Raw genomic sequence first — 285,434 nt, 5'->3', positions numbered from 1 at the left:
CACAAAAGCTAAAAGTAATGATACAGAATAGTAATTAAATAAGGAAACTTAAATCTTTGTAGAGCTGCTTGCTCTCAGGGACTATAAAAGGGACTCTTATGGGACAATGGGTGCTTTATTAAAGGCATGTGCACTTGGAGAGTAAACTCATTAAGCCTATAGATAAAAGACTCATAGGTATTGCTACTATTAACTGTCATTAATTACCACCCTACATCATCGTCTCTTTGCACTTTACACCTTGTACACGTTTACACCAACTGCTACTTGCTGTTTTGAATTTTTTCTTAGATGTACTATTACACGTGTCTAATTAGTGTAATTATGATTAGATTTATGCTCAATTATTCAAATAAAATAAGGAGATTTCTAAGATTTCTTAATTTGCTATATATTTAATATTAAAAAAAACCTTTTTGGTTCACATATTCAATTGTATATCCATTAAAGTATAGGGTTTTCAAAAAGATATGACTGTCAGTGTAATCAGGGTTCACACCAAACATGTGGAACCTCCTTTTAGCTATTATGCTGCCCGCAGTTGGATTAAGGTTCCAGAAGAGATCAGACGTGCTAAAACATTAGCCACAATTTAAATCTAGACTCAAAACTCATCTGTTTAGATGTGCATTTTCTGAATAAGCACTGTGCTACATCCAAAATGATTGCAAATGAGAAAATCCTTTTCCTCTTTTTAATTGTTTTAATTTTATTTTAAGTCAATTTTCAAATAATTTTAAAAAGTTTTTAAATTCCTTGTTTTATTGTTGTGATTATGGTTTTTATAATTATTTTACTTCCTTTTATGTAAAGCACTTTGAATTACCATTGTGTATGAAATAAATGCTATATAAATAAACTTGCCTTGCCTTGCCTTGCCTTGCCTTACTAACTGCCTATTTATGCATATTTTCTGACCCTAGGTTTCTACCGAGCCATAGTGTATTAATTTGTTCTGTAATGTTCATTAAGAAAATCTGTCAGTATATAGATTTTATGCAAGGAATTTGAGAAGATGAATCTAAATGATAAAAATATATTGTGCCAGGTGCATTTCAATATAAATTAAATGGTTATAGACATTCAGGTCGCCATGAACAGCAGTGCTAATAATATTTGGTTCAACGTATTATATACTATGGAGTGCATTATAAATATAACCAACAGTAGCAATCAAAGCAATCAATCAAGCAGGGCTTAAATAATTACTTATTTTCTGGATTGTTTCTTAAAAGTGTTTTCACACCAATGTTTTCTACCTGTTTTATATATTCTTATTTTTTGAGACAATCAGTACCGGCACAAATAATTGTCTAACTAAGAATTAAGTCCACTACTGTAAAACAAAATAAGTGGCATTCAAGCGATTCTCTCTGTCTCTATATCGCTGTCTTTCTTTCTTCTTCTCTTTCCTTCCTTTCTGTCCAGTGGAATGCTTGTATTTACTATATTTATGAAGTGTACATGAGTTAGACCTACAGACCTACCAACCCCTGTTCACTGGGGTTGGTAGGTCTGTAGGTGTACCTCATGTACAGTTGTAAATGGAATATGTGTGTGTGTTTGTGTGTGCGCGGTTGTGTGTGTGTTTGTGTGTGTGTGTGTGTGTGTGTGTGTGTGTGTGTGTGTGTGCGCGGTTGTGTGTGTGTTTGTGTGTGTGTGTGTGCGCGCGCGGTTGTGTGTGTGTGTGTGTTTGTGTGTGTGTTTGTGTGTGTGTGTGTGTGTGTGTGTGTGTGTGTGTGTGTGTGTGTGTGTGACTGCATGTCTGCGTGTGGCATAGTGATTCGTCTCCTGGCACCCTCGGGGTGCTGACAGAGCCAGAGGGCAATTGATGATTCAGCATCTCTCTGAGTTAAAGCAGAAAGAGAGCTATTGAGATGAAGAGAGCTAAAAACTCAGAGGGATAGACAAAGTGAAAAAAGGAAAGGCACAGAGATAAAGCAGAGTGGACAAATGAGTGAGAGGAGGTTAAAAAGTATAGTATACACTACATTTGAAAAGGAATAAAACAGATGTTTAACAGGTGTTTTCTCACTATGTGTATACTCTCTCTCTCTCTCTCTCTCTCTCTCACACACACACACACACACACGCCCAGTCACTCACATAGAAACATACAGAGCCCTCAGGCTGACATACTTACAGGCAGTGTGGTGGCTAAGATGATGGTAGAAGGTTATCAGAGGCCAGAGGGAGACCAGAGTACCCAGTACCATGGTCCCAGAAACAGTGAGGCTCAGAAGACAAACCACAGTGGAGGTCAAGAAACTCTATGTGTGTGTATGTGGGTGTGGGAACAAGAGCAAGAAGTGCTCTGACCTTCACCAATAAGCAGCTAGAGGGGATGGTACCTTCAGGGAGACATGTGAGACTTGGCAAAGTCACTCTCAGACAAACTACATCTGAGGGTATGCATTCTAGGATGTACACACACACACACACACACACACACACACACACACACATACACACACACATACGCACACACACACACAAATAATTGCTACATATAAATAAACATTTTATGACAAAGAGTTCTATTATTTATCTATTTGTTATAGTTTATAGACTATAATGATATACAGCGGTTAGTGCATATTTTCCAATGTGTTTACCTTACGGAATATATTTACAAAGTTAAGCCTTCTCGAGTTCCATAAAGGGCCTCTATTTATACAAGTTTCTGATATGGAAGCACTCAGTGCCAGCAGTTAGTTAGATTCCTTAAGCATTCCACAAGAGTATCCAACCGAAACACCTTTAAGGTGTTTAATAAACCCAGTTCTGGATTTAACCGTTTTTTTCCAAAAGCATGGTCTGTTTTATTGCACTGGGTTTCATATTTCTCACCTTGCAATTTACATTTAATTGGACCTTTTACTTGTACCCAGTGAGTAAAAGTCTGTTATACCGTTACACTCAGTGTAACAATGCAATAGTTCGTCATCTATGTCCTTAGCACAGATTCTGCTTCATAATAATTAGAATGCCTTTTCACACTCTTTCAGTCAGTTCATTGGTGCTGTATATGGTATTAAGCATATGTTGTGAACAAGTTTAAATTGCACATTTTGATGTGATGTCCGTGTAGCATGTAGTATGTTATAATGCAATGTATTTTAAGTTAGATCATGTTGCTGAAGAGCTTAAAAACCTTCAATGGATTAGGACCTGAAACACTCCATAATCACTTTACTGCTAATTTGTGGTGAGGAAGAAGGGACCAAGGTATGGAGGGAGAGAGAGAGACAGAGAGAGAGAGAGAGAGAGAGAGAGAGAGAGAGAGAGAGAGAGAGAGAGAGAGAGAGTCGCTTCTCTTCACTGATTCCTGTGCTGAAAGGGATTTGCATAAATTTTTAATCAAAGCAAATTAGATTATAACAAAATTAAATTACACTTCCTGCAAAACCCCCGCCTGTAACATCGCCAACCCCCCAGCCTCCACCATTAAAATGAGAGTCGCCAATAAGAAAATAAATTAATAAATAAATTCCAAGCCTGATCACTCTTGGAATTGGATTTATTCACAAGGGAATGTTCATTATTAGAAGAAGAAAAAAAAGAATGGATAGTTGTGATCCTCCCAAGCTCGACATAGCACACTGTGTAAAACACACATAGGAGTCAAAGCATGGTGATTTGTAATAAACTAAAACTATAAACAATTTTTACACAGCAACTTGTATTCAGTGTAGTTCTATCCACCATTTTCTGTTAATCTGTTTTATGACTTGTGCGAATATCAGTCAGGAAAACACAGGGTGTTAACATTTTTAAAAAAAAAACAACAGTTCTAAATGCACTTTGGTCCGCGCTGTAGAGTGATGCTTGGGGGGGATTTGTGTACTCTATAGCATATCCCACTAAATGTCACTGACTTAAGTCATATAAAAATACAGACTAAAATACAGAAACTAATTTATATGCAGAACGTTCTACTATGATCCACAGTACACTTTGTTTACAGAACTCTGGTGCTATAATCTATAAAACTAAACATGTATTCTATGTATATGTTTATATATGTATAAATATATATGTATTAATAAAGTGTTAATTCCCACCAAGATAAAAAATACATTAATCTGTGTACATACAAATGACAGCATAAAACACAAATCCACATGCACACACACACACACACACACACACACACACACACACACACACACACACACACACATCCCCTCCTCCTACATGCCATACCATATCAGCAGGATAGCATAACACACACCCCTCCTCCATGTATACACTTAGGTGCAACACACACATTCCCACACAATGGAACACAGTAGAAAGGTTCAACACAGCATGATATTAGCTGAACATATTTTACACTGTCTGTTCCAGCAATAAACTAAATCACATGTATAATGGGCATACATAAATTATAAGACATGAATGCTCATGATACAAAACAGGTTACTGACAAAACCTTACACTAAACAAGTATATGTTTCAGATATCACATTTTGCGCTTTGCCAAATATCAACTATTTAACTAACCTAAATATAACCTTTTGGCACTTTCAGATATAAATAAAAGGTGCTTAAAAAAACAAGAAAGAAAAAAGAAATGAAAAAAATCAACAATTTTTTCATGCCAAATGCTCCCACACATTGTCACAAATTGTCACATATTCATAGAATCATAATTACATTTGACCCTCACAAACAACTACATACAAGCCCACACATGTGGACACTGATTGAACAGAAAGCTTATTTCAGATGCAGCATCTTGTGCAAGTGTATGTGATATTAAAAATCAAATTGTGCAGGAGGCAAGCAGTTCTTGTCGCCAGCATGACATTTCTGTAAGGCTGGAAAATGCCGCTATGTGCACCTTGCTTTCTGATGCCTTACACTATACCAAAGCGCACATGAGAATATTTCAGAACATGCTAATTTTCCCAGATATTTTCAGCTGCATATACAAAATTTTTGTTGCATACGAGACACAAGTCTATGTTGAAATGATTTTATGAATGTTGTGAAGACTGAGATTGTGTGTGTTAGTTATAAAGCAGGCCCTGGCAGTATGAAATTTGCCGGTGGGTACAGGCATGCCCCCTGCAGGTTAAATCTGCCCACAAGCAAAGCATCAAACTTTTAGCTCCATACCTATCAATTATTCACCCAGCTCACTGACGGGAGAGAGAGAGACAGAGAGAGAGAGAGAGAGAGAGAGAGAGAGAGAGAGAGAGAGAGAGAGAGAGAGAGAGAGAGAGAGAGAGAGAGAGAATAATTTTAGTGCTCCAGACTGGAATGCAGAAACACCTAGACAACTCTCCTCCAACAGAATCTCACTTGCTTTCACCCTCTTCTTTAATGAACACTCACAAGTTTTCTCATACAAATGATATGGAATGCTGCTGCAGGTCAGAATTTAAGAACAGTGAGAAAACATTTTTATACTGAAATATGAAAATAATTGACATTTTTTAATGACTGCCTCCTTTTCCAAACTGGAAGGCTTTGTACATTCCTCCATTCCTCTGTTCTACTGTCATTCTCTACTCATGTGACTGTTCCAGCAGGAAATCAGTGTTGTGTTAAAACTCCAAAACCTTCATCCCACAGAAGTAAGAGCTGACAGATGCAATAATGAAACACTTCTATACCATTATAAAAACATTATACAACATGGAGCTCAGGTTAAATATTTCTGTCTAAGTACCGAATAAAACAGTTGTTCCTATCATAGTGCACTTAATAGAAGAAAACAAATTTTAAAATGATGTTAAAAAAAAATGCAATTACAAAAATAAAACAGTAAATGGATAAGCTATGTGCCCAAGTGTTGAGGATACATTATCATATGCAATTGGATAAATCATTGTAATTTCTACCATTTGTTGTTCTGTTGTGCAAAGCAATACTTGGGATGAAAGTAATATGATCTGTTAAGCTGTCTCTTACTTTTGTCTGTCTAAAGGAGTCCTTATGGAACATCAAAAGAAGCCTGCAGCCCACATTGCTCACTCTTAACAGTTTAGCATGAAAGTGAGTCTGTTCCTCTTCAAGAATAGTTCCATTTTAACCCTGCTACTGGTTTAAAATTTATGTTTATTAATCCAAAGTATATTGATATAGTCCTCTTTAAAAGGAACAGCAAGAATTATCTTGTATTTGCTATACACTGGTGAATAGGAGACAACTGATCAAACATTTCAGTCAAATTTATTATTTCCTGATATTTATATCTGTTTATGTTAAACAATTTAGAACATGGCATCTTTGGTGGCAGACAATCCCATTTTAAAGCTGAGCAAAAGTATATGAACAGACTTAAGTTACATCAGTAAAGATTAACGAGCTCCAAGGTTTAATGTTTTTTGTTTTTTACAGCTCTTTCTTTTTCATGGCATTCCAAATTGTTTTGGCTATGCCCAATGCTCCTCTAATGGTTCTGATTGATTTTCCCTTTTTTAATCTTGCTTTTCTGCAATATTCAACTCTATGGTCTTCACTTTATTTAATATTTTTTAACAACAAATGCTGAATTCAAAGGTCAAACCCAAGACTCAACCCAAGAGTAGACATTCAGAGCTATGAACTGTTTAAAAAAATCTATCTAGCAGGACGCACCTGAGCAACAAGAAGTATTTCTCATTTACATGTTCCAATAAGTTCAATCAAAATTAGTCGGTTTAAATAAAAGTGGCATGCTGTTGTTGGCAAGATGTTCAGCATTCTAGATTTAAATATCAGGAAATGAAAAAGTGAAACTCTGATTCTTCATCTTTTGACTTTGAATCCAAACTTCATCAGCAAAAATAGTTTTGTTGTTTTATTTGCAGTTATTGGCATTCCAAAACTTTCAGAGGGGACTGTAGAACATTATTTTGTGAACAACTATAAATCATTTAAAATATTATAATTTATTTGTTCTCAACCAAGGGGCACGGTGGCTTAGTGGTTAGCACGTTCGCCTCACACCTCCAGGGTTGGGGGTTCGATTCCCGCCTCCGCCTTGTGTGTGTGAAGTTTGCATGTTCTCCCCGTGCCTCGGGGGTTTCCTCCGGGTACTCCGGTTTCCTCCCCCGGTCCAAAGACATGCATGGTAGGTTGATTGGCATCTCTGGAAAATTGTCCGTAGTGCGTGAGTGAATGAGAGTGTGTGTGTGTGCCCTGCGATGGGTTGGCACGCCGTCCAGGGTGTATCCTGCCTTGATGCCCAATGACGCCTGAGATAGTTTGGATAAGCGGTAGAAGATGAATGAATAAATGAATGTTCTCAACCAAGAATGAATCTTCTAATTTGTTATAAATATCTTTAAATAGTCACTTCCAAATGGAAGAAAAGTACACGCAGCATGATATTAGCAACAGATCGGTAGATTTTCTTGAATATTTCAGCTTACCTGTTTTGGTTACTTGTAACTTAAAATCACCTTTATGATTTATATCACCTTAAATTAATAAGCACCTTAATGTACCTTAATTCTAAAAAAAACAAGCAGTTGCCTAAATTAAATACATAAATTTACACGTTCATTAACACACAAAAAACATATTTCAACTCCACAATCACACATACTTCATATTCCTAGGGTTACGGAGAGGGGTGAGGAGAGAAGAGAAGTGAAAAGATGGGGAAAAAAACAGAAGAAGAGTGTACAGCTGGAAGACGCATCTGGCTGGGTGCAGTATTCCTCAGGGTCTCATTTACCAATACAGATCGTCTCTGTTCTCATGCTGCTAAGGGCCAAAGTGGGTCCTGGTGGTCTTTGCTGAGAACACAGGACACCCTGAAGCACGACACTAAAGTCAGTAAATGTTCCACTCAGTCCACTCTTGGGTAAAAATAGTAGATGGAATCATACCACTGCAACTATGCCAAGAGACAATGTACATTTACTCTCCTAGGCAGTTTTAAAAAATCAGCAATGACCTATAGATTTAACCTTTTCTGTTCAGTGAGCTGGCATCAAGGTAAAGGCAGAACCATGACGCTTCAAACCTAACTCCTCCAGGTCTCCTTCAAAATGGAAATGTATCTACATATACTGTTATACCTATTTCCATCTCTGAGTAATTACTACAGGAGGAAAGGCACAATGTCTCTGTGGTCATAGCTTGTGCATGTGCATGTGTGTAATACTGACCCAAGGTCCACCTTTATTGTATAGCCCTACTACTTATCATCACTAAGGGACTAAGTACAGGTCAGTGAGGCTAAATGGAACCTGGGTATGGCAGAGAAGAATTAGCTCTTTATAGGCAGGAACGAAAGTAAGAGTATTAGAATAGGGGAAGAAGTGGCAGAAGCACTGATGCCTCCAGCGATGAGTGGGAAATTAATTAAGACTGGAAATTGTGGCAGTAGCGGACAAATGGAGCCTGGCTCTGGGAAAGCCCCCCTCTTTCAACACTATTATTGCCATTATCATCTTCTTATTCCCCATCCTTGAGTCAGAGTAGCCTCCCTTCACTAGCCTCTCTCTATAAATCTCACCGTCTCTGTCTCTCTCTCTCTCTTTCTTTCTATTCTATTACCTGCCTGCTTGGCAGTGGTGCTGTGTGAAAGCCTAATGAGATGTCTATCACCTGAGTCTAGACTGACTCTCTCTCAGCCCCTGCCAGTCGCAGCAGAGGAGTGCAGTAGTGCTTTGAGAATTACAAAGAGCACCAGCTGAAGCACAGCAAGCTAGGCCATGTACCTATGTATGTGTGTGATAGATGTTCTGCAAGAATATACGTATGTGGGTACAATTGGTGAGGAAATGTGTGAATACAGCATTTAAGGACACACACACACACACACACACACACACACACACACACACAAACACATTCTGTTATGATGAATTGCCAGTACCTTCCCCAAAGACACAGGATCTCATCTCATATCCCATCCGAACTCTCTCTTTCCCGCTCCCTTTCCCTCGATCCCTGCAGTCAGGTTAAACTTCCACCAGGACATTTAAAGACACTGACATAGCACAAAATCATGTCTGTGTTTTCCTTCAGAGATCTTCAAAATAACACCTTGCTTAAATGGTTTTGTATAGGAATTAAACCATGGATTATAAATAGTAAACAGCATCAGAAATCAGAAATTTATGGTGTTCATGGCAAGCTCCATTGGATCATTCCTTCATTTAATCAGCCACCATCTTCTGAGGCTTCTTTAGCACTCAGCTGTTTCTCTAAGTGTGTATGTACTGTGAAATGATTAACATGCTAGTCTGAAGAAAAAAACAGATCAGGGAGAGAGAGCAAGTGCGAGAGAGAGAGAGAGAGAGAGAGAGAGAGAGAGAGAGAGAGAGATTGTTAGCAAACAGTGTGAGCTGCTGGTGAAGTTGCCAGGCTGAATGAAAAGGAATACACCCCCTTTTCTGTATGTGTAAAGGGCCATTGGTTCCAAGTGACAGGCCTGCTGAGGGTCAGGGTAGACTGCACTCTGGATAATGGACCTCAGTCACACACACTGGCAACCCACACACTCAAACTCAACACTCCAGGCCTCATTAACCATACTACCAGTGCCTGTGTTCAGACCCCCACACACATACACACAAAGAAATCACAAATTCTCTCTCTCTCTCTCTCTCTCTCTCTCTCTCTCTCACACACACACACACACACACACACACACACACACTCACACACACTTTTGAGCTTCTATGCCTGTGAAAACCTTCCACTGCCATAGTTATTAATGAAGCTAATGAAGCTGATTCATGCTATGTGTACTCATATATCTAACCCTGAACTTATCCTAATTAATCAGGGTCCAGTTTTATTATCATAAATAAATAAATAAATAAATAAATAAACTCACTCTGTTTTTCTTGTGTGTACTAGCCATATGAACTCTTACTTAACCTAGATATCAAATATCAGTCCTACTCTACAGTCTTTCAGTTAATCTACTCTCTTTTAGTTTTATTAATGTTCTGTTTGGTATATTCTGAACTCATACTGCATTAGGATCAGTTTAATAATCATGCTCATTATTTTTCTATATGAAAAATTATACACATAAAAAAGTGCAAATACACAGAAAATCTATTTGAAACAGATTTAATTCTGATAAATCAAACCACTTCAGGAGGTCTAATATGTATTTTAGTTATGTTATATGATTGTAACTGTGTCTCTCTCATTGGCCAACCAAAACACTTTCTAATAGTCAGGTACATGCTTCATGACTGCAGAACCTGGAGAATATCAGAAAGTTACTGAAATTATAAATGGCATGAAAAATTATTTACTTATTCTTAAAGTAACTCTAAATCAGAAGCATGCTTGAATGTAATGTATAATGTATTAAAGTATAAATGCATGTAGACAAAATATTACCCAGACTTAAAATGCATAAAATGTTCAGGTGAAAACAGGGTATCAGACCTCATTGGAGGCTGGTTGAATATAAGTAATGTATCTGGATAGGGATGCCTATAGTATATTGGAGCTCTTGCCTTTTGCCTCACTCATTAATGACTCTTTACTATCAGTAAGTAAATAAAAGTGCTAGTCAGACTGCTGTGAATTATGCAGCTTGTATGTGCATGTGTTAGTCAGACAGATTTCTGGCCTAACGTGCGATCTTGAGATTAAAGACTCCAGAGTGAAGCAGGGAGGAGTGAGGAAGAGATTAAGGGGGATTGTGAACATGAGAGCAACACCAAACAGCATTAGTGACATGTTCTCACCTTGTCTCACCACTGATCTTCTGTGTGAAGATAGCACGCTCTGATATGATGCTTATTTCATCATAGCAGCCAACATTTAACAGTAAGGAAAAGAACATTTCACTGAGCATATTCACAGTTAAGTTAATGATCTTTAGCATTTATTAGCTCTATTGCTGACAGCTATATGGCAAACTCGCCTAATATCAGGTACATCTTAATATCTTTTGACTTTGTGGTCTAAAAGAACTTCTAATTGAAACCTGAAGGATGATTATCCATGGAGAATCAGACATAGGTCTTATGTGCTTGTCTTCTACCGATTGTTTTCCTACAATCCTGTGTCTTTGTATTCATCTCCACACTTTTGCTTGCTCGCTTTGCCTCTCTCTCTGACTCTCTCTCCCCAGTGAGGTACTGCCGAAGTTGAGTCAATTAAAAGCGTGCATCTCAGCCGGAGTGGGAGGAGGGAGACTCCCTAGGGGGCAGACAGTATGGCTGTGCAGAGAAGCACTCTCCCTCTGTGAAAACGCCTCAGATGGGACTATGACAGCTGTGACCAACCTACAGCTTCAGAGGCGATAACAAGCCTTATTAGACTCTTAGACTCTCACCTCCATTCTACCCATACTCCCACCTACCCACACTGGTACACAATACAACCTGTATCATATAATGCAGGCCTAATTTTCAACATTCTGCTGTTAATCTGTGAGATAGCATACAGAGATGCCTGTAAAAGCTACTTGCATTTAACATTATGTATTATTTTCATGCAGATAATGTATTAACTTCTTTTCAATCTTCCGCTGTAGTTTTTAGTGATAAAAAAATACAATACGTGCTATACACTGTACACCCATTTATGAATAAGTGAAGAATGTAAACTACTTAGTACTAATTACTGTACCAATACAAAACCTGCAATGGCCTTATATAATATAAAATATAAATCACATCCCAGGTATATGCAGAATGATTAACATTTGATTTCATTTATTTGTCAGTCACCAAATGATGAGATACATTCTCTTAAAAAAGAAACAATGAAAGAGATATCCTTTTTCATCTTAAAAACTTATAATACAATATTCTCAATATATATATATTTATACAAAATAAACGTCATGGAACAGTAAAAGAAAGAGAAATTCCTTAAACACACAAAATGAAGGAAGGAGACACATGTAGTTAGTCCTCACTTCCATACAATAACATTATATATTAAATATTTAATATTAGAGCTTACTATTCTGATATCTGCATTAACACGGCTTCTTTTAAGCATGTCTGATGAGTCAAGGTGGCTGGTACTGCAGTGACAGCTTGCACAAGATTATGGTTAATAGGCAAAGCAGAGAAAGCAGTGTGCAGTCTGACATATCAGAGGACTGGGGCAAACATTAAATAATGATAACAAAAACTGTACTGAGGATATCCCACTGGGTCATGGATTAGCGTCACAAAACCGTGCCAGCTGAGTAGCTTTATTTGAGTGCAAGGGTTGATGGAGTAAGTTATCCTTGACCTTTTGCCATAATGACGCGCCCCATTTCCCTCCCGGCTGCTTTATGGAGCACAGCCGTGCTTAAGGAGGAAAGGAGCAAGTTTAGAAGGAGCATGGGACTGTAGCTATAGAGATCACACACACACACAGAAGGAGAGAGGAAAAGAGGAGTCATTATAGAGAGAACGGTCCGTTCACTGACATATCCACTGCCACAAATCACTGCAAGCCCTTTTCTATTTTAATGTTTTCCATTTCCATTTTTTACACATAAAATAAGGCAAAATCCTAGGCTATGTTGAGGTTTACCTGATTATTTTTTTTGTCTTTTTAATCTTTGATTACTGACATAGGAAATCAAAATAATGCTAAAAAATTAATGTATGTCTATCTCATAGCACCTCAAAATTAAACATCACATGGAGTTACAATACAACACTTCCCATTTTTGCAACGCACAAGAGAGACCAAACTGCCATAATGGGATTCTAACAATTTCATAAACAAAAATAATAACTAATGCCTTGCTCTTTCTATTACAAATAATTTTCTGTGTGAGTGTGTGTCCTATTCTGGACAAACAGACAGGTCTACTGACTCCCTGTGTGCTGGATGACTGTGTTAATCATGCCCATCACTCAACATATGTGAGAGATGGAAGAGAGGTCTAGAGATGGAAAGGGGGTGTATTCAATCTGCAATAATGATGCATCACTGCAGCATCACTTTGGAGATTAAAAACAAGACACTGAATTTCAATCAAGTCGTTAATGGGCCAATGAAGGATGATGGGCCAGTCTAGGCTGGCAGGGGAGCTGAACCTATCAGTGAGAAAAGAAGGTGAGTGAGTTCTAACATCATCTCTCACTGAGAGAATTAGATGGAGAAAGAGGGGGAGAAAGCAGGAATCGCTGCCTTCTTGTTTTTATTCCAAAAGAAGTAATGTTATTAAGGTCGTTCAGAAATTAAACTGTCAGAATTTGTACCCTGCTGAAATTTTGGATTTTTCGGTTTAATTTAATTCTGTTTAATTTGTCTGCATACTGGCCCCATAAGGGTATAAAAAAGCCAGCCACAGCTCATGCCATCCAGGTGCTAACTCACCATTGTGAGAGTAAGAAATGGATTTGTTTTACGCAGTTAAAGTGCTCAAGCATTTAGATTTGACTGGAGAAAAAGGCAATGTTGGGTAACAGTTGAGATTGTCATCACGGTTCATTCGGCAAGAGCAAAGGGTTAATGTTAAGCAGAAAGAGTCTAACAGAGGGCCATTTCAGGAAAAAAAACAGAGAGATGAGCAGGCTGAGTAAGTCAGAACTTAGAAACTATGTTTTTTTATTTTTGTCACGCACAGTGCATCTCCCTGGAAAGGAAGCGGTGCGTCCCGCTGTAAGCGGGCTTAAAGGTAGTTTGATCTCTTATATTGTCCATAGGAAAGCATGGTACGTTAGCCAGGCACCCAACTCTGGTTACTGTGGCTCTGTTGTGGGCATGTGAGCCCCATGCTCATGCCCATGCCCATCCCAACACCCATTCCTTGTGCCATAGAACAGTCAAAATTAAAATCCATCTCCTCTGTTGAGTCCAACATGTCATGGAGGAGAACAGACTCAACATCACAGTCCAGGCTGCCATGGAAAATGTCCAGATCTAGGTCTGCTGGTAACCGCTCATGTGGGTAGCCGTGATGGGGGTGGTGGTACCCTTGGTAACCACCGCCTCCCCCCACCAATCCCTGAGCTTGATGGTATGGTCCATCAGCCATTGCCTGCTGGTGTGGGCCTGGGTATGTGGCGCTGTACCGGGGGTGAGGGTGTGGTGCAGTGGCTAGGTGGCAAGAGTCCTGAGAGATGCCCTGCATGCCAGCAGGGTTTGGTGGCAGTGTGGTTGAGGCAGGTAGGTGTGCGTGAGCTGGAGGGCTGTACAGATATGGGGTTTTATGGCTGTATGACTGCATGTGGCCACTGATGGGTTGAGCGTGAACAGCATGGCTTTGAGTCTGATGGTTCTGGCCCAAGCTGTGGCTCATGGTGTGATTCATACTATGGCTATGAGTGGGGTTATTGGCTATGCTTGAACCAGAGCTGTGGCTGTGTGATTGGTTGAGACTGTGGGTGCTGTTGTGGCTATGAGCAGGGTTATGATCATGTGTGCCATTGTGTGTGTGGCCAGAGTTATGACAGTTGCCCACTCTGCTGCTGGAAGGAACTATCATGGGCTCATGCTCCTGGCCAAGTATCATGTCCTTAGCACAGTACTGTGAGCCAGTAAGTAGACTCTGCAAGGTGTTTGTGCCTGAGTAAGTCTGCATGTTGCCAGAAAAGCTTGAGGCCTTATTTTCCTGGATGGTCTGCAATGGTGTTTGGTGGCACAGCATGCTCATGCCAGCTTGTCCATAGGCTGGGCTACTGTAGGAGCCCTGAACTTTTGACCCACTGCTGTAGTGGTAGGGAGGACGCTTGTGACATGGGGGCTGTTGGTGGTGGTAACCTTCTTCTAAGCTGATGGCTCCGGTGAGGTCCGCTAGCTGTGGCAGTTCCACAGGTGGGCAATGTGCCACAGGCGAGCGAGTGCTGGAGGGACTGGGATAGATATGTGGGGAAGTAGAGCAGGACAACCTACCATCCTCTGGGTTTTCTAACTCCTCCCCTGCCATAATGGGTGACAGACTTAGTGTGGAGGCTGCAGAGCTAGTCCGAGAGTGGAGATCAGTCCATGCCTCAAACTCCTCCCCAACACCTGTTGCTCCTGTGACAGGTTTCCCTGTTGGACTAGTCTGCTCTGGGGAGCCATGAAATCCCTGCCCCACTGTACCAACCACTGCTCTGCCTACCACCTTCTTGCGGTTTACACGGCCTTTGCACTTCAGGTACTTGGTGCTGCTGTCCATGGAGACGGCCCGTCGCCGGGGAGCTTTTCCAGCCTTACTCCCTTCTGGATTCAGCATCCACCAGGAGCTCTTCCCTGTGCCTTCATTCTGCACCCTGATGAAGCGGGTGTGAAGTGACAGATTGTGGCGTATGGAGTTCTGTATTTGAAAAGACAAAAAAAGAAAGGATAGACTATTAACAACTTAAATGGAAAATATGATTTTTCAATCGTTTTTTTTAATCATGCTTTCATAGTAGCAGACTGCAAAGTGTTCATTGCTTAGTATAATTTTTGTGTAGCTATTGATGACTAGCTGACATATATTCTGTTTATTGACTGTGTTTTATCTGTGACTAGGGGATTCCTCCCTCAGACTGGTGTGGATGTCAGCTAATCCATGGTTCAGTGTGTTGGCTTGGGTTGTGTTTGAAGCCTGTGCCAGTCTGGCCCATTGCCAGCCTCCTCTCCCAGTCTGAGAAAAGAAATATGCTGAGTTTAGCCAGTGGTGAATGCAAATAATGAAGTCAGACAAATCAGTCTCCCACAATTGGTTCTATTTGTTTTTCAGCATCTCACCCTGTCTCTACTCTAACCTATAAAGGGGATCCTTGCTCACTCACATAGTAGTCAATCAAGTGACAACATTCTCTTTTATTAATTCTTAATCCATAGTGTCATAGAAATGAATATGCAGACAAGTCACTTTCCCAAGTCATGTCACAAGTATCTGAGCTGCAAAATAAGAAATTTGAGTCGTCTCTAGTCTTTAGTCTTAAACTTTAATTAGTACTAAAATCTATTGTACTAATCTATATCACTGATCTATTATATCTAATAAATAATATAATTACTAAATAATCATAAAATTAAACATAATTGCTGCAGTGCATTTATAAAGATTTATTTGCATGCATGTATTGAAAAAATAGATAAAATGTACTATATTTTTATTTGTTAGATATAGGCATATAACAATACATCCAGATGAACTACCCTGGGAAGACTTTTCTAGTGTGTCTTGTGAATGATTCATTGTCAATATTTTGATGATGCATTTATTGCACAAATCTGACATAAATAACCTGCCATATAAAACTAGTGGACTATCTACCATTGGTTAAGTTGTGCTTCAAAATAATCTTAATTACTAATCATTTCTTACACAGACTATCTATACGTTTCTGGAGAAGTGAGATAACAAATATAGTTTCATAATTTAGTGTGCATAGCCAGAAACACACATCAAATGTGTTCTTCTTATTAAGTGAATGAGTAATAATATTAAAATAATTTAGAATATGTCTTTATATTTTGTACAATATGGAATATGTTTCCTGGTTTTATTTTTTAAAAATCTTAATGTATATACATGATGAAATATGCATCTACAATGAAGGTGTTGTTAAATGAAAATACCTAAAACGTAGATAAAAAAAAATCAGCATTTCCTATCAGGTGATCGAAGAATGGCTCCTCAAGGTAGCACCTCCAACTGAGGAGGGTAACCATGGCAACAGGGTAAACGTGAGCACAAAATAAAGCACAAATCTGTATTGTGGGGTTTGCTTATGAGGAGGGAGGTGGAAAGAGTTGCTTTTTGAAGCTGCAGCTGAGCTCCCCACAGCCTTTCATCAAGCCAACAGGGCAGTGGTAGGACTTGCTGGGTATGTTCAGAATATCATCAACAAGAAAGTCAAAATATGTCATTACTCTGTCACTGGAGTTTAAGATTCAATAGTCTATCAAAATTATGCTATTACCATGTCCACATTGTATAAATTAATATTCTTTGACTTTAGAACATCTGAGCTCAAAATATTTCTCAGTTCTTTCTTCTCTTCCTATGTCCTCGGAAGTCTAGGAGGATGATGATGATGATGATGATGATGATGATGATGATGATGATGATGATAATGATGACGCTTCTATTATACTGGTGATGATGATGATCATCATCATCATTATCATCATCAGAACAGAAAATATTAATTATTATTATTATTATTATTATTATTATTATTATTATTATTATTATTATTATTATATGCTCTGTTCTGTGAAAGGTTCTGAATCAGAAGACAAGTCAGGGTCTGTTTGAGCCCTGTCCCAGCCCTCTCACTCCCCAGAAACTGGCAATCAGTACTAATCCCTGCTCCATTCCACATAATCCCAGACAATCATAGTTTAATCCTCGTTGACTCATGGGCACTCCCAGATAGGTAAATCCTACTGTTAGGGCATGGATGAAACAAATATGTCTGTCACCAGATCACCACATTGTAATTTCGTCTCTGCAAAAGGCTGGAGTCACAAAGGTAGCAGGGCATACATTATTTTCATTCCTGCCCTAACAGTAGGATCCACCTATCAGGGAGTATAAATGTATACGTATACATATACACATATATACATATATATATATATATATATATATATATATATATATATATATATACATATATATATATATATATACATATATATATGTATATATATATATATATATATATATATATATATATATATATATATATATATATATATATATATATATATATATATATATATATATATATACTATAAATGAAACAAGAATTCACTCAATCTTTATACAGGCCCACATATTCCACTTACATCCCTAGGGAGCAGCTGTAAGCTAAGTAGCTGTGATGCTGCATACTACTATTTGAATAGAGCTCCGAGCCTATGTAAAGTGCTGTAAAATCAGAACCTACACCTCCTTTCCCACCAATAAAACACTTTCAGACACTGCTAATTAACTGCACACAGACACACACCATTCGGCATACACCAATGATACAAAAATGACTGACAACAAAATCATGAAACAAAGAGACTTGAGGACAGCTCTTGATCAACTGAAAAAAAAAGAGTTTAACATCCCAATTGCCCCTTTATAAAACTGTCTGAACTCAGCTCTCATTAGGGACTACAATCCTGATAGTTCTATTAATGTTACAGCTTCTACATCCATACCTTCTCACCCGAGTCTTCTTTGTCCTAAGATTAAGAGCTTAAGACCTACTAACGTCCCAGTCTGACAAGTTTGCACTTTTTTCCAAAGCACAGGTGGCCTTGGCACTAAATGAGATTTTCCAAAAGCATGCATATACTTATAGCCAAAGGTCCAGACTTCCTGTTTCAAGAAGCCTTGCTTTGTACCCATTATCAGAACAGAGAATTAATCTCTCCCTGTCTTCCTTTTGTCCTCCTTTTCACCCATTATGTAACCCTATTCAAATCGATTCCTGCTCAATGCTACACTCCTACCCAGTTTCAATCTAATATTCAGAATGAGAACATCAACACTGAGAAATGATTCAACCAATTTGAAAAAGAAATCCAGTTCTTGAGAGCTCAGGGTCAACACAAAATAATCAACAGGAAACACCATGACGAGATAGAAGAGGTTTCAATGGCTGTCCTAAAAGAGGCCCACTATTTAAAGGTTCCCCTAACACACCTTATCCAAATAATCAAGGTTTTCATCATTAGCTAACAAGGGTGAAATAGAAATAACTGTTTAAACAATGCAGAGCAGTGAAATCCAATCCATACGAATGAGGACTTTGGTATGAAAGGAAATCCAGTCACCTCTTCCGTTGCTTGTATTTACCCATAGCCAAAATGAAACTTCTAGTGATGATCAAACAGCATGAATCTTTGCATGAGATCTGTGACAGAGCCTAGTTCACAAGCTTGGCTGTGTGCCATCTGCCCCTATACCACTGCTCCTAGGTGGGCACTCGGCCCTTTTCAGACTGGCATAGAGGGCAGCTGTGTGGGGGACAGGGTGGGAGTTTGAGGGTACAGCTTGGGGCCTACTGTGAGAACCATCTAAGTAGCACAATGGAGTTCCTTTCCACAAATACTTCTCCCTCCCGCTTCAATCTGCTGCCTCCCACTGTTAACTTAAGTGGGCCCATGAAACAGGTCAAACTATTTAGGCCCAACTTGCTGGGTGTATAATCACAACTAAAAGAACAGCTTGATAGGATTGAAGCAGAAGCTTGTAACAAAGAATCAACTCACCCTTTTCGGATAATATTACCACACAAAAGAAAAATGCTATACCATAACACACAGAGCAGCATCTGCCAGAAAAAGACCAGGAATCTTCAACCAGTCATTATTAATCCATTTCATATGTCAGCAGCCATTGCATAGTGTCTCTCTATACACCCCATTAGTTTGATAAGCATCAAGTGTGTGTGTGTGTGAGAGAGAGAGAGAGGGTAGTATTAACTGCATTTACTGTGAAATGTTTTCTTTTAACAGCAAAGACGATGATGGGGGGGCAACTTGATACAAGAGGTTTTGTTCGGCACAGGAATGAGTTTTGTCAGCAAAGCCCGTCTCTAGGCTATTGATGGAAATTAGCAGCGGATAAATATTCACATCCTGTGATTGATGTCACGGCTGGGCTTGTCCCTTTGAAGGAAAATAAAGAATGCAGAGGCACACAGTTTAATGGAAACTGGGGGGTAAATGTGTTCACACATTTCTCACAGGGAGGGGGATTCTAAAGGAGCAAATAATTCCAGACCTCAGCTCATGTAGCACAGTAACAGAAGAAAAAAAGAATTTTAACCTACTGTTCAACCTACAACACAAAATACACAGACTATGAAAACAGGGATCTAATCACCAAGAGATTAAGTATTTTAGTTGATCTGTCAAAAATAATTGACTATTTACTATCAATATATATTAATATGTGGATAGGAGAACATAAAAAGGTGGTAGGTTTCTCAAATATATGTACATACAAGCACATCATCTGGAAATAGCACAATACCCCCAAAAAAACTCATAAACGAACATGGAGAAGCACGTCTGCCATCTCTGTGGCCAGAAACTGACAGCCATTCTGCTGCGAGGGTAATGGGGTTGGTGGGTGATTCCTGCCTGACTGTGTGATAATTGCATTGCCCAGGCTGTGTTTCCTGCAGGCTGGGTGGATGGCGGGTGGCTGGGTGTGGATACAGGCCTGCGTGGGCTGAGTGGATAAAAATAGCAGTGCCAGCTTAGCAGAGCATCTGAGAGCTGGACAGGGAATCGGAAAATCCCCCACCCAGCACAAGAGTAGCCATGCTTTATCTATAGAACAGTCCAAGGAGCGACCTGGGATCCACGCATCTTCCAGCCGAGTCAAAAGCAGCTGGGAGTGCGTCACGAGCGCAGAATGAGGGCAGCTTTTCCAGCACTGGTCTGCCAGATCACACCAGACCTTCCCTCTACCCCCCAGGGAGTATTCACACAACAGGTGCAGGAGTGGTACACCTGTGGGAGCTCTTGATTGCTCCAACCTTGTGCACACACACATACACACGCCCACACACCTTCCTTGTGAACTCGACTCACATTTTCCACAGTGCTTGCCATATACCTTGTTAAGTCGTGCACATTTTTGAACAGGTTTTAACGGCAGGATTTTACAAGGGAAGGCTGTAAGTAAGCATCAGTGCACAGCTCTGTGTATGTGTTTGTGTGTAAGGATGGTCTGTTTAATAGCCCACAGGCAGTGTGCAAGGATTTGATTATATTATAACCTTCATCTTCCATACAACAAAAAAATGGACAAGCAACAATAGGACAAATGCAAGCAGCCTTTTTTCTTCTTTCTCATCATAATCTCATTCATAGTCATAAGAATTTCATTTCCCACATTCTAAAGGTCAGCACACACCTCTGATCAGACTTTAATACAGATCATTCTCTGGGTTTAATTTAATTTCAACAGAGCAGGAAACTCATTTGCAAGACATGTGTTCAGCATGCAAAATTTATACAATCACTGATTTAATTGTTATAGTTTCAGAGCTTGGGAATATACTGCAATCAGACTCTTGCGCGCGCACACACACACACACACACACACCCCACCCCCGCCCCTAAACTTACACACACTCATGCACCTTCAATCTATAGTCAAAGTCTTAGGTAGCTAGATTAACTCAAACCCTTATGAATATGTGCATGCAATTCATTCTGCTGACTTCTGATGACAAGGCAGGCAGCCTTGACTGCTTTCAAAATCACCTCCTTAGAAATAAAAGAAGCCTAAGAGCTTAAGGAACAGCACACAGGCATGCTCACACATGCAACTGATGACCAAGTCATGCATTGGTGAGCAGCAACCTCTTGCAACACACTCAACATATACATGCACACACAAGCCTGGCACACGGGGCACTCTTAAAACAGAAGTACCAAGCGACCAGTTGCTAAGGAGACCCATGGGAAAGGGAGGGCTCTTGTTGCCATAGCAGCCAGTTCTCTCCCAGCCAACTATCCCTCCCCAAGGGAGTGACATGGGGGAATTTGGGGGAAGGGAGGCAGATCAGGGGAGTTTAGGACAAGGGGGGCAATGAATAAAAAGACATAGTGAATTTTCAACTACATAAAGAATTTACCATCTATAACAAAATACCGTATATATTAACATTGAAGGGAGTATCTGAGCAAAAATTGTTCTTATTAATAACTACATTTAGCAGCAAACAAATCTTTAGGTTAGATTGGTCAAATATTTGATTGAATGATTAAGCAAAAAAGCAAATACCAACTGATAAATATGGAAACCTCACGTCAATATCAATTACTGGTTTTAGATTCAGACACTGTTGTAATGTCCTGAATAATCTGTTGGTTTTTATTTTTTTCATAAACATTATGGCGAAAGACAGAGCAGTACTTTCTGAGCAGTACTTCAAGCATTTTCCATTCCTATGCCTCTTGAAACAGGACTCTTCTAAGTGATCCATGATAATGGCATTATAAGTACTAATATATGGTTTTTATTTGAACTTCCTTATGGTGGACGCTACAAAACACTGAGTTCTAAAACAACCAGATACAAGAAGGGTTTCTTTTCAGTAGCTGCTAAAACTCATGAAGACTGGGCTTTAGAGAACATCATTAAACTCTAGTTCAGAACCATCTGATCACCAACACACCTGCAGCAACTACTTGTGCTTTCCGTTCTGTGCAATAACCTCACTAAAATCACTAAAAATCAGTATCACACATCAATCAGACCAGTGTATCAGTAGTGTGACTAGTCTTTCAATGCACATGTAATTTTGATAGTTTGGTCTCATTGATAAATCTCATATTCTAAAAACACTCAATAGTTGTAACCCAATCATCCTATGATGATAATGGCATTCAGGCTGTTAAATCACAGTGATTAGATAAAATTTCAGATTACAAGCTGGTTTCAGGGTTAGTGGAGACTGAAGGAAAGATATAAAAGTGGATAGATAGGGCTGTAGATGGGGTACAGAGGAAGGAAAGAAGCAATTATTCTCTTTAAAGACAAAAAAGAGGAAAATGAAGAGATACTCCTCTTTAGCCATAGACACAAAAAAGCTCCATTAAGGTACTTCAAGTTAGAGTCTTTTGGTGGGAGTGGAAAAAGGTAGAGAATGGGAAAAGGAAGAGGGTCAAAAGAGTGTGGGACCAGTAAAAAGGGGCTTGCATGATATTGAGGACAGAGATGGAAGATGGTAAAGGAACAATAGTGAGTAAGAGAGAAAGAGGATAAGTGAGTAGATGCTCTATACTCCAAAAGTGGCAACTGGCTCTCAGCTCCTCAACAGGAGCTACTAAAATATTAATGTGTGCTGTGGCCGCAGACTGCTGAGTCCAATGGCTTAAGTAAAACTCTTGCTCTAATGAGAGGGCACGTGAATGGCTAATGGCCCCACAGGAGCGCCTGATGGAGAGGTAAAAGAGTTTTGGACGGTGCTTTCAGAGGGTGGAATATGGATGTTGGGGCATGCTCCGACCTTTTACAGTCTCCTGAAATCTTAATAAGGACAGTCTTTAGTCCTGTCAGTGTATGCACACTTATCCCCCAACCCTTCCTCTCCTGCCTCCACCACAAACTTGCATACTCTATTCGTGTTTCTAAATTAGTTCTAACTGTTTATTTTGCGGTATGTACAAATGACATCTGGTTTACATCAGTTTTTCTACAGTTTCCTGAACACTGTCCCTGACCTTTATCTGTGAAGGTCAGAAGGCACTAATGAAACTTGTGAAATATACTCAGTACTTTTATGTTTCATGAAAGACAAGGACACAGCGTGTAATTGAAGTGAATCAACACTCTTGGATACACAAGATTCTGTCATAGAGTTCTGTTAGTCTTCATAGATTACTTCTGCTAACATATAAACCATTAATAAATGCCATTAATACAATGTATGGATCTGTCTGTTGACCAGTTAGGTCATGTTTTGTATTGATGATTTATGGTGAAGAGCATCTACACAGAGCAGCTATTTTTTTTTGGTTGTTGTTGTTGTTTGTTTTTGCGCACGTTAAAGTCAATTCATCTTTCTTGGTGCTACTGCACTAATGTAGCATCAACATCCCCCTCCAACAAAACATTATGGATGCTGTCAAGATTTAGAATACAACTGACAGTCTAAAAGAGAATATAGAATGCAGAAATCTGTTTTGCAAATGTATGTACTAGTGACGATTATCATATTAATAAAAAATGATTATGATATAAGGCCAAATGTTAAACTGACAACTAATTCTAAGTTTGCAAATTAAGTTTATGAGGTGCTTCAGGTGTCTCTACAAAGTATGATTCTGAAAGCTGGATCTATAAAGGTTCTTCAGTTGTACAAATGAACACCAAAAAGAGTAGAGTTGTCAATAAAACACCTCTTCAATTATTGTACCTCTACACTTTAATTGTGCAATTGTGTATTTAAAAAATGTGACTTGACTTGACTTTATATAGTGAGCACCTTTTGTAGTTTGAACCATAATCTAAAGTGATCTAATGTCTAATATTGTGCTCTCTGTGATTACATTTTCTTTTACAATATAGTGCATATAACATTCACTATACATGGCACAGTTTGACAGATGGCACAAAGAAGAGAGTCTAAAGGAAGCTTAGAAAAGAATGACATACATCCAATTTCCCAGAAGCAAACTGAGCCACGCGTAGGAGGCCTCTGATACATCTGGTCCTAACTGTGCAGACAAGGGCAGCAGCAGAGCTGGGACATGTGTTAAGGATGGACAGCTCTGGATTGTGAATATGCACATGAAGCATGTGAACGTGGATTATTTTATCTCTATTGAGCCCCCCAAATTAGCATACAGGCCAAAGCAGGATTAGGACACAGAGGCCAAAGGTTGTGCGGTATACACTCACATGCCATGCATACGCACACAATTACACTCTTGCTAGAGACAAGGGTTGCCACAACCTAGGGTTCTGCTTATCTGCTTCTGCTTATCTCCTTAACTGTCATGCAGTTCAGCAGGAACCAAGAGTCTTGCTGAGCCACAGACAGGGAACAGGTGGAGGCCATTACCACCTCTTGGTTATAAATGTACATCAACAAGCAAGATGAATAACATCATAAGAACTGATGTTATAAGGCATGCTACCGGAATTGATCGGGTTAGAGCTGCACATGTAAATTATGTGCAGGTAACACTGGTGTTAATATATTTCTGTGTGACCTTAGACTACTGATTCAGAAGGATGAGTTCAAATCCCAACATCACCAAACTGGCTCTGTAGGGCTCTTTGAGCAAGATGCTTAACCATCAGCTACCCAGCTGTATAAATGTGAAAAATGGAAGTTGGAAGGATAAGAAAGTCTGACAAATGTAATTCATGATCAACACCAAACAGAGGTTTACTTAGAGGCTTAATTTTATTGTTTATATTATGAAATTCTTTTAGCCCCTAGGTGATCCAGTGGCAGGATCCCATGCTGTTATTGCCGCAGCCCGGATTCGATTCCCGGGAAGAGCGCTAACCCAGCCACGGAAGTGTTATCTTTTAGTGCCGGAGCCAAGCGCGGATAAAAACGGGAGGGTTGCATCAGAAAGGGCATCCGGCATAAAACCGTAAAATTTTTAAGGTTGAGAGATCATATCATGATGTAATGATTCATTGACGCAGTGGGACACTTCTTTTTAAGGATTCTTGACTAGCCTGTCTATTACAGAAAAGATACACTTGATTTTGTCATTAACTGCACTCACAGCATTATAGAGTTTGAATTAATGATTATCAGTTACTGAAATGTGTTCAGTAACATACGTGGACACGTTCGGGAAATGTTAATTTTGCATAAACCATGGAATTAGTTAAGTTACATAACTGACTACAAGAATATTAAACTTTATCTGGATGGAGAGTAGCATTTTGATGTAGCATTTTGATGTGAGAACCACATAAGGAAACTATTAAGCACTTTTCACAGGTGAAAGATCTGACAATGCGTATCTCATTTTATGTGAGAGCTCAGACAAAGGATAGCAAATCCGCTATGTTAATTTACAGTCCAGTTTACTGTTTAGTACTGCTTCTCTTGTCTTTAAATGTGAAATTTATATGTACTTGTAAAAGTATTCTCACATAACTGTACATGAGATATATATGATTGTATACCATTTTTATGTAATTGGCAGTGCTGATTATTGTGATCGAATTAAAACAGACTGGGAAATTGTAGTTACTTTTACATGAAATCTGTGATTAAGTATATCTAATGAACATAGTTTAAATATAAATGTGCAGAGATTCTTCTCTCTATGGACTTGCATTGGCTTACAATTAAATCACATCGTCTAAGGTGTTGATGTATAACAGTATTGCAGCAACAGCCCATAATACAGTATTGTCTTTGAGGATCTGGGGAATTGGTCAATATGTTTGCATTTTGACACTGTGTGTGTGTAAGAAACATTTCCTGGCCAGTGACTGCAATGTTTCCGCATGAGTGATACTGTCAGTGGGCATCACTCAGCCTGGCCTTGTGGCAGGGAGTGTGGATCATTAGTGCAGATGGATAGGAAGCACAGAGGGGTAGAGGGAGAGAGAAAAAGGGGGAGACACATATAAAGAGAGATTGAGAGGGAGAGAGAGAGAAAGAGAGACTGGAGAGGAGGCAAGCTCCTCTTAATATCCAACTTGAGAGCATTACACACAGAGCTATGCACTTTCCTCTCAGTCACGCAATCATCGCTCTCCTCCCCTTTCGCTTTATACTAGCCTGTCTCCACCACCCATTTCTCTTCATCCCTTTATCCTGTCATATATCACCAGTCTGAGCTTACACCAAATCACAGCTTCTTGTGATTCTCCTCTTCTCCCTCTGTCTCCCTCCCTCTCTTTACAGCACTTTTCTCTGCCTTTTCATCTTTGCCATATTTTCTCTTCTAACTCATAACCCTTGACTCTCTTTGAGGAGACATTCCAAAACACACATCTTGTCTTCTGTAAAAACTACTTTTGTCTCACCTTCCCTCTGTGACTATGCTAAATATAGAAAAATAAAATAATTTGTGTGTGATCTGACACAGTGCTATAGGAAGGTATAAACAATGACTAATGCTAGAAGTACAATACACTGGGGGCTCAGATGATGAGTGATCAAGTTAAGGAAGAAATGTTAGAAAAAAAAAAGCATGGATATTCCTTTCAGATTCACTAGCATCAGATGACCTAGGAAATACCAGACAAGAAACTAAAGTACCTTTTAGACACACATACACATCATGTGAATTATTCCTTGATCATGTCAGTACAATAGTACCTTTTTTGTCCATATCCCACGCCATGTAATCTATATGCCATCATGATTTCTTATCTTCCTCATACATACTTAAGAAAAAACACAAACAACCACAAAAAGCAAGCACACAATTAAATGATCCTCCTATCTGAAAACTCACCACTTCACAAGCCTTTAGCCTAGGAGCTATTTATCAGTCTTTTTCTTTTGGAAACACAGACTTTGTTTGAATTGCAGATTGACTTCACCAACCTGATTTCTTAGGAAAAATAGATTAACAATGCACAAATGCACGCTGCCACTCTTAAGCAATGGTCTTCCCTACATAATGGAGACTGTTCATTCCCAAAATACCACTCTTCCTTACAGCTCCATCACTTCATGCCAATCACCTATTTTGTCCATAATCGAGAGGCCTTCCTCTTATGAGCTGTTATTGCATTCATCTAATTATTGATTTATACCAGAAGCTTAGCAATCTAGCTGTCTGGTGAAGAAACCATGCACATTTCAGCCAGTGAGTGAGTGCTTGATGGGAGCAAGTGTGTAGATGTGCCATAATGTGTGTGTGCGTGTGTGTGTGTGTGTGTTAATGGATATACACTTGATTTAAAGAGTGCTATTTCCCTCTGTATACCGCACCTGCAACTCTATCCACATCCCTCTCCTTTTATTACTTTTCACTCAACCTTTTTTCTCAGCAGGCAAAAAGTAGTGGGAGCAATGTTGAAGCCTAGGCTAGAACCCTGCTCCAAAGCAGCAGTCACATGCTGGCAGAATGGAGGTTGAGGTGACCCCATCCCTGACCTTTCTCAATCACTGAAAAACCTGAGAACACTAGCAGGCTGCAGCCAGAATCCCAGCGCCTGCAACACATGGCAGCTCTCTGTCACTGTGCTCTACCAGGTCACCAACAAACCCCATCTAGACATAAACTGAGGTGAGTCTCAGGTGGTGGAGAGAGAGAGAGAGAGAGAGAGAGAGAGAGAGAGAGAGAGAGAGAGAGCACTGAAGACTTTGCACTTTGTCAGGAGCTGCCCATAAGTGTCACTCATGAAAAGAGGTGTAGGCATAGCGAGACAGCCGTAGCACAGTAGGTGCAGGGGTCTCAAGTTTGCACACTAACCAGCAGACAGTAAGAAGACACAGGAAGCAGTGGAGTGAGACTGAGAGAAACAGAGTGAGAACTGGAGGGAATGAAGGAGATGGATGAGTCAGGGATTTATAGATTCTTAGAGTGCGCAGAAATAGTGAGAAGAATGTTAAACAAGAGGTGGAAACAAACACAAAGATGAAGATTGGGAGACTGGAAAGTGTGAGGAGAAAAAACACAGGGGACTACAAGTGTGAGGGAGAGAGGGAACAGAGGGATGAATAGAGATAGAGAAAACCAGCTGGGTTCATGACAGGCTATCTGCCGTCCTTCACATGGTCAGAATATTAAACATATGCTCTGATCCTGACCTACTTTCATCCACACTGACACACAAATCCACCTAGGACTGCCACGTCTCAGCCATCTGACTCACTGCAACATCCCCTCAATAACTCCACCATCACCCAAGCCAAATAGTGACCTACTGCCTAAGCAACACACTTCTGCTACCTAGTGACCGCGTTGAAATCCATAAGAAGCAAACGTTGTAAAACAGTGAAACCACAGTTGAGTCACTTCCAGTGCATTACACCTCCTACGCCAAAAGCTGTCCCGCTCATAATAGGTCTGACATTGGCTCCTACTATACTCCCTTACCAAAGTCTGACCACATGCCACATCCACAACCCACTAGTCCTGCTAAATTTTGCTCCTACACATCCATAAAACAAAATCAAGCTGCTTGCTGCACAGAATAGTGCAGACTTAAGAAATACCATTTTGGTGGGGTTGATGCTGTGGGCAATAGCAATTTTCCAGAAGTCACCAAATCGAGCTATAGCTATGTGGGGTCTTGTGTTGAGTAGTTTTTTGTTTGTTCGTTTTTTTTCTTTAACATATTGCCACATTGAAGCAATCATTTGAAAAAGTTAACTGAATATTTACCAATCACTTGTACTAGCTGGCCAGGAAAGTGAATATTTTGTGGACCAGACATTTGAACCAGACACTCTATTTTGGTTACACTAAATGTGTTCCTAACCAACTATTTATAGTTATATGCATACTTAACACAGTGCTGAAAATCTGAATTTGTACAGCAAGCACACAGAGCCTGTTTTTTTAATCAACAGGATTCCGGATTATCCAACAGTTCTTGTGCTCTTCCATGCACATATTATCTTTTACCCAGTAGAAAGACCAACACATACACAGACTCAGCAGATGACAAGGGTAAGCAGCCACAGCCAGCATGCCCTCCCTTGGTCTGCCCTCTACTGTAGACACTGGCATTGAGATGTCACACTTCATATTCCTCTCCCATTCCTGCAGCTGGAGTACAGGATCTGAACTGATGCACTATTTCTGCTTCAGTTAAGCTACTGAGCACGTAATGAATGATGCCTGAACAGACAGAATCATCTGATCCTTGATTAGTGCTTCAGTTCAGGTATTTATATGTACCCTGGCTCATAGCTTCACAAAACATAGGAGAGCTGCACTTCACCTTGGAGAGTATGCCTAGCCTTCCTAAGCCTGTCAGTATGCTTCAGCTGAAAAGGAGAGCAGCGTGAGATATGGCACTCTCTAAGGCATAAATCACCTCAGGTTCCTCACAAGACACATTAATAGCCATCAATCAGCACTCAGCAGCAGCCTACGAGCGAAAGCCATGTCGCTGGGTCTGAATCAATCCACACATCTCAGCGCTCTCCCAAAAGCCTGCTGTCAAGCTGCTACGATCATTTCACACTTTCTCAGATTTCCACATTCTTTCCCTGATATATGAGAGTTCATGGAAGTACTAACATGTTGATAATTAGAACCTATATAGTAATGGGCATAGAGAAGCTCAATAATGTTGTGTATGGAATATGAACTTTGCTAGAATCTCAACACTTGTGGCTGAACTTGGGATGCACTTGTACTTACTCATGGCAGCATTGCAGCTTGTGCAAGCTTTGACCCAGGAATGTCGAGGATTATAAATATTGTGGATTAACATGGCATGTAATTTCACAACTACATGAGTAGTTGGGCTGATTAGCATATTGTGGATGTCTGGGGAAAAAAATGGGAGTCATTCCATCATTTTGTCTCTGTAAAAGGACAGAAGAATCTGTAAGAAGGAACTACAGAGAAATATACATGTTACATATGTGGGGCAATGTGGGAAAACCTGCTATATGTAGCTTTTGAATTATTGCAAGAAATTAAGTCAAAATAACTATTTTTATGACTTTATGTCATAAGCTAAATATTTAAATGTTTGGTTGCAGATTTTGTAGGCTAGTGTCCACATACACAGCACATCAATCAAATAGTTAATTGTGTTTCACTAAAATGACTCAAACAAACATATATTACACCAGATGCTTCTAGATACAGCTAATGAATGTTTGTGATATTTAATGGATTGAATTTTTTTTCCCTTCTAATTTTTGTAATAAACATTAAATTTCAGTCTTAGAGAACCTTTCATTTAAAACTACATATTAAATGAAAAGGTCAATATTTTCCATGTGAAGTGTTTTCACAGGCCACCACACACAGGCTTAAGCTAGTAGACAAGGTGCATATGCTGAAGTATTATATTCCCCATACTGCAAAATGCCTTCACTCTATAGAAAAGCAGGTCAACTTTTCTACATATATGTATATGGGAATCATATATTTTAACATATACACACATCAGATTTGATTTATATGGCTAAAGGCGTGTTGCAATGAAATTTGTTGGAATCATTAACAATCGTCGCAGACAACTGGCTGCTCAGTCATTTATTTGGTAAGTAGTTTGTCAATGTATCATTAGTTCATTTCCATGAGCACAAACAAAATATTGAATAAAGTTGATTCTAAACAAAAGATTTAAGCAGCACTGTTTACTCTATGCAAAATATCAAATACTGCAGACTATCATGAGGCTGAACAATCAGACACATGGTTAAACAAAATAAGGTTTCTAAAAAAACTGGTGACAGGTATCTATGATGTGGCAACTGGTGACAGGTATTGATAATATACATTGATCTAGTAATGGGAGCAAGAGTGTAGATGTGCCATAATGTGTGTGTGTGTGTGTGTGTGTGTGTGTGTGTGTGTGTGTGTGTGTGTGTGTGTGTGTGTGTAGAGGGAACCCTTAGCACCATTAGGTTTTTTAACTGAAGACAAGACTTAATGTCAGAAACTAGTCAAGAACTGCTACATTCCAAGTCTGGAAAAGCAACACCTGAAAAGATACTAAGCATCTGGTCACTCCCATGGGTCACAGATCTTAGGCTGTTATTGATCAGAAATAAAACCAATTACTAAACATAGCCATTTTGTTTTATGCTAATTTGCTAATTACATATGACATCATAATGGTCATTATGCATTAAAGAGACTATGATCTTTATTTGGATGTAGAATAATATAGATACCCTCCAATTAGAGACAACACTGTTCATTTTATCCTCTTTGGCTTTCATTCCAAATCTGCATATATGTATATAAATTTGAGTGTGTTCAATGAGAAAGAGGTAGAGAGAGAGTGAGAAAGAGCAAGAAAGAGCGAAGGAGAGAAAGTGAGAGAGCACAGCGTGACTACAGACTGCCTGAGTGGAGCAGGCTGCCTGCAATTAAGGTGAAATCAGGGAGAAATCTGCACTGCCTTGATAATGAGCCTCGTCTGAATTATTAACGAGAGTTATTCCCCCAGGACCCAGTCTCCCACTGAGCCCATCAACACTCACGAACATGCGCACACACACAAACTCACAAACACATAGACATTCACTTGAATGCAAGTGCACACAGATACACACACATGCTTCTCGCTATCTCTCACTTTCTCTCTGGAAAGGTAGGTAATAGAACATAACCAATGGACTGACAAATATGCACAACACACACACATTCACTCACACAAAGTAGGTAATAGGACATACCCAATGGACTGACAAATGTGTCACAAACACACACACACACACACACACACACACACACACACACACACACACACTACAACAGAATTTTAGACCCATGAATGCCCACACAAACAAAATCAAGACCCACAGTGTGAAAGGTAAAAAAAAATGAGAGAGATTGGAAGTGCAAAAACATTTCAATAGTTCACAAAGACTATTGTGAACTTGTCAAAGAGACAAGATATGTATTGTGTCTGCTTGTTATTCATAGGTACACACAATACTTTTCTTTAGATTTCTTAATCCATACTTTATTCTAATATTGCACTCAAATCTAGTCTAATCTTATGTATGATGAACATATACTAAGGAGCAAATAAAAACTTTATTGAAATCCACTTTCATAGGCAGAACAGTTTGTTCTTGGTTTTTATCCAGTTGAAGACATTTCCTGACCTCTTCATGGCACCTGGCCATAGAATGCTTTTTAAACGTTTACTGATGTCAGAAGGTGACGAGCACATGGCCTTTTTATAAGATATATGGAATCATCAGGATCTGACTGATGGCTAAACGGACAGATCTTTTCAAACTATTCTGAATCACTACATAATTTCTTCTCTATGACTGCTCACAGACTCCTTCTTGCACGTGAGCAGGGAAAACGGCAGAGCTGGGAAAATAATGTTAGGTGCTAAAAGGCAAGATGCAGTCAAGGCCTATACTTGGCTCTGTGGGTCCGGTGTACCTCAGGGGTCTGTGTACAACCATCTGGTTGGCACGTGCCCACACATTCTTATGTTTGTTGGTCTCTTGGAATTTGCACACAGTGCAGTTTATTCTCCTTACACATTATAACACTTCATGTACAGCAAGTGAACAAAGACAAATATGGCCAAATCAGTCATTCCAAATTAAGCACCCACTCCAAAAGGCAGTCCTGCCTGCCTGCTTTCCATCTTCGAGTTACTCGTATGGCTGCACTCTAAGTTTCGTGTGGACATGTGCTGCTCTGACCACTTTGTACTCATAAAGTCCTGGTGCATCAGTCTAATCCAAAGAGCCAGAAAAAGCACACTTCATTGAAGAGGCACTTCACAGTACACATCCTATTTCATTTTAAGAATTAAGGAAGAAGTAGATGTAAAAAGCAGCAATCAAGCTGTTTCAGAATACAAGAGCATTTCCTAATCTATCAATCTGGAGATTCTGATATTGAATCACCTTCTGCACAGCATGTCTTAGTGTTCGCAACTATATTTAAAATGTTTAAGTAATTGAAACTAATAAGTTTAGCCTAACCAGAAAATGGTGCATTTGCACAGACTAATGTAGTCTTCACTAATCTATCATATTACTCACAAATGAAATATGCATGAGTAACTGTAATATTCTATGACTACAGAGAACAGGGATTTGAGTTGAGTTCTGGTCTGGCTCTGCAACATCCTGTGTAATCTGTGCACCATGTGTGGCTTTGAAGACAAGTGAGAAGCCATGTGAAGCCAAAGGCTATGTGTCATGAGTCCAGTGCATCCACTGATGTTCCCCTTTGAGCATGGTATGTCACCTCAATAGATGACATAATCTCAGTGTAATTGCACTCACCAGAAAATATATTTCTGTTTTTCACGTTCATGTTGCTTCATCTTCATCATCTATCAGATCTTCTCACTAACAGCAATAAAATATGGATAACACCTCGGGTTAATTTCTATCTTTTATCTTTTATTCCTGACCTTAAAAATGAGCTTCAGTCCTTATAGTTTCACTCGTGCACACAGTGTAACCACTTCACAGTGCTATGAGTCCATTTATAAGGACTGTGTTTTATATGGCTCGTAAATACTACACCATAAAAGCATGGACTTCGGGTTCGGAAAAACAATAACATGGATAACCATACATTTATATGGATCATGTATTTCTGAAATGTGATTTATTTAGAATCATACAGCGCCAATTAATACACACTGTTTTAAAACGATTAGAATATTTAGTCTTTATTTATTTAGTCTTTATTTAGTCTTCCTATTTCCCTCAGTGTTTCCTTCTTTACTCACAGTCTTTCCCATCTCACAGACTGACTTGCTCTCATTGTGACAGTCTGCATGCAATGGCAGGCTGCTGACCCTTTGCCCTGCTGGCCTGTGCTCGTACCTAAAGACACGTTATAAATAACGCTCTCGTCACTTCAGATTAGAGCGTATGACTGACTGCTTGGCACACGCTCTGACCTGACTTGCAATCCCCTGGCATCAGAACACCAGCGGTCAGACACTCATACACTCCATCACTTGCTCTCTCCCCCTTCTGTCTCTCTTGCACACACACACACAGACACACACACACACACACACACACACCAAACACTTAACGAAATAATTTCAAATATTTGCACAAAAAAAAAAACACCAAGAAATCACAGTATACTGCAGCAAAAGCAATTAGCTAATCTGACACTTGCATTCTCACAGATATCCACAAATATCAAGATGAACTGTGTTTCTTTTAAATACTTTCCTTCAGCCATGCCCTTGTACACAAAAAAAAACATCTGAGCGCTACATAATACGCAGCGATGACATGCTGTTACACTGATCAGAGGATCCCCCTACACACACGTCTACAGAATAAGACACCACTTTCTCAGCACTGTCAGTAGGATTCAACTACCACATGGTCAACTTAATTACACTTCACAACAGAATAGTAATGGCTCAGTGGTTATGGTTCTGTTCCAGTGATCCAAAGGTTCTTAGATCAAATCTCAGGAATTCCAGAGAGCCACTTTTGGGTTTCGAGAGCTTTGTTAATCTTTAGGTTTGCAATGTCTTAAACTGAGTAAAGGTAAAACAAACAAACAAATCATGCAACATGCAAATATAATGAGTTATGATTACTTACTTACACAGAAAAATACACCTGACCTCCTCAACCAGAGCACATGGACATAGGTCAAGCTGCATATTGAAATTATTTAACACTCTTGTTTTTCATGTTTTTTTTTTTGCACAGAAGCTCTCTGCGATTCCACACTATGAAATAAAATGATACAGAACCTTATTAGACTTTCTGTTCCTCAGAATGTCTTATTATACTGCTATTTGTATGCTGCATTTAAAGACATTTTTGAAGTGTTCTTCTTATAGTGAATGTGTTCCACTGCCTCTCAAGTACTAATCATACATAAGCTGCAATAGAAAGCGTTCAGGGAGTAATTTGTTGCTATTTAACTAAGACAGATTATCACTGATAAATCACCAGTGAGGTACTCGTCACAAAATGGGAATGTTTTAGTCAGCACTACTTAGGAAATGTCAGTTTGAAAGGTCCCTACTCTAAGCAGTCTATATGGTTGTGTTTATGGTATATTTTTGAAACACTATTGATATTGTTTTTATCAGAAACAGGGTCATATCTATAACTGAGCACAAGTGTGCTATTAAAAGCATGTCTAATCACCTTCATTACCTGGGCTCAGGCTATGTCTGGACAAGCTCTAAAAACTGCTGCAGTAGTAGACTAAAAGTCCTTGTGGTAAACCCCTTAATTTACCCTTATGCAAGCCTGCACTGGGACAGTAGTGCTAAAGATATGAAGTCCACTCTGTGGTTGACTAGCACAGTGTCCTGTCACAAGGAAAAGATAATGGAGCTCAGACACCTGTAGACACACCTCAGTACATATTGTTTAAACTAAATAACCTTGCCTGAGGCCCAGGTACCTTGGCCAAGGGAAACTTCGAGTCCATTGAAAGCTTATGGGTTTGGAATTATGCACATTTCTTTTTTTCTTCGCTCAGCCCACATAGCGGTGACCCACCAAGCTGTGGTCATGGTTGGGTCTTCAGTGTGAATTTGTCTCCCATCAGTGGACATTTTTTAAAACCTACTGACACAATCACTACTGACAGTGAGTAAAATGACTAAATCTAAGTCTGGTCTCACTGTAAATGAATGTGTCAACTAAAGTAATTGAACAAATGGCATGTTTATTGGAAAGTAACACCCAGCTAAAATCATATCTTTATATTTTACACCAAACGTTTTGTATTATCAGCAGTGATCTTAATAAATGGTGAACAGACAGAACCTTGTCAGAATGATTAAGCTGCAATATAGATGAAACCTACATGAGCAATTCTGGCCCACCTTAGGGATACCGTGCATGAGTGTCCTAAGTATCTGGAGTAGTCAGGTGTTCTGTAGAATGTCCCAAGGCTCGTTTATCACTTATCTTCCTTAATCAAATCTACATTCCATACAAACTGGCAATGAAACCATTTGGATATAGTGATGTTCAAAAGTACAGAATAATATATGTGATAAAGAAATTAAGGATGGGATTAGAAACAAGCTTATTAATACAAATCTATTTGAATAAATCCCAAAGAAGTTGCAGACTAGCTAAGCAACTAGATGATGGTGTAATTAAACTATTTAAAGATAGTGTAAAAGGGTGTTTCTCTGTGCACACTGCAAATGTGGAAGTTGATTTTTTTTGTTTTTTTGATGTTTATTTAATGACTTTTATAATTCTTAGCGTTCTGCTTATTAAGTTGCTTTCTATAGTATATTATTTAATTTGATATCTTGTAATAAATAATAATAGTAGGCATAATAATAGTATACATTTTGGTCAGGAACTAGACCTCTGAAACTAAATAAAAAGTCTACATTTAATTTTCTATTGTTGAAAAGATGTGCTTTATAAATAGAATATGTTTTCTAAAAGTGATCTGATGCCCCAAATTAAATATACAATTTATGAAATAATTACTCAAATGTGTTTAGACAGGGCAGTGTGATGTGCGGATATAGAAATGACTGGTAATTATACCACACAATAAACTGAGCATACAACCGCGGTTGTCCCAAGCACATTTGGCACCATTTGATCCAGGTATTAAACTTACAAAATATTTGGACTCAAGAAATGCTCAAGAGGATACTGCCAAACTTCCAGTGCTCTTTGATCTAATAATAGAGTAGTCTATAAAAAAATACTCTCTCTATAGACTAAGAGAGTCCGGAATGTGGCTTGCATATGTATAAATACAATACAGATACAAGCCATAAAGTTAGAATGCAAAAATAAATAAATTGACAATAAAACGGTGTGGTGGATGCAGAATAGTAATTCTGCGTACAAGCGCACGTGCGTCTTACCTTCCATCCAGCCGAGCTGTTGCTGTCTCCTTTATCTTTGAAATAAGGTACGTATCGAACCATCCAATCGTATATCTGCGACAGGGTGAGCCTTTTCTCGGGCGTGCTCTCAATGGCGCGGGTGATCAGGTCTGCGTATGACAGGTTCCCCCATGCGTTGCGCCTTGAGGACTTGGCTTTGCGCAGCTGCCCGGCGACATCGAGCGCAGCGCCGCTTAGACACGGCAACGGCGCGGCTCCGGCTTCGCGCTTCACCTCGGCGGGGTTCACACTCTTCCGCCCTGATCTGCACGGCGGCCCGATCTCGGCTTCTGTCTTTATCAGTGGACAAGGAGCTCCGCTGAGCTCTGCTGCCGTGGGGAAGTCCTCGGGACACGGCGGCGGCCAGGTGCACGAGCGCGGGCGGCTGCGCGGCTCCAAGTCCGCATCCAGGTCAAGTGCACGCGTATCCAGCTCCTCTTCCTCCACCATCATCGTCCACAGTACTAAATTCGTTGAAAGCGTGACTCCGCGTCGTCCACACTATCCGTCACCCGATCCGAAATGTCTACTTCAGTGTGAGGACAGTGAACCTGCAAGCGAAGAAACACGGCATCTCGAATTGACAGCTCTCAGAAACCGACAAGTAGAAACGATCTTCGATTACACAAAATTAGACATTCCATTTTCCCTGATAAAATGACAATATGAGCTGTTAAAGGAATCCACCAAGCACATTCACGGCAGCAGTCTGTCCAGATTAAATGCACTCAGTGGTTTGAAGAGCTTTGTGATCTGCTCTGGCTTTTAATTAAAGCGGCTGCAGCAACAGATGATATCTAGGATGCGACCACGCTGTGATTGATCCTAGGCGCTCTGAAAAGTTGCATCTTTACTTTCTATTAAGGAGGTCAAGGGTGGAGAAGTCCTCGATGAATCATTATGCCATGAACAGTGAGGAGAGCGACGTCCCTTCATTAAAATGTCTTGAGTCTGAGTGGAGTGCGCACAGTCATGCGTTCACTATTATCGTATGTATGGAGACAATCGTGTGGCTCAAATCCAGTCCAGGTTCGTCTTAGTTTAAAAGCTCAGTGTTTTACTCTTAATCGCCTGAGCAGGTCTTCCTGTCATCGCTGTATTACTTTTGGTCCGCTGAGATCCCTTTCACGCGCCGCTACGCTTGGCCCGTTTGCCGGTTGTAAAAGGATGACGCACCGGCGGTGTGGAGTTGAAGAAACGCAGCTCGCCCATAATTGGCCAGTCAGAAGGGTGCGAGGCCATGCCCACCTATTGCGATGGAGGAGATTAGCGTTGTACAAATGCTTTAAGATGTTTCGATCTATGATAGTCTCTTCGTCTTCGTCAAACAAATCCCAGATTTACACTTCTAAGCTTTGGATGATGGACGTTTCCACAGATTTTTCACCTACAATCTGTGTAATCACACGAAAAGGATGATGCCCTGATTGTCTCCACTGAGACTACTCAAAGGGTTCCTCTCAAAATGCTTGCAATCGTATGGAACAGAGCACACATCATGTTAATAAATCACATTACTATGTACAGTTGTATGCCTAAACATTCAAAAAAAAGTACAAAACTGTCCCTTTTTTTGTTCCTGGATTACTGTCTATAAATGTACAGATTTCCTAACTTTAATATGTTTAGCAGGGAACATGCATACAATTCTTTAAGATAACTGACATGTGGACCCTTGAAGGCACGACTCCACTGACAAGGAAAGATGCACTTTGGTACTCTTTTCTGATATTGTTTAGAGGAAATTACACCAGCACAGACATTACTATAAGCGGATATCCAGTAGGATCTGAGAGCCTATGCTTGATAACCATCAGCCAAATTACAAAACAGCAATTTTATTTGAGCCATCTGGAAAAGCAGAGAAATGAAGAGGCAGTAGAGTTCATTCAGCACTCTGGATGTTGCTCTAATAAGACCTTGGTCTGCTTGTTCACCTGTCTGAATAGAAGCTAGCGAGTTTACCACCATGCAGGATATTTCAACTGGATATAGTCTATAGTTTGTTGATGAACAGATTTAAAGTGCGATTCTGTGTGCAGTCTGATCTGATATACAGACTGTCAAGGTAAAGTATGAATATTTCCAGTCTAGATTTTGAGACTTTAAGAAAATGTGTGTGTATATAAAAGCCAATGACTGAAACAAGACTCTTAAAAAGCACTATTCACTATACAGTCAATTTACTAACAGTCAAATATTGTATAGTGATACTGTATAGTGAATATATCCAAACACCACTGCTGTAAGATGCTTTTTGCACTGCTATTTTATAGTGACCTCAGTTTTATTCACAGCACTGTATTTAAACTCACATCTTACTTTTCAAATGCACATCTTAAATATCTCTATAATATTCTATATAGCTCATACAGGTATTTGATCTAAGCAAATGTGCTTAGATGCCCAATGAAGCCCAGTGTTACAACTTTAAATAAGTTTTCCATTTACTATACACACAAAGATTAGCCATAACATCCATCATGAATAATTTTACAAACTACATTTGTGTGATCAGTTGTCAGTTGTCCCTTGTGTCAATTTTGGTGTCAGAATAATACCAAGATATATTTTGATCCATTATTGGCACTAAAAATTAGTATTTATAATAATTACATTTTATATATATATATATATATATATATATATATATATATATATATATATATATATATATATATATATATATATATATGTATATAAATACCTCGAGATACGAGTTTAATTCGTTCCGTGACCTTGCTCGTATCTCAAATTGCTCATATCTCAAAGCAATTTACCCCATTTAAATGAACTGAAATCCCATTAATCCGTTCCAGATCGCAAAATTCCACTCCAGTTGTTTTGTTTGTGTTTTGAATATGAAAATTGTACAGTAGCTGTATTTATAAATGACAAATATTATATAAAAACATACAGTAGAGAATGTTAAAAAAATAAACTGGTTTTACTTTACGGAAGATGCGCACGGAGGTTGAGGGAGGAGTAAACAGGCGGAGGAGTTAGGAGGAATTACACTTTCACTTTCGTTCACTTACTCACTACTTCACACTCTTAATGCTACTTTACACTTAATTGGAACTTAACTAAACTTCACTAAAATTAGTGAACTTAACTGAAATCCTCTTAACTTAATTGCTAAAATTTCTGTTTTCTTTACATTAATTTTGCTTAATTTTCTTCATCGCTTTTCTCTTCACTTGTTTTTGCCTTTTTTGTCACTCTTTCCTCACTAACATCTGCCGGTCGTTTTAATAAAAACCTGTCCGGTCGGCATATCGGATGCGGTGTAGTCGCACAAGTTCAAATTTTTTAATGGATCCAACGCTTAAAAGGCCGTCGTTTGTCGTGTGCAGTGGAAAGGCGGCTTTAACCGAGTGAGACGCGGGAAGCTGAGGCGGGGAAACAGAGCACACGTGGTTGTTGGGGATCTCTGTTTCGGCGGCGGCGGCTCGGATGCTCGTATCTCAAAAATTTGGTCGAATCACAGCTCGTATCTCAAAAAATCCGTATGTCAAAGCACTCGTATCTCGAGGCATCACTGTGTGTGTGTGTGTGTGTATATGTGTATATGTGTGTATATATATATTATATATATATATATATATACACACCATTTTTTATTGATTTGTTAAGGTGGTGTGTTTCCTTGAGATATAATAAATCTATATAATAAATCTGTCTGTCTTTTGAGGACATACTTGGACATTCCACAAGTGACAAACGTTACCACTTCCTTAGAGGCAAAGCCACAAATCACACCCATACACATGGATGAATTCTTACTCATCCCCACCCAACACACCTATGATTTGGACACAGTCTGTTACACAATACACCCACTGAATCTTCAATGTGTGCTGCCATTTACTTTGGAAATTACAATTGTGTTATTGCACATGCTAAAGATAGAACAGGTATGAGGTGTTCCGATGAGTCATATGCAACCTGAATTCATCACTCTCTTGGGTTTCAGGTACCATGAATTTAGCACAGCACAATCAACAATTCACATCTAAGAACCTGCCATACAAAAGAATCTTTAGTTGGTGCTGATTAAAAAGGCATTTTACCACATTGTGTAATGAGATATGCAGAACAATTATTGGACCCAGACCCAGTCAAGATACAAGATATCAACAAAGATCAATAATGTGCAATAATCCACTTAATTTAACCTGTTTTTCTATTATCAATAAATAATTGCATGAAAGCCTAAGTCAAAAGAAGTATTACACTCTTTGTGGAAGCTACAGTTCATGGCTTCAAATGTGAGCATCACAGCATCACCAGGAACTGGCTTGAGTACTGATACCAGAACAGTGTTGCACTCAGCAGACTACTAACCTACTGATATCATATAAAAGTCTAGCAAAGCTAGACTTCATTTTACAGTTCTCTCACATCTAGTTATTAACATTTCTCTGAGAAACACATGTAACTAAATCTACCTACAGCATGTACAATGTGAGATTAAGTTCTTATGTATACTAAGTTTGAGTGGACCTGCAAAATAGTCCCAAATTTCACAAAAAGTTCAGAGATTAGAATTATGCCAGGGGGAGGTTCAATTAAGACAGTGAAACAAATCTGAAAATAACTGGCTGATGTAAAAAAAAAAAAAAAAAAAATTAAAAAAGAGCGAGTTTAACTAATGGGATAAACTCGATAAAGCTTCCAAGGGAGGTAGAAATTTGGAATTATACTATTTTCCCCATATGCAGTATAATGGAAATATGCTTCATAGGGACTACTGATAATCTAAGAAAGGTGAGCTAAATGCATTGTGAATGAAGTTCATTAATTTGCAGGAAGCAGGCATTAGATCTGACCAAGTAGAATCTAATCAATTGCAATGTATGATAACGTACTAAATTCTAGTAATAGTCAGGTAAATCGTAAAGAATAGTACTGAATAGTTTCTGAATTAAAAATGTCACTCATGACTATAAGGCAGTATGAAACTGAGACTAAGAAGACAGTGCAGGGCCAATGGGATTTTGCAATACCATACATTCTACATACCCAATCTACCTCTTTATGATAGGAAGCCAACATCAATTCGATTCATCTGAAACAAACATGAACACTCCAGTAATTTCTATCTCCATTCAAATGAGTGTATGTACTAAAACAGAAATTAATGGTAAATTCTCTCATACATTTTAAATAGTGGGATCCCAGTTGGAGCACCGGAAGAGTAATGGCCTCATCTCTAGCTGCCATCTCTGGTGTCAGCTCTCATGAGTTAATAGTGGAGATGAGTGTAGATAAGGGGGAAAAAAATATCTGCACTTTTCTGACAGGGAAGAAAGGAGAGCTTTCACAGGTCCATGTATCATTAAGCAATTGAGAAAGCTAATTAGAGATACTGGTGGTGGGGGTGCAGATCTCACTCCTAATTATTGCCATAGCAACTGCATCTCTCACTTGTGAGGTATAAAAGAAAAATGCCACTCAGTGAGGAACCAGTAAAAAGCATCAAACAGGGTAGGAGAGCCATCTAGTGCAAAAACAGTGTAAAAACCAAACATAGAAAATTGACGTCTGTAACATGAAACATTTTTTTATTCTGAAAATAACATTTAAACCCTCTTGCTGTCAATCTACTGGCAAGGCTAAATTGCACACTGATACAAAAGACTGCATAGCTTTCACAAATAGAAAGCAAATTGTTGACAAAAAGTGTCATGTTGTCATGGATAAATAATTCAGCTGGAAATTAAGACATCTTGCAATCTATTACAAGATATGATATTTTGGATAGGTCAGTTTCTTCCAAATAACTCAAAGCTGCCACTTCAAGTTGAGTCAGAATGGCTTCTGGCACCTACATCAACCTTTTGGGATCAATTTTCTCCAAGTGGACCAGTGGCTTAAGCTGTTCTGCAAAGCTACGCATGTCCTCAGATACATTGTCCTGTCCAGCTGGGGCCAAGACACTAAGTTCCACTAGATAGGACAGAGACAGTGGTTCAGTGTTGTCTGTGTTGCCTGGCACAAGCACTCGAGACAGTTTGCTCACAACCACCTTGAGGACCCCTTTGCGGAAAATGTGCCCTTTAGCAACAAACTCGTGATCCATTCGGAAGCCCATCTCATTGAGGAAGTCAGGCAAACTATGGGAGGCTGCAACATCCACACAGTTCCGTACCAAGGCATGACGACTCTTGTCACCCACCTCAGGCTGTCCAAGGTAACGCAGATGCCAGGGAGCAGTGGGGTGAGCAAGTGACCTTCTGGCTCGCAGGATGAATGGATTTCCCTGCTGACCTTTCAGAAGGTAGACAAGTTCATGATCTGCAAAACTTTCTGGTTCAATGTTATCACATAAACCTCTAAGCCGATGGAGTAGACTGTCCAAGGACTGGTCCAGTACACTGCCTGTGAAGAAAAGAAAAGAAAAAGTATTGCATAGGAAACACCAAATCTTTACCATTCTTGCTTCCACTATTTGTTGTGGCTATAGTTTTCTTTAACTTTATCTAAACTTAGAAACTAATGGCTTTTTTTGTGATCCTCATTCAAAAATATTTAACATTATGCTCCAAAATCACATCATACTAGTGGTCCGTGTAGCTCGCATGGCCATGTGCTACCGAGAACATTTATTATTTACATGTGCTCCATGTTCACATATATTCGCAGCAGCTGGATCTTGTTTTTGTGGATTTTGCTTTTGCTATATTCTCATTATCTCCTCACATCAGACAGCCAACAATGCGAAGTGGATCTGATATAGTTGTTTGGAAAGTCGACACACTGCTGCACTCTGGCGCTTAAGTGCATAAAGATAGTTTGACAAAATCAGTTTAGTTTAAAAAGCAAGAACAAATATTTAACTTACCTTGTAATAGGTACTCCATCATGTTGAGTGTTCCCCCTGTAACAGGCATGACAGTGACCGGTGGAGCTTCCATCTCTCAAACTCACTCCACGTACAAAAGCAAACAGCAGTGAAGATGTCAGAGGTTCGATTTAGCCTCAGAAGCTAACCAGCTAGCCACTTACGTTCAAATTACAAACAGCAAAACAATACTTATTTATCAGCTTTAGAGACCAAGCAAAGGGACGGTTATTAGTTATATTCTAGTTATCTCATCCGGAAGAGTCCTATAGCAAGACCACAGTGCGGAGTCCAGCAGCGCAGCCCCAGTCCAGGAGTTACGACGCTCTGATCGGTCAAGCGCTCAAATACACACCGAGGATGAGAAGGCCGCGTCGCCTGTGGAGCAGTGAGACAAATCAGCGATAATTATAACTACTTTTACAAGGACTTTTACAAAACTATTTCCTGTAAATGCATTAATAAGTGAAGATATTTGTGACTAAAACTCGCTCTACACTCACCTGGGCAAATTAATCTAGATATATTTATAACTACCTCACTCATTAATTTTAGCGGCCTTTATCATGCGCATGCTCCGTTGTCATTGACCCGGGTTGCCAGATTCCGCCGAAAATGTCAAAAAAACCTATTTTTTTTTTGGTTTTGTTTTTTCCAACACACGTATATATTTGGTAAAAGTATAGTTTTCTAGTAACCAAGATACGATATAATACCAAGATCGTGATAAATGATGACTGAATAGACTTTTCAAGGATATCTTGATGATCGATATCGTGGTGATTGTAAAATATTTGAACAATTGTATTGAATCTTGGAATGTAAATGTATAACATAAAATTTACAGCATTAAATGGTCCAGAGATTTATTACTCTACTGTGTATTACACTATAGACACTCTCAGTGAGTGATGTTCAAGTAATAGACTGAACTGAAAATGGCAAATACATCATTCATATACTGCGTAGTTCTGACACATAATTGGTTATGGAGAGGAGGATCTTGGTAATTTTGATTTTTTTTTTTATTTTAAAAAATTATTGGTAAACGATCACATCGATCTAAAAAAAAGGTGGAGTAAAAGCAAGATTATTTAATGTCTTTAAATTTACAGCATTTAGCAGACACTCTTATCCAGAGTGACTTACATTTTTTATTTCATTTTATACACCTGAGCAATTGAAGGTTAAGGGCCTTGTGCAAGGGCCCTGCAGTGGCAACAGGATTTGAACCAATGCCCTTCCGATCATTAGTCGAACACCTTAACCACTGAGCTACCACATCCAAATAAACTGTAGGTTCATTCTAAAACTGCCACAAACTGGTTTATTATTTTCAGCTGGGAAATTAAAACTTTTTAGATGTGTAAAAGGAAAACATAGCATTGCATTACATACTTTGTTTATGAACATCAGCACTTGCTCCAAAGGAGCCGTAGAATATTTGAAGGCAAAAGGTCAAGCTAATGTCAGTTATCACATTACTTTTTTATTTCTGGTAGGCTTGTGTTGCAAATAATGTAAGATTTTTTCTTTACTTTATGTCAGGTTGCTAAATATTGAATAAGTGACAGGTTTAATATCAGTATACAAAAGCATTGCTGAAATATTTCTCACATCCTGTTTTCAGGTTATGGGTGAAACATTAACATTACAGTTATTAAAAATCAAATTCTAGAAGAAGATAAAAGAAGTAGGATGTTTTTACACAACCCTAAAAGAGTTTATGTTCTATTTTAGGCAGGAACCTGCTACATATGTTGTCTTATGGAAGTGGATTTAAACACAAATTACCATTTATATTATACACTGGACCTTATAACTAAATAAAATGAGAATAATATAAACATCATGGTTAGTTTCCCCTTATTTTTTGCATTTTAAACTGATCAGAGTTGTAGTACAAAGCTGAAGTTTCCCTGCAAGTGACTAATGCATCTAGAGGGTCAAAATGCAGTGTGGTTTTTGAGTGGAACACAACAAAGCTACCTGACCCACTTGCAGCGCAGACGGCTCACAAACAGTAAGTGTCATGGGGGAGGTGTGAAGCGTGAGGTAGGGGGAATTGCCCATAATCACATACTATATTCATTACTTTTTTTTTTGTTTTACTGTTCAAGCCCTCGAAAGTGCAAGGTGTGAAGAACATGAATAATATTAACACTAGATTTAAAGTGCTGAACACATTCACCACACACCTTGTTGTGTCAAGACTGCACATGATGCACTGTATTGATACCATCGCATTTGTGCATCACTTCGCACTTTAGTGCTATCCTACCCCACACTTAATGCTGCGTGTTGTCTTGCAATTCTGGGTAGATGCGAACTGCATTCCATTGGCTTTGTATTTGCTTAATGACAATAAATTGACAATAAATCTAACACACACACACTTATTTACACATCTGTGTACATAAAAGAGGGCACAGTAGAAAACCATGCACAGTAAAATGTTTTATACAGGGTAGAGTTTAATGTGCACAGATTTTCACAGCCATTTATGACAATAAGTATACAATATGTAAACAAAAAAAAACATAAAAGACCTTTTATGGTCTAAAGAAAGAAAGGTCATGTTACAGATACAGCAGATATATAGTATTAAAGTATAAAGTAAAGTATAAAGTAAAGATATCTGTATCTTAAGCAGATATATTCTGATAAACAACTGACATTAAACAATTTCAAAGATCAATTTGTGTGGCAATAAGTACTATTAGCATAATTAATATGAATCTGTTTTAATTTCATATGCTATATTTATAGTCTTATAATTTGTGAGAACTTTTATGTAAACAATAATAATAAAGTGGGCACAGTATCTGACACATATGTTGCAGTCTATGGCTTACAAGCAGTATGGGACACAGAGGAGGTATGAGATGTGAGGTGTGGGGGATTGCCGATAGTCACATGCTTTATTTTCTTTACATTGTTTACTCACTGTTCAAGTCCACTTGAGTGGAATGTGTGAATAACGTGAGTAACATTAACACTACATTTAAAGTGTTGTAGCACATCCAACCTACGATGTGCAATGTCAAGACTGCACACGTTGTGATTAATAACAGGATTGTAGTATTACTCCCACCAGGGAATAATACTACAATGTATAATACAATGATGCAGCAACAAAAGGTATGGGGAGAGAAAGCCACTACAACATAACTAAACCACCTCCTACAGCTTCACACATCTTTAACTTGAATATTGATTTTGTTTCAAATTAACTTATTTCATGGAAACTTCGAGATTCAAAATTTTATTTGTCAGATAAACAGTTACAAACAGTATATAACTTAAAGTGAAAACTCCTTATTACACTTTGCAAATAAATAACCCAATAAAAAATTGAATAAAAAAATAGGCAAAATAAGAAACATGTTATGCTACAGATAGTAAGAGTATGGAAAATGCAAACAGTACAGAATCCACCTATATAATCCACCAACTTTAAATAATTCACATAATACTGGCTACTGGAATGTTTTTGATAAAGAAACTAGAGAAAAGCCATAAAGAAACTGTGTGAAAAAAAGCAAAGTAAAATATTTTATACAGGGTAGTGTTTAATGTGCACAGATTTACCCAGCCATTTATGAAAATAAGTATACAGAGTATACTGAGTATAAGATATGATCCAAAAAATACTTTTTATGTTCTAAAGCAAGCAAGGGTAAAACGTGTGACAGATACCACTTTAGCAGATAGTCAACACGATAATCTGACATCACAATAGTGCTAAAAGATTAATTTGTATTGCAATGAACATTATTAATTCAGGCCAACCAACATAATAATCAAATACTATTAGAAACAATAATCTGACTGTACACACACTCAGTGTCAGAGGTAATGACATTCTGTTGTTTATATCTTTCAAACTGAAGAGAAGAATAAATCACCTGAGACTCAACTTCCCCCTTTAGAGATGAAAAAAAAAACCAATCATAGTTGTGTTAGTTTTAAAGGAACAATGTAATCTGAAAATAGTGATTTATTTGGCTATAAAAAATTGATGCAGTGTCTGTCCATACAGTTACCTCTAAATGTCTATTTGCACTTCTACTAGAGTTTTTGTCTGCAGGATAAAAATGGTGAAGATTTATTACACATAAATGGAAATATCTCAATGAACTTGTTTATGTAAAATATGTCTTTCTTCTCACCTGCCCTTTGTCGTAAAACACATAAAAGTATAAAAAGAGCTATCAGCACGATGAAAAGAAAAGCTGTAGATGTGCTTATTAATGCAGCTACTGGGTAAGTGCTGCTCTTGTCTGTAGTTATGGATGAAATGGCATCTGAAAATTGAAAATTTTAATAAACAAAAATCTTACAATTCATGACCTCTTATAACATTAATATAAATATATATTTTTAAGTATTCTAAAATGCTTTATTATACCTTTTTATATATTTAAAATCTCGAAGTGCTAGATACAAAAGTCAAATCAACATATTTTAACAAAGCACAATTCGACAAATGAAATTATATTAAACATGAATAAACAAATCATCACACTTTGAATGCTCTTTAGATAGTCCATTAGGTATTAGATTTTAATTATAAAGTAGACCATCTTAATTTCCGAGACTATTTACCTGCCTGAACAGCAGTAGTGGCATCCTGAAGGCTGAAAGTGTGTGTTTCCCCATCACTACTTAGCAGCCTGCAACTCAAAGAGCTCTTTGGCTTATTCACTCTACCAGAAACTGAGATATTCCACTTATCTGTTCCTACAACAGCCATGCCTCCTTGATTTGCATCCATATCTGCATCACAGTATAGGGTACAGTTCTGTGGCGAATCAGTCAGCTTTTCAGCTTTGACTAGGAAAAATGTGAAGATAAATAACTGATCATGCCTCAGATTTTCACGCTGTACACCAGATTGTTAGTTTATTAAATCACACTGCAATCACTTTGTTTTGTATATTAGATATAATGCACATGTATAGAGTTTAGTGGAACAATATCAAAAACCAACAATCACTGCAGACTAAATAGTTAAACTAAAATTCTGTGTTTCACAGGAAATTAATTTTTATTGCTTGAAGAAAAAATATTTTATCCGTATTAGTTTAATTTCTTAATTAATGCTTGTATGGAATATACCTAGAAGATCTAAAACATTTTATAAATGTAGCTTATGTGCTTCAAAAAACCTACCTGAAAGTACACACAGATTTACAGAACACATTCTCTGCTGTTGTCCAGTTGATGTCTCACCCCAATAACTGTACTTGCCAGCATTAGTTGGCTGAACATCCGGAATGAGCAGAACATTTTTATCAGTAAATTCACCATTTACAGAAATGGCATTTTGTTCTCCAAATGCTTCAAATCTCCAGTCCGCATTCAGGGTTAAATTGTAGAGACAGCTATAACTGAATGGATCATCTTCTATAACAAACAGTGTACTTAATGCTGCAGAAGATACATCTGCAAACAGAAAGATTATGGCCTTTGTTTCCTGTAATATATTTTTAAATGACTATTGTGTAAACACATTAGGGATGGACTTCCACTTACCAAACTGAGGTAATAAGGTTAGTGGTTTGCCATCAGTGCATCTCTCTGATCTGCACACTTGACAAACATATGTCCCCTTGTCCAGCTCAGTGAAAGGACTGATTTCTAAAGAAAAGTTCCTGGTAGCCTTTTTCCTTGTTGACAAATGCTTGCTTTGGAAAATGAAGCCAAACGTTTCATGAGCAATAATCACAAACCCATTGTCATCATTTCTGTGCAACCACTTTCCAGTTCTGCGATCACCATAACCTTCACATGGTATCGTAACTTTGCTGCCCAGTCGCACATACTGAACAAGGGCTACCAGACCATGAAGTAAAACAGAAGAAAATGAGGGCAAAGTGAAATATGCATAGTGATTAAGAAACAAAGAAAAAATATAATATTAGGGAACATACACTAGGTAGAAATCACAAATCTATGAATATGATCTATGAAAAGTGTTTTCACATTATGAGGCTCTATTACAATCTATGTTAAATCTTCACTGTTGTGTTATAAGTGCGGTCATTAAACACCTGGTTAAACTTTCTATGAATGTATTTAACTGTATTAATCTTCTGCCACTAATTAAATGACCTCTCTACACAAAATTTAGCAGCTGTTCAATAAATGTAACATGAATCTTTAAATTAAAAAGCAATTACTGTGTGAAATTATTTAAAAACTTTAAAATTCATAAGACTCAATCCTTGTTCTTTATTCCGTTTCTTTGTTATTACCTATAAAATAATTCTTTCAAATGAGGTACAATTAAACAAGACATAAGCAGATAGATGCACATGCAATACATTAAAAGGCATCATGCAAATCATGATTATTTATATTACAAAATTTTAGTATAGGATTATTCAATAAGAGCAGTATAAATGTAACTGTAATCAAGAACATAACAACAAATAACACATCTAAATGTGATGATTGCAAATATATGGTTTTAACTACTTAACTAGATTTTTATATCTTTTGTTTAGTGATTTAAAAATTTTTTTTATCATAATATAATCATATTATTATTTTTTGTTATCATATTATAATTAATTTTTTTTTTTTTTACATTTTTTAACCAAATCTTCCTTGCCACTGGCCCATGTATCTAAATATTTAATATTTGAAGGTTTTAGTTGAATTCTGTTTATACGGGTCTTATTAGAGAAATTTTATATATTAATTAAATATAATTAATTATATATTAAATAAGTAATAAATAAGTAATAATTATAAGCTATAATGATCCTATAATAAATACGTCTCTTTATACTTATAAGAAATAATTTTACAAATTCACTGAGCATTAAATGAATTATAGTTTAATGCACACTAGGGTTTGCAGTAGAGTTGATGATAATTAATTGAATAATAAATTATTTATTATTTAATTATAAATGATTTAATTTAATACAATAAATTCATTTATTGTCATTACTGAAGAGCATATAGCACTTGTATATTTATTCATGCAGATGTATGCAAATTATATGAAATAAAATTCATGTCTTGCTCTAAAACCTTTAGTTTTGTTCCAAGTTCATTGCAATGCATCATTAGTTTATAATACGGAAAAAATCAGTCATTGTTAAAATGATAGTTACTTACCATGAGTTGAAATAGCCAAACTGATAGTACCTAAGCACAAGATAACACAAAGAATGCTTCTCATGTTGAAAGAAGTGTGTTTTACATGCAGACACAAAACTGAAATAGAGAATAAATAATAAGCAGATCAATATAAACCAATACATTATTAGAAAATCTAAAGATTATTTCAAATGAGGGATTTAGCATGTAAATTAACAGACAATTTAGTAAACATAATTAAGTAAATCCTACTATTCAAATTAGATAGGAATGACTGTTGGTGTCAATCTTTCATGAACTGTGACTACAACTATGAGTGGGTTTGTTAAAGGTCAACGATGTAAGACTACGGTATGCCTGAGCTACGCATTCATTCTGCAAGCCTTATGCATGACTGATGTTTGTTTAGAGCTAAATGAGTAACCACAAAGTGAACTGACTACAATGTGTAGAAAAAAACAGGGATGCAAAGAGGAAAATACAATGTGATAAAGGAGCGACACATATAATCCCAGAAATTGGGCCCTGAACAAATAATGCTGTTAATTGTATATTTAATTATTGCTGTAAATAGCAATATGTACTCAATTGAAAGTAAAATAAACATTTTCACTCAGTTTAATTTCACTCATTGATGCAATTTCAGTAACTGCTTTATCCTGTATATTTTTTAGAGTCTTCGTGGAACTTATTCCATCCACATTGAGCGGATGACAGGAGAATTCACCATCTATTCACACATATACACACTAATTCACACCTAGGGGCATGAAAAACATGCAAAATTCAACACAGTTAAATGTTCAGTGTTAATGTAGAATATTGGGTTTATTAGTGTATTAAATGCACATAAAAAAATGTAAACAAAAAACTAAATTTAATTTTTGGTCAAAAGGGGACAGATCGTGGAAGCCCATGTATATCATCTGTAATCTTTACAGCCCAACTATTTGGGGTTTCAACAGCAACAGTCTCCACTGTAATGAAGATATTTAGAAGTTAATTTAATCTATTCTTAGAAGGTTGGAAGCTGTATTAAATGCAAATGTTGGTCCAACAGCTTATTACTAAAGAGATATTACATATTTCATCTGTGTTCGCAGTATTTTGTCTGTGTTGTACATGTCTATGTTCTACCAAATCATAGCTTATCGGTTTCCTCTGGGGGTGAAGTGAAAGGTTAGAAATGTTCCTCAACCCACAGCTTGAAGTATTTCCACAACCCAAATTTTTCTAACCAGGTTTTTATCCGTGAGTCACATCATGTCTGACAATAGCAAAGCCTGTTAGTAATTTTCTAACTATAGCTTTTTGCAAATAAATTCTATCCTTAACTTGAAATGATCACTTGAAATATCTGGCTAAAGTACAACTAAAAAGTAAACTAAATTTTTAAAATGAAAAAAAAAAAAAAACCTTCATTTTTGAGTGTATGAACTTCCTCTTTAGAATTATTGAATAGCTTTTTGATGACATCAGCATTTAAATGAGTTCAAGGCAATAAGAGATGAGCAAACTTAGGGGTTTCCAAGTTAACTAAAGTGAACAGCGTAGATCTTTTTGCTGGCTATGGAGTCCTTGAATAGTTTTTAATAATAGTATACAAGGTATTACATCTGAACCAAATAATTGCTATTAAGTAAGCTGGCCTATTATGTGCCAGTTTAATGTCTCTGTGGTGCAAATATTCAATGAATACAGGAAGGATCTCTTCACTCAATACTTAAAAGGAGATTTTTAAATAAGAAAATGACAGATAACAATAACAATTGAGAAAGATCTGATTATGTAGAATCCAAAAAATAAACAATTAATGATCATAAAATTTATTCCAAAATAAAGACACCAAACAATACTTGGACTAAATACACTAAACCAATCAGTCACAGTATTAAAACTACCACCCTTTGTGTAACCAATACATCAAAAATATCTCTAATGAAGGCGTGGCCTCTAAGACAGCTTTGAAGATGTGCTGTTGTATATGACACCCATAATTTAATAGCAGATTCTTTTGAACCTGTAAGTTGCAAGTGGGGCCTCCATAAATTGGGCTTGTTTGTCTAGCGCATCCTGTAGATGCTTGATCAGATTATTATTTTTTAAACAACAGTGTCTGGAGCATTGTGCTTTTTTCTTGCAACTCTTCATGATTTTAAAATGGTTGAAAGGAATACTCCTACTAAAGCAGTACAGTGCACAGGCCAAGATCCCTTGAGCTTTGATTTAACTGGCATGTGGCCATGAATGTAAACACAGTTGAATGTTCACTTTAGCATGTTATCTGTTTATCTGTCTCTATCTTGTCATGTTCTGTCTTCCCACACAGTAAATTGTCTAGTAAATTGTATCTAGGCATTGCCTTAACAATGTGGTTGTTGCTGTTGCTGGCATACTCATTCAAAAACACTAAACCTGGATAAAGTTCAATACACTTAATGTCAGGTCTGCTTGATTCGCTATGTACTATATCGATTATGGCACAATGCCAAAGCGATAATAATTTAATATTTTACTATAATAATTTGCTATTTTCACTGTTCTTTATTCTTTTGCTTTTATTGTATTGATCTTACTGTACATCTATGTTAATATACTCTTGTTAATGAGGGTTCCTTAAGGCTCTGTATATGTATATGTTCCTTAACTACTTGTATAATGGATTGTGCTTTATACCGAAAACATGTTCTTCCAGCAACCCTATCTGAGAGGAAAAACCTGTGTTGTCTGGTTATTGTTGTTGTCTGGTTATTGTTGTTGTCTGGTTATTGTTGTTGTATAGCTATTGTTGTCTGGTTATTGTTGTATGGTTATTGTTGTATGGTTATTGTTGTTGTCTGGTTATTGTTGTCTGGTTATTGTTGTTGTCTGGTTATTGTTGTATGGTTATTGTTGTTGTCTGGTTATTGTTGTTGTATAGCTATTGTTGTCTGGTTATTGTTGTTGTCTGGTTATTGTTGTATGGTTATTGTTGTCTGGTTATTGTTGTTGTCTGGTTATTGTTGTTGTCTGGTTACTGTTGTTGTCTGGTTATTGTTGTATGGTTATTGTTGTTGTCTGGATATTGTTGTATGGTTATTGTTGTTGTCTGGTTATTGTTGTTGTATAGCTATTGTTGTCTGGTTATTGTTGTTGTTTGGTTATTGTTGTATGGTTATTGTTGTTGTCTGGTTATTGTTGTCTGGTTATTGTTGTTGTCTGGTTATTGTTGTTGTATAGCTATTGTTGTCTGGTTATTGTTGTTGTCTTGTTATTGTTGTATAGCTATTGTTGTCTGGTTATTGTTGTTGTCTGGTTATTGTTGTCTGGTAATTGTTGTTGTCTGGTTATTGTTGTATGGTTATTGTTGTATGGTTATTGTTGTTGTATGGTTATTGTTGTTGTCTGGTTATTGTTGTATGTTTATTGTTGTTGTATAGCTATTGTTGTCTGGTTATTGTTGTCTGGTTATTGTTGTTGTCTTATTGTTGTTTTTGTATAGCTATTGTTGTCTGGTTATTGTTGTTGTCTGGTTATTGTTGTATGGTTATTGTTGTATGGTTATTGTTGTTGTATGGTTATTGTTGTTGTCTGGTTATTGTTGTTGTCTGGTTATTGTTGTTGTATGGTTATTGTTGTTGTATGGTTTGACATAGTGCTCATATATCTCGTTTCTTTAGATTAGTTTCAGAGGTCAGATTGGGTGAACATTAGTGTGTGTGTGTGTGTGTGTGTGTGTGTGTGTGTGTGTGTGTGTGTGTTTCACCTTGACAGCACAGTACTGGTTGGCTAAACATGGAGCTCTATGACTATTTCTCGAAACTAGCAACGTTTAACTTGGAAGTGTTTCGCTTGTCTCATGTCTTCGCAGTCGTGTGCATTATCTACATTTCAGCGGTTCTGATTAAATGGTCGATTAAGAGAAAACGGTGGATGCGTGATTTAGAGCAGTTTCCTGGACCTCCTGGTCACTGGCTACTCGGGCACGTTACACAGGTAGGAGAATAAAACTAGGAGTGTAAAACTTTTACATTCAAACTAAAATGTTTCGCTTCGGCGGAAAGATTAAATGGCAGTTCTCCCAGGGGACAGAGGGACATAATGATGACGAAACTTCCTGGTTCTAATTCCAGCATAGTGTGTAAAAAACATCACACCAAATATTATATTAATTTTTTTTTAAATGTAAAAATTTGGAAGATAATAAAGGAACGTTTCACAATTTTCAGCATTGTGTTTAGTTTTATTTTAAAACGAGGCAACTTTAGTATTATTTTGATCAATAATGTCAGAGAAATAATCTTACATCTCTAGATGTTTATATATCCTGCACAGTTGAGTAGTCAGGTCTGAATCTCAGTAAATCCTAGTGTTACAGAACTTAACCCCTTACCTACTTCACTTGGCCAGAAGTTCAGGGTGACAAATCCAACTACTAGGTTTCTAAGTAAACTTTGTACTTCAGATTTCTCACTATCAATACTTGTTTAAGATTGATCATGTTGTTTTGCAGTTTAACCAAGATGGAACAGATTTAGACAAGATACCCAAATGGGGAGAACAATATCCCTACGCGTTCCCAATGCAGTTTAGCCCAGATATTATCTTTCTGTTTGTCCATCATCCATCTTATATCAAGCCCATTCTAGCAACAACAGGTATATGTGTCATTTGTATACAACTAAACCTATAGCTGATATGATTTGTTAAATTAGATACTTGATTGTCATCATGTTCACAGAGATCTTCTGTTGTGCATTTTTGTCCCACAGGACCAAAGGATGATTTTGGATATAGATTTCTCATCCCTTGGATAGGTAATGTTGTATAAGAGAAATTTAAAGTACACTCTTTTCACAGAATAGACATGTCTGATGAAATTCACTGTAAAAAAAATGCAGACATTATATTATTTTAGTAATTGTAATTATATAATGTTCTCATTAGCTTCAGTGTTTCAAATTCCATTTAATTTCACACAGTAATCTTTATACGTGTTGGAGTATTTTTACTCATTTTAACCATTTTATTATCACTATTTTCACAGAGCTCTGGTACAATCAGCTGTGCCTCACATTTTTTGTGCCAGTTCAACTTTATCATATGAACACAGTCATAATATTATAACTAAGCAGTTACAAAAAGTGGTATCTGTATTTCTGACAGCTATTCTTTCTCTTCAGGAGAAGGTTTACTTGTTACTGCTGGACAGAAATGGTTTCGTCACAGACGACTCCTCACACCAGGCTTCCATTATGATATCTTGAAGCCTTATGTGAAACTAATGGCAGATTCAGCCAATGTTATGTTGGTGAGTTTATCTTAGATATGTAAGCTACGATTTAGTTTGTTACAAAAATGTAAAACCTGCTTGATTTGTGCAACCAGTGTGTTTTTTAATCATCACTCTTTCCAAAAGGACAAGTGGGAAGTGTATGCAAGAACAGAACAGACCTTTGAACTTTTTCAGCATGTTAGTCTGATGACATTGGACAGCATAATGAAGTGTGCATTTAGCTGCCAAAGCAACTGTCAGACAGAGAGGTGGGTTAAATACAGGAAACATGGCTGAACCTAATTAATATGAATATATGTCAAGTAGTAATAATCACACCACTCTTCTTTCAGCAGGTCCAACCCATACATAAAGGCAGTGTATGAACTGTGCAACCTGGTGAACCTACGATTTCGTGTCTTTCCATATCACAATAATATCATCTTTCACATGAGTCCACATGGCTACAGATACAGAAGAGCATGCAAAATTGCACACACTCATACAGGTATATGTGATTGCAATTGTTCAGACTGTTGGAGGCCTCTATCTATGTAACCTATTAATATTTGACCTTTTAACCTTACAGCGGAAGTCATAAGACAGAGAAGAGAAATTTTAAACAACAATAAGAAGAACAAGGATGATGCCCTGGAGAAGAGATATTTAGACTTTCTGGATATCCTTCTCTGTGCTCGCGTATGTCATGACCACTAACTTCTGGTTTCTCTTTTATCATCACTGATGAATAAGCCATAATGTGTACTGCAAATATTATGTGGTTACAATTAATGCAAGGCTACTTACTTTGAAGCACTGGGCCGTGGATGAACCCAGTGTTGTTGCTGGGCAAACGACAGTATTGGTAAACCGAATAATATTTTATATCTAGGCTGATAGTGCTGCAGTGTGGTACACACACACACAGCATGACAGACATGCTCCCAGGAATAACACTGGGCTAGTCTTTACATGCAGTTGAAGTCAAAGTTATTATTTGCTATTCTTAAACAGTTTCTTTGGCCTAAATGGCTTCCTTTTATTGACCAAATTACATCTATTAAGTAAAAGACTGCATTATATACAAAATCATACTTTTTTGAGGTTATATAGACTATAGAGTATACTTTCGATATTCCTTTTATTATTTGGTTAGGTCATTTTATTCATGTAGCTAATAAGTAGCTATTTTTTCATGTGTAAAGAATTGTGTGCTTTTTTGTGAAAAAAGTGAAGTAGTAGTAATAATAACAACAACAACAATAATAATAATAATTATTATTGTTGTTGTTGTTATTGTTATTATTATCTGGGAGCATGTGAACAAGTTTTTTTTAACATGTGTAGGATGAGCAGCATCAGGGCTTGTCAGATGAAGCCCTCCGAGCCGAGGTGGACACTTTTATGTTTGAGGGACACGACACTACTGCCAGTGGCATCTCATGGATCTTCTACAGCATGGCCTGCAATCCTGAACATCAGCAGAAGTGCAGAGAGGAGATTCAGCAAGTGCTGATGGGAAAGGACAATATTGAATGGCACAGTTATCATTTTTTTACTGATAATAATCTATATTACACAGGGGATTGTTCTACGCTAAATGCATATATTCATGTATTATCTGTTTATAGTAGTCTGGATCAGTTACCTCTTACAGAACTCATCAATCCCCAAAAGTCCACATTTAGTACACTGATTCTTTTCAGTTGTTTTCTTCTAGATGTTTATTTATATCTCTAACTGATTGTGTGGATTTTAGGGAGGACCTCAGTAAAATACCATACACCACAATGTGCATTAAGGAATCTCTGCGCATGTATCCTCCTGTTCCAGAAATTGGACGAAAGTTGAGCAAACCTATTACTTTTTTTGATGGAAGAACTGTTCCTGCAGGTAAATTGTCTCTCTTGATAATATGGTCTCTTAAAGCTAAAGTAACTGTAGAAATATGGAACTGTAGCCTTATAGACATTTTGGCTGGAATACGTTTGCAGGTGGCTATAATCTAGAGTCAAATAAAGTGATATTACTTCAGGCTTGTAATTTCTCCACTCTCTCAATTTAGGAAAGCAAATATATTGATAATACAGTGGGTATGGAAAATAATCCCATTAAAGTAATATTTTGTTGCTTTGCAGACTGAAATGAAGAATTAACCAATTTTTATTTTATACTGCTGTACTGTATGTAACTTATAACAACCAAGTGAACAATACGAGAGCAACAGGTCAGAAAAAATCAAAAATAAAAATCAGAATCACTAAGTTGTATAAAGGATCACCACAATGTGTCAGTATTTTGCTGAACCACCTTTTGCTTTAATTAGAGCCTTTAGTCTTTTGGGATAGCGAGAGACTCTACCGACTTTGCACATTTAGACTTCTTTGCACAACTGCTCAACTTCAATTAAACATGATGGTGACCTTTGGGTGGACTGCAGTCTTCAGGTCATTCCACAGATTTCTGATGAGTCCATGCAAGGAGATTTATCCACTGTGTAGTCAATGCTGCTGTGTGCTTTGGGTCATTGTCACGTTGAAAGGTGAATCTTCTGTTTATTTCCATTGACAACTTTCCCACCGAGGACAGCAGGTTTTCCTCAAGAATTTGACAATATTTTCCCAATCCATTTTAACTTCTATCTTGACAATGCTCCAGTCCCTGCTGCAGAGAAACATCCCAACAACAGAATATTAACATCACTATGCTTTACAGTAGGAATGGTGTTATTTGGATGGTGAGCTGTATTTTCTTTTTGCCAAACATTTGGTGTGGAGGCAAAATAGTTTTCATCTGACCATAACACCCTTTTCCACTTAGCCACAGAATTTTCAAGGTGCATTTTGGAAAAGCCCAGTTGTATGTAACTAAAGTTGTATGTTGTGACCACATGTGGCCCTTTTTGAGGATTGGCTTTTTTCTTGCAACCCTCCCATACAATTCTCGCCATATTTGTGGAGAATTTTTGATATTTTTTAAAATATTTTTGTCGCATGCACACAACGACTCTCTTTGTCATAAATTTTTACAGCTGCTTCAGAGTTGCTTTTGGCCTCTTGGCAGCCTCTCTGGCCAGTTTCCTCCTCGCTTTTCCATCCAGTTTGGTGGGCCGTCCTGATCGATGGAGGGTCTCAGTTGTCTCAACCTTAAACTTCTTGATAATAGACTGTGCTTAGGGATTGATAAAGCCTTTGATTTTTTTTTTTCCATCGCCTCACGTGTTTCTGTCCACAACTTTATCCTGGAGATCTGACAGTGCCTTACCACCCATAGTTGATTGTGTTCTTCAGTTACACTACTATGGACTAAAATTCTAAAGGAGTAGCTCTTTTTATGCTGAGCTAATCACAATGAGTTGAGTTCAGTTGATCACAGGTTGAAGACAAATGGCTTGATGTGCCATTTAGACAATGCTTAGCTACACCTGATTGAGTTTAACAGTCTTTTTAGGAGGGTTTTGATAGGAGGGTTTTTGGTTCAGCAAAATACTGACACATTGTGGTGATCCTTTATACAACTTAGTGATTCTGATTTTGATTTTTGATTTTTTCTGACCTGTTGCTCTCGTATTGTTCACTTGGTTGTTATAGGTTACATACAGTACAGCAGTATAAAATAAAAATTGGTTAATTGTCCAATGTCCAACTCACTGATTCTGTTTTTTAATTTTTTTTCTGAAATGTTGCTGTTATATCTTTGACTTGGATGTTCTAAGTTGCTATGAAACAAAAAGGTTGCATAGCTAACAAAATGTGATTATTTTGAATGGGTGTGATTCTTTTCTTTACTCACTGTACATAGCTTCTAGAAAAGAGAATAAATGCATTTAAAGTGAAACACTTTTGATGTTTTTATTTTTTTATACTTAATATAGCTTTTCCATTTTTATAGTTTTAAATTTATATAATATAGTCCTTCAGTTGAAATTTAGCCAATTTTACAATTTTTATCGTAATTGTCACCTGATTGATCTTTGTCCAAGTTAATAAAATTATATCACACTTAAATACAGTCCTCCTATATGATTGATGGTAATCTGGTGAAAGATCAACCAAGTTTTTATTGGTTATATGCACCACAAGAATGGTTTAGTCATAAAGGTATATTCCTTTAGAAAGTATTTGCTGTCACATGACTTTTAGTTGCTTTTTCCATAGGTTGTGCTATTGGAATCAGTATTTATGGAGTTCATCACAACCCTACAGTTTGGGAGAATCCAAAGGTATAAAATCAGAGCCCGATTTCTGCAGAATCTGCCTACAAGAAGGATGTTAGAAACTGCTCTAGCCTTTATGTTCAGCATTCACTGGTAACATTTTTTCTTTGTTTTTGCAGGTGTTTGATCCGCTGAGATTTCTGCCAGAAAATATGGCTAAGAGATCACCCCATGCCTTTGTGCCTTTCTCAGCTGGACCAAGGTTTGTGTCCACATGAGTTTTCATTACTATCTTGGTGCAGCAGACACTGTCATTTCTATTAAAACAGAAAATACTAAAATGTATACACCTAATGTTTAGTTATCATAATTTAGTACATGTAAAGCTTCTGAAAAGAACTCCTAATAATAAAAGTCTTCTTCATTTGAAAAACATCTTTACAAAGAGTAGCAGTTTATCGTGGACATAAATCATCACTTAAAGCCCATCTCACAAGGAGGCTCAGGCTTTTGTCAGAGCCCTAGATTTCTGGTTTTCTTAGGTTACTGGAGCATTGGCTTGGTCCTAGCCAGTCTAGTAGGGCTACTTAGCCAGTCTGTGATATTATTCTGGGTGTTATATTTAAATGACTGTGCTCTCCTCTCTTGGACCTGGCCACAGACAAGGGCAGACCTTGCAGGGTCATTCTGCATAATTCTGAAAGTGCAGACTGTGCCAGCCACAAACTATGCTGTGATTTTGTCAAACTGACAGAGAGTTTCCATATCTCTTGTGCCCTATTGTTAGAGGCCATGTCTTGATTAGCTCTGTAGTATAGGAACTGACCTCTACATTTTGCAGTAGGAACTAGAAAATGATCACATAATTGCCTGTGCATGTCATGTCTTTCTTAGTACTGCCACATTTTGCAACTTTTTACATACCTTTAAAAAACTCCTAAACACTTAAATCTAAAAAAAGTACTCTTAAGCAGCTTCATATATACTTGCCCAGATCAATAAACTGTTTATTTCCATTGATTATGTTTATGATCTTATCTTTATCTATTCGATGTAGAAACTGCATTGGCCAGAACTTTGCTTTGAATGAGCTGAAAGTGGTCGTGGCTATGACACTGAGGAAGTATGTTCTCATCAAAGATCCAGACCATACTCCTAAGATGATCCCTCGACTAGTGCTCAGATCTCTCAATGGTATACACCTCAAGATCAAATTAGTGGAAAATGAACTTTAAGATACAAAGAGTACATAATAAATGTACATGCATTTTAAATTTGTGAAATTGATTTATAAATTTATTTCCATATATAAAGTGTATGTAAAAACCTCATCATACAAATAGTAAGTAATATTACTAAGGTTCTAATAATTCATTTTCATAAAAAAGAGAAAGATCAATAAAAATGATATAAAATCGCTGAGTGATGTTGAGTGTTAGAGATGTTAGAGGAGGCTCTTGGGCCAAGTCCATCTCTGGTGTAGGGTTTGGTATAGGGATTCCACCTAGCATTGTGCCCCCTGCCTCATGGCAAGTAGGTGAAAGATCTCCATATATACTGTCAGGATCCGGCCTCGACTTTGGCCACGTGCTTTTGTTTATGTTCTGTGTTCACATGTCTGCCCTGCCCTCGTCTATTTCTCCCTGCCTCTGCACACCTGTTCCTCATGGCGGCGTGGAATCCCCGTCCTATGTCATGTCTGGTATCGCCTGCGTCCTTGTTTTGTGTTTTTTATTTAATAAATCCTGTTTATTTTTAGCTATCCTGCATTGGGTCTGTTTTATCTATGCCAGAATAGATTAAATTTCAATGCCTTTGAACCTTTAAAACTAATTCATACTTGAAGCATAACACTTATAAAGAAAAATCCAGCCAAAACTGAGTACTTTGTTAAAGCCACACCTAATGCCCTTAATAATGTCACTACAGAAAATTGACACAAGCTAAGTTTCCCTTAAAGGTATACCTTCTCAACACATGCTTTGAAGCTCCAATTAAAAATGTCTTAGGCATAATAGGCCAATCGTTCACATTTTTATTTAAAATTAAAATAGATGAAGGTTCTAAAAAGTCACCAATCTAACAATAATGTATCTAACTGCCAACACTGCTACAGATGCCCACGGGTGTACTTGAATGATGATTAATACAGGCAATGACATCATCTCACATGGCCTCCAGGTGCTGACATTCATAACAAGAAAGTTGTTCAACAATGTTCACATATAGAAACTAAGCATATGTACATAAATACATGTGTGTAAATTCTGGTTTGCACTTAAAATGTAACTAAGTTGTATGCTTAAGTTGTCTTCTCATTTATATATTTTTTTTTTGTTTGTTTGTTTTTTTGCAATTGCCAGGTTATATTTCACAAGTACATAAGTGCAGTGCATTTTAAACAAGGGAAGCAACAAATGAACTGTTAGTAAATAACACGAATGAAAATGTAAATAAAATCACGCAAGCCATGGACAGTTGGTTGGGAAACTGGAAAACATTTCTTCAGTAGTACAAGATTTATAGTTTTCTTGTAATTGCTTTTCAGTTCTGGCAAGTGTATATTATATTTTTTGTCTCAGCATGGCTCTGTGGTTCAATGGTGGCTTGATTTGCCTTACACCTCCAGAGTTGGGGATTCAAGTTTGTGTGTGTGCGCGCCCGCGCGCGCATTAACACAAACAGCAGGGTGTTGGTTGGCTAAATATGGAGCTCTATGACTATTTCTCGAAACTAACACCGTTTAACTTCGAAGCATTTCGCTTACATCAGGTATTCCTAGTCGTGTGCATAATCTATATTTCAGTGGTACTGATTAAATGGTCGACTAAGAGAAAGCGGTGGATTCGTGCCTTGGATCAGTTTCCTGGGCCTCCTGGTCACTGGCTTCTCGGACACGTTACAGAGGTATGAAGTTTTGTTCTCCGGCTAAAACGTTTGGCTTACACAATGCAAAATAAACCACTATAAATAATGTATTACTCATTGAGTTCATATATTGATAAAAATATCCCTCAGCCAGCTGCCCCAGCAGGTTCCGTCATAATAATTGCCTGGGTTGCGTATGTATGTGTGGTGCAGAGCTATCAAAACAGGGGTGACACCCATTTGGGTTAGGGGCGTGTTTGTTTTGGTTATTTCAAATGTCAACATTGGCTTTCAAACATTGTGCAGCCCGCCTTTAAACATGCCATACTACAGTTTTATAAATAATCTATATAGTGTGAATTGCATTGCGTAATTTCTTCTTCTTTTTCTTTATGAATCTGGCACAATTTACTGTCCTTGTTTGTCTGTTTGCATTCAGTCCACAAAGTTCATCCAAAGACCCTTAAGGAATCATTTTTATTAAGATTAAGAAGATACTTTACCTTAAACTCTTCTTGACTTCTCAAATTCTTGACTCTGTACGAATAAATTCTTATTATAGATATTTGTTTAAGATTGACCGTGTTGTTTTGCAGTTCAAGGAAGACGGAACAGATTTAGAGAAGTTTCTCAAATGGGGAGAACAATATCCATTTGCATTCTCAATACAGTTTAGCCCAGATAGTTTATTTCTGCTTGTCCATCATCCATCCTATGTCAAGCCCATACTGGCAACACTAGGTGAGCATGTTGTTTTTCTATAAATCAAACTATAGCTCATATGATTTGTTAAATTATTGTCTAAACATCATGTTCACAGATACCTTCTGTTTTGTGTTCTTGTTTCACAGATCCAAAGGATGATTTTGTGTATAGATTTCTCCTCCCTTGGATAGGTAATGTTGTACCAGAACAGGCCCGGCTCCACGGGGGGCCAGAGTGGGCCTGGCCCACCCAATCAGAGGCTTGGCCCACCCTGGCCCCACACCACATAACAGCCAATCACAAAATTGGTGCGATATTCAATTCAGCACGAGATACGTTATTTTCTAATTTCTGCCCAACCCTCTTTTTTCCCCTCCTAGACAGACAGACAGACTTAGCTCATTCATTCACATTCACGCAACCTTTGAGGTAAACGGACGTGCTTATAAAGCAATAAACGACAGTCACAGTAACTTTATTAGAACTGTTAGTGAACTTGATTAACACACTATATATAGCCTAATAAAATACAACATGTACAGATTTCTTGTTCCAAAAGGACAAAAGAAAACCACTTTAGCTCTCCAGGACACAGCTACTGTACCACCTCCTCATCCATTTGCGGCAATGAGGTCGGAGAAATGGATGAGTCGAGTTCATCTGCAGCTTCCGATGGATCTGCAGCTTCATTAATATGAATATATGTCAAGTATTAATAATCACACCACTCTCATTTCAACAGGTCCAACCCATACATAAAGGCAGTGTATGAACTGTGCAACCTGGTTAGCATACGATTTCGCGTCATTCCATATCACAATAATATCATCTTTCACATGAGTCCACATGGCTACAGATACAGAAAAGCATATACCCATACAGGTATATGTGAATGCAATTGTTCAGACTGCTGAAGACCGCTATTAATGTAACCTATTAATATCTGGTTTTGTAACCTTACAGCGGACATCATAAAACAGAGAAGAGAATTTTTAAATAATAAGAAGGACAGGATGATGCCCAGGAGAAGAGATATTTAAAAAAGATATAGACTTTCTGGATATCCTTCTATGTGCCCTTGTATGTCATCACCACTACCTTCTGGTTTCTCTTTTATCATCATTGATGAATAAGCCATAATATGTTCTACAAAAGTCATTTGTCTACATTGAATGCAGGGAATGTAGCTGAGCAGGGCAACTTTGTGTTATGTTTCCTGCCATGCCTCAGTGCTTTACAGTTGGACCAAGGCTCTGGGTTTCCCAAATCTGCAACTCTTACTCTATATCTTACCTGGGGATATAGCACCTAGCTGCATATTTGTAGGGTGTTTCTGAGGACTTAAATGATGAACATGTCATGAGACTTGAATGAACTAGGCTAGCAGATAGACCCACTCAAGCATTAGGCTCAAAACCCATAACCAAACAAAATGCCACCCATCATTCTTTAGTTAGTCCACAACACTGAATAATTGACCTTCTACATGAGCTGGGCTCCTGAGTTGCATGTGGTGCTTGGGTTCCGTTGGCTTCAAGAACATAATCCATGCATCAGATCTTCTTACAACTGTTTTTGTTTGGAGCTCTGTCTGCAAACAATAAAAAAAGAAGGGGATTAAGATCTATTATTATTATTATTATTATTATTATTATTATTATTATTATCATCATTATTATTATTATTGTGTGGGAGAGAGAGTTTTACTGTTTTCTTCTGCATGTGTAGGATGAGCAGCATCAGGGCTTGTCAGATGAAGCCATCCGAGCAGAGGTGAACACTTTTATGTTTGCGGGACACGACACTACTGCCAGTGGCATCTCATGGATCTTCTACAGCATGGCCTGCAATCCTGAACATCAGCAGAGGTGCAGAGAGGAGACAGGGGCTATATTAGACTATATATAGACTAAGCTATAATGCATAGTATTGCAATGTGTATAGATTATCTTTTCATATTAGTCTGGATCAGTGACCTCTTATTGAACTTATTAGTTCATCAAGTCTTCTTTTAGCACTGATTCTTTTTCTTGTTTCTTTTAATCTTTTTCATCTGGGTGTCTCTAATCAACGGTGTGTATTTTAGGGAGGACCTCAGTAAAATACCATACACCACAATGTGCATTAAGGAATCCCTGCGCATGTATCCTCCTGTTCCCGGAGTGGGACGAAAGTTGAGCAAAACTATTACTTTTTTTGATGGAAGAACTGTTCCTGCAGGTAGGTTTTCTCTTCACATCTCTTCATGATGTGGCATCTCTTTACACATTTCAATAGATTAAATGAGTTTGCAAGTAGCTATAAGCTATACTCTAATAATATTATCTCAGGATTTTCATTGCTACAATTTAGGAAAGCAAGCATACTGATAATAATTACTGCATAATGTATACAAAAGGAGACCTTGTAATTTAAGTGAAAAGTGAGAAGATATACTCATTTTATTTAAAATCTATGAATTTGATTATATAATTGAAACTTTCTTTATATCTGTTCTTAATATTATGTTCATGAAGTCATTAAGTATTCAGAAAATCTAGCAATATTAGTGGAAAATTAACTTAGAGAAGATATAAATAGTACATAAGAAATATTCTAATATTTTTAAATCTATTTGTATAGAACAAATTCGTAAATTTAATAGAAGTTGATGTAAATACCTTATTATACATATATTATTAACGTGCAGTAATTTTAGGCAATATTAATGATTCTGATGACTTCTGTTTAATGTAATAAAGAAGATTGAAAAAAATCATTGTTTCGAAATTCCTTTTGAATGCACTTCTGAATTTTCAGTGTTTGTATTTAAATTTTTAATACATGGATGTAAAAATGCAACATTTTGTTTTATGCAGCACATCAAAATCAGGAGAAAAGTTACTATAAGATCTTGATATAGATCTAGATACTGTTTTGATAAAAGCAAAAGCAAAATGTACTAGAATAACTCAAAAAATGTTTCGACATTTCAGCAGGAAGGAACGTTATCATACAGTAAATATAATGCATTGTCTAATATGGTCCTGCTTCCATCTAGTGACTACTTTTGGCTTGTCATTGATTTTCAATTAAATTTATCTGTATAGCACATTTAACAATTCACATTATCTCAATGCAGCTTTGCAGAACTACAGAAACAGAATTTTTTTTTTTTACATTAAATTTAAGAGCAAGCCGGAGGCGATGGTGGCAAGGAAAAATTCCCTAAAATAATATGAGAAAGAAACCTTGAGAAGAACCATACCCAGAAGGAAACCCATCCTCATTTGGATGACACTAGTCAGTAAATAATGTTTACATTTTGCACATTTACATTTACACAAATACACATTTACATTTCTATTTACATAGAAATTTTTATATTTTTGTTGCATGCACACAATGATCATATTTTTTTACAGCTGCATCAAAGTTGCTTTCAGCCTCTTGGTAGCATCTCTGAAGAGTTTCCACTTCGCTTTTCCATCCAGTTTGGTGGGCCATACAGATCCAGGGAGGGTCCCAGGTGTAAAAGACACATTCCACTGCTTAATAATAGACTTCACTGTGCTTCTTGGGATTGATAAAGGATTTGAAATTTTTGTATCCATCTTCTGATCTGAGCCTGTCCACAAATTTATTCTGGAGATCTTTTGACAGTGCCTTGCCACCCATAGTTGATTGTTTGCTTTAGTTGCACTACTATGGACCGAAATGACTACAGTTGATCACAGGTGGAAGAAAGGCTTAGCTACACCTGATTGAGTCTATTTACCAGTCTTTTGTAGGAGAAGGTTTGATCCTCCAACTCACTAATTCTGTTTTTTTTTAATGTTTTAATCTTTCATTTGGATGTTATAAGGTATATGTTATAAGCACTGAGTAAATACAGCTGGATAAAACAAAAAATGTGTCCATTTCAGGTTGCAAAGCAACAAAATGTGATTATTTTGAAAAAGTGTGATTCTTTTCTTTACTCACAAAATGCATTTAAAATGAAGCTTTTTTTAATGATAGATTTTTATACTTAATATAGCTTTTTAATTTTTATAATTTTTAATTTATATAATATAGTTCAGCTGAAATTTAGCCATCAATTTTATCGTAATTGTCACCTGATTGATCTTTGTCCAAATCAATAAAATATCACACAAATCAATTCCTCCTATATAACTTGTATGTAATTGATGTAAGAGGTAATCTGTGTAGTGTTAATTTCGTCACCTATTTTTAATTTAGTCTTAGTCTTGTGCCAAATGTCCTTGTTAGTTTTAGTCATATTTAGTCATTCACATATCTTTTTTTGTTAGTCAAGTTTTAGTCGACTAAAAGTCCCGTCATTTTAGTCTAGTTTTAGTCAAAAAATTGTAGCTTGACCACATCTGGAATCTATTGTAAGAATAAATACAACGAGGCCTCATTAAATGCAATAATATCAGGAACACAAGTGTTATAGTGGAAATAAATACCATGAAAATAACATATTACCAACTTAATGCAAGTTATACATGGTATTGCACACCCCATTATTCACTGTAAAACATAAGTTGAGTTAACTTAAAAAAGTGAGGAAACCGATTGCCTTAAATTTATAAGTAATATATTACTTTTGAGTTGGTAAGACTAAATAGTATTTGTAAACTAAACGTTTATTAAGTATAGTATTCATTTATAGTTGACAAAACTAAATAGTATTTGTAGACTAAACTTAATTGCCAAGTACAATTAAGTACTGGTGCCTAAAAAGCATTAGTTGAGGTAACTTATTATTAGTGTTCACTTTACTAATAAATATAAGGTAACCGATTGCCTCACATTTTTAAGTCAGGTAAACTAACAAAAACGAGTAAAGCAAAAAATTTACTATGTTGTCAAAACAATCATTTTATTATAATAATTCAACCCTACAATGAAACATTTGTGTTACTACAAACACAAATGATTAAAACACATTTTTGTTGTGGGTATACCGATTTGTCACCCATCAACCTGGATACAACACCCAAAATGCAAATACAGACCCTACAGTCTTGTTTCTGCCGTTACAAACGTATGAAAAACAGAAAAAACAAGTTGTTACTGCAGTTTTGGTTTTTGTATCCAGGCTGACAGTTTACTAAATAAAACTCAAATTACGGCAGAATTACAGCATTTTTTGCTTTTTCTAGGATTTGTATCCAGAATGACACATCCAAAGTGTAACAACAGACCTACAACAACAGTCATGTTACAGCCATCAGCTCAAATCTGATTAAAACAACAGATGTTTTTTTTTTCTTTTAGTTGTGGGCATAGGAATTTGTTTTAAATCAGTTACCCATCAACCTGGATACAACACTCAAAACGCAACAATAGAAACAAGACTAAATGTTTGTTATTACTAACACATCTTGACTAAAAGTTTTGGTTTTGCATCCAGGTTGGTAGGTATCTGATTAAAACTGCCAAGAAATTTAACACACCTACTGCAACACGGTCTTGTTTCTGCCATCAGAAACACAAAGAAGAAATCTTGACCAAAATTACAGTTGACCAACTTCAATTTTGCTTTTCTAGGATTTATACAGTACCCAAGTTAATGGATGACACAAAGAAAAAAAAAAAAAAAAAAAAAAAGCAACGGACGTACAGTAACAAATCCTTGTTTCTGCAAACACTAAACATTTTAAATAAAACAGATTTTTTTTAATCAGTCACCCATCAACCTGGAATAAACACCCAAGGTGCAACATCAGACCTACAATAACATGGACTTTTACTGCCATCAGAAACAAAAACATTAAAACATTTTTTAAGTTGCGGGTACTGAGATTTTTAATCAGTCACCCATCAATCTGGATAAAACACCCAAGGTGCAACAATAGACCTAAGACAGTCTTTTCTAATATTAAAAACATATTGGACAAATTCTTGACTACAAAGCTTTTAGTTGAATCAGTTTTGGTTTTGTATCCAGGTTGGTAGGTGACTGATTAAAACTCAAAAAATAAAAAAAATGCAACAGACCTACAGTAACATGGTCTTGTTTCTGCCATCAGAAACACAAAAGCACATTAAAACAGTAAGTTTTTTAGTGATTGCAGTTTTGGTTTGAGAGATTTGTGCCCTAGGGAAAGAAAAACCCTGTGAATGAACTCAAGTGTTTTTAAGCTGTGAAGGCTACTCCATGTTTAAAGCATAGATCAGCCCAAAAACAAGACACATGGCATGTGGAACATTCTCAAGTCCATCCATTGCTATAACACCCTCCAAGATTATTGCTGTATCAGTGACCTCCAATGGAAAACCTTGTGGAGACATCAGGCTGTCCTCTGGCACCACAGTGAGAATTCCTATTGATACTTGAGGTGCAACAATATCACAGTCCTAAAGAAAGAAAAGCAATATTAAAATACATTCTTGCAAATGCAAAGAAGTGCATGTTCCTTTTAAAAATGTAAACTGCTTAAGGTGCTGTTACTAGTTCTTGAAGTAACATTTAAATTTGTAACAGGGCTTCAGTGAGAATTGTCAGTGATAATTTGGACATTTTCAGCAAAAGCATCATTGAAACATTTAATAGCAATGTATTTTTAGTAAAACAGTTACATCCATCCCATGATCGGTTTGATTTCAAACATTCCTTAAAATATCTTCCTTCATGTTCATCAGAACAAAAATTTATACAGGTTTGTAAAAAAATGAGATCCTTTCCCTATCCTTTTAATGTTTAAGTTATTATTTACCGCTAATTATTGGTTGTCGAAAAGTGTTTGTTTTTGTTATTACTGCTAACACCGTATATACCAGCAGAGAGTGAGGCGATAGGGTGGAGAAGGGATGCTGCTAAAACTAACGGGACATAGGTAAGGAATGGCTATATATAGAGACCTCTTTGCACTGAGTAGTTGGATTGAAATTGAATTGGAAAAATTTAAGACACTATTCTATGAGATTTTTATAGTTTGAAAATAGTTTCACGCACAATTTAAGATTTATTTGGTCAAATGTTATGAAAAACTAAAGTATACATTTTACTTGCATTTTATTTCTTCTATGTACTTTATATAAAAGATCTCTTAAATAAACACAATGCTGACACAAAAATTGGGACATCTTTCTTGTAGAACTTTTTACAGATATTAAATTAGAAGAATACTTACAAAGCATGTTTTGAATAAGTCTGTAGTGTCTTCCCCAAGAAGGACAGCAAGACCACGGAGAACTGTTGTCCGTCGAGCAGTGACATCTGTGATGTTCTAACAAATAATACATAAAACATCAAGATCAACAGTGAAAACAGATCACTTTAAAGTTGACAAATGGACTTACACTATTGTTTATAAAAAATAAAAAAATAAAAAAAATAAAAAATAAAAAAATAAGACTTCATTTGCATTAGATACTCCGAGAGCTTTTTTCCAGCTGTGCCTTTCTTTGATTCGAAAACTTCCAGAAACCGAGAAGTATGTGTATCTAAGGCTGAGAAGAATTCTTGCTTGAGGTTTTTACTTGTAATCCGGTTGAACTCTGCAATAATCTGCAAAAAGAGGAGAACCAAAGAAACCGCACATTTAGACTTAACATTTTTACATGCCCTAGATAAAATGTGTCTTAATTACCCGACTTTCCCTGAAGAGTGCTAGCCATCTTTCTAAAATCTCTTTTACTGAAGGCTCCTTTTCAACCAACTCTTTTCTTCTTAGCGAAAAGGTTGTGTCCATGTACTGTGCTATCAGTGTAGAACTCGGGTGTCATTTCTTCATCTCCTCCACAATTTCTAATCGTTTTGATTCCATGCTGCTTTCACTTTCACCAGAAGGCATATTGGGTAGAAAATTGATCTCGAATCGTTTGGGTTTCTTGACATTTCTTGGAGAATCTTGGCTCCCTCTTTTCATTGAATTAACAAGAACATCGGTGCATCCAGCTCTCCGTAGTTTGCTCCTGTAATTACCCATTTTAAACTTTATACTGTTTTTCCCACCCGTTCCATCCAGTGGAGGAGCCTGGTTCAAAAAGGCATGGATGTTTTTTGACAAGTGCCGATGCAACATCATTGAAATCTACTTCACGGGGATATGCTTTAAATTTGTACATAGCCTCAGCAAGCTTTTCAAGCACTTCATGTTTCATGTCCCTGGGAACTTTCAAGTATGTCTTATCTCTCATAAACAAGAGGTTTCCCTGGCACAGTCTATATTCCACATCCACGGAAAAGCTGGGAATTTCAAATGTTTCTGGCCATGGATCCTGGCATGTAAGAGGTGACTCTTCTTGAGAGGTAACAGAAATAATGTCGGTGTCGGCCTGGCTTGGTGTAGGTGATGTCACAAGAGAGATTACCTTCAAAGTCAGCTTTTCAGGTAAATCTGCAATGTCAGTAAGGTTAACAAGAGCTTTGTTAAAATAAGCGTCTTGATACTGAAGAGAGAACGTGTATGGAAGATCAAGATGCTGCCCAAGCTGTTCAATCAGGGAGTCCAGGGTTTGTGGTTTGCTAGGAAGCGTGACCTTCCGAATGTCATGGTCAGTCACAATAACTCTTAAAACAGTTCTCATCTCCATTGTCATGTGGACCTAAAAATAATTTGAGAAAAATGATTGACACGTTCCACAACTTTCAGTATTAGACCCAAGACAATATTCAGCACAAGATGAAATGTTTAATTCTAACAAATATCCTGCCCTGTATTTTGTAGGTTGGCAGTGGAAACAAGTCATTCAAATCAGACAGCTTAATGACTGACATAAGTGGTATATGGCTGGACAATTCATAGGAACGCAGATGCTCGGTGTACCACGCTGTCTGCTCTTTGCACACAAACAAAACTTCTGTGTTGATGACTACAATTTTAACAATTTGCCTGAAATCAGGAAGACCTGAACAGGAGCCAACAGAAACGACTACATCTGGACAGTACTGCATACTGAGGATGTAACAAGGACAGTGCTTTGAGCACCAATGTTGTTCTGAAGAACATTCTGAACATTCTCAGGAAAAGATGAAATCGGTGTAACTGCAACTTTTTCTGAACAGAAGGTTTGAAAAAAGAAAATGAATCCATGTGGTACGCCATCATTCTTTGATGCCGGACTGCCAGAGTTTGAGGGACATTTTTGAAATTCTTTGTGTCACGAATGATTTGCTTGAAGAACTTATGTTTGCCTTCAAAACGCATTGTCCAGACATCTCTTAAAGGCCCATACATTCGTATAAGTTGTGGGTAATGTTCAATGTAATGGTGTTTGGGACGCAATGCAAAATGAGGAAATGCTGTTAAAAGCAAACCTCTGTGCTCTGAAATTTTATCCGCAAGGAAATCAATAGTTTCCACAGTGAATCTGAAGGACGTCACCAGTTCCAAAATGTCTTTCAAAAGCATTAAAATCTCCCATGATGGATCGTTCTCTGGGATATCAAATCCAATCATGAGGGGAAGAAGTCTTAGAAGTGCCCAATTTTCATGCCCATTACCACCAATTGTGCCTCTAGAGGCAAAGGCAACTGGAATAGTTTGAGGCTGATCAGTCTTGTCCATGAATTTGTATGGACACTGCTTGATTTTTCTGTTTAAGTAGTCAAGAGTAATGTACTTTTTGTTGATCAAATCATTAAGACACACTGCCATTTCAACGGGTATGACACCCTCTAAGAGATCATGCATCAGGTCAGGTGGAAAGCCGCTGACAGTGTGAAAATAGTCTAGCTCTCTGAAGACACAACTACCTTTCACACGATACTGTTTAACCAAACTCTGATCTTTTAAAACTTCAACTTGCCTGTCGTGATTTAGCTTGGTCCTGGATTCAAATGCTCCTGTCTTTGTTGGATTTCACTCTTCACCATACAGAAGCGACAGGGGTGTTCCACAATGAAACTCTTGGAATCCTGCCAGGGAATGGGCACCAAGGTTATCAGCAGACACACAGAACAGTTCCCAATACACATTCTCCTAACCGCTCTATGAAGATGCCATGTTTCTCTAATGTTTTCAGGTCTTGAACAAGAGGTTGTAGAACTTTTTCATATCCATACTGTTTCACTGCACTAGCTTTGCATAAGATTGCCAACTGAATTGCATGAAGAGAAGACCGATACTTAGAGGGAAGATTGGCAAGGACCCAGTAAACACTGAACATCTTGTGTTTCTTTTTTGAAGTGCCAAGAGGATTGGCAATCTCAAATTCATCAGTGTAGAGGGTAAGTAAAATCCTAAATTGTTCTGCCATCAGAAAAGGATTCTCAGAGTAGTTAGTGCCATCTCTCTAAGAGCTAATTCCACATGCACTGCCATCGGGAGCAAGAACTTTATCAAGGACCTCTGATCTGTTTAAAAGCAGCTGTAACACGTTCAAGACTAGCACATAAGCAAAAGACTGTGATTCTTTGTCGAGTTTGTATTCTATTGGCATAACTATTGGAAATTCTCTCTCAAAGTATGATGCTCTTTTACTGATGGTAGATAGAGGCTCACCAGACTCAGTCATTTTTAAGATCAGATTATTCTCTGTGATAACTTTCACAATGTCTTTCAAAACATTATCACTATAAGTGATTTCATGTTTGTTTAAAATCTGCTGAATGCCATTACTCAAAAGGGCCCTTGACAGAAGAAAAATCTGAGTAATTTGTTGTATTACTTCTTGTACTGCTGCATCAGATATATGCAAAATGGTTCGCATCTTAAGGAAAATCAATCCTAAATTATGCTTAAGTTGTCTCTGTAAATCATCCAGACTTTGATTTGGGTCACCTTCATATTCATCCTGGTCAAACTCTGTAGAATCAACTGAATCATAGCAAGATGTACTTTGTGTAACATCTTGCTGTAAATCGGCAGCAACAATTTTCAACTCCACTGAAATGTTGGGCTTGAAGTTCCTCTGAGTGGCAAACTGGTGTTGCTTACTTTTATGAGCATTAAATGTGGAATAAATTCTGCTTTCAAAATTGCAGTCTTTGTATAGGCACTTTACCATTTCATTATTTTTCAGATGTTGACGCAAATGGCAGAAAAACAAGGATTCTGTGCAGGGTTCTTTAAATTCACAGAGAGGACAATGAAATAATCAACGGTGGTGGTTCTGATCCACTTGTTTGTTTTGCATTTTCAGAGTGATTTCTTGTTAAATGCACTTTTAGAGCATTGAATGATTTAAAAGAACACAGTCTGTGTGAAGACAAGGAATTTGAATGGTTCTTGTGTAGCTTCCATGTTTAATCCGATAATGCTTCAAAAGCGGAGCTCTCTTCACAGAAATAAACACAGAACTTGCACTTCCACTGCACTCTTAAAAAAAAAAAATACATTTCTGCAAAAAAACAAAAAAAAACAAATTAACATACAGTTTACAAAGTATATGGATTAATGGTAACAAGCAATTTGTAAAAACATTTTTAGAATCCACTTTAAAAACTTGCATAAAATATTGTTTTCCTTGCAACACTTCTCTTATTTAACATTCTTTTGCATTTTAAGGCATTAAATTAATAGTTTTTCGGGTCGATTCGTTTGAATCGATTCTTTGCCGATAACTTTGAAAACACAACAGAGGAAGACGATCTACAATGGCACACGAATCATTAATTTGTTCAGTATAAGGTCTGAAGGCACGTGAGGTAACAAATTAGTGATTCGTGCGCCAATTTAGTTCGTCTTATATATATACCTGCGGAAGGATCATTATTAATCTAGCCATGGGGGTCACAGTCCAGTGACTTCTGTGCCGGTCCCAAGCCCGGATAAATAGAGAGGGTTGCGTCAGGAAGGGCATCCAGCATAAAACATTGCCAAATCTAACCATGCGAGTTGTCAGTAAGAATTCGGTCAGGACAGTGGTGAGGTGTGCTGTAGGTCAGACAGAGGAGTTCACAGTGGAGGTGGGACTGCATCAGGGATCGGCTCTGAGCCCCTTCCTGTTTGCTATAGTGATGGACCAGTTGTCAGAGGAGGTCAGACAGGAGTCTCCTTGGACGATGATGTTTGCAGATGACATTGTGATCTGCAGTGAGAGCAGGGAGCAGGTGGAGGAAAACCTGGAGAGGTGGAGGTTTGCGCTGGAGAGAAGACGAATGAAAGTCAGTCGTAGTAAGACTGAGTACATGTGTGTGAATGAAAGGGAGGGAAGTGGAACAGTAAGGTTACAGGGTGAAGAGGTGAAGAAGGTACAGGAGTTTAAGTACTTGGGGTCAACAGTCCAGAGTAATGGAGAGAGTGGGAAAGAAGTAAAGAAGCGAGTGCAGGCAGGTTGGAGTGGGTGGAGAAAGGTGTCAGGAGTTCTGTGTGATAGGAAAATATCAGCAAGAATCAAGGGGAAGGTGTACAGGACAGTGGTGAGACCGGCCGTGCTGTATGGTTTAGAGACAGTGTCACTGAAGAAGAGACAGGAGTCAGAGCTAGAGGTAGCCGAACTGAAGATGTTGAGGTTCTCTTTGGGTGTGACAAGATTGGACAGGATTAGGAACGAGTACATCAGAGGGACAGTCCATGTTGGACGTTTGGGGGACAAAGTTAGGGAGGCGAGATTAAGATGGTTTGGACATGTTCAGAGGAGGGAGAGTGAGTATATTGGTAGGAGAATGTTGGACATGGAGCTGCCAGGCAGGAGGCAAAGAGGAAGGCCAAAGAGGAGGTATATGGATGTAATTAATGAGGATTTGAAGCTAGTGGGTGCAAGTGTTGAGGATGCAGAAGATAGGGTTAGGTGGAGAGAGATGATTCGCTGTGGCGACCCCTGAAGGGAAAAGCCGAAAGAAGAAAAGATAGAGATGTGTGTGTGTGTGTGTGTATATATATATATATATATATATATATATATATATATATATATATATATATATATATATATATATATACACACACACACACATATATATATATATATATAAATGACATCAACACTAATTTTAAACTTGTTACTTTTCCATTGCATACCTTTTCCTTTTACTCAAGTAATTAAAACTATAACTTCAACTAATCATTTACACAATTACTTGTATTTTACTTGTTTTTGTTAATCCATTCTAACTTTTTATGACCTAAAACAAGTTTATCTTTAAAGCAAGATGATTACCAATTATTAGATTGCTAAAAGCAATCCAACGTCATCCATCAATTTTATATCAATATATTACCAAAATACTACTGTTTATAAACTTTGATTGGTATATTGTTATTTTGTAATGTAAATGTAGCAGTTAAACTATAAAAATGAGACTCACCTCTTCATGCTCTTATTCAGCCACGTGCAAATTAATTAACCTGCTGTCTGAACCAAGTAATTACGCATGTGCAGTCTTCTTCTTCTTCGTCGTCCAATTAATGGCCTCTCACTCCTTTTGAGAATTACCGCCACCTACTGTATATCTGGTGCATTCACAATACTTAAACTTTTAAGTTGAGCTAAATGAACAAGTTAAGTTTAAGGACTTTGTGTGGGGAAAAAGTTGGAATTACTTAGTTAAACTAAGTAATGTCAACAAACTTAATAAAATAAGTTAAGTTTACTTAATCATTTTAGTAAGCTCCGCAATTACATTTTACAGTGTTGATGATATTTGGAGCAATATTACATGTAATTAGGGCCTGAGCACCGAATGGTGCGAAGCCCTATTGTTTTTCCTCGGGAGTATTATTTTTTTTTTTTTTTTTTTTTTTTTTTTTTTTTTTTTTTTCCCACACATTGGCCAATTGGGGTCCCTTAACATGCTCGAAAACTCTTGAAATTTGGCACACACGTCAGAGTCGCGCGACACTAGGATTGGACAAAGGTTGGAATACGGGCGTGGCAGGGGGGCTCTGTAGCGCCCCCTGTAATGCAAAAACAAACATTGGTGCACAGATCGGGCAATTATGTACGCACATGTACGAGAGTTGGTACGCATATAGATCTCATCGACCCGAACAACTTTCGCGCTCTAAACTATGAGCTCCGCCCAACAGGAAGTCGGCCATTTTGGATTGTTTTATAAGTGCATGCGGTGAACTTTTAAATACTCCTCCTAGGGAATTCATGCGATTGACATCAAACGTTGTGAACATGATGCCAAGACATTGCACTTGCTAAATTGCGAAGGGATTTTTGATATCTCGAACGGTGCTGCCATGGCGAGGCGACAAAATTATGGCGAATTCAGAGAAACAGGAAGTGTCTAATATCTAAAGCAAAAAATGTCTTATTGGGATGACACGCGGTGTGTATGTTCGGCCAAGGATTCCGATCGCATCGATGTGCCTATTGTGAATCTCGGACATAGCGCCACCAACAGGCGCCAGGAAGTGTGTCAGTCACAACAGTTGCATGTGGTGAACTTTTAAATACTCCTCCTAGGGAATTCATGCGATTGACACCAAAAGTGGTGAACATGATACCGAGACATTGCACTTGCTAAATTGCGAAGGGATTTTTGATATCTCGAACGGTGCTGCCATGGCGAGGCGACAAAGTTATGGCGAATTCAGAGAAACAGAAAGTGTCTAATATCTAAAGCAAAAAATGTCTTATTGTGATGACACGCGGTGTGTATGTTCGGCCAAGGATTCCGATCGCATCGATGTGCTTATTGTGAGTCCCGGGTATAGCGCCACCAACAGGCCCCAGGAAGTGTGTCAGTCACAAAGGTGGATTTTTTCACAGTTGCATGCAATGAACTTTTAAATACTCCTCCTAGAGGATTCATGCGATTGACACCAAAAGTGGTGAACATGATGCCGAGACATTGCACTTGCTAAATTGCGAAGGGATTTTTGATATCTCGAACGGTGCTGCCATGGCGAGGCGACTAAGTTATGGCGAATTCAGAGAAACAGGAAGTGTCTAATATCTAAAGCAAAAAATGTCTTATTGGGAAGACACGCGGTGTTTATGTTCGGCCAAGGATTCCAATCGCATCGATGTGCCTGTTGTGAATCTCGGACATAGCGCCACCAACAGGCACCAGGAAGTGTGTCAGTCACAAAGGTGGATTTTTTCACAGTTGCATGCAATGGACTTTCAAATACTCCTCCTAGGGAATTCATGCAATTGACATCAAACGTGGTGAACATGATGCCGAGACATTGCACTTGCTAAATTGCTAAGGGATTTTTGATATCTCGAACGGTGCTGCCATGGCGAGGCGACAAAGTTATGGCGAATTCAGAGAAACAGAAAGTGTCTAATATCTAAAGCAAAAAATGTCTTATTGTGATGACACGCGGTGTGTATGTTCGGCCAAGGATTCCGATCGCATCTATGTGCTTATTGTGAGTCCCAGGTATAGCGCCACCAACAGGCCCCAGGAAGTGTGTCAGTCACAAAGGTGGATTTTTTGTCAGCTTCATGCGGTAAACTTTTAAATACTCCTCCTAGGGGATTCATGCAATTGAGACCAGACTTGGCCACCATGACGCAGAGATATTGCAGATACGAAATTGCGAACGGATTTTTGATATCTCAAACACTGTTGCCATGGCATCGTGTCAAAGTTTACTTTTATTTCAGGCATATTTAAGGCTTTTGGCGTGCTTGTATTAACTTGAAATTTGACACATACATCACATTTGTCGGCTGTTAAGTGTGGACAAAAAGGTCAGACAAAGGTGTGTCTCTTAAGTGGCTCACTAGCGCCCCCATTTCTCTATAATGTGGGGTTTCATTTACCTACAGTCCCCAAATGGGTCAGTAACAACATAAAATAGTCCACTGATATTTACCCACTTGATGCACTTGCCCACCGTGCATTGTTTTCTGGAAGGCACCGTATAGCGATGAACAAATGTGCGAAGGCCCGTCATCGCTGCTTGCAGCTATATTTTTTAAACTTGATTCCCTTACATATACATTTGTTTTTAAGCCTAATTATTCATTTTGATTATAATGTGATTGTGTCAGAGGCGTGGGAAGAGGTTTCAGGTTGGGGCTGCTGAGTTTTTTCTGTCACCACTTTTGAATAAGAAACAATATCAAGGCTATAAAACTTGTCAAAACTCGTTTAAACAGTGCATACACTCGAACTTGACTGTACATCACATTTTTTACTTTATTGATAATGCTTTTAATCGTAATGCAAAGACCGGTCATCGGGACATAAGCTGTCATGTACAATAAAAGAGCCTGCGCAGCGACAGGAAATATAATTTAACACAAAAAGCCTGCCTAGACCAGGGGTGGACTTGTGCTCAGGAGTTTTTATTTATTTATTTATTTATTTATTTTGAGCGGCGTGTGGACGAATTCTTTCTACGCACACACTATTTTATTTCTTGATAACAGACCGCTGCGAACTATAACACACCGTTGCCATGAAAAACAGCGTTGCCATGGACACACAGGATTCTAACCGTAGAGACGGAGCGCACTATTTTCTTTAGAGAAAGCAATACAATCGTTTTTAAATCAATAAACTCCTTTTTAAATCATCATTTTGTGTCAAATTATTGATTTATTCGGTAGGTAGCAATATAATAAGCGGGATCCGCTTCACGGACCTGTAACTTGAGCAACAGCGAAGCCGCGAACTCGTTCTGAATATTTTAAAGGCGTAACAGCTGATGAAAAAGCAGAGACAATTGTAGACGAAAATGAAGAGAGATTTTATCTTAGTTTTTATTTTATACAAAACATTTTCGTCTCGTCTTTTTTCGTCAACAATAATGCATGTTAATTTAGTCTTAGTCAGCGTTTTTGGACAGTGGTGCAGTCTTGTCATCGTTTCATTGTCATGAAAAAAAAGGTTGTTGACGAACATATTTCGTCTCGTCTCGTCTGATGAAATTAACACTAATCTGGTGAAAGATTAACCAAGTTAATATTGGTTATATGCACCATGAGAATGGTTCAGTAATAAAGGTATATTCCTTTAGAAAGTACTACCATTACATTTAGTTGTTTTATCTTTTCCATAGGTTGTGTTATTGGAATCAGTATTTATGGAGTTCATCACAACCCTACAGTTTGGGAGAATCCAAAGGTATAAAATCAGAGCCCGACTTCTGCAGAATCTGCCTACAAGAAGGATGTTAGAAACTGCTCTAGCCTTTATGTTCAGCATTCACTGGTAACATTTTTCTGTGTTTTTGCAGGTGTTTGATCCGCTGAGATTTCTGCCAGAAAACACGGCTAAACTTGTGCCTTTCTCAGCTGGTCCAAGGTTTGTGTCCACATGAGTTTTCATTGCTATCTTGGTGCAGCAGACACTGTCATTTCTATTTTAACAGTAAATACTAAAATATATACACCTAATGTTTAGTTATCATAATTTAGTACATGTAAAGCTTCTGAGAAGAACTCCTAATAATAAAAGTCTTCTTCATTTGAAAAATATCTTCAGCAAAGAGTAGCAGTTTATCTTAGACATAAATCTTTAACATGAATTACAGCTATCAGATCAAATAAACAAAGCAGCCAGATGACAAAATGCAGCTTGACACTTAAAACCCATCTCAGGGCTTTTGTCAGAGCCCTAGATGTGCCATTTCTGTGGGCCTTTTGAGGTCATTGGAGCATTTGCATGTCCTAGCCAGTCTAGTAGGTATTACAGTACTGGGTATTATATTTAAAAGCCTGTGCTCTCCATTCTAGGACCTGGCCACAGACCAGGGCAGACCTTGCAGGGTCATTCTGCATAATTCTGACAGTGCAGACTGTGCCAGCCACAACTGATGCTGTGATTTGGCCAAAATGGCAGAGTTTTTCCCATATCTCTTGTGCCCTATTGTTAGAGGCCAGGTTTTGATCAGCTTTGTATTATAGGAACTGACCTCTACCTCTGATCGCAGTGGGGGGCAGTAGCCTGCAAGCCATGTTTTTCTTAGTACTGCCACATTTTGCAACTTTCCATACCTCTAAAAACTCCTAAACATCTATTTAAGAGTACTCTTAAGAAGCTTCATACACTGTTCATTTCCATTAAACTGTTCATTTCCATTGCTTATGTTTATAATACTAACTTTATCTATTTAATGTAGAAACTGCATTGGCCAGAACTTTGCTTTGAACAAGAAAGTCGTGGAAAATAAATGAAATTAGTGGAAAAGGAACTTTAAGAAGATACAAAGAGTATATAATAAATATACATGCATTGCATGTGATATTATAATCTAATATCTAATTTATTTTACATAAAAAATAGAATAAGAAATGAGTATATAAAATCACTGTTCATATTTAACATGTTTAATGTAATAATTGTGTTGTGTTGTTTTGCTGCCATTGTAATGAGGAGGCGGCATACGGCTGTGGATCCATGTGCAGCAGAAAGTGTTTTAATAGAAAGCACTTGCAGGGTCGTACAGGCAGAGATCAGAACGGGCAAAACAGTAATCAGAGACAGAAGGCAGAATCGGAATCAGGGACAGGCAGTAAGGTCAGGGCAGGCGGCAAACAATCAGAAATATCGAGAGGCAAAAACAGAACAGAAAACCAAAGAATCGAACACGGGAAACGCTCAGAATCACTGTACAAAGACAAGTCGAGACCTCGCACAGGTAAGCAGTTCTGGCGTGAATATATGTGAATGGGGAATGAGAAACAGCTGGTGCGGCAATCAGGAAGAACGGTGGCTGAAGGGAAGTGTAGTCCGGAAGCGCGCTAGTACTCCGGGGACGCGTCTCTATGGCGACGCTCGTCCGGCGGCTCGTTACACATGACAGCCATCTGGTGACTGAAGTCCAGCGATCTAATCATTATTTTTATTTCCAGAGCCATGCCTTCCTGAAAGTCTTTTGTGCCATTCATAGGAAATAGAAGTTTGCCATGGCTTACTTCTTCTTTAGGGGTTCACTGAATCAGTCTGGGGCATAGGGAATCGAAGCAAGTGTAATATTGAATGTTGCAGGTGTCACAGGAGGCTCTGGGGCCAAGTCCATCTCTGGAGTAAGGTTTGGAGGGATTCTACCTAGCATTGTGCCCAATGCCTCATGGCAAGTTGGTAAAAGATCTCCATATAGCCCATGGGTAAAATTTGCGTCCACTATGTCCTCAATTAATTAACAACCCTGAATAAGCTAAAACACCAAACTTTAATGTTGCCAGCATTGAGGCAATTTTAATGCCTTTGAACCTCACTCTCACTCACTCATTTTCTACCGCTTATCCAAACTACCTCGGGTCACGGGGAGCCTGTGCCTATCTCAGGTGTCATCGGGCATCAAGGCAGGATACATCCTGGACGGAGTGCCAACCCATCGCAGGGCACACACACACACACACACACTCGTTCACTCACGCAATCACACACTAGGGACAATTTTCCAGAGATGCCAATCAATCTACCATGCATGTCTTTGGACCGGGGGAGGAAACCAGAGTACCCGGAGGAAACCCCTGAGGCACGGGGAGAACATGCAAACCATTACTCATTCACTTACTCAGCTACTTTATTATTACTCATTTCAGTTTTCAGTTCCTTTATATTCATGCTAGGGCCAAAAAAATCATCAAAGCCAAGACATGTTCAAGAGCTCCTTGAGTATACTTATCAACTTAGCATAAGCATACCTTGTAGATTTTTTAAATCCTCATATTCTTTCTTGTAACATTGCAGCTCAGCTGGGCTCTAAGAAATCAAACAAGCCATAGACAGTGGACTATGCTGGGCAATTGGTTGGGAAACTGAAACATCTCTTCAGTACTGCATGATTAATTGATTTGTTGTAATCATGTTGCAGTTCAAGCAAGTGTATATTATATGTTTAGTCTCAGCATGGCTCTGTGATTTCATGGTGGCTTGGATTTGGTTTTGTGATCTCTAGTTTCTTTCTCCAAAGACATTGTCTGTAGTTTGAGTGTGTGCGCAATTGGATGTCCTCGACTTTGTGCCCTAAGTCCCCTGAGATAAGCTCCAAGGGCAGAGGGCACGCTGTAGTTTTCGCTAATCGACCCCTCTCTGTTTGCATGTGTGTGTGTGTTTGTTCTGCTCTCACTCACATTAACAGCAACAACTGAGGGTTGGTAGGCTATATATATGGAGCTCTATAACTATTTCGTGAAACTAACACCATTTAACTTGGAAGTGTTTCACTTCCATAAGGTCTTGCTAGCCTTTTGTATAATCTACATTTCAGCTGTTCTGATTAAATGGTCAATTAAGAGAAAATGGTGGATGCGTGCCTTAGAGCAGTTTCCTGGGCCTCCTGGTCACTGGCTTCTTGGACACGTTACTCAGGTAGGAGTGAGTATAAAATGCTTAAATACAAACTGAAATGTTTTGCTTTGCTGGCTAAAAAGCTGACTGTTTGGTATACACAATGCAACCGTTAATAACAATTTGTCGAAATTCAAACCTGTATGTGAGAATATAGCCATGGAGTAAATTTATGTTTAGCTTTATATAATATACAATAGTATTTCACAGATACTAACTACACCTGAATGGTTTGCAAACAGAAAAGCCACACAGTGGGCTATAACAGAGCTTAATCCCTTACCTGCTTTCTCTTAGAGTAACTCTAAGCAACAAATTCAATGATTTGTCTGTTCAGTTTATTAAGTTTAAAACTTTTTGATGATAAATTAAATGTTATTTTTAAACATGCCATACTACATCCTTATGAATTAAATAAATAAATAAATTGTGAATTGCATTGCATAATTCTTTTTTTTAATCTCAAGTCAAGTCAAGAAGCTTTTATTGTCATTTCAACCATATATAGCTGTTGCAGTGCATAGTGAAATGAGACAACGTTTCTCCAGGATCAGGGTGCTACATAAAACAGAGACAGGGATAAGGACATGTAAGTAGTCTTTGCCACATAAAGTGCAACTGTGCATCCTGGTGCAAACAGTTCAGGACAAGACAAACAAGACAGACAAGACACTGCAGGACAAAAGACAGTGCAGACACAAAGTTACAAGACAATACAAAAAGTACAAAAAATGCAATACACAAAAGACACTAAACAGTAACAGAAACAGTGCCGACCGACCAGTGTATTTGCACTTTGCACTTTGCATTTTGACACACTTTGCATTTAATCCACAATTAAATTATTAAGATTGTCAGAAGATGTAGACTATGTACTTCAATTTTTTTATCATGGATGTTTGTTTAAGTTTGATCATGTTTTGCAGTTCAAGGAAGACGGAACAGATTTAGAGATGATACCCAAATGGGGAGAACAATATCCCTATGCTTTCCCAATACAGTTTAGCCCAGATAGTTTATTTCTGTTTGTCCATCATCCATCTTATGTCAAGCCCATACTGGCAACAACAGGTGAGCATGTTGTTTTTTGTTTAACTAAATCAGACTATAGCCCATATGATTTGTCAAATTAGACATCATGTTCTAGAGCCCTTCTGTTTTGCGTTCTTGTTTTACAGGACCAAAGGATGACTTTGGATATAGATTTGTCCTCCCTTGGATAGGTAATGTTGTGCAGGACAAAGTGTACAAAGTGTGCAGGACAAAGTGTACATGTACAAAGTACACTAATTACACAGAATAGAAATAGAATAGAAATATTAGATGAAATTAAGTGTGAAAACAATTTACTTTTTTAACGCTTTCTCTTCAGGAGAAGGTTTACTTGTTACGGCTGGACAGAAATGGTTTCGTCACAGACGACTCCTCACACCAGGCTTCCATTATGATATCTTGAAGCCTTATGTGAAATTAATGGGAGATTCAGCACAAGTTATGCTGGTGAGTTTAACTTAGATTTTTTTAGCTATAGGTTAATTTTTTTTAACCTGCTTGATTTGTGCAACCAGTGTGTTTTTTAATCATCACTCTTTCCCAAAGGACAAGTGGGAAGTGTATGCAAGAACAGAACAGACCTTTGAACTTTTTCAGCATGTTAGTCTGATGACATTGGACAGCATAATGAAGTGTGCATTTAGCTGCCAAAGCAACTGTCAGACAGAGAGGTGGGTTAAATACAGGAAACATGGCTGAACCTAATTAATATGAATATATGTCAAGTAGTAATAATCACACCACTCTCATTTCAGCAGGTCCAACCCATACATAAAGGCAGTGTATGAACTGTGCAACCTGGTGAACCTACGATTTCGTGTCTTTCCATATCACAATAATATCATCTTTCACATGAGTCCACATGGCTACAGATTCAGAAAAGCATGCAAAATTGCACACACCCATACAGGTATATGTGAATGCAATTGTTCAGACTGTTGGAGGCCTTTATCTATGTAGCCTATTAATATCTGGTCTTTTAACTTTACAGCGGAAGTCATAAGGCAGAGAAGAGAAATTTTAAATAATAATAAGAAGAACCAGGATGATGCCCAGGGAAAGAGATATTTAGACTTTCTGGATATCCTTCTATGTGCTCGTGTATGTCATCACCACTACCTTTTGGTTTCTGTTTTTTCATCACTGATAAATAAGCCATAATATGTGCTTATTTATATATAAATTCTTTATAGCGCATACACTGAATGCAGGCTACATTGCAGGCAGGGAATGTAGCTGAGCAGGGTGACTTTGTGTTATGTTTCCTGCCATGCCACAATTCAATTCAATTCAATTTATTTGCATAGCGCTTTTAACATTTTCCATTGTCTCAAAGCAGCTTTACAGAAGTATGGAAACAGAAGAGAGAGAAAAGGAAATACATATATAATAATAATAATAATAAGAAGAAGAAGAAGAAATAAGAATAAAAAAATAGTGAATATATACAATTAAAGTTTAAAATGAATTTTAAAAAGATAAACTTTAAAATACTATATATCTATCCCTATCCCTAATGAGCAAGCCGGAGTCGACGGCGGCAAGGAAAAACTCCCTAAGATGATATGAGGAAGAAATATTGAGAGGAACCAGGCTCAGAAGGGAACCCATCCTTATTTGGGTGACACTCTACAGTAGATAGTGTAAATGAAAATAATGTCCTTCCTACAACAGTTTATAATAGTGCAACTGAGAGGAACCATTGGGACATCGAAAACTCTGAGCTCAGCACAGACTTGATTGCTGATAAAGATCAGACCATACAGATGCCTGACACAACATTGGTTCAAAAGAAGGCATGACAGTCTCCGGGCGGATTCATCCACAACAATCCCATGAGACACTGGCTGACCATGCAGATCAATCTCCGGCAAGGTGACAACCGGGCGGCGAGACTCTAGCCAGCAGTAGAACATCAGGATTGACGAAGTCGGTCTGTAAGAAGAGACGATCGGGCCAAGAACTCGGAACACTGGGAGCTCCGGAGTGGCATATATAGCTCAACAAAAAGAAAGAAAATTGTTAGGCATGACTGTGATTAGGTTATGGACAATGTAAATTATGTGCAATTACAAATAAAGTGCTTTACAGTTGGACCAAGGCTCTGGGATTCCCAAACCTGCAACTCTGACTGTATATCACAAGTACTACAATTCTCGTGCCTGATATCTTTGGGGATATAGCACCTAGCTGCACATTTACAAGACCTGTCTGAGGACTTAAATGATGAAATGGTCATGAGACTTTAATGAACTAGGCTTGCCAATAGACCCACCTCCAACTATATTGGATAGACAACATGCCCCAAGATAATTGGGATATTCCAACAGCTTACTAGCTTATTTACTAGCTTATTCTGGAAAGCCTTCTGCCATTTCTTTGGGGCCACAATCGGAAGCCAGTGGCCAAACTGAAGGATTTATCCAAATCCTGGATAAATCCTTCAGTTTGGCCACTGGCTTCCGATTGTGGCCACCAAGAAATGGCAGAACTTCAACTTATCAGACATTTTCAATCAGTATAAACAAATTACTTATTTTATTGCCACAGGTTTTTTAGGTGAAATGTTTTTACCTCTGTTTGATAAAGGGAGACTTTACAGGACCCTCTTTAGTCAAATTATTTTAATCAAAATTTTATTTCAGAGATCCAAAATGGGTTTGATATCAACAGTTATATGGCTAGTTTACTAGTATCCTAGTATATAAATACTGTAAATATTCCTTTTCTGATAAGTATGAATTCTCATATTTGTGGTTAATGATTATAGGTTGTTTTATTTATGTGACTTATCATAATTGTATTAAAACATGTATTTTATGTAAAGCACTTTGAATTTTTTAAACCGTTATAAAGTGTAAAAACCTATTCTTCTTCTTCTTCTTTTATAATCTATTATTTTGTAATCTATTATTATTATTATTATTATTATTATTATTATTATTATTATTATTATTATTATTACATAGTAGAGAGTGTTGCTGTTTTTCCCACATGTGTAGGATGAGCAGCATCAGGGCTTGTCAGATGAAGCCATCCAAGCCGAGGTGGACACTTTTATGTTTGAGGGACACGACACTACTGCCAGTGGCATCTCGTGGATCTTCTACAGCATGGCCTGCAATCCTGAACATCAGCAGAAGTGCAGAGAGGAGATCCAACAAGTGTTGATGGGAAAGGACACTATTGAATGGTAGAGTTATTTTACTGATAAAAGCTATGTATATTAGACAGTGGAAATGTTTATACTTATATATCAGCTGTTAATAGTTCATAGTTACCTCTTACTGAATTTATCAGTTTAGCACACTGATTCTTTTCTGTTTTTTTTTTTTCTTTTCTTTTCTTTTCTTTGTTTTTTCTCTTTTTCATCTGGATGTTTATTTGAGTCTTTAATCAACGGTGTGTATTTTAGGGAGGACCTCAGTAAAATACCATACACTACAATGTGCATTAAGGAATCCCTGCGCATGTATCCTCCTGTTCCGGGAATGGGACGAAAGTTGAGCAAACCTATTACTTTTTTTGATGGAAGAACAGTTCCTGCAGGTATGTTGTGGCCTATTGTACACATTTTAATAGATTAAAATGAGTTTGCAAGTGGTTATATGCTATAATCTAAAATCATATAATGATATACAAATAATATACAATTATAGATATAATCTTCTGCATTTTAACCATCATATTTTGCACTTGTTATTGGTGCCTGATTGATGTAAAAAGTAATCTGGTGAAACATTAACCAAGTTGTTTGTTCTTTTGAGAATGATTCAGTCATAAAGGTAAATTCCTTTAGAAAATACTAGCTGACCAAACAAGTCAAGTCAAGTCAAGTCACTTTTATTGTCACATCACCACAGCATTGGTGCCTTGGTGAGTGAAATTCTTGGGAGCATACTCCAGAAATTGCTGAAATAATTAGCATACAGATAATGAAATTAACTGGTGAAAATGTGCAACATGCTCATACATATAGTCAGTACACCCAGTGTACTATTAGACATACTTACAGTAGCACTACACATTATATGCAATATGTACTTGTAAGGATACAGAAATGTCATGGATGTGCATCGGATGGTATCCAGTGGTAACAGATAGATTATTGTATTAAATGCAGTGTGTAGATATAGTCCAGTGTTGAAACATGACATTTAGCTGTTTAATCTTTTCCATAGGTTGTGTTATTGGAATCAGTATTTATGGAGTTCATCACAACCCTACAGTTTGGGAGAATCCAAAGGTAAAAATCACAGCCTGACTTTTACAGAATCTGCCTCTGTACAAAAAGGGTGTTAGAAAGTGCTCTAGCCTTTATGATAAACATTCACAGATAAAATTATTTCCAACATATACTATTTCAGTCTTCCTACATTAAGGGAGTAAAATTTTTGTGTTTGTGCAGGTGTTTGATCCACTGAGATTTCTGCCAGAAAACACTGCTAAGAGATCATCCCATGCCTTTGTGCCTTTCTCAGCTGGACCAAGGTGTGCATCTAAAGAAGTTTTTATTGATATCTTGTAGAAGACACTCACTTCAAGACACAAACATCACTAATGTTTCAATTTTAACAGTTTGAATTTTTAAGTGAAAAATATTATTTAAATATTGTTTAAGATGAAACTGTCAGCCTAATATATTAGCCATGAGTTCACAAGTCAAGGGTGGCTAGTCAATTTAAGAGTATCCTTATGCAGCTTCATACATACTTGTCCATATCAGTAAACTTTATTTCCATTATGTTTATGATGTTATCTTTATCTATTCAATGTAGAAACTGCATTGGCCAGAACTTTGCTTTGAATGAGCTGAAAGTGGTCGTGGCTATGACACTGAAGAAGTATGTTCTCATCAAAGATCCAGACCATACTCCTAAGATGGTCCCTCGACTAGTGCTCAGATCTCTCAATGGTATACACCTCAAGATCAAATTAGTGGAAAATGAACTCTAAGAAGATATAAATAGTACATAATACAAATCTTATTTGTATTGAACTGATTCATGAATTTAATTCCATGATGAAAGTGTACGTAAATACCTTATTATACAAATCGCAATATTAATAAGTAGTAATATTAAGCAATATTAATGATTCTGATGACTCCATTTTAACGTAATAGCCTGTTTAATAAGAAAATGTATAAAAACCATTGTTAATAATCCTCACCTAATTTTGAAAGCTCTTCTCTTCATTTTCAGTGTTTGTATTGCAATGTTCAATACACGGATGTAAAATATACAACATATTTTGTTTTATGCTCAACATAAAAGAAAAAATCAGGAGAAAAGATACAATAATATCTTGGTATAGATTTATATACTGTTTTTGGTATAAAAGCAAAAATAATTACTAGAAAATAATAAACATGAAACGGCAAGGCTCAAAAAATATTTCGCCATGTTTAGCAGGAAGGAACGTAAATCTCTTAACCTATAATTCATTGTCTAGTATGGTCCAGCTGCCAGACAGTGACTAAAGTCAAGCACTAAGGCCAGCCATGTCATTCATGTGCTAAATGAGTTTAAGTTTCCATAGTAACACAAAGGGGCCCTTTTTTTTTAAATACAACCACGATGAGCAGAAAAGCATCTTGGAAAACACAACACGTCAGGTGGATGGGCTACAACAGAAGATGAACAGGTTCCACACTTGTCATCCAATAACAAGAAGCTGAGTTTTTCCTAAATAAAACTAATATAAATATTCAAGGGAAAGTTACGCTTAACTGGGTTGAAATTTCTGCATTTGTTGTGTGAATGTTAAACTCTATACAGATCAGATCATTTAAGGAGGCAAAAAGAAAACAGGAAAAGAATTCTGTTGATGGTTCATGAGTCATTTGAAATGAGTAAATTGAAATTTGAACAAAATAATATTTAAAAAAAAATACAAAAAAATTCAAGTAGCAGTCTTAAGTGGGTTAAAATGAAGTTGTATGTTGTATTATTGACATTAGACCCAAGGTCACTAATTGTCTGTCACAAACCAAGGTTTACTTTGCAATCATATACTGCCAATTAGGTAGTGCAAAGGTGTAGTTAAAATGACCTAGCTATGTTTAGTTGTCTTTCTTCCAAAGACAACTCTGAGCTCTCTCTCTCTCTCTCTCTCTCTCTCTCTCTCTCTCTCTCTCTCTCTTTTTTTGCTGCTGTTTTGTAAATGCTGGATAGCATAATATAATTCTCATCTTTCTCCAAACTTTTTTGCTTATTGTTCCTGTGTTGCTAGAGAAATGGTTCATCATGGCATATTTGTATCGTTGCCTTGTACTTGTACATGTGTAATGACAATAAAGTTGAATCTAATCTAGTCTCTCTCTCTCTCTCTCTCTCTCTCTCTCTCTCTCTCACTCACTCACTCTCTCTCCCCGCCCTCTGTGCGCGTGTGTACGCGCGCGCTCAGCACTCACTCACAAACAACAGCAGGGTGTCGGTGGACCAAAGGAGCTAAACATGGAGCTCTATGACTATTTCTCGAAACTAGCAACGTTTAACTTGGAAGTTTTTCGCTTGTCTCATGTCTTCGCAGTCGTGTGCATTACCTACATTTCAGCGGTTCTGATTAAATGGTCGATTAAGAGAAAACGGTGGATGCGTGATTTAGAGCAGTTTCCTGGACCTCCTGGTCACTGGCTACTCGGGCACGTTACACAGGTAGGAGAATAAAACTAGGAGTGTAAATAAAACGATTAAAATCAAACTAAAATGTTTCGTTAAAGGTTTAATGCCAGTTTGGCATATTGATTGCATAAACATAAAACTATTAATAATAAAATAAATTAAAAGATGCGCCTGAGATATAATCTAAGACTACAATATATGTTTCTATTATATAATAGTATATAACAGATTTTTTGTGTTTTCGGATTTGTTCATTTGTTTTGCACTTCCCGGCCACCGTAATGGGTTGCACACAGTGGGTTATAACTTTGTATTACAGAACCTCACCTCAGCTATTTCTCTTGTCCAGGAACTCAGAGCAACAAATCTCTCCCTTTGTCTATTCAGTTTATTAAGTTATAGCTAGCAATGAACCTAAATGATTGTTTCACAAAAACACATTGTGTAATAAACTGAAAAGCACTGTTCATTGACATTGTTTAACCTGCCATACTACTGCCTTATGAATATACTAGAAAGCTATGCAACATAAGTTGCAGTGCATACATTCTTATAAAAATAAATCTGTGCATTAGACTATTTTGGCTGTATCTTAAAAAAAAAAAACATTTAAGGTGCTATGTACAAAATGTTGCTTTTCATAGAAAGTATAGCCCCTGACTTCCCTAAACCCTTTGTACAGTGTATCAGAGGATGTCTATACAATTTGCTTCAAATGTTTTGTCACTGATATCTGTTTAAAATTGATCATGTTGTTTTGCAGTTTCAGCAAGATGGAACAGATTTGGACAAGTTACCAAAATGGGGAGAACAATATCCCTACGCTTTCCCAATGCAGTTTAGCCCAGATAGTTTATATCTTTTTGTCCATCACCCAGCTTATGTCAAGCCCATTCTGGCAACAACAGGTGAAAATCTTTTTTGTGTATAATTACAACAAACTAAATAATATTTATTACACAAAACTTTATTTCAACTAATCTGACTGGACAAGGGGTATAAAATAGCAGAATATTTTATAGTATAAAGATGTACAATATAAAGATATTTTGCTGTTTATGACACCCCACTTATCTAAAATTCCAGTTCTAGCAATAGTTCGTGACGTTAAAACCATTGAGACACTTGCTACAGGCTTTAACTCAGTTTGTGTGTTGGCACACATAATGCTATTAAATGTTGGCATAGCTGTAATTAACTGCAGTTGAATTACAGGCATGCTCATATTCAGTATAACAGCATTATAACAGCACTCATGCTTGTGCGGTAATGCTATTTAAATTTTTGTCTATGGTCCTATAATTGACTTCATGTGTTCACAGACATCTTATATGCTTTCTTTTTTCACAGGACCGAAGGACAATGTTTCATATAGATTTCTCATCCCTTGGATAGGTAATGTACACAAGATTCACAATTATAGCTACAAACTAAATGAATATTACTAGGTAGTTCACTACTAGTAGTGAGAAGTAGGTAGCATCATGGACAGAAACACAGTGAGATGGACACATAGACAAATGGATGGACCAAGGGTAAAAACTGTAGATACAGAAAAGTTCCTTGAGTTCCTGAACACAAACATGTAAGTAACCCATGAACAAACAGGACAGAGCTTATTTAAGAAAAACAATGACAACAATTACTCTTCACCATCCTGCCATCTGGAAAAAGGTCCTCAAAACCAGTCTGTGTAACAGCTTCTTTCCCCAATCCATCAGACTTCTCAATACCAAGAACTAGACACACATACAAACTCTTAGTCGGTATACATCTGTTTTACATCACCAGTGCTGCCAAAACTGTTTATGTTTTATGTACATTACACTCTAATTCTATTTAATGCAATTCTGTTTTTGTGCATCAAGCTTAAATGTTGCTACCAACTTTCTGAAGAGACTGCACACTTGTCTGCACTATTTTTTTGGATTTGTGATGTATTGTATTGTTTGTACTGTCTCTTGTCATGCACTGTTTGCACAAGGTTGCACACTATGCACTTTATATGACTAATCTACCTCACTATTTAGTCCTTAGCTCTGTGTTGTTTTATGTAGCTTGGTGTTTTTATGTAGCACCATGGACCTGGAGGAACATTGTTTCATTTTACTATGTACTGTGTAAGCTATACATTAATCCCTCGACTATTCGCGGTTCAAGTTTCGCGGTTCAATTTTCGCAGCCTCAGTGCATCGGTGATTTTTTTTTAAAGATTATTCATCGAAAAACAAAAACAACAACGGTTTCCCAGGATGCCAGACAAAGAGAGAAACTCTCTCAGAGGATTTTTACATACCCACGGGCACTCAGACAAGGCACGTGATTGGCTCCCGGCGCGAGATCTGAGCTGATTGGCTGCGCATCATCGCATCCTCGCATCCTCTCCCAGCTTCTTCCCTTGTTGTACTGTATCTCGCCACTCTCGTTCACGCTGTCAACTATGTCTCGCGTATTGTTTTTTCGTTAAGACCTTACAATGCCTCCTATGCAAAAGATTCCACTAGTGAGCCCAAGAGGAAGAGGAAGATTATGACCATAATTGAAAAGGTCAAACTAAGGTTTTATAATTAAATAGATTTAAGTAAAGTATATATAAAAAGTATAAATATACATATTTTAAACATTCTGGTACCCACACACATATACGGAAATTCCTAGGGGGGCACTCCTACTTCGTGGGATTTCACCTATCGCGAGGGGTTCCGGTCCCCATTAACCGCGATAAACGAGGGATCACTGTGTATACAGTATGGTCAAAATGAAAGTACAGGCTTCTTCACTTGACTTGACCACTCGTTCTTGAGATATTGTGACAGAGAACCTAAAAGTATAATGCCTGCACATCATAAACACAAAATATTATAACTAAGCAATTATGAAAAGTGGTATCTGTATTTCTGACAGCTATTCTGTCTCTTCAGGAGAAGGTTTACTTGTTACTGCAGGACAGAAATGGTTTCGTCACAGACGACTCCTCACACCAGGCTTCCATTATGATATCTTGAAACCTTACGTGAAAATAATGGCAGATTCAGCACAAGTTATGCTGGTGAGTTTAACTTAGATTTTTTTAGCTATAGGTTAATTTTTTTTAACCTGCTTGATTTGTGCAACCAGTCTGTTTTTTAATCATCACTCTTTCCCAAAGGACAAGTGGGAAGTGTATGCAAGAACAGAACAGACCTTTGAACTTTTTCAGCATGTTAGTCTGATGACATTGGACAGCATAATGAAGTGTGCATTTAGCTGCCAAAGCAACTGTCAGACAGAGAGGTGGGTTAAATACAGGAAACATGGCTGAACATAATTAATATGAATATATGTCAAGTAGTAATAATCACACCACTCTTCTTTCAGCAGGTCCAACCCATACATAAAGGCAGTGTATGAACTGTGCAACCTGGTGAACCTACGATTTCGTGTCTTTCCATATCACAATGATATCATCTTTCACATGAGTCCACATGGCTACAGATTCAGAAAAGCATGCAAAATTGCACACACTCATACAGGTATATGTGATTGCAATTGTTCAGATTTTGGATGCAGCTATCTGTGTTAACTATTAATATCTGACCTTTTAACCATACAGCGGAAGTCATAAGACAGAGAAGAGAAATTTTAAATAAGAAAAAGAAGCAGGATGAAGCTCAGGAGAGGAGATATTTAGACTTTCTGGATATCCTTCTATGTGCTCGTGTATGTTATTCCACTTCTTCTTTCTTTTTATCATCACAGGTAAGTATGCAATAGTATGTGCTACAAAAGTTAATGGGCTACATTCACTGTAAAGAAAAGGGTTCATGTTCTGGGACTGGTAATGTGACACTCAAATTTGTTCTCGCTGACATACACTTCTATAAATATTCTCCAGTGGTTTGAATGGAAATTTGTTGCATTTGTAGCTTGAGCTTAAGAGTTTTTAGGCAGGGTACAGGTTTAGGTTGATTACTCATTAAATAATATTTTAAATTTTACTCTCAGTGTCAGTGGTGTACAGTTCCATTGATTTAAATAACAAAAATACTGTATTACATGTAAAAGTAGTACTGTCTGTGTGTTTGACCATTTAAATGAAGTTTAGATAACTGGTGATATAGTATGCATGTCTTTTGTTGAAAATCATACTCAACTATAAGCATTATATCTTAAGCACAGTTTTCATAATTTGTAGCACTTAATATATCATTTCTACTCTTTTACATATAAAGCAGTAAGATGTTATCAAAATATAACATGAAAATATACTGCTACTAATACCACTACTACTAATAATAATAACAATATAATATAATAAGAAAATAAAAACAGACAAAATGTCTGGAGACAAATTGTTTTTTTTTTTATTATTATTTATAGGATGAGCAGCAGCAGGGCTTGTCAGATGAAGCCATCCAAGCCGAGGTGGACACTTTTATGTTTGAGGGACACGACACTACTGCCAGTGGCATCTCATGGATTTTCTACAGCATGGCCTGCAATCCTGAACATCAGCAGAAGTGCAGAGAGGAGATTCAGCAAGTGCTGATGGGAAAGGACACTATTGAATGGTACATTGATATCATAATAATTAAGATGTTAGTAAGACATTCAATTATTATAAGCAAATAATATTTGTATTTATATTGATAGATTATATGTTCCTATTGCCATCTTCAGCAATCCAAGACATTGTGTTTCATTTTTACTGCTGGCATTTCTGTTTTTTTTTAAAAAACATTTTTAAAAAAATGTTTTATTTTTATTTCACATTTTATTTGTGTCTCTAATTGACTGTGTATTTTAGGGAGGACCTCAGTAAAATACCATACACCACAATGTGCATTAAGGAATCTCTGCGCATGTATCCTCCTGTTCCGGGAATGGGACGAAAGTTGGCCCAGCCAATTACTTTTTTTGATGGAAGAACAGTTCCTGCAGGTATGTTGTGGCCTATTGTACACATTTTAATAGATTAAAATGAGTTTGCAAGTGGTTATATGCTATAATCTCCAATCATATAATGATATACAAATAATATACAATTATAGATATAATCTTCTGCATTTTAACCATCATATTTTGCACTTGTTATTGGTGCCTGATTGATGTAAAAAGTAATCTGGTGAAACATTAACCAAGTTGTTTGTTCCTGCAGGTAGTTTTTTCTATTGTTCATTCATTCATTCATCTTCTACCGCTTATCCGAACTACCTCGGGTCACAGGGAGCCTGTGCCTCAGGCGTCATCGGGCATCAAGGCAGGATACACCCTGGACGGAGTGCCAACCCATCAAACCTTTTACATCAAAACTTCAAACCCCAGATCACCAGATTGGGTTCAGCCAAAAACAGGAATATGAGGCTATAGTGGGCATGCAAACTGTCTTTAAACATTTAGTTTATGTGTGCAAATAGTAGCTTTGGATTCTTGTTCTTGGCTGTCAGGAGTAGAACCTCATGTGGTCTTCTGCTCTTTTAGCTCATTCATGTCAATGTTAGGTTTTTTCTGAGATGCTTTTCTTCTCACCACAAATGTAAAGAGTGCTTGGTTGAGTTAATATTAATTTCCTGTCAGCTCAGACCAGTCTACACATTGTCCTCTAATCTCTCTCAACAAAGTGTTTCAGCTCTTCTACACCGAGGATATTCTTTTTGTTTTCACACCATTCTGTCTAAACATTAGAGACTGTGGTGTGTAGAAATTGGTAGCTGCACTCTTCGCACTGCACCAAGCTCTTCATAATCTACTAGCACTGCTTGACTGGTCCCACCAGCTCTCAGGGTAAGAGGTAGGTATACATTAAGACTCTTTTCTGTTCTGGCATCAAGATGGTGGAATTAACCTCTCCTAGATGTCTGAACAGCTGAGTCAATGGCTATTTTCAAACGATGGGTGAAGACCCACTTCTTCCTTAAATACTAAATCTAGCCCTTATTTTCGGTTTGTTTTATTTATTTGTTTAAAAATGTGCTATATTTCCTCCTAACAGAGTATTTGGCTGGTGGTATCCAATGTCTTTAACCTAGTAAACCAGTGTTGATGTATTCATTCAACTTTTGTATGTCGCTTTGTATAAGGATGCCTGCTAAATGCCATTAATGTAACAATCAGTGCATATTTTCTAAAAAAAATATATAATTTTATTTAAGTAGACAATGTTGTAGTTGCGGGGGGCACGGTGGCTTAGTGGTTAGCACGTTCGCCTCACACCTCCAGGGTCAGGGTTCGATTCCCGCCTACACCTTTTGTGTGTGGAGTTTGCATGTTCTCCCCGTGCCTTGGGGGTTTCCTCCGGGTACTCCGGTTTCCTCCCCCGGTCCAAAGACATGCATGGTAGGTTGATTGGCATCTCTGGAAAATTGTCCCTAGTGTGTGATTGTGTGAGTGAATGTGTGTGTGTGTGTCCTGCGATGGGTTGGCACTCCGTCAAGGGAGTATCCTGCCTTGATGCCCGATGACGCCTGAGATAAGCACAGGCTCCCCGTGACCCGAGGTAGTTCGAATAAGCGGTAGAAGATGAATGAATGAATGAATGTTGTAGTTGCACTTCTGCAGAGTAGCTATCATAATTTTCACTTGTCTCTCAATATCACTTTATATGACCTTATCTTAGAGATAATCTGGTGAAACCTTAACCAAGTTATTTGTTGTACTGTGACCTACTGCATACACAAAGAACATAGCATAAAAATCACTTATTGTTATCTTAGAGAATATACTAGCTAAACCAAAAAAAATGTTGTTTTTTTTCTTTAGGTCAGCTCATTGGAATAAGTATTTATGGGATTCATCACAACCCTACAGTCTGGGAGAATCCAAAGGTATAAACTTCTGCAGAATCTGCTGCTACATAAGCACTTTTATTAGTTATTTTTTGCACATCTGTAAATCTAAATAATCAGGCTATTTAATTACTTCTTACTATATGATACTATACTATATTTTCTGCACATAAAGGGTAAAGTGTAGTTGTATTATTGTGTTAAGGGTCTTGTGCTGTTTTTTCAGGTTTTTGATCCACTGAGATTTCTGCCAGAAAACACTGCTAAGCGATCACCCCATGCCTTTGTTCCTTTCTCGGCTGGACCAAGGTTTGTATCCACACAATATTTTTGTAATCCTTCTGTTACAGAAGGAGGTACAATTGGTTTATCTTTATCCACAGAAATGTAATTATTTATTTAAATTAAGACTTGCGGGTTTCTGTGGCGATCCAGTTAAGTTTGCATTTAGACTAATTGGCTAACTGGCAAAGTTAAATAAACCTAACCCTGAAGTTAACCCTTTAGTATTTGTAACAATAGCTTCACTGTTTGTGGAGAGCTGTTGAGCTTAGAGTGTATATCATAAGAGCAGAAAGCAGAACGATTATTGTCAGATTGTAAAGTTGATTTGTCCTGGCTTCTTGGGCAGCACATTCATAATTTGCCATGATGAAGCCTTTGTGAGTGGTACATATTTGCATGTGGTTGGTGATGCTGAGAACATCAGCAAGCATAAAGCCAACCAAGCAGCTGGAAAATGGTCATCGCATTTCATGGTATGCTGGCTATTAAAGAGGCACACAAGGACAATAAAGTATACATTGTAGTTATTCATCACTTGGAATGATGTTTTTGAATCTCATTTTAATCTACTGCTAGGATTACATCTAGTTGTGTAGGTGATATATAATTTCTAAATTAACCTTCAACCTCTTTCATTTTTTAAATTTTTTTGATTGTCTTTTACTAAGTGTCTATCTAAAATTTGTTTAAAAAATATATAGTTACTTAGTTAAAAGGAATGTTCTATAAGACATCTCATAGCAAATTTTAGTGGAGTAGGAGTTAATCATAAAAAAATGAAACATAATTTTGAAATATAAAGGCAAGACATGATAATACTAGTATTGACCTGTAGCAATAGTAATGATAATAATAATGTAATCCAAAACATTTACCTACATTTTATAAACTATTTTCTCATTAAGAACAGATTTATTGCCACGTCATCAGTCATCACTTGTTCATTCATTAATTACATTCATTCATTCATTCATTCATTCATTCATCTTCTACCGCTTATCCGAACTACCTCGGAGCCTGTGCCTATCCCAGGCGTCATTGGGCATCAAGGCAGGATTCACCCTGGACAGAGTGCCAACCCATCGCAGGGCTAATTACATTTATTTTATGATATTATTTGCAGGAACTGCATTGGCCAGAACTTTGCTTTGAATGAGCTGAAAGTGGTCGTGGCTATGACGCTGAAGAAGTATGTTCTCATCAAAGATCCAGACCATACTCCTAAGATGGTCCCTCGACTAGTGCTCAAATCTCTCAATGGGATACACCTCAAGATCAAATTAGTGGAAAAGTGAGAAGATACTAATTTCAATTGACATTCATGAATTTAATTATATAATTGAATCTTTCTTTATATCTATTCTTAATACTATGTTCATGAAGTCATCAAATATTCTGAAAACCTGGCAATACTCCTGAGCTACTTATCACACCAGTTTTAGTAAACTGCATACAAAATGATTGTTCTACAAATTCTAACACTTTCAAATGCACTAGTCATGTATTTTAATGTTTGGTGTACAGCCACGGTACTTAGATCCTAATTTGTTCTTTATACTTTGTGTCAACTGTATTAACAGTATTCTGCAACTGCATTCTCTTGTTTTGTTTTCTGAACGTCTTATACTTCACTTAATTAATGTGTTACTCTGAACATAGCTTGATAAAACAGCACCATTGGGCTATTAATTAAGATTGTCATTTTTTGAGATGTTTTTCAGAATATGTTTAGCTAAACATATGGTTTCACTTATTAGAAACCATTGGTATTTTTAATAGTTGGACGTAAAGTGAGCAACATGGTTTGGTTTATGCTGCACAGCAGAAAAATCAAGAACACAAGATAAAAATAATTTTAAGGTTTACTGACAGTTTTTGAGATACAAAAGCAAAAATATACCCGAAAACATTACATATGTAAAACAAAGGATCTCTCGGCAAGGTTATTTAAAAAAAAAAAAAAAAAGTGTTTTCACATGTTCAGCAGGAGGGGGCCTTTTTGTAAAGCTCTTAAGATCCATAATGCATTGTTTCATATGGTCCGGCTGCCATCTAGTGACTAACGTTGAACATCAGAGTTTTGAGGAATTGCTTCCTAGGACATGCGTTGAATAACCATTTCATATCACAGACGTTCCAATTGTTTTTACTTTCTAGAGCTTTGCTTCAACGGAATGTCTCCTAAGCCACTTATATAAAGAGGGAAATACAAGTAAAAATTACAATCTATCCATAAAAACATGAGTAGCTCCACTGTCAAGAGACGGTCATTGTCCAGGTTAACCAGCAGCTAGAGAAGTAAAGATGGAGTGGGTTTTTTGCCAGGCCATGCCTCCTTGGCGTACTTCTTCTTGCGGGGTTCGCTGAGCCCCTCTGGAGCATAGGGGCCTGTGACAGGAGTAGGATTGAGAATAATAGGTGGCAGAGGAGGATCTGGGTCCAAATCCACCTCTGGAGCAGGGTTGGGTAGAGGAAGTCCACCCAGCATGGTGCCCCCCGCAGCATGAGCCTCGTGGCCGGCAGGTGGGAGATCTCCATACAGCCCGCCTTTCATGGGGAAACTGTGTGCATGATGTGTGACACTGTCCTTAATCCCTAAAGCATAGCCACTCTCCATTTTTTTCTTCTGTTAATGTAACAAGAAAGGGAAAATATTTATAAATATGGAATGAGTTTCTTTTATTATTAACATATACCACAATACTATTATGCTTTCTGAACTATGTTCTTTCCAGCTTCTCATTAACATGACAATATGTAAGGTTTTTGTCCCTTTTTTTTATTTCATGGCCAAGTCCCACCCATCATTTTCAACCACCCATCCAGGTCACCTCTTAACCCCCTATTCTTCGAAGTCACATGCTTGAGGTCATATACACCCATGACCGGCATCATGCTCACTCATTTCAATGTGATTAACAAATTGCGAGATGGTATGCTACCCCTCCCTTAGTTAAAAAGTGATAAATTGTAAACACTGTCAAATTTCTCTGGTGTAAAAAGAATAAAACATCTCAGGTCATGCTGTGACAGAAAACTTCAGGTTGGTAACAATAATAGCCCTTCACATCAGGCAGCACACCTCGTACTGGTTTAGATTTTTATGTTGTATTCCTGACACATCAATTAAAAAGCCATGCAAAATTCAATATTTTACCTTTAAAGGAACAACAGCAGTCTGCACCATGTTTCGGAAGCGTCCAACAGAGGGGTCAACATCCTCTGTGTTTAAAAATAAATGGAAAAATAAGGAGCTGTTAATCACTTATATTTTAATTAAACAAATAACAGTAATAATAGGAAGATTTAAGGGAAAATTATACTTGCCTGGATTGATAATCTCCTCATCTTCATTGAAGCTCACTCTTGAACTTTTCCTTCTCCTCTTGGGCCTCTGAATATCCAGATTGCCCTCCTCTATGGTAAGAGTGGAGATGCGCTTGTTGTGTGCAGTGTTGAACTCGGTCAAGTTCTTTCATGATCCATGGCAGTACAGAAGAGATGCAAACAAGAAAGAGATTGCGAATGATTAGACTATAATAAAACATTTTGAAAACAAACTATTAACCATGCTTCCAAATAAGGTGAAAAGGCTACTTCGGTATACACACCTCCAGCTCAGTCTCCTCCTCAGGAAGACCCAGCAGTCCTTTCAGTTCCTCATCATCTCCCACTTTGTCTCCTGCACTCACATTAGCCTGGCTTTGAGGTTTCTCCCGGATGATGTAGACACGTGTGGAGGCACCAAAAGACATAGTAGAGTCGATAGGAACCTGCTGAGGCTTATGGGGCTCAAGGCGAATGTGTCCAAGAAATGTGCCATGTGCTGTTGTGTGTGTAGAGAGAAAAGAAGTATTATAAGTAAAAGTATAATAGTATTTTATGCCAGAGACTACTGAAGCCTGTCAAGACTTACTGCTGTTAAGGTCAATGAGAAAAAGCCTCTTTAGGTGTTTGTGGTAGACAAGTGCAGCATGTACACGAGAACATGACTGATGATCAATGGTGAAGTCACAAATGTCTGGGTTTCTTCCAAACAAATAGAACTTTTTTTCATCGATGATCAATTTCTGCAAAGACACCAAATCTGTTGGTAACATGTTGTCAAGGATTCAATTTGTGACAAATTAATAAGTTTCATATAACACAAATTGAAATAGCAAATGACATGACTATCATCCAATAATGACATCCCCTGCAATAGAGCTGAATCTCTGCAACCTTCTGTTTATATTACCAACATGGTACTTTTTACATCAGTACATCCCTAAACATGACAATGATATTAAACCAATGGTTTACCAACCTTTTAATTCAGTGTTAAGCAAATTTCAGACGCCTTTTAATACAATTCCAAATATTCAAATATCAAGTGTACAAAAGTATTTAGGAGTCACAAATCTTTTACTACTGAATTTTCCAACATGACATTATTTGTAGTACTTCAACTGTTGAGGTTTGAATTAAACACGTTCAATATAATTCAAATGGGCTAATAACTATAAACACTCAACATTAAATAAGATGATGGCGCTGTGGTTTTCAGAACTTAAATTAAATAAATAAATACTATTTAAAGGGCACTGATTTAAATCGATTAAAAATAAATAAAAAAATAAAAGAAATTTGCATTTGTGTTACCCTGAGTAATAACAGCTGAGGTTGTGACTTTCCTCTCAGTGCTTAAATCTCAGGGCTCATGGTTTTATAGCACCATTCTGAACCCAAAAGCCACTGAAGTGCACCAGTAGAAAAGCAACTGGGCAGCAGACAGTCAGGTCAGTATCTAGTGCATGCGCATATATATATATATATATATATATATATATATATATATATATATATATATACACATATATATATACACATATATATCAGTTTTATCGTATAAAGAAACACTTTCATAAAAATGAATGTAGGAACAAATTAAATAATCATTAAGATGAATAGGTTTGCCCACCTCTATCAGTTTGTCTCCTTTTACCACGTCCAAATGCAGCCCTGGAGGTGGTTTACCTGCCCTATACACATAAACATTGTTGTTTGTCTGTGTTGTTGTAATAGTATATATACAAAGTTACAGGCAATAGTGATATACTTTAATTAAATAAAATCAATCGTTTGTTTTACTGATCCAGATTTATGATATTTTTAAATCATGTTAAAAACCATCTTAACAATTGGAAGTCGAATAGAGAGCAAAATAAGCAGTTAACTAGCGATACAGCTGAATCTACTGCTAATTAAACTTAATTATGTTTGTAAATCTCATGCATTGTTATTAAACATGCATAACCATTTGTCCCGAGGCTTCTTTCAACGAATGCCGTTAAATTTACCTACAGACATAAACATCTCTTTAGCTAGCTAGGCTAACCTTTACTAGCATTATGCTAGCTAGATATGCAGACTGCCTCGGAAGCTAACATGCTAAATTAACTTCTTTTTGTTTTTCAAGACTAAAGTAAATAAATATCGATACTCTCCGGGTACCATATGAAAAACAATTACTCCTTACCACGAGGGACAATCAAAATTAGGAATTTCTGCTGGTATGTTTTTTGCCATCATTCATTCCTAAAGCTGCATGGCACTATGGGTAGACTCGCCTACTTTTCCTTCTTCTTCAGTCCAGGCGTATTGTTAAATTATACGACTATAGCGCCCCTGGCGTGTTGGGCATTTTGCTTGTAAGGAAAATAAATACCTAAAAAGAATATAATTACTACTGACTATATGCATGTGGACAGTGGAGCAAGACCCCCTTATTTTATGTCTTCTGTTGCAACAAAGTTAGAGACACATGGTTGTTACAAATAATTTCAATTTATACAACTGAGGGTTCAGGGCCTTGCTCAGGGGCCCAGCGGAGGCAGCTTAGCGGACCTGGGATTCAACCTCATGACCTTCTGTTTGGTAGCCCAACACCTTAACCACTAGGATACCACATGCCTTCACTGGAGATATGGTTATTATACAGAGATATTTAAAGTTTATATCATTTTATGTTTTACTGTTTATATCAAGAAATAAATTACAAAATGTTGCTTACCTTTTAGAGTTGTTTGTTACTTTGGTTTTAATTATGCTGAAATTTAGAAAATATGTTTTATATGAATTCATTTTTTTAAAGATTTTCTAAACCCTGTTATTGGTTATTGTTGTAAGAAATAAATTGTTGACAATTACTTGGTCAACATTTTACAGTTTTTCTCGATTGCTTAAACAAATTTGCCCACTCTGACATCACATATTCAAAACAGTTAACACACAGGATAACACTGAAGCTCAATGACCAAAATGACTCATTTTGTTAGCAAAATGCTCTAACACTCACAAGACATTAAAAACCTGCAACATAAGCAAATATTTCCATCAAACACCACAACTTGTGCTCAAATGAATTTATTCTTTCAATCAATCATTACACAATGGACAGCAAAATACAAAATGCAGCAATCAATATGAAATGATACTTTACAAACTCTAATGGATACTGGGAAAAAAAGCTACCAAAGGAAACTTATGGGTGGAAATACCTTTAAAAAAAAAGATACATACATATAATATATATATTATTACAAAAGACGGACGAATAGATGCTGAGTTACAGAGGAGAATGGCCAAGGCTAGTGCATCCTTTGGCAGGCTGCGCCAGAGACTCTGGAATAACCACCATGTGTCCAGGAAAGTGAAAGGCAAGATCTACAGAGCAGTAGTGATATCTACGCTCTTGTATGGAGCCGAATCCTGGACAGTGTACAGACGCCATGTGAAGAAGCTTCATGCCTTCATGATGCGGCATCTTCGGTCCATCTTGAAGAAAACGTGGAAGGACAAGGTGACCAACAAGGAAATATTGGATAAAACAGGACTGCCATCCATGGAAGACCTCCTGATCAGAAAGAATCTTCGGTGGACTGGACACCTTATGAGGATGCCACCCAACAGACTTCCTAAACAGATCCTGTTCTCACAGCTACCTGTTGGCCAAAGGAAGAGAGGTAGACCTCGACTGCGGTATAAGGATACCATCAAGAGAAACCTGAAGCAGAGAAACATCAAGTTGGAATCCTGGGCTAAGCTGTCAAAACAGCGAAGCGAATGGAGAACAGCGGTAGCATAGAAAAGAAATGAAAACAGACATTGTCGCTTCGCGACCGTCAGCATAGTAGTAGTAGTATGTATGTATCTTACATACATATGTATGTATCTTACATACATATCTATATATCTATATATATATATATATATATATATATATATATATGTATATATATATATATATATATATATATGTATGTATTTTCCCTTGCAATGCACCGAGGGAAATACCTCGTTGCATGGCGTATCCATCCCTGGCAGTCCTCTGCACCTCTGCACCTATTGCCAGGCAACCGGCATTCATTGCCTCCAGGAGGGGCATCTGCTCATATGGCTGGTGATCATACACCTTCCACCTCCAAGCAGAGAAGAACTCCTCGATTGGGTTCACAAAAGGCGAGTCTGCAGTCTGATTGCATTGTTTGCCACTGCCATATCTACAATGGCAGACTCCTGTTCAATACTAAATATCTTTCCTCTGCCACCAGTGTGTGGTAATGTGTGGATTCTATAAAGTAAAAGCAAAAAGCTTGTCAAAATTGACATTACTGTATGACAGTTAAATAAATGTGATTGATAAAGCATCTGCATTACTGTAGACACAGTTTGTTCTGCTAACAGCTCATTCCAGAAAAGCCTGACAATAGATGCCACAGTGCTCCCACTCAGAATGGGCTGGACCCTTTGTCCAGCCTTTCTAAAGGACAAGCCATGATTGATGACATGGTCAATAATTATTGCTCGAATTTCATTTGAAACTTGAGCTCGATTTTGTCCTCTTGCTGCTGCAGTTCCTCCACCACACATACAAACTCCTCTTACTTGGGCCCCTCTGCCATGACCTCTTACTCTCCTTCCGTGCCTACGGCCTCTTTGATCCATGCTTGCAAATAGCAACACAGAGGTGGCATCTTTTATAGATGGATGAGGACTGATTGCTGATTGAAGAGTTGTGCAAATGAGTTTCACACAGGTGCATAGAGATTTATAATTATGCAAGTAGTTTCTATCAGAATAGATTTTTTTCTTTTGTTCAACACAGTGAATCCAATAGAGTTTGGTGTCTTTCAATGAGATCTGTGGTAACTGTTTTGACAAAGGGTGTGAAAAATGTGTGAAAAAAATGAAAAAGTGTTAAAACATTTGCAAGAGTAGACTTCTGCTGTGCTAATAATGTGATGAAGATCAAGTGGATCCCAGTTTCATTTAGTGTGTCTTAGCAAATGAGAAAAACTGTAATATGCAGCAAATTGTACTTAGCCTACTGTGTAATAGTAGAATATGGTGATGATGAATTTGGAGAACAACATTTGACTGTTGGTGGCATGAACAAGTATGCTACACTCTCTCTCTCTCTCACTCATTTTCTACCTCTTTATCCGAACTACCTCGGGTCACGGGGAGCCTGTGCCTATCTCAGGCGTCATTGGGCATCAAGGCAGGATACACCCTGGAACGGAGTGCCAACCCATCGCAGGGCACACACACACACACATTCACTCACGCAATCACACACTACGGACAATTTTCCAGAGATGCCAATCAACCTACCATGCATGTCTTTGGACCGGGGGAGGAAACCGGAGTACCCGGAGGAAACCCCCGAGGCACGGGGAGAACATGCAAACTCCACACACACAAGGTGGTGGTGGGAATCGAACCACGACCCTGGAGGTGTGAGGCGAACGTGCTAACCACTAAGCCACCGTGCCCCCAAGTATGCTACAAATAAGCCATATTTCTTTATAATATAATCAAAAAATCTATTTCAAATTCTTCCTTCACATGAAGATAGTCTAAAGTCTATTTCAGTAATTGCAAAACCTGTCCCAGTCGATCTGTGTGTGTGTGTGTGTGTGTGTGTGTGTGTGTGTGTGTGTGTGTGTGTTTGCTTGCGTGTGTGGAGAGAGAGAGAGAGAGAGAGAGAGAGAGAGAGAGAGAGATCTATCTACTAGGAATTTTATAATCCAAAATAAACCCAACTAGGCAAATAATTAACAGCATGCACTGAGATGCACTTGGGCATGATAAGAGCAGTATCGTGTGTGAGTGAGTGAGTGACTGTGTGTGTGTGTTTGTGAGAGAGAGAGAGGAAGAGAGATCTGTCTACTAGGAAGTAAACCAAAATAAACCCAACAGGTCAAGTAATTAACATCATGCACTGTGGTGCACTTAGGCATGATAAGAGCAATATTGTTTGTGGTTGTTTCTATTCATATTCAGTCACAAGATCATAATCATTCACAAGCGCATTAAAAATTTTGAAGGCCTGTAGTGCAGCCAGTGTTTGGAAGAACACTGAACACTTGAGGTTAGAGCTGTGTGCAGGCCAGTCGGGGATTTCCACACTTTGGTAAACTATATCTTTACTTCATTCAGTATGCACACCTCCAGCTCAGTTTCCTTAGTATCTCATATACACAGACCTTTTCCTACACATCACTGTTACCAGTGTGGAAGCATAAGCATAGCATTTTTTTAATGGATCAATGTCAGCAAATACAGGTTGCCATCAGTACACCATCCCTAAATAATGTTCTTTCAGAAAGAACAAGTTTTTTTTTCTGTTTGCTGGGAAAAAGAACTACAGTTTTTCTCAATCGATTTGGTACATTTCTCCAAACTCAGGTAACAGCTCTCAAAACAGTTAACACAGCAAACTAAACACACTCTTATGCTGGCGAAACCGTTAAGTATTCACTGCACAATGAAACACAGCATTTTATTCTAGTAATGCATTTATTAAAATTCAATATTAACATCAAAACTAAAAGTGTGTTCTCTGTTGATTTTATAACAAATTCAGCTGAAGATAAACACAGAGATATAAATGAAAATACATGTTTTTCATATAAGTTCTTTAATGAGGAGTTCAGGTGTACAACAATAAGTTGTCACCCCACACACACAAAAATATATATATATTATGCAAATAAGTACATAGGTAAATAAAAAATAAAGTGATAAATGTACTGCATTCATTGAATCAATTATTTTATTGATCATGCCTCTCAATTACATCTGGCCAGAGAATTTCATCAACATCACAGAAAATATTTTCACGAGTCACGCATCGTGGGAAAAAACGCCTTGAATGCTGTATCCATCCTTGACATGCTTGTGCCCCAATATCTCCACAGGCCTCTTCCATCGCTTGAAGAAGACTTACTTGGTTGTAGGGGTTGTGATCATGTACTTTCCATCTCCAAGAGGAGAAGAATTCCTCAGTTGGATTCAGGAAAGGAGAATATGGTGGAAGAAACACCATCCTGAATTGTGGGTGATTCTCAAACCACTCTCGCACTAGTGCTGAATGGTGGAATTGGACATTGTCCCAAACAACTACAAAATTCCGCACCATTTGCTCCTGATCACCCTGCGGAAAGAGGATTTCATTGAGGAGGTTTAAAAAATATAGGAGCCTTGCTGTGCTGTATGGTCCCAAGACAGCATTGTGTACCACAACACCAGTTGTAGAAATTGCTGCACAGAGAGTGATGTTGCCTCCTCGTTGTCCAGGGACATTGACTGTAGCAACAATGACATGCTCTTGTTCAACTGAAAAAAGTCTTGTTCGTCCACCTGAATGTTCTCTAACTTCAATTCTGAAAAAGGTTTGGACAAGCAGGAGCATTTACTGTAGAGATCTAGACCTATGTCAAACAAGACTACATGGACTCTCATTGTAAAAGTAGAATGATATAGTTACTTACCGGTTTTCCCTCTGAAATGCACGGATAATTGAAGCCACTCAAAGACACTCATTCCGTGTGGTCCTGTGGTCTAAGTCTAGTCTAGATTTAAGTCTATTTTTCAGTTTCAGACTGCTTCATTACCTACATTAACCTAAATATCCACTCTGAGACTCTATATTTTATAAGAAATTTGGTGAAAATCAGTGGATGATATTCATACTTTGAGATTTTTGGTGGATACTATTTCGGCCTACTTCATCAGCTGAAGCCTGAGGATTTCCTGGCAGAGAACCTCAGCACATCATGCCACCTAAGAAGGACCAAAGCAATGGAGAGGAGTTGGTATCGCTTTCACAGGTAAAAGAGCTAATGAGTCAACAAAGGGATTTGTTCATGCAACTTTAGCAAGAAAGCAACTTTAAGACTGTTGTGGAACTAATTGTGTACAATGTGAACGCTCGGATTGACAAATTGAGACGCAGGAGCTGAGAAGCAGCCTGCAATTCTCCCAGAAGGACATTGATGATTTAACAAAGAAAAATGAGAAAATTGAGTTAGAGAGAGGAATTGCTGGTGTTGAAACCAAAACAATGCAGGGGAAATTGGCAGAGATGATTAAGAAAGCGGACTACTTGGATGGTCAAACAAGAAGGAATAACCTTGTTGTGGATGGCATTCCTGAGGCCCAGAATGAAAGTGGGAAGGAGACTGAGGACAAAGTCAGGTGGGTGATAAATGAGAAACTTCACCTGGACAGTAGTCAGATGGTGATTGAACGTGCACATAGGACTGGCAATCCTTCTGGATATTCTGGAAAGAGACGTAGACCTATCATGATAAAATTTCCAAGATACAAAGATAAAATGGCTGTTCTGGGAAAGACTAAGGATCTGAAAGGCACCAACATCTATGTGAATGAGGACTACACTGAAGCCGTCAGGCAAAAGCGTAAGGAACTCATTCCAGCCATGAAAGCTGCCAGAGAACGAGGTGATATAGCCTACATCCGACATAACAAGCTTATTGTCCACCCCCTGCCCAAAAACATAAGGAAGAAAGGCACCAACGGCCAGGACTTGGAGCTGGAGCGAGAGATTGTTCTCTGGTTCCTTAATTTGAACTCATATAGACTGAACTGAACTACATTTCTTTATTTCTTTATTTATTTTTATTATGGATAGTAGGCTCAAGGATGATAAGCATGTCCTTCCTGAATCAAAGGGTCTTGTTATGGCCCATTTGAATGTCTGCAGCATCAGAAATAAGGTACTTGAACTTAATTATCTGATTACAGAAAATACTATTCATATATTGGCAGAATCAGAGACACATCTGGATGCTACTGTTCTTGATACAGAGATTTCCATTGATGGTTATAATATATTTAGAAGGGACAGGAACAAACATGGGGTGGTATAGCATTATATATTAGAGATCATTTTCCGGCAACACTGTGCTCTGAGTTTATCTCAGAAGGTTTAGAATCTTTATGGGTTAAAGTGCATTTTCCTTACCTTAAACCTGTGCTGATCGGTTGCTGCTATAGACCTCCCGTGACTGATGTGCAATATCTGAATGATTTACGTGTGTTAATTGATAGTTACAGATGTGAACAGTGATATTTTTTTAGTTGGGGATATGAACATAGACTGGTTTGCGAATCAATGTCCAATGAAACAAAAGATGGTTTCATTGATCAATGCTTGTAATTTGTCTCAGATGATCTCTCAACCAACTAGAGTCTTTACTAACAGTGCTAGACCATATTTATACAAATATTCCTGAATGCTGCACTAAACCAGTCTCTCGATCTGTGGGTTTTAGTGACCACAATATCATAGCAATTACCAGGAAAACTAAAATTCCTAAATGTAAGGTCAATATAGTATATAAAAGGATGTTCAAGAAATTTATCCCGGAAAGTTTTTTGGCAGATTTTGGTGATATTGATTGGACTGATGTGTATGCTGCTGAGGAGCCTGAGGTCTCCTTAAATATCTTTATGGAAAGTTTCATGAAGATTGTTGATAGGCATGCCCCCATGAGAAAGTGTATTGTAAAAGCAAGACCAGCCCCATGGCTTAATGAGACTATAAAGAGCCTCATGAAGGAAAGAGATGAAGCCAAATCTATATTAGTAAAGACTGGATTGTTGGAGGACAGATTTAAGTACTGTCAACTGAGAAATCAGGTTACAAAACTGAATAGATCGATGAAAAAAGAATATTACATGCAGAGAATAAATGCTGTAAAGCAAGATGGTAAAGAACTCTGGAAAACCCTTAATGAAATAATGGGGAGACGGACAACTGGAGGTGCTTCCTTTGTGGAATCAGAAGGCAAGTTTCTGACCAAACCAACTGATATTGCAAATTATTTTAATTTTAATATAGCAAATTTCTTCATAAATAAGGTCCATGTACTAAGGCAGAATATGGACAATACTGATTCTGATTACCTAAAGCTCATAAAGGATAATGTGATGTTAGATAAGAGTTGCACGTTCCAGTTTAATAGTGTCACGGAGTGGGAAGTAAGGAAGTTGTTGAAATCCCTGCCTGAACACAGCTCAGTGGGTACTGACATGCTGGACAGTAATGTACTTGGTCTGGCAGCTGACTATGTTTGTGGTCCGTTATGTCAAATATTAAATGCATGCTTAATGAAGGGTGTCTTTCCCACTATCTGGAAAGAAGGTAAAATTATTCCCTTATGTAAAGATGGTAGACTTGCATTCACTGGGAAGAACTGTAGACCTATTACTATTCTCCCAGTTCTTGGTAAACTAATGGAGAGAATAGTTCACACACAGATACAGGAATATTTTAAATGTAACGGTTTGAACACCGATTTCCAACATGCTTATAGACATAACCATTCAACTTGTTCCGCCCTTACAGTAATGACAGACGACTGGCTCAAGGAAAAGGATAATTTAAAGATGACTGGTGCAGTATTACTTGATTTTTGTGCGGCATTTGATCTCATAGATCACAATCTACTAATTGGTAAACTAGAATTCTATGGATTTAGTCCAATTGCCATTCAATTTATGAAGAGTTATCTCACAAGTAGGACGGAAAGGGTTTATTACACTGGCAGCTGGTCTTATTCTAAGGTCTTGGATTGCATTGTCCTGCAAGGGAGCTGCCTGGGACCAAACAATTTACCATTAGTTCTGTGTAAAGCTACTGTACAAATGTATGCTGATGATTCAACATTGTATTATGCTGCAAAAACTGTCAGTGAACTGGACAATGTTTTATCAGCTGAGTTAAATATGGTTTTTGATTGGATAAAAAAAAAATAAGTTGGTGCTGAACATCTCGAAAACCAAATCAATTATTTTGGGATCGAGTCATAAATTGTCATCAACACCAAAGATGAGTTTGAACTTGTCTGGGGAACCTATAGAACAGGTAGATAAAGTAAAAATACTGGGCACAATAATAGATAGTCAGCTGTCATGGGCAGAACATATTGATATCATTGTGAAGAAGATGGGTTGCTGTATCGCAATGGTGAGGAAATGTCTTTCTTATGTACCTACATATATTGTGGGACAGGTGGCTAAATCTTTAATTTTATGTCACCTGGATTATTGTGCCCCTGTATGGTCATCTACATCTAAAGGTCAACTAAAGAAATTACAAACTGCCCAAAACAGAGCTGCAGGTTAGTATTACATTGTCCCATAAGAACAAATACTATCAGTATGCACCGTCGACTCTCATGGTTAACGGTGGAGAAAAGGCTGGTTTTCAATACAACTAAATTTTTCAGTAAAACTATATTTTTTTTCTCAACCGGTGTTCTTATATAACCAAATTGTTAGGTGTGATCAGGTTCATTCTCATTCGACTAGGTCAGCTGATAATGGCCAGCTAATATTACCACGTCCAAATTCAAATGCTTTAAAGAGAACAGTTATTTATCGTGCCATCAATTACTGGAATAATTGCCATTGAATATACGTAAAATGAATGGCAAAGTCTCTTTCAGGTATCATCTGAGAATGTACTATTTAAATTGTGAGTAGGGAATGTATGAATGTAATACTGTAATAATTTATTTGAATAATTTCTGATGATGGTTATAATGATGTCTACAATGTTTTACTGCTGTTAGACTATTATGTGATTTATTTATTTTGTGGACCCCAGGAAGACAAGCTTCTCACTTTGGTGACAGCTAATGGGGATCCTTTTAACAATAAACAATAAACTGTGGATCTGTTTATATTGGGCTGAACTCTCTGGCCAGCTTCTCTCAGTGAGAGACCATGATTTATGACATAGTCAATAAGTGTGGCTCTGATTTCATTTGAAACACGCGTGTACAGTACCCTCATTCTACCTCTCCTCTCTCCTCTTCCTCTTTGCCATCGTCTGTCGTTTTTTTCTCTGGCCTCACATTTCTTCCGGATGATGTAGACAAGTGTGGAGGCACCAAAAGACAGTAGAGTCGATAGGAACCTGCTGAGGCTTATGGGGCTCAAGGCTCAATTGAGCTTGCTTCATGCACAGGGACAGTGTCATGTAGGAACAGTAAAGGGAAAGCTTAAATCTACAGCACACGAATACATTCTAGATAGTTGTGTACTTTCAGACTTGTGACAGTTATTGAAAGACATATTGGGAAAGTATTTGAGCAATTGTTACTCAATGCTACTATATTTGTATTCTTTCTTGATTACTTAAAAAATGTTTTTTACTTCCTACATTTTTTAAGGCCTTTTAAAGTACTTTTTTTCTGAACAAATTCAGCTGTGTCGTCTTCTTTCATCCAGTAAATAATTGTATGTTTGAAGTTATTTCACTTAGTTCTTTTTCCCAGCAAACAGAAAGAAATGGTTCTTTCTGCAAGAACACCATTTAGGGATGGTGCAGTGATTTCAACCTGTATTTGCTGACATTGACATTGAAATGCTTTTCTTATGCTTCCACACTGGTAACAGAGATGTGTAGGAAAAGGTCTGTGTAGCCTATATGGGACACTATATGCACTTACCTTCAACTGAGTCAAAACAGGTTAAGCTGCATAGATAGATAGATAGGTAGGTGTGAGTGTGTCTGTTTGTGTGAGTGTGTGTTTGTGTGAGTGTGTGTGTGCGTTAGTGATAGAGGCGTGATATACGTCATATTTACAATACCATACTTGTACAATACGGTGTTTTGCACTGTTTTTGAGACCTGCACTTCTGTATTCCAACCATTACGACTTATTTTTAAAATAGTTTAAGAAAATTTCGCAGAAGCTTCACTGTAACGGTTCACATTACTTATTTTCTTGGGACCTTTTAAAAGAAACGTAACGAGGAAGTGGTCAAAAGTCTGGTTATAAAGTATTCTGAAGCGGAACCAGTGACATTTCAGATGCTGTGTCGAAGAGAAACAAAGCTGCCCATTGTAAGCTGTCAGAAGTAACTTGTGAAGACTCTGGTGTGGAGGTTTTAAGGAGTTTTCGGGATGGAGGACATCGACGGTGTTTTGGCTCTGCGGGATTACATCAAACACGTAGATCATTCGTCTTTACCGCGCATATTGCAGGTCTGCTCCGGAGTTTATTTCCAAGGTGAGAAGTCCACCATTGACTCCATATTGTTTTAACTCTTACAAAACACTCAACTACATCCTTCCATCTGCATTTGGCGACCTTAAAATAGTGTATTCATTAGAAGTGTTATAAGATTATGAAGCTCTTATTATGCCATTATGATGATTAACGCGCGCGCCTTAGATTTTCTTCTTGTTTCCCAAGTTCTCTATTATTAAAACACAAGTCAGAGACGAACGGATATTTGGGTCAGTTAACTTTTTTTTAAATTCAATTCTATTCAATTCAGTTTTCAATTCAATTTATTTGTATAGCGCTTTTAACAATTGTCTAAAAGCAGCTTTACAGAAGTATGGAAAAATAATAGAGTAAAAATAAATAAATAAATAAATAAATAAATAAATAAATACTAATAATAATGAGAAGAAGAAGAAGAAATAAGGATAAAAATAAATAAATGAATAGATACAATTAAAGTTTAAACTTAATTTAAAAAAGATTTAACTCCCCATTATTACTAAAAAAAATATTTTTTTCGAATTATAAAATACATGCTGATTTGGGGGGGGGGGGGGCTAGTGGTTGGCACGTTCGCCTCTCGCCTCACACCTCCAGGGTTGGGGGTTCGATTCCCGCCTCCGCCTTGTGTGTGTGGAGTTTGCATGTTCTCCCCGTGCCTCGGGGGTTTCCTTCGGGTACTCCGGTTTCCTCCCCTGGTCCAAAGACATGCATGGTAGGTTGATTGGCATCTCTGGAAAAATTGTCTGTAGTGTGTGATTGCGTGAGTGTGTGTGTGTGTGTGTGTGTGTGTGTGTGTGTGTGTGTGTGAACCCTCCGATGGGTTGGCACTCCGTCCAGGGTGTATCCTGCCTTGATGCCCAATGACGCCTGAGATACTGTAGGCACAGGCTCCCCGTGACCCGAGGTAGAATGAATGAATGAATGCTGACTATCAACTTGTTTTTTCTTACATCTTTCGTTCTAGGGATAGTTAGGCAACCAGAAATACCTGGTTTAATAAATATTGTGTGGTGCATTGTTTTACAGGCTCAGTGTATGAGATCTCAGGTTCTGAAGTGTGTCTGTCTACTGGTGACTTGGTGAAGATTACAAGCCTTAAGCTCCTGGCTGTCTCTTGTGAGGACATTATCAATAACACCTCATTTGAGCTGCCCATCAACCATTCAGGTAGGTATTACAACAGTAAGTGAATGAACATGGTGTCACACTTGATGATGATGCGACAATCTGTTAGAAAAATAATCTAGAAAAAGAAAAAAGTCGTAATAATTTCTTGCTTTTGAAAATCCAGTAGAACTAAAAAGAACAAAAAACCTACCACTGTAATGAACATCTGTAAAAAAATATTAAAATGCAGTGGGAGTAAATACAATTTTGTAAAATAGGTACAGTAAGTAATGCATAAAACAATAGCATTAAATGCGTACATAAGGCATTTGAAGGCAAAACTACAATATTTTATCTTCAAGTACCATCGGACAATAAGTTGTTCTAGTCATTCCTTCATGCTCATCCCCAGGTTTGTTCACACTGGTTCGTGAGGAGCTACCTTACAGTACAATAGAGGAGATAGTAGGACTGCTACCTGTTGGTGTGGATGCAATTGGCTCATTCTCCTTCTTCAGCAAAAATGATCTTATCATTGAGAACCTCACAGTGCCAGCTGGGACAGAGATGAATCTTCTAACTGTTGAGCTCAATAAGGATGGGGAGCGTTTTGTTCGCTGTCAGCTCATGGGCCAGCAGGAAGTCGCTGCAGAAGTCCACATTCCCTTTTCTTGTCATGGAGAGTTCTATGAATGCCAGAATGACCGTGGCTACTCCCTTTATGAGATCATGTACTCAGCCAGGCTACGCACGAGACGGTTCTCTAAAACAAACCCAGATACATGTGGCAGCCCGTTGTTCTTTAGCCCAGTCTATGAAATCCAAGGCATCATGCACAGTATGTATAAAAAATTTAACTCACCTAATGTTTCTTTCTTTCCATCATTAGTTTGTATATGTAAATAAGCCTCTTTAGTATTTGAAGCATGGTTATTATTGTTCTTTTCACAGTGAGGAAGAACATAGTGACGTTCCCCTCCACCCTGGAAGTGGATGTAACAGATGTGACTGAGCAGTGTAAACATATAACATTTGTAACTCCACTATCTCTAGCTGAGGTAGCTGTACAGCCAAATGAGGCCTTTCCTACTATGGCAGAGATCTTGGAAGGACCTATGGCTAATCCGTTCCTATGCTGCAGCTGGTTGAAAGAGCTACAAAAAAACAAGCATCTTGTGCTGCACAACTGTAATAAAACACGCATGGTGTTAGCGTGTGCCCCAAAGGGGAGAAAAACCCAGCAGTACTTCCTGCTTTCTCAGAGCTATGGTGGCCAAGTACGGAGAAGAGCAAGGGAGTTTAGCTCAGTATATGAAGTGTATATGGCATTCTCTCTTTCTCCAGGACTGAGAGTTTCTGTGACAAGGCACTTTGAGGGTATTGAGGAGGAAGGAGTGCCTGCTCTTAGTGCTGGGGAACAGCTGGAAGTTTTGAGATTACAAACAGCAAATGCATCAGAAACTGAGTTAGGGGCTCCTGGGAGTGTGGAAAGCCTGATCTGCAAGCGGATTGAGGATGAGGATGAGGATGATGACGAGGGGTGTGAGAGTAGCGAAAATGAGATCTGCCTCCCTCTATTTACTCCAGCCAACTTTGTTGAGATTCTGTTAGATAAGAAAAAGTATGGTTTAACTGAACTGGTCAAGAACGTCTCCTTTCCCTTGGATGTGAAAGTGGTGAGTCATGATAAAACACTGGAAAAAGATCCACTGGGGGGTTTAATTCTGAGACTGGAAGGTGTTCTAGAAGAGACCACTGTGCTTGCCAGCTTGCCTGAAACTCCAGACAAATGCTTTGAATTGCCTGTTCCCTGGCTGCAGCTTTCTCTATCATTCATCTCAGACCCCTTACCCTGGCCTGATTCCAAGAGCCCAGAGGTTCAGCTACAGACTGTCACTGAGGTAACAGAGCATTTCTACCATGAATATAAGCTTACTGAAAAAACTGTGGCTCCTCCTCCACCGCGTCCTCCTAAGAGAAAAACAGTGACCTTACAATCACAGAAAGTGTGTGCAAAGCCTAAAGAAGCCACTCTGCACATCAAAAGTAGTCCGACTGTAAAACCGGACCATTCTCCTCTGGGCCAAACAAAACGTAGACCACCACCACCAACACCAAATGAAGTAAGCATTTTTTTTTACATGAACCTCTTAAACCCTTCACTTCTATTAATTTGAAGTTAAATGTGTTTGTCCAGTGGAGTCTGATGCTTTTTGTTTTTCCTCTTTACCTGAAGTGTTCTCTCACATTAAAAACAGTGACTTAGCTATAACTTTATTCTAAAAAATGTTTTAAACCAACTCAAGTCTAGTAAACACTAAGAACACTTCCCCTTTTCCACAGCTTATGCACTCTCAAATGTTGGTATCTACAGTTCTGCTCTTTCTGCTTCCTTTATACAAATTAGACAGAAGATGTACCCCCTCCTTTGGTTCCTAGAAAGTCTATCTCAGAGAGTATAGCCATACCAAATATGTATGTGAAGTCTCCAAGACAAAAGCCACGTAATACAGGTTAGTGCTCATTTAAAATAATAAAAAAATGCTTTAATCTTTATCACTGTCTTAATTTAAAAGAAAAAACCAAATGCTATCCATTGTAAGGCCTACAGAGAAACACTGCATCTGACTATGCCCTTTTTAACCTAAACAGAAAGAAAGACCTCAGGAAGCGATCATGACTACGAACCTGTGGAAGACTTGCTAACAACTCTTGATCATATCATGTTTTACTAGTCCTTTATAAAAAAAAAAAAAAACAGATACTGTTGCAACGTGAAGTGTCTAATGTACATGAGATTGCGTTTGAACTTTTTATTAGGCAGTATGAAGTATGAAATGTACACAAATACCCAAAGAACAAAACGACCATTACAAACAAACCATTTATTTAATTATAAACATTTTTAAAGGACAATGTGTACATTAATATTAAAATGTTTTCAAACCACACTTTTGCTATTCTTTTCTGTGATTTTAAATTTTCCCTCATAAACTACAGGAACCGAGAAGCCTGCATGAATAACCCTTGTACATTGCCAAGTTTACACAAATCACACCCTAAATGACTATTTCCTGGCCAGTATACACTTCTCACAGGAAGTGCATAAAATGTGTTAGCACAGACAAATTAAGTTTGGCATTAACTTCAGGCAGTTAGAGATGGTTTACTTTTGCAGTGCTTAAAGTTGCTAGATGGGTCTTAAGCTTCTTGATCTGTTGATCTGAAGTGGTCCTCATCGATAGTAGAGAAAATGTGTCCTTCATTGCTGAGAAAGTCCACAACTTGCCTGTAAATACAATGTAGAGTATTTACTCTAGAGTTTAGTGAATTCACTCTAGTAGTCTAGTAGCAGAGAGAGTGTCTAAAGTAAAGTCAGGGGGCCTATGATTTTTATTTTAATTACAGTGGTGTAAATCATAAATCAGCATAAATAAAGTTATTACAATTCTAATGAAGTCCTTGTAGTTATTAGGCTGTTTGACTAATTCTTTAAAATTGGATTAATCCATACCTAAATACCTCAAATATAATAAGTTAAATTGGACCTAATGTGTTTTTTTGGTTCAAGAAAATTAAATATGGCTCTGATAAAGCCTTTAATAAAAATAGACCTATGTGTGTAAAATGTTTGCAAAGAAAGTAACACAGAGAAAGAAGGAACAGATACCTGATTATAGTCATGCTCATGCCACTTAGTCTTTGCTTTAGCTCCTGTATGCTGATCCCCTGAGGTTCTGGGCAGCTTTTTATTAGACACAAAACCTACACAATAGAAACCGTAAGAAAGAGGGGAAAATTGGTTTTGGCAACAACTACTTCAAAGACTTAAATATTTAGTACGGAAAGAAACTAGTAAGAAAACTTTCCCACTACATCACAACATATTGAACTTAAATAATATCCTAAATGTTTCCTTTAAAATAATAATATACTCTGGTAATCATGCATCCATAAATAATTTTACCTGATTTTGATTAGGGTTTAATCCATTATTGGCCATGGAACTGGCACCAGAGTAGCTACCACTCATGCCCATACCACCCAGGCCAGGGCGAGACATGGGCATCGTGCTGCTGTTCATACTGCCACCTCCTCCCATCTAAAAATTAAAAAAAAAATAATAGGAAAGGGGGGGATTCTTTCACTTTGTTCCAGCCTATTGACAGTGCATTCACACAGATTACATGTACCACATTGAAAAGAAAAAAAAAATCCCAGAAAGTTCATACAGTTTTATCATTCTAATTATATTCAGTACAACACATTCATCATGGATGTTCACAGCAGTACTAACATATATTGGTTGTATGAACAAAGACACATTGAATGTCGTATGATGTTGCACAGGAAATACTACAGGTTTTGTGGTTGAGTAGAAGATTCTCACCATATTGTGTGGCTTGATCAGCTGCATATGAGCCTGCACAACCTCCAGCATATGAGATGTGATCTCATTCATATCCTCTAATGGCCGGACACTGAACGCCACCAAAGACCTGTTATTCTGTTACAGTAAATATAAAAAATAAAATAAGGGTTTCAAGGGTTAATTTAATATCAGAGCACTTCACACACCATTGTAAATGTAAACTATTATACATTCATGTAAATTGCATCATCTGTGCTTTTTTGAGTAATAACGTAGCTGCATAATCATATTAATAATCAGTTAATCATTAAGTTCAAACGTGAAGCACCTATGAAAAAAGTAATGTATTTGTCTCTGTCAGGTTCAATTTTAACAGTGAGCAAAAAAAAATAAATGGGGGAACAAATACTAATCATACTCCATAACATTATCCCAACCATGGCATAATTCTACAATGCTTTTGATTTTAATAATTACATTAAAAATAAGTAGTAAAGGAAAAAAAATCCAGATCATATAAATATTCATTACTTTTTACCTGAAAAGAACGCAGGTTGCCGGAGACCTTGACATATGTGTCTGGAGGAATGACTGAGCTGTCCACACTAGGATCCTAAGAGTGACACGTTGAACTTTTAGGAAAAAAAATATTTGTGCATCTACACTTAGTGATACAACAAAATAAAAATTTGTGTCCAGGAATGAATTTTAAGATATTTTATACATTTACTTACTAAACTGTTTATATACCACTGAACAAATAATAGCAATTTACATGCTTTTTTAACTTATCCTGTAATCAGAAAATATCAGTGAATTAAACTAATTACAATAATGGATAAATCATTAATATAGTTTCCAAGGCATTTATTATGCCATTCTTGCCCAGCAGAGAAGTAGGCACAGTAGAATAGAGTTGATTGTGTTTCTTTCTCTTATTCAAAAAAGAGAAAGAAAATCTTACTCATTACTGGCTACAGAAAAACTCCCTTTAAATAAAACGACTAATGCTGCAAAAATAACAGGTTAAACAAACTTTTAAAATGTAGAATTTTGAGTAGATTTTGATTTAAATGTCAGACTTAATATTCCTTTTGTACCACAGATTTGCATCCGATAAAATAATTAGTTTATTAATAAATAACAGCACACACTAACAGTTTCTGTTTACATTTAGGGAAGTAACTGAGTCTTTCTGAAAGAGGAATTTGTGCTGCATTTTTACAAGCTGCTTTTGAAAATCTTTAACAGAGGGGTGTAAAAAATGCTGTAGAGGAAATGACTATTTGGCTTCTGTAACCTTAATAATAGAAACTAATGTCAGTGTCAGGAAATGTTCTGACTTGTGAAAAATGATGACGATACTACTTCAATAAATGTTAAATTAAATACTTTAGATAAGATCATTTTCTTTAACCCATTTTAATCAGTTCATTATTAGGCTTAAATTATATGGAGTATCCACTGTAAAGTTCCTTGTGAATGATCTGTTATAACTTATTACATTAAGCAATCTAATATAAACCTATCACTATGTTAATCATAAATATTTGGGTCATCCCATTGTAGAAACTCAAACAGGGTTCCCACTCTTTTTCAGAGATCATTTTCCAGGACTTTTCCAGGACATTTCAAATTTAGCAAAAAAAGACAAGGATCACAGATTCACGGCCTAAAGTAATATGTTCTTCTCTCCAGAAGTCTTAAAAACAACGTACACTTTATGGCTATTACTTAACTATACTTTTAAAGACAATTTGTCATGTGAATGAAATTTCAACATTTATAAAATAAAAAGACCGCACATATTAATACCCTTTCCTTTCTCAGTCCAATGTCGTCATGCATGCTTTAGTTTGCTGTGCATTCCCCTTGCACATGATATTCAGATTAACAAGGTTAATATATCCTGCTTACCGGTCACCATTTTCTGAAAACATTCGAGCACTTAAACCATTCCTAGCACCTGAAACCGCCAACACAAGACAGCGTCATCCGTCACAGCGAGATTAAACAGCATAAAAAAAACCCGTCAAAACTCAGCGTCCCTGAACAGAGCGCTTTCTGTTACTAACGTTAATTGTTTCGACCAGTTGTAAACTGTTCTTTAAATGATCAAGAACATTTAAAAAATAATAATTTTCCAGGACAAGAAGATTTTTTCCAGGACAGTTTATGTTTTCTCTCATTTTCCATGTGTTTTCCAGGACTGGAATATTGGTCATTAATTTTCCAGGATTTCCAGGTTTTCCAGGACGCGTGGGAACCCTGTCAAAGCAACACCTTTACCTTAACTATGCTTTAGATAGTCATTGTAATAAACACATTATCTGTCAAATTAAAAATTGCTTTACTGTCATCTGGATATGATGATGTATAGAGTATATGCTGTTTAAAATTCCAGCATCCGTAACGTACAACACCATCCTGTCTCCCTGCTCTCGTGTAATGCACCAAAGTACTGTAATAGCTATAAAGCCAAAGTACTGTCTATAAAAAAACTGAAACAGTAATGAAACCTAAACAAGACTTCCCTACTCTGCACTAATTTCAGCCTTACTGATGGGGAATAAAGTTCAGTTCTACCTAAATGAGACACATTTTCCTAGTGATGAGATAATGGGTGGAAAACATCATAAATTTACTTACTGAGCAAGATGCATTGTAATGTGAAATACAATAAGAAGGCTCTATCAAAAAAAAATGGTCTATACCAGACCATTAAAACTAACATTGTTAATCTAAACATTAGGCTATGGGGTGTCTTATTGCCAACACATCAATCTTAATGTACTGATGGCATGCATTTCCTGTAATGGAATAATTCTGACATCTGATTTACTTTAATGTTACTATCTATTATTATTATTATTATTATTATTATTTCCATTTATCTATACTATATATTTAAACCAGTTTTGACAGTGACCAGAAAAAGTATGTGAACCCTTTGGAATAAACTGGGTTATTTAGCTAAGTAACAGCTAAAGGCTTGAAGACATCACTGGAACTGGCAAACATCTCTGTTCATAAATCTACCATATGCAAGTCTTTAAACAGGCAGGGTGTCTATGGCAGAACACCACAGAGGAAGCCACTTCTCTCCCAAAAAACATTGCTGCATTCCTGAAGTTAGCCAAAGAGCACCTTAGCTATCCACAGTGCTACTGGGAAAATATTTTATGGACTGATGAAACAAAAGATGAATTGTTCGGGAAAAAATGTTCTGCAATATGTATTTTTCAACATCAAAACATCATCCCAATGGTGAAGCATGGTGGAGGGAGCAGCATGATCTCCATCATGGAGAGAAAAAAAATTAATTCCCAGGTTTACCAAAATATCCTAAAAGATAATCTCAGGGTGGCCATCTGCCAGCTAAAACTTAGTAGAAGTTGGGTGATGCTGCAAGACAATGACACTAAGCATTGAAAAATTCACCACAGGCTGGCTTCAGAAAAACAAAATGTGCCTTTTCAAGTGGCCCTATAGGGTTAAGATCTGGGCGCTTACTGGGCCACTGTATCTGGAATGACTGGGCCACTGCTGTGGAATGACCTCAAGAGAGCTGTTCACATCGGACATTCTACAAATCTGTCTGAGATAAAGCAGTTTTGTAAAGAGGAATGGTCAAAAATTCCTCCTGAACATTTTGCAGGTCTGATCCAGAACTAGCAAAAGCGCTTGCTTGACGTCCTTGCTACCAAAGGAGGTTTGACCAGCTATTAACTCCAAAGGTTCACTCCCTCTTTTCCAGTATTGTGAATGTTTAATGGGTGTGTTTAATAAAGACACAAGAAATTCTAATAGTTTGTGATTTATCAGCATAAGCACATTTGTGTTTTTCTATTGTGAATTAGATGAGGATCGGATCACATTTTACAGCAAATTACTGCAGAAAGCCAGTTTATTCCAAGGGGTTCACATATTTTTTTCTTGCCACTGTATGTTTGTAGGTTTGTATTCCTTTCAGCTATGCTGTGTGTCAACCTGTTTCCTCTACAGAGGACTACTAAAGTTCATTTGGCTAAGTGAGGAAGCACCTTGCTTTGACCCTACCTCTGTATCTACCCACTGCTTGACATCCATGGGAGCCGCCGTCATGTCATCCACTTTGTACTGAATGTTAGTCATGGATTTGTCTGTGTTTCTGATGATTCCAACAATAGTGACCTATGAAATACATATACACACACAAAACACTGCATAAATTAGAAAAAAGAGATACGTTTTAAAAATGATTCTACAGAAGTGATTTGAGAGACACTTCATTCACCATAGGAGTGTACAGATGAGAAGTGAAACTTACTTGCGCAACCTCTACCTCGCCTACTCTAAAGACATCCTCTGCCTGGGCTGCAGTCATGAGCTGTGACACTGTGCAGGGGACTATCTGCTGTGCCCGTGCCCTCTACAAAAAGCAGGATACAAATAAAGAAGTAACAAATGATGGGTGACCATTTAAAATGGCAATGGTCTATCTGTGCTTTCATTATATTTATTATACACGTGTGTGTATATGTATACACATGAAATACAGACCCCTTTTTTCTCTCCCTGGGAAGCAGCAGGTGAGCCAAAGCCACCTGGTGACTGAGTGTATCCTCCACCCATGCCAGCCTCTCCATATGATCCTAAAACAAAGGGGGGATATATATATATATATAAATATAAAAAGAAAGAAAGTAAATAAAAACACTTCATCTAAACGGTTTTGGAGTAATTAGGTGCAGAGGGCTTAACTCATTGAACCACAACAAGTAACTCAATACAAAACTTCACTACAAAAAAACAAAACAAACAAAAAATCCAGCAAAAAGTCCAGTGACTTTTTGAGTAGATGTTTTTCATTCATCCACTTCATACAACTCTCCAGCTCACATAAATGCTGCAGGTTATACATGTGAGAGCAGGATCATTTGACTCAAAATCAATATTTACATCCTCAATACTTATACCCCTTTCCATCCCATGAAACCTTCTGCTTGTCTGTACACACAAATAATAAAAGCAAGTTATTCCATCCAAAATTTCCCTGTGTCTATATCCCAAATACATATTACCACTACAAAACATGTTAAGTACTTATTTATATTAAATATTTACTTTGTACTACCATGCTAAAAACAAAACCGTTGTAACCTACTGCCATCTGTTGTATTCTTTTATATCGTCATACAGACATCTTTTATTTTTCTTCCTTCTTAATGACATGTAAAGGACCACGACGGATGTTCACATGAGCTGGAGACTAGTGAGTAGTGATTAGTTAGTAATTCACACGGAATCCTGCTAACTCGGTTTATGCGTAATAAACACTGAGCCGCTACACGTTCTAACGTCTCCTTTTGCTAGTAGCCGGATTAGCTTTATGCTAATTCTGAGCGCCAAACATTAGAGCTAATTGCAAACTGACATCAGAAATGATGATTATAGCTTCGGTCCAAAATAAAGCTAGGATGTCAAGTCCGCCTGAAGAAAGTAGTTAGTTAAGCAAAAAGAGTTTATCTCGCCATAGCAGCTTCACTATTAGCGGTGCATTAAAACATTTAAAGAATACATTAGTTTCTCTTCAGATTTTACTTGCTAGCGTTCTGAGCCAGTTGGCCCACAAGCTTTGGGAAGAAAATTAGGCACATTAAAGTTAAGTCGCATACCTTGGTTCCACATTTTGTCAGTATGATCAAGAATGAGCTCAATGTGATAAAGAAACGAGCAGAAGCAACAAACACAACACTTATGGTTGTCGTGCAGCGTTCAATGTCTGTATTCCCCGCGAATAGTAGTCACGCAGAGGCTGGATTACATTTGGCTCCCTGTCGTTCTGTTTAAGAGCACTAAGTAGTGCTCAGGAGTCGTTACTGTAAACGGTACACAGTGCACTTATGTAGGGAGTAAAGAAGAATTTGAAAAGCAGACGATTAGTTCGCGCATGCGTTAGAAAACTGCCGGGAAATCCATATTTTGAGAATGAAAACTTTATCGATTCAAATGTGGTGCAATTTTAAATAAATAAATGTAAAGCACTTGCTTTTGATGAATAAAAATGTTTAATTTTATCATAAGAAAAAGGTTACTCAGAAAAAGGTTCAACAGAATACATACAGACACAATTTTTGCACATCTAAGTTTCATAGAGTTTAAAATATTCCACGTGATTCACTGTTTCAAGGCTTGGTTCTAAATAACAGATCAGATCAGATGTCACACTTCTGTATGTAATTTGATTCATATATTTTGTTTTATTTTGATGTTTGATGTGTGCCCTACTAAGGGGGGCACGGTGGCTTAGTGGTTAGCACGTTCGCCTCACACCTCCAGGGTCGGGGTTCGATTCCCGCCTCCACCTTGTGTGTGTGGAGTTTGCATGTTCTCCCCGTGCCTCGGGTACTCCGGTTTCCTCCCCCGGTCCAAAGACATGCATGGTAGGTTGATTGGCATCTCTGGAAAAATTGTCCCTAGTGTGTGTGTGTGTGTGTGTGTGTGTGTATCCTGCCTTGATGCCCGATGACGCCTGAGATAGGCACAGGCTCCCCGTGACCCGAGGTAGTTCGGATAAGTGGTAGAAGATGAATGAATGAATGAATGAATGTGTGCCCTACTATTGCAGTATTTGGGGTCCCCATGTATTATCCCCCATATATTAGCTTTCACCTCTTTATTAGTTAGATGACAAATTTTGAACTGTGGCAGTCCACTAAAACCAAAACTACTTCACTTTGGTTTGTCAGTACTATGTTCTTTCTGAAACTGAAATTTCTAATGTTCTCAGTATGGTAGCTGTGGATTTTTCAATGATAAATAACACCCACTTATATCCTACCTAAATTCCACCCAAAATCTTGCCCTCTGATTGATGTTCTCTCATCCCATCTTTTTCCTCTTGTTTCCCATTTTATTTTTTTCTGCTTTTCTCTGTGTTGTTTCCGATATTGTGCTTGTGTTTCTGTTTTCAACAAAAGCCGGTAGGCTTATTAGTTTATAATTTAAAAATGTATTTACAATCAATGTTGTTAAAACACTGACAAATCAAAATGATTAAACTGTCAAAAGATAATGAGACACATTAGAAAAGTAAAGAAAGATGTTTTGAATATTGCAAATAATATTATTCATGTTATTTATTCATTTAAGCTCTTTTGCCATTTACTTAATATATTTATCCAACCTATACATATGTTGCAACAACAATATATTCCTAGCTGTGGGTCAACTAATTACTGTTCACTTTCATAGCATGGACAAAGTCCTCATCTCACTTTCCCTTTTAGGGTGTTGGGTAGATAGCTTTGTTCCAGTTGATTTAAATATAGTGTTTTATTAGTTTAACCAAAAGACAATGGTGGGGAAACAAATAAGTTTACAAATGTTTTTTTTTAAATCAACATGTACAAACATAGGTTTAATCAACAGTGTTTGTTACTGATTAGATATATTTTGCTGTTGGTGTTAAAAGGGGGAAGATATTAATGCGAGTCATTTCAGTTGCTTCAGCTGCTTTATCTTATCTGTCACTTTACTGTCAGTTGGCGATTGCATGCCTTTTATAGTAGATCATATTTCAAGGGCCAACTGCTTTCTGCTTTGGCTATAGTTGGATAAGTCTCACTATGGACTGCATCTTGAAAGTTCTTTTTCTTGCTGTTTTAAGTATCTCTGGGCAAAGCAAGCTGTTGACCGGTGAGTTCTGTAAAATGCTGATCTGTAAAAATGAAATAGGCTTAGAATGCTGATTATCTTTAAGTGATTCCAGAGTATGTAATCAGATAGTCCACTAATATAAATAAAATTAAAGACAGTATTATAGGAATGCACAACTGGTTGAAAACTGGAAATTTAAAAATAAACCTTGGTTTAAGTCTGGTTGGGAGTTAACTCTAAACCTGTGTAGCCGTGGTAAGTTATAATAAGATATATTATATTATATATATTATATTATATATTATAGTAAGATATAATAAGCTACCATGCATGATAAGATTGTGTGGTCTGGCTTAGATCTAAAGGCATTATTGTATCTTAGGTGTCTCACTGTAGACTGAAATAATACAAATTTGTAATGTATGTTTATTTGTGCATTTCAGGTACATTTTGGCATATCACAGACCTTCATTGGGATCCTACATACAAATTAGCACATGGAAATTCAGGATCAGTATGTGATTCAAGTGGGAATCGTCCAACTCCACAAGCAGGGAAATTTGGAGACTATCTTTGTGATTCACCATGGGATCTCATCAATTCCTCAGTACATGCTATGAAGGATATCCTACCTGATCCAGACTTCATTATTTGGACTGGGTATTCATTGTCATTACTGATATGTACTTCTAAAAGATACTGTTAAATGCACAAATTTGAACTTTCCTTTTAAACACAGAAATCTAGCACTTTAATTTAATTAACATTGATAATTAATGTCACCTACAAAATGATTTTCAACCAGCATATAATTTCTGACATTTAATGCAAAATATCTGAACCTCCTCTACAGAGATGATACACCTCATGTTCCTAATGAAGATCTGGGAGAAGAGGCAGTTGTGGGAATCATTGGCAATCTTACCAGCCTCATAAAATCACTGTTTCCTAGTATGTAAGTTTTTAATGTATGAACCTTATCTGTGTATCTGGTACAATTAAAACTTAAAAGATCTTAAAGGATACTTTACTTTGTTTTCTTCATTTTGTTTTCTCAGAAACCAAGGTCTACTCAGCTCTGGGCAATCATGATTACCATCCCAAGAGTCAGTTGCCACCCACACAAAGCAACATTTATGAGCAAGTACAAAAGCTATGGGAAGACTGGCTTGATCCAGCATCAAGGGATACTTTTAAAAAAGGTAAAACTGGAGAATTCTTTCCAAATGGGAAAGTTATAGAGGAAACTTTTCTCAAACAAACACACATTTAACCATGGGTCTGCTTGATTTTATGGTTAATGTAAGAAATTAATTCTATAAATGAATTTTGTGTTTTGTTTTCAGGCGGATATTATACAGAAAAGCTGCTAAATCAAACCGGTCTCAGAGTTCTGGTCCTAAATACTAATTTGTATTATGACCAGAACAAAATCACGGAAAATATGAAAGATCCAGCAGACCAGTTTAAATGGGCAGACCAAGTGCTCACAGAAGCTGCCAAATACAAGGAAAAGGTCACATTATGCTTCATCTTAAACACCACAAGTTATGAACAAAGTGTGAATAATGCAAGTTTGTATTGTATAATGATCATATGAATAATACTTGCTCTTTTTCTTTATTCAGGTGTACATTGTTGGTCATGTTCCACCGGGGTTTTTTGAGAAGAAACGACATAAGCCATGGTTCAGGCCTGAGTTCAATCTACAATATATAGAGCTTATTCAGAAATATCATGATATTATAATTGGCCAGTTCTTTGGTCATCACCATACTGACAGCTTTCGGATGTTCTACAGTTCAGCAGGTATCATCAGTCATATTGATTGTGAACACATGTAGTGTTATAAATCATTAAATGTTATAAATAATAATGAGTAAAATATTTCTGTCACAGGATCTCCAATCAGTGCAATGTTCCTGAGTCCAGGAGTTACACCTTGGAAAACAACACTAGCAGGAGTGGAAGATGGTGCAAATAATCCTGCCATTAGGGTGTTTGAGTATAACACCAAAACACTTTTGGTTGAGGTATGGTAACAGTATCCATCCAAAAAAAATGTAAAAATTGATTAACCCAAACAAACAAATATACCCTTAAACCAATAATCTATTTTTCTCTCATTTAAAAAGACAGTCTGTGTTACCAAGTTTCTTCCATTCTATCATATTTTAGGACATAGTGACCTACTACCTGAACTTGACCCATGCAAACATTGCACGTGCACGCTGGGAGAAAGAGTATCGTCTGACTGAAGCATTCAAAGTGCCGGATGCCTCCCCTATCTCCATGAGCCATGTGCTGGAACAAATAGCACATGAGAACTGCTACCTGCAGAAATATTATGGATTCAACTCCGTAAACTATGACCTGTCAGTATGCAACGCAGATTGCCGTATTGACCATGTATGTGCTATGAGAGAGGTTGGCTTTGAGGCTTATGAGCACTGTGTGGTGAAGGAGCAGGCTTCTTCTTCTATCCCAGCAGTTCTGACTGTAAATATTGCACTTGCTATAAGTCTGTGGGCCAGCTACTAATCCTAATGATTGTACATAAATCTACTTGCTCTGCATTGTGTAATATTGCTATTAAAACTGATCATACTAATAGTTTAGGATTCATTACAACAGGATTTTTCTCAACACATTCATATATATGACCAAAATCAATAAATATTTCCTTCATATACAATTATCATAAATTAGAAACTTACTTATTTTTTCTTTTTAATATTTTATTTAATGTTGTATTAAATAATACAGAAGTATCTGAGGCTTCAACTAATATGAACTATTTCTGGAGGATTACACAAATGAATAGCACTTATTAGATTTTAATGTTTAAAGCACAATTTGTGTACAAGAATCACATGACCAGGATTTGTTTAGAGGAGATGTATGGCTTCATGGCATTGTCCAGAGCTTTGTGGAAGTCCTTCATTCCCACTTCTGTGCAGGATGGGGCTGACAGCTTTCCAGCACCGATTAGTGTACATAGCTCGTCCAACATGAAACGCAACGCCTCATCATCTGTGCAAATCACAGAATAAAGTTTAATAAAGCTAGAACTACCTGCCATGTCACATAATATGTCGATTAGATTTATTTTCGATACATGCATCAGGAGAATGAGGTTGTTAATTCACAAAGCCTACGGTAACTATGGTTTTTGTGCTTACTGTGCTTATTGTCTCTTTTCCACTGAGTGACCCAAAATCCTCGTACTTTTACATCCTTGAAGATGAGAGCACTCTAAACAAAGAAAAATAACAGCTTAAACCAGACAACATAACCCCAGCAGATATGACATATATGCCGTTTAAAATATATAAGGTTACCACAGGCACAGTAACAGGTTGCTTGGCCATCCCTCCATATGTCACCATGGTGCCCCCAGTCCTACACAACACAGAGCACAAACTGCATAAGCAAAAGCAAAGTTTTCATTTATCAGGTTTATTCCATTTTGTTTTAATGAACAATATTTTAACATTTTAAAGCACTAAAACCATTTTCTTCTCAAGCAATGCAACTTACTGTAAATGTCGAAGAAGCTCTGTGGCACTTTTTCCTCCCACACCATTAAGGGCCAGTTTAGGTCGAGGACAAACCTGTATCAAACAAACATTAGTGTTAAGATTATTAGCATAAGTAGCTTTCTTCTTGTTTTTTTTTTTTAATGAACCAAAAACTGTGGTGTTGCTCTAATATAAAAAAAAAAATACAAATGCCAACTAAAACTAAAATCCTAGTTTATTTATTTGGAAACTAGCCTTGAAGATGTCCTTAATTTCTGGCTTTCTTAACATCTCCTCTTTAATCACGTAAGTGGCTCCCATTGCACTTAGTCTGTCAGTCAGCTGTTGCAGGTCTGGTCTGAATAAACAAATCATGCAAATCTTATTTACACATAACTCATGAAATTGACAAATTATCTGTAAATAATTTTGAGCTAAAAGGAAATTGCAGCCAAGATGGCTGTACGATAAATTATGACAATCATTAAATAATCATTTTACCTGTCCCTGACTACATTGATTGTATGGACACCCTTTGCTGCTGCTATCTGGATCACAGCCTGTCCAACTCCACTGTTAGCTGCATTCTGGATGACAGTGTCTCCTAAAATCCGAGATTACGATAAATGCATATGTGAAAAGTATTAGTTTTTAACATTTTAAAAAAAAAAAAAAAAAAAAAAAAAAAAAAGTTTTAACACAATATCTCTGCCATAAAAGCTTCAATTACCTGCCACTAAACTCTCAAAATCAGAGAGCATTCGGAATGCAGTGCAAGGGTTGACTCCTAGTGTAGCAGCTGAAAGGACAGAGATATCACTGGGCACTGTCACCAGATCACCCTCATTGAAAACAGAAGCAGTCCTCCATGTGCCTATACAAAAATATCTAAATTAAAAATAAACCAAAAAAACAGGGATAATAGGGATATAAGATCTACATACAGTGTAAAGACTTACCTAGACCAGCATCTCGAGGAATGACCCAGTCACCCTCTTTGATTGTTTGGACCTGGCTGCCCACTTCTAAGACCTGACCCACTCCCTCATTGCCACCAACAGCCGGAAGATCAGGCAGTATTGCGTAGGTTCCTAATTAAGCAGAGCGTATGAACAGCAGTGGGTTAAATTAACCCTGGGAGTGACACTTATCCATTTTAGATAAATCAAAAGGACATCTAACCATTTGCTTGTCCATATGCATTGTAGTTTTATATAGCACATTAATAGGATACTTGTTTTTAGCAGGTCTAAAAACATACTGAAAAATCTTGCTTAGTCTGGCCACTTAGCAACTGGCAAAACACTTATATTACATTTCTGGCATTTAGCAGACACCCTTATCCAGAGTGACTTACAAGTTATACAACAGAGCAATTGAGGGTTAAGGGCCTTGATTAGGGGCCCAGCAATGGCAGCTTGGTGGACCTGGGATTCAAACTCATGACCTTCCGGTCAATAGTTCAACACCTAAACCACTAGGCTACAACATCCCTCATGCTGGTCAGATGGGTAGACCATCTTTACCATTAAGTAAATTCATTTCAAGCTTCCTTATTGCTTGACCAAACCTATTATTAAAAAAGTTTCAGATTTTCTAATTATCATTTTATTACTTATTTAAAAGACCAAAACCTGTATGATGTTGCAGTAGTAGGGGATTTAATACCAAAATTAACATCTGACAAGATGGTCTACCTGTTTTGATCTGTGTTTAGATAAACAGTAGCTGCTCAGAAAAAGTTGGAACAGAGATCTTTCTTTTGTTTACATTTATAATTTGAAGGATGTTTTTTTGTATGCATCTGCTCTGAGTTTTCCCATACACATCAAATAAACGTTAACCCTGACAACGAGACATCCGTAAATACTTCTGGTGGCATTTTCTTGCCTTGGATCATGTTTATATCCGCGGGGTTGATGGGAGATGCAAGAATTTTCACAAGGACACTTTTAGCTTCCAATTCAGGAAGCTTGCGAGTCTCCAACCTGCCAATGACACAAACAACAGAGCTGATCGCAGGTGTCTCGAAGTGAAATGTTTACGTTCTGTAACCAGTGCTTACTGAACCACTTGTGATGGATCTCCATGTCTCCTGTACACTAGCGCGGTGCTCTCTGTGACTGCTGGCCCTGTTGAGGAGTAAGAGCGAGAAGTGATGCCCTGTAGCACAGTCGTACCACCGGACAGAAAGGGACTGGTGACTAAAACTGCTCCACACGTCGATTTATTAAGACACAAGGTCCGGGACAAAACCCGGGCAAGACGCCACACTTCCATCTTATCTTATATCACTTCCGATGTTTGCATCTTTGCATATTATCTGCAGTCTGAACTGTCAACTCTTATTGTACGCTAGGCAGCCATGTTGTTGCGCAATATATAATATTCATCTTCTTCTGCGGTTTTTAAAGGCGGTTGGCAAAGAATTCTACGTGTATTACTGCCACCCAATGATCTGGAGTACTGTGGAGTAACAGTTCAGTTTAGGGTAAAATATAATAATACAAACATAGAGGCGTTAAGGAGAGAACATATGATTTTTATTTTAAATTAAAATAATATTAGTATAATTATAGAATTATATTATAATAGTATTAATATATTATATTTGTATTATTTTAAAAATAAATAAATCCAAAAAGACATTTTAAACTTTTATCTTTTATCCTCCAATCTCCCTTAGCCTGCAATTTAATTATTTCAAAATTATAAGTATCATGCTATTTAAATGAATAATATATTGTTGAAATCTGTATGACACAGCCTTATTCTTGTCAAAGCAAAACTAAATAAATAAATATAAAAGGTTTCCTGCTGCAGGGTTTATTTCATAACAGTTGTATCCTCTAGTTTCTATACTTCATCCCTACTGATTTTTTCTAAAGATGTACAGTTAATGTTTCCTCTGTCCATTAAATTCCAATAAATTGCATTTATTCTCATAGTATTCATAGGTTCTTTATGCTCCCTTGCTTCATGTACCAATAAACCAAGACAAATTCCTTGTACATGTAAAACACACAGTACTTTGAAATAAAGGTGTTTCTGATTCTTTAACTGGGAACGTCAGAAAGAAATTTAGGCAACTGTAGAATTTTCAACAGGCTCGTCCCTTGACCGACAGTAGAACATTAATTTTCCTTTAGAAAGAAACTACACCTCTTAGTGTTTTGTAATCTTTGTCATCAGTGATGTACATTGCATTATTCAAAAAAAGTATTTAAGTCTAGATCCTAAAACTACCTGGATGGACTGTAGCATGCTACTGCTCTTTATTTAGGCTTTCATAAAATCTTTAACTGAAAAGATAGACAGTCTGTTTAAGGTTGTTTTTATAAAATTGAATTTATTAAGCAAGTATAAACAGAGGTTTCCTAAAATAGTTTAAGCCCCAGCAATCCAGCAGTGCATACTTGAGATTCAATAGTCAATATAACAGAAAATCCTTCACTGGAAATTCAGCCCAAGAGGGTTTTTTTTTAACCAATATTCAGAAAGATAAGTTTTTAAAGAATATAAATTTAATTTCCAGAAAAGTATTTACCAAATTAGCCCAAACAGGGCAAATTATAGATTGTGATAGAAATAAAATTACAAAATACATACATACATGTGTATGCGTGTATGTGTATGCGTGTACACACGTACACACACACACACGTACATATACATACATACACACACGTACATGTACATACATACATACATGTACATATGTATACATACATACACACACGTACATGTACATACATACATACATGTACATATGTATACATACACACACAAATATATATATATATATATAATAAACAAAAGTTTAACTTCACGGCACTAAACTCTCTAAAACAGTTGATTTATTTTCCTGAATCATTTGAACTGTGAGAAAAGCATTGAAATTACAGGAACAGAACAACAAAAATAATAAATGCCAAAATATTATCGAATTCCATCATAAGGCAGAAAGTTATAATACAAATGGAAAAAACATCCAACAAAGGCAGATGTGCTAAAATGGTGTTCCATCTTTGTGCAAATACACAAGTTTCCTCATACCTTTAAATAAACTTAAAATATGGCCTGGAGAGTGGGAGGAAAAAAACCTAATTATTATTATTATTAATATTATAGATATTATATAGAATATATATCATCTATATATTTAGAAACAAAATGTGTTATAATAATAGCATGATTGTTGGCAGTCAAATATTCTAAAGAAATTAATTAAAAAAAATTATATGAACATAACATTACATAACATGATTGTTAATGTTAGTTTAATAAGAGTGTGATTCTGGAATTGTCTATTTTTTTCCAACATAAACCTCTTACAATCTTGTGTCTCTCCCTGAGATTTTCAGGTTTGTGGTTAATTGACAAATATCATAGGTTACAGCTATGTTAAATCAGTAATTTATTAAAAAAAAAAAAAATTAAAAATTGTTCGAAACAAATATAGGCAACAGTAAAATAAGCATAAGCTCCATGATTAGTGCAGACTTGCACTGATAAGCATACATAAAGTTCCCAACACTCGTTTTCATCTAACAAAATTGTGCATAGTAGATTTTTCATAGTCTGTAAATTAAACATTTCATAAATAATGGGAGAAGAGGATGAATGTTTACAATAAAATCAATGTAAAGGAAAGGGTATTTGAGGAGAAGCCACAGTAATAAATATTCTTCTTATAAGTTAACATATAAGGTATATATTAAATGTATAAGAATGTCTGCTAGCTTCTTTTTAAAGACTAGTAAGGCTAGATCTGCATGCACCTCTTCTTTCTAAACATGTCTGGCAGCTGAGGAGGCAATGAGGCAACATTGTAGTGAATTAAACATGGATTTCATCAAAAGAATAAACTCTTAGAAAATTAACGGTCAAAGAAAAAAAGGCAAACATTATTAGCACAGGCATGAGTAGCAGTTGAATTCATAGTGTAGTTTGCAAATAATCAATGAAATTAACACATTGTTATTTTAAAATAATCACAATCTATAACTCAACAGGGATAAAACAAACAAGAAATCACTGGCAAGCCATACCAATGTAACATTCATTTGGCCCCAGGTGGTGAGGTCAGTCGATTGTAAACACACCCCAGCTCTGTTCCAGACCCTGAACCTGACAATAAATATCCCTGAAATACACATTCTTTACAGAGTATTGTCTCCACAGCCTCTGCTCTTTGTCAGACAGACAAAATGTCACATTCTCTTGTCAGCATTATCAAAGCATGTAGAAAAGTATAATCAAAAGTCAGATACATTGAGGTCACTTCTGTTATTGAGATTCAATATTGCATGGTGAAAATCCCTGAGTATAAACAATTCTATCCCTGAGTATTACACCAAAGACAAAATGGTTCTCCAAAAGCAGCATTAGTCAGAACCTATGTTCACCTTTTTTATTGTAGTGGTATGATTGACTTGTGAGCTCCATCCCAAAGTCCTCTGTGCACTTTTGCCTCAATTGATGATCTCGGTGGGTGGAGGGGAATAATTATCCATTTCTTCCTTTCCCTTCAAAGAGAAAGGTGTTTCCTGAGAACTCGGTGAGGACTGCTGGGCTTTGGCTGGGCAGTTGGCAACCATGTGTGAAACACACTGGCAGAAATGACACTTTTTTGGCTGAGGAGGCAGCTTGCACTCTTTTGCATGGTGGTCTAAACCTCCACAGTTGTAACACCTGAGAAGCAAAGATTAAATAATTCTTAAAATACAACAGGACACTGGAAGAATGATTAACTAATTTGCTAACTATATCTCTATTAAAATAAAGAAATAAACTGTATAGGAAATTCAAAAAAGGGTAATATGGAACCTACAAACCACTAGCTGAGACACATCCAATCCAATAGCTAGCTATCCAAAAACAGGTTTTGCATTAATAAAGCTCATATAGCCTTAGTTGTATAGAGCACACTTTCCTTTATTTATAGATCTTTTGTAACTTGTCAATTCCACTTCTCTAAATCAAGAACTTCAAGATCACTGACCACATGGCCTGTATAGTCACTGAGTTGTAGGGCAACACACCTTCACACACTCATTTACACTTTCAGGACTAATTTTGCATCACTGTGGTCACCTACTAGCATGTATTTGAGAGATATTAAGAAAAATTCTGTCAACCACATAAAATGGTTATTGAATAAAAATTTGTATGATTATTGTAATAAAATTATAATATTATAATAAATAATAGTTTAAGGAACAGCCATTTTTTCCAGTATTTGACTGCTGTATAATGTTTATCAAACATAGTTGGTCCAGAACTTGACAAGTGAATATAAACTTTCACCATGGATCTGGCCAATACATTTCCGCATAACGTTTCACTGGTAATCATACCAAATGTACAATGAAATTGCTCTAGCCATTGATGAGCATTGCATAGAGTGAAAGGGGGTTGGCTTTGAAAAATGTTTTAGATCACGGCCACGCGTGGTAACATAAATGACAGATGGGTAGTGGGTGAACTCTGTCACCACTGTATTGATGCATATGCAGATAAGGGCATGTCCGGACACTGGGGAGTGCAGTGATGCTGCTGGTGGTTCATAAGCACTGAAGTGAGAGTCCAAGTGGGTCCACCACAGCAGCAGCTTGGGGGTGTGGATCAATCACAGAAAGTGTGTGGAGAAAGTCTATAGGTCCCTTTGTCAGAAAAAAAAACTGCAATGTTAACCTATGAACTATGACCTCTTGCTCCTCCAACTTCACCCCAAGCCCTAAACATATGCAGTGTCCATGGCAACAATGACCCCTGACCATTTTCAAGCACCTACATCTGTTATCAATTAAATGAGCTGCTGTGTTTCTTCCTCAATGGATCCTGAACAGTATTATATAAAACAAAAACGTTTGTATGTGTGCTAGTGTTTATGCAACTCTCATTTTGTGTGTGTGTGTGTGGGTGTGGGTGAAGAATCCAGGATTTCACAACAGGAATGAGAATCAAACAGAACAGGAATCACTTATATTTTGATCATATAAGATTGTTCATTTCTGGAGATACACTGACATTTTATTCTAAGCTCATTCAAATACAAATGAATATAAATATTTACCTTCTTTTCTAATATAAATTATTTTCTTTTCTCTATGTAGGTTTTATCTTGTGACTTGCATTTTACACGGATGACGCATATGGACAATGCTGCTCTAACAAAAACAACTTGTTAAAATGTACTGTTGTCATTGACAAGGATGAGTAATCACATTAGACAGCTGTGGCACCTCTTAAAGGACCAACGCGGTCCACGGCAGTTGTATCAAAGACAGGCCACTTGGGACTATTTGGGGCTGTAACAATCCCTACCCTACATTTTGTTCTTTACCATAACCAGATCTCACTGACCAAGAGGCCAACCAATACACCTCTAACATCTGTCCAAATTTATAATCCAAATAGTGGTCCACAACATGATGTGCGTTGTGAAAAATCTTTGTTAGGAACGAATGGATGTCGAATTCTAAAATTTAAACCAGAACTTACATACAGATACAAGAAAGTGGTCTAAAATGTTAAAGACAGCCACAGGAGTAAGGCTGGACATAAGGTTAAATTTACTGAGTAGGATTGCACTATTGGCCAAACATTTTAAACAGTTATTGATCCAGGTCACATGTCAAGCCTGTCTGATTGACCCCAACCATGAGATGAGTTGACAAGAGTGAGTGGAGAAGACCAAATCACTTTACAAATAAAACTTAAGTGAGAGTTTAAAATCTCCACTTACAATGCAATAAACAAGGACATGCACTATTTCAGATTTAAGCTTGCAGTTAATACTTCATGTACAGTTGCTAAGAATAAGCCCAATAAATCATCTCATCCTCACCTGTCTCCTTTGGAGCGGCGTTTCTGAGCAGTCTTGCCCTTGGGTCTCTTTTCACTGCCTATACAGTGCACTCCTCCAGGCCCTGTCACCCGCACAGACTCCAGACCCTTGGAAGACTTCTTAAAGTTGAACTCAACCTCCTCACCTTCCTTCAGACTCCTAAACCCCTCCATGTGTAGCTTACTCTGAGAAGAAACAAATTGTATTCATTAGTATTTGCTATTGAGAATCCTGTCAGGCAGTAAATGGTATATTTTAACAGCAATACCTAAAACAATATCTAAGAAAATTTATTTTCCAATTAAGCTTTGAGATAATTACATCAGACCAGAAAAATAATTCATGAATATGCACAAAAATTTTCATTCAAGCTAAAATAATTCTTCTAAGCCAATCTATAGTCTATTTCAATGTTTACTCAACACATGCATTACTGTCTTTGTAGCCATCTGCATACAGGTAAGACCAAATGTGCATCAAATCAGAATTCGGCCTGAATTAGTGTCAGTTCAAAATTCCACAACTCATTTTCTGCTGTAGTGAGAGGGGCCACAAACTTAGAGGATGGTGCAGAATGTGTATTAAAGTTTCCTGGAGATTCTGCATTCCACACACTGCATAGTAGAGGTTCTCACACATACCCTCCCCCAATATTACACACCAGTGCCTTAATTCCTGTCTCGGTGACACTGACCGTTAAGTTGGATGGGGTAGGGGCCAAGGAAAATTCCTTAAATGGTTCCTCAGTACAGATGCATGTAGAGGTGGCCCAGAGAAGGGGTTCACACCTCTAGTCCTGAAGACCCCACTGTCCTGCAGTGGTTCGAGTTTTTCCTGCTTCCTACACTACCAGTTATTAGCTAGTTGGACCATGCATCTTGAATTGAAAATATAAAAAAACTTGCAAGCATGCAGGATGCAACTGGCACTGAAAAACCCTTTACTACAAAATATCCTCTTACACATTTACGTGGTTTCATATGTAAATGGACAAACTAGGCGATTCATCAATATCAACTCAATGCTTGTTTAAAAAAATCCAAACTGTCCAGCATCCAACCAATCGTCCATTACCCATAGACTGGAGCAAGTCACTGAAACGGCAGTAGTGTACCCAAGGAAGCACGAAACAATGTCACATATATTCAAGAGCTGATCTGTGGAGGGTCTCTTAAGTGATGAATAGCTCTGTTGTGACAGGTAGCCATCTAAGAAAGTGAGGCTTGGCCAGATATTATATTTAATAAATGTAAAAAATGCCTGCCGTTTGATTGTAATGTGAGGTTGGAATGAGAAAGTTGGAGACATAGTGTAACTGTGGCATTATTCATTTGCAAGTGAAAATTGTGCATTAAGAAATAAAAGTAATAAGAAATGAGTGTAATGTTCTTCTATCTGTTCTCGCATCATCATGTGATGAACTACATCAAATGTAGTTCCAAGAGCTGGTAAAACATAGATGTGTAACTGACCAGTGTTTGCACTAATAAATATTAATACCTTTCTCCATCTCTAAAACGTTAGAATGGAACATTTAATTAATTATTGTACCTACTTAGCAAGGGGTCCTACAGCCAAATCCTGACACTAGTCTAAAACCTTTTCTTCCTACTTTTTTTAGGATTACAAAGATTATTCTGTGTGTATTGAGCTATTCTATTGTTACGAGCTACAGTTCTTTGAAGAGCAACCCCCCCCATCCATCCAAGTAAAATAAAACAAAAAAAAAAACTACATACTAACATTTTAATTAGGAATTAATTCTCGAGCACACAAATATTTTTATTTGGAAATCTAAATGAAAAACAATAATAAACTTTCAGAAACCTTTTAATTTTAAAATATTATAATTAAATTTCTGTAATGAATCTTTGACTGTATATTGCTACAGTCACACATGGCTACTTTGAGAAGTAGGGGAGAAGTAGAGGAAGACGTCAGAGGACAATGGGAAGGATGGCTCTCTAGATAAAGTGGGGGTCGTCATGGGTGAGAAAGCACTTTTTATTGGGATACAGCTTTCTTTGTCCTCCTGTACAATGGCTAGTGGATCCCAGCAGTTGTTCTCTCACATGCTGTTCCTCATTTTGGTCCACAACAACTGTGGTTCCTACAGGCCCAGCATGTGGACCACCCTACAGCTAATTGGTCTTATAGCCAGAACACCATCTACCAGGCATTACTATGCATAATATTTTCAAATTGATTGATATGTACCTTACATTTAGTTTTACATTTAATTTCTTATTTCCATAGTTCATCAAATTTCTAAATATTATGCCCCTTTTACAATCTACATGGACACAATCTAAACATGAAGGTTGCAAAGCATATCAAGAGCCTTAGAATGTCAACAGACTCCTTCAGAAAAAGTGGTGTCTCTAAATCTCCTATGTCTATCAGCTATTAGCATACTGTAGCTTGAGGGGCGGGGGGTGGATCTTACAAAGACCTCAGATGGCCCTTAATGACTTTTCAGCAGAAACCTGGCAAGAGGAAATCAGGATGAAAAGGTGCAACAAGAAACCACACCACTGAATTGTCTGAAGGGTGGAGGCAGTAGTCTCGCATGAGAAGCAAAGGTAAATACCCCAACCATGGGTCATTTTAAGACACTCTGGTTCTGTATATTGTTGTCATGATTCCAGTCATCAGTCCTATCGCAAGCAGTGACAACAGTTGTAGCGCTGTTGAAGCACCAGAGTAAATTTTAAAATTATGAATAAAAAAAAAAAAAAAAAAAGTCACCTGGTGGACAAAAACATCAACTGGAACTTCAAGCAGAACTCCCTCTCGTCGGTTCATAGACAAGAAGCCGAAACCCATCCGCACATTGAACCATTTGCACACACCGACACCGTGGAACGACTGCGCGTCTTCCTCAATGCCCTGTCCCTCCTCTTTCTCGATTTTAGTGCACCCTCCTGCAATGATATATAATGGCAATATTAGGAGCAAAGGAAACCATAAAATACCAACACACAAATTTCTAGTTTCTCATAAAGCAACCAATGTCAAATGAATGCACAAAGTTTTGCTGCATTAAATTCACCTAACCATCTTTATGCGTTTTATTAGTATATTTTGTAATCAAAAACCGGAGAACAGAGCAAACATTTTTGTAAACTGCCTGTTAGGAAAAATACTTCCAGTTCTATAAATTAAAGATGAAATCAAACATTTTAATAGATGTACTGTTTAAGATGAAATACAGCCTTTTCTGGAATGATAGACAACAACTGCACCATAAAACGCCTGTGTAAATTTGTCCAAATATTGGGTTGGGGAACACTATCTACACAGATACAGAATAATTTGTGGTTCATAAAGTTACACGTTTGCATCAAGACAACGTATATTTCGATATGCACATTTTAATTAAACGCAAATCTTTACATCACACAATGTTACATCACACGATCACACAATCATGGCTACGCAGAATCGGCATAACCGGACTTTGGGCCCCTATTGGTTTCCATCGCCAGATAAATGTTGTTGTTTTTTTCTAAAGTAACACAATTAATTATAAGGTCGAAAATGGCCATTTCACCTTGAAAATCGTGGTGTGAAATCGAACCCATCTTCAGTGAAATAAAACCTTGCGTTGCTTGTGTCCTTTCCCCCAGACCAAAGTGACCCTTCACGACAAACCTTATCTTGACCAAAAGGGTGAAGAAAACAAAGGGAGGCTTGACCATCTACTCGCCATCCAGGAGAGAAAAGTGGGAGGGTCAGGGCGAAAGATTTTGGGAAGAAACCCTAAAACCTGATACAATGTAAGGAAACCCAACCCCCAGCCACCCTAATACGGTGAAACTGCTACCTTGATATACCTCTATATCATTCACCCATCACCGTGTCCACGTACCCTCAGCCATGGCTTTTCCGGGCTCCAGTCGCAGGGTTGTTTCTTTTCCTTTGAAACCCAGCATTCAATTTCTGCGTCAAAAAAAAGAACCGTTTTTATATCGTCTCTTCACGTTATTGCACCAATCTCCTGTTGTCACTCTCTTTATGGTCCCTCTGCATCTAAAGACCGAAGGCTCTGCTTCGGTCAAGTCCACATGTTTCTCTGTTCCTATTCCATTCGCGGTAAACAACACATACCATAATGAATGAGAGACTGGCCCCTTTACTCCGAAGGAGGGACCAATCACAAACGGGGGCCAGTGCACAGCTGGGTCTGTGCGTGAAACTGATCAACACCCCACCACAAAGCAAAATACGCAGTGAACACCTACAATGTTGATATAAGTTTGTGTGTTTGTGTGTGTTTTTATATATATATATATATATATAGGGTTTTGAATTCAGTCATGCGCTCCCCCATATGCCTTTCCTCATCCCTGTTTAGTTTCCTACTCCAACACTTAACCAGATAATTAACAGGTGAGTTGAATCAGGTGCCTGACCAGAGAAATCACAAAACTGGCGTCACCGAATTAAAATCTCTATACTAACAATGAAATGCTTGCAACGATATAATGATTACATATAATTCTAAAAATAAGTCTAAAAAGGGTTAAAAAAAAATTTCAGCATGTTCCTGAAATTGCACGTGCGAATACTGAACTCGTGACATTAGAAGAATGATATGACGAGTTAGAAAAGAGCCCAAACCCCATCTGATTACTCACATGCTAAATCCATGTGATTTCCCCCTATATGTGGTTTACATTTCCTTAATGCTTGCATCTTTTTTAATCAAACAGACATCCGATTTGGCCTCACTCGAAATATGTTATATTATACAACCACAATCTGGCGCTATTGATTAAGCGTAATAGAAACCGCCCAGTGATTACTGCAGAAATCCTCTGGATTCTATAAAATAAACAGCGTAGCTGTGGAAAGGAAATGATGGCTTGGCCTTCCCTTTAGTAAAATAATACAGGAATACATATGCGTTAACATTTCCTATTATTTCCAAAAAAAAAACACACCATACAGCTAGAAGGTATCATTTAAAACAGATTGTTTTTAAACAAAAAAAGCCAATTTCCATAAATTCCATCAGCAGTCAGTGGCACATAATACCTTTAATGTTTAAAGCACAAATTGCCAGCTCATGTTCTGGAATAGCCCCTATACTGACGTTTTGGTGTTTTCCCAGTTTCCCCACTTTGATTCAGCAAGGGCTGTTAATTAGCTCATTGCCTAAATAATGTGTGTTAGAGCAGAGAAAATACTAGGAGAGGAGGTTTTCCTGGACCAGTGTTGGGAGCCTGGAATTGTATAAGTGATTCTGCCCTCTTGTGGGGAAGTTTAGTAACTTTTCCATCACAATAACTTAAACCAAGAAACCTTAAATAACCCAATAACTCCAACGATTGGGCATGTTTCTTTCAAAAGACAGAAACTACATTTTGTATTGTTTACTCATGCAGCATGTTAAAGGCACTTGGAAAGGATAGGGTTGGGACAGTGCTACATGCTAGCTAGTGAGTATAACTTTTAATATTTAATCCAATGCATAGATTAATATATGACCATTGTTAACAGTGGGATCCTGCACGTGCTAATCAATTGCAATAAATAAATTCCCACTGTTCAATAAATAGAAATGATTTTCTTAAATTATTTGATAGAACGTATTTTTATTATTTTAAAATACGATAAGATTAGATAAAATTAGAAAAGACTATTTTCAAAAAGTTTAAATGCTGGATAATAAACAAACAAAATATCAAAATTTTCTAAACAATATATAATGTTAAATCAATGTTTTAATAAAGTAACAGAATCACTGCTAATTCAAAATCTTTCACGTGAAAAGAGTAGGATAGACTAAAAAGTCCTAAACTAATGTTAATGTAACACAAAAATCTCACGTTTTAGCATTAATCATATACGAATAATGAATATCAATGGGAAGAGTCACCATTTTATTAGATCAGATCTATTTGGTTTCATTCATTAAAGGGTGTCAGTGCACCAAAGACCATCATTTAGAGTTAAAGATGTTCAGCGTTCCTGAACTTGGTTTTATATCTTCTGCTGTTTATCCGTGATTAACATGCGGTTAGCCGGACCACATTAAATTCACTGCAATTCAACACAAATCTGTTTATAAAGCGAGTGAAATTGAAAATACTTTTCGTTTAAGAAACGAAAACCTCAGCTACTAGCTTTCCTATTGTTCCTCCAAACGATGGCGAAGATCTGTTACACATCATGAATCAAAAATCACCTTAATGTCAAATCAGTTTATTATTTTATGATCTATTTGTTTAAAAAAAGTGACTGATTGGACAGGCCTAATTGTAAAACTCTATTAAAAGGAAAAAGGTGGAAAGATTTTTTTGTATGATAAATGCGCTTGTTTTGCATGACGTTTAACATAAAATATTAACATTAAGATTTGCAAAGCTATCCGTTTAAGCGTTAATTTAAAAATACTAATATGAGTATATGAGTATATATATATATATATATATATATATATATATATATATATATATATATATATATATATATATATATGTGTGTGTGTGTGTATATATATATACACACATATATATATATATATATGTGTGTATATATATATATATATATATATATATATATATATATATATATATATATATATATATACACATATGTATGTATACTCATATACATGATATAATAATAATAATAATAATAATCATAATAATAATCATAATAATACATTTATTTCTTTATTAAGAATCCCTATTATATTTATAGTGTGAAATCTTCTTGTTTGGAACTTCAGTGGAAATTCGTTAACTATTCGACTCTTTAATGTATGATGGAAAAGGGTTATCATATTGCAGTTCCCATAACGTAACCTCTTCCTGAGGCTAAAGGAAAAAAATAGCTCTCACAAAGCATCAGACTAACCGATTGTACAAATAACGCGATACATTTTAATCCACAAATTCACAATTGTCACATTTGTTTGTGTGCCAAGAAATTCCGGCAAATAACAGATGACAAGACCCTTTAAGATTACGTTTGCAAGTGTACAATTCCAATTTCCTATCAAGCAGTAATAAGGTGTATATGAAAGGAATCCACCACCCTCCCCCCTTCCAAACTCAAGGAGATCATCAATATTAAACCTGATTTCATCTGCATGTCAATTTATCAAGCCTTTGTTTCCAAGGTGATGCATCGAAGTAGCACCCAATCAATAAGCCCTAGCTCTAAAGCACACACGCAGGCACGCGTGCACACACGCAAACAGGCACAGTGATTTTACTGTTTTTGTGATGAGAGCTTTCAAGCTGGAAGGTTAAAATCCCTTAAATGGGGGAAAACAACCCCTTGAAGAACGTCAAATGACAGATGATTGTACAGCTAACCTCAAATTTAACCCATTGCAGAATTTCAAACAAAATGGCATGTCAATATAATTTTTTTTTAATTTAGTGTATCAATAAAACGTATGGTACATTTTCCCTCTTACTGAGAGAGATACATACAGAGACCAGCGATTACGCAGCCAGGGAAGAATTATAAGAGAATTGCCTGAGCCCCTTCACGCCCTTCCCCAGTGCTCTAACAGAATACACTCATTCTTATGTGCAATGGCTGTCTTTAATCTTCAATTATAAATAATGATTTCAGGATTCAGGGACAAATAATTTGTCCCTTTGACTCTAAGTAGTTTACAAGAGTTACACTCCTGGCTATATATATATATAAAGAAAGAAGGCGTTTTCCAAGACTTCCAGAAACCACGCCCACTTTACGTCGTGGTAACGAAACCCCTGAAATTTAATGAATGCCCAGTTGGGTGCTACTGCTAATCAGTGCATATGCAGTGCCTAATAAAGATGGTGAACCAGGATAACAGACCCTGGAGGCCTTTTGTACATCTGCTCAAACAAATATGAGAGGATAATATAGGATCCTTTGGCTCATGCTGCTGAAACATTATAACAGCATGAAATGTGTAGATAATGAGAGCATTATAAGACACAATTACAATTATAAGAGCATTATAGTGAATTTGCAATATGTAGAAATATTGTTAGTAAAAATAAATAGTAAATAGTTAATATTGATAATATTATTAATATTAAATTGTTAGTGGCAATAATCTAGAGCACACTGTGCATGCACTATCACATCAATGAGCAATTTAAAGTGGCCAATACAGGAATGGGACGAAAGGAGAGAAACTGGTTGAAATCCACATGGAACATGCAAAACTCTACACAGACTATAACCCTGGAGCTGAGAAGCAGCATTTCTAGCTGCTCAGCCACTGTGCTTTCAGGCATAGAAAAGTGTTTCCAAATTATGGTCTTAAAGTTTACTCTATATTTCAATGTTTCACTGATTCCAACACACCAATCCTAAACCTGAAATTTAGTGAAGAAATCCAGTGGTATGTCGAACCTTTTGCACCGTGTATTATGCACAGTTTTTGATGTTTTATCCTTTTGTAGTGTATATCATCATTAGAAATGTGTATGTCTAAACATTCATTCATTCATTCATTCATTCATTCATTCATTCATTCATTCATTCATTCTTTCATTCAATTACGCTTTCAATTATCCTTTCATTACACAGAACATCTCTGACAAAAATCAGCTCAACGATGAAGTTCTTACGGTGTTTCTATAGATATAATAGACTGAGGGATAAAATGTTCCGTGCACATCTTCAGTACCTTGCGCTGACCTTTACGCTAACTGAACCGGAGGAAACACCGCCCCCTAGGCGCGCGCACCCTTGAAAGGAAACTTAAGAGGCACCCGGTGTGCGCGCACGGAAAATGCAGCGACAGTGAAATTATGTCCAACTACTAGTGCTGGCACACGGCTCGCATAATATGCTTTATGGGAAAGATCTGTATACACAAGCTTTGTCCTATATGGTGTTTGTTTCTGCGAAGCCAGCACAAAACCTTCACTGGAGTGCAGGTTTTACGGGTATGGGACTAAAGTGTGGAGACAGCCTTTGATAGTGTGCTTTTTAATACTCGTTTTTTTCTTCCTCACATTTAGCTGTTTTCCCTTTGGAAGTAGCCATCAGTGTATTAGCCTAAAGTATAGATAATCCGTAACGCAACCTTTAAACTATACTCCGCAAGCATGTAGAGGTTTTCCTTACGCAGTGCTGTTGTGCCCACACATAGAATAATGCCGATGTTAAAGTGCTGTTCGGCTGAACAAGTTTCATTACGTTGATTAGGTCGTGTGTGTTCATTTACGCGCAGTTCTCGACCTCGAAATAAACTGGCACCTGCTCATTTACTGAGTTTCTTTTCACGTGCATTTTTGAAAACATGGCTCGACTACGGAGGAGATCTTGCGTCCTTCTTATTCTCTTCGGGCTCTTCGTGCTCGGGACTCTGATGGGATTAAGGACTCTGAAGCCGAGTGATGAATTCTCAGATCTGGACGTTTTGCCCATCAAGGGGGCGAAAGTTGACAGGCACGTCGTTGTCAGCGATGTCCTGTCATCTGCCGGTCAGGAACGTGTTGTAGCAAGTAACGCAAAACCAGCCGGCTCAAACCCGAGCACTGACAGAGGTGTATCCTACGACGTTCATATATTTTACTACAGCTGGTATGGGAACCCGCAGACGGATGAGAGATACTTGCATTGGGACCATATTCTGGTGCCACACTGGGACCCAAAAATCGCCGCCAGTTATCCGAGAGGAAGGCATGTTCCCCCTGAAGACATCGGCTCGAGTTTTTACCCTGAACTGGGGCCGTACAGCTCCAGGGATCCGGAAGTGCTGGAGTATCACATGGAGCAAATTAGCACGGCAGGGGCAGGTACATTGAGCAACTTATCACTTTATTCACGTTATTCTATGTGTGAGCATGTTATAGGGCTAGGTAATCGTAGTGCCAGTTTATTTTATAGGCTAACGCACGTTTACAGAACGCTATTGACTACATAGCCTACCGGAAGTTCTGTGTTTTTATTAATGAAGCAGCAACGGCTAGAAGAACTAGACGGAACTTTCATAAGAAGTAGAGACTTGACAAATGAATACTTGTTTATCTGTACAATACATTAAGTTTTCAAAAGCCTGAATTATTCAAAGAAATTTAGGATTTGCGATATAACAGGTTCAAGCAACGTTCCACCAGCAGTAAACCATTCAGCACCAAATAGTGAACAGCTCCATATTTCTGGCTTTACAGTATAATTTAGAGCAAAACTGTGACCCGTCACTCAATACCTGAGTAATATATTCATTAACACTATTTAAAGCACGCTGATGATGCCAAAACACTTAAACTGTTTTTAATGTGTTATTAATCGTATTGTTAAGGCACAATCATTATTTGTGTGGGCATGGTTGTAGTAATGTTATTTAAGTGCCTTTTGTTTAATTTATGGGGTCCACGTGTAATGTTTCAGTGTCTTCACATATGCATAATGGTACTCGTGGGTCTAGTGACACATGAAATATGCCAAAACATTCACTGTGAAAAACAGTAAATTTTAATTACATTTAATTAAAGGAATTATCTTGGCACAAATTTTTGTGTGCATGGTAAAGTGAACCTGTATTATCTCTAAGGTGTGGTGGTTCTGTCCTGGTATCCTCTGGGTTTGGCTGATGATCATGGGGAGCCTTTTGAAGATTTGGTACCATGGATCTTGGATGCTGCACTAAGGCACAATTTAAAAGTAAGCATTTCACTTTCAGTTAACATGTATAGCTGCATTGTTCAATTAATTGCGTGCACATTAGAAAGTACTGTATATGGCAAGAAGTTACTAAAAGTGCTGTTTATTGTGTGTGTTTGTATTAGTAGTATGATGAGTAGTATTGAGGCTGAGGAACTGCTGCAGTTAACTGATATAGCAATGGCTTTCAATTAGCAGATGTTCTCCCTTACCTCCTGCTATTATTTAAATCCCCTCATGAAACTTTTACCCTGTGTGGTCTGTGGGTTGGGTTACTCTCCTTCGTAATTCTACCCAAGTAACTCCAGAATTCTCCTGCTAATTAAGAGTGGCTGAAGCAGCTCTTAGAAATAGAAGATTGCAGATCGTTGTAATTTTCAGTATATCGTCAATTATTATGTTCACAGAAAAATTCAAATTGGGCAAAAGAAAAGAAAAAGCAGCTATGTGATGGCAATTCTCCCATATCTAATTTGCCAAAGACCTGCTGAATTGTGATTCAAGTGCATTTTATCAGCTAACAGCTGAATTTGAGATAAATAGCAAAGATATATGTATTTATATATCTGTACAGAATTACAAATGCTATGTAATTATGTACTCATTATGAGCAGCTGGACAGCCTTAGAGTAACATCTAAGAGTAAGTAATGAGTGAGAGATGTTTCAGGGCAGTGCTCTCTACCTGAGCTCTATCAATAATGCACAATGTGTGTTTGCTCAGTGCCTGCTCATTTCAGCACTTGCCATGAACTAGTTGAGATGATTTCTGATGGTCTTTCACTCCAAAGTCAATTGATCTATTTACTGGAAAAGATATTTATAAGAAATGGCGTTGAGCATACAACTAATACAAAATTGAAAACTGTATTACAATTTTTACAATACAATTGGCCAAAAGAAAGGAGAGAATTTGTAGTTTCAAATATTTAACAGTCAAGGAACCTAATGTAAATATTTCTTTTTTATGTTTAATTGTTTTGTATTGTTTTCTTACTTTAACACATTGCATAAATTTGGAATAGGTTTCATGCACGTTCCCTTATATTGCACAGTTTTAAATGATTTTTTTCATTTTTTTGGTCACATCTTCTAGTTAATTAATGCCTTTTCTTTCAAATCAGGAAAAAAAATATACAATAAGGGTCTTGTCTCACAAAGCATGATTTATTCATTAGCTAGCTACATTACAAAGCCTAGTGTTATAGAGACAGCTTAGCCTATGCAAACAAATAGTTGAGCTACTGAATGCAATGAGCAAATTCAGTCAGAGTTTATAAAAATATTTAGCTTTTAATTGCTTACTGTTTTTACTCACTCTCTCACTCACTCATTTTCTACCGCTTATCCGAACTACCTCGGGTCACGGGGAGCCTGTGCCTATCTCAGGCATCATCGGGCATCAAGGCAGGATACACCCTGGACGGAGTGCCAACCCATCGCAGGGCACACACACACTCTCATTCACTCACGCAATCACACACTACGGACAATTTTCCAGAGATGCCAATCAACCTACCATGCATGTCTTTGGACCGGGGGAGGAAACCGGAGTACCCGGAGGAAACCCCCGAGGCACGGAGAGAACATGCAAACTCCACACACACAAGGTGGAGGCGGGAATCGAACCCCCAACCCTGGAGGTGTGAGGCGAACGTGCTAACCACTAAGCCACTGTGCCCCCCGCTTACTGTTTTTAATTGCTTAATTTTTATTTTTTTTTTGCAATTCATTTGTCATCCTCTATGTTGTTTAAAAAAAAGTAGATATAAATATAAGTAAATAAAAGCTAATCTAATGTCACGTCTAAAATCATTTGATCTCAAACAAAAATGTCTTCAGTGTAAGGCAAAAATAGGCCTTTGCCATTCCAATACTTTTGAATGGCAATATAAGTACAAAGCTGACTTTTGCTTGGATCCTTGTTTTACATGACATATAAATATACATTTACAGTGTAGGATCACTTGTTTTACTACATCAAATGTGTCTGAAATTACTGACTAGTGGAGACTGACTATCCATGACTTTAATATTTATGGTGATGGGTGTTTTTAAATATCTTAAATAATGTTAATCTCATATTTGTAATCTTTTTAGTAAAACATAAAAATCACTTATTCACAAGGAGCTGAAATCATACTGACCATTTCTCAGCATAATGACTGCATTTATCTTATCAGAAATATACTACGTATTATCTGATGAAGATTGCATGTTGATTAAAAACACTGCACAAACAATACTTTCATTGCCATCTTCTGTTCTATACCTGAAAAAAAGATCTGTATACACAGTGTTATTTTTTGCCTTGACTATTTTTTGCCTAGACCTTGCAAGATGATGCGAGCAATCATTAAATTCAACTGAGAAAATCGCAACATCACAAAGATATGCTCATACAGAATAAAATGTATGGATATGCATGAAGTAGGATTTTCTTTAAAATTATTATGCATATAATCATTTGACATTATCTACTGATTCAACCGCAGGTAAGTAAGTGTAGTTCCACCCCCTCCGATGTACTGTACTCATTTATTTAACATGTCAGACTGAAAATTGTTGTGGCCTGAATCACCTCAATCCATTAGTACCTTTCAGCTGCAGTTTTATGATGACATAAGGGACTTTATACGTCTAATCTGGAAAGCTACAGAGACTGTAAATCATACTCTTATTCCTTATATCTGGATGGCCCCAGAATATCTATTATCTGCATATACACTGATCTTCCAGTAGCACATACACATTGGCTACAGATAAACAAAGCATTAAAAAGACACTTTATTCAACATTTACTATCATGGGCATTTTAGACAGAGACATTTTTGGCAGATAGTAGGGTAAGTTGTGAGAATAATTAAACTTCAAGGCTGTAATTAGGAAAAGTTATTTAATAGGACTGTTGTTTCATGGATTCTGTGAAATGTTGATGTTCATCATGTTAATGGCTATGCTCATTATGTTCATTACTTCTTCCATTCTGTTCCTATCATGCTGTCTTTTTATTATGTAATCTTGTGATCTAAACCAAGGGTCATCAATCTTATCTGCAGTCTCATCTCCCTCCTTCAGCCACACTGGACCTTTATGATTAAGATTGAAGACCCTGATCTAAACCTATGCTACTTACTCATCTGACTCATTGGCCTGGTCTGATAAATCTCAATTTCTACTGAGGCACACTAATGGTAGAGGTTCAGAATTTGGCAACAGCATGAGTGCATGGACCAACATGTCTTGAGTCAACAATGCAGGCTGGTGGAGTTGGTATAATAGTGTGCAAATGTATTCTTGGCACACATTTGGCCCGTTAACACCAGTCAATGTGCATGCCTTTGTGGCCACAATTAATCCATCTTCTAATGGCCACAATTAACCCATCTTCCAACTTCCAGCATGATAATGCACCATGTCACAAAGCAAAAATCATCGGGTTTCAGGAAACCGACTTCTGGCTCTGACAAATATTTTTGCATGTACCTGGCCAAAATAGTTTCTATTGAATTCAATTGGATCTTTCCTAAAATATAAACCATTGGCCTCATTTAAACCATGTATTGATGACCATTCAGTTATTAAATACAACTGTGTGTTCATGTTAATATGGTTTTCATTTGTGCTTTGCATCTTTATATCTATATTGCACCCATATAAATGTAAAATCCTCCTGCAACTTTTTTATTTGTTGTCCATGGGATCCCAGTCCAGATGCTCTAGGCAACTCTTGTCTAGGCCACTCTTTTCACTCTTTCTAAAAGCAAAAACAGCAGCAACAGTGCATATTTCACTTATTATCTGCTTAGAATACATTATCTGTTCAATCTGAATAATGTATTCATTTAGAGTTACATCACTAATATGTACTTTATTATTCCAGAACATGACTTTAGAGCTCCTATTAAAACACATAGAACATGAAAACAATGAATACATTTGAGCTTCTTGTGAAAAAGGGTTTCAATTAAAATTTGAAGCGGTTAAGCTAATTGTTCAGAAGGAAAGACCCATCTTTCTTAGTTAATTCTGAACATTTTGTACAGCTACAGTTCTAAACATTTCAGATGTGAGGTCTTTTAACTTTACACAGTTTGGTTTCCTTGGTGATTTTTGAATGCCTTTTTGAATGTAACTGCACTCACCAAGGACACCAAGCCGGCTGCACACACATCTAAGCACATTACATTTGCCCTGTTTGCTTTTGTATTGAAAGGAAGAAGAATTTTTCAGACGATTAAGGAGGTCTTGCAATAAATTACAAAAGGAACTTGCTTGCCAGGGTTCACTGTGTACTTTTCCAGGTGGCGTTTCATATCCAGGCCTATAAAGGAAGGACTAACCATAGCTTACATAACAACGTCAAATACATCATTGACAGGTTGGTTTTAATTTTAATATGTGAACATATGACTCATAAATATTTACCTAGTTTGCATTATAATTTGTAACTTTGATGCAGCTCTGTGAAAGTATTGTTCATGATTTAATACATGAAATGTTGGCTACTGGGGTAAAATAAACATAGTATGTGTATTTAGGTATGGAGATCATGGGGCTTTTTACCGCTTCCGCATCAGCAATGGGAAAGTGCTGCCTCTTTTCTATATCTACGACTCTTACCTGACTCCTACTGAGGCTTGGGCAGACTTACTAACCTCCACAGGCTTTCACAGTCTGCGTGGAACCCAGTACGATGGTTTCTTCATTGCACTCATTGTGGATGAGAAACACAAGCATGACATCCTTGCTGGAGGATTTGATGGGATGTATACATATTTTGCCTCGAACGGATTCTCCTATGGCTCCTCTCATCAAAACTGGGAGGGCCTCAAGGCCTTTTGTGATGGTAACAATCTGCTCTTTGTGCCATGTGTGGGCCCTGGCTATATTGACACCAGTATACGACCCTGGAACAACCATAACACTCGCAACAGAGTAAACGGCCGATATTACGAAACTGGTCTACAAGCAGCACTGAATGTGAGGCCTGAGATCGTTTCCATCACGTCCTTCAACGAGTGGCATGAGGGCACACAGATTGAGAGGGCAGTACCTAAAAAGACCATAAGGAGGGTGTACCTGGACTACCAGCCACACGAGCCTGATCTTTATATAGAACTAACTAGGACGTGGGTTGAGCAGTTTCGTAAAGAGAAAGAGCGATGGAATGTTTGACATGGAGTTGTTTGGAATAGTTTGGAGCAAACCTTTTTGCTTTGGTACAGGATGCTGTATATAGGCCTTGATAATTGGGAACCAATTTACCAGTCACATAAGCTCAATTAGCTCCTCTCCAGAAACTATATTTCAGAAGAAAATATAAACAGTAACCTTTACAATCAAAAGAATGACATAGTAAGTTTTAGAAGCATACCATCTACCTGTTACAGCTCAGAGACCTTTAAAAGAAATTGTCTTCAGAATGTTGAATATATTACCACTACATTTGCTGAACCCATGTGACTCAGACAAGAATGCCTTGGTCTTTCATATTACATATGAATAACTAAATGAATAAAAAAAAAACATTTATTTAAAGTTTATTTACAGGAACTTGCAGCGTTTAACAAAATGTAAGGACAGACAGTGAATAAAAATCAGCCGTTTAAATTTGCTACCTACATTTGTTCAAAACAAAATTGGTCAAACAATGAGTGAAACAAATCAGTGATGATGTTATAGTGTAGGAAATGTACACTTGCTCTTTGTATGTAATCTGGCAACCATGAAGCAACAGAACAATGCAAAGAATCAATAAGACACAGCACAAAAGCTTCAGTTAAGGTTCACATCAAACGTTGGAATGAAGAAAATGTGGCATGGTTTTTGGAGTCAGACGAGCTGGTTTGAGTATTTTAGAAACTGTTGATCTCTTGGGATTTTCACACACAACAGTCCAGTTTAAACAACATGGCACAAAAAATAAAAAAAACACAGCGAGTGACAGTTCTGTGGGTGAAAATGCCTCGTTGATAAGAGAGGTCAGAGGAAAATGGTTAAAGTTACTGAAATCACATTTTCTTCTTCATTCTGATGCTTGAACATTATCTGAGCTCTTTCAGTAAGATATTTTGCATTGTGGTGCTGTCAAAGGATTTTCTGACTTGATAACTGCATGAATGTGGAGTGTATTTCAATCATTTTTGTATTCTTCAGTAATGCCTTTAATAAAGCATTGATGTGACTGGTAAGCATTTTGTTCCAACTGCCAAATAATTTTAAAGATTTAAAAATTTAGACATACCAACACTAATAGAAATGTAGAAACACCTAATAAAAAAATTGGTGTACCAATAAACAGCATGTGTTGTCTGCAGTACAGCACAGACCGAATCACTAGATGTGTTGCAAATTTGGCCTATTAAACGTGAATTTTCACTGTAGTTATCATAGGTTCATCAGAATTATTTTGAAAAGCTAGTCATCTTTTGCTAGCCAAAAACCATTCTGCTTTCACTCTATTCCTGTCTACAAGGGCATTGGTGACATTCATTCTAACCCCTTCTTGTGTCCTGCTGAAAAGGTAGAACACTTGCTAAGCACAGTACATTTAATATGTTTATGTAATTACTGAAGTATAGGATTTGATTTCTTCAGATTTCGTCAGAAGTGGTGAGTAACCTACAAACACTAGAAGTGGATTTCAAGCATACCAAGAAATTGCATCTTACAAATCTTCAAATCCATCAAAGTCATAGAAGTACCCGTGTGAGTTCAAGGCCATTAGGAGACTAATTTCCAGGGAAACAGTCTTTTATGTCCTCCACTTAATCACAGAAACACACTTTGTAACTGTCCTTTTCACATAGCACATCTTATATTCGCAAAATCATGTGAATGGAATGAACACAGAGAGCCAGTTTTAAAAACAAACAAACAAAAAAATCCGTAGATGTGAATAAAATATTTAATTCGTATTAATTTTCATTTATAATATGCTGGGTCAAAATATCATTGATTAAAAGTAACAATAAATAAATAATACATTTCCCAATTTCAAAATGGGCACTGTTAAGTGTTTAGCTGACTGTTTAATTACCTTAATTTGATGGCAGAGAAAATTATCCCTATATTCCAAGCTAACAAACTGTTTGATAACCAAAACATCATCCATAAGCTGTTAAAAAAATAAAATAAAATAAAAAAAAAAAATAAAAAATAAACCCACAAAATCCCTATGAACAACAAAGCCAGATGCATCATACTCTGGAACGTCACTAACGTCTGAAATAAAGTCTGAAATGTGATGCACAGAGCGATTATTCTGTAAAAGTGGCATGATAGAGGCTTTTATGATCAGCTTAAAATGGAATAACAGTACAGAATCATGTTTATTAACTGGAAGAATCCTCCACCAACCCATATTTCTTCTCAAGTATAGCAACTGTGGCTGAACAGGCACTGTAAGAAAAGAGAAGATTTGGGGAGAAGACTTATAAATAACTAAAAGCAACATAATATAAAAGAGCAGAAGTTATAGTTGGGCAGGACAAATCGTACATTTATTAACTATCCCACAGGGCAAGTTAAAGTTCCAGCATGGTGCACAGATGCACATTTAAGATTTTATGGAGGACTGAAACATGCATCTGTGCACGCTGGAACCTTTACTGTATCAGTTGATCGATACAGTATATTTCATTTAGTCTTTAACACAAAGCTTAAATGAAATGTACTGGATCAAACACCTGATAAAGTCTAATACAGCTCATCATGATTGTGTCATTATCAAACAGTCACAAAGTTGTCCAACAGTTCAACTACGAGCTGTGAACTCTGTAGCTTCTTCATTGTCTCTCAATACATTTCATCGTGAGGTGACTGAGTAGTAAGCAGAGGAATGAAAGCTTTGATGTTTTTCTTGGAGGCTAAATTTAAAAAGACTTCCTCCCTGTTTGGGGTCAAAATGCCAACGTCATCACTGACACGGCTTTCCCAATATTTATTGGATTATCTTCCCTCTGCACCAGTTTTTCTCCTCTTATATGTTTGGGGTTATTTGTACATTTTTTTAACTTGTTAGAGAAATACTTTCTTTTTCATTTAAAATCCATAAAGATTTTTTTAAAAATCATATTTTTAATCATATGATTACAATTTCAGACATTGACCTGCATTGTGGCAGATGTAAAGTAGCATGGGCTTTCTTTAAGTAAATCAAATGCCTTTTAAGTCTCAGACACCCATGCTAGTAATTTGTCCACCCCGAACCTCCTTTTTGTAGTAGTAATAGCTACTTAGCATGCTTTATGGCAGGATGCTTACCAGCCAGGTCTTATAATGCAATATCTGTCAGGTACGGAGAGGTCCACAACTGTTGAGCCCAGTCGACTTTGATCTGCTATTGGGCCACCATCAACTACAATGGCGAGTCTTGGCCACAGCTCCTCAAACTCCTAGAAAGCAAAATCATTAAAATTCACATTGTCTTATACAACCATAGATAGTACAGCATGCAGTGAAATTCCAGCACATGTCTGCATAATAAACAGAATTAACAAAGAATAGAAACAGACAAAGGTTAGAATTACAATAAAAGTAGAATTTAAATATACAGATAGGAATAAGAATAAATAATATAATTTCAGATTAGTGGCAAAACAGTATGACTATTATGAATGATAAAAGACATGACAAAAAGACAAAAAACCATGTGAGATTTGCTTAGAAAACAAAAACAAATGCAGTTTAACTCACATGAACTGCAAGAGTGCTTGGCTGTGTACTGAGATTTGCACTTGTTAGAGCAAGTGGCTCATCACACATTTGACACAAGTGTCTCATAAAGGGGTGGTCTATGATGCGGACGCCGACAAGCTATAGGGAGAGACACGTCCAAGAGAAAAATAACAACCAAAAACATTATCGCCTGGACTTGCTAACATTTATTATAGACATGATTATGATGGTAGACTCACCCGAGTGAATGGATTAAGGTTTGCATTCAGCTTTTCAGACCTTTCAAAAACCAGAGTAACTGGTCCGGGAAGGAGATCATTCAGCAGCTCTTCTTTTACAGTCACTTTACAATACCTTAGAAGCAAAAACAAGCTCAGAATGTTGCAGTAACTGACACATGACAAGGGATGATGCAACTACAAATATCACATAAAACATACTTGTATATGTCTTGCACTTCTCCAACACAAATGGATAATGGCTTATCGCCATTTCGGCCCTTGATATCATACACTCTCTTGATGGCGTCTGAATTCTGAGCCAGACAAGCCAAGCCATAGATTGTGTCAGTGGGAACAGCGATGACCTGGCCTCCTTTTAGAGCCTGAACTGCAGAGTGGAGGATTTGTGCTCCATCTGGGTTTGAGGGGGAAAAATAAATAATAATAATAATAATAATAAATAATAATAATAATAATAATAATAATATATACACACACAAATGAATTGAACCAGATACACTATTACAATTAGTTTTATAAATAGCATGTTTTTTTGTTTTTTTTACACAAGCTTGAACAGCTTGTTAGCAGATAATGCATGAAAATCAGAAAAAGGTCTCTCTCTCACATACATCTGACACTAGTGGCAATGAAAACGGAAAGCAAGCATCCGCGAGCTCCTACAGAACAGAACAATAAATTACTACAAAATTATTTTTGTAATAAAAACGCAGCAAATCGAATACAAAACAATTCACAGTATTAAGAATGAGAATAAAGGCTTAAAGGCTTTAAGTTTTAATAATCATTACATTTTAAAAACAGGGTACATAAAAAAAGCAAAATGGATTTTTAAAATCCATTGTAAAATATACAATCCTAATTGTTAGTTGATAAACCATTTCAGATCATTTGAACATGACCTTACTTATAAAGAAAATAAAAGTTCAACCAATATTACCGTGGAAGCATTTAATCCAATATTATTGTGCCAGGAAATTTACCCATAATAATACAAAAAATGTAAAATTGGCAGTTGATAAATCTCACTCAGATCACTTCAGAATAACCTGATCTATGCTCACTATAAAGATTAGCCAATTTTACTGTGAAATTTGTCCGTAATTCTTATTCAAATTCACCTTAATATAATTGCACCAGTAGGCACATTTTGATCCATCATAAAATGAGAATTTTACAATAGTTAGTTAACAAAACTCACTCAGACCACTCTGCATATTCAAAAACGATCTACGTTTAGAGTATTCTATGCTTGGAATCAGAATCAGGTTTATTGGCAAAGTGTGTTGACACACACATGGAATTTGGTTCCAGCTGTTTTTGACTCAAAAGTACAGACATAAATAACACTGTACTATACAAGACAATATGCTGTGATACAATATCGACATTATGAGTATTAAATATGAATACAGACTATACGACTGATCAGTTATGTACATAAAGTGTGAGAAGTAATCAGCCAATTTTACTGTATTTATTTATTTATTTATTAATTCCTATTCAAAAGTTCCCGTATCTGGCAATATAATTGTGCCAGAAAGCACTAAAATGCTCGATTAATCCATTATAAGATGTAATTTTTAAAATGTAATTTGTTAAAACAATCAGATCACTTCAGCATGACTTACTTTAGGCTTAAAATAAAGGCCAAATTTACTGTGAAATCTTTTTAATAAATCATTCAAATGTACAATATCCGGCAATATTATTGTGCCAGACACAATTACATTTCCAGGTTTTGTGAATTTGAATAGGAATTATTAAAGACATTTGCCAGTAAAATGAGCTGATCTTTATTCTGAGCACAGAGCAGGTCATTCTGAAGTGACCTCAGACAGTTCAGTCAACTAACATCCTGAAAGTGTCACTTTATGATGGATTAAATGTAGCTAAAGACTCCAAAAAAAACCTAAACCCAGATATAATGATTTTATATTATATAATATAGAATGTTGAAATGATCTGAAATGGTTCACAAACTAACAATAGGGATTGAATTTATTATGATGGAGTTTTAAAAAACACATTATACTTTTTTCCTTTATGTACCCCATATTTAACATGTAACGATTATTAAAACGTTAAGCCTTTATTCTCATTAACACCATTCGTTTTCAATACAAAAATACCGTGTTGTATTAATTTATTGTTTTGTTCTGAAGGAGTTCACTTCGGTACAGAACACAAGGATTACCGCTACGTATCTAAAAGCCGCGCCACTTAAAAATACACCTGCGGCTAACCGTTTAAACGTCATTTAAAAAAGAGCGACTGGTTTAATGTCTTAATATCGTGTACGCCATAGTAACTGCTGTAGACAATATAACACCAGATTTATGGTGTTTCAGCATATTTACTGTTTCCTAGTGGACTTTTTTCCCCATTAAACTGTAGTACATCTTATCGTCTTGTTTAACTGACAAACTGAATTAGAGACTGATGACATCCTACATTTAAACGAGAATAATAATAATAATAATAATAATAATAATAATAAATAATAATAATAATAATAATAATAATAAGTAGTAGTAGTAGTAGTACTACTGACTTATGAAGTTGCATCATGCTACCAGCTGAACTCACCCGGTGTTTGTCTGCTCTGAGACGGCGGTAATAACCTCAGCACTGAAGTCTTCGGCTCTTTACACATGGCTGTGATTCTAACTGGATTATGTAGAGAAAAACGTGAGCACATGATCAGGGTTCGAGCAAGTGCACACATTCATAGACAAACACGTCTTAACCGTCAGCATGGTCCCAGTACACAACTCCACTAGGAAGCATCAACTAGTGCCGTATGGAAAATTTCAAAATAAAAGTCCTTACCGTAATAAAAGATTCAAGCTTAACGAACGTTTATTAAACACCTCATTAATTTGACATATCACTTAGTGTTAAAACGTATACGTATATTTTTTTAAGATGCAAAAATATAACTAACCATAACTCATTAAACAAATGTAATCGAGCTGAAGGATTAATTTTAAAAAAAAAATACCATTTAGATTTACTGCCACTTTTTATTGAAACTTTAACCTAAATATATAGCCTTGCTGCCATCTGGTGGCCGAATTTGGTATTACATCTCCTCCTCATTGACGTCACACACGCACATTGTTTATCGTTCTTTCTTTGTACCTTTCCAAGTGATTTTCTAAAGAAATTGCGCGTAGTTCAGTTTTGAATACAGCCATAAAACGTTAGCAAGTCTGTAGCTTCCCATGTCCCATCTTTATGCTGACTAACATTTAATTAAAACACAGATTGAAACACACACGAGCGTCTTCATCTGTGCTGCTCGTTCACATGGAGATTTGTTTTGATTGCGGCTGATACTGAAGTCCTCTCAATTTACACACTCTGTTCCTATCAGAAAGGAAAGACTAACATTTTAAAAAACTCATAAGTTTTACTCCTGAACTCACCGTGTTCACGTTTATAGCTAATGACCTGAGAGAATAACACGAGAATGACACGTGCAGCCGGTTAATTACACTATTTAGAGAATCCTAATGAAAGCATCAGGTTAATTTCTCAGTCAGAACTAGGATGGCGTCTGGTGCGGGTAAGAAACAGGACGTGTTACTAAAAAAAACACAGATTTATAAAATATATTTGCACTGATTTTTAACACAATATAAATGACTTATCTTCTAGATGAACCAAAAGCTAAAGAGCTCACAGACTCTCCTGAAGTGCAGGTGAGTTCCTCTGTTAAGAACTCGGATGTTTGGGAGATAATATTAAATGTGTGATTGTGTGTTTCAGTTTTCAGACGATGCTGAAGGTGTAATGGTGTTGTCTGTAGAAGACAAGGTTGCTCTGATTGATGTGATCTTTCAAGACCTGTTAGCTGTTCAGAGCATCATAAAGGTAAATTATGCCCCAATCTGTATGAATGTCCTCTGACCGCATGACCCAGCTGACTATGTGGATGTCATTTTGCAGGAAAAAGGCCTTTGTAATGCAGAGTTCCAGGAACAAAAGGATCAAGCTGATTTTACACTATGATCAGTATATTTTAAACTGAGATTTGTACTTGTTTAAATGACTAATAAAATGAAGTGAAATGATGTAAAATAATGAAACAAGTCTGAAGATTTTACTGATATATTGCTTAATTTAGTTCAAAAAGTTAGTACTTTTTCCATAATACTTCATACAAAACAAGCATGAGAGCATTTTCACATTACACATTCATTAAAAATACAGATCCTTTATAGTTTGTCCTCACACTTTGGGTATCAAAAGCAGTCTTTTGGAAGCATTTTTTCTCCCCATCTCACAACACTTGCAATTTTGCTCTGATTTCGCTCTTTTTTTTTTTTTACAATCCACTGCATGCTACAATGTTCTGCTTTGTCCTTTTGAGCACAATGTTTTATAAAGTTCACAATCTGAACAACTTGATTTGGGAGAAAATTAGTATCTAAAATAAACAGCAGTATGAATTAAATGACAAAAGATGAACTTGGCCTTTTATTGTAACTGACCTGTTCATATGTGTGAAAACTGATCTCACAATTAACTCATCATTTTGGATAAATAAAATATAGTGAGCAAGACCTGTGATTTGGTGGGGGGGGGGGACAAGTTCAAACTGTAACCACAATTAAAAAGGAGAAAAAAAAAACAAAAAACTGGACATTACAATTCTTACAACAGAATTGTATTCCAACATAAAAATATACATTTTCCCCTTTGGATAACGTGCATGAATGTTGGGGCACCTCAAACTTTCAGTGGAAGGACAACTATTAAAAGATTACAATGCCCATAAACAAGTCAATCATATTAAATAAAAGATTAAAACTAATAGCTGCTGACTACCATAGGCCTTCTTTTAGAGACCAGATATTTCAGCTCCCAGTAGCAAGACCTGTAATATTTACATAGTAATTGCAATTTGACAGTTGATTTGCGCTAGTGGTAATTTGCATAACGACTAAATACTGAAGCAAGGCGTTATTTCACTCAGTATTCACAAAGGTATCTGAAGCTCTGATGAGGGATCTGGGTTCATAAAATACACTAACATTTTATTTAATTTATTTGCATAGATACGTCTACAATGGTTTGGCCAAAATTAGTACTCATTCTGCCTTGACTAATGTTACAAAAGTATTTATAACGAGCACAACACAAAATCCTTTATGATTTCAACAATTGCTGTTATTGGACCCCATTTGATTAGTACCACTGAGAAGTGGTGAAAAGCAGCCTTTTCATTACACTGATCATTTAAATCTGTACAATCTAATGTTTTCATTTTTCCAAATACAATGTGAACACTAAAGACTGTTACAGGATAAACCATCACATCAACATGCGAAGATCTGAATTTGCATCAACAGCTGAAGGCTCTTCATAATTATCCGTATGTATCTAATAAGTAGCTGAAAAAATGTCCTTCTAACTCAAATCTAAGTGACATCTAGCCAAATTTCTCATTCTTAATGCCATGTAATGAGAAATATTTTGTCAATATTTGTGGCAAGCAAGTTCTTTTTCTTTCTTTTTTAAAAAGATGTAGCAGCCCCAAAGCTAATCCGTATCAAAACTGTAAGGCAGTTTCTTGTATGTGGTTAATAGAAATGCAGTAGCCATTCCATGCCACAGTGCACATTTGTGTATTTCCTGTACTAACCCAGGTGCCCCTGCCCCAAAGAAGAAGAAAAAAACAAAAACATTCCAAAATCTACTGCATTGTGAGTTGGTGACAGGTGGGTTGCAGTGCAGTGTCATGTCCTCCACGTCAAACCCAAAGTGTGATTACCCCACGTAATTCTATACAAAAATACAAATACAATCTAAGGGCTTAAACATTTCAAATTTCAAATACACAACATTTACATAATAATAAACTCATTAAAACCTCTACAGCAGTGGTGTATAAACCGGCTTACTGGTGCAGGGAAGTTAACTAGACGTTCTCTTGATTATCTAAACCTTGGCTTGGTAATGTGCAACAAGCGTGTAGTACACAACAAGCTGGAACACTTACAGTTCTGCTGCCTTTTGTACGAATTTTCAGGGACAGACTGTATACCTCTGCTTTGATTTCTTTTTTTTTTAATATATATCCCTGAGCAGGCCACAACAGTGAGACTTACATGGGTCTAAATAAAGGAAGGTCAGAGGCTGAAATCAATTCAGTAACTACAAAGCAGCAAAAAGGTTGGGCAACTCCAGCTGCATTATCCTGTCTGACCTGCCAACCAAAGGTGGGAAGAAGAAGAAAAAAATCTCTTTCTCTACCTTTGGTGGTTGACTTCACCAAAAAAATAAACATATGAATAAAATAACTTGGTCCACCAAGTTAGAGTAGGCTATTTTACTGAGTTGATCTAATGAGATAAATTATTTTAATAAATTAACATCTAAAAATTAAATAAACGGTACAGCCAGCCATGAGTAGCTATCATTTACACTTAAAAGCAAGTCATTTCTGCTGACAGAATCTGCTTCAAGATTACATTAGAGTCACATTTCATGGGCTACTGTGTAGTCATCCTAAATAAATTACATATAAAATACTTTTCATATCACATGCTGTGTTCTGGATTTGAATGACTGCAGTCTGAAAGGGCTTTACTCTCGGTTCCTGATATGCCAATTACGATTACCTGCAGTACATTCTGGTGAATCACATGTGGGCATTTGATTTTGTTCACTTCAGTGTGACTGGCCATCAAGTTAAATTTGTCTTGGTGAATAGTTTCTCAGTGCATTGTGTTCTTGTGCCTGGCCCTGTATCTCTACCATATAAAAAATGTCCTATTCTACTCAAAACTAGACTAAGTAACACGATTCATTCTAACAAAACTTTACCATCTGAATAATTAAAATTTCTAATATTGCTTGTGTTTTGTAAAATCTGAGTTAGTAGATAGTAATTATTATTTGATTCTTTGCATTTTTAACCCCAGCCACATGTCCAAATGGTTTTGTATTTGTCCTCATACTCTCTTTCTCTGTTATAGCATGTCATGAGCATATCTGGAAGGACTATTATTATACAGTGCAAATGATAAAGCAACTTCAAACAAATGGCTACTTATAAAACTCTATTTTCAGTGGGGACATTTCCATAATCTGAAAGTGCACAAGTAGCACAGGTCTGAAATAATCAGAGTGCACTGTGAGTAAAATACTACCTAAAGATTCACATATTAAGCAGCCCATGTCCGGAAGATCATGTTTTATAGAACAGGAAAGACCAAAGCTGATCATAAATCATCTGTCTTACACTGAGAAGTCTGACACACATGACCCCGGTTTACACAAGGTGCCCTTATGAATCAGACAGAAACTGCATACTGTAGATACTGAAATAATGGTGCCCATTTAAAAATAAAATAGAAAGAAAAAACTGAGGTGGTTTCAAACTCGACTGCCTCTAGCTGGTGGTGTTGCTATTGCCCTCACCCATGGAGAACTCATCAGTGACCATCAGCAGTGCCTCGATTTTGGCGGTGGATTCAGGGCTAAGCAGGTCCACTACATCCACACTGGCCAGGCTGTCTGAGGGAGTGCTAGATACCAGCGCCTCACTGTGGAAAGTCTGAGTGGAGCCAGATGAAAGAGGAGTGTTCACCTTTGTGGAACAGCATTCTGGAACAGCATGTGTATCTGAAGGTGTTGGAGGTGGTGGAGAAATGGTGGTGGAGTCTTTAGGCTCCTGCTGTGAGGAGACATTGTTCTTACTGGAGCTCCTTTCTTTAGCTGAATCTCTGCAGGCACACTGACACTGGCATGCCTCCTCCTGCTTAATGATGATGACGGGGAGACTAAGGCCAATCTGCTGCACAGGGTTCCCTGAGGCAGAACAAACAACTGACTCATCACAGACACAGGGGACCTACTGCTCTTTTGCAAGGATGCATTTCTATCCCCATAAAAACCTCATAAAATGTGGCATAACACTGCAATGCACAAGAGAAACATCAACAACAGATGTACATTCGATCATACCTGAATGTCCTCCTACAGGTATGGCTGTTGTGAAGAAGACCTTTTCCACTTTTGGCCCCTAAGTACAAAGAAGGTATAAGATTACTTGCAATTAGATTAACTAAAAAACAAATTATCAGACAGATCCTGTTATTTCACATATCTCCAAACTACGTTGCATCCGCTACCATCACTGCATCATTGCACACACATCAAAGCACAAGGAAAAGACAAAACTTTGTATGTCCAAGTAATCCAATTATTGTTTTACTGAATCTCTCCAGTTTTTTAATTTGGAAAAGAGATGAAACTAGAAAGGAAGAATTTAGATCTGAATTACTTTAGACATGTCTTTTCCACTATTGTCAAGGTTTAACCCTTTAAGCTTTGAATTTGTGGCACTGTGCTTGTAAGATAAGCGTATCATATATAATAACTACGAATAAAAACTACATAGAAGGCAGTGAAAAGGCATTTCTAAAAGGAATCCTGATTAATCACAGGCTTGACTTGGTTCTGACCTGCTGTTCAGGATTGTGCTGTGCATTGGCAGCACTGCTGAGGATCCACTGCAGATTCTGGTCAGACATGACAAGGCTGGGCTGCAGGAGGCCCTGTGTGGGTGCGATGGTGATGGTGGGTGTTGGCGCTAGACTGTCATTGCCTGCTAAAGGCACTGTGTGCGTTACTACTGCAGCTGCTCCTGTGCTGATGACTGATGTAGGACTTGAGACACTGGCCGCTGTCGGAACAGACACTGGTAGGGAGCTGGCAGGTGCTGTGGGCACCACTGGGGTGTAGTGTTGGGTGGCAGCAGGCACAGCTTGAGTGGGCACTTCTGGTGTTTGTAGTGAGGTATGGAGGAAAGAAGGGAACGTGGTAGACTTTGGAGGTGTGTGTGTGGAGCCGTGTGTGCATGATGCCTGACAGGAGGAGGAGCCAGGCTGTGTGGAGATCTCTGGAACAGGAGTGGTAATAGAGCTAGAAGAAGAGGAGGATGAAGGCATCTGAGAGAAGGTAAGGAGAGTGGATGAATCAGTCACTGCAACCCTCGGTGGAGTCTCCAAACCAAAAGCCTCCACCAGGTTGTCTAGAAGGGCAGAAAAAAGAAATGAGATTGTGGTGCCATGCTTGAAACCTGTGTAACATACTGTGATTTGAGAAGCACTTGCCTGATGAATGTGGGTCATCTTGACTAACATTGTTTTCAGGGCTCTGCAACATCAACTCGAATATCTTCACAGGAGTGATATTATTCAGATCCAAGTTCTGACACTGTCATATGGACATAGTGGAGTGAGTGACAAAAGTTCACAAAACATAACAGAACTGATGAAAAATGCTGGCAAAATGAGTGTCAAAAGGTTCAGATATAACAAGAAATTAATTTTAAAACTTTATAACACAAGTAATCTTACTTTTCATTTGTGATTACAACATTTAGATATTGACAGCTGTGAGTGTGGTAATATCACTGAACATTAATTTAATACTTGAAAATATCTTCAATTAAGACAATTAATTCTTCAATTAATTTAATTAAATGAAAATGACATATGTAATTATTTATTAAAAATCATTTCAAGCTCCAAACTATTTCAGTCTGGTATATTGGCAAAAATCTTTGTTCATTGTAAACATTTATTTCTACAAATAATTTAAAATCTTTATGGAAAAACTATAGTACTAAAAAAAGAATGACAAAACTGTCAAGCACTCACGTTGTTGAAATTTTCTCGAAGCTCAGACTCTGTGGAAATAAGGCTCAAATCACTGAGGCACAGAGAATGATTTCCATCCTGTAAAAGAGCATCCAATAAGCTTGTTAACCAGTGAAACACCAACAAATTTCCTATGGATAAGCATAAGGATGAATAAAAAAAATCTATAAAGAAACATCTAACACTTTGATGAGACTTTATTACAATCCAAATCATTCTTACAAAAATATTTTCTTTTTCTGCCAATGGGCAAAAGATCAAGTGGTTTAAAATAATCAAATTACTGATTGGATCTCAACTATGTTACTATGAAAAGCATTGATATGTGACAAAACCAAGTGACCCACCTCTGACAGAGGATGGCTGAGGCTAATTGGGTATACAGGGCCTTTATCATGGCCCCGAATGTGACTCTTCAGACTGTACTGTGAACTAAACGTCTTCTCACAGCCATCACTAGGGCAGAAAAAAGGCTTCTCTCCTGGTTGGGAATAAGGCACAGATTATAATTAGGAATTTAACTGCACAAAAATATAGTTTATGTTTAGGTATTAAGAAAAAAGGGATTCATGAAGAAAATGCATTCTTATATTATGACTGACAGATTGACAGGTCAAAAGACCATGAAAAGCATAATGTAGTGAGTGGATGGATGACAGGCAGCTCATTTCCCTTATGCAAAGCGCTGTATCTTACCAGTGTGTGTCCGCACATGTGTTTTCAGGTGGTGACTAGCAGCGAAAGCTTTACCACATCCATCGTGGTCACACCTGAAAGAATGGTAAAATGTGTACACTGATGACTAGATACATATTCCCAAATTTTTATTTAAAATTTTGCACATTTCAAATGTTTATTTCCACATTCGGTAAAGACATCAACTTAGACAGAAAAGAAAGACAGACATCAATCTGAATGTATATTGCAAAGTAAATGTCAGACAGATACACTTTTTTTTTTTTAACAGAAGAATAAAAAGACAGGACAAAATTTGACACCCGATGTGACGAAGTAACTCACCGAAACGGCTTCTCTCCTGTGTGAGTACGAATGTGCTTTCTCAGGTCACTGAGAGTGGTAAAGTACTTCGTGCATCCTTCTGATTCACAGTTAAATGTTTTTCCTGTGTGAAGCCGCTGATGTGCTTTCAGCCTGACATGAGACACAGTAAGAAGTCACAATATTAAAAGACATGATTTATAGAATGAACTTCTAGAAGATGAATACGTGATCAAGACTATGTTTTAGTCTAAAAACTAATCACAGAGGTGAAAACTGTGGTGATCAAGTCAATTATGCAACGTCTTTAAAACAAACAAACAAAACCCTAAACATTCAATGCTGAGCCATACCATTTCTGCACAGTGGAACAAATGCCTGTCACTTCCTACTGGGAAGGTGGAATAACAAAACTTTTTGGCCACAGCTGTCTGAATTGTGGGCTCATTGTTACACAAGAAGACTCTCTGATAGTGTGAGTCCACCAGTCATGTCACCTCCCATCTCTAAATGTACTACAAGAGTTACAACATGCACCTCTCCTGTAGCAAATGTTTTATCTATGACATGATATGAGACACAAACTCATGCTTAGGGGATTTGATTTTGCCAGCTTGCTATAATGTGACTGTAAAAAGCATTAAAAGTTAACATATACATTTTTTTTCGACAATAATGCATTTGGATTTTATTTCCTAACGTAATTCCTCTGCTTCTTTTAAAACACAATACCATTTTTATTTATCAAGAATTTACCTTCTGAAGCTGGTCTGATTTCTGGAGTAATGTGTGCCATGTAAGATCTATTTAGTTTTCTACATAGTTTTAAAGTATGCATTAAACTGTTGATTAAATATAGTGGTCTAAATTGGTACTCTATAGTGCACTAAGCAGATTCTACATGTCAACAAAATGGAAAGTAGCAATGTTTGGCTATGCAAACAAACATTAAAACAAACAAATATTTAAAAGCCTAGAGTTTTTCTCCTGAAATGCTCCTCACCTGTACAGTGTGTTGAAGGCTTTTTCACAACCCTGTACATCACACTCAAAAGGTTTTTCTTTAGTATGCACTCGAACATGGATCTTTAGGCTGTAGGAGGTCAGGAAGGCTTTACCACAGCCCTGCTGGTTACAAACAAAGGTGTATTCACCACGGTGTGTTTTCTGATGTGTGCGCAGGTTTCCCGCTGTGCTGTAGGTGCGAGTGCAGCCCTCAAATGTGCACTGGTACCGCTTTACCTGCATAAACACCATTAGGAAGACTTTAATTTTTAAAAGAACTTTTAAACCCACCTCTTTACCTGCTATCTATGTGCAGAATGTCATAATTTATGACAGGGCCATGAGAATGTTTGTTTTTAAATACGATTCAAATTTTTTATTTTTTATTTTTAAACATTCGTTCAAAAGCAAAAAAAAAAACACATTTATTGTTTAAGATATTTTAAGATACAAATATCTACTTCGAGTCTCCTACAACAAGTCTATGACAAGTTATTTTGTAGTACTGTGTATATAACAACATTATGCTGTACACTGTTAAAGTGACCAAAAACAGTGAATTGCTTTCAGCCTAATTGGATCACATTAATCTGTGGTAGGCCAAGCAATAAACTCTAGCTAAATACTGATAACTTTCACAATGTTGCCACCTTTTTAAATAAACATAATAAAATTAATTTCAAATGTTGTTTGCGATATGGGTGTAAATATTGTACCAAATGAAAACATTTTTTAAGGAATTGGCAGATCTATCCATAGTTGGGGCATCCACTGTTACAACAACTACTAACACGGATATGCAAGCGACTTTACAGTCCGACAAAGGGGAAAAAAGTTTGGCCACTTGTTATTTGTAAAGTGTAACCTGACCTAAAAAAAAATGCTCACATATATTCCACAGCCTGCATGACATTCACCTGATGTTCACCTAGCATATATTTTAATGAAACCTCTTCTCTTCCTCCCCACTTGGATCAAATCAGCTCCAGAGGAGCATTTTGGATGCCATTTGAAAGTGGTGGGGGATTAAATCTTTGTTCTTTTGCATACCAAATGATCAATAGGCAAAGAAAAGCAAGAGGCTTTGCAGTGTTGAATTTAAAGTTCAAGCCTATTCGAATAAAAAAGCTAATATGAAATGGTTGCTTAATATTTCTGACTAGATTAACGCTTTGAGTTAGATTAACGACCCTAGATTGGAAGCATAAAAAGGTTTTATGTTGGTTATTCATTCAGTGTATTTAAAAAAACTAAACAGTTTATCTGGTAAGCTAAATTAGGTGTGTTCTAGATAATACTAGTACAATAAATCCAGACTGACGAGTGACACTATAATTAAATCATGAAGTGCTAATTAATAGAGCATGCTCTTAACAACCTAAATGTTCTGCTGAAAAGCAAGTCTCATCAGTCCAAAGGAACAGGATGCACACACAAACCCCACCAAGTACAGGATTACTGGTATCACTTCTTCACTGCTAAATGGACTGTGCTGCTCAGTACTCAGCATACAGCTGCACAAAAGTGTTAGAACAAATAAGTTTTCAAGCTGGCACTAAAATGACACCAAGTTAAAACGTCATTAGCTACTCAGGAATTAAAAGCAGTTAACTCAGCAAACTGTATTACATCTACGGCATTTGGCAGATGCCTTCATCCAGAGCAACGTACAAAAGTGACCTAATAATTACATCATTGTATTAGTATTATTAATAATAGTAGTAGTATGTGTGAATTAAACAGTTTGTAAATCTCTATCTTTTTTTAAAAGACTTCAAAAGAGATGATGTGGTTTATGTTGTATAACCTTAATCGATTCCAAAAAAATAATTGAATAATGAATTAACATAATGCTGGTCCATAGGGAAAAGGACAGAATAAACAAAAGAGAAAAGATAATCTAGAGTTTAACTGTTATCCCTCCATATTTACACCATAACATCTTTTTCCCCAAACTGACCACAAACCATTCAGGGCTTAAACTGCACATTATTTCACCAGTCGTCATTGGTATTTCAACCAGAGATTTCATACACAACTGAGCTGCAAACTTCTTATATTACCTCCTATAATACTTATAGGACTATAAATATTTTAACACTTCATTTTGTTTGGAAATCAGATCATTATAATAAATGTAATGCTTCAGAACATATCCTCTGTTTTTTTTGTCTGGATCATGCTTTGTATCATTTGTAAATAGGTGGTGAGGTGCAACCCATCTCCACCTACACAGTGACAGCCTGAGCAAAGCGGCTTGTGTGTTACACGAATCCCATGGGCTGGGAACACAATGCAGGAGCACATTTGCATGTCCCTGTGATGCAAATAAAGGTAGGTGCTGATGACATCCACAGCTTCAGATATGCTAAAAATACTCAAACATGGTAGTTATCGTCAACAACTCCACAGCTGTGGTTAAAAAAAAGATAGTGTATGTGCCACAAGTCTGACAGCAAATGTTAAAGTTCTCCAAGTCAAAGATCCAATCCACGTGAACATCCCAATTGTTCCTTCATTCACATGGAACACTACACAGCATGTTGACAGCATGTTTATTCAATCTGACATCTGTCTTTTTAACTAGGAGCATTGTTTCTTAGAAGAAACATTTTCTCCATATCTGATGTTTTACTGAAAGAAATGACATCCCGTTTTCTGTTTCTGTATATATCAGATCCAAAATGCCCTTGTCAAAGAAAATATTTGCCGATGAACTATTTGAGTAGAAAATTATATCTTTGTTAGTCAGAAAATTCAGACAGAATGAGGTGGAGAAAAGGTATTTTGTATGTAGAGAGTTTGAATACGACCTATATGGTTTTAGAAAATACTTCATGGCTTAGACAAAAAAAAAACCAAGGACAATCGCTATACATTTCTAAAAAGTTCCAATACAAGTTTGATTTATTTTCTGAATTTACATCTATAGATCATTTTAAGGTCTTTGTCACAAAGCATTGCACTTAACTTTTATAATTCTGTTTTTAATATGGCCTCTAATTTTGTAATTTACAGAAATGATTTTAATAAATTGGAGAACCCCTTATTTAGCAAAAAGGATAAGTTTACATTTACGACATTTGGCAGATTTTAGTTAGAATTTAGCAGAGTTTTTAATTAGAGCAGGTCATTAATACCCCTGTGCTGATGCTTCCTTAATCTCAAGGGAAATGTAGTGCTCTACTGAAAGACTGCTGGTTGATCAGTGCAGAAATCTTGCTCTCAGATTTTAGCTGACTCTGAAAGACAAGAGGGTACAAGTATGGCAGCACCAGCTGCGAGAGCAAGTGATGTTAGGTAAACAATCAATCACATGCAGCCACAGGGAAGTGAAGCCATGTGTGAATGAAACATCTCTCATTCCTAACTTTCTCTGCATATGTTATGAAACAGGCCGATAAATATTAAGAGAAAACAAAAGCAGTTAATGCAGACGGCTATCTAAACCATGTTTTAGAAGATCTGTCAAAACTGAACTTAAATATGCAAAATAACACAATTTTCCATTTAACATCCACTTCCTGTTCTGGTGCAGTTATTGCTCCCAGCATTAAAACCTGTTTCTCAGATGTTTCCGTACAACTAGAGTACATTTTTTAGTGCTTTTGCCACTGATATAATCGAGGTGTAGCCAGACATCTTACAATGGAGTGGCACGAAAAGACCCAATGACATAACTGAGGTGGCATTTCACAGTGGGGCAAACATATGTTTGAACTAGCTAAGCTTGCTTGTACCTCTGAGCTAGGTAATAAAATGCATAAACATTCATTCATTCATTCATTCATTCATTCATCTTCTACCGCTTATCCGAACTACCTCGGGTCACGGGGATGCATAAACATAGTGAGATTAACTTTTTGTTCAGTTTCAGATCACATGACATCAGTTACGACTACGTAGTACTATTAAGGATATTGTCTTAGTGTGGATGGCAGATGCGTAGCCAACCCTTAGCCTTGCTCAGGGTTATAATACATCAAATCCTGGTGAACAATGTGAAAGCAAAGCACTTGGACACGATTTCCACAACTCTAGTTTCATACCTCTCTCTGCTTGGTCTCTGGACACTCAGAGTGCAGCGTAAGAGTGGCTCCTTCAATGTTGCGGGGCATGGGGGTGGACCCGGGATTGATGATGAACTGAATCTGATCGGGTGAGATGGTGTGGTGCACATAGCCCTGTGCCATGCCGTCTGGGTCAGTCATGAAGGCCAGCGTCCCCTCCTCATCTCCATCACCATCGGCTAAAAACGCCACACCATCATCGTCTGGGTGACAGTGGCTGTCCTCTTCCCCTTCCTCATCCAGATGAATAGGGTCCTGTTCGATAAGTACAGTGGTGCGATCATACACTCTTGCCAAAGATGACGAAGGCTTGGGAATCAGCATGTCTTCTTTGTCGGAATCAGCCATTTTGCACTTATCATATTCCTCTCTGCCCAGTTTGTCGACATCGTCCTCATCCTCTTCAAAATACATGGCTGTCTCAGTTTGTGGGCCATTCTCGCCCATGATCCCGACAAAGCTGCTTGGTCCTATACACCAGTCCAAGTGCTTATGTTGCCTAAAATATAAACAGAATTTCACTCATCAATAAAAAAGTGTATAAAACTGGCTCAGGTTTAATTTAATGAAAGCTCTTAATGAAGCATTTAATGAAGATCTTACAGAGGAATCTAGAAATATAAAAAATCATACAAGCTAAGTAATATATTTTATTCAGACCAATCCGAAAGACTGAAAAGTTCTTCGAACGTCAAACAAATAGCTTCGAAAGCAAACAGGGCGAAAGTGTCGTTGTAATAAGAAACTGGTTCGGGGACACTTTAGACATCCGCGCCATGTTACAGCTGTAAACAAACAGCACTATTTTGTACTATAAGCATTTTCAATAAACCGAACACGTTCTTTCAAACGAAGTTATGCTCCTAGTCGTGAAGCTAACATTTTTATCAGCATTTCACACTTTACGGTATCATTTAATCCGTATTAAAGACGTGTGAAACTTCACAGTTTTAGACGGTTTAGTGTTTTCTGGAACTTTCCGTGTTTGTCGGTACAGTGACAGCAACCGTGCAACACTGACTGCTATCTACAACTGCAATGACAGACTAGCTCACTTAAATATTGCTCTTTTGTGTTTAATTAACGTTAAAACTTACATTTTGTTTAGTGCGTAATCACATGAAACCACAACTTTTACATACTTAACAGTCACACAACAGTTCTATGTCAGAGCTAAAGCCAGCTGCTTAGCCCAACTAGCTAACCTGGTAGCTAAGCTAGCTTGTATTACAATGTTGTCATGTTACATTGCACACGACTGCATAATTCAACAACACGCACACACACAACGTTTAAACGCGACGGCGGCATATGACAGGCTGAACTATTTCACCCTATAGAGTGCTTAGAAGAAAAACAAAACTAGCTAATTATTAGCAAGCTAGCTAGGTGCTAACCCAGGCTCATTCAGAAACAGATGAGATAGCCAGCTAGCTTGTTTTGACAGTGGGTGTGAGCATTAGGATCGATACCTAGCTAAATTAGCGTGGCTACTAGATGTTAGCAGCAAACAGAACATTACGACAAACCATCATAAGCACACCATCATTAAGAGCTAGCTGTGTCGCTAAGGCTAGCTAAGAATCTCTAAAAAATTAGGCAGCTGAGCGACTTGTCAACATAATGAAGTCCACGCAGTGCGAGAACAAGACAACCAGCACAAATAACACACAATATGCACCTACTTAAATATACACGTGCAGGAGGAAACGCTACTTAAGCTTACCTGTTAAAAATATACGCAAAATGCTTGTATAATTGTGATTACTGGCACTTTCTTCTCTTCCCCTCCCCACCATGATTGAACAACGTCAAATTCCAGTTCCTCATCCCGAAGCATCCTGGGAAGTGAATGTCTGCCTCCTCACCACTCAGCACTGAGAAGCTTCAACGCCCACTCAAGGCATCCACAGAGCTTCTAATATTGTGTGCATGTTACATGTTACATGTTACAAAGCAGGTAAATAAATATCTAAAAATATTTTAGATTGCTTTACATAAGAACACAGCACAATTATTTCATAAAATAAAATCAGCACAGCTTTTAAGTAAAAAAAAAAAAACACACGACACTTGTAATTCAGTGCTTCTATTTTTTTTAATATAAAAATGTTTTGCATTTAGATCAAAATACAAACAGTTACTCTTTAAATAATGACTATGATCCAGCTGCCTTACAAGAGTGAAATCTGCACACAAGTTTTGTACGTCATCCTCAAATTTATCATCAGGAAAAAAATGTTTGGTGTCCAAATCTTTAAATATTGTTCTGCAGCTACAACAATGTTTGTTATATAGTTTGCTGTAGAAGCTGTAGACATTGAAGGCAAAAAAAAAATACTTGACATTTTACCTTTTCTAAATTGTATAAAACTGCTTCCATGAATATTAACTAAGAGATGTGCGAGCCAGATGTGTCCTTCGCTGCATGAAACTGATACATAATGAAATTATTCTGTAAAACACTAAACTATTCAATCAGTTTTAATACTAAAATTTTAAATGATCTGGAATGACTTGAAACCTATGATGAACCTAGCAATTTTAGCATCATATCTCGTGCAAATTTTGTACCCCAAACATGTCTTGGCTGGTCGAATAATTTTAACAAGTGGATAATGTGCATAAAATTAATTTTGCCCAAAACAATAACTTTTATAATAAAATAATGCTGTCTTTAATATGCTATTTAAAAATCTTCAAATTCAAATGATAGTAGTTTAACACAAATAAGCTAATAAATGATAAACAAGTTAGACAAATATTACAGCTACAAAAATGTCAAATACTGTGCAGCGAAATAAGTAGACAGTGATGTATATTAGTGGGATTCTTGGACCAGAAAATGCTGGAAAAACTCCTTTGCCTTTCTTTTCTCCAAAATGTCTTGTTTTGTGGGGGACCTTAGCATTAGGGCAGCAAATATTGTGGCTGTGAACAAAATATAAATAGAATTAAAAACACACACACACACACACGTTTGATATCAAATAATTCATACAATATGTGAAACCTCAGCAAAAGTTGTCAGTTGGCTTTTAAAGGTCATAAGTTTATTAGTTTTTGAAGATGATGTCTAAAGAAATAACCCTGTTCAAGCCAATCAACACAGATGATTGATTTTACAACAGAAAGGCCTAAAACGTAACAGATAAACAGATCAAGCATTCTACATTTACATTTACAGCATTTGGCAGACGCCCTTATCCAGAGCGACGTACATAAGTGCTTAAATCTCTAACATTGAATACATTAATGCTGGCTCACTAGGTTACATACTTAAGATACCATGAGTTTAAAACATTTGTTCAAAGTTACAATGAAAGTGTCAAAGGTGTGTGTTTTTTTTTTTTTTTAAATGCAAAAGATAATGAAAGAAGTGCTAGTTGAAGTGTTTCCTGAATAAGTAGGTCTTCAACCGCCGCTTGAAAATAGCCAGTGACTCAGCTGTCCGGACATCTAGGGGAAGTTCGTTCCACCACCTTGGTGCCAGTACAGAGAAGAGTCTTGTAGTATACTTGCCTCTTACCCTGAGAGATGGTGGAACCAGTCGAGCAGTGCTGGTAGATCGGAGGGTGCGGGGTGCAGTGCGAGGAGTTATGAGGGCTTTGAGGTAAGAGGGAGCTGGTCCATTTTTGGCTTTGTAGGCCAGCATCAGTGTTTTGAATCTGATGCGTGCAGCTACCGGAAGCCAGTGGAGGGATCGCAGCAGCGGGGTTCATGCATTCTACAAAGGTCTTGCACCAGTGCATAGAGAGTAGCTTTCAAATGTGCAAATGCACTTGGAGAAGAACATACACCGATCATGGTATAACATGGTGACCACTTTTTAAATTATTTTAATATTGTGTTGACCCCCTTTTGCTGTCAATACAGCCCTGACGTGTCGAGGCATGGACTCCACTAGACCACTGAAGGTGTCCTGTGGTATCTGGCACCAAGAGTTTGTTCAGCACATCCCACTGATGGTCGATTAGATCGAGCATGAACACCCTGACTGGTCTGCGGCTATGCAGCCCCATACGGAACACAATGTAACACACTGTGTACTCTGACATTCTTCCATCAAAATTAGTATTAAGTTCTTTAGCAATTTAAGCTACAGTAGCTCATCTGTTGGTTCAGACCAAATTGGCCACCCATGACCCTGTCGCCAGTTCACAATTGATAGATACTGACCACTGCAGACCAGGAACACACTACAACATCTGCAGTTTTTAAGGATGCTCTGACCCAGTCGTCTAGCCATCATAATTTGGCCTTTGTCAAACTCGCTCAAATTACTTGCCCATTTTTCCTGCTTCTAACACATCAACTTTGAGGTGAACATGACAAAATGTTCACTTGCTGCCCAATATATCCTGCTAGCAGGTGCTGTGATGAAGAGATAATCAGTGTTATTCACTTTACTTGTCAGTGGTCATGAAGTTATGCCCAATCACTCTCTCTCACACACAAATATCATATAGATAATAGATAGATAGAAATTTTACAGTGGATAAACCTGAAGCAATTGAATATTGTTAAATACTGTTTTATATTTATTTTAAAGCACATTATTTAATACAGACACAAATAAATCAGATTTATTTGTATCAGATCATGGAAACAGATTATCTTTCACTTCTGCTTTTCTCCAAACTGCAGATGCTCACAAAATTGAAATGCCCAAGAATACAAAGAAATCTAGAAGCGAAAGTGTGTTTGACCTACCTAAAATGTTGCTGTCCAGTCGATTGTGTGCAGAGTTTTTCAACAACTCCCGGAGAAATGCCGTTAAATAGTTAAAAACATTTTTATGGCACTGAGGTAACAAAGAAATAATCTAGAAAAAAATAAAATAAAAATTAGCTGTAGTAAGATGTACAAATTCTAAACACAATCCACATAATCCCTTTTCAGCATGTGCTTAAAACAAGAAAAGCATCTGCATGTATATACATTCATTTATTTTTTGTGACACAAACCTGTTTACATTGGCTGCTGCTATAGGAGCACTCCAGGCATTGTTGGTACATAGAGTAAGGGATCACTGGTTCAGGAAGGGCATCAAGGAACAGTAGCAGTGCTTCAGCCACAGAATGGTTACTTCCAGCTAGTTATTTAGTCAAGGGGGATGTACAAAATAGAAAATGTTTGCTATGCAGAATTTACTGAAAGAATAACGTGAAATTGGGGTGTAATGGTTAGGACACTGGAAACCCAAACCCCAAGTTCAATTCCCACAGAAGGCTAAAGAGTGAAATGGCAAAAAGGCTCATGCTACACCTCGCACCCTCAGAGCTTCCAGCACTGCTCGACTGGTTCCACCATCTCTCAGGGTAAGAGGTAGATATACTACAAGACTATTTTCTGTTCTGGCAACAAGGTGGTGGAATGAACTTCCCATAGGGGTCAGGACAGCTGAGTCACTGGCTATTTTCAAACGATGGTTGACTTATTCATGAAACACTTCAACTAGCACTTCCTTCCCTGTTTGTTGTACTGTATGTATGTATTTTAAAAACAAACAAAAAAAACATTTGAACAGTGTTTTAGACTAGAATGGCATCTTAAGTATGTAACCTAGTGAACCAGACTTAATGTATCCAGTGATAGAGACTTAAGCCCTTTTGTACGTCGCTCTGGATAAGGGCGTCTGCCAAATGCTGTAAATGTAAATAACAATACAAGTCAAAAGTGTAAAGGATACGGAGAGAGTCAAGTGAGCCTGTGTCTAAGCAATCCCTGATCTCCTCAAATTCACTGCGTAGTCCTGGCTGCTGAAAGATGTCCTCCTTTAGTAGAAACACATAGCAACAGGTTACTATTTTCAGTAATAGTTTAATAGGGAAGAAGCAGCACTTGGTTTGCTTTACTAGCCAGCACTCTGATGCCCCTTTTCCACCAAAAAGAACCAGGTGCTGGTTCAGAGCTAGCACTGGTGCTGGTTCAAAGTTGGTTCCACTGGCGAACCTTCTAAGAACCGGTTTGTCTTTCCACCGGCTAGAGAGCAGTCAAAGAGCCGAGTCTGACGTCACTGTATACGTGTCACGTGTGCCAGCAACGTTAGCGCAGCAGCGGCAAACACAAACACATCAACAATGGCGGATGTTGCTTTACTGTTAATGCTCATGGCTTTGTGAACCTACATTAGCATCCAAACGCAGCGAATCCAACATGTACGTGCAGCTCCATGTAATCTGTATAAACGGAGGTTGTAATCGAGAAAGTACATAACGTTATTTTATCATTAACACAGAAAAAAGTTAGCTTTAGCATGTAAGCTACTTACTATCATGTGTGCTGATAATGTATCATATCGCCGTAAAGTAAAAATGTATTAAACATTAGTATACTAAAGGTACATTATCAAACGCGCTAACAGTAGCCCCGCCCACAGCCCCTGACACAAGCGGTTCTTAAGTCTAGACCAGCAACGTTTTGGTGCTGCTTAAGAACCACTTTTCCTGGTTCAGAGCTGGTGCTTTGGGTGTCGAAAAAGAAAGAACTGGTTCTAAATTAGGCTCTGGCTCCGAACCAGCACCCAAACTGCCTCGGTGGAAAAGGGGCATTAGTTCAAAAACATACACGAGTACATTATTTTTTGTCTGTGTGACTTTTTACCAAAGACTGTTTAATAATAATCTCTACAAATTGCATTCTTTTAGTTTTGGCATTGCTGAAGAGCAACTAGATTGTTTCTCTCTCACGTACACAATAAAGCATGTATTCTGACCTGTTTGCTGGCATTACGGTAGAGGTGGTCCACCATCATCCATATTTCTTTTGGAATGTCTAAAACCTTTTCAGTGTCTGAGCTGCTTGTCTCTCTGGGTGACAAATTCTTTCATAGAAAACACAATCCATGAATGAAAAATGAATGAATTAGCAATCCATGATCAATGATTTAGCAATCCAGGGTTGCAAACACTAAAATACAATTACTTTTGACATTCTACACATATTTGAATGCCTAAGACTGGAAGACTGTGGTGCTTTCACAAGCACCACCAGCTTTTCTTTAATCAGTCTAATAATTTAATTAAATGTTTTACTTAAAAAGTGACAAAACAGAAAACAAATAACATTTTCAGGATTCTGGTACAGTAGTTAACAGGTTAGGGTTTTAAACTATTTGGATAAGCTCAGTATGACGTGTACAGAGTAACTCACGAGTTTATGGATGGTCTCCAGAGGCATGTCCTGGATGGGTTCCCTTAGCTGGCAGAGCATGTGGATGGATGAGCCGAAACAGCTTGGCAGGTAGGAGCCAGTAATGGAGATAAAGTAATCTTTGCCCCTGTCCAGGTGCAGCACAAGAATGTCCTCAAGCTGCTGCTGACCTGAGTTCAACTCCGGAGCGGTAGAACGATTGACAAACACCTCCATGTCAATGTCTACACTGGCCCCTACAGCCGGAAAAGAAGCTCCAAATCTCTAATAGCTGCCACTTAGAGGATTACATCTTAAGTATTTAGAAGAACAGTCTGAACAGTCAAAATCAGATGCATTAAAAACCTTAAAGCTCTTGATTAACTGCCTGCTGCCATTTCCATTGGTAACTGCTTATTTAATGAGAGCTCTTTAGCATCACAATTATTTTTTTAAACAAAGGAGCTTTACTGTAACAAAACTCTTTTTTTTCCAGTCTGTGTCTTGTGTTTAATTAATTCCAAAAAAGGTGGATGTCCACCAACTTTATGGTCTTTATGATCTTTATGGTGAAGATGACTTGCCAGCACCTCTGTGCACTGGAATTCAGAAATTCAGCAAAAGTCAAATTTATACAAATAAGTGCCTATTGCAATTATTTACCCATCAGATAAGGGCTTGTTCTTAATTTGCTTAATAAATAACTAAAATAACTATATAGAATCTTCACAGAAATGCTCAGCATCGGCAAAATGTGACAGTCGTGGCATCAAGTGACAACATAATCTGAAACTATCGTTATATTTTAAACCATCATTGTATGTAAGAATTACTTTGCCCTTATGAATTAGAAACCGCATTTGAGAAGTATGCTCACCTTGGGCTACATAGCCCTTAGGTGGGTTGGCTGCAAGCCAGGGCTTGCAGTAAGCTGTCTCGTCCAGCTTCTGTATGAACTCAAACTGACATGGTACCTGTCCATCATTGTGAAGTGTCAGAGTTTGTGCTTGATGCTGCATAAACTTCACATTGGTGAAGTAGAACTAAAGAAACCATTAGAGGAAGAAATGTGTTACAGGACAATAATAGGACTATAGTCAGAAACAATAAATTCATTACCACTCTCTATGTTATACATAGTACTCTTACCTCTCGCTGTGACAGAGAAACTGATGGAATACACTCATTCTCCAGCTTGTCCAGAGACCGCACAATGTCCTCAAATGTCCTTTTATAGATTTCTTCATTCAATACTTTGATCTATAAAGAACAATGGCAGGTTTTATGCACCGCCAAAAAGTGTTCAAAGAAGTAAGACTAAGGTTAAGTTTGCCTCTCACCCCTATTTTTAGCAGGGAGCTGACAGGCTTGTGGTCACTGTTTCTCACGTTCATATGGCTCTGATAACTCAGCTGTTTCATGTTCTTTCCTCTCCACAGAATACGATCACACCAAGCTGGGACCCGACACTTCTCACTGTTTATATATGCACACAGGCCGGTAAACTCAAGAGAAGTTGGGAAGCTGCTTCTCTTAATAAAATGTTATGATAAAATGTAACACGAAGCATCAACTGATATAAAATCCAGATCAGATGTACTCTTACCTGGAGTCCCATTCGTCTGAGCCAGTATCATACTTGTACGTTGGTTGGAAATTGATCTCACCTTCCATAAAGCCAACGAACACAGCTTCTTCATCCATTTGCCTCTTCAACTAAAACATGCAAGTGTACACATCAACACACACACCAACACCCACACATCGTGAAAACAACTGAAAATGTGTTGTATTCACAAAAGCCTTTGGCATTGTCAGCTACCTGATCATGATTGTAAAGTGTTGCAAAATCCGCTTTTAATATAAGATCCTTTACATGGTCAACCTCAAGGTCACTTATTCGATAATTTAAATCACCAATCCAGAGGACAATACTGCAGACAGAACAGAGGAAAGACAATGTATTTACTACTATATCTGGTGTGGTTGAGTGAATTTCAGGCTGTGGTTAATCAGTGGAATCAGCTGAAAATAACTGCCAATGGTGAAAGTTACCTGTGCTTCATGATGGTGAGTGGAGGAAGCGTCAGGTCAAGCTGTCTGAAGAGCATCCTGCTGCAGATGTCCTTGTAGTCCTGATTCCTTCTCTCGTACTCCTCTATATGAGCTGCCAGATGGGAGTTCACCACACAGATGTCTGAATTGTGGAATCTGAAGCTAATTGCAACAGCCCCTTTATTACCCTGAAACATGGATTAAGATTGATTGTGTACAAACAATAAAAAAGGGAAAAAATTGGATTATGCTATTCTATTCTGTTGTTTATATAACTACCTAAACACCAAACCAGTAATATCATATAACCTCACTAGAGCTTTAGACACTTCAGTAGTTTATGGCAATACATAGGCAAGCATGCATACACTAAAGAAGTAATCTGTGGTAACCTCACCATTCTTCCCATGATGCCTGTACCCACAGTCTCTGCCTCCACGTCAGAGATGTACTCAGCATGTTCCTTTTTCACATAGAACAGCAGCATGATCCCCACCAACCGTACCAGCTTTATCTATAAGATAAGGGATATGCTCGTTTGACAGTAAATCAGGAACGTAGTAGTCTCACTAAATTCTACTCAATTGTACATCATCACATCATATTGAAATTGATTTTCGGTGAAATTCAAAAACAGCAAAATTCACTGTATAAACTAATGTCAGAATATTTGTCATGGTGAGGGTAATTCCTTACTAAGGCATACTTGGCATCTTGGTGGAGACCATCTAATACAGCCTTCATCCATTCTTGCTCCTTAGGGGTGTCATTAAAGAAAAATGCCTCCTTACTTAGATCAAGTTCCTGGAAGCTAGTGAGAAAACTCAATGTAAATTTCCCTCATGCAGGAATCCCTCATGTTACATATTGTGCACAATCCATATGCCAAACTCTTTTGTTATTTACAATGGGTTATTTGTTTAGTCAAAGAATACAACAGTTTATTGCCTACCCTACACAGTAGAGATCAGGAGCTTGAGCAGTGGAACCCAACCACATACGCAAGGACTCCTTTGGTGTCTGTCCATTTACATTGTATGTACCCAGGAAGAAGCTGATGAAATAGGCGAAGAAAAAAAAGCCAGACAATCCATAAATAAACCAGCTAAAGTATGTACTTTTATATTTACATACAAACTTAGATATCTGTATCAAGAATATTCTACATGTCACATTTGAAAACATAGGGGCAGATCTTACAAATGAGAAACAGAAGAACTATAAGCTGTAAAAACTATTCATAAGCATATTTTCCATTTGATGTCATGTGACACCATATCTTTTATTCTGTATTTTAAATTAAAGGTTGTTTAAATTTTCTTCACAGAAAATAAATATTGCCATAAAAGAAACCACAGCTATGTATCTTCTTTACTGAAACAGATCACACCCTTACTTGAAGTCTTCAATGTAAGTGTAAGTTTCCTCTTTCTTGAGGAGTTCACACTTGACAAGATTGTCACGTAGGCCAAACTGGGGCATGTTGAGCATCTGGGCTTTGTGGGATGCAGTGTGTTGAGATGAGCGAACCAGCTCATTCCTTATTTCTGCTTTGTCCCTCCCCTGGCTGCTGCAGCGTTCAGAAATATGCATTCATCAATAATAATCAGAAAAGTAAAAGGCCCTAAACCATATTTACAAAAATTTACATTGACATTTATTTATCTGTTAGACACTTTCCCCAAAGTGACCTAGAACTGAGGCAGCATAAACAGATAGGTAATTTCCCTTCTGCGATTTGTGGTGTCTGAGAATGAGGGCATACGAGTATGCTTTAGTTGAATATGATGCACTTTTTCCAGTTAAAGATGCTGCTGCTGAGCTCATTTTGTTGATGTGCTGTATGGTGAAACTGTAGTACAACATTAAACTTCTGTTCATAGCAATTAATGTATTTAGTTTAATACAGGTAAAAATGCACATTTTTATAATTCAGACAAATTAATTTATTCAAATTTTGTTCAAAATATTCTGAGAAACAAATGTAACCATGAATTATTCATCTTCATGAAGCCAGTATCACGAATCAAATTTAATCATGACTACAAACTATTGTTACACCCCTATTTAATAACCCTGTACTGTCAAATGCAACACAAATCTAAATTTAATTAGAAAAGGAAACACTAAAGAGGTGTCATATTTCAGCAGTAAAACTCTGCTATACAATCAGACTAGACACATGGCCTTTAGCCTACAGGTACTTCAATCACAAATGCTTGGCAAACACAAACATTGGAACTAGGGTTGGGCAATAGGATGACGTGTTATCTTGGTATGCTTATGGGTGGAGTAGCACTCCCTGTAGTAATTGGTTCTACTGAACCTTAGCAACCCATGTTTTATAAATCCCATGCATCATTTGTGCAAAGTTGTATGTTTTCCCAGAACAGTCCTAATCTGAAATAAGTGTCACAGTAATACAAAAGTGGCTTTATGTTCATCCAAGGGACATTTAAATATATCTAATATTAATCTTGAATTATCGTAATATATTTTATATATATATATATATGAAACTTTTTGTATTATGTTTATGTTCTGCAAAGCTGCTTTGAGTTAATGTCCATTGTTAAAAATGCTATACAATTAAATTTGAATGTTTGGATCATGTATACATAATATTACACATATGACATGAGTGTCTAAAATTGAATAGTTAATATTGTGATTTATACCACAGCACAGTTAAATTCTTCGGATAAGCGGTAGAAAATGAGTGAGTGAGTGAGTGAAATTCTTAGTTCTGATTGATCATGAGGTGTTGATTAATCTTTATTGATTTATTTATTTAATAACAGCAGTTCTGATAATAGATCTAACCGCAAGGCAACTCACACTCGTTCTGATACATTAACTTTTCTATAGCTAATTTACTGGGACTCGCATGGAAGTTCCACATAAAATAAACATATCTTTAATAAAGGGGGTTCATATATAACAAATAAAAACGTATAAATGTTGATATAGGAGCTATTTAACTTCTATGGAAGCTATTTAACTTCTATTGATCATTGGCAGATTGCTGTGGTATAAAAAGTCTAAAACTCTTCAGGAACATGCTGTTAAAAACAATCAACTTTGCATCTGGTCACATCACACCACCATGTCCTTGATCATTTTCCATATAAGAGTGCATTCTTCCATATATAACCCATGGTGTTTATGGTCTGTTCCTTTACAGTAATTTTTTTTACTTTGTTGCCCACCTCTCACGGAGACTCTCTCGTCCTATCGGCTCTGTGCCGGAAGTGGACTGTTTGTTTTCTTTGTGTGCTGTGTGGGATCTGTCTGGAGGAAATACAGGATATCATTATCGATCCGACGCAATATTCAGTCTGAAAAACTGAAAAAGCACATTGGTCCATAAGAAATACAATTTAAGAAATAGAAATAAGAAATTCAATTTGCTCACAGACACTCCTGACTATGCTTCATGAAGCCCTGAACAAACCCTACTGCAATGGTTTACAGTTACGGCATCTCATTTATGCAACTGAGCAATTGAGGGTAAAGGGGCCCATAAGTGACAGCGAATTTTAACCTTGAATTATTGTAATATGTAATATATATCTTTATATGAAACAAAAATATGTTCATAAACAAACACATATTACTATGTTTCATTAAAAACATTCAAAAGCTACCAAAAACACAATGGATCAGAACAGAAAGGTGGGATCCAAAATTAATATTGTTAATTCACAAGGTGCAACAAATACTAATTTTAAAATAACAAGCTCGATAATGTGTTTTATTTGTTGCATGCATTCCTCTTCATTCTCAGAATAGTTAGTAGCTTCACATTTGTAGAAGGTGGGAGAAGCCAAAACAAGGATCTCCGACCAAAACTGCAGAACATCAACCTGCTCAGAAGCAAATAGCTTACAAACCACAACGCTTATGGATAAAATGCAAAATATAATTAGACCTACTGGAATTCCAGCAGCAAAGGAAATGAAAGACAAACTTCAGGAAGACAAGAGTATTAGAAACAGCTTCCTACGAGACAAAGTGTGCACACAGCAAACCCTCAGCACTACTGAGAGATGTCTAGCTCTCTGTTTTACACGTTACGTGATACGACTGCTAATGAAACCAGCCTACAAAGGTATTGTATTTAAAACACAACTTGTGTATATGTGTATATCCCATTCAGTGAAAAATCTCCCATAACGATAATAGCTGCACAAACACGAGACTCAAGGTAACATGCCTGTAACACATAAAATGACCAAGTAGCTTTGCGTTCAGACAAAAAACAACTAATATTATATTTTAATCGAAACGTCACTCGATACATTAGACAGCAAACACGCTGGGATTTAAATACAAACCACTGCTACATCGATTAATATTAATGAAGAACGAATTACTTACCGAAATCAGTGTAATTAGCCATCGAGCCAGGACGCTAGCACTACATGAGCTGTAACTGGATTCTCAACAATTACTAAGTTTTAGCTTTCAATTCATCGATCGTTGTGCATTAGCGCAATATATACGAAGCTAGATAAATGAACGTTTATGGCTACGACCAACGGCTTATTGCATAAACATGTCATGAGAACTGTACGATTTGGCGTTCAAGTTCTCTAAATGTTAAGAAGTTCGTTACTACGCAACATTAGGCCTGTTTCTTCACCACTGTATCCGCCAGCATCAGACATTTCCTTCTATTCCCACTGGCATCCCGTAGAGGGTAAAGACCACAACATACTACCTGCTTCAGCCATAGAAGTGAAGTCTGTGTATGAAAACCGCAGGCATGAGTGAGCGCATAGCACAATCAGACGTGAGCAGTCGATCACCAGAGCAACCGATTTCATAAACTACAACATGCGATTACAGTAGTGTTTCACAAGAAAGCTTATGGCCAAAGAAAAAAAAAAAACACTTACCTATTATTTATTATTATGAATTATTATTACCAAGATAGGAAGTGAACAATTATCTAAATCATTTTTTTTTGTTGATAGACCAAACAACTTTGTTCAGATTGTTTTAATATGAATTTACTCATACTAAGGTCACTTAGATCACGTTGAAACACTACAATGTGGTATGCAGATGTGTTGGTCTAGTCAAAGAAGTAGCACTGACTTTAAAAAAAACCTTTAAGAAGCCTGCTGGGATTAGTAGGAAGTCTAATGTAAGTTAAAAACAAACATTGCAACTATGTTTGACTCAGTAACAGCCTCAAGGTATACAATGCACAGTTAACAAGTCACATATCACATGCTTGGCATGACAAAATGATGTCACTCTTACTATGAACCTCACACAGCCTCTTCTGTTTCTGCAGAAGAATTTTTATTTTTGCAAAAACCTTGCACATATTACAGCGACTCTTTGGTTACTGAAAACACAATTTAATACTTATTTGTTTCAGAGTGTTTGATTAGTTCTTTTAAAATGCTCATTTAATAGAAATAAGCTTATACAATCTCTAAAGTAAAAAAAAAAATATTCTATCAGTGCAGCCTTTTATGTGCATGCAGCTGAAGCTCTGAATTGAATTCTGTTTAGTATTCATCATGCCTACTATTACAACTACTGCTGTTAAAAATATTGCCACATTATGACTGAACATAATCACTTGTCCAATAAATCTATTTCAACCTCTATATGATGTTTCCAGTGTGGGGAAACATCACAGCAGCTATTTGAGAACATTGTTGTTTTTTTACCCATGCCTGTTAAAAAACATGTAAACTGTTTACTTTATCTATAGTATACAAACAGTAATGTCGGTTTAAACAGAATGAGTAAAGCAGGTAGACTGGCTCTAGTAAAAAAGCATAAATATCACTTGCCTCTTTTTTTAAACTTCCGTGTTGTACTGGGTGTTATTGATCCAGGATCATTAAAGTTTTTCTGGTACTTTGTAAGCCAGGCAAATTTTGGCGATGATGGGTACTGCTCACAGACATCTAAAAATAAACAGAAAGAAAAAAAGGGAAATGAAAAAAAAGGGTGATACTTTCTGGTTTAGCTGTATTAAATGTACTGCTATCACAGCAAAGCATGACAGCAGGGATGCAGGAAGGGGTTTACAATGGGGAGTGCTGGAATTTTAAGCAGCATACATGTGGCATGAGCGTGGAATGATGTGACTTTGGTGTCACACCTGAATGACAGTGAAATGTTTATTTCAGACATTAAGCACATCAAGGTTAAGGTTTGCTATCGTTCTGACAATGCTTTTTCAACCATAGAACACTAGAAATACTGTCTTGGATGCAACTAGCAGAAAAACAAAAAGGAACTGTATTAATATATTTACGTATAAGACTTTGTAAGAAATTGCACCCAAATTCCACTCCAAGGTACAAATCTAGAAGAGCTCATTCCTAAAAAGGTTTAAGTATCATAAGGTAATACGTTTAGGACTCTAAACTTATAAAGTTGATTCAATTATAAATATGGGAACGGCAGCAGGACATTAAGCATCACCACAAACAAAGGGTCTACGTGACTGCGATTGCCATTTAAAGTGACCATTTGGTTGATAGTAACTGTAACAATACCAAGCCAAGGTCTGTGTGACCGCGGTGACCGCGATTACCATTTAAAGGGACTATTTGACTGATAACAATTGTAACAATAACAAGACAAGGTATACGTGACCGTGATTAACATTTAAAGACATCTGGCTAAATAACAAGGTGTGACCCAGCCATTTGGGAGACACTCAGTTCTTACGCTCAATACACATTCAAAACAGAACTTCATTTAAACTACAAAGAGGAAAACAGTATAAAATGTGTGAGCAGGATTTGCTCTGGGTTCTTATTGACTCCGATGAACCCAAAGTACGTCATGTATTTTGTAACTGCTATGCTGGTATAACCTTCTTGTTCTTCATTAAGATCTTCACCATCATCGTCTTATTTTTACACAACACATTTTTTATTTCTTACAACTTACATAGTCTTTAATGATGCTACATTGTTTTTAAAGGGTATAGCCATACAGTATGTGCTTTTGAGAAATGGCATTGCACAAATGAAATTTTCATGCAAGCACATCCCTTATCAACACCTTTCTGCATAGAAATTATACTGCATTGTATTTCTAGCTTTACGTTCCTCATTTCAGTGTTGTGCTGAGCCCCTTATTAACTGTTTAGGGTTGTGAGGCTTGCTGGTGAAGCTTTACAAGATTGGATAAGTTTGTAAGATTTTCACTTAAAATGTGTACAGAAACAATGTGTTTTATCAAAACGAGTAAATCAACCAGAAAGTGAAGCCTATAGATTTTAGAATTTTGGTGGGGCCACTTTGCTGATTCTCATTGTTTTCATCATTAAAAAACACGATTTATAACATCTCATTATTACCACACACTATTACACACACTTTTGAAGTCAGTGGTATATGGCCACAGATGCAACAGCAAGAAAGAAAAAGTTAATTATGAAAATAATCAATTAACTTTAATAGTGCTTAATGTCATTAACAAATTATTATCTTTAATGCTGTAAGAACAAATGTCTGAAAGTCAAAACTCTGTCAGAATCTGAGTGTTGTACATCAGCTGTTTATTTATTTCAACCCTGAAAACAATTAAACATGTTTATTAGAACCAAATTATGTAACTCAGAAGAACTTGACTTACTCTGACTCATTCTTTCATTTCTTCTCTTGCTTTCATGCACAGAAGACATGAACTTCCCTTTCTAGATAAAAGATTCTTCCTGCAGTTTTCGTTCAACCGCAAATTTCTAAGACTACTACTTAGCTTGCATGTTTCTCATGTTCTCTATGGCAATGAACATATCTGTGTGGGATATCAGCGATGCATCAGGGACAAAACAAAGGTCCAACCGGGAAATAGAAGAAAAAATAATTTCCTCTTTGACTACACTTCCTGTATATTTAGCATTCAGTTAGATAGCTGCTCTAACTGAAAAAACAAAACAAAACAACAAACAACCTGATGTTCTTTACACATAAACAAAAATATAATTTGAGATATCTCTCACTATTCACAAGTAATAGTTATAAAACGTCAAACAAACCCTCGCCCTTGTTCTCTTGTGTTGCAAAATTCTTTCTTAGTCTCTGGCATGTATGTCATAACACGTGTTATACATGTGTGGTACATTCAGCTGCTGGCTGAGAGTAAGCATCTCCTTTTCACATTTGTAAACAGGCTTGTAACATTAACCAAGCAAAAAAAAAAAAACAAAAAAAAAACAAAAACAAAAACAAACAAAAAAAAAACAAAAAAAAAAAAAAAAACCCACAGATAAAACCCATGCTTGACTTCACCAAAAACTGCTGACCAAAAAGAGACCATGTGACATGCTGCCAAGTCCACACACATACAATGTGTGACATTTCCTCCACATACGCTTATTCACATATCATTCAAGCATCATTGCCCTATTTAGACACTGAAAATAAGACTAAACTAACACATTGAATTAATTACTGAGAAGAGAAGAAACTGAAGAAACTGGACGAAGCCCACGTGAGAACAGCCAGAACACATAAAACTCCCTAATGTCATAAACCTTATTCCAAAATAATAATCTAAGTCTGTATTTACCATTAAGCTAGGGATCATTTAATCTAAAAGGCTGTCCAGTCTAAATATGGCTGGTGATAAGAAGAGAGTGAAATCTTACCACACCAGGCTCTATTGACTTCGGTGAGGAAGAGACGTGTGTGGGAACCGAAGGGCAACTTGAGCTCCATCTCCTTATTAAAGAATGTTACTCTAACTCGAGTATCGGCACCTTACATAGTACAAGGAAATAGAATGACACAGTACATTCTTTAAATATGATCAGATTGGGCAGGACTTAATTTTAAACCTTTTTACCAGATGTTTCATTCTATTAGCAAAATGGAAATAAACTTATCAGACCTTTCCAATCAGTATAAACAAATGAATAATTTTACTGAAACAAGTCTGTTATGAAATTTGTCAGAACACTGTTGTTTTTCACTTTTTTTACCTCTGTTCAGATAATCTTACACAGAACTTTATTGGTTGAAGATAACGAAATTCATTGCTGAATGTGGGCAACCCTAATGCAGGTGGAATTTCCATTTTTTGGCTTTGGTAAAATGAGTTAAAGCAAAGCTGCATACTTACCAACTACAGCAAGTTCATCAGCAGAAGACACTGAAAAAACAGACAGAGAGAAGACACTAGAGTTCACAAGTGCTAGAACCCTGCATCTGTAAATCTCAGACTGTAACTGTCCACTCTAATTCTGTTACAGTAATGTATTGTATACCAATAATGAATGTGTTTGACTGTTTCAAACACAATACTCATTTCTGATTAATATTATTCGGGCACATTTTATACTAGCTATTACTCACCAGAAGGTGCCAATACTACAAAGAGAGATAAATGTTTGTTCCCCCATTAACAATTTTATTGCAGTGTTTGAATAATGAAATAAATCTATAAGCATTGGGGTTTTAATACAAAACATGAACAAACTGTAAGAAATTCAGTATCACAAATGAAAAAAAAATCAGAAAATGTGTTATTCATTAACACTGCATTGACACTTACCCTCAACAACAGAAAAGTCATATGAAATTGGAATGATTTCCTGCAAAGTTATATCACTGCCAGTGATTGCCATCCTTCTATGGCTGAACAGAAATAATCTAAAGAAGAAAGTAAAAATAAACATATGAACAATGCATGTGTACACACACACACACACACATATATATATATACATATATATATATATATAGCAGATATGCTTAATTCCACCAGTATTATAAATGAATAAAAAAAAACTAATTTCTAATGATAATCTCAAATATCAAGCTTACACTTCGTTATACATAATACATGAGGTTTTAGTACATTTCTTACAAATTTTACTTTTTTTTGTTTATGTAACCCAAACATCATGCAATCCTGTCTAAGTAGCAGTGTATGCATGGGAATAACTTTCATTTTAAAAGAAGTAGGAACCAATTTAAAATTAACGATTGTGTAATCAGTATGAAACCAGTCATCAGTTTCAAAGAAAAAAAAATCATCTTCTATATTACCCACTGTTTAAATCACACCAGGTTGAATGCTGTAATATGACTTGTTTGTATTTGGATTTCTAAGTAATTTTATAGACATGTCCTCAATATTTAGAAATAATAATGAAGAGTAGTTACATGTTTATAGAGCGTAACCTGGATTTCAAGTGAACTTGTCTTAATAGTGATATAGTGACAGTCCTTGCCAATGGAATCTCTAGTAAGCTAGTAGAAATCTAGCCATACTTTCAGAGGAGCAATGTGTACATGGATGGAAATTAGGCCGACTCAAATAGTAAAACAATCGTTCAAATCTTATTCATTTCCACCCATTTATCCGCTAGAGACCTTGTTTTCACTTTTTCATCTTAAGCAGTTTTAAATCATATTTTTAGTAAGCCTTTGAATAACAAGCTATTGTATAAAAAAATGTATCTGACAATACATTTTTTAAAGAGTGGTACAGGCATGTCTCCAGTACAACTGATGTCAGTATGTGTAACAGTGTGCTCTTAGTGTAATGTAGAATCTTACGCATGCTCTCTGCTGCACTCCACAAGTCCCAGGAGTCTGCTTTCTGTACCATTACTGAGCAGTAAAAGACACTGAACAGCCTGGATTAGGGTTAGCAGCTAGTTAAGGACATCATCAGTGTTACGATGTAAACATTTTAACTTTCTGTCTAAAACGATTTTCATCCTATCAGTGAACAAAATCGCTTTTTAATACTTACTAAACATTTTAATTAAACATAATTAATTAATAAACAATTGAATAAACATGTCTGTGGTTGTTTACTAGCAAAATTCAGAAGTAAGGCTGAAAACTATGCTGCAATCTTAAATGAAGATTATTTATGTGAACATATTAATTAGGAGTCTAGATTGAGTAATCATTAGTCAGTGTATGTGTTGGCTATGTAAATGAAATCACATTAGTTCACTTTAAGGCTTATTTAGTAATCAGTCCCACACACACACACACACAGTATAACCCCTAAACATGAGCGCCTCTGTGAGGAGGACTACAGTAAGACAACTGCTATGTGACATAAAGCTGAGAAATACCAAGTGCAATACCTCATATATTACAACACGGACACGGACTTGACCAAACCTGTGCAATATGTAACACAACACAGCTTCAACTGAAGTACTTCTACTATTCCTACATGTATGGGATATATTATAAATGAACTGAAAGCTCAGGCCTGCAAGTTGCTGAGGTGCTCAAGTGTAACTTTAGTGCTAAACTATTTTTAGAAGTTGTAACTAGTTTCATATCCACAGAGAAATAACTGCAAACAAATTAAGGAATTCTTTATGTTGTAAATTTGTATTGTAAACGCAACTTTTGAAACAATCTTGGATACTATAATGCAGTTTTCTCCAACATCCAGAGTCTCTTGAACCGCCACAGACTGATCCATGTCGCTCAGGCTAACTTACACTGGACCGTTAGCTTAAAGCGACCGACTAAAAAAATAAACCGCTTAACACATTGACTGCGTTTGCAAATTCGAAAACAATGTTCAGATGTTCCGTCGTCGCATAATAAGTGTAAAGCGTTTTAAATACGGTCTCACTCGACAGCTAAACATGACTGTTTTTTCCAGCTGTTGCCCGTCTCCTCTCCTGCTGTTCTGCCACGCAGAGGTTTTACAAGCTGGAGGTGACGTCACGCTCGCCCTGTGTATTGGCTGCAGCCCAAACGGCAGACTATTGGTTAAAAAGTGCACTAGATAGGGTGCAGAATCTGTTGCATTCCATGCACCAACTGGTACACTCATATAGGCAATAGAACACAGCCATAGACTGACATAGAGCTGTTTGCTGTTTTCAAAATTTTCAAATAAAAGGCGTTCAGTTTGGGTTTGACTTCGACTTTGAATTACATACATTAGTTCATATGTATTACAGGACAATTCTATGTACCCTATTACATTTCTCTTATTTATATATCTGATATTGATCTTATTCTTATTTATATATCATTTATATATCTGAGGCTTAGGCAGTGACAGCTTGATGTTCCTGGGATTAGAACTTACAACCTTCAGCTGAGAAGTCCAACACTTTAATCACTGAACTACCACTGTTACAGGAGTCAAACTAATTTTTAAGTAAATTACTGCGCAATTTGAGATATTGGCTTACTTGTTTATTGGGTGATCAGTAATGGTTAGTGGTCATATATTAGTTTTTAATTTTCCCAATGGGAAATGAACACAGAATGCTGGTGGGAGGGAGACTGAGTTTGTGTTGGTGAGGGGGCAAGTTTTTGAGTTGGTGGTGAGTTTTTAAGGATCATTAGTATTCTGTCAGTGGATAGAAGGCCTCAGAAATGCTATACAAACACATTGAAGGTGTAGTAAGTACTAAATTAGTGAATCATTTTGTTTACTTCTCTTTATTCTCTCTGTAGAACATTTCTCTCCATCTTTAAAATGATATATTAAGGTATTTCTGTTGATGGACTGCTTAAATTCTAACTAAACAAGAATCCTTATAAATCAAACACGCAAAGTTAGATTTTATCAATAATTATTTAATATGTACCATAAAATGTAGACATGTTTATACAATCTTATAGTGCAACATATGTGTGTTCAAAAATAAATTTTGGTTTAGTGTTTTAGCTAAAAGTCTTCTGCCACACAGCCTTTTCACATATGCAAATATTATTTAAACTACAAATTTCTTGCATAAGTATAAAGTGCACATATATTATAAAGTATATATTACTTTTTGTTTGGTTGTCAGTTTTGTATTTCGATGACACTGATGATGTCAGTGTTTGGTCAAACAACCTTAACCTTAATGTGCATGTTCTGAAAACATATTGTTCTGATTGTTAGGTCTGGATTACCTGCTTTGGGTGGAGAAAGAATGACTGCGCAACAGGTAATGTGATCCACATTACTCAAACATCGGAAAATAATAGACACCAATCAAAAAAGCCCTAAGTGGTTGGATTGTTTGCTGCAAAACAAGCCATGCTGTCATATGAAAGTGGAAACCATACTAAACTAAGACAGTCAATTAATATATATTTCTATATAATGAAGTTGTAAACAAATTAATTGCTCTCGATATGCTCCTTGTATCTTAAGTTTTGGATTATACATCATTAAATTATAGTAATTTCCTCATCATATATTATATCCGATTTTCAGCTGACAGGCAATGAAATAAATAGTACTCTCTTTCTCTCTCTCTCTCTCTCTCTCTCTCTCTCTCTCTCTCTCTCACACACGCACACGCACACACACACACACACACACACACACACACACACACACACACACAGTGTCCCATCAGTGAACAAGAGCTAGTGCTCTATTATCTAATCTGCAGATTTGCCCATCATCAGCAACCAGAGGAAGAATGAAGACACCAAAAGCGGCAAATGACAGCATGGAGCCATAGTGCCAGAACCGAGAACATTTGTTTGGCCATTCAGCTTGAGGCAAGAGGCTGTTGTGGTGGCATTACAACATTCTAGGATGCAGTTGGTATTGGTGGAGGTACACATTATCTCTTTGCTACAGTCCTCGATACAGCTCGCTGTCCAAGTCACCAAGGTTCCAGTTGGTGTCTTCTTCAGCTACAAGGAGGGGATATAGATATAGGAATTGTTATAAAAATGTATAGTTCGGTTGCAAGGCACAAAGCCTGTACAGCAAGCTGACTTACTAGAACCAGCAGTGATATCATATGACAATAGGCATGCTAAATGCACACCATTATCATATGATTTCATAAATGTACAATATTTTGCTTGTATGTATGAGTTTTTTATTTATTTATTTTATCAAGCAGTGCATAGAAATATATAGGAAGAGTTTTTTTTTCTTACCATGCAGAAGTTCTGACCCGTACCACACAGGCCAACATTAGTATTGCCTTGATAACAGCCATCTCCATTACAACTGAACTTTTGGCACTTCTTACCCTGATGATTGTGATAATAAAAAAACAGTGTATAAAATAAATCTAATGAGATGAATTGTCTTCTATAGAGCTGTGCTTTTTCTTACATTGGTTGCCATGGTGGTGGATGCAATGGTAGAAGCTTTGGTGGTGGTGGTGGTGGTGGTGGCGGCAGTTGTTGTAGTAGTCACTGATACCAAAATGGTAAAGAACTGAATGATACGAATGAGGGCTACACATACACATCTATCCACACACAAAAATGTCAATATAATGTCTATATAACTTTGTACTTCTGGTAGATCTAATTACAATTAAAAAAAGAAAAATTGAGAGAAGGAGTACTTATGACAGAAGAGTTGAATAGGCTGTTGATAGTGGAGTTTTCACAATTGTTGGTGCAACAGTTAATGGAGCAGTTGTTCTGAGAGGTGTTCACACAGGTAGGGATGCAGCCACTTCTGCAGCTCAGTGAATATAATGCATCTCCATCTCTTCTCAGCTAATACACCACAGAATATCAATCAGATCATCTATTAGCATTGCAAATCTATCAAACATCTGCTTTGAAAACCAAATGCGGTCCTTGGTCTGATATGAAAATGTTGTAATAAATCTGCAACATTTAACACACCTTCAAAAAATACATACAGTATATATGGTGAGTTCCTATACCTCACAAGAACGTTCAGAGGCTGAGCAATTGGTGACATTGGAGCTCATGAAAGCACTGTAGCATGCCGAGTAATTGCAAGAGAAGACTCGACAAGATACCTATTGAAAATCAGACAAGATCTGAATAAGAAAATAGCGTCAGAAAAAAACTCCAGTCTGTTAAGTCTGAAGCTAACATGCTTCTTTCATTACTCACCATTGCTGTGGCATTTGTGCCTACAAAAAAAATACTTTTCTTAGTATTATGTCGGTGATACCATGCTGCCAGTGCCTGCTATGTAATGGTTATATTTGAAAGCATTTTTTTATATTTAAACTAATTAATAATCAGATATCTATTACATTTCTTTTACTGAACACTTACCAAGAGTGGTTGTATTGGTTGCATTAGCCGAGGGGGCAACTGTACTACTAAAAGTCAAATTAGTCGATGAGGTTGCATTGGGATCAATGTTCTCTGGCATAATTGTGGAATTTGTGGAGTTTGTCTGTGCACTTGCATGCAAAAATAAACTTGTTTGCCATAAAACAAAAAGAAGGAAACCTGCTGGAAATAGAAAGAGAGAATCAAATTGTATTGACAGTGGTCAATACAACAAATTTACACAAACCATTTGAGCTTGGAAAGGCTTATAGAATGACCATACCATGCCAGTTTATATGGACATATAATTACATTTCAGATGAGAACTATTATACTGAATGGTGGCTGGGAATGGTTCAGATATTTTAGTATGTAAATACACTGTATGGGAAGTTAGTGACATTTATTACAAAGTGAATATATATTTATGATATTTATGTATAGTATTTCCTAAATACAACACACTTGTATTCTAGAATCACCAATTTCTTATTTGGGAATCACAATGTTGATATTACTAGTTTTTGTGTCATATATCACATATGCTACTATTTAAGCTAGAAAGTCCATGATCCTACTGTTGCTAATTATAAACTGCAAGTATAATGCATGTCTTATACAAGGAATATTTTATATTTCATATATGTTATGCTACGTTATGTTTAGATGTTTGGATTATGTTTACCTTTAGTACAGGGCATTAGTACAGAGACCTTCATTTTTTTGAGCTGTTTTCACCTGTAAACACACAATGACAGGGTAGTTTAATCATAACCTATTTGTGTTTCTTCATTTAGTTTAATTTAGTTTAGTTTTACAGCAGTTAATTTTTTTTTTACATTTATTTTAAGACAACATAATTTGGTACATGGAAAATAAAAAAGAACCAATTAATTAAATATGTGTAATAAGTAAAATCTGTGTTAGGCAACATCAATCGGGAAATGTCTTTTATGTTGTTTAACCTTCAGCCAAACTACAGGCATGTTATTTTAGAGCCTGATTAATCTGTATTACTCCAAAAAACACACAGTATAACATGCAGCTTGTTTGAAACCTGCAACTGCATCAATTTTTAATCTTTAACTATTTAAAAAAATATCTTTTATTAGTATAGTTTATTCTTAATAGTTATTCACATCATTTACAAGATTAATTAGTTGTTTTGACTATTACAAAGTAGACTTGATAAAATAGGTTCATATTCAAAAAGGTAATGGAAGACATCATATTTCCTTAGTTACAATAAAATGTTCACTTTCAATGGGACCTGTTGCTCAGACACAATTAACAACTTGTTTGTTCTTAAAAAAATCCCATGGGGTACAAGAGCAAAACACAGCTTGTTACTCATACCCAAAGGAAATTGCATAACCTCCTTCAGGAAACTGCTGTGGAAACCACTTTATATGTCAACAGGTCCTCCAAAACCCTTTCTTTTTAGATGTCTGTAACTTATTCTACCTTTTGTAGGGAAGTAGAGGACAATTCGACATTAATTAAGGGATGCGGAAACACTTTTCCCTATTAATCAATTAATTGACTGGTTTATTATTTGTGGTGATATGTAATAGAGAGAATAATATCATCATATAAAAGAGTTTGTCCTGGTCTACTACACAGAGTCAGTTTTTATTTAGTCTGTAATCAATTAAAATTTGCCTAACATGCAAATGAACAGGAGAATCAGAGGATGCGGCAATGCATCACAAATTCTATTATATAAATGCAATACATGGTAAATATGTATTATTAATTACAGTATAAGATGTCCATGGGATGGCTGGTAAAACTTCTTTTGTTTATCACATATCACCACAATTACACAGCTGACTGATTAATGATGACTAGGCATATTCCTTAAGATATAAGAAACTGGTTTGTTAATACTGGGTTTTTGAAAAGTAATAAATAATTACATATAATGAACAAATCTATAAATTTATAGTCATTCTAATGCAAACATAAGGGTAAAAGCTTGTTATTCCTGTGCCTGCTTTCCACCTGTCTGCAACCATAGCAACACGGTTTCATTTGGCACTTTGGCATCTTTCAGGGAAATCCCTGCCAATCTGAATACATCCAACACTGTGAAAGTTGTAATCTTTATAAAACACAACATGTATGTTGAAATTGTACTTACTTTTGCCGAAAATGAAGGATAGTGATGTTTTGCCTGAGGATGGGAGCTGAGGTTGAAGACAAGTGTCTGGGCTCTCCCTTTCTCTTCCTCGTTGCCCTTCTCTCTCTCCCTCCCTCTCCCCGCTTCTGTTGCTACCTTTCTGCTGACATCATAGAGAGGTAGGCTAATGAGTGGAAACTTGTGGCGTGGTGTCCTAATTGTATTTCCAAACAGAAGAGGAGGGACGAAATTTGCCCAGCTGTGCTAGAAGAATTAATCTATTCAGTAGGGCATAAAGCACTTTACTACATTAACTATTTGAAAGTCTAAAATATGGCCAATATTAATGAATCAGCAGGCCATGATCTGGAAAATCATGTAGTAACAGGGATCATCATCTTGTAAAACAATAACAACAACAACAACATTACCTGTATTTTGACAACACTCTCATTTTTGATTGAATTACTATAATAAAAAATATGCTATGCATTAAAATGTTTTTAGGCAAATAAAACACTACAATATACAGTATATAATATCAATCAAACACAATAAGCCAGAAAGCTGATTTAAAAAGCACAGCTATCACTATTATTTGAACCTTAGGTTTAAATATCATGTACTGTATATACAATTAAACACTGCATTCTAGAGATATATATTTGCCAAGACCAAGAGGAATTCATGTAAACAGATATCTTAAGTGTTATAATGTGGAGTACAGTCTATGGAATGTGTTTTAATTTCTTTTTTGTTTGTAAAGAGTTACTCTTTCCCTGTTCCATGATCCATACATGTATCCCATAAAAATATCACAACAATTATCTCTTTGTAATGATATACGCTATGTAAAAGAATAAACCTATCTCTGCTCTGTATTACTCTTAAAATAGTGGCTGAAAATATAAAAGTTTAAAAAAGGTATAAAAAAAGCAGGAGAGAAAAAAAAAATTCTACAACAAATGGCATAATGCAGCTGTTGAGTACATTCTGCATTCAAAATATCTGGTTGTGAATTTTCATGCTATTCCAGTCCATTTGTCTTATTTCCATAAACAATGCTGGGCATAACCAAATGCATTGTTTCTTACATTTCATGTAAATTCGTGCAGGTACACTGAATAAGATGGAAAGAACAAATGAGCACTAAAAATGGGAGAAGTTTGTTGTTGAAATCAGAAATAAATAAGTTCACGATTATGGGTTAGACTCCCTAGAAACATATGTTGCTTTAAATGCTCAGAGCAGTAGCAATTACACGTAATATACTGTATGTTGGAAAAGAAAGATTTAAGACTGCTTGTATCATGTATTGTGTTTTTAGGTTTTTTATGTATGTACAAATAATATATATATATATATATATATATATATATATATATATATATATATATATATATATATATATATATATATATATGTCCTTGTCAGGTACCTGTTTTGTTTATATTGTGCTTTATAAAATGGTTTACAATGTTTGTTTGCTGCTAGATTTGCAGAGCTGCCAAAAATGTTTTTCATTGTTTTTAAACAAACACAATAAAGACCTCTTCTCTTCTATTCTATTACCAGGGACGACTATATAGAACTTATAAGGCAAGATTAATCACAAGCTATACATGCACCAGTTAGGCCTCTAAAAAAAATGAGACAGGTGGCAGGACATAACAAAAAAAATCTTTGTTTCTATTGTGTCAATACAATATTATATTGTATATTATATATGCTATATATTAAAGGCTAACATTACAGAGAGGTTGGTGAGACAGTGGCGGTAGAGCTTTCTCCTAGATTTTTCCCAAAAGACAGCGCAACCAGACAACGGCATCTGGCTCTATGTTGCTAGTATAGACTAATGAAACCCCTGAGAAGGAAGCCTCAGTTAAGTGTTTGGAAGATGACGTTGAACTGTGGCCTTTCTAAACAGCACAGTAACACAATCATCATGATCATTTATTTATTCATAAGCTTTTAGACTATCATGTAAGCTCATTTATCCACATAGCATTTACAGCACTAGGCAGACACCCTTACCCAGAAAGACTTTGACAGACGTGCTTTGTAGTCTCCAATACAAACAAATCTTTAAGCTAACTTGTTAAAGAAAGAAGTATATAGATTTCACAAGATTAAACTACAACAATCTACATTATTATTGATGACAAAGCTGTAATGGAGAGGGTGGCTTTAAATGTGAGAAAGAAAGAGCTTAATGGTTTATGGTTTTACTACCTCATTAATATATTCTAAATGCATTTTAATGTTGACTGTATTAACAAGTAAATACCAAAAGCTATATCACAATAGAAAGATGCCAGGCTACTCTGTTGTGGTGTGGGTTTAGGTAAAACTCTGACAGCTACCTGAGGGCAAACGTCACAATGATATGCAAACAAAATTATTAAAGCAAATATTATTGCCATCCATGATGTCCCTATTAAACTTTCCATGATAAAATCCTTATGTTTAAACAGAGAGTCATGCATTCAGACAATGGCCTCAAATAAGATATTTGCTTTGCTGATATGTGAGAGCATTACAATTTAATATCGATGGTGATCACTAAATAGACCTTGTTTTTGACTAACTAATAATGATTACTAAACAATCTGTACCATCCACCTCAGTACAGAGACTGAACTATATATTATTAAATTACAAATAAAATACATCTCCTAAAAATGATCCTATTCACTCACTCTCACTCACTCACTCATTTTCTACCGCTTATCCGATGATCCTATTCATCCTGTGAAAATTATTAGTTAGTTAGATTATTAGTAGTCTGTACAACACCAACTACCACAACTATCTCTTTGCACAGCACACTTTTATGCACTAAAACTGCACACAAATTACACATATGCACTTTCTTTATAACAGTTATTCACAAGTCATTTTATATTCATATCACCTTATATCAACATATGTTTGATTGTATTTAAATTTTTTAAATCACTCTTTCGACTGTATTCTTTTTTATTCTAGTTTTATTACATGGACAGTCATAAAAGCATTTCACTGCATGTCATTCTGTGTATAATTGTGTGTGTGAGACCCAAAAATTTGACAATTTTTCCATAAACATTGTAACAGTGTTTGAGTTACAAGGATGAAATGTGACCTCATCTGGAAAATCAGATATTGAATTCCAGTGAGTCAACTAATGGAATATTAAAGAATCTCCATGATCTATTTTGTTTTTCACGATAGGTAGTTCAGAAAGGGGGGCACGGTGGCTTAGTGGTTAGCATGTTCACCTCACACCTCCAGGGTTCGGGGTTCGAGTCCCGCCTCTGCCTTGTGTGTGTGGAGTTTGCATGTTCTCCCCGTGCCTCGGGGGTTTCCTCCGGGTACTTCGGTTTCCTCCCCCGGTCCAAAGACATGCATGGTAGGTTGATTGGCATCTCTGGAAAATTGTCCGTAGTGTGTGATTGCATGAGTGAATGACAGTGTGTGTGTGCCCTGCAATGGGTTGGCACTCATCCAGGGTGTATCCTGCCTTGATGCCCGATGACGCCTGAGATAGGCACAGGCTCCCCGTGACCCGAGGTAGTTCGGATTAAGTGGTAGAAAGTGTGTGTGTGTGTGTGTGTGTGTGTGTGTGTGTGTGTGTGTAGTTCAGAAAGGTATTGCCCTCTTGTGGTAATTCTGCTGAACAACAATAGACTTTAAATAAAAATGCAATTTTACTAAAAGAACATCTTTGTTCAAATTGTCAGTCAGACAAATTTTTATCTATGCATTCTAATTACATCTTGTTATTTCTTTGTAATAAATGCAAAATTCATGCACTGTTCTCAGATGTGGTGGCTTTAGGATTTGACATTCTGTACAGGACCTCACTTCTCCACAATGACACAAGTTATTTGGACTTGTGTCAATAGGATCAGAGACCAAAATTAGTATGTGAGGGGACACAACTGTGCCATGCAGCTCAGTGCCTAAGCAGATTATATAGGATTTACAGACACGGTCGTTTTGGCATCAGCAGTCTCAGTCGTAGCAACACATTATCCTGTGCATACGGCAATTGTGAGATTGAAAAATGAACAGAGAGTTTTTATTTCCTTTAGGATTGCTCAACAGCACAACACTAGGAATCACACCATAAAGGTTTGACCATATTTCATATTTATTTGATTTGCTCTTTGACATAACCAGGTAAATTTGTCATGTTTGGGAAAGAACTGATAGCATGTACGTGTAATTGTAAGGTCTTATGTGGAGAATTCATATACCACTAAACTGTTTGCTGTAGTAAACATTCACCAGATCAGCACTGCTTGACAGTTTTTGCAGATAAGTGGCAACCATGTGCCAATAAAGATACCTCAATATGGTGACATATGTCCTGTGGCCAGCTGTAGTCTGGACTCTGAAAGGCCTATTGTGCTGTTGGAGGTTTTTCTGGGTGAGCATGGCTTGTTTTTTTTTTCTTTCTTTTTTTTTTATATTAATTCAAGGTCTACTCTTTTAAATGTTTCTGTTATGTGTGTATTATTTACTTCTATTAAAAATATGCTATGTTGGTTGCATTATAGGTAAACCCATATTGTGGCATACAATCTACACCTCGGACACCACATGCATGTGAAAGCGAAATCCGCACTCATGAGAAACACTTTACAGGTTTTTTTTTACTTTTTAACATAATGTACAACATAATTTATTAGTATGCATTTCTGTTGTTATTTCAGTGTGGTGTTTTTCATGTGTTAAACAATTTGACATCTATAACACTTCATAATTTGTACATTGATGCTATGCGCCTACCTGCACATCAGGGGGCAGGATGGCTACATTACAAATACGTCTTACATGTTAAAACAAAACCTAACCCTAACCTTCTAACAAATACCTGAAAAATATTGCAGAATCTGGAAGACAACACACCTGGGAGAAGTCACATTATCATGAGCACAGTTGTACCTTACACAAGAGGCTATTGAAAGCTGAGGGAGAGATTCAGGGTCTGAAAGCTCAGCTTGCCAGTCAAAAGGCATTATGGGAAATGCGGTTTATGGAGTTGCAGAAGAGACAGCATGATCTAAGAGATAAGGTATGTGTACATTTATATTGTAAACGGTAAATGCATATGTTAAATTAGACTGCTTATAAACTCACTTTGGAAAGTAAACATATGCAAATGCATCCCATTTAGTTGTACTTTGAGATTGTCACCAGGTCAGGTGCCTTGCACAAGCCAAGTGATTCAACAGAAACGAGTGAGAACGTCAGAGATTCAGACTTGGAGAATGGACAAAACTTTGAGAAAAAGAAGTGTTGCTGGTCCAGTAAGTATTTAACCGAGATAAAGAAATTGTTTTTCCTCAAGATGTAGTTTTCCTTTGGCAGTAGTCTTAGCAGGAAGCACTTGCTTACTGTTGCTTGCTGGTTTCTTTAAGGTGGCTTGAACAAAATACACCATTTGGATATGAAAATACTGCACAATGTGGCTTACTCAAACAGCTCAACCAGATCTACATCTGCCATGTCTGTCAGCACAAGGTACAGCAATCTGTGTTTATCACACTACTACACTCAAAGGACTAGAACATTCTGACCTTTTATTGAACTGTGTATAACTGCATTTTTGTTATTTAAAGTAATGTGCAGTCACAAAATACAAGTTTGTGTACAATAGGGTTTAGAGCACTGATTTTTATATCTCATCTTAAATTATTTTCCACTTTTCACTGTATGATTATGAAGATGTGGCAATCATCCCCTAAGAGCCTTTGTGCCCCATTCCCCAATGGACCTGCAGATTGGACACAGGGTCAGAATTTTGCTGCCTACAGGCCGGATTAGCACTGGCACCCTGCGCTATCTGGGCCAGCCACATGGCTCATCTGACTTTTATTTGGGTGTGGAGCTGGAGCTGGCTGAGAATGCAAAGGAAGTAGGCGCCCTTGAGGGACAATGCTACTTTAACTGGTAAAAAGCCTTGCTGCATAAATTAATATTTTTAGACAAGAACCACACAGTGATCAGAAAATGATATTAACATATATTTATTATGAAAGCACTTACAAGTATTTATTATTTTTAACATGACTGTGTCTTCTTTCTCTCTAGCAAGCCAGGACACGGTGCGTTTGTGTCATTTAGCAAGCTACTACTGGCCTGGGAGTAGACATGTCACTTAGTTCTTATTTTTACCACTTTAATTGCCAGGGCCGATGAGAGGTACCTCCTTGTGAGCATATGCATACATGCAAAGAATTTCCATCAATGCCACACAGTAAAGTATGATGCAGTATTTTAAATAAAACTTCCTATTGCCATATCATATGTTTTTGGTTAACTGTATTATATAGTGATCCATGCTGTAAGACTTGTTTTGACAGTGTTTGACTTGTTTTGTCACTTGTTTTGACAGTGTTTGACTTGTTTTGTCACTTGTTTTGACAGTGTTTTACTTGTTTTGTCACTTGTTTTGACTTGTGTTAAAACCGAGTGCTGAGTTTGAATCAAATGAAAAAAGCCTATTTGTCTTTACTGTCTTTATATGCTGTAGCATTAAGATTGCCTTTCGCTAGTACTAAGGCGCCTAGCTCAAACCTGTTCCAGCTTGACAAGGGCCATATGCAGAAAGTGAAAAAATGATTTAGGAACCCCAGGAAGATCTCCCAGGCCTATGGGTTTGGCTCCTAAGGATGAATCGTGGACTGAGTAATTTTAGTACATCTGAATGCAAGAGCCTCTAGTTTTCAGACCTTAGTTGAAAGAGTTTAGGTTTGAGAATAGATCGCACCTTATTAACAGGGTCTGGTGAACTGCTGAATTACAAAAATGTTCACTTATTTCCCCATCTACCCTAAAGGAAGCCATTGCAATGCAACACAGCAAAATTTATGGCATCTCTCACTGCGTCATAAATTTATTATGACTTTTCTGAAAGGGAAAAGGCACTTCCATCTTCCAAGATTCCTGAAATGTGTAATATTGGATCACTCCTTTTGTTGGAGTCATTAAGGCCCATCTTTATGAGACTAAACAAAATGATGAACTGAAATTGCTCTCTAAAAACTGCTAGCCATCTTCAGCAAATAGAGTGGTGGAACTACAGGATATGGCTATAAGTTCACTTTATATATTTTAGTCATATATCTCTTAGGGTACCTTGGGGTTAATTCCAGAGGTTCTGGTCATATTACACAACTTTGTAAACCGTTGCAACATTCCTTAATGGCAAACCTGCAGAGTGTTCTCTGTTTAACCAAGTATGTGCCCTATGATGCGTCTTAGATCAAATGGACAACAGCATGGTATATGTCACCACCATAGCCTATAAGCATACTGGACATACCAGTCTGCAAGCAATAGCTCCATTTCATGTGCATTTGTCATAGGAATGTCACCTTGTTACCTAGAACTGTGAATAAAATATAACGGTAGTACTATGTACATTTGATGAATTCCAAAGTCATTCAGAACCAGTGCCAACCCAGGAAGAAACCAGGAAGATGCCTTAGGACAAGGAAATAGTGAGGTAAACAAACCATATGAGGCAGATTTACACAGAGCTGCTTTAATTATATTTTTGAGCACATGCTCTAACTGGACAACTTAAAACTAGGTAAACTTACCCAAGTAAAAGCTGCAGTTTTCTCCAGTGAATTTTCCTCTAAATTAATACGACACCTGTGTAATTCCTACATAAAGAGAGAAAGAATATGGTAAACACATACCTCTGAGTTTTATTGCATGAGCTGACTTTCTTTGCCCTTTGAGGTAGGGGCATCTTTTGACATACAGGGCTTTATATTGTTACATTTCTGGCATTTAGCAGACACGCTTTTCCAGAGTGACTTACATCACTTACCCAGCAGTGGCAACTTGATGGACCTGGGATTTGAACTCATGACCTGATCAGTAGTCCAACACCTTAACCACTGAGCTACCACATATTGTTCATATTAATATGTCTAACAATGTTGAAGACACTTATCACAGGGTCCATTCCTCCTCACAAAACATTTTAAGCTCCTTTATATGTTTTTGTTATATTCTATTCTTCTATTATATTGTGCTGGGGTTTTCAGTATGGTTCAAATTGAGAGGCTGCTTATGGTTAACAATTTCTCTGTTAATCTGGGTGAATGTTTGGCTCATTATCTTATTGAAAGACCATTTATTGCTGTATCTGAACCTCCTGGCAGATTCAACCAGGTTTTGTGGCAAAATATTCTGGTACTTAGAAGCATAATTTATATAATACCATCAGTCATTACAAAATCCCCTGAACCACCAGCCACAAAACAGAGCCACTGATGCGTCAAATGGTTTTACTTATATGCAGTCCTGCTTTATCGACCTGTTTGGAATGACCACAATGTTTTGAGTTTTCAGTGCCTTTCAAAAGTATTCATACCTGCTGAACCTTTCCACATTTTGTCAGTTTACAACCACAAACAAAAACGTATTTTACTTGTATTTTTTACGTGATAGACCAATACAAACCACCTTTAGCTGCAATCACAGCTTCAAGTCTTCTTGGGTATGTCTCTTCCAGCTTTGCACATCTAGAGAGTGAAATCTTTGCCCATTGTTCTTTGCAAATGATCTCATGCTCAGTCAGATTGGATAGAGAGCCTCTGTGAACAGCAATTTTCAAGTCTCGCCACAGATTCTCAATTGGCTTTAGGTCTGGACTTTGACTGGGCCATTCTAACATGTGAATATGCTTTAAAACATTTAATTGTAGCTCTGGCTATATGTTTAGGGTCGTTGTCCTGCTGGAAGGTGAACCTCCGCCCCAGTCTCAAGTCTTTTGCAGACTCTAACAGGTTTTCATCTAAGATTGCCCTGTATTTGGCTCCATCCATCTTCCCATAAACTCTGACCAGATTCCCTAGTCAAAGCATCCCCACAACAAGATGCTGCCAACACTATGTTTCACGGAGGGGATGGTGTGGAGGGTGATGTGCAACGTCAGATTTCAGCCACACATAGCGTTTTGAATTTAGGCCAAAAAAGTTCACTTATCATCTCATTGCAAAGTGCAAAAGGGATTTCTAATGTTTTTTTCTTGCCACTCTTCCATAAAGGCCGGATTTGTGGAGTGCACATCTAATAGTCGTACTGTGGACAGATTCCCACCTGAACTGTGGATCCTGGCTGCTTCTCTGATTAATGCTTTCTTCACAGTACAGCAGTATTTTATCTGAGATTGCACACAAGTGGACTCTATTTACTAATTAGGTGAATTCTGAAGGCAATTGGTTCCACTGGACTTTAGTTAGGGGTATCAGACAAAAAAGGGGTGTGAATACAATTGCACACCACACATTTCAGATATTTATTTGTAAAAGAATTTGGACACCATTTATCATTTTCCTTCCACTTTACAATGATGTGCCACTTTGTGTTGGTCTATCACATAAAATCCCAGAAAAATAAATTTTTGTTTGTGGTTGTAAAGTGACAAAATGTGGAAAAGTTCGGTGGGTATGAATACTTTTTCAATGCACTGTAGGTATAATGTGAAGTGCAGTCTTAATGATGCTTGGTAAAGTTCAGTTACTGCATTTTGTGAAACATTCTTTTTGAAATTCTCTTGATCTTTGGGCACTTTTTTCATCTTTCAGTCCTTCTCACTATGTCATTGTACTCGTCGGTCTAATTCCTGGCATATTTCTCACTGTCTCAAACATTGTTTTGATGGTAATGGTAATGGCCTTTTAGGCATGAGGAAATTATGTTCTATTATAAAAGGCTGGCCTCGTTCATGTATTAGTTTTGGCCTATGCAGACTTTTTCCAACTCATGAGCATAATGTCATCTTCATGAATATGTACTTTGTTTCTGTTACAGTACATTTTATAAATGTATATAATGTAGTTACATAGCACCTATACATTTCAAGAGACTTTTCTCTAAGAATTTTTAAAAATACTTAATACAAAAAGCTTCTTATGTTCAAAATAATATAGCACAAATACTTGTAATGCACAGCTGTATGTAGTCTCAAAGTTGCATGTTTTAAAATAAATTCTAGGGTTTAATGCATTTTATTTACCTACTTTATACTTAAATCAAAGGAAATGGCCTTTGAATTGGAGATCTTTATACATGCTGTTGCATTTCTTAAAACTTAACATTGTATAATTTGCAATCTCTGTCCTTTCATTTATCTTAAACATGCTCCGTAACCCCTCAATTTAATTTTATAAAATACCATTACACTACTGCTTAATAGACTATTATAAATGTAGTTAGTCTGTTCAGAAATACGATAGTTTATCCCTGTGATAGAAAATGTCTGAATTACTGTGTGTAATGCTTAGTTTATCCAATCATTTTGCTCCTGATTATGCAGGGTACTAATCATTGTAAATAATTCTATGCAGCAGACAGCAGAATGCTTTGGACAGTGTGAATGAATCTACGTTAGAGCAAAATATCATATTTTTACAATTTATTCCAGTGTTCCAGTATGATGTTCTGTTAAGTCTGTTGATGGAAGTTCAATTAAAAGTGCAGAACCGCAAATGTAATGCACTGTGGCACAGCAAAATTAAATAACCAAATGTAATAAAAGTATCAATACCAACAATGAAATTATGCTTAAGTAAATGAAACGTAGTAAAGTAATGCAGTTATTACAATATTATATTTCTGAAAGTCATTTATACAACTGCCAGACACGCTGAGCAATGTGGTCCAAAATACTACATTTTAACATACCAAATTCAAAATGAACAAGGATGCAATGTGCATCAATAACAAACATTTAACAATACAGCATGACTTATCAATACATTTAACATTACAACATGATACAAATGCTGCAGTGAGATATAACTTGACTTTCATGGTCATACATAGTCATCACATTTACTATGTGAGGTGGCATTCAGGTATAATTAACCTTAAGACTTTTGGCCAAAGCCAAAACATTGAAAGGAAAAAAAAATAAAAATAAAACATTGTTTAGAAAAATAGCAATAATACAGCAATTTCTCAGATTCTAAATTATTAACCATTTAATCCTGAGCTCAATTTCAGTAAAAAATAGGTTCTGCTATAATTAAAGCATCTCTTTATCACCAGATAGCATAGAACAATTAGAACAACTGTCCTTTGGACTTGAGCTTGAGAATCTCTGCTGCAAGCTGTTGGGCATCTTTTAGTTTCGGGAACATTCCCATAACCTTATCCACATGATAAGGATTAAAAATTGCATGGAGTTTCTTCCTTGTCTCTTCTCGCTCTGCCTCAAATGGAACAGTGTTTGGACTGAGAGCTCCATGGCTGCTGCCATAAACATCAGCTGGTCTGTGGGGTCCAACAGCATGGTGAGGGTTGGGTAAACTAAAACCTGTCCGAGTCTGAGGGAGCCACACTGTGTCAGAACATGGTTTTGGCTGTTTGTGATGGAGCCCATTAGGCTGTAAGTAATTGGGAAGGCTGTAATGTTGATTGCTAGACGGCCTTGGGAACCGGAGTGCACCGTAATCAAAGCAGTTGGGTGGGTGCTGGGAAAGAGGGTATTGATGGATGCTTGGTTGGATAACTGGCTCAGAAGAGCAAATGCAAGAAAGAGACACATCTTGTTTTTCAAAAAACCTATTATTATGCCTACAGCTAATCCTGTACGAGTCATCAAGTCCTTGAAATGCCTCTGAAAGCTGGCTCTCATAGGAGCCAAGGCCAGAATCTGAGCTCGATGGAGGACTATTGAGGTATGCAGAGTACAGACTATGCCAGTCCAGAGGAGTGTGGCTAGCTGGGTTGCAGTACTTGGTAGGAACATCATCCCAGTAGTGCTGCATGCTTTCACTGAGTTGGTGTCTGGGTACACAAACAGCAGGGTCCAGGTTTAGCTTGTATTCCAGCTCTTGCTCTAAAGAGGGAACATATGAACTGAAGCCAGATTCATTGTGGCAAGGCCCTCTGAGGGACGCACCTGATCTCTGGCTTTCCTCTGAACAGCATCGAACGGAACTGGACAGACGGGCATTGTCCCTCAGTTCATCTGCAAGAGAACGCTGTGACAGGCTAGATCGCTCTGGGTGAAAAAACTTGCATTTGATTCCGTATGTGCATTTCTTTCCTAGAAGAGAAAAAGAAGACCAGCTGAGTTATCATCGTCAATAAAATAAATCCTCAACTCCACAGCTTGAAGAGTATCTAAGCATAACCCCAAGGGTGGTAATCAGATGCTACACTAAGTTATTGATTACACCATGTGTTTGGCAGTATGTATTCTAAAATATTAACTGAAAGAAGTAAAGATCTATACCGTTAAAAAACATAAGTGCTTACCATAAGGACAAAGCTGGCGTTTGGTGTCTGGAAGCAGAGGTTTCTTTCTGAGGAAATTATCCAAGCTTGGACCATGGCGACCAAGAGGGTCATCGGGTGGCATGAACCTGCAGAAGGGCACGTGAAAATACACTTTTTCATTTTTAAGATATATCAGGAATAATACAGATGATTATAAACAATAATACACCACATGTGAAAACTATAACCTACAAGCAATTGTTTTCACAAATCTTCAACACCTTTAATATTTAAGAATAAGGAGTACATTGAGGTCTCTGTACATGCTCAGATATCTGGAAAAATAAGAAGTTTTTAAAGGATTTTATTCACATACTTGTCATTGACAAAGGAGTACATGAGAAGTCCTTCTTCAATGCTGTGCTTCCATTCAGGCCGTTCACACTGAAGGTCACGGTATGTGTCGTTGGACACAATAATGCCATCCAGTTCACAAGCAAGTTTGACAATGAAGCGATCATCATAGCAGACCACTCGCCTTCCTCCCACCCGCCGGGAGGGCGTGAATACAACGATCTTTCTCCTTTCCAGCTCTGCTAGAATGTGCTGACCTGAAATCAGAATGTTAACAGTTAATTACTTTTTCTGCACCCCCTTTAAATAACCATATAAAAGTGCACATATTATACTGTCAGGTACCTAATATACATTTATGTTCTCATGTGAAACATTCTCTATGTTTTTCACTTGAATTTTGTTGGGTGCTGTATGATACTACAGCTGGAAAATTATTATTTTTTATAATAATTATAAAAATAATTATTATTATCATTATTTTTCTTTTTTTCTAAATCACAAAAACCTGCTTTTTAACATTGATATGTAGACTTTATATGTAGCCTATATCTGCTGTAGCATTAAAAATCATGGCCATCATGATAGGAGTCAAAACAAAACAACAGAAGATAACTAAAGGGTTATAAACCCAAAAACAAAACTTAGCTAGGTGCTGCTTTATATAAAGTCAGTAGTAGGCATAAGACAATACATAATAAAGCCACCATGTGAGACATATCCTGATACAGGCTTCACAAGGCAGATCTGTAACAAGACGATATTTACACAAATTCAAATATAATCCTAATCTCTCTGAAAATTACTAGAATTAGGCTGTGGATTTAGATCCACTTTAAAACTTCAAAATAATGTAAAGCGCACAAGATATGCATTTATTTGCATAATGTGTTACAAATATTTTAAATTGTTTTAATGAGATCACTGTTGTGCAGACCTTCAATGATTTTCATCATATTTTAAAATCATACATGCCCATAGATGTTTTCGCATTAAAGTGGAAACTGAAAAGAAAAAAATCATTTTACTTCCTGTGTACATGGAGTACAGTCTGATCTAAATTCCAACAAAATAATCACTCAAAGATTTTATCATCCGACCAAAGAAATGAATAATAAATCCACTCTAATGTAATTTAATCTAACAGTAAAAGACAAGGCATTGCCAATTTTAATCTATAGGCTATAAAGTAATGCAACAGAGAGACCAATAGTAATATTTGAGGTAGTATGACGTTCTCTACAGAAAGCAGCCACACCTACTACTGTACATGACTGAACACAAATTCTGAATGGGACAAGGGTTACAGAAGGAAGTAGAAAAATATTGTTGAACTTCCTGGTAGGGGAATTCCCAAAGCAGCCTTAAGGGGGTTTATTCTTCCTCATATAACATTGATTCCTATAAGGAAGCAAATATGCTTTTCTCAAAATAACAAAGTAAAATATTTGAACAAAAAACAATGCTTGTTTTTTAACTATTAAATGCCAGTGTTGTCTTAATGAGAGTATTTTAATGAGCAGTTAATTTAGGAATGATTTGGGTTGGAAATGTATCACCATTTTTGTGTTTCACATTCACCTTTTAAAAGAGCAAAAAGTAGATGCTGCAGTATAATATTAATTAATCCAACATAATTACTTCAAAACAGTTAGCAAAGATACTCTTTTGGAGTATGGTTTAATCCATGACAGGAGGACATACAGTTAGGTAACAGGTTTATAACCGAACAAATATCTTCATGCAAAACAATAAAACATAAATATACACGCTGCCATGACTGTTCATTACAGCAATGCATTCCATTCTTATGTCTTTATCAATTAAAGATCAAACAGCAAATCAACAACTCCTCTGAGATACAAAACATGATATGTGCACTGCAAGTGGAAAGGTCGGGATGTTCACATGCATGATTCTTTGATGACTCATTTTTCTGAGAAGGGAGTGTCCTTACCTGAAATGGGGACATCAGGTCTTGGCTGCTCCTTTCGCCATGAGGGCACAAAAACTGTAATGTTCCTGTGTCCTCTCTCAAGGAAGTAGTTCACTGCCAGCTCAATTCCACGACATGAAAAAACTTCCTTGTTTCCATGACTTACAAGAAATGTGAGAGAGAGAGAGAGCAAGAGAGATAAAACTTTTAAAATGGAAATACATTCAAGAGAAATATTTGCATAAAGCTTTTAACTAACAGATCTGTTTATACACATCTATTTAGTTATTAAAACGGCATGTTTCTATAATTAGCAGAGTAAAATGATTTGCATAACTCTAAATGTCAGAGTGTGGACAGAATATATATACACACGCGACAATAAATATGGCAAGTATTTATGTATTTATGAATGTGTGCGTGTGTATACACAATTATTTCACATTACCTCATAGCCACATTGCTTCCATCAATCACGATGGGTTTTAGGTCACCGTCAGTTTCATCTACTGCTGGGGAGCGTTGAAGGTCCTTGTAGACATCTTTACTGATGGATCCACCACCTCTGTGACTAAATCCAGAGCTTCCATCATCACTCTCCTGACTCACTGTGGGTGACTCTCTGGCTCCAGACCGCACCAGCTCCCCCAAAACAGCATTTGTGTCAGTGTCCAAGCCTAGTTTCAGCAGGGCTGTCTGCACCTCTTGTGATGAGTAGCCCAGCTTACGGAAAAAGTCCACTTTCAGCTGGAGCTCTGAGGTAGCATTCTGGTAAGCAGGCTGCATTCTTTATGACTTGATAGTTTAGTGATCCAACTTCTGTCTCATTGTACACAAGTAGATCCTCTTGGTTTCTGGGTCTGGAAGAACAGCAGGGCACAAGGGTCAAAACATTATGTATTTATGAAGTTACCACAGCCTCTGGGAGATACCAAGTCATACTTATTGAAAATATCAATGTCTGTATAAGACGTTTAAACATATTTAAATAATTTCTTGAAACATAATTAGCTGACATACATAACATATTGGCTAAACTAATGTTCTTCATTCTTATGATCATATTCTCAGCTCATGTGTATGTGTAACAGCCAAAGCTAAAAGATGATAGAAGTCACAGAACAACCTCATGAACAACCCCATCAGGAAAACACACAGGGACAACACGAAAAATACACTAAATATCTAAACAGCTTATCTTTCATAACCTAAACGCTTAGTTTAGAAGAGAAATGTGGACAAAAACACAGTCTAGGTTTGAGTCTCCTTCAGTGAGTGAGCCAAACATACAGTAAGTAAATACATGTTATACATTTACATTTACCACATTTGGCAGACGCCCTTATCCAGAGCGACGTACATAAGCGCTTAAATCTCTAACCTTGAATACATTAATGCTGGCTCACTAGGTTACACACTTAAGATACCATGAGTTTAAAACATTTGTTCAAAGTTACAATGAAAAAGTAACATAACTAATATATAAACATACCATGTTGATGAATTCATGAACCGCTCATTTCAGTCGATTCTTCCTTAGTGTACTTGTCTACGCGTTTAATCGTAGTAAACAAACGTTCACTTTAAGGTTGTATAACTACACGAGTCGCTCACAAGGGATTTATTCGTGTGCCCTTCCTTGTAAAGCCATATTGCACTTTATAACCTGCACCTCCTCCCGGAAGTACAGGATAATTTACCTGTGTCACCTGACGCCCCAGTGTGGGCTACAAAAATCCCATATCAAATCCCATATCCCATATCAACAAATCAACAAAAAAAATCAACAAATCATTTAACGTTAAGATACTAGAAATAAAGCATACGGTATTACTAAAGAAGTCTATTTATTAATATACTATACACTATACGGCACAAGATGTCGCTGTGTCCAGCTTCTCGACTTTTATTTACCACAGAAATGTAAAAAAAAAGTTAGCATTTTCTTTCAGGCTGGCAGCTCATGTTAAAAAAAAAAAAACATGACAACATTTTTTTGGTGTACTTTTTAGAAGGAAACTAGTTTAACGAGACAAGCGTTACCTCTATTTTCTCAACGTTTTCTAAAAAAAAAAACAAAAACAAAAACAAAAAACAATTCTCAATGTTTTCTAGACGTTCTTGTTTTTGGCACTGACTTTTTAAGTTTCTCTGTATGGACAGATCAGTATGTTTACATCTGAACCCTATTTCAAATTCTCAGTGTGAAATCTTTAATCCACACAGCTGGGTTATGTTAAAAGCAGCGTGTATACAGTAATTGGCATGTGCAGTTTATGTGGTTCTGCACAGGTGAATATGGGTGAGATCTCTAATGTGCCCGGCTTGCTGGGCTGCAAGTTAATGGTGTGTATGGAGTGAAGTTCCGGATCCTGGAGAAACTAATCAGGAGAGGTTGCCAGTCCACTGCACCTTCTGAGCTATGGTGTCCATGGTCCCAGGTGTCTGCTGCACTGATATTGCTGCAGGGCAATGAGCTAGAGCAAACAGAGATGAGTTCCTCTCACTGACTTCCCCTCTCTCCCTCCTTCCATCTTTCCCACATTTAGCTGCCATGGAAACCCTCCTTGAGGCTCTAAGAATTTACAGAGGGGAGCAGGATGTGTAGAAACCATTACCTTTTAAGCAGGAGTTCTGTGTGACCTGGCCTACTTACCTTACCACAGCAGCTATTGCTTTTATCACAGCTACTATTTGTGTCACAGTTAAATTTATTCTCATCATACCTGTCTTAATTGTTTTAACGTCAGACTAGCAATCTTGGTGAACTGTGTTAAGACAGGTGATATAAATACTTGTCTTTTTATACTTTTTGAAATGTATTCCATCAATCTTTTTCACATTTCAAAGGTAAATGCTTTTGACCACCCATTCAGCTTGTTATGATCTGTGGCTATTAATGTCCTTGGTTGTTGCACTACTGAAGAACATTTCAAGGTTATCTGAGCTATAGAATTTTTTTCCATAATCACTGGAAATTTAAAGAAAAATAAACACGGGAATGAAAAGAACAGATAATAAATGAGAGAGAGAGAGAGAGAGAGAGTGATTCATGATTTTCAATTTAGCCAGAGTTTGAATTCAGAAGTGATCCCCTTGTTTAATTACAATAGCTCTGTTCTTTCTGCTATACACACATGCTGACAGACCTTTTAATTGAATACACACCATTAATCTTGGTCATTTCTCACACATTTGGAGTCTATCATACATACTTTATGCCTTCCGTTTCTCTGTAAGCACTACAAAAGAAGAACATTTTGTAGGAAGTCTGCACCTTTCAAGAAGAAATCACAAAAATGTGCTACATTTGTGCCCTTCTGGAGTTCTGGAGTTTTGCATCCTTGCTCTATTGTCTTAAATTACCTTCCATCTTGTTCTAAGATGTTTTTCCACCTAGTTTTGTAGATATATTATATTTTTCATGGGACTTCAATAAAAAGAAATGATAGTAATGGATTCTGACAATGATGACACAACCTGTTTGTCATCACTGTTTGTCAAACTTGAACAGTTTCTCGTAAGTGCCTTTCTTCTGTTCTTATTTGATAAGTCTTTGGAACTAACCAATTTTAGTGTTGCAAGGTAACCAATTTTAGCATTTTTTCAGGAAGGTAAATGAACATGACATTTAGAATGTTTCAGAGTAGTTTAAACAGTTTCGTTACGAATCTGAGACATACCTTGCAGCAAGCACAGTATATAATGCAATGTGATGCATATACATGACATAGTTGCTTTGGAGTATATTGCACATGAAATAAAATCAGACTAACAGCATTAATCAAAAGAACCCGTTTTTTTTAAGCAAATTAAAATCAATCCACAGTTCAAACATCAAATAAATCATTGTCCAAGTATAATGTCATATATTTTTAGATACCTACACAATACCTAAACATTGTAAAAAACCCAAACTTTTTAGAAGTGCTGAGTTCAGGGCTCTGTGTAGGCCACTCGAGTTGTTCCACACCAGCCTTGGCAATTCATGGACCTTAATTTGTGCACATGCTGGAACACATTTGGACTAGGCCTCTTAGTTCCACAAAGATGAAAGTGTAATGCTACAGCCTACAAGGACATCCTATACAATTGTGTGATTCCAGTTTTCTTGGATAGGCTCACATATGGGTGTGATGGGTGCAGTTGTCTTCAAACTTTTTACCATATAATACTTAAAAAAAGTGTACGAATAATTATTCATGTCAGTATACTGTCTACTGTCAGGAAATTACAGCAGACCTAAAGCAGACCCAAATGCAGGGGTAACAAAATAAAAGAGATTTTACTAACAAAACACAAAAAAATAAATACACGTTAACATGAAACAGGAAACACAAAAGCCGACAAAAGATAAGGACTCCGCGAAGCTAACCGGAAATAAATACACATAATAATTAAACCAGTTACAACCAGTATGACAAGACACGTGACAGAAAACACACTGCCGGAACACCCTCTAAAGTCCAAGCAGAAGTCCTGACAGTCTACTATTTGTTTTGTTTTAGACAGTGATTTACCACACACGTTCCCATTCATTTTTCATTCTTTTTTAGCGTAACTGCAGGAGACCAAACCAAAGTGGATGGGCCATGACTTTTAAAGTCTGCACAAGGTCTTCAATTTTGGTCACAACAGGTGGTCATCTATAATATGTTTGCCTCTTAATCCCATTCTCAGCATGTGCTTTTGATATTACTCTAACAGCCTTTCACTGTATTTGATGACACTATCTAACAAAGTACTTTCCATTTGTGTTTCTTTCAGGTTTCTTTCAGCTGTCACCAAAACCTACCTGGTAGCTTAAAATTTCTCCTAGATGTAAATGTGTGAATGTGTATACACACAGTGCCCTGTGATAGACTGGTGTCTCTTCCAGGATTTATACCTGCATAGCACCCAGTGTTTCTGAGATGGGCTCTAGATCCAGCGTGACTCTGATCAGGATAAAGCACTCACTGTAGATAAAAGAAGGAGCATTTTCTGCGGTTTAACCTGCTATTTACACTCTGAATTATCGAGGTGATGACCTGTGAAGGTTTACTGCAGGAGAGGAAAAGGGAGAGAATATATGGTTTTGTAAGATAAAATACCATTTTCTCCTATTACTGACAAGTTATTTTAATCATTTTCAGTGAAACTCTCATAAAAGTATTTTATTGCAACCATATAAAAATCATACCTTATAATAACAAATTTATGCTATCACCACTTCTACTACTGTCTGGGATCCAAGCAAAATGTATGAGCACATCACACTTATATCACATAATATAATTGTATAGATCATACAGATATACTTAAATTTAATGGACATATTTCCTCATACCCACCCCTCTCCGATAATTCAGTCCTAGCTACACCACTGGAACTACTTTCTTTTTCCTGGCAATGAGTGGTGTGTGAATGCTGAGAAGTTTGCATGGGAAGGTGACAAAAGCATTGATAAGAGAAGTCGCTACTGTATGTGTCTGTTTTTTTCTTTGTTTTGTTTTGTGTGCTCTATACATGCCAAAGGGCAACATTAACCTATAAAACCACTCAGCTTTCAACTCACCCTGGGTCTGATGTATTTTTGTTGCAGACTTTAATGCTCATGTTATGCACAATAAAAAAAACTATAAATCTCACAGAGCCACTGAAACCCACCTTCTCACCTCTTATTAAGAGGAAACTGATTTCAACATGATAGCTTACTCATTGTGAAAGAACTATTTAAAAAATTTCAGTATTTCTGAAATGTACTTGTAACCTACACATTGCATTAACGTTAAACATTTAGTGCTGAACCAAACCTACATTAGAATTACAACATGCAGAACAGACTTTAACTTCAGCAAAACTTCACACCACCTATTAAGAGATTTAAAAGGAATGCATATTGCTGTTGCTTCACAGATAAAATAGTGTGTGAGAAAGTATTTCAGTAAAACAACTTTTTAAAGAATCACCTGAGGCCTATTTTGACTTTTTTGAGCAGCGTTTATTTTTTTTCAGCATTTTCTAGGCATTTTGCTTTTGTTTGATTAATTTGATATATTCATGATTACACAACATTGTTTCCTCTTATATGCCTGCCTTTTAATTTCACTTACAACATACTATGCTTCATAGTCTAGGAGCCATGAGCCCTTTTGTCTTTTTTATCAGATCACATACTTAATTTGTAGACAGTGATGAGTATAGTATGATAAACGATTGTTCATATCTAATATGGAAATATCTTGCTTATGAGAAACAAAGAAACACCGGAAAAACAGGTCGGGAATGAAGTTCAAAAGAATGAAGAACCTTGGATTTCATCATTTAGTTTTCAGCACAACACAACACTCAAGTAGATGTAATACATACGTAGTAAACCTATCATGTAGTTGTCAAGTTCATATAATTTAAAACCATGCATCTGCCTGATTCTGCCAGCACTCAGCACAAATGTTTTCTCATATGAATGAGTGCCAACCACATATAAACAGTATCTCTGGTGCCAGATGCTAGAGGAGCAGTGTGTATAAGAGTCCTCTGGCCTGGCCAACCTCACTGCAGCACTCAACCATTAGACCTTGGACTCTGTGCTCTTCTGCTTGTAAGCCTGCAGCAGAAATCCTGCTTTTACTCATGAGAGTGAAAGGAGAGGATTTGTGTTACCAATGCTGGCATCCATTCAGTTCACTTCTCTGCTTATGAAGTATTGAGTAATTCTTGAATAATTTATACTGACTGCAGTGTGAAGGTGGTCATCACATTTATTTAAAGAGTAGCACCTGAGTTTTCATAACCTTCCATTTATAGCTGATATTAATTTTAACATACTCTTTGTTACTGTATCACACGTATGCAGATATGCCACTCTTGTATGCTAAATTAAAACTATGTTCACCACTTAGTTAAAGCAAGCCCCCGCCACACACACCAAGTTAATGACAGTCTGCCTTACAGTTGGTTTTTTGGTGAGTTCAGAGCCAAGTGAGAAGCCTTGCAGATGTTTTCTAAGCCACAGCAGGTGTATGGCACAGCATGCATACTGGCCAGTGCGGACTCTTGGTTGAATTCTAATTAATCAAGCCTGTCCATGTGGACTGTGGGTCATAATGGCCTACCTGGGTTCTCTGCATGTCACATAATCATGGTGGCCAACAACAGCACACATGCACACAAACTGCACACACACACCACAAACACACACACACAGACAGACACACATACACACACACACACACACACACACACACACACACACACACACACACACACACACACAAACACACCTCTCTGATGGTGGCCCATGCTCAGTGGAGGTGGCACTGCTCCAAGTTGTTCATTAAAGCCAATAGCAGAGAAGTAGAGTAAAATTGGCAGAAGCTCCACTTACAGAGCAAGAGTATGAAAGCTGATGTTCTTACTCTTTTAAGGTGTAGATTGTGTAGTGACTCATATTCTCTGTCAATAGAGGGAGAGAGAGAGAGAGAGAGAGAGAGAGAGAGAGATGAACACAGTACTCTAGGTGCACTGAGCTCTGTTGTTCCACAAGAAGCTGGCATAAAGCTTCATTGGCAGACAGCGTGATGACAACCACATGAAAAAGTAAGCTCATAGCTTACTCACTAAATATGCAAATATAACACTTAAGATAATAAAGTAGCACCTGAAAGAAGAGGTCTGGTGTTGAAATAAACTGAAAAAGATATTTCCTCATTCAGCTTTCACAACTGAATTATCAGTGTGGCATATTAGAATGGATATGACATTATTTTCTGTTACAGTATGTTTAAATGTCTCCCTATAATGTGGAAATAAAATGAAATACAAAAAGTAGAAACAACAACGACAACATAATAATAATAATAATAATAATAATAATAATAATAATAATAATAATATGTTAAAAGATATGTGAGATGTACATAATAAGTAAGGATGAATATGATGGGTTACTGCAGTGATCTGTGTTGGTCTGTATGTTGGCATGTGTTGTTTCCCTTGACCTCTGCCTGATTCTGCCAGCACTCAGCAAGAATGTTTTCTCAGATGAATGAATGCCAGCCACATATAAACAGTATCTCTTGTGCCAGATGATAGAGAAACAGTGGGTCTACGAGTCCTCTGGCCTGGCCAACCTCACTGCAGCACTCAAACATTAGACCGTGGACTCTGTGCTCTTCTGCTTGTAAGCCTGCAGCAGAAATCCTGCTTTTACTCATGAGAGTGATACCATTTGTAGTACCAGAATTAGCATTTCAACCTTCAGTTCACTTCTCTTCTTAAGAGCTATTGATTTGAATAATTTCTTGAATTTTTACTGGCTGCAGTGTGAATGGGGTCATTGGGTTTATTTAAAGAGCAATACCTACTGTAACTTCATGTAGCCTTCCATTTTTAGCTTGTATTAACGAAACAAACTAAATAACATAGCTACAAAGAGTACCATTTTATAGTCAAGGATGAAGTAACCAGAGCAGCTACACTTGATGTAGATTTGAGTCTTTTCTGAAAACCTCTCCTATTCTCAGATCACACATCACTGGAACAGGTGAATATGACATTACCGTTACAGCTCCCCACAGAGAAAGGTGATGATGTGTGCTCTCTTTTCTTGTGAAAGACAGATAACTATTTTGATTAATGCCAATCGTTAGAAATAATAATCCCTCTCAGTCATTATGGACTGTTAATTGACTAAATGAAATATGAAGGATTTAGGTAGTTTCAGATAACATCAAATTATGTTCTGCACTAAATCATGTATTAGTACTAAAGTGTACTCAACTAAAAATTTGCACTGTTTTCTAGGAAGATACTGTTGCTCGCTTTTTCTGTCAAGTCTCCTGATTTACTGGTCTTAAACAATGCTCTAGGGTGTGATTTCCTCAATGTTGACCTGAAATCTACAAAAACAACGACTCTCATTTAACATCTTAGTGCAAACACTCACACACACAACTGCCACATACTGTTTGTGACGTCTCTATTATGTATGTCCTCATTTACTGCCAATAGATGTCTTACCTTTACTTGTTAAAAAGATTTGTATTTTACTCCATGGGACAAGTCATGTTTGAATTTAGTTTTTTCAGTAAAATATTATTATTGAGGATGAACAATGAATCATCAGTTAATCATAAGATATGGCATTGTATTAAGTGTTTTGGCAAACTCGATCTGTATTCTTAAACATTTCAACATATACAGTGAGTACAATTTCAAACAGGGATTCATCAATGCCAATACTGGTATCACTCCAACACAATTAACATTAACTTGCTACCAGAGCCATAAAAACATACTGATATCTACATCTGATACCAGGTGAATTATATGTGATGGAAGCCCAGCTTACATTGTCACTGTAATGAATAGACACATGAACTCTAGACATATGTTATGATTGATGATGACACATGGCAGTGATGATGCAACATATGCTGGCTAAGTGAGGAAAACAATGTCTACAAACAATGATAAGTCAGTGATAATCAGCCAGTTATCATTAACAGCAGAGGGACTCCTATGCAGTAAAGTTGTAATTAGCCAGAAGATACCTACATATAGACAAGGAGAGGACATGCACAGGACCTACAAACAGACAGTAAACAGAGCTCAGACAGAGATCCTAGGGGACCCTAGGGGCTAAAAACTAGCAGATACAAATTATTGACGAAAAAAACTATATTACAATTAAGATGTAAATACACATGCAGGGGTATAATGCAGAGGTATGTTTACCATGCATAAGCAGTCTTATTGTCCCATATGACAATCCTGGCTGTTTCAATTACAATTTACATGGTAGGAGCATTCCAGCAGTGAGATTGATTTGCAGTGTCCAATTAAAAACTGAATGCCTTTATTATTGCTTTATTGGAATGGTAGCACCTGAAAACTTTGGAGAACACAAACCTCACCCTCATTAAACGGTAGTAGTCCATCAGGCGTGAAATGAGTACAGCACATATATCAGTCATATTCCCCTGTGGTGTGAATATATTTGTTTAGCAATTACACTTTGATTTTTTTTTTATCTCAAAATGTGAGAATACAATATTGGCACATAAACACATTCCTTGCTATATAGAATGCTATAGTAAGAAACCATAATTTGACTTCTACATTACACATTAAAACAAAACATAATTCAACATAGTATGAAGAGAGAAAGATGAGTTTCTAGGCATTACCATTTTGTACTTCTTAGTCTACAACATTCTGCAGTTTTTTTTTTTCCACATTTGGATTCCAAACCTGTATTCAAATGACTGTGGGTGTCTGAGACTGTATTATTGGACGTAACAACATGCTTTTTATAGGTTAGTGTGAAATTGAACTTTGCTATCAGTGCTGCTTCAAAACTGCGTCTAAATGAAGAGTTATATAAAACATGGCCTGGGGGGTGTGTTGCCATGACCCAGTTAAATCCTTGTGGTAGGTGAGCACCCTTTACTCCACCAGAGACTTCTCAAAACAGACAGCAATGGCAGAATACATTAATACAAATGAAGGACTCTCTGACCCAACTGACAAATCAATGGAAATAAAAATGTGCAGTAACAAATAAAAATCAGGCGTCGCTTCATTTAACCTATTCTGTAACTGCTGCTGAGAGGCCTCAAGAGTTTAACTGTATGTCAAACATGCATACTGACTGAAACACCTCCCACTACTCACTTTTTGTGCAATATTAAGTGTGCACCTAATTATTCAGGGTGGAACTGAATTCGTGAGTGATAAGTGCCTGACTAGCACAAGGATTTTCAGAGCATTCTCTTTGTCTCTGTCTCTATGCGTGGGTGTCTGCATGTGTGCAAAAAAATTGGACCTGGGCTTTTACAATTTTGCATGAATTTGTATCATCAGTATCTCTAGTGCAAATGCTGAACAAAATTATTCCCTTTCTTATTTTACATATTAATTTTTGCAGTAACCTTCAGGCTATTTACAAATACTCTTTATAAATCCTTAATGTGCTGTGTGTATAATATTCTAAATCAGATACATAAAATAAATTACAAGTATAAATGGATAAATACTGATCTTGATGTCCCTGGTGTGTGTGTGTCTGTGTGTGTGTGTGTGTGTGTGTGTGTGTGGCATGGTGCCCTGTGATGGAATGACATCCCATTGTTCCCTCCTCATGCACTGTGCTTTTGTTACATGTCTTCATCTAAGATTTCAGTTCTTCACATAAGAACAACAGTGCGTATGGACTTAAATGTAGTGATACCTAAATAGACATTTTTTATTAGTAACTTGTAGAGACCTGTCTTACTAACTTTCAATTCAATTCAACTTTATTTGTGTAGCCCTTGTGTAGAATAATGGACAGTGTCACAATGTAGATTGAGATAGAATCTTGAGTATGTATCTTTTCTGAATTTATTATAGTTTTAACTTTATGTCTATTGTATTGAACTGAAGTTATTAAGTGATCAGTGATGGAGATAAACAATGAAAAATTATTTAAAATTATGAAAAACTATTGTGGTTTTAAGGCAATCAAGGGAACAACAGCCACAGCTATTTTTATTGTTTCTATGTGGTATCGTCCACAGTAATCTTATGGTGATTAGTAATCATATGGCAGAGTGATTTTCAGGTGACAAAAACTTCAAACAGAGTTAGGGAATCAGGATGAGATCAGGCAGCTCCGGAGAACAAAAGGAAACAGAATCACTGGTAACTTGGGGCTAGCATGAGTAGCACGACTGCAAGCAGGGACGGACTGCATAACTAAAAGTGAGCCAAAATGTAACACAGACGTGAGGGTGCTTTGGGACATAAATCAGCCAGGAACTCCCTGTCAACAAACCTGAGTGAATGTGTTAGAGTGAGGGCAACATATAACCACTCTATACCCATGAAGCTTCCATTACCCAAGATAACAGCTTTATTAACAAAAAGCTTGACCAAACAAATATCTATTTAGCCTAGCCTTCTTGACTTCATAAAAGCTCCTTGATTTGACTCTTGACACTGAGTCCTGACCATTAATTGGAAGCCTGTTCCATAACTGTTGGCTAAACTTTGAACTTTAAGCTCACACGCATATAAAATATATGATTTATCACTGAATACACTGTGAGAAACATTGTCTTATTAATTTTTGACCTCATCTATGGTACAACTAGACACTGACAAAAATGCACGTACACACACACACACACACACACACACACACCCATAATTTATTTCCATAAATTATTTTAAAAGCAAGAACTTTTAAACTGCCATGTCAGTTATCTAAAAAAAAGCTTGAACATATTTTGGTCAAAAAAAAAAAAAATGCAGCAGACTAAAGTCTACTTTATGCCCAAACTTTCCAAAATGTTTGGGAACACAAAGGACAGTGTATACATGAGCTGATGCAAGAGGCAGAAATAGAACGGAATGAAAAGAACCAAAAAAATACATTTATGTAAATAAATAGTGTCATAAAAGTGAATATGGTAAATAAAGGTGATCAGGTTTGTTGTAGCAGGACAAACATCTGTCTTTGACTGCTGGAATGCAGACAAGAGTATGAGATGATACATTTGTGAAGTCTTTGAGGAGTGGTTGTGTCTTGTGCCCATGGATCAGGGCTCTGCTGATGGAAATGCAACCCATTCGGGCCTGCAGTCCAGTGCTCGACTCCCCAAAGGCTTCAGATGGAACTTGGGGAAAATAAGATGCCCGTTGGCTCAGTGTGCCAAGACCAGTGCCAGACTGATTTCATGGCTGGTTTCACACACAGCAGTGATGCATGTTCCTTGATGCTGTGCTGTAATCCAGCAGGGGGCACTCTAAGTCCTGAAATATGCTCTTATTTATCACCTAGAAAATATAGGGAGAGAGAAAAAGGACATTCCTATGTATTTAAATGTTTTTGTCTGAAAGAGATGGAAAGACAGACAGGAAGGAAACCACAGTGTAATGCAGGATGGGTTCTTCTAAGGTCTTTTTCAAACTATTGAAAATAATAAGTGGGATGGGGTCTACTGAGAGAGTGAGAACAAACTGACCACTGTGTGCTTATGCAAATCCACAAAGACATTGTGTCATTTAGTGTAACAGGTTAATGAGCTGGTAGAAAACCTTTCACAACTTGGAAGAAGCTGCAGTGAGCCATTAAGGAAAATTGGATGGATTAGTCCAATTATCTACACTGGCAATCTCACCAACTATGTCTTCTCCTCATCAATCTTTCAGAAATTCCACATATGCCCCTGGCAATTGATGCCCTTCTCCTTTCACTACTGTTCAAACATGGTCCGTTTTTTCTGTTCATAACCATTCAGTAAAAAACACTGGTATTTGACTTGAGTATTGTCAAAACGCAATACTTAATTACATTTTCAAGATAATCTTTAACTTCTTATATTTTCATTTAGACCTTTAAAGCACTTGGTAGAAATCATGAAAAGATCTTTTTTCATACAGCCAGTGAGTGTAGAATATATCAAAAGAATGGGCTCAGTTTGCTAACCAGTCATTTCAGTTTAGCATTAGGAAAACATCAAAAACATTAGGGTTCATCAATAGGAAAACAAACTATCATGAATCATATAAAATCATTCTGGGCTTCGACCGTTTTATGCACCACAATATATTTTGAACTATAGCTACCTATGTTCATTTGAAGACGGATAAGCCACTGGACCGCAGTGTTGAACATGAGACTCTACCTCTGTAAAATATTTCAGTATGCTGGTGTAAACAATGACTCATAAATTAAGCTGTCTTATTTGTCTGCCTAAACTCACGAACTCCATCTAATTAAAAGAAAAAGCAAACTAAAGTAACTTTTACTAATTTGCTAATGTTTACTGGCTAGGTTTAAATATGTTAGACTGTTTTCTGTTCAAATTTTCCCATATTAAAAAAAACATTAATTTAGTTACATCAAAGAAAATCATTTACTTTTTATTTTGCTAATTTGCTCATTTTACTTGCCTACATTTAAGTAAGTTACATGAACACAACATAATGTTAACTGTGTCTGTTCTAAATTCCACAAGCAAACACATCACTAACTTAGATTCACCAGTTAAAACATGCATTTATTGTTTTTTGTTTTTTTTTTAATAATTCTTTAATTCTTTTTGACAATCTCTGGGTTCAGTTTTGGCTCAATACCTCCACTTTTAATTCAGGAAGATTTTTGACAGATTATCTATAGTCTCACTTAAGTATAATTATTTTGTACTTTTTGGTGAAAGTCCAATCCATCCAAAGTCAGTTAATGTCAAGTTTTTGAAATCATTCTTATGTACAGACAATTCTGGGCCAAATGTTGTTCAGTTTCTGCCTCCAGAGAATGTTCTCCTTTACCATCAGCTGCTTGATTGACTTGGCTTAAATTTAGATTTCAGAAAGCCCCTTAAACGTATGTTAATATTTCATCTTGACTTTCCAAACTTCTGAGTGAGTCATGATAATCAGTACAGCAGGCACGTTTAGATATTTGAAGTGTGTACACAGCCTAAACTTCCATCTCTATCTTTCAGGAGATCCTCATCTTCTCGGTTCACCCAAAGACGTTAGAGATAATCTCTGTCTCAAATATCCCCACAGACCACAAAGGCGTTTTGATCTCACAGAGTCAGTGTGTCTGAATGCTTAGTGATGAAATTCAGCTCTGATGATCTATGCTGTTTCTGAGCCTGAAATGGTTGCTCTGATTTTGAAATTATTATAGGACACATTAGAAGAACACATTGTAATATTCCAAAGAGAAAATGAACTGTGAAACAGGTACAGATGATTTTGCACCGCACAATGATGAATACTTATTAATAATCATCTATGATATTTAATAATTCATGATAGAGCCTGTCCTTATCATAGCTATATATATATATATATATATATATATATATATATATATATATATATATATATATATATATATAAATCTAGAGAAGTGTTTATTATTTTGTCAATAATGTATTACTATGAAGTTTCGAAGTTTGAACTGAATCTTCCTTTGACAGACATTTCTCCCTGTTAAGTAATTAACTCCAGCATGTTGCTTCTAATTTTAGATGCTGATTTGGCTTCAACCCATTTTCTGTTTAGTGTCTTTGTTCTTATAATTAAAGAACATCAAGAAAATAGCACACACTTAGTTATCTATCTGTAAAATACTTCATCTCCCTCAAAGTTTAGTCGACTTTAGATGAATATTTTTATATCAAAGCGGATTTGTTTGGTGGTAGTGTGTGAATGCTAAAACTCGTCGGGGGTCCCACAGTGTGAATCTGTTGCAGCAAAACTTGACCTGACACGCTGACTTTACAATTTCCATGTTTTATAGCACATCAGGGCAACTTTGATCATTCTAATTCATAATAGAGATAAAAATATTCAGAAAAACGTATTTAGCTTATATTCAGAGACCCTATATTCTATTCTTTATTTTCTTTTCTATTCAGAGAGGCAAAATTTTTGTAAAATAATAACCAAAATAAGAATTAAGTAACATAAGCATAAGATATAAATCTCTATGTGAGATTCTATGTCCTACAGGTTGGACTTAATTAAATGAAGACATACTGCAAAAAACGCATGTATTTAAGAACAAGAAAGAGCAAGAGAGCCCGTCACAAGAATGTAAATCCAGTAGTCCTATAGTTGTAAGCAAATAAATCAAAAAATACCATTGGGTCAAACACACCAACAAAGAGGCAAACTGCTCAAAACAGACAGCAAAATTTTCTACACTTTCTCCATACACCTAATGCTACTATAGTTGTTGCCAACTTTCACAAGCTTGCTTACAGTAAAGCTGGCTTGACTAGTTTAACATGTTATTTCTACTTTATATGAATGATTCACATACTGAAGCATTGGGGTATGTGTTATGGAACATACATATGTTGTATGACATAAGTAATATTAGTATTATATGCATTTTTAGTTTTCCCCCACCATTTAATTACTCAGTTTCCTGATTTTGTATTCAGCAGTGTAAACTATATTACACATCTGAATTACACATCTGCTGAATTGTTTTAGCAAGAACTAAATTGAATCTTGCCTCAAAGCAAAAGATAACCTTCATGGTAGCCATTTGATTAATTAAAGAAAACACACACACACACACACACACAAACAACAATGTCAATTATGATCCCCAGCCCAAAGCTACTTCTGACATATTACTGTTCATGCACTTTATACAGTTACAGAAACTCTTGAAAGTGTCAAAGACAGATTTACATTTCAAACGTAGATATTACTTCCAGTGTGGTCACATAATTACTTTCTAATACAATAAACAATAAGGATATGTGACTGGAAGTAAATATGGAAACTCTGCATGGCAGGAACAGTGCTGCAGCAGGTAGCATTGCCACTTCACAGCTCCAGGGTATCCAGTTTGATTCTGGGCTTGAATTACTATCTTAGAAATTCAACGTAGATTTGTATGTTTTCCACATGTCTGTAGAGATTTTCTGCATGGGGATCTTCGGTTTTCTGCTACTTCCAAAAATGCCAGCAGCAATGCTAAAAAAAATGCTCCTAGGTATGAATGTATGTGATTGATGCCCTGTGGTGTACTAAAGTCCCATCCTGGGTGTATTCATGCCCAGTATCCAGGATATGCTCCAGATCCACTGTGACTTGGGATCACAAATTGAAAGAGTATGATAAAGATGAACTCAGAACCTTATAATGGAGCCAAGAACAGGTTTTTTTAGCTGGTCACGAGAGATCTTGACCTCCCCAATATACTGCACAATTTGAATGCTGCTCAACTGGTCCCACCATCTCACATGGTATGATGTAGTTATACAGCAAGACTCTTTTCTTTTCCGGCACAGAGGTGGTGGAATTAATTTCCCCTAGATGTCCGAACAGTCACTGATGGGTGAATGAAACACGAGAACTTATCTTCCTTATCTTCCCTGTTTTTTTATGTGTAGATTAAAAACAACAACAAACAAATAAACAAACATTCCAACAAAAAACAAAACCTGAACAGAGTTTTAGGTTGATGGTATCCCTGTGTGTGACCTAGTGAACCAGTGTTGATGTGTTCACTGATATAGACTTAAAAGCACTTTTGTACGTCACTCTGGATAAGGCCGACTGCCATATGCCGTACATGTAAATGTAAATGAATGCTGGTTGGTGTGTTCACATATATATTTACATGCTGTATGTTCTCTGATCCACCACTTCACATCCTACACACTCAATGACTCCCAATATATAAGAAAACAGGCTGTCCAGTGTTTAAGTGTTTTCTTGCTTACACAGGCATGCACATAACACATAAATGGAGAGTTTAGCTGGGAGTGTACAACAGTGCATTTTGTCCTGCCTGTGACAATGTTCACAAACATATACAAACATATAACTCAATTTGTTTTTTGCTGAGAGGATTGACTGTTAATCCTGCTGTGTATCCCTCTTAATATTCTTGAATACTGCCAGCCTTATTGACAAACTGCTATATTAGATGACTTCAACATGCATTAACAATGGAAATGATTAGCTAATAGCCTTTGCTTCAGCAAGGGAATTTTTGGATTAGTTTGTGTGAATGAGTATTAATCCCAGACGTTTGCTAATACCTGCTCTTGCTCATCCCTGGAGTACAACTGAATCAGCAATGACAGCTGCGCTCTCTAAAGAGGTGAACTGGTGAAACAAAACCGTGTACCAGAAAAGACATTTTACACACCAGAGCACATGACAAAGATCATTATTTAACATTCAGTAGTATAATGCTTATTAAGGTCTTTTTGTGGCAGAATGAGTTAGAATCATGTCATATTACACTGAGTCTAGGCGAACACAATCACGATACAGTTGCTCCGTTTAGTCTCGACCGGTATAAACTGCTTCTTAGCTATGCTATTTGTACACCTCCAGGACAGTATTGGTTGTAATTCCCTGTCAAGTTGACATAAAGGTACTATAGCATTAAACATATGACATTTGTATTCATTTTTCAGTTTGGGTTGGGCAGTTTTTGATTTCTAGGAAGCCAGCCATGACTCATGGTGATCTTCATTGACATGCTCAAAAACACAGCAAGGTCAGTATTCCTCAGTTCATTTAAACAACATTAGAATTTTAGAGTTGACAGATTTCCCCAAATTTATATTTTAATCAAATAAATCAGCTTTAAATCTGATTTATTCAGACATATTTGTTGCAAATAATCTGGCCACTTCTGAACCCATTATGTTGAGTCCAAAAACGGTAATTCCCCTCAACATTACTATCCTATTTATTTCTGCCTGCTCCACTAAGAACATCAGCCCCTTTTCATGCGATTTCTCCCATCTACAGACAAACAAAAAAGACCTTACATGAAAAGACAGAATCTGGGTGCCATGACAACAGGAAGAATCAAAATCCAATTATATGATACTTCCTCCCACTTCACTGGTGCGTTGAAGAACTTCCTCTTCTCACACACTTCCTGCAACATCAAAAGAATTTTGACACATTTAAGTCAATCATTCTGACACTTGCATACTGTCTTATAAAATCACATTTATGTTCTAAAATGGAGCAAATTGCCACGTTCACGATGAACTGGCACAACTGAGCTTGAGCTATTGGGGAACTCCACAAACCTCATGGCACTATAATGCACCATTGGTCACAGCTTGATGCTACAATGCTGCATCATTCTGCCTGCTGTATGATAAAATAGCTTCCAAAATGATCATATTATGCTGTAAAAAAAACAGTAGTAAACGATATGACATCCTCATGAACATCATCAATGCCCTGCATCAATAGTGTAGAAAAAGAAAAACACTATTCAACACTGACACATATTTGAGTCTCATGTTTATTTCACATTTCAGGAATTGCTGAAAAGCTCAGCTGGCATGTCTATGAGGCAATACTCTTTGTCTCAGTCGATGCAGCTGCTCTGGTCCATGCTTTCTGCTGTGCTTCTAGAGCATGGAGAACACAGGCCTGTCATCCATCAACACCCTCCTTCCTCCCTCTCACACGGGTGCTGGCATCAGTGTGGAGCAATGGCAGATTCAGAGGAGGGAGGACAGGAACCCTGTTTTGGAGGAGGAGCAGCGTGAATATGTCAGCCCCAAGAGAAGAGTTCCATACAGGGGGTGCAGGGTGACTCTTTCCTGCTGTGCTCAGTGGCTGTGTCTCCAGAGTTAATGTGAGAGTGAACAGCACAGGACTGTCAGACATAATACCACCCACATACAGCCAGGATAACTGTATAAAGACTCCCAGGGCAACCCTATTAACTATTTAAATGATTAATTTTCATGGTTTATCCACCTGTATCACACAATTGTTTTTGTATTTCATAGAAATAAGCTCATAAAATAATATCACCACCTTTTATTTAAACCTATTCATTAAAACCATCTATTTATAGTTTATATCATGTGCAAATTCTGACAAATCTGCTAGCATGATACCACACTGGGTGGGACACCAGATGGTGTGCCTACTGAAGTAGGCTTTTAAATATTAGATTTTTTTTTAATATTCTGTGACATCACAAATAAATTGCTATATGTGATAAATTTGTATCACTCATTACTATGTCTATGTTTTTTTAGGCACTGTTCATGTCTTTATAGGAATCAGGCTCTGTTTCACTTTTTGCACTGGTCTGTTCTGATCACAGAGTTTTGAATTGAAATGACTGGTTTTAACTCTGTGCTTGAATTTGTTGGCTAATATTTGCTAATATGAATCTCCCACACAAATTATATAAAGGTATATAATTTTATAAAGGGCAATGCTTATCTTTACATCATACGTTAGGTCCATTCAAAATATTCTACATATAATATAATAAATCAGTGTTTTAGATAAGAATTGTCTCTGATTAAGGTAATGTGTCCTTAAGGGTCCTCTGTGTACATCTGATGGACTTTAAATATGTTTAATATTTCCTCAAGCAGCATTCCATTGTTTATTTTTTTAACATATTTATAGCTCAATATGTCACCATGAATGATATTAAATAAAACTGTCAGCTAGTGGTGCTGGACTTAATTCTGTGCCTCACTTGATCTGATTTCATTTAAGAAAAAATATACCAAGTGTAGAATATCACATATTATATCTGTTTTTCTCAAATGCACCCTGCATGTGTCTGCATGAGTATTGTTTAATTTCAGAAGTCTGTATTTATGTTTGATGTCTGAATAATAATGTGCAACATTTCAGTGTTAAATACTCATTTGATGAACATTTTTATTGTGATGTAAATCCTCGGATAAGAAAGTACAATCCTCGGATAAGAAAGAACAATCTCTATGATTACAGCAGCAGTTCTTAGAAAAGTACAAATCTATAGTATCCTGGTGAGATTGTCCACAAAAGCAAGGGTCATTCTAAAACTGTGTTTGAGAATGTTTTTTTGGCCCTTGTGGGACTCTCCATAACAGCTCCATCTTCAGCTCCTTTATCACTCTACAAAACTAGCTTTGAAATACAATAGAAGTCTTGGTTAAGCCTTAGCTTTAATTTCCCCAATTATTAGAGTAGTTATGTTATTGTTGTAGATGTTTCTGGCCAAGAAACATGATAAAACAAGCCATTCTTAGATTCAGCTACATTTTCCAACACCTAATTGTAGGACAACTCTTCTGAGTTTTTGAATAGAACCAAACAATTCATTTGTCTGCTGTCACAAATCACAGTATCCTTAATTATTCTTCACCATATCCACAAAAGCTAATAATTTATTAAAAGTGAAATTATTGTTATTCTTAAGATAATCACAATGTGTATATGTTAGAAATCTATTTAATGTAAAATAGGACCGTCAAATTGCAGTTGTAGGAAACAAAGAAACAGAATAATTGAATCTAAATTGAAAAACACAAAGAGCCCTTAAAATCGGTGCTGAAACGATTACTACCAGTGCATTGAAACTGTAAACAGCAAAGAATTAAAAAAAATTACACAAAGCACTTGTACTCATGGATCACCCCCTCATGTGTAATTATTGAAAATATGGGAACTTAGTTGTGGTTTGTCTCTATTAAGAGTGTGGAGTATGTGAAGAGCATACTCAATGAGCTGCAGATGTACTTGTAGCCTACAGGATTTTTTTCCCTCCTATGATTTCTTCCTCCCACTCATGACCACCCACTTCTCAACACCAGGAATGGAGAAGTGCACTAGCATCCAGTTAGTTGGTAACGTTCGGTGTTTATATGGGTTTGTTGAAAAGGTAATACACAAAAAAATCAGTTATCAGTAATCACCATCTTCTCTGAGTTACAGAAGATGTTAGTTTTGTTATCACTAAAAACATGTAGATTTGTAAGTTATATAGTTTTCATTTGTGGCACACCCATATTTACAACTCCCATGATCCTTAGCCCACAAACTCACCACATGACCTCCAGTCACACAACTGAAAGAAGATTTAGCTTTTATAGTCAATTCAAAAATGTGTTCTGTACCTATAAGATGTGTGTATAAGTTAAACACAGTTAATCACATTAATGTCTTACCATACAATATAAATGAGAACATATCTTTCCAGAAGCACTTTAATTGCAAATCAATATGAAGGCTGCAGTGCTGGGGAAGAACACCAGAAGCTGAAAATAATCAAAACCGGAGACGTTTTTTAATTCAAACAATGACATCAATCAGTAAAAACATTATGTAAAACACACATTCAAGCAAATAAATGAAATCTTAAAAAAGTAAACTGAAGTCTGGGCACATTTGGTTTGTCTGGTACAGAGGTTTTAATGCAATCAGAGAAGCTGTGTCTGTTCACTTCATTACACTATGTACAAGTATCTTCCTTAATTTTAATGTTACATTTATATATTTTATTTAAAAAGGCACTTACAAATAGCTTGTAGTATATAGCTACCAGCATTTGATAAGCTGTATTTGTTTTGTGGTTGTAGTATTTTTTTTAATGTGCTCTTTTCTCCAGTGACGATCCATGAAGCTGGTGAACACTGACTCAGAATAACAGTAATAAATTGTGAAATAAATCAAAAGATGCAGTGGAAGGCATAGTTGATAAAATCCTCTGACAATTGAATGATAAATTTGTGGTCCCATGCCTTGTTGTTCTGAGGGTTGCCTGGAGGTTATTGCTGTGTACTTTATCCACTCTTGCCAATTCATCACCCGGGCATGCTAGCGGTCATATTTAAAGAGAGACAGAGTGAGAGAGAAAGAGAGAGAGAGGGATAGAGAGAGAGAGAGATTGAAGACTGAAGGAGATTTTGCTGAGCCATGAGATATATTTATGGAAGTAAGTACAAGATTCATATTTTGCACACTAATAATCTTCTGAAAAATATGCACACACTATAAAAGTCAAGCATAATGACAATAAATGAATTCTGAATATTGAATCTTGATTCTGATAAAATGCAGAATTTATTTGCAAAAGTATCTTTATGTGTTTGCTGAGTTGGAATAAATCATTGTTGTGAATGACATACAGTGTTTTATATTGAGGATGAAATACTCATTTAAACTCATTTAAACAAAAAAAAGTGAACAATCAACAATCTTGCTCTGAGATTTAATCTATGACTTTCCTTGTGATGTTTGTTGTAAAAAAGTGTTAAAAATGTGATAGTGACAAAAGAGCTATATTAAAAATGTCTATATTTAAAAAAAATCTTTATATGGTGAGTATATAAATAATTAATGTCTTTGCTTATTTCTAGAGTCTTAGCACTTATAAATCAATTACCAAGAACTGTGGATCCACCAAAGGTCCTGGGAGTTAAAAATGTTTAATATAAACACAAGATAATAATGACACAATATATTTTCGTTCTTCTGTTAAACTTCATAAACAGAATTCACAGCTGTAATTGCTAAATACTTATATTCAATCTATTTTTATTCATTCTAATCTCAGAGACAAGACAGCTTGGATCTCCATCTGGAGTTTGTGTCTTTAAGAGGATTTATCAGTAATTTTAATTGAAAGGATTCAGGGATTATCAGGCAGTCGCTTAGTTCCTTGAGTAGAACTAGTCTTAACATATTTATGAAGTCACTTAGCACATTTGAAAAAGATTATCTTGATTTCAGACACATTTAAGCTGTTTCTCCTTGCTGACTGACACTCTGAGACTGACCTCTTTGCCTAAGGCAAAAGTAATCAGATTAAGACCCCAATGCAGCATCAGCCTGCAGAACTCCTAGCTAATCATAGGCACTGCACCTCCAGCCCTGACAGGCTTTTCTCATATCTTCCAGTGCTCATAAGGCTATGGCTTCTACCGTAGCCTATGTGATGTGGATGACTCACTTTCCCAATAAACTCTTCTAACTCACCTAACCCAAGCTCCTGGAGTTTATTCTCATTAACAGACAGGAAAAAATTTAAGAGCAATTTCTCTGAAAACTATGCAATACATTGATCAGAATCAAATCTATCCACAAAACAAACACACACACACACACACACACACACACACACACACACACACACACACACACACACACACACAAATACACACACACACACAAATAAGGCAGAAATTCATTAATATTTTTTGTTTCATTTTAAACAATCTTATAAATAATTTTTCGGTTAATCAGTTTTAATGTTTCAAGTTTTTCCTTCTTTAATTGTAAATGTCATGGAAGTGCCCTTAAAAATAATACTACCTAAACAATCATTGTGCATTCAGTACCATTACAGTAACAGCTTTTGTGGTAACACACACCTCAACCCATATAAGGAATGAGGTAAAGTGGCTATATAGTACTTCATAAAAATGGTGGCTAGAGTATAATAATACATTGCTAATCACTTGTGGCCAGTGTATATTTATCAGTGAACACAGAACTAGAGATATCTAGAGACAAACTAAGAATGTGGCAACGCTATTGATTTGGTTTCAGCCATACAAAATTGTCTCAGTTTGCATGGTGGGTGAGAGTGGAAGCTGTTCCATTGCTCCAACATCATGCAAACAGAAGGACAGAAATCTTCCTAATTTGCCATGCCAGAAGTTCTCTCACCCAGAGTGAGAGTGCCAGCAGTGCTGATAGGAGAGACATTAATTAGGCTCAGGCAGCAATGGGCACACTGGGACGGAGGCCTGTATTTGAGTTGCAGCCACATGTCTGTCTCTCCTTTGCCCCTGGGAACCAAAGATGGATGAATATTAACCTTCACACCATCGACCATAATAGCGATGCCATTCCAAAAGACTAAGCATGTGAGTGAGGGATGATTTGAGCTGTTTTCAGTGGATACATTTTAACAACAACTGCAACAAAAAAGTTCTTAACCTTGCAATATTAGAGACACACAAACTGTTTTGGAAACCTTCTACACACAATGTGTCTCAATTCACATCTGTCCTCAAGGCATGAACGTCCTTGTGTGCAAGAATTTGCCAGGAAGATATTATTGATAGTTCTGTATGGATCAATTGCACAAACTATTCCATCATTCCATCATTCTGAAATCAATTCAGAAGTCTGTAAATTACAGCAAGTCCTCTAGGTTCACACATATTTATGTAAGCTGAACTGAGAGAGAAAAACATTACTTATTCACACCAAGGGACATCTCTGAATAAACCCGACATTTGGGAAGTATCATATCTCAAAACAGTGCAAACTCTGTTGTAATATTTTGGTTCTCATTAGAATTATTATAATATTATATATAAATTCCTTTGTTATAGGTAAAATACAATGGGCAAAAAGGAGTAGTTACAACTTATGATGCAGAAACTGAACAACTACTTCTGAACTTTAGAGTTCAGACCTTTTTCAATAGAGTACTCATTATACAAGCTTCATTATGTTGCCTGGTAGTCAACTCATGTTCACTTCTCTACAAAATGCCACCACTTTTATTTATAGATAAAAAAACTATTTTGTCTGATGGAATCAATATTTTCGTTACTGTGTCTGGCTGAGTAAGAAGGATCAGAGAAGATGCAATACTCAATACTATATAATGAATGAAATTACAATTGAATGTACTTTTTAAAAAAATATTAGCTATGTTTAGTTCTAATCATATCACTGTGGTCAACACAGTGTTTAGAAATCTGGTGTGGAAAGTCTATGATTATGAATACTGGGAAACAACACATTATACAGGCAAAACAAAACAAAACAAAACAAAAAAACAGTCGACCTTATGAAGATGATAAATGACAGAATGCTGTTTAACTTACAGGTTTTCATGGCAGGCAGCTTGTCCAAAGTGTTACCTCAACTTGTAGGGTCTTTGTGCTTTTCTTTTTGACTTGCCATCCTTCATTTCTCACCCATCTGTCAGGAGAATCTCAGCAAGCCTTCACAGTGCAGGCTGCTTTTGCCTTGTAAATTTAACATCTTACAGCAAGACTGCAGAGAGTTGTCGTTATACAAAAATAGACACTGTTTTCTTTATCTCTGTTTTTCTTCAGTGCAGCAACAAAAGCTTCGCAAATCAAAACCACAAAAGCTCTACCTTGAAGTTTATTCCACATTTCAAAAAATGGAAGGCTGTTTTTTAAGGTCTTTTGACAAGAATGCATCATATCTTACCTTGTTAATGACATTTAGAAGATGAGGACTGAATAAAGAGTTGGTTAAATCTTCCACATAAATATAATCAAACAAAATAAATGCACGCTTGGTGTGTAGCATATGACTTATTGATTTTACGATTACAAGGGCTGAATCGTTTAATTGCGTCCAAATTCATAGCTTGTAGCAGTGTATCTGAAAAAGTCAACTCCCTCATGACTGTAGGAATGAAAGTTGGTATCCAGCTTACTGAATTCATCTGACTGGAAAATGAAAAGGTTAGCTAGATCAATGCGTAATGACTGGGGTAAAAGAATACAGTGCTGCTAGACTGTGCATGCCAAACTGGGATCAATAGAGCACTGCATTTTAGATCGCAATAGGGGTGGTGGGAGATGGATCAATAACAAACAAATTTTCAGCAACCCAAAAAGCTTGGACTGTATAATTAGGTCACTCACATTGAAAAATCTCAGTGGGAAGTCCATAGCAATCAGTTCCATTTGTGCTGTGCTGAATGAACAAAAACATGCTTTAGACTTATTTAACATATTTACCAGTTTTAATGACAGAATAATCTCCACAAGACGGACATCAGCCCTATTAATGTGTTTTTCATAATTACTTGCATGATCTCAAAAAATATTTGGCACTACCATTATCCCATGGAGGAGGGAACTAACTTGGTGAGTGGCAATAGACCATTAAAGACTGCTGAAAGCTTGATGGTGGAGAGAGATTTGCGTGGGTGCGAGTTGTATTTAATGAGGAGTGCAGTCACAGTTAAGGCTGCACAAACTGCAGGAGAGCATTTCCCAGCTGCACAATGCCTGCCAGTGACTCTTTCTCACACAATGAGTTCGAATTCTTTAACAACATTGAGCTAACCAAAGAGTACCTGCTTTTCTAAGTGTCTCCCTTTAGAGAGGAAAGTTGAGAGGACGACACTCAATTTAATGAGAAGAATAACAGCGACATCTTACATTGCTTCAGCTCTCTTGGTGGTTCAATGCCACAAAAATGTCTAAAAAAATAAAGGAAAATAAGCCATGTAACGAAAGCCAAATGGTACATCTTTCTCTTAGGCATACCTGTAATGGAACCCAAAGTTATTCATTTCATTTATATATTTATGATCATGGACACTCTTAAATAATAATTCACACGTCATTATGTAAAACATATTTCAGATGTTCATAATAGTATAGTAAAAGCATTTTGAAAATGTCAGTGTGTCATCTAAAAAAAATATAAAAAATCACATATGAAACTAAAAACGTGCATTACATGGGAGAAAAGTATATATAAATGTAAAATAACCTAAAACCATAAGCGTAGTTTTCAACACGTGTGTTTATACCTGTGTAAAATTCATGTGTCTTTTCTACATAGGCGTTTTTTAGATCTGTACTCATACTGTTCATAAATACAAACAGAGATGAGTGGATTTTTTAACAAGGGTTCCATGACCCCCGGTTCTACTGTATACTGACCCGTATTGATCATAATAATCAGGAATTCAGCAAAATTCCACTAATCAAATTCAAATGAATGCTGTGCATGTCTGTGTAAATATGCAAAGGGAGAGCAAAAAGCAAGTGCTTCGAGTTCTGTGGCCCAATGATGCGGAAACACATTCAAGATTGTCCAGTGATGACTCCTCTCATGATTAATTTAAGTCAAAATATCTCTGCTGACCTTGACATCGTTTTCGGTTTGTGCTGATGCCTGGTGAAGTGGGATCTGAAAGAGCTGACTTGCCTCAGTGCAGATTCTTTATTTCTTTTGAAACCCACTTGTTTTGCTGCTCTTTTGGGAGACTAATCAATCTACTTTCAGATTCTGGGGTAGCTGGTGAGTGTGCACATGTAGGGTTTTGTTGAGTTGAGGATGGAGGAGAGGTCAGCCTGTTTTTTTCTCTCAGCTATAGAAATGAACTTGACATGTTTGTGAATGTTGGACAGAGGATCTTCCTTTAAAAAAATATGAACAAAAGACATGTTCATGTACCTCATCAGATATCGTTCATATAGTTATATAGTAGGAGAAATGATAGATAATAATAATCAATAATCAATAGAAGTAAAGTAATTCATAATGGGAAATAATGGAATATATCATAAAATGCTAAAGATAAATATAAGATAAACGACAGTGATATAAAATATTTTGAATGCGTTGTGAACATTTAATGTACAATATTTTAATGACGCATCACATCATAGGTTTGGACTTAGGATATGAGTTATTAGGACTGTTTCTTCTATTTAAGAATAATAATGAAGACATTAACACTATGAAATAATAGAAATGGAATGATGCAGTGAGGAAAAAGTATGAAACAAATCAAAATTCAGATTTTATATTCTGAACAGAAATACCCCAAATTCACCAAGAATTTTGCAAAATGAAAATAAATAATTTAGTAAAAGTAAAAACTATTTTTTCTTAAACAAGAACAGCATATTTACATCTCACAAAAATATTTCACCTGGGGAGACTTTATCAAAATGTCTTTAAGAATAAAATATTGTAGTATGTTATTGCTTACAAAATATTTTTAGACTAAAAATATTTAAATCACATTATTAAGACTAGTATGTTCAATTAATTAGGTAAGAAGCACACTTTAGTCAGAAATGTATTATATCCACACAGATAATTTAATTTTAAGGTCCTGCTAGGGCTAGGGAAAACAGACTGCTGTTTTAAAATATATCTGCTTCTAACTAAAATGTCAGCAAAAGTTATTTGCTATGACAATACAATGATTTCAAACTGGCATAGGTTGGCATAAAATTAGTAGATAAATAGTAAGCTGAGATGTAGCACAATTGTCTATAAGTATCTTTGAGAAAGTGCTTTATTTGTATGCACTTTCTTAAACTCTTTCACCAAAGCTGTATCCATTTAGCAGTGAGATCATTCCCAGGCACAGGTACTTTGGAGCAGGAATATATCCATTTTTGTTTTACTGAAGTGCGGACAGGAGGGCTTTGTTTATGGCCCATGTTCAGCAAAGTATTCTATTTTTAATACCATGCAATCACATGCTGAAGAGGCTCTCACTCTTAATCCTCAAGGATTACACATGTATGACTAGCACCCAAGGCCAAACTGCTTGTCTGAGACAGACAGGAGAAACACACATCTTGCAGCCTGAAGGAGTAGCAGGGAAATGATGGCAGACACATCACAGGATATTTGCACTGTTTCTTGTAACCAATTTCTAAAATCCCTGATGAAATAAATTGTATGTGGGTGGTATTGCACAAGATAAAATTCTTTCAGAATAATATAATTTATTATTATATAATATTTAAATTCCAATATGTATGCCTAAATAATTTTTTTTATATGGGCAGAACTAAGGATCTGAGCAAATTTTGACAAGGGACATATTGTGATGGCTAGATGACTGTATTTCCAAAAAAGTGTCATGGGTCCGTATTGATCTGAGTGAAGAGCCATGACATGCATGCTGACCCCTGTCTACTGACATAAGGTCCTATGTAGATGCTGTATGTGAGCATCATAATTGGACCATGGAGCGATGGAAGCAACATTGTTGCAGACCATGTACACCCTTTCATGGCAACAGTATGAGTTCTTGTGAGGTCCATGCCTTAACGGGTCAGGAATCACAGCTGATATTTCCCGTTTGTTACCAGGTCCCTACTGTATGTCCCTGGAGAAATCTTAGTAGAAACAGATTCTGAGTCTTTGACATTGACCATAAGCACATCCATCTTCCTCACAGAATGGCTGCATTGTCTTTGAAGTTCAACACCCTGATCATGGTCCAAGGCTTGATGTGCTTTCCTTTCCAATTCGGTGTGTCCTTACCAGCTTTATGTGCCAGCCAAAATCATATTATCTTGCACACCAGTTGGAACCATCTATTTATAAACTCAATCACTGTTTTCTTTTGTTAAAGTCAATTTCCTGTTTATGTTCCTTGGCTTGCACTATGCAATAATCCTGGCTGCTGTGCTGATCAGTAGAACCTGATCTCATGAAAAACATTTTCAGTTGCAAGCAGGATACTGCTAGATCATTAACATAATCTTCATCCATTATAAATTTTACTGTATATCCATTTTTAAACATGGTTAATTGTCTGACACTATTTGACAAAATTGGGCAGCTGCATACTGCATGTTTTCCCCTCTAATTTATTCATGTTCTTTTCTATACTTTTTTTTAAACATTGTGATTCCTCACATAACAATCACATTTGCATGACTGTTTCTCATAGTTGCTGTTGTACATTTTGATTCCTGTAAATGCTTTTGCTGAATTTGAGACTTTGTAGTTTTACATGTGATGCATTTTTGCATCTGCTTTTTCAAGAGTAACATAATCTTCTCTCAGCAATCCCTCTAGACCCCCACATAATATCTTAAAGCACTTCATCAGATTTCTTGGAATAACTTATCTTTTTAATAAACCATTTCAAGTAATTTTGTGAACTTTAACTTTTGGAACTGAGTTCAGAGTTTCACTCAAGTTATTTGTGCTTATTTCCATCTTATACAGACATAAACATTGGTTTAATATTTATTGAATGTTTGTAGGTCATGGCTGTCTTTTACTCATACAAATGTAAAGTGAATATCCATTTAAAAGAATAAACAAGCATATATCTTAAGTAGTTTGCTAGCTTTATTACCTATCTCACAATTTCCTGTTTTCGAGTACACATATTTTGCTGTAAATCACTCACTCATTTTCTACCGCTTATCCGAACTACCTCGGGTCACGGGGAACCCCAATGATTTCAATTTAACAATATTCATTCAAGGATCTGAGCTACATAGTGTAATACAAATATGTGCTTCAGTGAAATGAAGACTGCCAATGAAGTACCACTAAAGATGGTACTTAAAAACTAGCACTTTTTATAAGTTGATGTACGCAGTACAAAGCAAATTATCACAGTCAGGAGCAGACTATTTAAGGAGAATTTCTTTTAGATATACATTTTATAGTGCCTCCTCATATCAATGCCAAAACATAAGGTAAATGCTCACAGCAGAACTAAGTAATAATGTACCTAAAAGATCCAGTAAGAAAGGAAATATTGACATATATAAGATGTGAACAGAAAGGAGTGCTTGTAAATCATTTTAGTGTGAAAGTGCACTAAAAAGTGTGAAAGTGCCCCTCCAAATCACTGAATACAGGCGTTCCAATCACTTCCATGGCCATAGGTGTATAAAATCAAGCCCCAAGGTATGCAGATTATTTCTACAAATATTTTTGAAAGAATGGGTTTCTCTCTGGAGCTCAGTGAATTCAAGCATGGTACAGTGAAGTCCATTCATGAAATTTCCTCAGTACTAAATATTCCACAGTCAACTGTTAGTGGTATTACAACAAAATGGAAGCAATTAGGAATGACAGCAACTGTGCCACAAAGTTATAGGCGACATAAAATCACAGAGCGAGGTCAGGGCATGATGAGGCGCACAGTGAGAAGAAGTCACCAAACTTTTGCAGAGTCAGTAGCTACACACCTCCATAATTTGGGTAGCCTTCAGATTAGTAAAGTGTGTAAAGAACTTCATTTATTAAAGCCTTCAGATTAGTAAACAGTGCGTAAAGAACTTCATGGAATGGGTTTCCATGGCCGAGCTGCTACATCCAAGCCTTATATCACCAAGTGCAATACAAAAGTCAGATACAGTGGTGTAAAGCACGCTGCCAATGGACTCTAGAGCAGTGGAGATGTTCTCTTTAGAGACGAATCACGCTTCTCCACCTTTCAATCCGATGGACAAGTCTTGGTTTAGCCGGTGCCAGGAGAACAGTATTTGCCAGACGGCATTGTGCCTAGTGTAAAGTTTGGTGGAGGTGAGATTATGGTGTGGGGTTGTTTTTCAGGGGTTGGGCCTGCATAGCATCTTAGCATACAAGACATTTTGGACAATTTCATGCTCCCAACTTTGTGGGAACAGTCTGGGGACGGCCCCTTCGTGTTCCAACATGACTGTGAACCAGTGCACAAAGCAAAGTCCATAAAGACATGGATGAGCGTGTTTGGTGTAGAGGAACTTGCTCAGAGTCCTGACCTCAACTCGATAGAACACCTTTGGGATGAATAAGTGCGGATACTTTGAGCCAGGCCTTTTAGTCCAACATCAGTGCCTGACCTCACAAATGAGCTTCTAGAGGAATAGTCAAAAATTCCCATAAACATTCTCCTAAACCTTTGTGGAAAGCCTTCCCTGAAGAGTTGTAGCTCTTATAGCTGCAAAGGCTCGGGCAACTCCATATAAACCCTATAGATTAAGAATGGGATGTCATTAAATTTGGGGGCACGGTGGCTTAGTGGTTAGCACGTTCGCATCACACCTCCAGGGTTGGTGGTTCGATTCCCGCCTCCGCCTTGTGTGTGTGGAGTTTGCATGTTCTCCCCGTGCCTCGGGGGTTTCCTCCGGGTACTCCGGTTTCCTCCCCCGGTCCAAAGACATGCATGGTAGGTTGATTGGCATCTCTGGAAAATTGTCCGTAGTGTGTGATTGCGTGAGTGAATGAGTGTGTGTGTGTGCCCTGCGATGGGTTGGCACACCGTCCAGGGTGTATCCTGCCTTGATGCCCAATGACGCCTGAGATAAGCACAGGCTCCCCGTGACCCGAGGTAGTTCGGATAAGCGGTAGAAGATGAATGAATGAATGTCATTAAATTTCATGTGCATGTACAGGCAGACATCACAAAACTTTTGCCAATATAGTGTATCTTTACTGAACAATACACTATAATGTGCATTTGTCTCTTACACAGTCATCCACATTACCTTATCTCTAGGATCACTAATATACCATCTGCATATTTTATAACAGCACAGAACAGAATCATCTTATTTATACACATTGTGATGTGACATGACAAAAGACCTTTCAAGAACCTAGCATTCAATTGGAGATCTCTGCAAATACAAACAGTGCAAATACAAACAGATCTTTATTTCAGTAACTTTTCACTTGCTTTATTAATTTAGTACTTGAAGTCTATACATAAAAAATGTCTGTCTTTGTTTTCTTCTGCTACCCTGTGGTTGGAGTCAGTGTTGTTAAAAATCTACCAGAGGTAAATAGATGGAAATAAATTTGTCCATTTTTACTGCTGAAGTCCACACACTAGGGGGCACGGTGGCTTAGTGGTTAGCACGTTCGCCTCACACCTCCAGGGTTGGGGGTTCGATTCCCGCCTCCGCCTTGTGTGTGGAGTTTGCATGTTCTGCCCGTGCCTTGGGGGTTTCCTCCGGGTGCTCTAGTTTCCTCCCCCGGTCCAAAGACATGCATGGTAGGTTGATTGGCATCTCTGGAAAATTGTCCGTAGTGTGTGATTGGCATGAGTGAATGAGAGTGTGTGTGTGCCCTGCGATGGGTACATCCAGGGTGTATCCTGCCTTGATGCCCGATGACGCCTGAGATAGGCACAGGCTCCCCGTGACCCGTGGTAGTTCGGATAAGCGGTAGAGAATGAATGAAAGTCCACACACTGAACTAGCACAGTGTTTCAGGTTAGAAAAATAGAAATATACAAAAATAGCATGTATGCTATTAATTTTAATTTGATGATTAATGATTAAATATGGTGTCCAGTAACATTTCAATACAGTAGCACACAAAACACATCATCATAGTTACAGTGACATTTATATGTAAGTAAAATTTTTTTGTAAAACAAAAACTGTGTGGGGAAACCCTGGCTTTGTTCATCACATTTTGTAAAGCATTATTTCAAAGAATTTGAATATTGATTCCAAATTCCATAATATGTTATAGGCACATTATTATAAACTATAAGGTGTGGAACAAAAATGGGGTTTAGAACAAATTCACTAATTCACTGCTTCTGAAGAAGAAGCATGATATGTGTCTTTATCAAATAATTCAATGAATATTTTTGAGTGTTTAGTAATAAAATCGTTTAGTATGATCATTTCAAGAAATACATTCTCCTTCAACTTTTTATTCATGAAGAACCCTTCTGTAATTCCCACCCTGCTGCAATTTTGCAGTTATGATTTTACTGTCAGTCTTTTACTTTCTTATGTCTTTATGATTTAAACCTTTATACTAAAGCGGTGGCCTATGTTGTCCTACATTTGTATTTAGTACTGGTCACTACCTGCACTTATTACAATGTTGACAGCATAACATTATGACAGATTTTAAAGACTGTTCTGTATCGAGTACTCCCGGTTCTGCACATTCTACCTTACTAATGGCATTGTCAGGTACAAAAATATGATTAATCATTATGTTCATTTTTATAATGTTATCCATGTGTGAAGTCTATGGCATGCTGTTTTTTTTCTTTTTTATCCATTTGCAATCTCATTGACTAGCTGCTTGCAGCATATAATAATGTCTAAAACCTCAGCCACAAGTTTTACTGATGCATATCTTGATGATCTCTTAGTGTGTTTCCATAATGAATGCCATCTTTAAGAATAGTGCAATAAGACATCTAAATATTTCCTTCATTTTTTTCTTTGCTATGATTTATAATCCTAACATAAAATAAGTTTTTGAGATGTTTTGGAGATGTTTTTGCAGAAATAAAGACTCCGTATATCTATCTGTTTGAGGAAATACTCACTCACTCACTCACTCACTCACTCGCTCACTCGCTCACCCAATTACTCATTAATTTTAAGTGAACACATTATTTTGGACTGGATCAAAGTGAGTCTGGAGCTAATCCTAGGAGCACCGAGTATGAGGGGGGAAAATATACTGTAATGAAGGCCAATCCATTGCAAGGCACCATGCACATTCACAAACTTGTTCTCACCTGGGGCAAATTATTTAGCCAATCTTCATTTGTTTTTGTGAAGGTGGGAGAAAACTGGAGAATTTGGAGGAACCCAGATAATCACAGGGAGTACATGCAAAGCATTACAAAAACTTTGAACAACAGCTGGTAACAACTCTGGACTGGTTCCCCTGGAGATCTGAGATACTACTGTACCTGCTCCAACACCAAGCTGCCTGTGCACTTGTCTAAAATCCTTAAACAGAGAGATATTACATCAAATGAAACTGTATGAAATGCTACAATATTGTACACTATGTTACCTGAAATATAATGTGTTACTGAAACAAGTTTTTATTCTGACTTTTGTCCTGCAAAAGATTAAAATAAGAAAAACCAAGCCAGTAAACTGTCTCCAATATATCTACCTATTTCTGCTTGATATTTAATCAGAAGTTTTTCACAACACATGACCAGTTCAAACTGTGCCATCACAATACTATGCTTTTGATGCTATGCTTTGTGTTTGACAGCACAAAGACTGAAAGTCAATTTTTCACTTGGCCTGGAAGTAATGTGATGTGTTTGTACAGTAATAGTCTGTAAGCCTTTTCTTGAGAAGTACACAACACCAGTATTCCACTGATAGTGTCTGAGAGTTCCTCATCGCTATGTGCAGGTGGGTTGTGGAGAGGAGTCTGTGTGGGAGAACTTTAGTAATAGACTACCTAAGTTGGTAATCTGAGTCAGTCGCAGCTATGCACTCTGAACCCTGTACCGTCATCCTACTGCGGCATGACCTCTTTTCCTGTCCCTCTGCTCCACCAGACAGGAACTGCTACAACAGACAGCATCGACTGGTGGAAGCTTACCACATAATGAGGTCCCCAAGGGGCAGTGCCCCTTAGCCTCCTCTCCTGTCTCATACACTGAAACCCCATCTCTGTCTCTTCTTTACTTTCTTTTTCTCTCTAAAACATATAAAGGCATGCCCATTCTCTCTGTCTTATTTGTTTAGCTTTTCAGTTTAGCTGCCCACACACTCATAAACATGACAGTAAGTCAAATGTTATGTACAAAAGTTTATGGAGGCCATAGGTGACTTACACTAAGTAGGCACAGAGGGTTATTAAGAGCATCAGTGCAAAAATTATTACTGACCACATGGCTTTTTCACAAATATGTGAAATCTGACTGCTTTTGTGTTGAAAATTCCACACAGACTGCTTATGATAAACGGTATCATAATAGTTAAATAATAATGTCAGATTTTTTATTTCTTTTTATTTTTTCTTTAAATAATATTAATATAATCCTGCAAATTATGACAATAATAAAACTACTGTTTGCCAGTCTATGAGTAGCATAAAGGTTTGTTATTTTTCTTTTTCATTGTAATTACATTTTATGTGTAATGTGGATGGAAAAAAATGGATGCCAACACCAGTAAAATGCCCAGAAGTGCATTTAAATTTAATGTCATGTGAAAATTCATCATTCATAAATGGGAAATAAGCTTCTCTGTCCCATACCATATCATAAATGGATAAAGCATATTCTGTATGTGATGGCTACTGGATTATAAAAACATATTACAGTGGTTTATGAGTGGATATAAAGTATTCCTTATACAAAAGTTAAAAAAATAAGCCTGGATCCATCAATCCTTCCTATGTTTTTCTGGAGTCTCTTCACTGGTGCCCCATAATAGATTTTAAAGACATTTAGAGACACTTTAGAGATAATTGCAGTGCATGGATTTTAATTGTTGTTAGATTTTCACTTGAAGTTGGGTGGTTCGCCAACGTACAAGAATGCTCCTAATATGTAAAAGAAAAGTAAGCTGGACCAAATTCAGGGGAAAAGTGTTTATTGAAGATGTTTGTGTGGCATAGCAGTCTTCTGGAACTTAACCCAAAGGTACTATCTGTGTGACCAGACTTTATTCCTGGTAACAAATGGCCTTCAAACAATAGAAAGATACAATTAGGACCGCCAACTGGAGAACTTACAATGGACAGGACAGAACGGCCATCCTGCGTATTGATCAGTTGATGTCAGCTGAGGCGGGAAGGAATAGGCAAGGGTTGGGCAGACAAGTGAACACAGAACGTAAACAAAAAGCACATGGCCAAAGTCCGGGCTAAATTCTGACAATACCCCCCTCGAGGCGCGGCTCCCGACAGCGAGATCCAGGAGGGGGGAGCGAGGCATGCAGCAAGGCAGGTGGGGGGGAGCAAGGCACCCGCGAGGCAGGTGGGGAGAGCAAAGCACGCGGCAGCACTGCCAGAGAGGGCCGAGCGACGTCCACAGCTGAGCAGGAGGGCCGAGCGATGTCCACAGCTGAGCAAAAGGGCCGAGCAACGTCCACAGCCAAGCAGAAGGGCCGAGCGAATTCCACAGACTAGTAGACGGGCCGAGCGACGTCCACAGCCGAGCAGAAGGGCTTAGCGACTTCCACAGCCGAGCAGTAGGGCCGAGCAACGTTCACTGCCAAGCAGAAGGGCCGAGCGATGTCCACAGACTAGCAGAAGGGCTGAGCGATGTCCACAGCCGAGCAGAACGGCCGAGCGACTTCCACAGCCGAGCAGTAGGGTCGAGCAACGTCCACTGCCAAGCAGAAGGGCCGAGCGACGTCCACAGACTAGCAGAAGGGCTGAGCGAAGTCCACGGCCAAGCAGTAGGGCCGAGCAACGTCCACAGACTAGCAGAAGGGCTGAGTGATGTCCACAGCCAAGCAGAAGGGCCGAGCAACTTCCACTGCCAAGCAGAAGGGCCAAGCGATGTCCTCCACCATCCCCACAACCCTCATCCTCTGCCGTACCCATGGAGATCAGTTGGTGGCACATTCCAGCCAGTGTGACTATACTGTGGGCAGGCAGGGCACATGGCCTTCTCTTTTCGGCAAAAGGCTGGGCTCACCATTGAGCAAGGGGGCGGTGGCAAGCCGACAGCATCCAGTCCCTTCCAAGCCTCTCCTCAAGCTTCGGATCACGTTCGACAGCCAGATTATACTGTCATCTGAGGCGGGAAGAAATAGACAAGGGCGGGGCAGACACGTGAACACAGAACGTAAACAAAAAGCATATGGCCAATGTCCCGGCTAGATCCTGACAGTTGATTGCTTTACAGACAGGCCATTATGTTAACTACAGTTGGGGCACAGGCACAATGTAATCAGCCATTTGGTTCCCCCTTTACAGTTATATGTAAATTACAGGTGGGGCACAGGAACATCAGACGTTGATTATGTTGAGAATGTCAGGTGAAAGAACTAGACACAAAATCCTTCATTGTGCAGACCAAACGATTCCCACAAGGGGTTGATCAGATGGAATCTATTTGACTGTATGTATGGTGATTAAGACAAACTAATCATGCATGTAGTTGTTACAGTTGACAATAAATGGCCAACTTCTACACTCTGATTCTGCTCTGACTTAAATTACATTTGTAATATAAATAAATGTTTGCATCTATTGGTTATAATGTGACATAATCAAGTTATAATTAAAGAATTAGAGTAATTAGGAAGCATAACTGATTTAATTAACATGCTAAAAAAGAGGCATGAAGCCAGGCAGTGGAGAGCAAATTGAGAACGAACAGCTTTGGTTACATCACTTTAGTCACAGTGATCAGCATTGTTTGCTGTGATTCAGAAAAGGAGCAGTTTTTGTACATCTATAACATGTTTCATGAATGATTGAATGAGAGGGTTAATTGTATAAATGTAGAACAAATGGAAAGAAAACAAACAATTTTTTTTCCTTGAATTTAACTCATGATAACTTGATGATCTTAAATCACTGGAACATCATTCAGCCTGATTATTGACCAATATTATGAAACACTTTTTGGTTAAAAAACAGGTCAAAAAAAAATTCTGAAATTATATATTAATTATATATTAATCAGTTATAAATCAGACCAATTTAAAATTCTATTTTTTTTTTTTTTTACATTCTGTTTCCTGTGCATTTTTTATTTTGGAAATTGTGCATGATTTTTTTTCATGATTTCAAAAATCATTAGATAAAGCACAACAAACTTCACAAGGACCTCATGCTTTTATGTATAAATAAACCAAATGGAACCATTTAAGAGCAGTGGATTATTTATTTAAGATAATATGAACTCTTAGGTAACTTGATGTAACCCAAAAGTAATTTATCTTTTATGTGTTGAATTTATTTTACTCAGTAACAATAGATTGAAGGCCTAGATGTAATGGGTGAACATATATCATATACGTTTAACAGTTTATAATATTAGATGAGGTTTAATTGTTTTGTAAAGATAGTAGTACTCATTAATTGACTCTAGAGCCTTAATCTCTGGAAAGAAAATTAGTTTAAAAGATAGGAAATAAGGTCTCTTGGCATTATAACCTCAGACTATGGCTATGCAGCACAAATAAATTGATAATGACATTATTTAAAGAATATTATTAAGGACATACCACATATTATTCAGTAACAACAGTGACTCTGGAAAAACAGGAAATCTATGCATGCAAATGAGATTTACAAAACTGTCATAAAACATTTTACTATTTGACAGCAGAAAGCTTGACGCAACTCAAGCTATGTGGATGACTGCATATATTCAAATATGTTAAATTAACACCATGAATGTTAACTCTTAACTCTTTCATTTTTGTCAAGCTGGACATATATAAACAGTGTAGGTGTTAACCGTTGAGTTTTTATTTGTATGGTTTCAGTTTGTACAGTCAGACTGCCTTAAGATGATGACTAGTAGAGCATGGATTAAACAGGTTGTTTTTACTTTCTTATGTGTAAGACAGTTGTCAGATATGAAGCTCAAATTAAGACCATGTTTATTAACATCAACATGTGGCAGTATTTAGAAACTGCCTCCTGTCGCAGTGGTATAAGCTTATTTATGGGAAACAGAATGAGCTTATTTTTTTTTTTTTAGAAGATATTGCAGGAAGGTACAAAGGGAATGAATAACTCTATGAGCAGGATTAATCATTTAGCTCACATCTCTTGAGTGAGTGAGGATGATTGACACTGCTGGTATTTCTACCTTTGAGGGTTTTCCAGTGTTTTCTGGTGATAGGGCTCATATCAAACAAACAAACAAACAAACAAACAAACAAACAAATAATCAAACAATCTTCTGGTCAGCGTTCACTTTGTATCTGAATACAAACACAGATTCAGATATTTGGAACACTAAATAGAAATACAGATGAAGAATTTGCACATACTGTACTTTTGTATATATGTCTGTCTTCTGTAACCTTAACGTTCCTCATATATTGTGCAGTCCTTAACGTCTTCACAGCTACATCCTTCTTTATCTGAGCCAATATGCTGCTCAACTGTATTAGACCATTATATAATGAATATTATCAGTCGAAATAGACCGCAACCTACAGTGCTTAGTATTTACTGTTCATTATTAATTTTGCATGTCCAATCATCTTCCGCTGCCAATTTCAGATTTTCCTAAATACCTGTTAAGCAGTTTTCATTCAGATATATTTCTATTATAATATTTATATCAATGAATATTTCAAGGTCACATTGCTCACTTAAAAAGCTCACGTTTACCTTATACAGATAACATATGTAAGTGTTTAAAATCATTTATAATCGCTCTTTCTCTCTCTCTCTCTCTCTCTCTCTCTCTCTCTCTCTCTCTCTCTCAGCCATATCTATTTTTAAGCCCTCATTCTCTTCCCCATCACCAGGTTACAGTCTTCAGGTAACAGAGCCGTCTATCCCCCTTAAATGATAAATTCTAGTTTGAAGCGTCTAAGTCCATCAAGAAGACTGAGAGAGAGAGGCTGTGGAGGGTGATAAATTAAAGATCTGCCTCTGGGAATGGGGAACGAGTAAACATAGGCAGTGGAGTGAGAAGAGAAAGAAGAAGAAGAAGAAAAAGGAGCGAGAAACAAATGCAAGGTGACTTAATGAAGGAAAGAAGCTCAGACATGGCAACCTAATCTGTAGACGGGGTATCTGTCGGATGGAGCCGTACACAAGAAATATACAGTATTCACATGATTTAAAGCACTGTCATTCACTATAGGTTTAAAATATTGAGTGTTCATCACTTGTGGATTCCTTGTTGACTTCAGTTGTCATAAATGAGAGCATCAGCAACTAAAATAAATCTTTTTAATAATTAGCTCTAAAATTCAGTAGATTTCACTTATCAAGTATGCTGAAACAACAACCTGTAGTGGAACCGATCATTGCTATGTAACACAAACAGAAGGAAATAAATGACTACATATGATAAACTTCACCTTAGCAGAAACAGGCAATGGCATGGCAATGGCAGTGATGAATTACTGCTAATTAGTACCACTTATGGTAAACAAATCCACAAGAAGGAGCAGTCATACATGATGGAAGGCAAAGACAGACAAGAAAATTAATATTGAATGCATTTTTGTCAATATATGTCAAATGTCTCACTGATGCTTGCGTTACTCCTATTAACACCCCTATTTAAGTTGTGTTGTTGTCTCTCATGGGATTTTGTTCTTTGCACTTCTACCCCTTTACCCAAAAGAGGACACCATCACAGCTCACAACCTTGCCATGAGGTGCTAAATGCCATAAATATAAATGTAAATGTAACCTTGCCATTGGGGTCCCTTTGTCTTCCTGGTCTGCCTCTACCCAGCTGCACATTTGATGTTGCGGCACCTTCATTCTCCACTTAGGATGTCATTCAACCTACTTGCTCTGTTGAGGATATCGCTTCCCACACTTGATTTGTGGAGAATGTCACTCCGCTCTCTGGCTCTACCTTGGAGCCTGTTCCCTTCCTAGCTTCACAGTGGTTCAGTCGATCCGCTCTCATGGTCTGCTTTATACGCCACGCCTGTCAGGACTCTGCCCAGACTTTGGCCATGTGCCTTTTGTTTATGTTCCTTGTTCACGTGTCTGCCCCGCCCTTGTCTTTTCCTCCCCGCCTCTGCACACCTGTCCCTTATGTCTGAATAATTATTTGTACTATTTAGTTGAGCCGTGTTGCCTTGTGCAGCGCGGAATCCTCTGTTGTCGTCATGTCTTCTTTTGTCCTTGGCCTGTTTTGTGGTTTTTTAGTTAATAAATCCTGTTTTTGTTTAGCTGTCCTGCATTTGGGTCCGTTTTTATCCCGCGTTCGTGACACTCTGTGTATGTCTGATTCCCAACCATTTTCCGTAAGCTTTCCTTTTTTTCCCCCTATTAAATCATGCTTTGCTGCAATTATGACTGAAATCTAAGCATTGCTTGTGTAGTTTAATTTCTAACTAACTTTTAGTTCCTACAGAAATGTATAAACCATATAAAGAAATAATTATGTATATAGTTAGATAATGTTTTGTAAATGAAGTGCCGTAAAACATTTAAGCATTATAATTATAGTTCAGACTTGTCAGGAAATATTTCTATTTCTATATCATGATGAGATTAATGTATAACAAACAAGATAGAAATAAGCATATTCCTAACCATTTCAGGTATTGTGGGTGAAGGTTGTAAGTGTCAATTGTTTACATCTAGTGCTAAAAGCACAACCAAAGACATGAGAATAAGGACAATAAACATGAATATGAGTGATACCGTGGTACACACAACACAATTGAGATAATAACATCAAAAGCTTGACAATGAAATACCCAGAAACCAGGAGTAACACAGAACATGTGTGAGTGATCAGTGAGACATGTGACATGGTTATGTGAGATGTTGAATTTTAGTGTAGTGTTGTTTGTATTTTTGCCCATTGGCCTAACAGAACCCCCAAACCCATAGAAAACAACCAAAACACACCCCTATCTCCAAGTATCCAAAGCTCTGAAGTGAAACACAGTAAAGAAGGGGTCCTGAAAAGTCTTGCAAGGTGTCTCTACACTCAATGATAAGAGCTCTTGGGCCAAAAAGGTTTTTAGAGAGCGATACCTTTGGTGTAGCTTGCAGGACGCGGCCTCCTTCACAAAGCAGTAAGGTGGAGTGATCTCTTCCATAAAGCTAAGAGCTGGCGTGTCACGTACGCGGGATAAAAACGGACCCCAATGCAGGACAGCTTAACAAAAGCAGGCTTTATTAACTTAAAAAACCACGAAACAGGACAAAGACAAACCAGACGAAGACAACAGAGGATTCCGCGCTGCACAAGGCAATGCGGCTCAACTAAATACTAATGATAATCATGACACATGAGGGACAGGTGTGCAGAGGCGGGGAGGAAAAGACAAGGGCGGGGCAGACACGTGAACAAGGGACATAAACAAAAAGGCACATGGCCAAAATCCGGGCAGAGTCCTGACACAGAGTGTAATTTCAGTGTGATTCTATTAGATTGAATTTGATTCAATGTGATTTTAAAAGTGAGAAAATGGAAATAGAGGATTTTTCTCAAAGTATTTTAACCCCATTTGTCTGTTTTTTGCAATTGTGTACACATTTGGTAGAGAGTCTGATGTAGGAATGAGGATGGAGGGATGTCAGGCTCACAGTTTACCCCAGTCACACAATACATACAGGCTTGCTGTATATGAATTCAATTTTCATTACTCTCAGTAATAAATGCAGGGTGATTCCAGGGAGGTTGCAATGGCAAAAAATAAATCTGATACATGAATAAACCATGTCCCTGGGGAAGTAGGGGCCCTCCTTTGAGAAGAAGATTGACTTCTTCAATAGGCAACACATCAGGTGCAAGAAGCTGAAACTGAACTACAAAGTGTTAGAAATACTTCATTGCCCCCACCATCTGCTTACTCTCCACTAATTCTGGGCCTTTATATAGTAAAAAATCTCATCCTGCTGGGGCTTTGAAATAGGAAAAAAGCTTTTCTGTTGATAACAATCACCTACATGCGGTTTTGAAATTTCTTCCTCCCTCACTTATTCATTTAATATTTACTTTAAAGATCTTTCCATATGCACTTACTATTAAGCTATCCATGAAACTATTAAGCTTTTGTTATGTAAAATAAGAGAAAATAATACATAGCGGGATATGTGATGTTTTAGGTGGAAGCAAAAATTATTTTTTTGTGTCACTGTCTGATTTAGGGGCCGGGCATGGAAGCCTTTATTATCACCACATACACATTACAGCAGAATTCTTTTCTTCACATATCCAACTGAGGAGGTTGAGGTCAGAGCGCAGGGGCAGCTATGATACAGCATCCCTGGAGCAGGGATGGTTAAGTCCCTTGCTCAAGGGCCTTGCTCAAGAGCTCAACAGTGTCAGCTTGAACCTCGATCTTTCAACCCAGAGCCTTAACCATTTGAGCCACCACTGCCCCAAAAATGAATGATGAATGGATTGCTTGTGTGACTCCTTTTTATGGACTTTAACACAAACCTTTGAGTCAACTGTATTTGCCAGTTAAATCTTCAACTTAATTTCTTTCTACTGTGTGACACCCACAGTAGAAGTGGAATCCATGAATCAGTGTAAATGACCCTTATATTATTGCTCAGAAGGTTGAGTTCAGCTCCCAGCATTACCAAACTGTCATGGTTGGGTCTTTAAGCAAATCTCAACAATAACCGTCAAAAGCAATAGCCATATAAATACATGCTGTGTAATATAGTTTATAAATTGACATTATATTATTGTAAGCATACAGTAATATACATAATGATTACCATGTTAATATATAATAGTACATTTTTATAATTTACAATTATTTATTGCAAGCCAAAGTCGTAAGAATGAGATGGATAAGAAATAGACCAATAACAAGTATCTGTTGCCATTAGTACTCAACAAACAACATCCAGGGAAATGTAGAAAGAAGTTAATTTTGGCACATAGTGCGTAACTATTGTACATTGGCTGCACACAGGATTTACAGTGCTCTTTGGGTACTAATGTAATGAACTACCCAGAGACTTTTCCAGTAATAATTACTGGCTGAGGAATGTGTTCAAGCATAAAGTCATAAATTAATTATAAGCTTTATGGATTTTTATAGAAACATAAATCTGCCTAAACCAAGCAGATTTTGGGACAAAAAAAACATTTTTTTTGTGACTTGTGTTATCAGTCATGTAGCCACTGATTCCTATTGACCTTTCTAATTAATCTAATTCATATGAGGATTAGAACTGCTCCCTACCATGAAAATCACTTGAGAGAGATTGGTGAGTAAATGTTTCATTTACAAATTGGCCAAAAGGACAAAGTGACTGGTGCATGCCCATTGAAACCTATTTGCGATAATACTGAGCTCTCTCCTTCCTGTCCTCCAACAGATGGGTGGACGCCTGTGATCTGTGTAGGCAATTTTGTGCATGGCTGCCACGTTATTTCTTGGTGTGACATCTCATGCTGGCATTCGTCTGTCCTTTGACCTTCAGACCCTGCAGATTTATGATTGTCTGGAGATTCTGAACACATGGTGCCAGGAAAAACCCAAACCATACCAAAGGGGAGCACACATGAGTTGGTCAATTAGCCATTTAGACATGTTAGCAATGTGAGTGTTTTTCATGTGACAACAACAGCTAGAAAAAATATATAAATAAAATAAATAAATACAAACAATACAACAATTTTTCAATGATGGCAGAGTAACAGTAACAAGGCTAAAGTTATTGCAGAATATTGCTCTTGTTTGGTTTAGACAAGGTTGCAACCGTATTATGAATTTACAAACTGACAGACATAAACAGACAGAAAAATTACAGAAGTATAAAGATGAACAGACTCACATGCTTCCTGGATTAAAGATCAAATAAGACAGCTTGAGTGTTACTGGGGTTGAAGAAAACAGCTTTACTGTCACTTTATCAAATTTAGCTTCCAGAACAGTCAGATTATTTTTAGTTCCACTTTAAGATAACTTCACTTGCATAGTAAAATGTGCCACGATGCCTCAGCTCAAGACATGACAGCATAGAGCATCCTCTCTTCATATCATACTCTTAAAATACATTTTATTTTTTGTTTCTAATTCATATGTATATCACAGATATATCTCTTCACACAATTTCTCTTTTTCTTAGTCTCTCTTTCTTTTCTGTCATCTTTACACAGAAATGTGTAATATACTGTAATAGTGAAGGTTATAGATGAGTACAAAACTCACACCTGATTGTGCTGGGACATGTTGGGGCATTACCATGAAGCTGTCAGGTGTAGATGGGCCTGCCCAGGGCTCTGTGTTCTCAGTGCTGTGCTGTTTGTGAAAATATGATTAGAGAAACCGCCGTTCTAGGGCACCTGAGAGTGACGGCTCTCCTCTCATGAACTGCAAACTGTCTTTTTCACACTGATTATTTATAGCAGAAAAGGGAGACGGGGGAGGACATTGACTGTGACACCTGTAGATGCATTTCTTCTTCAGGAAAGGATCAACCCTCATTACCTGGGGAATTGACAGTGCAACCCATGTCCTCCAGGGAAAGGCCTCAAATTGAACAAAAGTGTAATTGAAAGAATGCATGAACAGGAAACAGAGCTTTGGCTTTTCAGTTCAGAGAGATGTGAATAGGTTAAGTTATGACAAACAGCTCTATTATGAAAAAGGCTTGATGTGATGTGACATGACAGACAACAGAAGATGACTTATGGATGTTTTTTTGTTAAAAATGACTTTTTTAACTTCAATGACAAGCTATTAATACATAATCTATTAAATCAGTACTGTTATTTAAAAAAAATAACAGTACTGATTTAATAGCTTATGTATTAATTTATATAAGGACCATATAAAGACCATGTTATCTAAAAACATTTTACAAATGCCACATGGATTGCAAACATCTTTGATCATTTCCTTTCCTTATGCATTTAGGAGTTAAAGGCCACAGGTTTGATGGTCATGGTAGCAGAGTCTTTGTAATGCCCCTATAGCCTGGTTTGTTATTTAGGCACACAGCGACATACCTTCTTTTAACAAACCTGGACTAATTAAGCCACAGTAAGGGGAAAGGTGGAGTTGGAGGTCCTAGAGCCTTTGAAAGAGTGTTCATGGTCCATGCTGATGCATCAGAGCAGTCCTTGTTATTTTATAAGGTCAACTTAATTATGTGGTGACCTCAGATAATTATTTCATCCATGTTAATAAACACTGGAGGATCCAGCTGACAGCCTTGAGTGTGACCTTGTCACTTGTAATTCAAATTATGGATTGACTCAAAGGTGGAAACATTGAAAGCAGACAACAGTTAATGAACTGCAGGATGGGATAGACTTATTTTAGAGACTTTTTTCTTGTCTTCAATCAAAACAAAAATAATACAAGGTCTTCATCTTTCAAATTACTAAGGGAGCTGACACACTTATTTTTTGTTGCTAAAATAAAATATCTACTCCCAAGTAATTTATTCCTTACCACCCTTATCCATTTACCATAGATTAAACAAATGAAAACAAATGAGAACACATTTTGATCTAGTCTTTGTGTGGATCACTTATCTATGGTAGAAACCTTACTATAATTCAATTCAATTCAATCTATTTGTTTAGCACTTTTAACAATTCACTTTACAGAAGTATAGAAACAGAAAAGAAAAAATAAATACATAATAAAAATAAGAATAAAAATAAATTAATTAATATATACATTTGAAGTCTAAAATGAATTTAAAAATATTAATTTATAATACTATATATCTTAGCCGGAGGCGACGGTGGCAAGGAAAAACTCCCTGAGATGATATAAGGAAGAAACTTTAAGGAACCAGATTTAGAAGGGAACCCATACTCATTTGGGTGACACTGGTCAGTAAATAATGTAAATGTAAATAATGTAATTTCTACAACAGTTTATAATAGTGCAACCGAGAGCTCTTGAGGAACTAATGGGTCAGCGCAAACTCTGAGGTCACCACAGACCCAACTCTCATTCATTCCTATCAAAATTGTCAAATGATTGCTGATAAAGAACAGACCATACAGTTGACTGACACAACATTTTTTAAAGAAGGCATGACAGTCTCTGGGTGGCCCCATCCACAACAATCCCATGAGTCACTGGCTGACTATGCAGGTTAATCCCTGGCAGGGTGACCACCAGGCGGCAAGACTTCGACCAAGGTTAGAACGTCAGGATTGACAAAGTAGCTCATTAAGAAGAGACGATCATACTAGCTATGACAGCATAACTAAAAGGCTAGAGCTAGAAGGTGACACAGACATGAGAGCTTCCTAGGATGTAAAGCGTCCCACCACTCCACTGTCTGCAAACCTGTGTGACTTGGAAGGGTTGTAAGGGGACAGCATCCAGACATCCTAGTTCACCAAACACTTTATGCCCATGAACTCTCCAGATCTGCTCCTTAACCTAAGAAAAGCAGTTTAAAAAAGCTAGACTAAACAAATGTGTTTTTAGCCTGGACATAAACTCTAATTGGAGGGCTGTTCCATAACTGTATGACTCTGCATGAATATGCTCTGTTCAATGCTTGTTTGTGCACCTACTGGGACATCCAGACAGTAAAGCATTACAATAATCCAACCTAGAGATAACAAATACATGAAGTAGTGTTTCTGCATCATGTAATGACATAATTTTTCCTATCTTAGCGATATTTCTTGCTACCCTTTTATAATATTAATGTAAGCTACAACTGCTGCACATGATGTAATAGAAAGACCATCCAGAGTATCTCTGTAATCAGAAAGCTTACTTCTGGCCTGTGGTCCTAGTAAAAGCACCTCTGTCTTGTCAGAGTTAAGCAGGAGGAAGTTAGTAAGCATCCACTGTCTGATGTCCTTCACACAATCTTCAATCTTATTTAGCTGGTGACTCACATCTGACTTAGCTGAACCATATAGCTGTGTGTCATCAGCATAACAGTGGAAGCTAATACCATGCTTATGAATAATTGCACCAAGGGGTTGCATATATAGGGAGAAAAGCAAAACAGAACCTTGCGGAACACCGGACATTACCTTAGTTTGTTTAGAGTAGTCACCATTTAGATCTACGAACTGATAGCGATCCGTCAAATAAAACCTGAGCCAGGAGAGGGCTGTCCCTTTAACACCAACAGCATGTTCTAGCCTATAAAGTAAAATAGCATGGTCAATGGTATCAAAAGCTACACTAAGATCAAGCAATACCAGCAAAGTGACACAACCCTGATCAGAGTCCAGTAGCTGGTCATTTGCAACTTTAACCAGTTCTGTCTCTGTGCTATGATGAGGCTTAAATCCTGACTGATACATTTCATAAATATTATTCCTATGTAGGTATGAGCATAACTGCTGTGCTACAACATTTTCTAGGATCTTAGAGATACAGGGGAGGTTTAATATTGGTCTATTTTTGGCCAGCTGGCTTTGGTCGATGTCAGGTTTTTTAATCAAAGGTTTGATAACCGCTAGCTTAAAAGATTTCGGCACATTGCCAGGGCTAAGGGAAGAATTTATTATGTTTAGGATGGGTTGGGTTGCTACTACATGTGGGTAAGGGTTCCAGTATACAGGGTGATAATTTTGATGAAGAAATCAGTGAAATTAAGTCTATCTATTGAAGGGGAGTAAAACAGTATAAGTACCGATCAAAAACAGAAATATTATCTACAGCATTATCTATCAAATTGGTATTAAATTAATGGTCTGAAATTTTCCTTGCTCCAGATTGTTACAGATTAACTAAACCTGTTCTTAAACTATGTGCTATGCTGCAAGAAATGAGAGCAGCACCTTCCCGAGTGGGATGGACACCGTCCCGTCCTAACAAGCCAGCCTTACCCTCAAAAGTGCTCCAATTATCTGGTTCCAGCAGCTGGACATCCAGCAGTTCAGCGACCATAACCTGCTGTAAGCTACAGTACATCGGATACTACAGCATCGGACATCTCTAATTTACCTCTCCAATATTACTCTTAGTAATCTCTGACTGACAAAGGCATATACTGTTAGCTCCTACGTGAAAAACTACCTTCAAGTACCTATGCTTTCCTAAGACCCTAAGATTAACTACTATGTCTGGCACCCTGGCTCCTGGAATACACCTAACCAGTGCTGCTGGAGCCCCTAAAGGCCTAGCTAATTTCACATGCCTTAAGATGTAGTCTCCTATAACCAAAGCTCTCAGGTTTCTAAAGCACTAAGATGTAGACATGTGAAAGCAGCCATGTTGATTTCATGTCACTTGCTGAACTCAGGGTTGAGGAGACCTTCCTAGTTGTTGCTTGGTAGGCTTGAGGGCATTGTGGCTTTGTGGTTATCACATTTTCATTGCATCTATGCCGTTATCAATTTGATTCCCTGTATGCACAGAGTTTGCATGTTCTCAGTCTGCTTATGGTTTCCTCTGGATACTCTTATTTTTTCCTCTAGTCCAAAAACACACACTGGAGGCTGACTGGCATCTGTTATCTATAGTCTGTGAATTGGTATGTAATGATTGTGCCATGTGATGGGTTGGCAACCAGCCTTGTGCCAGAGGCAGAAAAAAGAAAGTTGCCAATAGCTGGCTGTTTCTATTACCACTGAGGGACATGCTGTTTCTCCAGCACTGAAGCATACTACTTAACCTGAATTGCTTCACTTAAAATATCCCTTTGTATTAATCATTTAAATAAGGCTGGATGATGGATGTGCATGAATTATATCTAAAGCTCATTGTTAATGAAAACATAATTGTACATGACAGATATATGATTTAAATAGCTTGTTGTTCTTTTGCAGCCTATTCATTCTGTTAGACCATTTAGCTGTTCAAAAATAATGTCCCCCTGCTGTAAAGGGGGGGCAGTCAGTTATTGAAAGACTACCGCTAAGACATTTATCAAGAGATGGGCATTTGTCAGCCCCAGGCCCCCAGCTGATTTAAGTAATTACATTTAAAAAAAGTGAAATCAGCTGTTTTGCAGGCTATCGTGTCTGGCTGTGTTGTGTCAGTAATACCTTTTAGGATTAGGGAAATCATTGCCGTTTTTGATAACTGCCTGCATTTTTATGTCAAATACTGTGTGCTTGGCTCTGTTCTGATGTTTTGCCTTTGGTCTGCCTCTGTAAGGATTACTGATGCTCTAAGATGAAGCTCAAACCCAAAAGACTAACTACTGGATGGATGTCGCTGTATAAATAATACACAAATATCTAGTTCAGACCCTGGTGAATCTGAAGTTCTAAAGCACATTTCTGCTCACTGCAATGCTGAACTCTCAGATATTTGGTGTATACTGTATATGACCTAAATACACAATGAAGTTAACTAGTCATCATTATATTTGGAATAATCACATGCAATTTCTTGTGCAAAACATATAAACGTAGACAATTCTTCATATCAAATCATTATTTGCCCATTAAGGGGTATGCTAAACCAGGTTGCTATGGTAATAATAATATCTGCCAAAGGGAGCAAATAATCCATTGTGTTCTGTTCCTCTAGATATTTGTGATGTCAAATACTTCATTTTTTATTTTAATCTATTATATATTTATTTGATACATTTATCTCCATTATAGAGATTTTTTTTTTTCCGTTATAGAGAAATGTATAGGGAAAGAGTGCTGCTGGCAGGAGGCTGTTGTTAATTGTGAGACCTGTTCTAAAGAGTGGTCAGGTACAAATTCCCTTTTGTATGTTCATTGCTCCATTTTATACAGTTTATTACATTTTATACAGAATTCAATTCCTTGCAGATACTCATTCCTGAGACCTGTGTAAGTTCGAGTCGGCTACATATTTCAAAGTTTTTGCATGTGTCCAATTATCTGATGAATTATAGAAAACCAACACATCCAGCTGAATCATGTCTGTATGCTGCCTGACATAAATCAGGTTAAGTCAACTCTGATAATTACTAGCTCCATTGTACTGGCTGTGGCTGCCTGCAGGGCCAGTGGAGTAAATGTGTTCACTATGCTGTCCCTTTATGATGCAGACAGAGACACTCTTTTGTTTTATTCACAGGCTCACTGACCCTGTCCTCTACAAATCACCGAGTAAAAAAAAAGAGGTGCAAAGTAAACCTTTATCACGGGAGGGGAAAGTACCTTTTATGATTTGACAAAGGTTCTGCTAATGGGGGTTATCTATCCTGAGCTTTCAAAATGTCACATTCCAGCCTTGTTCATTTGCATAACCTCTGAAGCATTTCAGTGAGCGTGAGTGCATTGATTTAGTCGACGCCTTGCGAGGCACTTGCCATGTTGACACAGTCGACTCCATCAGTTTTAAGGCACTACCTAATCCATTAAGTGGACTCTCTAGTAGGTACTTCAGTGGCCTCTCTACAGGCTGTTTCCACGCTCCTTCACATTATAGTTCACACTACATATCAATACGTTATCATTGTGCAGCCCGTTAGTGTCCATGAGAAATTAATTAGACTCAGAATTGATTATACTTCAGGAGATGTCCTTGTCCCTGTATCACTACCAATACAATATAATGATGAATTAAACGAATGTTATCGTCGTAAAAATCTGACATGGATCTTTTTCAGGTGATTCTTTTCCAAGAATAAAAGTCATGTCAGTCAAATGCACTAGGAAAATAATGGCTTCATCATCAAATGTCACATTACAAAATATAATTGCATTGAAATGCAGTTGCATTGTTTCTGTCATGTTAACATGAATTCTGCCCTGAAGCGGAACTTTTAGATGTAGATAAAATTTTTGAGCACAGATGTTGCATCCCACATTCTATTAACTAAAGCATACAATACATGAAAACAAAGAGCATTTTTCCTTGTTTTTTTTTTTTGAGAAAAATCCAAAACACTAAAGGCCAGACAGCAGCAATTAGCACTTATTTTAAGGTGTAATTAAACAACCTTTTGTGTTTCTAAAAAATGGCGCATAAGTCTGAATGTACAATGTAGCCCAAAAGTAGTGCAGATTTCAGTTCAATACACTAATGTGAAATTGACATGCAATTAGCAATATATATATATATATATTTTTGAAACTATGTGTCTTTTTTTCAGCCTGGGCCATAGAACATAGAACATACAGTGTGTCACAAACACATAATTTTCCTCATACCTAACTAAGAAATTCAACAAATAAACTAAAAAATAGTTTAAGAGTTTTTCATTGCCTCTTTTCCAGCCACAGTCAAACACAAGAGGAAAATAATATATTACATGTATTGTACATGTTTTACACAAAGCTTAATCTGTACACAGGAGCGCTTCCATTAAACAAATTGCATACTATCTGCATATATATCATCGCCTTTACTGGTTTGGATGTGTGACTCTTTATATAATAACAAATTTATTTAACAGATTTTTGTTTGTTACTGAATTTTTACTGAATATCTTGAGCTTGTTGAGCTTGCTTTGTGCTTGACATATCACTTCACAGCAGCTTTTAAACTGCAATTTTCACATTAAAGTAGACATTTAAGACTCAGTGTGTGATGAGAAGACTTAGTAAATTGAAGTTTAATGTCAGACACAGTGCGAGCACATTTTGTGGGGGCTTTTGTATTTTTGGAGCACCTCCAAATGTACATACATCTGGCCCTAGATGATTAGATGTAGATGAGGTATCATACATGTTTTCCTCACAGCATTAGGCAATAACAAGTATACATACTTGCATACTGCCACGCTTGGGCCCTTGAACAAGACCCTTAACCCTCTCTTCTCCAGGTGTTTGCTAACCCTGTGCTCTGACCCCAACTTCCAAGCTGGGATAGGTGAAAAAAACTGTAGGACTGTAATGTATATTGTGACGAATAAAGGCTTTATCTCAACATACAAATGATATGACTCAAATTGTTAGGAAATCAGTACAGTCCTTTTATCAGATAGAGCTGCACATTTTGTATATTAATTGACATATTTGTGTGTTATATACTAAGGAAATTTACAGTCATTTTTCGAATAATTCACATAACAGTAAACATAAGAGAATCTTACTTTAGTAGGAGTATTTCCAATGCTGAGCTATCATCAAAAACCAGCCCATTTTCCTTGTCTGAGTATTTTCATGACTTAGGCATCATTTGACCACTTATTAGATGCTATCCCACACTTACATTTTAAAGACTATGACATAGTCAGACATGTTAGTGGATAATTAATGCCTATTTAACAATAATCAGTTTAAAGGTCAACACAGTATTTTAGCACATTTTAATGAGAAGCAGAATGGCAGACAGACATTTCTTCAGCTTGAGCTTCTTCTTATAGATGCTCTGAGGTTAGAGAAAGGCTCCTGAATATAAAGGGAGTGCACTACTACCACAAAGAATGTTAAAAAGCTAAAAGTGTTTAACTAGAGATCTGGGGATGTATTTTAATGGGTGAAAGAGAATACCCTAATGTAGCAACATGTAAATTTGCTGAATATATAGTTGAAATAGGCTACACAAGCCAGAATGCCTAATGAACATTTACACAGGGGGTATTTTGTGGCAAGGGGAGGATGGGGGCAGGTGTGGGGGTTGGTTGGGGGCTACAGATCACTGTCATAAACCATTTTACTAAGTTTGCCCATGCATTTATTTACCCAGAACCCTGCACAAGAAGTGTCAAAGAAGCGGTGCCTACAGGTAATCTGTGTTAATGGCTTTCCATGGTAGTTCCATTCCACTGTGACAAACTTTGAAATAGTTTAATTGCCGAGCAGTCTCTGGAGTCAAGAAATTACACAGCATGTCATACCACCCATTGAGGAGTGTGAAAGAAAGAAAGTATACACCTTAGAGCAAAAGAAAGATGGCCCCACATATTTTAAAGCTTCATTTATTAAGTAATTTTTTTTATATAATTTATGCAAAATGTATGCCATTTTTTAGCTCAGATTGTTGCTTGATATGGTGTTTACCAGAACCTTGTAGAACAGTGACAAGGTATGTTTTGAGCATGTAAATGCCCAGCAGAAAGACCTGAGACAGGATATGACACACTACAGTACTATAAGGGATTTAGAGTTTGGATACTATGATTTATTTTAATGTTGGGCTCAAGACAACCTTAGCCAAGATCTAGTCAAGACCAAGGCTTTGGAACCAATGGAGTCTGAGTTAAGAGAGAGTAGGACAAGGGGTGTGGGTGGTGTGAGACAGACAAAATCAACACCACACATAGACAAGTCAATGTCAAGACCAAGACAGACAGACAGATGTGTTAATTATACTGGGTGTAATATCTTCTTAACCTGACCTTAAGTTTATTTTGAATTAAATGTAATAATAATAATAATAATAATAATAATAATAATAATAATAATAATAATAATAATAATAATAGGTATTAGAAGGGTTTGAATATACTTGTTCTATATTAGTTTGAACATAAAAAGAGGAAGTATTTTGAAATGATGTTATGGTTCCAGGTGGTGGTAAAAAAAAAATCAAGCCTTTGTTGTCTGTAGACACCGGTGACAAGATAGAATTACATTTTTTGCAATTTTGCAAGTTTGTAATGGCAAGGCCAAGACCATTCATGCGCAGTCTTAAGACAGGTCTCAAGAGCAAGACCAGTCTTGAATACCAAAACATTACTGATTTCCTCTTAAAGATGAATTTTAAAGGGAAGCTAAAAGGTTTGATTTATTTAGCATGTTATTATTATATGTAATAAATAAAATATAAACAGAATAAACATATTAAATATATATTTATGCTAAGCGTTTTCATAATCCATAGTCATTTTTGCAGCCATATTTATTAAATGTCATGGAAAAAAACATGACATTTGTAGAAATTAGAGGTGAGTGTGGTTATTTTGATGAACTATATTTGCAATTTTTTTTTAAATTGAGATGTCAAACTATATTATTGTTGGTTAATTAATTGTAAATCCAGACACAGTGGCATCTGATCTTTTCCAGATCAACAAACATACAAATTCAAACAATTGCATTCTAACTAATTAAACATTCTCATCAAATGTCCAAGTTTGCAAAGGTTTTTGCAAGAATGCCCCATTGTGATTCACAGTAAATAAGTAGAATACTTCTACAATGACCAACCCTTGATGCAACCGAAGAATTTTAGAATAGAAAAACTAATTTCTACTTCACATAGAATCAGTATGGTGTGTTGAGAGTAATGCTAATGCACTGCCACAAAAAGTGGTTCTTGTTCATGTATACTCAGAGCAGTAAATCGATTGGGTGGTGTAGCATCAGCTTGCATGCGTGAGTGAAGCGACCCAGGGTGATTCATGGGTGGTTGCATATGCTATGATGAAAATCAATGAGGAATAATAATTGAGAAACAACTGAGTGGATTATGGGGGTTATTAAACCATGCACAGAGCAAGAGACAGAAAGAGAGAGAGAAAACCTTGGAGTTAAATAAAAAATGAGAAACAAAACAAAAAAAAGCATTACACATTTATATAAAAGTCAGTGGAAATATTGGACAATGTTTAACATTTTGCTTTATTAACATTACATATACATTTATATCTATGCCTGCTATTTCTTGCATTTGACTGCTATGGGGAAACGTTTGTTAGAAAGTAAAACAACCACCATGTGATTTCCTATTCAAAGAAAAATCATATTTGGTTTCAGACTGGCCGCTCAGATTTATTTTTATACATACTTTTTTGTGTAATAAGGCTTTGTGTTACAGAACTATATATCTTTGCGATCAAAGCAATATATAGTACTGTGATTATACTGTCAGTCTAATGCAGATGCAGATGTTGGACTGTCAGTACAGTTGAGAAAAGGTTACATTAACCTTTACATTATCATCATAAATGATCTGGTAGATCTACTGCAATATTTAATCATCTCCAGTGTGTACGGTGCACCACAGTGACATATTCATACAGAGCTATCACATATTTCACTTATTATCATAATAATATCAGATATTTTACTCAGATATTTTCATATTTTATATAACTGGCTGATTAACATCATTTGAAACAAATTTTCTGTCATTTACAGATTTTTTTTCTTCAGTTTTAGTTCTAGTATCACTTTAATAGAAAACGATGAGGAGAAAATAAACTGTATAATTTTAAAACTCTCTTCAAGTTCTTTTTTGTCTCTTTGAACAGTGTTTTAGGCTCATTTAGGTACCCTTAAGTCTGTAACCTAGTGAACCAGAGATAATGTATACAATGATAGAGACTTAAAGCACTTTTGTATGTTGCTCTGGATAAGGGCATCTTCCAAATGCTGTGAATGTAAATGTAAATGTAGGTCATTATATAACTTATTTTGAATTTAAATTTTATTTCACTTCATTTCACTTCATTACCTGACTTGGGCATGTCAACAATCAATCAGTGTCTTTTGGGATGAAAAATCTCTCTGATACTCTTACATTTTAGACATGCTATATGGCATCAGTAAAGTATTTTATATTTGAGCATTTCATTATGCTGAGTTGAAAATGTTAACCTTTATATACAATTTTTATTTTTTTAATGTTTTTTCTCAAGATGAGCACCATTAATTCCACTGTTGACCAAGACTTTTAGGCCTAGAAATGTCTGTAAAACAAGCCTGAGAGCCAAGCTGCAGAGGTAGGTGGGGAAAAGTTGTTATGTTGTAAGAGTTATGAATCAACAGCTTTTGGTGAGAACAAAGCAGAATGAAGTCTGGTTTATCTTTAAGACAACACACTCTAGTGGACCAACACATTGGAAGGATTAACTCAAATTCATTATTATTAAAATACTAGGACTAAAGCACAAACAAATGAGAAATATAATGCATTGCAAAAACAAAGCTTCGGGCAGGTGAGGAATAAGATAATGAAGAAGACTGCATTGTAGTAATAACAGCCTGAGGACATTCCTATTTTCATATTTTTTCTTTAGCTTGTTTAGGCCATCATTAACAAAAACCTTTTGCAGAGAAAATTGCGTTTCTGAATGTTTTTATTTTTTACTGAACAATTAGTGTTGAAAAATGAAAAATGGCTTAATTTGTCACCGACTTAAGCCGTAATTCTAAATTTAATTTTCACAATACCAAAATGTCATGTGTACAGTATGCACTTTATGTAGCATGGATTGAGTTGTGCAGTAAGTACCAGTGCAATCAAGGTGATAAACAGAAAAAAAGTCAGATAAGGTGAAGGTCATAGTGTGAAGATACAGTTTTTCATCTTAGCCATAACAATTCACCTTAACATTCTCTGTATAGGCCAAATTTGATGGAGCACATTTAAAATACTTTGTGATAGTCTAGTTTAGCTTTCATAGACATACCATAATTTCTACATAGCAGAGCGAGTTGCACTATAGGGACAAACCCGTCATCTGCTTCCAAATATACATAAACACAATGACAGGTTTAGTATATTACTTCACCAGTGTTGCATGCAGGGAATGTTCTATTTTTTCACTATTACTGAATCATTCAAAGAGTGTCTGAGAGATACAGTACTTGTCCTCTATAGAAGCTTACTATAAGCTGTAATTATATACATATGCATACAGCAGACTCATTTGTGCTGTCATTTTGTTGAATCATATATCTAGTCTAGATCACTAAAAGTATATTCTACTAATCACTAATAATGCAAAGGTTAATCTAAACTGAATTTGTGAATCAACAATGAAATTACATTTTACCACATTGTATTATTGTGTATATAATCGGATAGACCGTAAAAATCTTTAGTCTGTAATATATTTAGAAATTGAACAATTGCTAGATTTTGTGATGCATTTCTTTGCAGTCACATTTCCCAATGTAGAAGTATAAGGATTGCTCTCAATTCCTACATGCTGTAATGTCTTTCAAACTTATTCCTGGCAACACTTATTGCTGGTTGCCATAATCATAGGGGAACTTTTTGGTGGATGTGATGCTGGATATATATGGGCTTTATTTTTTTGCCCAGACTCAGAATGCTGTTCTCAAGTCTACCATACTACCATGATTCCATTGTTTTCTGTAATGTATGTTCCTTGGTTTCTGTGGGCAGTGGTAGCACCCAGCAGGCTACTGGCCTGGTGCTGCACCTATTCCTGAGCAGAAAGTGCTCAAAAAAGGGATGGAAATGCAGCACATTGCCCTAAGTGTAGCTGCATCATGGAATTGGACTGGCCTGGCCATAAGAGACCTGAAACTCCCATCAAGGCTTTTTGTTCAAGCACATTTAGTGGTGGATTCATCAGTACCCTTTGAGAATACCAGCTCAGATATTCACATTGTGCATGTTGGCAAGTAGAGCCAAAACTGGAATAGCAGCCATACAGTAGAAAGATTTGTACTGGTGTTTTTTCTTTTTCCCACACTTCTACTTCAATTACTGAGACCCTGCTAACTTAGCCTACAATAATACTTTATTGGTGCTTTTATAATTTACAGTAATTAACAATACAGACTGAATATGGGCTATCGTTAATTTATGTGGTAACAGGTTCTCCGAACCATTAACCTGACTTAACACCAGTGAGCAACAAATCAACAGAAAGCCTCTTATTTTCTATAGAAATAGAAGCCAGAGAACTATGATTTTCAGTGACAATGGCAAACATGTCAAACAAAATATGAAGGTATATTAAGCTTTAATATAACGTGATATAAGTTTGGTAGTCTCACTGTAATACTAAGTAAATGCAGTGGGTATATTATGCTCAAAGAAAGTTGTAATATACATGGCAAAGAGTGGAAGAGTGGAAGAGGATTACGAAGTAACGTCTATACATCTGGAATATGTGCTAAATGAAGTATTTCGATTGCTCTGATAAGGCTGACCTAAAGGAGAATATGTCTCCCTTTTCCTGCCCAATGTTCTTGGGCTATATTGAGGTATTTTGTGTAGTTTTTGAAATGTAGTAATTTTGTGGAATCCTGTCACACCTGGTTAATGATATTTCTCAGATACACTTGAGAAAGGTACGTCAAAAGCCTCTCAAAACATGCTGCTAAACTGTATGTATTTGTGGAGTAATCTGTGGTCACCATCCTTTGCTGGTAAATGTATAAGAAGGTACTATATACAGACCAATCCTACACTGTGTTTTGGAGTTAAAATGGATCCATATTACTGGTTACATACTGAAATTGACAGTTTGAAAATGCTTGCAGTCTGAAGCAGCTTACATGTGTGATGTAACTTATCATAACACATACTCTGAGAGGAATACAAATGGTGGAAAACCAAATTTGATGAAAAAAAAAAGCCTAGAATAAATCAATAACACCAGAACCCACATTTTGGTGTTGGTATAAATAATTGCTGGTATTGACGAGTTCTATAAACGTGAGTCACAAAGCAGTCAGAGAAACTAAAATGATACAATCTTAAAGCAATAGTAAAATTACAAGGTAATAATTATGGCAAAAGCATAGCAAATATAGCAAAAGAAATCACAGAGAAAAGATTGTGTGTGTGTGTGTGTGAGAGAGAGCGAGTGAGAGAGAGAGAGAGAGAGAGAGAGAGAGAGAGAGAGAGAGAGAGAGAGAGAGAGAGAGAGATTTTTAAGTCTACACATTTTCAGAAGTACTGTGCTGCAGGTGTTTCAGCAGTTGTGTTCAAGTGCCCTTGAAAGAGTCTGTAGGTTTTTTTTTTAAGTTTTAAAGGAGGGCAATCTGCAAAGTAAGCTTGAGAATTTATCCTGCACAAGTGGAAAGGATGCATCTTTAGACATTTTTCTATACGATAGTGCTATCATAAGGTATTGTTCACTTCCAGACCAAAGTGATCAGTAAGAATGAATCAGAATACCCTGATTAGTGTCTTCAAGTTTCTCTTACATCAAAGAGCCACATTCATAGTAGATCGAATCACATTACAGTGTGTGTCCAGTAATAAACATCTATTTATTCTGCTATCAGAAAAATGAGCTGGATCTATAACAATTAGTGTTCACATAGAACATTCTAAAAAGTATGAGAAAGCCTTTCTATATTAATAGTATGCATATCTTGGTGGTTGAATCCATGACAGGGTGAATATAGCCTTATAAGTATATGGGCTGCACCCCACTGCCGTATGAGTTTGACATGGGTCTGTCAGATGCGGGTGCATCTGTGGACACAAAATCCAGACCCAAATGCAGGGATATAAGACAGACGGGTTATATTAGTCAAATCACAAAACCAACAGAAACCGGAAAATATTAGTGGGAAAACCTGAGCAACTGAATTACACAATAAGATACAAGAGAACTAAAATCATAAAACAAAGAATACCAAGTAAAAAATAATGAGGAATCAGCAAAAGAAAAAACACAAAACAACAGGTATGAATAGACAGGGCAATTAGCAAGACATGAGGAGCAGCTGTGAAGAGGTGGAAAGAAGATAAGGATCGGGTGGGGCAAACACACGTGAGAACGCAAAAACTGAAGCACATGGCACAGGATATAAACAAACCCTGTTGGAACGCCCCCTGGTGTTCTGGCAGGGAATTGCCCAAGCCATCCATAACAGGGTCAGTTGTTAAAGTGCAATGAATCTTAACTACACAAATAAGCAATAATAATAATAATAATAATAATAATAATAATAATAATAATAATAAGGGTATTATTACTAGCCCTTCTTCTGTATGCTTTATTCCGATCTTATCCTGAACGTTTGTTGTGCATTTTAAGGACTTGTGCAGCTCCTGCTGCATTTTCATTTTTGCTGACAACTGCTCATTAGTGCATTGATGAGATGATTAGCTAGTTGTAAAGTCCCTGAACATCTGACATTGTGCGCATAACAATCACATGCCATTTCATATTCCACCCTTTACTCCTTAATCCCTCTGCAGACAGCCACCAAAAGATTTTGGGAACTTAATCAGCTTAATTAAGCTTCATTAAACAGTGCTGGATTCAACTACAAAAGACAGAAAGCAGGCCTGTTGACAATAGAGAGCAAGCGACACAAAGGCTTTAGAGGTAAAAGAGGAATAACACGAATAAAGGCAATAGACTGGAAAGACTATACAGAAAAAATATTGAAGGATAGTAAAGAGTAGCTGGATGGTTAAATAACACAGTTAAAATAAATAGAGGATAGAAATTTTAGGACAAGAGCAAAGGCCAGAAAATCTTGCAAAATGCACAAATCTCTAATTGCTAGGATATAACAACAACATCCTTGTGAATGTAAACATCATTAAGTGTCCACTACACATACTGTAAGTGTTATTCTACTGGTGAACAGAGAGTTTGCCTTTCTTTTGTCTTTTTCTTCAGCTAGGATGGTAATATGCTAGTGTATTGACGTGTGAAAAATGGCAGGTGGGAGTGCTGACTTGATTAAATTTATTTCAGCTCACATAAAATAAGTGGTATTTTATTTCCAGTAGTCTACTTTATTAACCAGTCTGTTCAATGTATCAAATACAGCCTGCAGATATATCGAATCAAGTGCCCTGCAGTAGCACAACTACACACTGCTAAATGAACTATCATTATGTTACAGGCTTAGGTCCTAATGAAAATACAATTTCTTTTTCAACTGTTCTTATTCTAGCTGGCATAATGGATCCCCCACTGCTAAAGTTTATGCCAACAGGATCTCAACAGAACAAAATGACTCTGCTTAAGGGCACAACAGCTGTCTCCTACCAGGCATCCAGAAACCGCATAGCTTCAAAAGTCATCACTTCAAATGAAGCTTTCCAGTGCATGCTTAGTAGCATTGTTTTCATCCTGGATACAACATATCAGACACAGAGAAAGGGTGCTTGTGCAGAGGAATGGTTTAATTCAAAATCAAACATACAGATAAATAAATAAAACATACAGAAATAGAAAAATAAAAGTACACCATTCTTCAATTCTATGTTTTATTTATCAGGACCTAAAAGGCAATCATGTCATCATTACCAACGTCTATTAACAAACAATTTACCTCAGGTATCGACAACAACCTCCCCTCCAATAATGCAGTATAATACAGTATAAAGTATATTTATTTCTTTTTTATATATGGATTTATTTTTATATATTAGCATAGTTCTTTAAATATAGTATAAAGAACCTTCAGCATCAGTAATACTTTCTGTAGGAGTTTCTTAGTCTCTTATCATTTAGGAGAAATTGTCTTATTACCTGTCCCAATGATGGCCCAGCTTCAATTGATGGACAGATGGCCTCACATTTGCCTCAAGAATATTCTGGTATAAAGGGACTTTCCTAACAGTCTCTATGACTTCAAATTGCTCAGGTCCTGTGGCTGCAAAACAAACTCAAATCATCACCACCATGTGTGACAGCTCATATGAGGTGTTTATGGTGAGATTCTCCAAAAATCACAAAGTTCCAATGTTTGTGGTTTGTTCAGATGCAATTTTGCAAAATTAAGTTATGCTACCATGCATGCTTCTTTTTGGAGATAAGGAGCTTTTTCCGAGCCACCCTTCCATGAAAGCCTACTTGTCTGGTCCTTTTCTGATTGTTCAGTTATGAACATTTAATGTGCTTGCAGTGGTCAGTAGGTCAAATGATGCTGCTCTTGGGTTTTTCTTTATATTTAGGAGCATGAACAAAATTTTTACTACACTGGTGTGCCCACTCCAGGGAAGATGGCTATTTTGAAGGCTTTCCATTTGTAAACAAACCTGAGAAACCACTGTAGACCATTCTAGAATAGTGAATTTATCGTGTTCGGAGATGGCCTTATAACCCTTCCCAGATTGCTGAGCAGCATCAATCACTTCTCTAGGGTCATGACTGGGCTGATATTGTTTCTTCTTGGCATGAAGTAGACACACACCAAACTGCCAAAATATTAGCTTTTATAGAGGTAGAAACACCTCTTGATTATTAATTTTGTGCATTTTAATAGTAATACCTGACTTCTAATTATTGTGCATGTAGGAATAATGTGCTTTTTTTTTTACCTCCAGCTTTCTGAATGTTTTTTGAAATCTCTTGTGTTTTTTCATGTCACTTGATTTTATTTGTTTGTTCAGAGAAAACAATTGATGACCATACGGTTGTTATTTTGAACCTAATAAATATAAATATAGAAGTAAAGGAGGGTACACTTTCTTTTCCGTAATACTGTATCTTAATAAAGCAATAAAATATAAGATTTATACTATGTCGTAATAATAATCTAATATATCTATATTTAGGATGGTATGGTGATACACAAGTATCATGATAAAGAAGTCTGAATAAAAACATGCACATTTTCATTATTTAATCTCAATTTTATTTTTGAAAACAACCCAAAAAAAAAGTTTGAAAGCTATTGAATATGAATGAATGCTAGATCAACTTTAGCATCTCTCAGATGAGAAAAATGTTACATATATGTATAATTTTCACAATGAGAGAATTCCAAAGAATAAATCCCAGCCTATTCAGGCATAACTTATATGCCCATATCCATGTAAATTGTCTTCACACTGACATGTGTGATGACAAATTAGCATTTATAATTTATACGACGTATCAGAACTGCTCTCCTGTGGTGACGTTTAGAAAGTTGGTTTATGGGCCGCTTTGATATTTCAAACAGGACCAGATTAAAACACAGCACTTTTGAACATTCAGTCAGTTTATGTGTCATGTCAGAAAAAGACACTTTAAAGTAAAATAAAACACTCATCTTCAATTTATTTATTTTTTAAATCCAATCCAACACAAGGTTGAAAACAGTAAGCCATTCAAAGCATTCAAAGAGGAATGTATAATACATAGGATAGATACAAAGGGCGTACTTCAATAGAAATCCCTCCTCTCAGAGGGATGCACTGCATATACATAATAACTGACACAACTGTGCCATTACATTTAACTACACTATGCATAATAGTTTCATGACATGTAGACAAGAGCCCTGAGAGGAAGAATTTAACATCACCTATACAGATGATAGCTTCTTACCACTGCCACAGTCATGATGAAATATTAATCTGTGGCTTCTATCTAATTAAAATCCATTGTGTTGCATAGCTTAGGAACAGGTCTGCATTTTTCACATCCAAATAGACAGGATAACTGTCCTCTTGCAGAATAAAAATGAGGATTAAATGTACAAATTGCAAAATGAGAGAAAAGTGTAATTAAATATTGGCATCCTAAATTCCCACAGAAATTTACCCTGGTGAGCTACAATATTACATACAAGCTTTGCCTGTATTATGTGCAATTATCATTGCATTCACAGAATTTATCTCAGTGCCAAATCACCCACCACTCTTTTCCATGCCCCCTATAGCATTCTACATTTTCTCTTATCTGTATATTTTTCACATTTCCATTTCCTCTTTCTTGCCTCTCATAAGCTTTGTCAGTCCACACTAGTCAGAAGAAAGCTGGACATACTTCCACTCTTTAATCCTGGCACATTAAAGTAGCTACATATAACTTTAAGAGATTTAGCGATCTATCTGGTAAAAGCAAAATAAAATCTCCTCTGATTTTAGTCACTTCAGTTTGAACACATTTTTATAGGAATACAATTTCAGCTATTAAAAGTTATTATTTGTAGTTAATTGTCTAAACAGTTAATTAGAAGAATGCACTAGAAAACACGGTAAAAAAACAAAACAATAAATATGTCCAAATATGAAGCTAGATTTTATTTTGAAGCTAGACCCTTTCAGGGTCACTTTACCACTCAAAAACAATACAAAAAGAAAAACAATACTGCAATGTGGATTCAGAAGCTTCAGAACAGCTATAGGACTGGTTTTCCCCTTAGCTCTCCAAGAGAAACAGGGCAAGGGTAAGGCCTCAACTTTTTTTGCTTCATGTTGCTCTATTGACTTATGTCTCATGTCCTTGGTGGCACACTCTCCGAGGTACGCTATATTTGTAACACAGAATGAACACAAACAACTGTAGTGTTAGATTTATGCATTGTCTGTGGCATTTTGGTGATAAGTACACTCAGATAAGTATGGATCTTAGCACCTACATGGATCATGCAATGCATGGCAATATTGTGTATCACAGATTTTTTTCCAGAATTTTTATATAGTGTCTCTAAATAATCCCTGCTAGCCCTGAAAACACTGTAAAAAAACACAAGAAACTGTACTTTTAAAGGAGACACATTGTACTAGCTAGGATTTGCTTTTTTTATACCCTTTCATCAAGTTACAAATACTAATGAAATAGAAGCTACACAAGAAAACTTTTAAATAATTTTTGCTGTAAGTTGAAGGTAAACGTTGATACTTCTTTAGAGATGAAATTGTCTAAAACACCTACAGTATAAGGGGACAGTAATACTGAACAAGATTTAGTATATTAAATTAACTTGTTGCATTAAAGCTCACAGAGCATCAGATAACCTAACATCTGAAAAATTATTATTTGCTATGAAATAGGATCATAAGAAGATATTATCACAGCAAATGTAATAAATCTAAATCTAATCTAAATCAAGGTGGGCCTTCTTGTCTGCAGTGATTTAAAATGAAATCTTACTATACCTGGCCTGATCATGTAAAAAATGCTATAAGCCTTGATATCCTATAATCATTTTATTATACGCAGTTTTGAATAATTTTTTCATTATGAAGATTACATCTGGTAAGAAATTCAGATCAAGGTCAATGTCAGAGATTAAGCTCCAAAGTAATAGCCCAGTAATAACTGCTTGATCAGTAACTTAAAATAATATCTTTGCCTAATATCAAAAATAGTTATTTACATTACACAAAAAATAATTCTCATGAGTAAAGTCCGCTACCTGGGACATCAGCTACCTGGGATTTCAGGAATAAACATAAAACAACATAAAATACGCTATGCAGCCAAAAGTACATAGAGACACCTGACTATTGGCATACTGGCAGACTGGTGTCATAAAGCTAGAAGCACACAGTCAAAAATAATGTTGTATGCTGTAGCATTACAATTTCCCTTTTCCAGTATGACAATGTCCCTGTACACAAAGCAAGGTCCATGAAGACATGGTTGGGCAAGGTTGGAGTGAAAGAATTCAGATGGCCCACACAGAGCTCTGACCTCAACCTTACTGAACACCTTTGGGATAAATTGGAATTCGGAATACATGCCAGGACTCACAAATGCTCTAGTAGCTAAATGAGCACAAACCCCCATAGCCATGCCCAAAAATCTAGTGGAAGAACATCCCAGAGTGGGATGTTTAAAAAGCACATATTGGTATGATAGTCATGTGTTCACAAACCTATGGCCATATTTTGTATTAAATAACTGCAACCCTTCATTAAGCAGTTATGTGACAGATTCCATATGCTGCCCAGTGTTGCCATGGCACTTTATGTTAAATATTATACAGTAATAGAATTATGTTTCCATTATAACATGTTAAGACACTTTATTGCTATATAATATGCAGCACCATAACATAATATGCTGCAAGTTAAGAATCACTGATGTCATGAAATATTTCATAATCTTTCAAGACCAATCAGGAAAAAAAATACATTTGGCATAGTTTGTTATGCCAACAAACATTACGTCTCTTGTGGGTGTGAATTGAGTGCTAAAGTTGTCTGTTTACTGTAAGTACAGCCTTTTTATTTCTGCTGAGAAAGTGTAGAAGTCAAACTGTATAGCCTACAGCATCTGATTTACTATAACATACAATGAACCTTTCTTTAACATAACCTGCCCCTATGGACGAGCTGCTACTGACATTTCCAGGCATCTGGTGTGTGTCTTGACGGCCTATCCTTTTAAGCTGTTTAAAAGTTTCACCTGAACTGAAGTGCACTGTTTATAAATGAATAGGTACCTGACCTTCAGATTCACAAGAAGCCGAAACATGATAACACAGTTGTTCAATCCAGTGTACTGTTCCTAGTCTATGTTACAGTTATACGTAGTGTGCTCATTGTTCTTTGTCTATATATATTATTGAATTTTGTCTCCACGTAAGAAATAGGTTGTATTAGAGCGCAATGAGAGCATGGGATCCTGCCGCTGGACCACCAGGATGTTTGTGATTAAAAAAACTAAAACTAAAATGTAAAATATAGTCAATAGTGACATAACTAAATCACTTTAGTCTGTTATAGAATGAAGAAAAAAATGGTTATTGGATTTGATAGAGGTCAGTGCAGAACAGAGCTCTGTTCTCTGGGCCATCAGTTTAATTGCCCAACAATATAAAGAAAATTTTAAGAAGCATTGAAAATTATATTTGAACTATACTTATTTATATTATATAATTTTAATAAGAAGCTTTAAGTCAAGAGCTGAAACATACAGACTTCAGTCTCACAGACAAAATGAATGTTTTTATTAGAAAGGGTTTAAAAAAAAAGAAAGAATCAAAGTACAGTGAACAAATACAACCTTAATGTATATTCCAAACTTGGGAAACTACCTATATGAGCAGAGATGATAGATTGAGATATGATCTTAATACAATTATTGAAAAAAAATCCATAAAGGTGTGCGCATCATGCTTATTACTTTATGTTAGAAAAAAGATTTGATGGTTTTGGCCTGAAAGCTGTGAATTTTCTGCACAATGAAGAAATATGTAAGCCTGTTAGGGAAAAATGGACATGCAGAAGGACAAAAAAAAAAAAAAAGGTATTGGGAAAGTTTGGGAAAGCTAGAGGATTAATACAGTGTATAGACATTGACAAGTATATTTCAGAATTGTACCAAAATGACCAAATCAAAAGTACAGTACTAAATAAGTAAATAATAAAATTCAATAAACATAATAATCATTAAACAAAATACATCAAAAATAACTATACGATTTCACAGCAGTAGACTTGAAGTTTATTTTGGCATAAATTCTTTAACCGTATAAAGGCCGTATAAAAATCTGTATATCCGTATTAATTTTCTTGGGTTAAAATGGGTATTTATTTTAGTACTACATGCAAAATTATTATATTTTTGTGCCAATCGGAAGAAATTTTGAGAAATATCTGTACCATAATGCTGTAGATAATAACCTTAAGTCACACGAAGAGAATGCAATATAGGAAACACTTTTTTACTTGATACAGTTTAGAAGTGATTCAATGACAGCTCTTGCCACATCCATTTTATTTCTTACATTTTCTGTCAGTAACCACAAGCTGCTGAAGAGAGTCTAATAATACCCAGAAAAGACTTCGAGTAAGGCACAATTTATAGCTGTCACCAGGTCCAGATATTTTATATAGTCTATTCTTCATGGCAGCAGTGGTTCCCTTGAATTTCCACAAGGGTCCTCCTCATAGATTGACATGGTAGCTGAGATGAATCAAAGTCAGTAAGTATAACAAGGAACAGGAAGTGGGCAGTGAGCTGCTTGTGCAATATGCTCTTTCAATTTAACTCTCAGACATCCAGATGACCTAAAGTGTACCTGGTCTGAAAATCTTTTAGAACATTCTCAGACATAGTAGTTAAAAAAACAAACAAACCTGCAAGTGATTTCTCATTTGTACTTGTATATAGTGCCTTGATGCTGCTGTGCAAAGATCAGCACCGTCCTCAGATGTGGACCTGTGACAGAAATTCTGGGCACATATTCTTGAAAATTCTTAGTGTAAAGAGTTTCTCCAGTGATGTAATTCTGCTTAAATTCTTAGAAATGTGGACATTTCTTATTAAAATTAAAGAGAAGATCATAGTAAAGATAAAAGTTATTCACAAAGCATCTTAACCATTAAAATAGCTTATAAGTAATCGGTATATATATTTGTATATATATATATATATATATATATATATATATATATATATATATATATATATATATAGTTAAAAAAGTCTTAGGAGTAGTGAGGAGGACTTTTAAGAGTTTCTTTAGCAGAAGAGAAATTGGCCAAAAGGTGAAGAGGAAGAACTGTATTGCAGACGATATTTAATTATGATAGTGAGTTAATAAGATGCTACAGATTAGGTTGTGTAGTAGGGATTACTTTTGTGACCAATCATATTAAAGATAACATTTCTGACACAGCACAGAAATGCCATATATATATATATATATATATATATATATATATATATATATATATATATATATATATATATATACTGCTGCTATGGCATTTGGAGATATGCTAACATCTCTGAAACAGAGCCAAAATGCCATAGCGGCAGAAAAGACATAATTTGGCCCTATGACATTTCTGTGCTGTCGGAGATGTTTACATTTACATTTACATTACATTTATTACATATGTATACATTTTGCTTTGATTCTGTTTTGTTGCAACTACACCACAACCAATTCCTCTGTAACGTCCTTTCAAGAGTCCAGAGGCTTAGCTTTATGTTGTGTGACTCCTCCAATAAAATCAGGATCTCTCTATTTGTAAAACCACAACAAAAGTAATACTTTATAATCTTATCCATGACCATACAGCAAGATAAAAAAATAAAACTCAGAATTCTGAGATATACAATAAAGTCTCAATTCTCAGATATAAAGTCAGATTGCTGAGATTTAAAGTCGCAATTCTGAGATTTAAAGTCAGAATTATGAGAAATAAAGTCGCAATTTTGAGATATAAAGTCGCAATTATCTTTTATTATTATTTAAATGAGGAGAAAACAAGCTTCCATATCTCTGAAGTCATTTATAGTATCTTTATAAATATTGATCTTACCACAACTGTCCCTTATTCGCTTGAGTTATGAAACATTGTAATAACAATTGGCACACTGTAAGCCTTTTGCCAGTTTTGCTATTGTAATGGTAAAACACAGTATGATTATAGAAATATATGTAAAAAGATATAAAGCTTAGCAAAGACAGATGTACTTACATTTCATGTACTACAGTTAGATATTCCCACTGAGTGCAAAACAGGAATTTCACAGCACTGCTTGAACCAAGTTTCTTTAAGTCAAATAAACCAGAA

General features: G+C 36.9%; 20 protein-coding genes and 1 non-coding gene across 40 annotated transcripts; 8 read left to right on the top strand and 13 right to left on the bottom strand.

The window, feature by feature from the left end:
* Window positions 1-12,345: 12,345 nt before the first annotated feature.
* foxo6a (forkhead box O6 a) lies at window positions 12,346-37,261 on the bottom strand. The gene is made up of 2 exons (XM_060869217.1): window positions 36,788-37,261; window positions 12,346-15,178 (listed from the first exon to the last, which is right to left on the bottom strand). The coding sequence occupies exons 1-2, from the start codon at window positions 37,259-37,261 to the stop codon at window positions 13,598-13,600; spliced, it is 2,055 nt and encodes a 684-aa protein (XP_060725200.1). The 3' UTR covers window positions 12,346-13,597.
* A 5,092-nt stretch (window positions 37,262-42,353) lies between these two features.
* On the bottom strand, window positions 42,354-44,243 carry med18 (mediator of RNA polymerase II transcription, subunit 18 homolog (yeast)). 2 transcript variants are annotated; one of them, XM_060870026.1, is made up of 3 exons: window positions 44,159-44,243; window positions 43,656-44,033; window positions 42,354-43,192 (listed from the first exon to the last, which is right to left on the bottom strand). In XM_060870026.1, exons 2-3 carry the CDS (start codon window positions 43,726-43,728, stop codon window positions 42,639-42,641), a joined length of 627 nt encoding a protein of 208 aa, XP_060726009.1. In that variant the 5' UTR covers window positions 43,729-44,033; window positions 44,159-44,243; the 3' UTR covers window positions 42,354-42,638. The 2 variants fall into 2 exon arrangements, with proteins under 2 accessions (XP_060726009.1, XP_060726008.1); XM_060870025.1 differs by having other exon boundaries at window positions 43,656-44,235.
* Window positions 44,244-46,364: 2,121 nt separating this feature from the next.
* Window positions 46,365-51,108, bottom strand: LOC132845281 (uncharacterized). Of its 2 annotated transcripts, XM_060869214.1 has the most exons (8): window positions 51,024-51,108; window positions 50,790-50,888; window positions 49,194-49,493; window positions 48,831-49,103; window positions 48,264-48,491; window positions 47,828-47,962; window positions 47,702-47,739; window positions 46,365-47,581 (listed from the first exon to the last, which is right to left on the bottom strand). In XM_060869214.1, exons 2-8 carry the CDS (start codon window positions 50,851-50,853, stop codon window positions 47,459-47,461), a joined length of 1,161 nt encoding a protein of 386 aa, XP_060725197.1. In that variant the 5' UTR covers window positions 50,854-50,888; window positions 51,024-51,108; the 3' UTR covers window positions 46,365-47,458. The 2 variants fall into 2 exon arrangements, with proteins under 2 accessions (XP_060725197.1, XP_060725199.1); XM_060869216.1 differs by having other exon boundaries at window positions 50,790-51,101.
* A 3,391-nt stretch (window positions 51,109-54,499) lies between these two features.
* Window positions 54,500-80,822, top strand: LOC132845770 (cytochrome P450 4B1-like). 2 transcript variants are annotated; one of them, XM_060870023.1, is made up of 13 exons: window positions 54,500-54,746; window positions 55,264-55,408; window positions 55,523-55,567; window positions 55,934-56,061; window positions 56,170-56,294; window positions 56,382-56,533; window positions 56,615-56,724; window positions 57,373-57,563; window positions 57,785-57,918; window positions 60,183-60,247; window positions 60,361-60,443; window positions 61,239-61,406; window positions 80,782-80,822. In XM_060870023.1, exons 1-13 carry the CDS (start codon window positions 54,546-54,548, stop codon window positions 80,795-80,797), a joined length of 1,563 nt encoding a protein of 520 aa, XP_060726006.1. In that variant the 5' UTR covers window positions 54,500-54,545; the 3' UTR covers window positions 80,798-80,822. The 2 variants fall into 2 exon arrangements, with proteins under 2 accessions (XP_060726006.1, XP_060726005.1); XM_060870022.1 differs by having other exon boundaries at window positions 56,379-56,533.
* LOC132845771 (cytochrome P450 4B1-like) lies at window positions 62,888-65,434 on the top strand. The gene is made up of 3 exons (XM_060870024.1): window positions 62,888-63,088; window positions 63,646-63,790; window positions 63,901-65,434. The coding sequence occupies exons 1-3, from the start codon at window positions 62,888-62,890 to the stop codon at window positions 64,185-64,187; spliced, it is 633 nt and encodes a 210-aa protein (XP_060726007.1). The 3' UTR covers window positions 64,188-65,434.
* Window positions 80,823-83,620: 2,798 nt separating the features above from the next.
* Window positions 83,621-91,211, top strand: LOC132845767 (cytochrome P450 4A6-like). 3 transcript variants are annotated; one of them, XM_060870017.1, is made up of 13 exons: window positions 83,752-83,864; window positions 84,352-84,432; window positions 84,770-84,914; window positions 85,022-85,066; window positions 85,216-85,343; window positions 85,443-85,567; window positions 85,652-85,806; window positions 85,888-85,997; window positions 87,899-88,089; window positions 88,312-88,445; window positions 89,078-89,142; window positions 89,305-89,387; window positions 89,675-91,211. In XM_060870017.1, the coding sequence occupies exons 3-13, from the start codon at window positions 84,797-84,799 to the stop codon at window positions 89,850-89,852; spliced, it is 1,332 nt and encodes a 443-aa protein (XP_060726000.1). In that variant the 5' UTR covers window positions 83,752-83,864; window positions 84,352-84,432; window positions 84,770-84,796; the 3' UTR covers window positions 89,853-91,211. The 3 variants fall into 3 exon arrangements, with proteins under 3 accessions (XP_060725999.1, XP_060725998.1, XP_060726000.1); XM_060870016.1 differs by lacking the exon at window positions 84,352-84,432 and having other exon boundaries at window positions 83,621-83,864; window positions 85,655-85,806; XM_060870015.1 differs by lacking the exon at window positions 84,352-84,432 and having other exon boundaries at window positions 83,621-83,864.
* Window positions 91,212-91,302: 91 nt separating this feature from the next.
* On the top strand, window positions 91,303-100,498 carry LOC132845768 (cytochrome P450 4A7-like). 2 transcript variants are annotated; one of them, XM_060870019.1, is made up of 12 exons: window positions 91,303-91,555; window positions 92,286-92,430; window positions 92,873-92,917; window positions 94,444-94,571; window positions 94,671-94,795; window positions 94,880-95,034; window positions 95,115-95,221; window positions 95,882-96,072; window positions 96,309-96,442; window positions 98,261-98,325; window positions 98,513-98,595; window positions 99,695-100,498. In XM_060870019.1, the coding sequence occupies exons 1-12, from the start codon at window positions 91,355-91,357 to the stop codon at window positions 99,864-99,866; spliced, it is 1,551 nt and encodes a 516-aa protein (XP_060726002.1). In that variant the 5' UTR covers window positions 91,303-91,354; the 3' UTR covers window positions 99,867-100,498. The 2 variants fall into 2 exon arrangements, with proteins under 2 accessions (XP_060726002.1, XP_060726003.1); XM_060870020.1 differs by having other exon boundaries at window positions 91,304-91,555; window positions 94,883-95,034.
* Window positions 100,499-100,529: 31 nt separating this feature from the next.
* On the bottom strand, window positions 100,530-104,221 carry ppp1r8b (protein phosphatase 1, regulatory subunit 8b). The gene is made up of 7 exons (XM_060870021.1): window positions 104,090-104,221; window positions 103,532-103,592; window positions 102,488-102,641; window positions 102,183-102,397; window positions 101,899-102,043; window positions 101,729-101,793; window positions 100,530-101,197 (listed from the first exon to the last, which is right to left on the bottom strand). Exons 1-7 carry the CDS (start codon window positions 104,140-104,142, stop codon window positions 100,862-100,864), a joined length of 1,029 nt encoding a protein of 342 aa, XP_060726004.1. The 5' UTR covers window positions 104,143-104,221; the 3' UTR covers window positions 100,530-100,861.
* Window positions 103,205-103,366, bottom strand: LOC132846503 (small Cajal body-specific RNA 1). Its single transcript, XR_009648530.1, has one exon. It is a non-coding gene; the product is annotated as a small Cajal body-specific RNA 1 (non-coding RNA).
* Window positions 104,222-114,553: 10,332 nt separating the features above from the next.
* Window positions 114,554-119,005, top strand: themis2 (thymocyte selection associated family member 2). The gene is made up of 6 exons (XM_060870006.1): window positions 114,554-114,944; window positions 115,974-116,114; window positions 116,467-116,892; window positions 117,006-118,177; window positions 118,462-118,567; window positions 118,707-119,005. Exons 1-6 carry the CDS (start codon window positions 114,839-114,841, stop codon window positions 118,787-118,789), a joined length of 2,034 nt encoding a protein of 677 aa, XP_060725989.1. The 5' UTR covers window positions 114,554-114,838; the 3' UTR covers window positions 118,790-119,005.
* rpa2 (replication protein A2) lies at window positions 118,925-126,241 on the bottom strand. The gene is made up of 9 exons (XM_060870011.1): window positions 126,084-126,241; window positions 124,969-125,060; window positions 124,736-124,837; window positions 124,486-124,599; window positions 120,965-121,039; window positions 120,445-120,561; window positions 120,022-120,156; window positions 119,725-119,819; window positions 118,925-119,343 (listed from the first exon to the last, which is right to left on the bottom strand). The coding sequence occupies exons 1-9, from the start codon at window positions 126,094-126,096 to the stop codon at window positions 119,256-119,258; spliced, it is 831 nt and encodes a 276-aa protein (XP_060725994.1). The 5' UTR covers window positions 126,097-126,241; the 3' UTR covers window positions 118,925-119,255.
* A 1,707-nt stretch (window positions 126,242-127,948) lies between these two features.
* smpdl3b (sphingomyelin phosphodiesterase acid like 3B) lies at window positions 127,949-130,762 on the top strand. Its single transcript, XM_060870007.1, has 8 exons — window positions 127,949-128,106; window positions 128,511-128,727; window positions 128,921-129,018; window positions 129,126-129,269; window positions 129,414-129,583; window positions 129,696-129,876; window positions 129,967-130,100; window positions 130,246-130,762. The coding sequence occupies exons 1-8, from the start codon at window positions 128,037-128,039 to the stop codon at window positions 130,606-130,608; spliced, it is 1,377 nt and encodes a 458-aa protein (XP_060725990.1). The 5' UTR covers window positions 127,949-128,036; the 3' UTR covers window positions 130,609-130,762.
* A 122-nt stretch (window positions 130,763-130,884) lies between these two features.
* mecr (mitochondrial trans-2-enoyl-CoA reductase) lies at window positions 130,885-133,976 on the bottom strand. Of its 2 annotated transcripts, none has more exons than XM_060870008.1 (10): window positions 133,654-133,976; window positions 133,479-133,600; window positions 132,548-132,679; window positions 132,319-132,462; window positions 132,090-132,192; window positions 131,844-131,946; window positions 131,608-131,681; window positions 131,409-131,469; window positions 131,250-131,322; window positions 130,885-131,100 (listed from the first exon to the last, which is right to left on the bottom strand). In XM_060870008.1, exons 1-10 carry the CDS (start codon window positions 133,866-133,868, stop codon window positions 130,937-130,939), a joined length of 1,191 nt encoding a protein of 396 aa, XP_060725991.1. In that variant the 5' UTR covers window positions 133,869-133,976; the 3' UTR covers window positions 130,885-130,936. The 2 variants fall into 2 exon arrangements, with proteins under 2 accessions (XP_060725991.1, XP_060725992.1); XM_060870009.1 differs by having other exon boundaries at window positions 133,479-133,576.
* A 2,044-nt stretch (window positions 133,977-136,020) lies between these two features.
* On the bottom strand, window positions 136,021-143,629 carry lin28aa (lin-28 homolog Aa). Of its 3 annotated transcripts, XM_060870012.1 has the most exons (5): window positions 143,312-143,629; window positions 142,994-143,141; window positions 142,189-142,364; window positions 139,441-139,625; window positions 136,021-137,282 (listed from the first exon to the last, which is right to left on the bottom strand). In XM_060870012.1, exons 2-5 carry the CDS (start codon window positions 143,139-143,141, stop codon window positions 137,063-137,065), a joined length of 729 nt encoding a protein of 242 aa, XP_060725995.1. In that variant the 5' UTR covers window positions 143,312-143,629; the 3' UTR covers window positions 136,021-137,062. The 3 variants fall into 3 exon arrangements, with proteins under 3 accessions (XP_060725995.1, XP_060725997.1, XP_060725996.1); XM_060870014.1 differs by lacking the exon at window positions 142,994-143,141; XM_060870013.1 differs by lacking the exon at window positions 143,312-143,629 and having other exon boundaries at window positions 142,994-143,219.
* Window positions 143,630-148,677: 5,048 nt separating this feature from the next.
* LOC132845759 (glycoprotein endo-alpha-1,2-mannosidase-like protein) lies at window positions 148,678-155,271 on the top strand. Its single transcript, XM_060870001.1, has 4 exons — window positions 148,678-149,207; window positions 149,966-150,075; window positions 154,379-154,455; window positions 154,616-155,271. The coding sequence occupies exons 1-4, from the start codon at window positions 148,709-148,711 to the stop codon at window positions 155,250-155,252; spliced, it is 1,323 nt and encodes a 440-aa protein (XP_060725984.1). The 5' UTR covers window positions 148,678-148,708; the 3' UTR covers window positions 155,253-155,271.
* Window positions 155,272-156,966: 1,695 nt separating this feature from the next.
* Window positions 156,967-161,792, bottom strand: yrdc (yrdC N(6)-threonylcarbamoyltransferase domain containing). Its single transcript, XM_060870003.1, has 6 exons — window positions 161,588-161,792; window positions 159,197-159,392; window positions 158,996-159,110; window positions 158,775-158,894; window positions 158,343-158,473; window positions 156,967-157,478 (listed from the first exon to the last, which is right to left on the bottom strand). The coding sequence occupies exons 1-6, from the start codon at window positions 161,724-161,726 to the stop codon at window positions 157,412-157,414; spliced, it is 768 nt and encodes a 255-aa protein (XP_060725986.1). The 5' UTR covers window positions 161,727-161,792; the 3' UTR covers window positions 156,967-157,411.
* A 1,306-nt stretch (window positions 161,793-163,098) lies between these two features.
* Window positions 163,099-176,637, bottom strand: mtf1 (metal-regulatory transcription factor 1). Of its 2 annotated transcripts, none has more exons than XM_060870005.1 (11): window positions 176,479-176,637; window positions 174,732-175,251; window positions 170,681-170,919; window positions 169,699-169,830; window positions 169,375-169,448; window positions 169,026-169,159; window positions 168,679-168,756; window positions 168,130-168,232; window positions 167,479-168,047; window positions 166,979-167,036; window positions 163,099-166,822 (listed from the first exon to the last, which is right to left on the bottom strand). In XM_060870005.1, the coding sequence occupies exons 2-11, from the start codon at window positions 175,197-175,199 to the stop codon at window positions 166,404-166,406; spliced, it is 2,274 nt and encodes a 757-aa protein (XP_060725988.1). In that variant the 5' UTR covers window positions 175,200-175,251; window positions 176,479-176,637; the 3' UTR covers window positions 163,099-166,403. The 2 variants fall into 2 exon arrangements, with proteins under 2 accessions (XP_060725988.1, XP_060725987.1); XM_060870004.1 differs by lacking the exon at window positions 176,479-176,637 and adding an exon at window positions 175,850-176,238.
* A 194-nt stretch (window positions 176,638-176,831) lies between these two features.
* inpp5b (inositol polyphosphate-5-phosphatase B) lies at window positions 176,832-195,618 on the bottom strand. Of its 8 annotated transcripts, none has more exons than XM_060869992.1 (23): window positions 195,330-195,618; window positions 194,492-194,571; window positions 193,482-193,579; window positions 193,050-193,079; window positions 192,577-192,687; window positions 189,754-189,874; window positions 187,151-187,228; window positions 185,338-185,511; window positions 184,894-184,995; window positions 184,638-184,752; window positions 184,339-184,455; window positions 183,942-184,129; window positions 183,709-183,820; window positions 183,493-183,602; window positions 183,227-183,362; window positions 183,036-183,146; window positions 182,764-182,929; window positions 181,908-182,143; window positions 181,471-181,578; window positions 180,445-180,529; window positions 179,720-179,847; window positions 179,466-179,577; window positions 176,832-177,683 (listed from the first exon to the last, which is right to left on the bottom strand). In XM_060869992.1, the coding sequence occupies exons 1-23, from the start codon at window positions 195,384-195,386 to the stop codon at window positions 177,574-177,576; spliced, it is 2,685 nt and encodes an 894-aa protein (XP_060725975.1). In that variant the 5' UTR covers window positions 195,387-195,618; the 3' UTR covers window positions 176,832-177,573. The 8 variants fall into 8 exon arrangements, with proteins under 8 accessions (XP_060725975.1, XP_060725976.1, XP_060725977.1 ...); XM_060869993.1 differs by having other exon boundaries at window positions 185,338-185,508; XM_060869994.1 differs by lacking the exons at window positions 192,577-192,687; window positions 193,050-193,079; window positions 193,482-193,579; window positions 194,492-194,571; window positions 195,330-195,618 and adding an exon at window positions 191,562-191,711.
* An 865-nt stretch (window positions 195,619-196,483) lies between these two features.
* LOC132845280 (uncharacterized) lies at window positions 196,484-201,197 on the bottom strand. 2 transcript variants are annotated; one of them, XM_060869212.1, is made up of 9 exons: window positions 201,072-201,197; window positions 199,614-199,666; window positions 198,929-199,111; window positions 198,761-198,780; window positions 198,565-198,663; window positions 198,235-198,391; window positions 197,997-198,079; window positions 197,816-197,911; window positions 196,484-197,563 (listed from the first exon to the last, which is right to left on the bottom strand). In XM_060869212.1, the coding sequence occupies exons 2-9, from the start codon at window positions 199,645-199,647 to the stop codon at window positions 197,303-197,305; spliced, it is 933 nt and encodes a 310-aa protein (XP_060725195.1). In that variant the 5' UTR covers window positions 199,648-199,666; window positions 201,072-201,197; the 3' UTR covers window positions 196,484-197,302. The 2 variants fall into 2 exon arrangements, with proteins under 2 accessions (XP_060725195.1, XP_060725196.1); XM_060869213.1 differs by having other exon boundaries at window positions 198,929-199,108.
* Window positions 201,198-205,041: 3,844 nt separating this feature from the next.
* LOC132845278 (uncharacterized) lies at window positions 205,042-207,300 on the top strand. Of its 2 annotated transcripts, none has more exons than XM_060869210.1 (8): window positions 205,042-205,169; window positions 205,347-205,467; window positions 205,598-205,685; window positions 205,931-206,115; window positions 206,218-206,350; window positions 206,462-206,564; window positions 206,769-206,993; window positions 207,139-207,300. In XM_060869210.1, exons 2-8 carry the CDS (start codon window positions 205,393-205,395, stop codon window positions 207,203-207,205), a joined length of 876 nt encoding a protein of 291 aa, XP_060725193.1. In that variant the 5' UTR covers window positions 205,042-205,169; window positions 205,347-205,392; the 3' UTR covers window positions 207,206-207,300. The 2 variants fall into 2 exon arrangements, with proteins under 2 accessions (XP_060725193.1, XP_060725194.1); XM_060869211.1 differs by having other exon boundaries at window positions 207,135-207,300.
* A 4,164-nt stretch (window positions 207,301-211,464) lies between these two features.
* LOC132845755 (ribonuclease ZC3H12A) lies at window positions 211,465-217,232 on the bottom strand. The gene is made up of 6 exons (XM_060869991.1): window positions 217,073-217,232; window positions 216,029-216,440; window positions 215,602-215,741; window positions 213,667-213,901; window positions 213,330-213,436; window positions 211,465-213,117 (listed from the first exon to the last, which is right to left on the bottom strand). Exons 2-6 carry the CDS (start codon window positions 216,364-216,366, stop codon window positions 212,129-212,131), a joined length of 1,809 nt encoding a protein of 602 aa, XP_060725974.1. The 5' UTR covers window positions 216,367-216,440; window positions 217,073-217,232; the 3' UTR covers window positions 211,465-212,128.
* Between the last annotated feature and the right edge of the window lie 68,202 nt (window positions 217,233-285,434).

This window comes from Tachysurus vachellii, chromosome 5 (genome assembly GCF_030014155.1).
Source record: "Tachysurus vachellii isolate PV-2020 chromosome 5, HZAU_Pvac_v1, whole genome shotgun sequence".
In the NCBI taxonomy this organism is placed as follows: domain Eukaryota; kingdom Metazoa; phylum Chordata; class Actinopteri; order Siluriformes; family Bagridae; genus Tachysurus; species Tachysurus vachellii.
Note: the sequence above shows the minus strand (reverse complement) of the source record. Positions and strands in the feature narration are given on the sequence as shown.

Coding starts and splice junctions, on each gene's coding strand:
- foxo6a (XM_060869217.1), bottom strand. CDS start 37,261: ATGATGGTGGAGGAAGAGGAGCTGGATACGCGTGCACTTGACCTGGAT. Junction 15,179..36,787: donor ACAGCTCGGCTGGATGGAAG/GTAAGACGCACG, acceptor TTTCAAATACAG/AACTCCATACGCCACAATCT.
- med18 (XM_060870026.1), bottom strand. CDS start 43,728: ATGGAAGCTCCACCGGTCACTGTCATGCCTGTTACAGGGGGAACACTC. Junction 43,193..43,655: donor GATGGAGTACCTATTACAAG/GTAAGTTAAATA, acceptor TTTTCTTCACAG/GCAGTGTACTGGACCAGTCC.
- LOC132845281 (XM_060869214.1), bottom strand. CDS start 50,853: ATGAGAAGCATTCTTTGTGTTATCTTGTGCTTAGGTACTATCAGTTTG. Junction 49,494..50,789: donor TTTGGCTATTTCAACTCATG/GTAAGTAACTAT, acceptor ATGGTCTGGTAG/CCCTTGTTCAGTATGTGCGA. Junction 47,963..48,263: donor CACTACTGCTGTTCAGGCAG/GTAAATAGTCTC, acceptor TTCAATTTTCAG/ATGCCATTTCATCCATAACT.
- LOC132845770 (XM_060870022.1), top strand. CDS start 54,546: ATGGAGCTCTATGACTATTTCTCGAAACTAGCAACGTTTAACTTGGAA. Junction 55,409..55,522: donor GCCCATTCTAGCAACAACAG/GTATATGTGTCA, acceptor TTTGTCCCACAG/GACCAAAGGATGATTTTGGA. Junction 55,568..55,933: donor ATTTCTCATCCCTTGGATAG/GTAATGTTGTAT, acceptor CTTTCTCTTCAG/GAGAAGGTTTACTTGTTACT.
- LOC132845771 (XM_060870024.1), top strand. CDS start 62,888: ATGGAGCTCTATGACTATTTCTCGAAACTAACACCGTTTAACTTCGAA. Junction 63,089..63,645: donor TTCTCGGACACGTTACAGAG/GTATGAAGTTTT, acceptor GTTGTTTTGCAG/TTCAAGGAAGACGGAACAGA. Junction 63,791..63,900: donor GCCCATACTGGCAACACTAG/GTGAGCATGTTG, acceptor CTTGTTTCACAG/ATCCAAAGGATGATTTTGTG.
- LOC132845767 (XM_060870015.1), top strand. CDS start 83,664: ATGGAGCTCTATAACTATTTCGTGAAACTAACACCATTTAACTTGGAA. Junction 84,915..85,021: donor GCCCATACTGGCAACAACAG/GTGAGCATGTTG, acceptor CTTGTTTTACAG/GACCAAAGGATGACTTTGGA. Junction 88,090..88,311: donor GGAAAGGACACTATTGAATG/GTAGAGTTATTT, acceptor TGTGTATTTTAG/GGAGGACCTCAGTAAAATAC.
- LOC132845768 (XM_060870019.1), top strand. CDS start 91,355: ATGGAGCTCTATGACTATTTCTCGAAACTAGCAACGTTTAACTTGGAA. Junction 92,431..92,872: donor GCCCATTCTGGCAACAACAG/GTGAAAATCTTT, acceptor CTTTTTTCACAG/GACCGAAGGACAATGTTTCA. Junction 94,572..94,670: donor ATTCAGCACAAGTTATGCTG/GTGAGTTTAACT, acceptor TCTTTCCCAAAG/GACAAGTGGGAAGTGTATGC.
- ppp1r8b (XM_060870021.1), bottom strand. CDS start 104,142: ATGATGGCAAAAAACATACCAGCAGAAATTCCTAATTTTGATTGTCCC. Junction 102,398..102,487: donor TCTCATTGACCTTAACAGCA/GTAAGTCTTGAC, acceptor CACACACAACAG/CACATGGCACATTTCTTGGA. Junction 101,198..101,728: donor CTGCTGTTGTTCCTTTAAAG/GTAAAATATTGA, acceptor TTACATTAACAG/AAGAAAAAAATGGAGAGTGG.
- themis2 (XM_060870006.1), top strand. CDS start 114,839: ATGGAGGACATCGACGGTGTTTTGGCTCTGCGGGATTACATCAAACAC. Junction 116,115..116,466: donor GCTGCCCATCAACCATTCAG/GTAGGTATTACA, acceptor GCTCATCCCCAG/GTTTGTTCACACTGGTTCGT. Junction 118,568..118,706: donor ACAAAAGCCACGTAATACAG/GTTAGTGCTCAT, acceptor TAACCTAAACAG/AAAGAAAGACCTCAGGAAGC.
- rpa2 (XM_060870011.1), bottom strand. Junction 120,157..120,444: donor TGATCAAGCCACACAATATG/GTGAGAATCTTC, acceptor TTTAATTTTTAG/ATGGGAGGAGGTGGCAGTAT. Junction 119,344..119,724: donor ATGAGCATGACTATAATCAG/GTATCTGTTCCT, acceptor TTGTATTTACAG/GCAAGTTGTGGACTTTCTCA.
- smpdl3b (XM_060870007.1), top strand. CDS start 128,037: ATGGACTGCATCTTGAAAGTTCTTTTTCTTGCTGTTTTAAGTATCTCT. Junction 129,019..129,125: donor CATAAAATCACTGTTTCCTA/GTATGTAAGTTT, acceptor TTGTTTTCTCAG/AAACCAAGGTCTACTCAGCT. Junction 129,584..129,695: donor CTGCCAAATACAAGGAAAAG/GTCACATTATGC, acceptor TTCTTTATTCAG/GTGTACATTGTTGGTCATGT.
- mecr (XM_060870008.1), bottom strand. CDS start 133,868: ATGGAAGTGTGGCGTCTTGCCCGGGTTTTGTCCCGGACCTTGTGTCTT. Junction 131,323..131,408: donor AACCTGTTACTGTGCCTGTG/GTAACCTTATAT, acceptor TTCTTTGTTTAG/AGTGCTCTCATCTTCAAGGA. Junction 131,101..131,249: donor GAAAAGAGACAATAAGCACA/GTAAGCACAAAA, acceptor TGATTTGCACAG/ATGATGAGGCGTTGCGTTTC.
- lin28aa (XM_060870012.1), bottom strand. CDS start 143,141: ATGGTCAAGCCTCCCTTTGTTTTCTTCACCCTTTTGGTCAAGATAAGG. Junction 142,365..142,993: donor TTCACACCACGATTTTCAAG/GTGAAATGGCCA, acceptor ATATCATTGCAG/GAGGGTGCACTAAAATCGAG. Junction 139,626..142,188: donor TTGATGTTTTTGTCCACCAG/GTGACTTTTTTT, acceptor GTTTCTTCTCAG/AGTAAGCTACACATGGAGGG.
- LOC132845759 (XM_060870001.1), top strand. CDS start 148,709: ATGGCTCGACTACGGAGGAGATCTTGCGTCCTTCTTATTCTCTTCGGG. Junction 149,208..149,965: donor AATTAGCACGGCAGGGGCAG/GTACATTGAGCA, acceptor ATTATCTCTAAG/GTGTGGTGGTTCTGTCCTGG. Junction 154,456..154,615: donor GTCAAATACATCATTGACAG/GTTGGTTTTAAT, acceptor ATGTGTATTTAG/GTATGGAGATCATGGGGCTT.
- yrdc (XM_060870003.1), bottom strand. CDS start 161,726: ATGTGTGCACTTGCTCGAACCCTGATCATGTGCTCACGTTTTTCTCTA. Junction 159,393..161,587: donor TCAGAGCAGACAAACACCGG/GTGAGTTCAGCT, acceptor CCTCAAACCCAG/ATGGAGCACAAATCCTCCAC. Junction 158,895..158,995: donor ACCTTAATCCATTCACTCGG/GTGAGTCTACCA, acceptor CTCTCCCTATAG/CTTGTCGGCGTCCGCATCAT.
- mtf1 (XM_060870004.1), bottom strand. Junction 170,920..174,731: donor CAGAGACCAAGCAGAGAGAG/GTATGAAACTAG, acceptor GTGTTTATGCAG/GTAAAGCGGTACCAGTGCAC. Junction 169,160..169,374: donor ACATGTGCGGACACACACTG/GTAAGATACAGC, acceptor ATTCCCAACCAG/GAGAGAAGCCTTTTTTCTGC.
- inpp5b (XM_060869992.1), bottom strand. CDS start 195,386: ATGGATCAGTCTGTGGCGGTTCAAGAGACTCTGGATGTTGGAGAAAAC. Junction 184,456..184,637: donor AAGATGCCAAGTATGCCTTA/GTAAGGAATTAC, acceptor CTTATCTTATAG/ATAAAGCTGGTACGGTTGGT. Junction 181,579..181,907: donor TGGAGACCATCCATAAACTC/GTGAGTTACTCT, acceptor TTTCTATGAAAG/AATTTGTCACCCAGAGAGAC.
- LOC132845280 (XM_060869212.1), bottom strand. CDS start 199,647: ATGAAGGTCTCTGTACTAATGCCCTGTACTAAAG. Junction 198,392..198,564: donor CCTCTGAACGTTCTTGTGAG/GTATAGGAACTC, acceptor GTGGTGTATTAG/CTGAGAAGAGATGGAGATGC. Junction 198,080..198,234: donor ATTCAACTCTTCTGTCATAA/GTACTCCTTCTC, acceptor TTTTGGTATCAG/TGACTACTACAACAACTGCC.
- LOC132845278 (XM_060869210.1), top strand. CDS start 205,393: ATGGTGACATATGTCCTGTGGCCAGCTGTAGTCTGGACTCTGAAAGGC. Junction 206,565..206,768: donor GCCATGTCTGTCAGCACAAG/GTACAGCAATCT, acceptor ATGATTATGAAG/ATGTGGCAATCATCCCCTAA. Junction 206,994..207,138: donor GGACAATGCTACTTTAACTG/GTAAAAAGCCTT, acceptor CTCTCTAGCAAG/CCAGGACACGGTGCGTTTGT.
- LOC132845755 (XM_060869991.1), bottom strand. CDS start 216,366: ATGCAGCCTGCTTACCAGAATGCTACCTCAGAGCTCCAGCTGAAAGTG. Junction 215,742..216,028: donor GGAAGCAATGTGGCTATGAG/GTAATGTGAAAT, acceptor ATTTCTTGTAAG/TCATGGAAACAAGGAAGTTT. Junction 213,118..213,329: donor ACGCCAGCTTTGTCCTTATG/GTAAGCACTTAT, acceptor TTTCTCTTCTAG/GAAAGAAATGCACATACGGA.